Below are 288,358 nucleotides of genomic sequence, written 5' to 3'. Positions count from 1 at the left end.
CTCCTTCAGCTCAGCCTTTAACTTTAGAGTTGTCCACCTTTGTTTCTCTAAAGGAAACGTATACAACAAACGGTGCCATATCAAATTATAGCTTCTTTGACACGTGAAATGACGAAATTAGGTTTTAAGCATGTAGCGACTATACCCGGATATCACTGGCGGGTGCGTTCCACGATCATACCATGCTAGACCCCCATGCTTTTTGTGAAATTAATGTTTAGGAACCTATTGATATTGGGGATAGATAAACTCGGATTGCAAAAGCAAATGTCACCCGGATGTGATATTGGATTGCTGTAATTTTCCCGTCGGACCTTAACTATTACGCCCCAGTGTTGCTTAGAGAAATGTGAACCTTTAGCATGACACTGACGCAGACCTTGCATGTTTAAGGTCAGTGAGTAAGTTATTATATAACGTCACACCGGCAATATCTCAGCCATATCGTGACGAAAACAATTTGGATGAGAAAAATGAAAACATTTTAAAGAATAAAATCTATCTAGATGGACAGTAAAAATACTAGGGTATCACACATATGGCTATAGAAATATCGTGGGAAAGTAAAACATTCTAGTATCGGATGCAGACATTACAGTATAAAACACGGGTTATAGATGGCCAACAACTGAAGGTAGATCATCATACAATGGACCATGGACAATGGACGTATAGTACCTTTGCTACCTGCATGGACACTAGTTGGACCTACACCATGTTTAAGTTCATGTGACAGAAGCCGAAATTATTGATTCGGACATGAATGCAATGTCTCATTGGGCTCTTGTTTTTCTAAGTAAGTGGGGTGCTTTCTCCAACATTAGAGATGATTGTATCATTGTCCTTCTGATACTCCTCTACATGGAAGCTCTACCCATTTAGAGTACAATGTGTCTGAGACAGCAGGGCTCGAGATATCTATTCAACATCAGGAGTACGTAGTCCCTATCTTTTCCATAAAGGAGTAAAGGCAAACTTTAAGAGTACGTTTAGAGTGCCGAAAGGAATTAAAGTGAGTGAAAGAGTTAATATTTAGCGTCCCACTGGCAGTACATCAGACATATAGTGAAGAGACCAAGTAATAATTACACTGTAGATCAATGAAATTATATATTACAACCCTGTTGACTAATAAATGTAAAACCACTAGTATATCACAGATATCATTTTAAATCTAGCAAATTACATTTAACCAGAACAGACTAGACAATGTAAAAGCTAGCTATAAATTGCAAGCAACTGAAGGTTTCACAAAAAGCATGGAGGTCTAACGTGGTATGATCAGGGAATGCAGCCGCCAGTGATATCCGGGCATAGTCGCTACATGCTTAAAACCTAATTTCGTCATTCCACGTCTAAAAGAAGATATAATTTGATATGACACCGTTTTAGGGACCATGGGGACTTACAGTGCATTTACTTCCTGCATGGACCTAGCTCGGTCTACACCATCCCTTCCTTCGTCCATGTTGTTTTGACGAATTTGGCCAGACCTTTAAAAGACACATATTCTACGATTACAAGGCGGAGAGTTTATATCTACTTTGAATGTTTTGGGACCCTCTCAGGAGGACAATAATTTTACAGTACTATAACCCTCTTTAGGACATAGCCACTAGCAATCTAAGTTACTAATTTAAACTGCCAGTCATAACATACTTATCTCCTTGGAAATAATCCAGCAAATCTCTTTCTCTTAAAAATGAAACAACTAAATGAAAGCTCACATTATTAAAACAATCCTTCACATTTTGTGATTGAAATAGTTATTCTTGGTGATGGAATATTCAGAACAGTCAAGCAAGACATACGTAATAAAAATAGATTCAAAACGGAGACTCCTCAACTCTCAGTAAGTATTCATGGGTATATCCCGTGCGGCCATTACGACATTGTCGCATGAAGACACCTTCACATCTGGACTGACACCCCAAGTAGGTGTAGCTAATATAGGCTTTTATTGCATGTAATTTACCTTCTTCAGAGTCCAATGCCCAAGTAGAGTATCACACTGAGTGACACAGAGTTGGTTTAAAACCAGCATGTTATAATTAGTTGAATTTCTACAGAAATCAAGATTACATAAACAAGAGCTACAGATCGCAAGTAACTGAAAGCAGATTACCGTACCAGGAACCATAGGGAACTACAGTACTTTTGTTACTTGCATGAAACCCAATTGCATTTACCCAAGCTATCACCAAAATACCAATTATACTACGATTGTTCCCATGGTCCTTGGTATGGTGATCTATCATCTGTTGTTGGCGATGTCTAGTCTATGGGAGACGAATTGCACCCATCGTTAAGAAGGCACATATCGTGTTTATCAAGTAGGTCTTGGAAGATATTACCAGTATCACTTTGATCATGTGATCAGCATAAAGCTTCCAAGGGTCAAAACACTTTTCGGGAACTGGTCAATAAGATTTGAACTTGAGCTTGAGCAGTCATGGTAACATAGTTTTCCATTCACAGACCTTCACCTGTTGCAGATATATGAGGTTTTCACATGGATTCTTCTAGATCTCACAGTGTGTTTGTAATTAATGTCTTTTTTTATGGCTGCTGTAAAAGGTGCCATCGATATGTACAATCAGTCTTGGAACGGTGATACAGACAATATAAAATCGAGATAATATATGACAGTTTAAGAGGTTAATGGAACCCTTTTATCGGATAGAAAAATAAGTAAAATTATAAGTTAGTATAACGGAGTTATTAACTTTGACAGCATGAGTGAGTTCACATTCAACGTCACTTCGGCAATACTTCAGCCATATGGTGACGAGACAAGTAGTTACAAGTAGTTACATAACAAGTCACCGATGGATTGTAGAGTAACTTGAGTGAATATACAGTATAATAACCAGCTAGCATATATCTTTAAAAGATAAAACAAGTTTGGAAGACTCATTGTAAAATGTAAAAACTGATCGCTTACAACTGAAAGCCAGTTAACTGTTTTCCAAAAAGTGAGTGAGTGAGGAAACATGTTGTCATATCGGCAGTATTTTTGCCACATAGCGAATAAAAAAGCTTCAAATTTATGTATAAATATATACAAACACTCCCATTGTGATGCAAAAATCAAAACAGTCAAACAGATATACTTGAAAGGTAACGAAGGAAGATGGCTGAGATTCGATTTAGGTTTACGTTTAAAACCTGTTTGTAAACTTCTGTACTTGGTACATATACAATTGCTAGACCTATGATAAAATGGCTCAGTGGTCAGTCAACTGAGATGCTGATGGCTAGTGATTGGGTCGCTGGTTAAAACAAATCTCTAGTGTCTGTCTAATTTTTTACAGTGACCTCAGCATGATCTGGCAACCTGTAAACAATTTAGTCTGTGCTACCATGAGCTTGAATCTACGAACCTGTAATGTATACGATGACGTACATAGGGAACGAGCCTTTCACCTAATCCCGTTACTTGCCCTGACGGCAAGAAAACTCGGGTAGCTAACACTCACCGGTCTCATCATGACTCTGTACTTTTAAAAATAAACTTTTAAAATTATTCCAAAATGAAGTAAGAACAGTTTTGACAAAGATAAAACATCAATGGAACTCGAACAAATTAATATTTGACATTATATTGTCATTTTCATACATAGATGAAAGATTTATGTACGTGCAGTTCTGTGTCGTTTTGTAGCAAACCGATCAGGTTTAGTGAAACGTCAGATAATATGTCAGAGATGTCTACTGACTGACTAACATTGTGTCTCTAAAATCTGTTAAGGCCAGATTAAATGGGTTGCGCGACCTGTTCATTTATATGTGAAAAGATCATAGTTATAGGGGTCAATAGACCCGTGTCTCCAGACCTTAGTGTCCCACATCGTGCGTTAATCTCCAGACACTAGTGTCCCATAACGTGTGGAATTCTCCAGACTCTGATGTCCCACACCGAGTGGTAATCTCCAGATACTGCTGTAAATAGTCAATTCACTAAGTACAAAGTGGTAGCAACCACGCATTGGTAAAGGTCATGATTGCTGTTTATGGTAACCTTCAGGCATTAGTGTCAATTGCCTGGTGTCATCGGTAAATTACTCTCGTGTTTGATTTGATCATGACGTGACGGTAGATGTTCACCATCCTACACAAAAGGTGACTCTCTGTCAGCACTCCAAGATGACACCGAGGTATGCAAGTGATTGTACAAACGTGCTCCTACAAATAACAGTTATTCTGATGGTTGCATTTTCAACATCTTGCAGGAAGCAATGCAACCCTATGACGACTGATAGGAAAGATTCTATCATTATCAGGAACGTTGGCATCAGGTTGTGCCAGCTGAAATGTCGCGAAAGAGGTCTATGTTCGAGTATTGAATACAAAGATGACACTTTGACCTGTCGTTTACTGACAGCTGAAGCAGTAAAGACCAAGAAGAAGGAAGGATTTGTCAGGCTTGCAAGGAGTCATTTAGATGTAAGTAAAGACATAAGACCTCTGCCCGTAATGATACAAAAAGATTGTTCAGATCTCGAGACTAATAATTAGCAAATGTTTAAGAATCTCAAATATTGACGATATCACGTATTCTTGAACAGGAGCAAAGACAAATGGATGTTAACCAGTTGGTTTACGAGAACATACAAATCAAAACAGGGACACGCGTTGGACATAACTTCAAATTCCGATACGTTTGTTTAAAAAAACTATCCTTCAGATAACCACCCACTCTGACAAGACATTCTCATGTGAAAAGAGAAACACTAGCAAGGTGGGGATAGACAATTACCATGTCTAGGTTAAACATTCTACCAACGTATATATAGTGTTCACTGTAGTCAACTTTAAGTCAGTTGTGTATATGTCGTCAAAACCCTTCACAGCTACACCGAAGATTATAAACATCATGGTGTTTGAACTAGAACATAAACAGGAAGAACTGTTACTGGGACAAATGTGGTATTCATAAAACAAATAACATGAAACAAGACTTCTTTCTCCTGTTTGAAGGTGACTGCTTCCTGTTCGTCTAAAATGTGTAGTTGTAGCGAACGCTGTTTGAAGACTCGATCTGGAAGGTCTGTCTGTGTGCAAGGTACTGTGTCATATTTTTCGTATCATCTCTTATGCACTTACTAGACTGGTTTGGACAGCAACTGATGTATTATATATCTACGTCTCTGCTTTGAAGCCTAGAAGATCTCTGTTGTGAAGTCCCAAAACTTTCAACGTTAGATGTTTACCTGACCAGGTTTTTAAACCTAGCATATTTGTTCTTTTAAATTTAGGCTAAATTTGGATATTTGATAATATTTGCACGTCAGGGAAATTTCCTCCCTCATGGCGTGACACTATAGTAGTACCAATACATAAGCCTGTACGTGATCATAAGGATCTCCTATTTTATTAACTAGCTGTGTTTACAAAACCATGGAACACATGATAAGTAATCGACTTGTTTGGTACTTGGAAACAATTAACCTTACAGCAGATATGTGGCTGATGCACACGTAAAACAGAAGTACTATCGATTAGCCAGTGCGTTTTGAATAATTTGTTTGGCTTTATTTAGCGTTAAGATCAACAGCGTATCCATGATTTTAAGTGATCCAGTTGCTGGATAGCTTTTCTGGATGATTTTAATATTTCCTGTTGTGGTATAAATATGCATATATTGAACGACAACTGCAATTGTGATAAAACAAAATAGATAATGGCCGATTTTTGGATCGTCTGAAATTCAATTTTGCTAATTCATGTTTTTGCCTAGAGTCGTATGCCCAGAAACCGGTGGCTCATGGGCCAATCTGGTGGAATTATTAATGTATTAATTCTTTTACTGAAGTATGTCATCCGGATATCCTTGGTGCTGTAAGCTGGAGGACCGCTTGCTCCGTGGTGGGTGGGGAGCTCGGATGATGGACACTATTACACTAACCATGACTTATAAAATTCCGTCCAAAGAAACCACTCCACTTGAAATCGACCCTGTTGATACTGACCACAGACCGTCAGCATCGATTGAATATTGGCCGCGTTTCGTTGTGATTGAGACTCCTGACAAGCCACCGTTGAAGTTGAACCCCTTTGCTGTATCCAAGGGTATTCAAGTTGTTGCTGGGGATGTGAAGAACATAAGACAACTGATAGTCAACAAACTGTGAAAAGTCAACCGAAGCCTAAGCCTGGTGCTTCAAAACAACAAAGTGGCAGAGCTCCTAAAGGGTCACAAAATAAAATTCAGTTGTTCAACAAATATGCGTCTCTTGAAGACATGAACGTTTCTGAAAACGTCCATTCTAGGGCACATAGCTTATCGCCCTCAAAGAGAGTGCGGGGTAGATCCCCAATAAATCCCCCCCCCTCCAAAAAAAACAAAACAAAAAAACAAAAAAAACCAACAATTTATTCAAAAAAACCCAACAATTTATTCCAATAATGGGTCCAAGGATGGTGGCGCAGTAGCATGTGCCACTGTCATTGGATCCCGAACAATATCTTCTAGATTGCCAGACAGCAGTTCTATTTTCACAGCTGAAGCAAACGCCATACTAACGGCTCTTAAATACATTCAAAGACACCCTAAACGTAAACAATATATAATCTATTCAGACTCTCTTTCTTGCCTTCAGGCTATTAAAAATATTTCTTGCAAACATCCACTTCTAATTGAAATTATTGAATTGCATAATGATCTTGCTACTGGCCAATACGACATCGTATTTTGTTGGTTACGCAGCCACGTGGGCATTTCTGGGAATACACTGGCTGACCTTGCTGCTAAGGCAGCACTCAAACAATCTGTGACACCACTTCTTATTCCCTACACTGATTATAAAGCTAACATTAGGTCTTACATCCGTGATCTGATGCAGAAGAAGTGGGACACTCAAGTAGGTATCAACAAACTACATGAAATAAAACCCTACATTGGTTACACTCACTTGGGTTGTCAGTCCAGATTTGAAGAGGTCATCATGCGACGATGTCGTATTGGCCACACACGATATACACATGAATATTTGTTTAAAGGTGAAGATCCTCCGTTTTGTATCCCTTGTGATGAAAGAATCACAGTCAAGCATGTCCTGCTTGACTGTGTGGAATATTCCATCACAAGGGATCAGTATTTTAAATCAAGAACTATGAATGATCTTTTTAGTAATGTCAGTGCTCATTTAATCATTGCGTTTTTAAAAGAATTAGACTTGTTACATGACTTGTAAATAGATTAATATTTTATGATTGGAAGTTGAATTAGCAACTAAGATTGTTAGTGGCTGTATCCTCGAAGGGGGTTGAAGTACCGTAAAATTATTGTCCTCCTGAGAGGGTACGTAAGTCCCAAAACGGTTTAAGTCAGATTTGATCTTCCACTTATTTAATCGTAGAATATGTGTCATTTTAATTTGAGGCTAATCTTGCATACAGTCGCCAACAGCTGAGGGGATGGTGTAAATCCAGCCAGGGATCATGCAGGTAGCAGAGGTACTGTAAGTCCCCATGGTCCCTGGTATGGTGATCTACCCTCTGTTGTTGGCGATCTATGGCCTGTTTTTATAGTGTACTGTCCAAATAATGATACTATCATTTTTTAAGTTTCCACGCTAGTTTTAATGCTAACTGTGATAGTCTAGTGGTTTTACTGTCCTTCGTCGACAGGGTCTTCATAATATACATATATATTCTTTTTGACACGTATGTTCTAGTCACGATATGGCTGCAATATTGCCGATGTGACGTTAAATGTTAACTCACTCACTCACTCACTTATTCCAATAACATTGTACAGTGGAACTGCAGAGGATTGAGGACTAATTTACATGAATTACAGCTATTAGTCCAAGATTTTACACCTTCAGCAATATGTCTCCAAGAGATATATTTAAAACAAAGAGATACATTTGACCTTCGTCATTTTAATGCATATCATTGTTTTTCATCTATAGGGGCACTGGACGATCATCCATTCTAGTCAGACAAAACGTTATCCATAGTCCTGTTTTACTTATTACTAATATGCAGTCTCTTGCAGTGAGAATCACTTAACCTGTAGCGTTTACGCTATGCTCTCTCTATATTTCGCCGTCTTCGACGTTTGCCAAAACTGATCTTCAAGCTCTCTATGACCAACTCCCACTGCCCTGCGTTATAATGGGAGATTTAAATGGGCACTACCCACTCTGGGGTAGTGTAAATACAAACACTAAAGGTAAATTGTTGCAGGACTTTTGTTCTGACAATGATTTATGCATTTATAATGATGGTTCCAACACATATTTACACCCTGGTACATGGACCTATTTTGCTCTCAACTTGTCACTCACAAATTCAGAACTACTAAATGAATTCGAATGGTCAGTCCACGATGACCTCTGTGGAAGTGACCATTTTCCTACTATACTAAAATCAGTAACTCCATCTGATGTTCCTAAATATCAAGGCGGAATTTTAAAAAAGGCTAACTGGGCTTTATACGAAACACCGTGTGCTGAAAAACTTAAACCTGAACGTTTAATTGACGTTCCTGATGCTATTAAATGCTTTTCTGCTTGAATGCTAAAGCGTGGCGTACTTTCAAACAGAACAAAAGCTAATGTTAGCAAACTTATGTATCCAAAATTAATTCTCGGATACCCATGTCCAAGGTATGGAATATGGTCCAGAAAATTAAAGGTAAAGCTACTAAATCTAGTGTCCATCATCTTAAACATGGTGATCAGTTACTTACGGATAAATCAGATATAGCAAATAAACTGGGTGAAACTCTCGCTAAACACTCTTCCTCTTCTAATTATTTAACTAAATTCCAGCAGTATCAAAAACAACAAGAAAAGAAAACTATTAATTTCAACTCAGATAATGGGGAAGATTATAATGAAAAACTTTCTATTCATGAACTCCATACTGCACCTCATCAAGCTCATGACACTGCTTCAGGAGCTGATAACATCCATTATCAACCCCTGAAGCACTTACCAGAATCCTGTTTAGAGACGCTCTTGTATTTTTTTTATGACATTTGGTCAATTTTCGTCTTCATGGTGTGACGCTATATAGTACCAAGACCCAAACCTGGACGTGATCATACGGGTCCATCCAATTATTGTCCGATTTCATTAACTAGCTGTGTTTGCAAAATCATGGAACGCATGATAAATAATCGACTTGTTTGGTACTTGGAAACAACTAATCTCAAAACAGATATACAGTGTGGTTTCCGTAAAAACAGAAGTACTGTCGATCATGTAGTGCGTTTGGAATCATTTGTGAAAAACACTTTAATCAATAAACAATACGCTGTGTCTGTCTTTTTTGATCTCGAAAAAGCATATGACACAACATGATAATATCGTATTTTGAGAGATACATGCCTTTGGCTTGGGGGGTCGTTTGCCTCAATTTATATCCAACTTTTTAAATGACAGTGAGTGAGTTAAAATTTAACGTCACATCGGCAATATTTCAGCCATATCGTGACGGGAACATAACATTGAAATGAAATATATGAGTATTATAAAAATCTGTCGACAAAGAACAGTTAAACAACTAGAATATCGCAGAATAGAATGTAAAATTAGTGGCTATACCTAAAACAGCTGATCTATACCGGACAATACAATATAAAACTGGGCTATAGATTGCTAACATGTGAAGGTAGATCACCATACTAGGGACCATGGGGACTTACAGTACTTTTGCTACCTGCATGGACCCTAGCTAGATTAACATCATCCCCTCAGCCGTCAGGAATTTGTTAAATCTAGCCATACAATAAAAAGACACTTATTCTACGATTACAAACCTGGAAATTTAGAATTTACTTTGAATGTTTGTGGACTTACGCACCCTCTCAGGAGGACAATAATTCTACGGTACTTCAACCCCCTTCGAGGATACAGCCACTAACAAGCACAGTTACTAAATTAAACTTCCAATAAGAAAATATTTATCTATTTACAGTTCAGTTAATAAAATTGCAATGATTAAATGAGAATGTGTGTTATTAAAAAGATCCTTCATAGTTTTGGAATTGAAATACTGATCCCTAATGATGGAATACTCAACACAGTCAAGTAGGATATGCGTGAATGTGATTCTTTCGCAACAATTGATACAAAACGGAGGATCCACACCTTTAAGCAAGTATTTATGTGTATATCTTGTGTGGCCAATACGATATCGTCGTAAAATAACCTCTTCAAATCTGGACTGACAACCCAAGTAGGTGTAACCAATATACGGTTTTATTTCATGTAATTTATTTTTACCTACTTGGGTGTCCCACTTCTGCTTCAGATCATCAGTAAGTTCTAATGCTAACTTTCTAATCAGTGTATGGAGTAAGAAGTGGTGTCACAGATTTGTTGAGTTCTGCCTTAGCAGCAAGATCGGCCATTGCGTCACCGGAAATGCCTACGTGGCTGGGTAACCAACAAAAGACCATGTCGTATTGGCCAGTGGCAAGATTATTATATTATTATATTATTATTATATCTATTCCGACTCTCTTTCTTGCCTTCAGGCTATTAAAATATTTCTTGTAAACATCCACTTTTAATTGAAATTATTGAATTGTATAATAATCTTGCTATTGGCCAGTGCAACATCGTCTTTTGTTGGTTACCCAGCCATGTTGGAATCTCTGGTAACACACTGGCTGACCTTGCTGGTACAGCAGCACTCAACAAATCTGTGTCACCACTTCTTAATCCTTACAGTGATTATAAAGCCACCATTAGATCTTATATCCGTGATCTGATGCAAATGTGGGACACCCAAGTAGGCATAAATAAATTACATGCAATAAAACCCTATATTGGTTATACCTACTTGGGTTGTCAGTCAAGATTTGAAGAGGTCATCATGCGATGATGTCGCATTGGCCACACAAGATACACGCACGAATATATACTGAAAGATGAGGATCCTCCGTTTTGTATCCCTTGTGATGAGAGAGTCACGGTCAAACATATCCTGCTCGACTGTGTTGAATTCTCCGTCACAAGGGACAATTTTTTCAATGTCAAAACTATCAAGGACCTTTTTACCTCTGTTAGTTGTCATTGGTTTTTTAAAGGAAATCGATTTCATGGTTGAATTTTGAGCAATATGTTTCTGCAGATATATATATTTTAATGATTGATAGTTGAGATTAGTAACTTGAATTGTTAGTGGCTGTACCCTCAAAGGAGGTTGAAGCATTGTAAAATTATTGTCCTCCTGAGAGGGTACGTAAGTCCAAAAACATTTGATGTAAATTTAAGTCTACCAGCTTTTCAATGGTAGTATTCGTGGTTTTTTGAATTTTGACTAGCATTTCATACACTATCGCCAGCGGCTGAAGGGATGATGTAAATCCAACTAGAGTCCATGAAGGTAGCCAAGGTACTGTAAGGCCCCATGGTCCCTAGTATGGTGATCTGCTTCCAGTCGTTGGAGATCTATAGTCTGTTTTTATATTGTGTTGTCCAAATAGTGATATTAGTTTGAACTTTCCACACTAGTTTTAAATTGTAACTGTGATATTCTAGTTGTTTTACTGTCCTTTGACGAGAGGTTTATTTATGAAATACAGTATTAAATGTTCTCGTCACGATATGGCTGAAATATTGCCGATGTGACGTTAAATATTAACTCACTCACTCACGCACTCACTGTAAACACTGCGATCATTCTGACAGTGGTTGATGTAGGTCACGCGTTGATGATTGTTGGCGATGTAACTCCTGTAAATATGAATATGAGCGCCTCAACACGGCAACTAGCCCTTCTATATATACTCTTTGATTTCCCGAAAGTTTTGGCACTTATGACCATCGTCAACCCTGTAGAATGCCCTTGAAGAAGTCTCCCTGGAGTAAATACAAAGAAAACTAAGAGCCGATAAATTTCGGAAAACCAGAATCCTAAAAGTGCTGACCATGTATTAATCGAAATGTGACCAATCATAATTATTATTCAAAACACTAAATGCTGTGACCCAGTAATAATTATTACTTACTTAATAACAAAATATGCAGAAAATACACACTCGTAACACCATATTCAATTTTCAGTAAACACCACCGGTGCCATCTTTCAGATCATATTGCAATTACAGTTCGATGGATAATCACCAGATGTAAAACATCTAATGGTCTAGCTTCTAGGCAGAATTTACATGAAACCTCGTAACACATATTACGTCCTCTGGCACATTATGCACAGGTATTTTTCATTGTTCGTTTGTTTCAATATAATTCGATTAGATATTTACCAGAATATGAGTGCTAACCAATTGAATCCATTGTCTCATTATCATTTATACATTCACAGATGAGAAGAAGAACGTTCCTGAAAAATCGCCACAAAATAAGGTTGACCGCCAGGAAACAATAGCGGGCAGTCGGCTTCATGATGCCTGTAGGAAGGGGAACCTGACTCGCGTGAAACGCATCCTGTCCCAGAGTCTGGTCCACCTCGACATGAGAGAAGGAAATCATGGAAAAACTCCACTCATGGTGACAGCGCAGGAGGGACATTGCAGAATATTTGACTTCCTTATTACAAAAGGGGCTAATAAGTTACAGGTGGATAATAATGGTAAGAACATTCTTCACTGGGCCTGCAAGGGAGGACATGTGGGTATGGTGGATTGTTTGCTCCCACAATATGGTGTTAACATAAACGATAGGTACATGCCCCCACTTGCCCAGGCTGCTTATCAGGGATACAGCGACGTTGTTGAGTTCCTCGTATGTATGGGAGCTGATATGTCACAGACTGATAGTAGCGGCGACAGCGCCCTGCACTGGGCCTGCAAAGGAGGACATCTAGATATTGTGAAATATCTACTTTCACAGTGCAGTGTTGATATTAACTATAGGGGCAGAGGTGGCCAGACCCCTTTGATGGCCGCTACATTGTGGGAGCGCACAGACGTTGGTCAGCTCCTTGTGAGTATGGGAGCTAATTTGTCACAAGTTGATGATGTCGGTAACAACGCCCTGCACTGGGTCTCCAAATACGGCAATTTAGGTTTGATGGAGAGTGTTCTCTCACAAGGCAGTATTGACATTAACAGAAGGGGACGATACGGAAGAACACCATTAATGAATGCAGCGTATAAAGGTAAAACAATGGTGTTTGATCTACTTGTTAGTAAAGGTTGTCTAACTCATTTAGTGGATGATCAGGGCCATAACGTCCTCCACCTTGCCTCTTTACGTGGACGTGTGGAGATAGTAAAGCACATCCTCTCGCAGAGCATGATTGACGTTAACGTCAGAGACAAGAAGGGGGAAACAGCAGCCATGCTAGCAAGGCATGTGGGGCATTTTAAAGTGTATGACCTTCTTGTCTCGCGGGCCGTCCGATGAATTAAGTGCAGGTTGAGTGAGTGATGAGTGAGTGAGTGCTTAACGCCGCACTCAGCAATATTCCAGCTATATGGCGGCGTTTTGTTAATAATCGAGTCTGGACCAGACAATCCAGTGAACAACAACATGAGTATCGGTCTGTGCAATTGGGAACCGATGACGTGTCAACCACATATATCTTACAACAAGCATAGTCACATTTTGTGGCAAGCATGGGTTGTTGGAGGCCTATTCTACCCCGGGACTTTTACGAGTCTGCAGCTTGAGGGTTTATACAATGCAACGTGGTACATTACCGCTCACCACTAGCAGATTGTGAAAATCAACTGTATGTAACCGGCAGAGATCATGGATCCTTTTAGCTTTAGTCGTTAAAATATCCCATGCAGTATATGGACAGATAGATTAGACAGTATTTCTCAGAATAAAACGAGGTGATTACGGTTGTTTTCACCAATGTCGCATGGGGCTTTGGTGTTTGTCGTTTTTAAATAAGGAACAAATAACTGATCGAATCACACTTCGTACGGGTATCACGACATCGGCAGATCGGTCAACTGTGACGCTGTAGTGCACATCCTTCAACATGATGACGTTATTTTCCATTGTTCTCATACTTTAATAGTCGCAAAATAGTGCATTCAGTTACGTGGGGCGCCCAAATTTACCAAAGACATTGTCAGTTCGTCAGACTGTCATGCGTAATTCCGAGTTAGGAGGAGGGATGTTTGGGCACACTGATGTCATCATGGAAAAGAAGAATGGAATATGATATGAATGGACTTGATATGGCCTTCGTGCTTGGGGAAAACATGAAAAAACGGCAGTTTGAAAACAAGCGAGCAACCTTATATAACTGCTAAATAAGTCTGAAAAAAGAAATGACCAACCCAAGGAGACGCCTGTCTGATTACATGTCCAACTCATACAGGTCTAACTTTTTGACAATGTAATGGAGGTCTTTAATAATGTGATTATTAGCACATGTTCGAATAACATTAACAAGTCATTTAATTGATATCCTGAATAAAACGGATAATTTCAATTTCATACACTGTTTTCACTGTAAAAATCGCAAAAAATGAAATAAGCAGAGAAGTGCTAAACATTCATGATTGTGATTTGTTCTCCAAGTCTGGGAACTGTCTGTTAAGGTAAATGTGAAAAATACGTGTATGTGTGTCATTTTATGGGATATATGTGTATTCTAACTCAATCGCATGAATAGCCATAATCCGTTGTGGGGAGCTATTAGGCTGGATGCTGGAGGCAAAGCTATTGAGACACTCCTTGGTGAACAGAATCGTTTCCTTCTGAATGATGGTTCTATGACCCGGTGTGACTTGGCTTCTGCTTCATTTTCAGCCCTGGATTTGACCATTGTGAGTCCACAACTGGCTCTACATTGTACAGTGTAATTGGGAAGCGTAATTTCAGGATTCGTTTGGCAGTGATCACTATCCTGTATTTACCAGCCTCCAACTTAACCCGATAACTCAATTAAGAGAAACAGCCCAGCGGTGGACTTTCTCTATAGCTGACTGGTCTGCATATACTGATTTGTGCACCGACACGATCATCCCTGCTATAAATTCGATTGATATTGAACAGTTTCGTAACTGCTTTGTTTCTCACATTATTGCTGCAGCTGATAAAACCTTAGGCAGAAGTTCAGGTAAACGTCCTCTTAAACCGCCAGTTTGTTGGACAGATGCATGTCAATCACCTCACGATGACAGGAAGAAGGCCAAGAAAAGGGCTGAAAAGTCTCCCTTACCGTCCGATTTAATGGAATTTCGACGCGCTCCCGTTTTCCTCAACCGAACTGTCACTGAAGCCAAACGTTTGTCTTGGTCTAAGTACATAAATTCCATCAACAGGAATACACATCTTTCTCAGGTATGGAGAAAAGTGAAAGTTATTTCTGGTAGTTCCTGTTCTACCCGTGCAATTCCATCTATTGATAAAGATGCGCCAGCAACAACGATATTGACAAAAGTAATGCATTGGCTGAGTCCTTTCAGAAAGTATATATTACAGACAGCTTCAATCAGAGTATTCAGATATCTTACATTGTCCAGCACGTCATGTCGCTGACTACAACTCTTTACTTTGTTTCCAGGAATTAAGGAACGCCATTTCTCTTCGGGAAAATACCTCCCCAGGTGAAGATTCATTGTGTAATGATATGTTCAAACATTTGCCACTTATCAGCCTTGAAACAATGCTTTTAATTTTTATTGAAACTGAGTTTGAAAACAAACTTTCCATCTCCTGGAAAAAGGCAATTCTAGTTCCTATTCCTCAGCCTGGTAAAGAACCTGCTCAAGCTACATCTTACAGGCCTATTGCTCTTACCTCCAACATGTGTAAAATAATGGAGAGAATGGTAAATAACCGGCTAGTTTACTTCATGGAAAAGAACAATCTCTTTCTTTTCAGGTGTTCAGTCAGACTCTCGGAAAAACAAAGATCTTGTGCTGATCATTTAGTGCGACTTGAAATCGAAATTAAGAAGGCACTAGGAAGCACTGAATATCCTGGATAAAGGAGTTTTTGAGGGATAGAAGTATACAAGTTCGCATTGGAACTTCTTCGTCGTATATATTCAAGTTACACAATGGAACTCCCCAAGGTAGTGTAAATAGTCCAACATTATTTAATGTCATGATTAATGACCTGTTTAAGAATATCAATGTCCTGGTCGAAACGTCACATTTTGCTGATGATGGAGCAAGGTGAGGGTGGATAAGGTGAAGTTTTTGTGACTCTAGTTTGATAAGAGGCTTACCTGGAAACCTCATATATATTATTTGATTCTGAAGTGCACTAAAGTCCTGAACCTTCTGAGAAGTATTTCCAGTACCAAATGGAGTGCAGACAGGAAGTGTTTATTGCTGTTATATCGTGCCCTCATTAGATCACTTGATTTCGGCTGTCAAGCTTATGGATCTACATGTGTTACACAAAAGGCAAAACTAGATGTTGTTCACTTTTTGCCCTCCGAATCTGTCTTGGAACATGTAGAACTACCTTTGTTGAGGCTCTACGTGTTGAATCCGGTGAAATGCCTTTAGATCTCAGATGTGAAGTGTTAAAAGTTAGATACATGCTGCAGTTGAAATCTTTTGGGCTGAAACACCCGACGTCAGCTGTATTGGGAGATTGTGTTGAGTATTTTCTCGATCCATGGAAAGACGGTAAGGGGCCTTATGGGATGCGTTGTCAGAGAACTGGTTTTCATCATCAAGTCCGTGATGTTGCCATAGATGATGTCAGTGTTCCGCCTAAGAAGCCTCCTTGGCTGCTTGAACTTCCATCCGTTTATCTTGATGTCCTTGAACAAGCGTCTAGGTCTGAGTCAGCTCCTCGCATGAAAGCTCTTGCTGAGGAACATATCCGAAGTCTACAGCGGACTAATGTTATTCAGATTTACACTGATGGATCTAAGTGCTTGGTGTCTGGTCATGTTGGTGCAGGAATCTTCATAGCTACTGATCAAAGAGAGATTGCTCTCCGATTGGCTGATCACCTGTCAGCATTTTCTGCTGAATTTGTGGCCATCATTGAGGCTTTGCGTTGGATTCATTTTTTACGACCTGCATCAGCGGTCATTTTTAGTGATTCTGCCAGTGCTTTACAAGTAATACAGGCAGGCTCCTCAGCAAGGCAAGATTTGATCAATATTATACTTGATCTCTTTAAGGACTTTAGTAAAGATCTTTTAGACGTTGAATTTTCCTGGATACCGGCTCATGCTGGGATATTTGGAAATGAAAAAGCTGACAGATCTGCACCATCGTTAAGTTCTCTGTTCAGACAAAATGGTAACAGAGATGGTCCTCATCCTTAAAAGGACGTCATCTCTATGTCAAAATTATCCAGAGGCAACAGTAGAGAAGAGGTGATATTAACCAGACTTTGTCTTGGGAACTGTGGTCTTGGTGCCTATCTAAATGGTATTAATAAAGATATTTCTCCAAATTGCACTGTGTGTCATCAGCTAGATAATGTGGCCCATTTTTACTGCATTGCCAAATGATTGATTCACTTATATCGCTCAATATTGATATCTCCTTGACAGGGCTGTTGTATTCACGGAATATCGCCCGCACTGATGTTCAGTATGTCCTTCTTGCATATATTAAAGCGTGTGGAAGTTTTAATACTTTATAAATGTTTCGGACATTAGCAAAGCTTTGTGATGGGCAAGGTGTAAATGAGCCTACTTGCCTGAACGCCTATTAAATCTTATATTATCTATCTATCAATCGAATGGTTATCTTTGCCAAGACCGACAATATCACACAATAGTTTTGAATCGCTCTTTGAACAGCATCATATCGTAGTAGCACAGGAACAACTAACCACGCCCATTCCACCACCCATATATGTGAGTGAGTGAGTTTAGATTTACGTCGCAGTCAGCAATATTCCAGCTCTATGGTGGCGGTCGGTAAAATAATCGAGACTGGGCAGACAATCTCTCATGAAGGTGAGGTCAGGGTCGAAGTGTTGATGTCAGTGACTACTGGGCCTGAGACCATCAGACTCCTGCGACACTGCATGTTGTAACAGCATGTTGACAAATGATTTTCCAGGACTTCTGAGGTTCAAGTGACAGGACACCGGTCCACAAAGTGTGCTATTTAGACAGACATGTTTTATTCAGTAGCAGGCCACCGACCGAGAATACAACCCTGAATATGTCTAAAACAGTATGTACGATGTGTGCCTCTTGTTTACATGATATAATAAATAACATACATTTCATTTATGTATTTGTGAATTGTTTGATGTTTCCATGGAGTCAAGTCTGACTTTAACTCTGTTCAAAGTCGCGCAATGTCAAAAAAGACCTGATCTCTAAAAGTAATAAATCCTCTTCATGAAGCAGTGCACAAGAATAGGTTTCCAACTGAACTTTTTTACTACTTAAAGCTTAGGGACAATACGTTCGCATTTACGTGTCTATTAATTTTGATTGTGACTCGTGCTCATGTATTTCCGATGGGAACTGACAGGATTTGGCATGGTGATGTCTGTTGGCAGATGCGATGAGAGTGTTGACAGGATTTTTAAAAGGTGTGAGGTGTGTCGACAGGAGTATCAAAAGGTGTAATTGTGTTTGTTGTTAGGTTTTTATGTATTGACAGTTGTGATATGATGTGTGTGTGTATGTGTGTGTATGTATGTGTGTATGTGTGTGTGTTGTCAAATGTAGTGACAACACGACAGGTGGGATGCATGTATTCACAGTCAATGTAAACTTGCAATGCTGTTTAAACGTAGTATTCCTGTTGTATTAATTGTTGCTAACATTTCGTACAACCGCCAGGAGCTAAAGGGATGGTGTAAATCCAAATATGGTCCATGCATTTAGCAACGGTAAGTCCCTATGGTCCCTCGTCTTGTGATCAATATTTAGTTGTTGGCAATCTGCAGCCTGTTTATATATTGCACTGTCCAAATGGTGCTACTCTACTAGTTTTAACTTTACACGCTAGTTTTTAATGTAATTGTGATATTCTAGTTTTACTGTGCTTTGTCGACTGGTTTTGATAATATACATACATTCCATTTTAAGTGTTAAATGTTCTCGTCACGATATGGGTGAAATATTGCCAACGTGATGTTAAATATTAACTCACTCAGTCCTGATTGTGACTCTTGCTTGTATTGACTTGATAGCTCAGTAAATGTCTGTGAATTGACAGGTGTACTGTGTCCGTTGGCAGGTTTGATGTGTGTCGAGAGGAGGTTTAAAAGGTGTAATTGTGTTTGTTGGTTGGCGGAATGTGTATATTGACAGTTGTGTTGTGTATGTGTGTGTGTGAGTGTTGTCAGGTGTAATGTGTGTTGACAAGCGGAGCGTGTGTATTGACAGTTTGGATATGTGTGTGTTGTCATATGTAATGTGTGTTGATAGGTGGGATGTGTGTATTGACACCAGTGATGAGAGATGTGTTATGGGTATTGAAAGGAGGGATGGCAGGTGTGTTGTGAGTGTCGAAAGATGTGAGGTGTGTTGTTAGGTGTGGCCTAGATCGACTTTATCTCTACGTCGTGTAATGGCGTAAAGATCATATCTCTAAAGCTAATAAATCCCCTTTCCTGAAGCAAATGAAGCACGTTTGTAACTGATACCTTTTACTACTTAGGCCCTTCTAGAATTTATACGGTTTTCAGTGTCTGCCAATTTTGTGCGATCGATTCCTACTTAACCTTTTTGCCGCATATCAAATCACTAAAAACAAAATGTTTGAAGGCACTCGATTTACTGAAAGTGCTATCTGACTCAACGTGGGGAGGGAATCAAGCTACTCTCCTACACCTATACAGATCACTTGTCCGCTCGAAGCTTGATTATGGTCCTATCGTCTATGGTGGAGCCTGTAATAGTACTCTACAACTTCTTTATTCTGTCCACCACCAAGGACTTAGGCTTTGTCATGGGTCTTTTAGAACTTCGCCTGTCGACAGCCTATATGTTGAAGCCGATGAACCATCTCTTCTCAACGCCTTATAAACCTATCTTTACACTATATTACAAGACTATATTTTAGCAAGTCTAATCCTGCTTTTATCTATGTCTTTAATCCTCTGTACGATGATTTGTACAACAAAAAGTCTTCTCTTGTTCCGCCGCTTGGGCTAAGAATTAAACAATTCATCTCAGCTGCTGGCAATGAGCTGGAGAACATATATCCTTCCTGCTTGCTTTCTTCTCCTCCGTTGCAGTTAGTTAGGCCTAAGGTTGATCTAGCTCTTACACAGTTTAAGAACTCAGTAACAAATGACCTACAATATAAACAAGAATATCATCAATTAAAAAGTAAATATAATACATACAAACCCTTATTTACAGAAGGATCCAAGGATGGTGACGCAATGACTTGGCCACTGTCATGGGATCCAGGACAATTTCTTCTAGAATACCAGATAACAGCTCTATTATAACTGAAGAAGCAAACGCCATACTAACGGCTCTTACATATATTTAAAGGCACCCTTAATTCAGACGAAGTATAATCTCTTCCGACTCTTTTTCTTGCCTTCATGCTATTAAAATCGATCTATCTTGCAAACATCCACTTTTAATAGAAATCATTGAATTATATAATGATCTTGCTAGTGGCCAATGCGACATCGTCTTTTTGCCCATCCATGTTGACATTTCTGGGAACGCAATGGCCGATCTTGCTGCCAATGCAGCACTAAAACAATCTGTGACACCACTTCTTATTCCATACTCAGGTTATAAACCTACAATAAGAATTTGTATCCGTGATCTGATGCAGAATAAGTGAGACACCCAAGTGGGTATAAATATATTACATGCAATAGAACCCTATGTCGGTTATACTTACTTGGAATGTCAGTCCAGCTTTGAAGAGGTCATTACATGACAGTGTCGCCTTGGCCATACAAGATATACTCATGAATATTTATTGAAAGGTGAAGATCCTCCGTTTTGCATCTATTCCCTCGTGATGAAAGAATCACGGTCAAGCATGTCCTCCTGTCCTGCTCGACTGTGTTGAATATTCCATCACAAGGGATAAGTATTTTAACTCACGAACTTTGAATGATCTTTTTAACCATAATAGTCCTCATTTAATTATTTCTGTTTTAAAGGAATTAGATTTGCTAACAGATTCGTTAATAGGTAAATATTTTATTATCGGAACATTGAATGAGTAACTCCGATTGTTAGTGGCTGTATCCTCGAGGGTGGTTAATGTAAAGTGGTGGTAGCAAAGGTACCATGATCCTTAGTATGGTGATCTACCGTTAGTTGTTGGTGATCTATAGCCCGTGTTTTATATTGTATTTTACTCTTAAGTACACTGTTTTAGTTTCACATACTAGTTTTATGTTCATAGGTGTGATAATCTAATATTTGTACTGTCCTTACATGACAGGTTTTTAAGGCCTAAATTTATTAAATTTAAAAGTGACATAAATTAAATTGTTCTCGTCACGATATGGCTGCAATACTGCCGATGTGACGCTAAACTTTAACTCACTCACTCAATGAAGTTTGTGCGACTCTTCCTGATGTATATCTGATGCAGCAATCCAAAGCCCAGGGTATTCGCTTGGTACCTCAATAACAGAAAGGTTACACTTTCTCTCAATAAAATGCATTATAAATGACAGAAGATTGTCCCTTCTTTGGTTGGCAAGGGAGGATAGGATTTGCCATCGACTCTTATTTCAGTTTTAAGTTCAAGAAGAGGATATGATGTGTGACAGGTGTAATGTGTGTGTGTCTTGTGAGGCGTGAGACACAGACCCCTAGTGCGGGTTAGAAAATCGTTAAACTAAGTCCTTGATTACTATCCAAACTCCCTGACTATATAACATGTGAAGGTGCACCACAGAAACACGGCGACATGGTCGAAAACTGGACAATGACGCACACATGAATCAATATTTTTTTAAGGTCTCACAAGTACTAAGCGCCCTTGGCTATATTTCTAGCGTACGTGTATTTAGGATGCACATACATGTGCGTTTACTGGGGTTGCATATATTGGCTTATTCACAGGTGCCAAAGATCGAATTGCTCTGCCGGAAGTATACAAAACTAGGTCGTTAATACTGGGCTTTCCGCCCTCCAGCAATCTGGTAAGCTAACACTTTCGTTCACAACACACACGTCATTTTCTTCACCCACGTGTTGAAAGTCTCTACGCGATGCTTGTTTTGGATTCAGATCAGCCAAATGCGTATGATATTATTGAAAAAATGACACAACTTAGATGTGTTACGGCAGGCAGGCACGGGGAAAATTGTGCATATCAAGAACACAAAGGAGAGACAGAGAAGCAGGGCAGCATGTGTATCAGTGATCGCTAGCACTGGTTGTTCTGCAACATCTGGATATTCCAGGACAGGAAAGATGATCAATGACACAAACACACTCATTACAGACGAGACGAGTATGGTCATTGCCCGGACATTCGAACAGGTATGTTCTTGTTGATATCTTCCGTGAGATGCCACATAGAAATAACCCGTGCGTCATCGCTGTGCCGAGTTTATCTGAGCGAGGAGCTATGAAAACAGCACACATTAGACTAAATTGTATGTCAAATAGCAGTGGTGTTACCCACTATGATAAAAATCCACACTTTTAAAGTACAGTCATTTCCCGTTCTGTACATGTAAATACTCTATATTATTTGAATCTATAAGTGTAAGAAATTGCTCGTCCAAAATGCATAAAATGTTAATGTTAGAGAATTTTCAACGGCAGCCATTTTTTGTGAATGGCGCATCGGGCCAATCGTGGTCTCGTTAAATCTTTAATTTGCAGTAATAAACAAAAACGAAAACATTTTACGGTAGACAGTTTGATTCACAAATACCATGTTGAAAATGAAATATCTAGCGAAAAGGAAGCCAGCAAAATCGTCGATTACAAATTCGTTAACATTTGTGAGACGCCATTTTTCACGAAAATTGGTTACACTGCAGTGTTTTCCCATGAGTGTCTTGCCGGAAAACACGTAGGAACGAAAAAACTTTCAATAAGACACATGTTTTACAACGACAGGAAATATTAAAATCATCCACATATATTTACTTTAGTTCTTGTTGATATCTTCCGTGAGCTACCTTCAGTTGTTGGCGATCTGTAACCTATTTCTATATTGTGTTGTCCCCTACAATTCATTTTATTAGATTTAATTAGAGTTTTAAATGTATATCTCAAATATTCAAGTTGTTATATTGCCCTTCCTTGACAGGATTGTATAATCTATCTTTACATCGTGTTAATCTATATATTATTTTAGTCTCGATATGACTGGTCCACAAAGTATGTAGTTTATGAATTGTTTAATGTTTCTATGCATCAATATTGACTTTAACTCAGTCATGTAATATCGTAAAATCCATATCTCTAAAACTGATAAATCTTCTTTCATGAAGCAGTGCACAAGAACAGGTTTGCAACTGATGCCTTTTGCTACTTAGGGCCTTCTAGAATTATGATTGTGACTCATCCCCATGTATATCTGATATTGCAATTTAAAGTCCGGGTGATTGGTTTGATAGCTCTATAACAGAAAGAAACAGTGACAGTCAAATGAATTAATTTGGGTGAGAGAGGAAGATGGTATTTGTCATCTTCTATTCATGAAGATACCGTATGGCAGGAGAGAGAGAGAGAGGTAGAGAGAGAGAGAGATGTCGACGAATTACAGTAAAATTACCAGACTATCTCCCATATGTGTTTGAAAGTAGAAAACTCTTTTGAGACAGCACAACGTACAAACTAGGTATTGATCGTCAACAGGCAGATCACCTTGCAAGGAGCCATGGGGACTTACCGTACATTCGCTTTCTGCATGGTTCATAGCTGGATTAGCATGATCCTATTTTCAAGGCACCAACGTCAACTGTTGCAACCGGCAAAGTATGTACTTGCAGGCCATGGATAAGTCGAGATGATACTTGAAAATTCTTTGCCGTTTAATTGCCTTTACAAATATTACACTATGATGAATATGAGTGAGTAAAAATTGAAAGCCACACCGGCAATATTTCAGTCATATTGTGACTAAAACAAGTTCTAAATTCACCATAAATACATGCAAATTATAAAACCTGTCAACGAAGGACAATAAAGCAAGCTGGAATATCACAGAAATTTAGAAGTAATACTAGCATTTATCTCGAAAGTGTATTTCAAATGAGGACAAGACAGTATAAAAATGGACTATAGATCGCCTGACTGACGGTAGGACACCCTAGTAGGGCACGGGGACCTACAATACATTTGCTTCGTGCATGGTCCCTAGTTGGATTCACACCATCCCTTCAGCTGTTAGCAACTAAGATATATCTTGCCAAACATGAAAAATACAAAGATGCTACGATTAAAGGCAGTGGAAAGTTTAATTTACTTTGATTGACTTTATATTTACGTACCCGCTCACTAGGACAATAATTTTACAGTACCTTAAGCCCCCGATCGGATTTACTATTTCAAACTTCCAAACATAAATTATTTATTTGTTTACAAATCAGTTAACAAATGTATTTCTTTAAAAAAGCACTATTTTGCACAGAATTAACACGATTATAAAGATCATTTAAAATATGTGTCCCTTATAAGCAAGATCGGCCATTGTATTTAAAAAAAATGTCGAAGTGGCTGGGTAACCAAGAAAAGACGATGTCGTGTTGGTCAGTGGCAAAGATCATTGTACAATTCAATAATTTCTTTTAAAAGTGGATATTAACATAAACTTTCAGTCGCCTGAAGGGAAGAAAGAGAGTCTGAATAGACTATATACTGTTTATTGTAAGGGTGTCTTTAGGGCATTTAGGGTTATAAAAATTCGTGGAAAGAAGGTTAAATGAAAATCAAACATTAAACCCTAGAATTTTGCCTCATTTACAGTTCTAATGGGAATGCCATTTAAAGATATTTCAAGGTCCTTCTGCTGCTTATATTTTCTACAAAGGTTTTGACAGTTATTTTTTGACTAAGAAAATTTAAGGCAGTTTTCAAGCCAATATTTATTTGTTTTATTTAAACACAACCGTAATTGCCTTTCAATAAGACACATGTTTTACCAAGACAGGAAATATTAAAATCATCCACAAATATTTACTTTACTAATAAATAAAGTGAGAGACAGGATATTGTCTTGTGGGACACCCTGATTCTGAGTATAATGGTCAGACAGGGTAGAACTCACGCGGACTTGAAATTGCCTGTCGGTTAAAAATTCGGATATAAATTGAGGCAGATGGCCTCATCAAAAATCTAACCTCCTCTAAAAGTGTCCACTGACATATTTCTGGCAATTGTTTCAGCAGCTGGTAGTGTACATATTATGATCCGTCGCAGTGTCATAAGCTTGCTCAAGAGCAGTATGGAGCTCATGTAATGAAAAAACTTCATTGTAATCTTCACCATTATTTGATTTGAAATTTCAGTTTTGCCTTTTCTCTTGTTTCTGACATTTCTGAGACTCAGGAACATAATTTGCCGATGATGAATTTTTGACAAGAGTTTCTCCAATCTTATTTGCAGATTTAAACTCATCAGTAATTAAATCAGCATCATCTTTGACATTGTGAACATCAGATTTGGAACCTTTGCTCTTAATTCTTTGAACCATGGTCCCTACCTTGGACACTGGCGTGCGTGAATTAAACTTGGAGACATACTTTATCCATGATCGTCGTTTGTTTTGTTTGAAGGTACGATGCTTCTTTGCACTGTGATTTATTTACATTATGCAGACTTGGATGATAGCGGAAATAATGTTCTTCCTTTTCCCTTGATTTTCTGGCCTGACTACACTTTGCATTGAACCATGTGGAGTCATATTCTCATGAACTATTTCATTTAAAAACGTCAGCAAAAGTTTGAACGTGATCGATTTTATCACCGAAATATTCAGGGCACAATTTTGATGTAGAAATACAGTTTGACATAAAGTAGTATTTAGACTTGGAAACGTTCCATTTTATAAACGATCGAGAATCAGATTTCTGAGAGGATAGATCACGTCATTATGAAGAGACCAATATAATGCACCCGAGGCGAGCCAGTTCCTCGTGGTGGGTACTGGATCACACTAAGGGGTCCTTTCAAGTTAAGTCCCTTTGCTGTGTCAAAAGGCGTTGCAGGCTTTTACCTGGGGAGGTAAAAGATATTAAAGAGTTGAGATCTGGTTCCCTGCTAATCGAATGCAAAAGTGTTTAGCAAATTATTCCTGTCGGGGTGTTCCCTCACGGAATATTATAGACATGCACATGCATCGTCCTCGATAGTGGACGTTGCCTCTCAGACATGAGTGAACTTGACATAGTTATTGAACTGCAGTCGCAAGGTGTCACTCATGTTAAAGGCTTTACAGTCGAATAATGTCTTCAAGACAAACACCTACTTGTTCACATTTTGTCTCTCGATGTCTCCAAAATCTCTGAAACAAGCATCTAAATCAAACTGAAATGTGAACACTATATAAAGATCGAGCAATGAAATCAGTAAGAAAAATCAACGTAACAGGCATCCGAAGGGGTCTAAGGATCAGGTCTAACAATATAATAAGTTTGGATCACTTGAGGCCATGGATGTGTCCGACCTAACCTCAATAGCCTGTCACCCACAAGGAAGGCGAGGGGTAGATCTGCAGCATCTGCAATAATTCAATGGAATTGTTGAGGAATCCTGAATAAATTTAAATGGTGTACACTTATTAAACCAGGATTTTAACCGTCAGCGTTCTAAATCCAAGAAACCTATCTGAAACACGCAGATAATTTTGAGCTCAGTCACTTCAATGCATACCACTGTTTTTCTCCAACGGGTGGATTCATCAATCCTGGCGAGGAATAATATTATTCATAGCTCATTGTCACTTAAAACAAGTGTACAGGTTGTTGCAGTTCGACTTACATTAAAGACTCCTTTACTTTATGCCCTTTCTGCATTCTGCCTTCATCGGCTGTTTAACTAACTGCTTTTTAGCAAGCTTTTTATGATCAACTACCTAAAACCTGTATAACCATGTGTCATTTAAATGGCCACAACACATCCTGCTTCATGGCATGATGCTATAATTGTTGTAATTCCTAAACCTGGACGTGACCATACCGATCCTTCCAATTATTGGCCGGTTTCACTAACTAGCTGCGTTTGCAATACCATGGAACGCATGATAATTAATCGGCTGGTTTGGTACCTGGAAACCAAGAACCTGATAACAGGTATACAATGCGATTTCCGTAGAAACAGAAGTACCTTCGATCACTTAGTGCGTTTTGAATCATTTGTAATAAACAACACACTGTGTTTAGATCTTTTTAGATCTTGAAAAGGCATATGGCACAACGAGGAAATATGACATTTTAGGAGATTTATATGATTTCGGATTGCAGAGCCGTTTGCCTAAATTTATAGCCAACCTTTCAAGGGGCAATTCCAAGTCCGCGTTGGTTCTGCCCTGTCTGATTATTACAAACAGGATCAGGGTGTCCCTCAAGGCAGTATTTTGTCTGTCATTCTATTTTGTATAAAAAGTAATAGTCTGTCAAACGTTTTAAGTGATTCCATTGATGGATCACTATTTGCGAATGATTTTAACATTGGTTGTCGTGTTAAAACTATGCAAACTATAGAACTGCAGTTGTGTTTAAGTAAAATAAATAGTGTCTTGAAAATGGTTTCAATTTATTTTTAAATAAAAGAAAATAACTGTATACACTTTTGCAGAAAGAATAAGCCGCATAAAACTCTATACCTATGTTGTCGTTCATATTAATGTAGTGAAGAGGCCAAATTCTTGGGTTTAATGTTCGACTCCCTTCTTCCACTTATCACATCCTTGCAAGCTAAATGCCCGAAGGCACTCAGTGTATTGACTATTGTATCCCGTGTGACCTTGAGAGTGCTAGTGTCAAGGTCATGCATACCTTGCTTGACTGTTGAATTCTCCATCGGAAGGGATAAATATGTTACTGTCAAAACAGTTGAGGGTATTTTTAACTGTTAGTTCTCATATAATTATTGGGTTTTACGAAAGGAAAGTGATTTCATTGATGAATTCTGATTGATATGTGCTGTAGATAGATGCATTTTAATGTTTGGTTGTTTAGATTAGTAACTAGAATTGTTAGTGGCTGTACCCTCAAAGGGGGTTGAAGTAATGTAAGGTTATTTTCTTCCTGAAAGGGTAAAGTTAAGTCTACCGGGTATTAGTAGTATTCTTGTCAATTTAGTTTTGGCTACCATTTCTTACAATCGCCAGCAGCTGAGGGGATGCAGTAAATCCCACTAGGGTCCCTTCAGGTGGTAGAGGTACTGTACGTCCCCACGGTCCCTAGTATGGTGATCCACCCTCTGTTGTTGGCGGTCTGTACATTGTTACGAGAGTGTATTTTCGGTATTGTTAATTGTATTGTTAATTAGGTAATAATTATTACTGGATCACAACTTTGAGTGTTTTAAATGATAATTATTTAAGTGAAAACAATCCAAGCAGTCAAGCAGGAGATCCTTCAAGTTATTGAAGAAATATGACTGGGATTTGATTTAATTTTACATAAAATTTATCAAGTCCACTTTGTAAACTCATGTACTAGATACATATGCACTCTCTAGGCATATGATACAGGGGACCAGTGGTCAGTTATCTGAGCTTCTGATGGCAAGTGATTAAGTTGCTTGTTAAAACAGATCCCTGGTGCCAAGGTCCTTTCTTACTATGACCTCAGTAATATTCTGGAAACAAGTAAATAATTGAGTTTGGGCCACCATTTGCATCGATGTAAGTACTTGTGATACGATGACGTAGATAGCCCATGGGTAGAAGCCTTTTACCAGTCCCGTCGGTTGCCTCGACAACAGGTGAGACCCGGGGTTGTAACTCTTGTGGCATCAGCCATATTATCACTTGTACCATTTGAAGCAGTACAGCCTATCTGCTGTTTTATTTATACTTTTAATATTTATTCCAAAATGAAGTAAGAACAGTTGTTGTTTTTTGTTTTGTTGTTTTTAAAAAAGAGTAAAACTGCTATGGAAACCAACACACATTATATTGTCAGTTCTCGACATGGATGAAAGATTTATGTATGTGAAGTTTTGTGTCATTTCGCAGCGAACCAATCAGGTGCAGTTGCAGTGTAACGTGAAATAATATGTTAGAGACGTAAACTTACTGTTTTTCTCTGGATGTCGAGCACGCTGTGTCTGTAAACTCTGTTAACGTGACTTTAAATGAGTTGCTTGAGGCGGTGGTGCTCATTACTGGATATCAATGTACCCAGTCTTCTGCGGTCGTACGTTTGCCGTATATTCTGCTAAAGTGATCAAACTCATATTCTCTGGTGTCAACAAACCTGTGTTGTTTGTCTCCAGACATTTGTGTCCCACGCCTTGTGGTAATCACATCACATGGTTGCAACCACGCATTGGTAGAACGTCTTGTGTATGTTGTCTATGGTAACCTTCAGACATCGGTGTCCATTGTCTGGTGTCCATCTATCTGATGGTGGCTACCACACATTGTTAAAATACTCTTGTGTTCAAAATAATCTGGCAGTTTGACTTCACAGTAGCTGTTCTCCATCCTACAGAACAGGTGAAACTCTGTTGGCACTCCAAGATGACATGGGGGTATGCCATGGACTGTGCGAAACTGCTCCTACAAATAATGGTTATTCTGATGGTTGCATTTTCAGCATCTTGCAGCGAGCAATGCAACGCTAGAACTACTGAGAGGGAGGGTTCCATCATTATCAGGAACGTTGGCATTAAGTTGTGCCATCTTAAATGTGAAGAAAGTGGTCCATGTTTGAGTATTGAATACAATCATGAGACTTTGACATGTCGCTTACTAAGAACTGAAGCAATGAAGACCAACAAGAAGAAAGGAGTTGTCAGTCTCACAAGAAGTCATTCAGATGTAAGTAAAATCATAACACCTCTGTCCATAATGATACAAAAATAATCGTTAGAATCTGGGGACTAATTATTAGCAAATGTTATGAATCTCAAATATTTATGATATCACGTGTTCTTGAAGAGGAGCAAAGGCAAATGGATGTTAACGTGAAGGTTTACGAGAATAAACAAGGCAAAACAGGGACATGCGTCAGACATAACTTCAATTTCGGATGCGTTTGTGTAGAAACTATCCTGACATGACCACCCACTTTGACAAGACATTCTTTTTGTTGAGAAACACTAGGAAGGAGGGAAAGATTTATTAGTGCCCAAAGAGAAGGTCCATTTCTAGGCTGAATATTGTATCAGCGTATCTTAATACAGTGGTCAGTGTAGTAAATTCATATATATATGGTTGCAGTGTTGGGACGGACACGGACACACATTCACTTTGGTGTATATCTTTCTGCATCCTTCAACAGCTGGTCAGCACTGCCGCTGTGTTACATTGTGCATAAATGATTCTCTCTCGCACTAAGACTTTGGTGATTTTTCTATATTATATTTTGTGACCCGTTGCATTAGATTTTGTCTCATTTATATTGTATTTGAAATTTGTATTGTGAAATTGACTTGTGACTTTGTATAACTTTCTCTCTTTGCTAAATAATACAACCTTTGAATGCTAGTATGGCGTTATCTTCCGCTGTAAAAATAGAACAGTTGTGTGGTAATCAAAACGATATTGTTCTTGATCCAATGACAGTGGCACAAGCCATTGCGCCATCGTCCTTGGACCCATCTGTTTCATATGCTAGTGGCAAGCAGTCACATTCTTTTCAGTCTAAGCCTAAGACTACCGGTGGTTCTGATCCTGTTTGTGCATATTGTAAGAAGCCAGGTCATTTGATTCCTGCATGATACTCCAGTTTAAATAGAAATCAGGCTGCAGGTTACCAAAATGCTTTTGAGTCCATCGCACCTAAGCCTCTCTTTCCAGGTGGTTCTGAGTAATGTTTTGTTTGTGGGAGTAAGTCTCCAGATCCTGTAGTTCGGAGGGAGTTTTTTACCCTTTGTGTCTAAGGGTTCTGTGTCACTTATGAGAGATAATTCTACCCCAGGGTCCGTTGTTATCTTGAGGGATACTGGAGCTCTTTTATCTGTGATTTTGAAGGACATGTTGCCTTTTTCTGATGAGTCTTCAGCTAACACAGATGTTTTGTTTCAGGGTACAGGTGGCAGGTCTTCTGCTCCTCTCCATTCTGTGAATATGACTTCAGATCTGATTTCAGGTGAGGTGAAAGTTGGTTTTTGTTACCTTTTTTGAGTTCCGGGTGTCAATTTGTTAATCAGTAATGATTTTATGGGGGCCAAAGTTGGCACTGATCAAATTGTCACTATCACTGGAGAGTTCAGAAAGGTTGGAGTATGTATTTCCTGTTATTTTTTCCTTCTTGTACAGCGACTCGTTCAATGTTGAAAGGCATTTCTTCCAAGACTTCTTTGCAGAATGATACCATTTATGATTTGTCAGGTACATTCATGGATCATTCTCTGTGTGAGGTAGAGATGGGTGACTTATTATCAAAGAGTAGTAGCTCTTGAGGACTCGTTGATATGTCAGATAGTTTGTCAGGTGGTGAACACATTCATTCCAGAGAACAGCCATTAGTGCACAGGGTGAGGATGTTGAAGTGCAGAAGTTGGCTCTTAAGGCTGTTGCTTTTGAGGATGTTGGCAAGGTTTTAGTTTGTTATTACAACAAGGAGGGTGTTCTGATGAGGAAATATAGGTCATTGGATGTTCCTGTGGAGGATAAATGGAAACCGCACCATTGTGGTATCAAAATTATTTTAAAAACATGTACCTTCATTCGCACACAAAATTCCCATGGCAGGTCATCTGGGTATAAACAAGACTTGTGAGAAAATTTTGGCACATTTCTTCTGGCACAGTTTGAGACAAGATGTGGCTGGATTTTGCAAGACCTGTCATGCTTGCCAAATTGTTGGAAAACCAAATCAGAAAATTCCTTCCGCTTCCTTACAACCCATTCCAGCTTTTCAGTTATTCCAGTTATTATTGATTGTGTACCACTGCCAACAGTAGTATTAGACATATTGTTTTGAGACAGAGAAAGGTTGGGATGAGGGTGTGCATTTGTTGTTATTGCTGTCAGAGAGTCAATTCAGTAAAGTTTACTGTTTAGCCCCTTTGAGCTTGTATCTGGTCACAGTGTGCGTGTGTCACGAATACACTTAAAAGAACAATGGCGCAATGACAGACCTAAGATCAATCTCTTAGACTATGTGTCTACATTTAGGGACAGACTATCAAAAGCAAGTGAGTTGGCAAGAAAAAACTTGAAAGTTTCGCAAGAAAAATGAAACAGAATTATTACAGAAAGTCCAACGAGAGAAATTTTACTTGTGGTGAGAAAGTGTTAGTTTTGCTTCCTTTTCCTGGTCAACCACTGAGAGCAAGATATCAAGGTCCATATGTAACACAGACTATGTCGTCCAGACGGCTGGTCATCGGAAACAGAAGAGATCGTGTTATGTGAACATGATTAAGAAATATCATTACAGGTTAGAAACCAAACATGGCAACTGTATTGCCACACTCTCCCCAGTTTTAGATTGTACTAAAGACAATTTGAAAATTTTGACAACATTGATTATTGTGCTAGCAATGTGAAGTTTGATGATCTTAATGATAATGTTTCACCAAAGTTGATAAATTCTGATGTGTGAGCTCACCTTGATGAGAAAATGTCACATTTATCACCTGAGCAGAAAGTTCAGATGTCAGATTTGATTCACTCAGATTTGAGTTCTCTCACTTATCTCCTGATGTGCCTAGTCGAACTGATGTTGTTGGCCATGATATAGATGTAGGTGATGCTGTGCCTGTAAAACAACACCCATATCGGATGAATCCCATACGTTCTTCAGAAAGAGGTGAAATTCATTCTGGACAATGACATTATTGAATCCAGTGACTGTTCACCATGTGTTCTTGTGGTGAAGAGAGGAGATGGTTGGCGCTGCTGTGCTGGCATGAAAGCTGTCAGTGCACTCTCAACAGCTGATTCGTATCGTATTCCGAGAATGGACGATTATATTGACTGCATTGGTCAAGCTAAATATATAAATAAGTTTGACTTACTGAAGGGCTTCTGGCAGATTTGACTCACAGACCATGCAAAGAAAATATCCGCATTCACTACACCAGATGGACTGTATCAATACAAGGTGACGCCGTTTGGACGTTCCAGAGACTCGTCAACAATGTCACATCAGCATTAACTGGGTCGAGGCCTACACAGATGATGTCATCGACTACGATATGGAGTGGGGTGACCATCTGACAAGGACTCATACTTTCTATGAAAGACTGATGGAGGCGAAGTTGACTGTGAATATCTCAAGTGTGAATTGGGGAAGACACAAATTGAATTTTTAGGGCATGTTTTTGGGCACAGCCAGGTACAACCAGTTCATGCTCAAATTGAAGCAACTGTACATTTTCCAGTACCTCAATCTAAGAGAGAAGGCGTTTACAGAAAGTTTTTTGTCAAAACATCTTAAATGTTGTATCTCCACTCACTAACCTTCTGAGGAAACAGGCAAAATTCAAATGGGTTAGCAGTTGTCAGACTGCATTTGAAAAAGTTAAAGCCATACTCATCAATTCTTCAGTATTACAGGCAGCAAATTGTGAGAAATCATTTAAATTCCAAATGGATGCAAGTGATGTTGGTGCAGGTGCTGTCCTAATTCAAGAGGATGATTCAGGAATTGAACGTCCAGTTTGTTATTTTTCAAAGAAATTTGACAAGCACCAAAGAAAGTATTCTACCATTGAGAAAGAGACATTTAGTCTTTTGTTAGCTTTACAGGATTTTGTAGTGTACCTTGGTACCACCACAATGCCAATCGTAGATTTTCCTGTTCACAATACCTTGACTTTTCTTCACGAAATGAAGAACAAGAACCAAAGACTCATGAGGTGGAGTTTGACCTTGCATGTGTGCTTTACATTTTAAATGTGCACTGTAGCTATAATTGCAATCAATTTGCAGTACTGATCAATGATTAGCTTTTCTTACGAGTGAGGTTACCTTCTGTGTTAATCGGAAGAAGTATTAAAATGTTTTGATAACAATTGCTACCAATGTCATGGGCTTATACAGGTAAATGAACACATGTCTGCGAGAAAGGGGATTATGAGATGTTGATACAGGAGATAAGTGTTACTCGTCATTGGGAGTGCATGCTAAAATTCTATTTTTGCACATTGATTGAGTTAAGGTGACAGGGTTACAAAACCTGCTCCTTTGAAATTATATCAAACAAATAGTTTATATAATGTTATCATAGACATAAATAGCAAAACTGTATTACAGCCATATTCGTATAGATTTAAAATAAACCAAGATACTAATTAAGACCTAACTCAATTTCGACTATTGATTTTTCATACTTCTAAAGTTGATAATAATACATAAACGAATAGGACGTGATAACTCTTGTATCGAGAATATATATAGATATATATACTACGCAAAGGTAAGTGGAAGATTTTGTTGAAAGTTTCATGTTGATTTCTCAATGGAATTTACATAAGTTTGATCTCTGTAATTATCTTATCCATTGTAATTATCACGCCTATCACTTCCATCGTCAATAAAAGGCGGATAATACATCATTTACGGAATTGATACCTATGCATATAATTATTCAGACTACATTAATGAGATATTTGAACAGCTCTTTCAAAATCGAAAAAAAACAGGCTCTGGCAGAATGCATGTCCAGGTAAAGTTGTGTCCCGTGACAAGTGTAAAACAAACCAATGCGCTGTTGTATAATTGGTCAACCTATTTTATGGAGTCATGACCATTGTCAATCTTCTGAACCTCGTTTGCACTCAAAACAAATATTGGCATGTATCAGCGAAAATGCTTCATTCGTAGAAGATTATTAAGCGTAAATTACTGACAGTGACATAGATGTTTGGAACAATTTGACCTCACACAATGATAAGGGAAGGTCAATTTGTTTAAGTATGCCTTACAAACATGTGTTAAGAAAATACATATGTACATGCCACCAAAAGCCAACAAGAGAATGTATAACAAAATTGCGTAAAACGTTCCATGTATGACATGTATTCACACCTGTTTTCTTTCAACACATATCTTTACAACGCAATTGAAGAATTAAACAATCAGGGCTTGCTCGTATGATCCTGTAATCACCGAAACCTGCCAGGGATATGAGGCTTGAATAGCCCTAATTAGTCTCGCCACGATCAGCCAGGCAATCAGCACGGGTTTCCAGGTGTTGAGCCCTGAATTGGCTCTCAGGCTTAATTAGTTATTATTGGGTCACAACGTTTAGTGTTTTGAATAATGATTCTGATGGGTCAATTTTCGTATAAAAGATGGTCAGCATTTTTAGGATTTTGGCAGTAGGCTTTCCGGAAGTACTTTGGAGTTATCTGCCCTTAGCTTTCTATTTGTCGACTTCCGGATCCATTGTTCCGGATCTCTCCACACGTGTTCTTGAAACTGTGAATGACCCATATATACATATATATTTGTGACCCATATATGTGACCCACATATATATATCTGCATTTGTCAACACCTGGTCGGCACTGCCAGACTGATCACTGTGTTACCTTCTGCATAAATGATTCTCTCTCGCACGAAGACTTTGGTGAGTTTACTGTATTATATTTGCTGGTTCATAGGGGATTTCTTACACCTTTTATCAAATCAAATTCTTAACCGTAACAAAATATCTTCAAAATATTTCAGCCACGCCGAAGATTAAAAAATATGGTGTTTGAACAAGAACATACACACATGTAAGTAAATAATTTCCAAAGATGTACAGGTAATAAATATGTGAAGGATGAGGCCAGATATTTCTTCTTGCAAAAACGCCAGTATATCTCCAAAACGGCTCTTCAGGTGTACAATGAAATCTAAGTTTCGTCATAGATGACGCACAACTGTAATAGCTATGTCGTCAATATGAGAAGACGTTACAGTTATTGACTGACTGAGTGAGTGAGTGAGTTATAATTAAAGTCACATCGGCAATATTGCAGTCATATAGTGACGAGAAATGTTGTAGATACAGAATAAATTTAAATAGTTACAGAACCAGTCATCTACCGAGTGTCTCCCATGACTACGTTTTACGTCACCCGCTATTACCACTAACTGTAATGCCATAATCATCATCACAACATAACCATTACAATTGTGCATCATCTATGATGAAACTTGGTTTTCATCGTACACCTGAAGAGCCGTTAATGGCATAAGATCTTGTGGAGATGTACAGGAGTTTTACAACTGAAGAAATATCTGGGCTCATCTTATATTTATACTTTTGTCTACTGTTTGAAGGTCCTGACTGGTTCCTGTTCATCTGAGATGTGTACATTTAGGCAACGATGTTTGAAGACTCGATCCAGAAGGTCTGTCTGTGTGCAAGGTACTGAGCGGTATTTTTTCTTATTATCTCTTAGGCACTGTGTAGACTGGTTTAGACAGCAAGAAGCATCCGTTCTGCATTCCTTGTGATGAGAGAATCACGGTCAAGCATGCTGAGGGGTTGATGTAACTCCAGCTAAGGTCCATGCAGGTCCCCATGGTCCTTAGTATGGTGACCTACCTTCAGTCATTGGCGATCTAAAGACCGTGTGTTATCGTGTACTGTCTTCTTTAATTGTGAGAATGGTTTACTTTTCTGTGCTAGTTATATATCCATATTTGTGATACCCTAGGAGTTTTACTAAGAGATTATTTTCTGCAATTTTTTTTGTCATATTCCATATAAAAATTGTCGTTGTCACAATATGGCTGAGATATTGCCGATGTGACATTAAATATTAACCCACTCACTCACTCACTTTATGCAGTACCTGATGCAATTATATGCATACGTCTCGGTTGTTAAACTCTTTGCAATAACTAATATGCCTTTCAAAACTTTCAAAGTTACATTGAAGCTTACCAGAGTTTTACAACTTAGGTTTTGGCACTTTTAATTACGGCTTAATGTTTCCAACACTGGCCACTGATGGGATAGTATATATCCAGCTAGGGTCGATGCAAGTAACAAAGGCACTGTAAGTTTCCTTTGACCCATGTATGATGATCAACTCTCAGTTGCTGGCGATCTACAGCCTCTATCTATTTCGATTTATGACAGTTTAAGTCACAACATGGCTGAAATATTCTCAATGTGACCATAACCTCACACACTAGTGTGGTGTTCTCCCTTCAGTTGTTCAAGATCTACAGCCTGTTTGTATGTTGCATGAACCAACAAAAAAAAACGTGAATCTACCAAACAAACTGCCAGACGTGCTTCATCACTACTTCATTTTTTTTCACTTGTTGTATGATAGATAGACCTGGTTCGTAGCCAGTGTTTAAGAAAATTTGGTTTCAGATTCTGTATTTAATACAAAAAGCATATCGACAAACCGCAGTTACTAAAGTAATGATACAAATAGGTTATTGTGTATTTTTCATGAAAATGATAATGCCTGTGCATCCCGAGGTGTCATCCCATATGAGAAGAGCCACCCAACATGCACCATTCACTGTTCGACACTAGCGACATGCCACAATTATCAAGGGAACAGATGGACCAGGCTTCAAGCAGACTAAATGCTGGCCAGCCTGCAAGACATATTGCAATTCACTTTTCTGTTTTATGTTCGAACACTGTTGCGCCTGCAGGCCAAGCCACTGGAAGCACAGGCGACTGGCCTCGCAGTGAAAGGCAATGAGGCAAAATCGGCAGATTGTCCGTCATCACCTGCCAAATTGTTTCACTAGGGATGCGGAAAGGATACGGACAGACACTGGCGATCACCAGAGACCAATAAGGCAATCACCACAGTGCAGAGGCCTTTGAGGCAGAGAAATGTCAGATGTCGCAAGCATTACCGGGGTCCGATAGTCACTGCTGGAGGTGTCCAATGGACATCTCATCAGAGCTGTCATTACGGGAGTGTCGAACTGTAGTTTTCTCCAATGAAAGCCGGTATTGCGGCTAACTTGATCGGGTGGTCAGGCTTGCTGACTTGGTTTACACATGTTCTCGATTCCCAATTGCGCAGGTCGATGCTCATGTTGTTGATCACTAGATTGTCTGGTCCAGACTCGATTATTTACAGACCGCCGCCATATAGCTGGAATATTGCTGATTCTACCATGACTCAAGAAAATACTGCATTCTGTTTGGAATCAGACAGCATCAATTCTGGATTGACGCTATCTGATTTTAGGCCGTTTCACTTCGCAATAACAAGTCTTATTGTGAGAACTACCTCTATTTGACCACAATGATGGCGGGTCAGAACAACAGCTCCATGGATTTTGACGCTGACTCGGGAATTTGCCACATGGATTGAACATGCGTCTGATTTCACGGCGATTCACTACGCATGTATATACAAGATTGCCGCACTACTTCAGCTTGACCACCTACATGACTGGTATGAACTCAACAGACGTGACGGAAATGTTAATAAAAAACATTTTTTCAAATTTTAAAAAATACAATTATATGACATTTCCTCCCCAATTCAATGGGATTTTCACCCTCTATTATGAAAACATTCAAATACAATACACAGACCATAACCTAAACAATATCTAACACATAAATCAGAATGCCTTGCCAAAATACACCCTGATCTACACAAAATTGTGCGGCAAAACGTTAGTAAACATTTACCTACCTGGAATATGGTAATTTTGTTTCCATTTAGAGGGGTAATTCGCGAAACACCAAATTTATGCTACCCATACTCCATCATGTCACAATAATATCTATATGTAAAAACTTGAACCACCGGAGCACTGCTCTGCCATTTCAAACTGTTGTGTAACCCTACTTCCATGAAAATAAGTAGGTCAGACGATTCCATTATTGTGTAACCGAAGGGGTAGAGTATCACGGGAAACACAACAATAGGCTGGTTTCAGTCGTGTAGAGTTAGGATGATAAAAACAAGCTCTTAGGCATTACATTATTGCATTGAATAAACAGTTGTTTGTTTCTTTAGACAAAATATATTTATGTTGAAAAGTGTAAAAAATATGAAAGGCACCAGACACTGCCTTCACAGACGCGACGATGGGTCATGGTAGAATGGAAAATAAACCTACTGCGTTTGAAAATGAGAGACATGCTGTACTAAATTAATGGCGACTATATTACAATTGAAACCTCTGCGCGTTCGGTTCCAACACTAAACTCACTCACTCACTCATTCTAATTCCTTTTGTATCAAAAGTATCTTACCATAATAGCAGATGTTACCCAACTGAATCCATTGTATCATTATCATATATACATTCACAGATGAGAAGCAGTACGTCCCTGATAAATATCCACGGCAAAACGGTGACGAAGAAGAGACAATAACGGGCAGCCCACTTCACGCTGCCTGCAGGAAGGGGAACCTGACCAAAGCGAAAAGCATCCTGTCCCAGGGTCTGGTCGACATCAACAGGAGAGACGGGAATCATGGAAAAACACCACTCATGGTGGCGGCACAGGGAGGACATTGCAGAATATTTGACTTTCTAATTAGAAAAGGAGCTAACAAGTCAGATGTGGATAATGATGGTAAGAACATCCTTCACTGGGCCTGCAAGGGCGGACATGTGGGTATGGTGAAGTGTTTGCTCCGACTATATGGCGTTGACATTAACAAGAACAAGGTATCTCCACTCATGCAGGCTGCATATCGGGGATACACAGACGTTTTTGAGTTCCTCGTGTGTATGGGAGCTAATGTGTCACAAGTTGATGATAGCGGAGATAACGTCCTGCACTGGGCCTGCAAAGGGGGCAACCGGGGTATGGTAAAGTATCTACTTTCACTATGCAGTCTTGATAATATTATTAACAGGAGAGGAAGGGGTGGTGCGACCCCTTTAATGGTGGCTGCATCTGCCGGGCACAGAGACGTGTTCGAGATCCTCGTGAGAAAAGGAGCTAATGTGTCAGAAGTTGATAATACAGGCAACAGCGTCCTTCACTATTCCTCTTTGGGTGGAAATGTGGGTCTAGTGGAACACATAACGAGCATGGTCAACATTAAAGACAGGAACAAGAGCGGGCAGACAGCAGCCATGATAGCCATGACTCTCAAAAAGTATCATGTGTATAATTTTCTTGTTTCTCAAGGGTGTCCAGTGAAATGAGTGGCATCATGAACACCACGTCTGTCCGTTCGTTCGTCAATAATCATTTCGTTTCCGAACCAGCTCTTGATCTGAAAACGTGGCAGGCATTTCAAACGATTAATGAAGTGATGATTTTTTTATATTTGGGGAATTTACATTTCCCCCTTTGTCCATTGAAGGAACTTAAACTCAAAGAAAAGTTGATGCCAATTCCTGAACAAAACTAAAAACTATTCAGTACTGTTTGTGAGAACTTTGATGGTAATACTGTAGGGTCATCCTCTTAAGACTAAAGGATGGAACCCTCAGGAATATTGTTTTACTTTGATCTGCCTGTATCCATGTAATATTTTCTTCCGTGCGTCCTAATGTACCTTGTATTTATTTCTTCCCGTTGCGTTTCTGATAAGTTGCACCATGGCTGTGTTTCTTATTAGTTTGTGTGTATCATCTATGATGACCAAGTGTTGCTTCAAACAAACTTCATCTGTTCAAAAACACAACTTGCACTCCCGAACCCATGGAAATTATTGTCCTCCTGAAAGGTTTCGTAAGTCTACGTACAAACATTCACAGTACATTCAGACTTGTCATATTTTAAACTGTAGACTATGTGTCTTTTAACACATGAACAGACTTTCTAAATTGCTAACTGTTGAATAGATGGTGTAAATCCAGCTAGGGTTTATGCAGGAAGCAAATGTAATGTACTCTACGTTCCCATGGTTCCTAGTATGGTGATCTGCCTTCACTAAATATATATATATATATATATATATATATACACACACACACACACACACCAATATATAGCCTGTTTTTACCTAGTTTTGCCACTTACAAGTATATATATATATATATATATATATATATATATATATATATATGTATATATATATATATATAGTTCAATATATATATATATAGTTCAATATATAGCCTGTTTTTACCTTGTTTTGCCACTTGCAGTTAAACTGCTGAATTTAACAATTTTGATATCACCATGTATAACTGAACTTGGCTGAATGCAAGTACACCTAACAAGGACGTCGCCATATTAATTCCAGGATATCATCCACCTATCAGAAAATGCACGTACAAGAGTAGTAGGGGTCGCTGTCTACGCTGCAAACATCCTGTGTTTCACTCGTAAATGACTTTGACATCGTTGACTTTTAAGCAATATGGGTACAGATCTTAGTTCGGAACTTATAAACCTAGTTTTTGAAATGGATGTTGTTTAACCTGATATGAGGGTTTGAAATGACCATTATTAATAATTGATACAACTCTGTCCTGCTATCGCTGATTGTAAAATAACATTATTGAAAACTTCAAGTGTACAGTGGCGATAACTGGTTTCAAACCTGCAACACGTCGCTCTCAAGCTTTGTGGTTTTGTCTACTTGGCTAAGCTGTGCAGAATGAGATGGTTGGTCTCTATGAACCATGTGCTCAGGGGCTTCGCACGCGGCGGACACGGAAAGCGCGTGGAAGGCAAGATTTAGGCCTTGTAGTTCTGCTCAATACATGTACACCAAACATTTATGCAAACTGAAATTAATTAATGCATATAAGTGTTTCAGATTCATGACGGTTCATAAGTTGTATAAAATATTCCCCCTCGGTTTTGCTAGCAAATGTTAAACCTTGGGGTCAGGGAAAATAACTCGGCCTTTCAAGATTTTCCGCAGGTTTAAATTTACGAAAGCCTAATGCTGCCACTTTGGTAGCATAAAATATTTTTTTCAAAGACAATTCTCGTTACTTCAATTATTTACTCGTTGCTTCGAGTATTTCCTCGTTATTTTAATGATTTTGTCGTTACTTCGAGTATTTTCTCGTTATTTCAAATATTTATTCGTTCCTTCGATTAATTTCTCTTTGCTTCGTGTATGTTCTCGTTGCTTCAAGTTTCTTTCAAAAACTTGAAATTTCGAATATTTTCTCATTACTTCAAGTTTCAGTCAAGAACTCGGTTCACTCCCAAATGACAGACCTATAACATAAACTCAATGAGTACACTAATTAACTCAGCCATGCTCTCCACCCCTATTCCATTAATGAGTTCATCCGGAGTCAGTACATAATATAACTTGTTTGAGTGGCATTTTAGAAGTTGAGTTGTACAAATAGGACAAATTGTATGGATAACAACTTCTTTATTGCGTGATTGCGACGTTTCGGTGCAGATTCTTGTACCGTTGTCAAGCATGAATGATGCATAAAATCCAGAACTTGTATATATATACATATATACTAATAAGAACAAGTGGATAACATAGGATACAAAGAACACACTATTGACAACCGGAGCAACATATTGCAATGATTGGACAAGCAGAAAGCTGGAGAAGCCAGTGGTAGACAAAGGATAGTGAATGGAAGCCAGACATGTACAAATAAAGGGGGGTGGGGGGCGGGTTTACAATGAAGGAGGATGAAATGTTTATACAATTGATTAGGCTTGGTAGATGAGTGCATCATACGCAGGTGGAATGAAGTATCCTTGGTCACGGTTGATGGTGTTCTTGTGACGTTTGATGTGAATGGCTTCGGTGAGTTTGCGTTTGGTGAAGTCCGTTTGGTTGTTGGCTACGATTGTGATGTCAGACCACTCTATTTGATGATTAGGGTTTTCTTTGATGTGGTCCGAGATGGCTGATTTGCCGTCCGAGTTAGTAACAGAGGTGCGATGTTCTTTGACTCGGATTTTGATGGGTCGTGATTGGTGAAACATTACTAAAACATTGCTAAAAATTACTAAAACATCGTACTAAAAATTTCTAGGTTGACCGCAGGTCATTACTAACATTTACTAAGTTATTACTAAAACAAAGGCCGCAGGTCATTATTAACATTTACTAGGCCGACCACAGGTCACCACTTGGTAATCCACTGGCTGGTCGGTTTTCAACACGAGCTTGGCATGCCTAGTTTCAGCGAGCTGTTTCATATGTTCCCTCTCTGATTTACTCATGACACCCATATACATAATAATGCCACCCATCGCGTCTGCTCCCTCACATCTTTCAACACCGAGTTGAATTTTTGCGTCTTTCCTTGTAAATCTTGTTAATATTTATAGTAGGGCACAAGAAAACGATTATTTCAATTACTTCCTTGTAATATCCCTCCAACAAATCCAACATGAAAACAGTCTTCCCACAACCCACCTGCACGCATATAATAGCGCTGTGTGGATCATGAGGCACAATTGCAGTCAGCTAGGACCCCCCAGTGGATTTATTGTTGGTATGAGGTGTCTTGTGACTGGCCGACCGCAGGTCAGTAGATGGCTTGAACGAATCTCACATTGTCTATATTAAGTTGTGCGCCCATAATTACATATAAAAATAAACACAATTTACCGGGTGTTTGGGCCTTCCTAGTTATTTGAATAGTTATCCCCTCGCTTCCATTTTCAATGCGACGCCCACTACCATGTAGATTGTTATCATCTGTCGATCTCATATCCAACCATAACACGTACTTTGTTTATAAGTACTCACCGATATTCACAGTGTATAGATCCAGTTCACTGACTACATTGTCCACTATTGAGTTTCGTCTCATCACTGGTAGCTTCTTTATTTCATCCCTCTGCTGGTATGCTCTCATTCCATGGCTAAATAACTGATTAGGCACTCCCTCTCCCTCATTGTCTCTTTCGAAAGCATTGTATTTCTTCAGGGGTATGATCAACATACCTTTCATCAATCACGCTGGCACATTCATGTTGATATTCCATACGATGTCGCTCTTGTCACACATTATCATTCTGTGTCACAGTATCCTGTCGTAAAGGATGATGCTTGTTGTACACACGACTTTTCTGTAATCAGTGAACTGGAGTTCGTATTCAAACCTTTTGCCCAATGTGGCTTGATAAAACGGTGTAAGCCCAGTTAGCAACTCAAAGTCAAGGGTGATACAAAACCTGTCCCCATACGCTTCGGTGATTGTTTTTTCTCTATCCGATATTTTGGCTATCTTATCTGGTGTGAAGACGTACCCAACATGTAACTTATTCAATTTTCTGCCACCAATTCCTTGGTATACGCTGTGGTAACAATAATATAAATCACTATCATCGATGCTAAGCACCTTGTTGTCGCTAATTTTTATAGTGTCCTTCTGACTATAGCACGACCCACATTATTCACGGGATCATTTTTATCACCTTCTACAGTCAACTTGATGTTAAACGCCAGTCGCACTGTACCTGGCACTATGACATCATTCTCACCCAAGTTTTGGAGTCTAACCAGCAGTACTTGGATCTGATCTAACTTGCTTGGGTTGGTCGTAGAAGTAACCGACTGGCGCATGGCTTTGACGCCTAGAGGTCCTCTTAATCTTCAAAAAGGATTACGTTTTCTACCGTGAGACATTATACATATTAATATTCAATATGATATAATTTCAAAATATGGACGATTTTGAGATGGATGATTTTGGAGCTACTGCTCCTCGTGATGTTGTTTATGATGAAGATACTTCATTCACTAGTTCACCATTGAGCGGCAAACTTTTGAAATCAGCAGTAGATGATTTTTACAACGGATTAAAAAGTGATAAACACTACGTCAAGTCACTGTACCGAGACTATTCGAAGTTTACCCTAGATAAAAAGTGTCCTTTTAGTGTTCTACGTCTTAAGGATAACCCAGATGTTGACCTCTTTTAGAAGCGCACTGGAGGACCACTCGCCTTGTCAACTCTAGCCAGTCGTTAGAAGATGTGAGACGTGCATGATTGCAATCCGCTTCCACAAATCGTGAGTAGCTGCGATCCCAGATTAGTCATATTCAGGAAACAATTGATAGAATACTGAATGAGGATACAACTTCAGCTAACAGGATTCGAATATTGTTCCGCGAGCAAGGCATCACCATTGCCAGTGTTCTGATGGCGTTGGGCTGCATCGTATCGACTCTGGTCGTATCGCTGACAGGGGTTCCCCAAGTGGTGGTGACGTCAGAGACGAGATGAAAAAAAACATCGCTTGGAGAGGCCCTAGCTAAATTTGCTGCTAAGGCCGCAGAGGCCCTGTCAGGTATCCTAGGAAGTATCGTATCATGGCGGCTCAGCACGCTGGGTAAAACTGCCACATGGCTTGGTCAAACTCTGTGGGCATTCATCGTCGCAGGAATTTTTAACCAAATAAGGCACAAGCCGACCATGACATCTCTGACCACCAGCGCTGTTTTTCTGTCGATATGTTGCTGGTTGGCTGCCGGCACGGTGGGTGGTGGGACCCGCCGGTCGGGCAATTTCTGTACCCTTGTCTCTGGTGGGGATGCCACAGTGAGGTGTCCTGTGGACAGCTGAGTAGATGGTGGTAAGTGGGAGACATTGACGTCAGCATTAACACCCCAACTTTTGGTCTTCTGTGTCGATGATTATTTCGTTGTTGTAGCCCGTTACTTTATTGATTTTCAGAAATATGTCGCTTGGAGCCATATACAATCCATAACGAACACGTAGTCGACTTTTGACCTGGCGTATTGTAACGTGTCCTGGTATCGCTTTATAGAACTAGGTAGATCTACTGGTGATGCAATGGCATCCTCAATATTAGCCACTAACTGTTTCTGCGTGTCGTAAGCGGTTCCACGACCTATGATACTGGAGCGCATCTGCGATTGTTCACCCAGAATAGCCCACACGTACGTTCTAATCAAATTGTTTAAACGGATAACACGAGTGTGCACCACGCAGCAAAATTGAATTAATTCTGCCAGAACTGCATCGGGTTGTTAAAGCGTTTGTGACAGAAAACCCATAATGTTCAGACACATCCATGAATCAGGTTTTGAAATACGAACCATCTGCTTCAATCAAACTTTTCATCTGTGTGAAGTCAGAGACGTTTATGTTGTCATTTTTAGGGTAACGTACTTCGGATTTATACATATTATTATTGTATATAATTTATGTCATAATATGTACATTACGCTTCCGGATATAACGAACGGTGATACCGTTGAACTTAAACAGCATTGATAACACATCTGGCCAACTTGAAAAAGCACTATGCGATATAACCTACTACCATCCTACCTACCGACAAACATCAACCAAGAAAATAATGAGTTGTTCGTCAATGGAGTGGGAAACAAAATAACTGATAGTTACTTCAGTGTGTGTTCTCTCAATGATGAAGTTTTCAAACCATTAGGAGCTGAACATAGAATAAATGACTCAAACGGAAGAGTGGTGTTAGACAACCGTAAAGGACGAAAGACACTGTAACTTGGTGCTAAGCTGGTGGAGATGCTAGGGTATCCACCAGAACTTATCTCCTGGTGATTCCGTCACTAGTTTATTCGTGCCAAATCTAATTCCACGTGTTCATTTCAATCTGCTTAGCACAATGGATAATATACAAAATGAACGTCCTTCCGCGTTTTTGAGGGCTAAAAACATAAAAAAAACCATGAAGGTCGCACTGAGTCATTTTCATTGCGTCAGTGTAAAAAATTAACAAATGGCAATATTTCTGAATTAAAAGTATCAATTTTAGATAAAAAAACCCCAGAACTGTAAATATTGGATACCCAAACATAACACTACATATACAGAATGGCTAGTAATCAAGGGCCAGGAATGCGAATAAAAAGATGTGCTAATACAAGTTTATCAGACCTAGGTGATACTAGAGGGTTTGATGACACAGGAATAGGTGGTAAAATATATGCTTTTAAGCTTATAAACAACATTATAAGCACTAGCAGCAACAAGTGGACGATGACACCAGCTCAAATCAACTGGCTTCTCAACATAACACTAATTTCACAATACGTTTTCATAGAAAAGAAAGACCACTACCTAAACAATGTCATAAACAATGGAATCCTGCTCGTGTCCCATCACATAGAAGCAGTGTAACCGTAACACCAGTCTTGAGAAGTGGAGTCCACATACTGACGTGTAAATATGGTTAGACTGCGGTATTGCAGTTGGTTGCTGAATTTGATGGTGTAACCGCCCTCCTAGAAAACCTCTCACAAAATACCACGCTGGCCATGCAACTCTTACTAGGTGGACCTCCACAGAGCGATATTGAGATCGTGAAAGGAATCAAACTCCCGTGGGTTGAAAAACACAAGGGTCAAATTTGCCCAATTTACCTACGGTGGGTGATTCACACACCAGTTTGCCAGATGTCACAGTGATAATGGAAGATACTGTAACTCTAACCAAGATTTTTCTAACCGAGCACATCAATGTTATTAGTTTAAAGTTGATACATGAGACACAATCAGAAAAAAATTGGAAACTATTTTCCAACAGTTTTATAAACAATGGTAAACTCCAATGTAACACTCTGTGATCTAGTAGACACACAGAGTTTCAATTTACCTGGTGAGGAAGGCAGCCCATACCTCATAAACTTTAAAGATAAAGTATACAAACGAATGCCACTAGCAGATTTTACAGAGCTTGAGTGGGTAATTAAAATAACACTAACCAACCCTTACATCATATTTAGGCAAAATGATTACGTTTCCAAAATTATTAACAACGGCTTCCTTTTCACATCCTTTATTCCCTCAAAAGATAATTCTCTTCAAGTTTTCAAATGCCATATCACATTGGCAACATGCTAGCACCAGTTGACTCGAATGCCAGTTTAGTCATTCACAGTATATATGATTACCAACGTGATTTTTTTCTGGATTCATATGGTATGAAACCACACACAAACGGTCAAACAATACGTTTACTTGGCCTTGTAATATTTTGGGATAAAAGACATGAGAATAAACATTGTTGAGTCATAATAAGACAAGGCTAGCCACCATCAACAAGCCTCGATGGGGTTCGTATTATGATTGATGCACATGTTAGTATTTCACCCATTTACCTGTATGATAATGTAAACCTTACCGGCTTAAAATATATCAACTGAAAACTAATTTATAAACTATATTATAGACAAACAGAATGGGGCTGTATTCAGCCATAGATGAAGAAGGAAATATTAAAGGGAGTGCAGACGGATTTTGACTGAAACAGATATGTGATATAAAATGCCAGCTAAAAACAAGAGTGTGATACTCGGGCATCACTACATAAACAGTACAATAGAGCTTTACACTACATAGATGGTGCTGATACCACCCTACTGGCAACTAGCATGGGATTAGGAGCACCGGTGGTGATAGGACTTGAATTAACAGCCGTAGTGACAGGAACAGTTGGGTCGGTGTTTAAATTGAATTGTGAAGCAAAGAAACCGGATGAAATTAGAATACTTGCTGTATCAAAGTTGAACACGATAGAAGATCATGTTTCCACTGCACTCAATGACAATAAAATCTGAGAAGAGTAGTTTCGTTTGATCATAGGTGAACTGGAAAAATACAACAAAATGAAGAATGAGATTAGATTGAAGGTTCATAAAACATATTCTATAAGCGAGGACGAGAAATAAAAGTATATAAAACAAGGGATACAACAAGCCAAACAGGCATTTATCACGAATATCAACGGCATAATAGTGAGTGAGTGAGTGAGTGAGTTAATATTTAACGTCACATCGGCAATATTGCAGCCATATTGTGACGTGAACATGTTACATTTTGAAATGAAGACGTGCATATAGTAAAAACCTGTCAACGAAGGACAGTAAAATGACTAGATTATCACATTGAGAATATAAAACTAGTGTCGAAATCTAAAAAATAATAGAACAATACAAAACAATTTGGACATCACAATGTAAAATTGGGCTATAGATTGCCAACAACTGAAGGTAGATCACCACACTAGGGACCATGGGGACTTACAGTACCTCAGCTTCCTGCATGGACCCTAGTTGGATTTACACCATCCCTTCAGCCATTAGCAATTTGGACAATGCTAGCCATACATTAAAATAACAAAGATACTACGATTAAAAACTATTGGTAAATTTAAATTGGCAATGAAAGTATCGGGACTTACGTACCTTCTCCGGGGGACAATAATTTTACACTACTTCAATCCCCTTTGAGGGTACAGCCACACACAATCAAAGTTACTAACATAAACTACCAAGCATTAAAATACAACTATATACAGAACATATTAATCAAAATTCAACAAGAAAATCTATTTCTTTTAAAAAACCAATGATTAAAGGATAATTAACTGTGCTAAAAAGATCATGAAGTGTTTTCACATTGAAATATTTATCCCTTGTGATGGAGAATTCAACACAGTCAAGCAGGATATGCTTGACTGTAACTCTCCCATCACAAGGGATACAAAACGGAGGATCTTCACCTTTCAACAGGTACACATGGGTATACCTTGTGTGGCCAATACGACATCGTCGCATGATGACCTCTTCAAATCTCGACTGACAACCCAAGTGGGTATATCCAATATTGGGTGTCCCACTTCTACATCAGATCACGGATGTAAGTTCTAATGCAAGCTTTGAAATCAGAGTAAGGGATAAGAAGTGGTGTAATAGATTTGTTGAGTGCTGCTTTGGCAGAAAGATCGGCCATTGTATTTCCAGAAATGCCCACGTGGCTGGGCAACCAACAAAAGACGATGTCGCATTGGCCAGTAGCAAGATCATTATACAATTCAATAATCTCAATTAAAAGTGGATGTTTACAAGACACATTTTTTATAGCCTGAAGCCAAGAAAGAGAATCAGAATAGATTATACACTGTTTATGTTTAGGATGTCGTTGAATATACTTAAGAGCCGTTAATATCGCGTTTGCTTCTGCAGTAAAAATAGAGCTTTTATCTGGTATTCTAGAAGATATTGTCCTGGATCCAATAACAGTGGCACAAGCCACTGTGCCACCGTCCTTGGATCCATCTGTAAAGATGAATTTGTAATTGGTATATTTTTTTTAAGTTGATAATATTCTTGTTTATATTGTAAGTCATTGGTTTCTGATTTTTTTAAATGAGGTCAATGTTAGGTCGACTTGTGGTCTCACCAACTGCCATGGAGGAGAAGAAAGAAGACGGGAAGGAGCTATAGTGTCCAGCTCAATACCAGCAGCAGCAATAAATGGCTTTATTCTGAGCCCAAGAGGCGGGACAAGAGAAGCCTTTTTGTTATACAAATCCTCATAAAGAGGGTTAAAGACACAGTTATATGCAGGATTCGACTCATTAGAAAATAGTTTGGTAATATATTGTAAAGAGAGCTTTATACGGCGGTGGTTAAGAGAAGGTTCCTCGGCCTCAACGTACAGACTGTCAACAGGAGAAGTTCGAAAAGACCCAAGACAAAGTCTTAGGCCCTGGTGGTGGACGGAATCAAGTAATTTTAGGTTGCTCTGACAGGCTCCATAATAGACGATGGAGCCATAATCAAGTTTCGATCGTACCAACGATCTATATAAGTGAAGGAGGGTAGTTTGATCCCCTCCCCATTTTGAATTAGAAACAACCTTTAATAAATCAAGTGCCTTCAGGCATTTTGCTTTTAGGTATTTAATATGAGGCAAAAACGTCAAATGTGAATCGAAAATGAGACCTAAGAACTTAGCTTCCTTGACAACTTTGATAGGGGTGCCACTTAAAAACAGTTCTGGATCTTTATGGGGTTTGTATTGACGGCAAAAGTGTATACAATTGGTTTTTGATTTAGAAAATTTAAAGCCGTTTTCAAGACACCGCTTATCTATTTTATTTAGACACATCTGCAGTTGCCACTCAATAGTATGCATATTATTTCCGCGACAAGAAATATTAAAATCATCCACAAAGAGTGATCCATCTATTGAATCATTTAAAACCTTGGATAAACTATTGATCTTTATACTAAACAATGTGACAGACAAAATACTACCTTGCGGGACACCCTGATCCTGACTGTAATAATCAGACAGGGTAGAACCCACGCAGACTTGAAATTGCCTGCCATTTAAAAAGTTGGAGATAAATTGAGGCAAACGGCCTCGTAAGCCAAAGTCATGTAAATCTTTTAAAATTCCATGTTTCCATGTCGTGTCATAAGCTTTTTCTAAATCGAAAAAGATCGACACAGCATGTTATTTATTAATAAGGGTATTTTTGACAAAAGATTCCAAGCGCACTAAATGATCGACAGTACTTCTATTTTTACGAAAACCACATTGTATATCTGTAATTAGGTTATTGGTTTCCAAGTACCAAATAAGTCGATTATTTATCATGCGTTCCATGGTCTTACAAACGCAGCTTGTTAGCGAAATTGGCTGATAATTCGATGGATCGGTATGATCACGTCCAGGCTTCGGTATGGGAACAACAATAGCATCACGTCATGATGAAGGATATGATCCAGATGTCCAAATGTCATCAAAAATATGTAAGAGCGTCTCTAAACACGATTCAGGTAAGTGCTTCAGGAGTTGATAATGTATGTTATCAGCTCCTGTGGCAGTATCATGAGCCTGGTCAAGAGCAGTATGGTGTTCGTTATTTGAAAATACCTCATTATAATCTTCACCATTATCGGAAGTGAAATTGATAGATTTCTTTTCTTGCTGTTTTTGATACTTTTGGAATTGAGGTTCATAATTCGTTGAAGAAGAATGTTTGACCAATGTTTCACCAAGTTTATTAGCAATATCGGATTTATTTGTTAGTAGCTGGTTTCCGTCTTTTAGGTGGTGAATGCTAGCTCGAGAACCCTTACCCTTGATCTTCTTGATCATATTCCACACTTTCGAAATTGGGGTACGTACATTGATTTTAGAGACATATGTTCGCCAAGATTGGCGTTTATTTTGCTTAAAAGTCCGCCGTGCTTTTGCGTTTAATAGTTTAAATTTGTTCAAGTTATGGACTGTGGGATGGCGACAGAAATAGTGTTCGGCCTTCTTCCGTGCCTTTCTGGCCTGTTTGTAGGTATCATTAAACCATGGTTTTCGAATGTGTGGGTTCATAGAGGACTTAGGAATACATTCATCGGCTATCTTTTTCAGCTCATCAGAAAATAATTGTATAGGGTCAGAGACATCAATAAACACATCTGATTTTAAATTATTAATGGCAAGCATTTCAAATAAAGACCAGTTGGCTTTATTAAAATTCCATTTTGTGGAGGGAGGGACATCTGAAGGAGTTAAAGGGTTTAGAATGGTAGGGAAGTGATCGCTTCCACAGAGGTCCTCGTGAACGGACCAGTCAAATTCGTTTAGCAGTTGTGCGTCTGTAATCGATAAATCAAGAGCAGAGTAAGTACCAGTACCGGGATGTAAATATGTTTGGGAGCCATCATTAAATACACATAAGCTATTATTAGAAATGAAATCTTCTAGGAGCTTCCCCTTAGTATTAGTCTGAGAACTACCCCAAAGTGGATTATGTCCATTTAAATCCCCCATGATAACGCAGGGCTTTGGGAGCTGGTCATAGAGAGCTTGAAGTTCAGATTGTTGGAGAGATGAAGACGGTGGAAGATACAGAGAGCACAATGTAAAAACAATATGTAAAGTTACTCTAACGGCAACAGCTTGAAGAGGAGTAGTAAGGTTGATAGGGCTATGGATGACACCACGTTTCATTAGGATTGATGTACCACCAGTGGCTTTAGCTCCATGAGGTGAAAAGACATTATAAGAAGTATAGCCTCTGACATCAAACTTGTCAGTGTCTTTGAAGTACGTTTCTTGTAAGCATATACAACGGCATAATAGAAGATACATGTTAAACTGTTTCCATGAAATTAATTTAGGGGATCCTGTTGTGGGGTGTCCTGCGGACAACTGACTACAAACCTCCGCGCCACCACCTGTTTATAGAGAGTAGTTGAAATAATTCTTAGACTCACACTATTAGAGAATTATTCACACCTGGCACCCGTGGCGAGCCACCTCCTCGTGGTGGGTGCTGGATAACGCTAAGTGCTCGCCAACACCCCCGTTGTGGACCCGGGGGCATATTTGGTCCACCAACCCGTTAGCCGTGGGTTGCGGCCCTGTGTCGGTGGAGGACGGGATCCTGGTGGTTGAGGGCAATGGGAGCCTGCAACCGTGTTCCTGTTACTCAACTCACCACTTTGGCCCTGACTTCACCTAGATGGGTGGTAGAATGGGCCCGATTCTATCAATCGGCTGGTCACGCCATGCCCTGAGCATGTGACTTCTGTATTTGTAAATTGTTCCATCCATACCTGTTTTTTTTATGGAAATAATAGACAACAGTTTAAAAAGAAAACACCTTTGCCTAGAGACTGTATGCCAGAAGGCGGTGGCTCATGGGCCAATCTGGCATTTTTGACCTCCAGATTCTATCTGTCTTCGGGTATCTGTCTTGGGCTGAACCACCCTGACCTTTATTCTGTTTGGCAGAAATAGCTATCTGAGTCATTTTTGCTTGAGTATAACATCCCTGTAACCCTGGTGTTTGTAGGCAGCTTCCACTTCAACATCGTCCTTGTTGACACTCGATGGCGGGTGGGGAGCAGGGATGCTGAATAACCTCTGTTCCATTATGGACACCACACATTTGACTGGTTCTCGTTCTAAAACGAAAAGACGTCACATTGACGCTGATATAGCAACATCTTCTGATGAAGAATCTGTTCAAAATGTTGATTCTTTGCCACGTTTTCTTGTCGTTGAAGGAGTTAATGGTGAACCCCTTAAAATCAATCCCTTTGTGGTTTCGAAATCTATTGAAGGAATCTGTGGTACAGTTAGGAATGTCACTCGTCTCCGCTCCGGTTCCCTGCTTGTGGAGTGTAAAAGAAGACAGCAGTCTCAAAATCTCTTAAAGGCACATCGTTTTGCAAACACTGAGATTGTTGTGTCGGTGCATAAAACTCTCAACTCATGTCGAGGCATTGTCCGTGATCGTGCTAAGTGTCTCTCAGACATGTCCGAAGAGGACATTGTCACAGAACTGAAGCCCCAAGGTGTATCATCAGTGAAACGATTTACAAGGAAAGATGGTGACAGCATTGTTAATACCAACACGTACTTGTTTACCTTTGCCCTCACGAAGACTCCTTCATCAATTAAAGCTGGGTATTTCAACATTGGAGTTGATACATATATTCCTAACCCCCTTCGATGCTTTAAATGTCAGCGGTTCGGACATGGAGCTAAATCTTGTCGTAATAACCAAGTTTGCTCCCGTTGCAGTAAACAGCACGACAGCACAGACTGCACTGATGAAATCAAGTGTGCAAATTGCAGTGGTCCTCACATGTCCTCATCCACTTGTCCCTCTTTCGTCACACAAACACAAATATTGAAATTAAAATACACCAATGACATTTCATTCGCTGAGGCAAAAAAGTTGGTAACAAATGCATCAACAAATTCCTCTCCTTCACGATCGTATTCCGACGCAGTTTCCTCTACTCCTATCACATCTGAGACTGGCTGTCAAACTGCTATTAGCTGGGTGTCTACCGACCAAAAACTACTGTACCCAATCGATACTGCAGATACCAACACTTCATCAGCTTCGCAGACAGACTCTGTTCCTGACCCTGTGATTGTGTCCGGCAGTAGAACTGAAGAGAAAACAAATAGAATTCTAACTGCAAAAGAACGAAAATTACAACGGAAAAAAGAAGCAAGGTCCCTTAAACATATTCAGGACCTGTCTACGTCAACATCCCCTCTGGAGGTTCATAATGTCTTTGAACCTCTAGCCATGGAAGTCAATCCATCGCTGCCCATGCAGCATAGGGGAAAATCTAACTGCTCACGATCTCCAGTTAAGCCGCCATGAGTGGCTTTTCCAGTATAATACAATGGAATTGTAGAGGACTTTGGAACAATTTCAATGATCTTCAACTTTTAACACAGGATTTTAAACCATCAGCACTTTGTTTGCAGGAAACGTTCCTCAAAAGCACACACAACTTTGATCTGAGACATTATAATTCATATCATAGCTTTTCCCCTCCAGGGAGGAGGTTCTTCTCTTTTAGTGAGGCAGGGCATCATCCATAGTGCCGTTTCTCTCAATACCCCTCTCCAGGCTGTTGCTATTCGAATGACATTAAATGTTGTTTTCACATTATGCTCTTTATATATTCCACCGTCGACTTCCCTTCAACAGTCTGATCTTCAAGCGCTATATGATCAACTCCCTAAACCCTGTGTCATAATGGAAGATTTAAATGGTCATAACCCACTTTGGGGCAGTACTGACAGCAATGTAAAAGGTAAAGTACTGGAGGATTCTTTCTTGGACAACGATTTATGCATATTTAATGATGGTTCTTCTACATATCTACATCCAGGAACTGGAACTTACTCCTGTCTGGATTTATCCATTGTGGACTCTACTTTACTGATTGAATTTGAGTGGTTAGTTCATGATGACCTTTGTGGGAGTGATCATTTTCCCACCATATTAAAATCTGTGACACCTTCTGATGTCCCTCCATCATCACGTTGGAACTTTGCTAAAGCTGACTGGGATTTGTATGAAATTCGCTGCTCTGTTAAACTAACACCTGATGCTTTTGTTGATGTTTCTGATCCGATAAAAATCTTCTCTAAAGAACTTCTTCAAATAGCTGATGAATGTATCCCGAAGTCCTCTTCAAATCCACACATACGTAAACCATGGTTTACTGCTGACTGCAAACAAGCTAGGAAGGCTCGGAAGAAAGCTGAACAGTATTTCCGGCGTCATCCTATGGTCCATAATTTAAACAAATTTAAAATTTTAAATGCTAGAGCAAGGCGTACTTTTAAACAAAATAAACGCAAAATTACGTTTCAAAAATAAATTCACGTACGCCAGTTTCAAAGGTATGGAACATGATCCAGAAAATAAAAGGTAAGGGCTCTAAATCTAGTTATCACCATCTTAAAGATGGGAATCAGTTATTGACTCATAAATCAGATATTGCTAATAAACTTGGTGAGACATTGGCGAAACATTCTTCCTCGTCAAATTATGTACCTGAATTCCAAAAATATCAAAAACAGCAGGAAAAGAAATATATTAATTTTACTTCGGAGAATGGGGAAGATTACAATGAAACCTTTTCAATACATGAACTTCATACTGCTCTTGACCAAGCTCACGATACTGCTTCTGGAGCTGATGGTATACATTATCAACTTCTGAAGCACTTGCCAGAATCCTGTTTAGAGACAATTTTACATATTTTTGATGACATTTGGACAACTGCAAAATTTCCTCCTTCGTGGCGAGATGCCATAATTGTACCCATCCCTAAACCTGGACGTGATCATACTGATCCATCGAATTATAGACCAATTTCGCTAACAAGCTGCGTTTGCAAAACCATGGTACGCATGATAAATAATCGACTTGTTTGGTACTTGGAGACTCGTAACCTAATAACAGATATACAATGTGGTTTCCGTAAAAACAGAAGTACCATCGATCATCTCGTGCGTTTAGAATCTTTAGTTAAGAATGCCATAATTAATAAACAACATGCTGTGTCAATTTTTTTCGATCTAGAAAAAGCATACGATACTACATGGAATCATGGGATTTTAAAAGATTTACACGACTTTGGATTACGAGGCCGCTTGCCTCAATTTATATCCAACTTTTTAAATGACAGGCAATTTCAAGTCCGAGTGGGTTCAACCCTGTCTGACCATTATACTCAGGATCAGGGCGTCCCACAAGGCAGTATTTTGTCTGTCACTCTGTTTAGTATTAAGATCAACAGTCTATCAAAGGTTATAAACGATTCAATAGATGGATCACTATTTGTGGATGATTTTAATATTTCTTGTCGTGGTAAAAATATGCGCACCATTGAACGGCAATTACAGTTGTGTTTAAATAAAATAAATAAATGGTGCCTTGAAAACGGCTTTAAATTTTCTCAAACAAAAACTAATTGTATACACTTTTGTAGAAAATATAAACCGCATAAGGACCCAGAGCTATCTTTAAATGGCACTCCCATCAATGTTGTAAAGGAGGCTAAATTCTTGGGTATAATTTTCGATTCTCATTTAACCTTCTTACCACACATTAAATCTCTTAAAGTTAAATGCCTGAAGGCACTAGATTTGCTGAAGGTTGTTTCCAATACTAAGTGGGAAGGGGATCAAACCACCCTCCTTCATTTATACAGATCATTGGTACGATCCAAACTTGATTATGGTTTCATTGTATATGGTGGAGCCTGCAAAAGCAACCTGAAACTATTAGATTTCCATCACCAAGGTCTAAAACTTTGTCTTGGCTCCTTTCGAACATCACCTGTCGACAGCCTCTATGTCGAGGCTGATGAGCCATCTCTTACCCAACGCCGTGCCAAATTGACTTTACAGTATGTAACAAAATTATATTCCAACGAATCAAACCCTGCATATAACTGTGTATTTAACCCCTTGTATGAGGATTTGTACAGCAGGAAGTCTTCACTTGTGCCACAGTCATTGGGTCTAAGACAATCTCTTCCAGATTACCGGCTGACAGCTCTGTTTTCACAGCAGAAGCAAACGCTCTATTAACCGCTCTTAAATATATTGAAAGACACCCCAAACATAAACAATATATAATCTATTCCGACTCCCTTTCTTGTCTTCAGGTGATTAAAAACATTTCTTGCAAGCATCCACTTTTAATAGAAATAATTGAATTGTATAATCATCTTGCTACTGGCCAATACGACATTGTCTTTTGTTGGTTACCCAGCCATGTAGGAATTTATGGGAACACAATGGCCGATCGTGCCGCCAAAGCAGCACTCAACAAATCTGTGACATCACTTCTCATTCCTTATTCTGACTACAAAGCTAGTATTAGATCTTACATCCGTGACCTTATGCAAAAGAGGTGGGACACCCAAGTACGTATAAATAAATTACATGAAATAAAACCCTATATTGGTTACACCTACTTGGGCTGTCAGTCCAGATTTCAAGAGGTCATTTTGCGACGATGTCGTATTGGCCATACCAGATATACTCATGCATACCTGTTAAAAGGTGAAGATCCTCCGTTTTGTATCCCTTGTGATGAGAGAGTCACGGTCAAGCTTGACTGTGTTGAATTCTCCATCACAAGGGAGAAATATTTCAATGTCAAAACCATCAAGGATCTTTTTAATAGTGTTAGTTCTCATTTACTTATTGGTTTTTTAAAAGAAATTGATTTCATGATTGAATTTTGATTAATAACTGTTGTAGATAGCTATATTTTAATGATTGGTAGCGTAACTTAGCAGCTGGTATTGTTAATGGCTGTATCCTTAAAGGGGGTTAAAGTATCGTAAAATTATTGTCCTCCTGAGAGGGTACGTAAGTCCCAAAACTTTCACAGTTTAATTTCCGCTTACCCGATTTTAAACGTAGTATATTTGTTCTTTTAAAAGTTGGCTAAACATTCGTACAATCGCCAGCGGCTGAAGGGATGGTGTAAATCCAACTAGGGTCCATGCAGGTAGCAAAGGTACTGTAAGACCCCATGGACCCTGGTATGGTGATCTACCTTCAGTTGTCGGCGGTCTATAACCTGTTTTTATATTGTATCGTCCTCTATAGTTGAATTGTTTTAGATTTCATTACTAGTTTTAAATATTTTCCTGTGATAGTCAAGTTGCTTTACTGTCCTTTGTTGACAGATTTTTTACCATTCTCTATTATGTATGACATTAATGGTTCTCGTCACGATATGGCTGAAATATTGCCGATGTGACGTTAAATGTTAACTCACTCACTCACTTATTCACACCTATGTTAATAATGGATCTTTGGCGGATTGAAAATATATCATTGACTGATGTCGAGCCTCTGATTGTTAACAAACTCAAGTTTTAGTCTAGTGAATAGGCTAGCCCACAGGAGTCTGCTGTGGGTTTGTGTGAAGGCAGACGGGTGGTGTCTGTTTTTCCAGAGTTTGTGAAGAAGGGGCTCTAGATCACGCTATTGATATTATATAACTTATATATTGGAAGTGGTCCCGTACAACCATTACTAATACTACTTTATATCTTACCTGTACGCCATGTACCTGTATTAGGTTAAGTCCTATGTATCACGGCTCTGTATAGATGTGATATTATAATCTGGGATCCAATAAAAATATATATTAACCCTGTATATGTGTGTTAATCGTTTGCCATGTGTTGCATTGTGACACATATTCAACTGGTGTGTAACAGTTGATGCTCAACAGTTATGTCAGGAAGTAAAATCAATCATCCACATATCACAGCACTGGTATGTGATATCAATTTGACCGCCTCATACTTGGTATGATTTAGGGAAAAGATTTACACCCGGGACATCAAAAATCCACTAAGTCTTAACATAGCATTGTCGAACTTTGTAGGACCTTTGTAGATCCGGGGTTTAATTGGTCTGCTGAGGCAATTAAAATGACGGAGTGATTTTGATTTGTGACTTCCTCATATCCTGATTGTGTAGATCGATACTCATGCTGTTGATCACTGAAGAAACAATGAAACCATCAAAACGAACACGTATCTGTTTACTTTTTCAACTCCAAATACTCTTAAATCAGTGAAGGCAGCCTACTGTAACATCCAAGTTGATACCTACATCCCCAACCCGCTCAGGTGTCTTAAATGCCAGAAATATGGACACGGTGTAAATACTTGCACATTGTCTGTTGTGTGTGCTCACTGTGGTGATGACAGTGATTTAAAAAAAATGCAGAAACTGCTCAGGCGACAAGTCTTCATTTTCTAAACAATGTCCTATTTGGAAAGAGCAAATGGAGAAAAACAGAATAAAGTGTACTCAAAATATCTCCTTTTCTGAGGGAAAAAAACCGGTAAAAATGTCTGATCTTCCAGAGAGTTATGCTACAGTAGCAAAAACATCATCAGAGTCTACCTCTAAACAAACAAAATCACCCACAGGCTGCCAATCTACTGTAAATCATGAAATTAATGCGAACATTTTATTAATGCGAAAAGTGCGTCTGTACATGTGTCGCATTATTAAAATGACGCATTTCAGTCTGGGGGGGTACTTTTGAATAAACGTCAGAAAACGGAAATCTCTTCCTTTCATTGACACTACTTAATACCTATTGACATTATTCATTGGCAAATTTTGTGACTAAGCAGAAGTGTTGACACTACACTACCCAGTCAATACAATACGGGTATCGCAAGTCAGTTATCACTGGTTACAATAATCACTGTCAATTGTTCAGTCATTGAAGCACATCAGCCAGACCAGACATTCTCCAGCCACGCAGGATCGTTTAGCGATCTTTGCTCACCTTTGCAATCGCGTCCTCCATCCATTTGGCATGTAGAGGCTTCATCACACTTATTCATAAATCCTTTGACTTGGGTAAATTGCGACTCTCCACGGCATTTGTACCCTGCTATATCATCTCAGACTGAGGAATCACTTCCTAGTACATCAAAGTCTTCTTCTGATCACAAATCATCATCATCTCAGTCACATTCAAAGTCTCAATCAACAGCTGATAGTCAACAAACGGTGAAAAGTAAACCTAAGCCTAAGCCTGATGCTTCAAAACAACAAAGTGGCAGAGCTCTAAAATTCAATTGTTCAATAAATACGGGTCTCTTGAAGACATGGACATATCTGAAAACGTCCATTCTAGGGCACATAGCTTGTCGCCCTCCAAAAGAGTGCGGGGTAGATCCCCAATAAATCCCCCCAAAGGTAGTTTATTCCAATAATATTGTACAGTGGAACTGCAGAGGACTGGGGACTAATTAACTTGAATTACAGCTATTAGTCCAAGTTTTGCACCTTCAGCGACATGTCTCCAAGAAACATATTTAAAAGAAACAGACACATTTGACCCTCGTCATCTTAATGCATATCATTGTTTTTCCCATCCGGGTGGCAGGTGAACTGGCGGATCATCCATTCTTGTCAGACAAAACGGTATCCATTGCCCTCTTTCACTTATTACTAATATGCAGGCTGTTGCAGTGACAATTACTTTACATGTAGCGTTTACACTGTGCTCTCTATATTTCGCGATCTTCAACGTTTGCCAAAACCGGTCTTCAAGCTCTATATCACCAACTTTCATAGCCCTGTATTATAATGGGGGATTTAAATGGGCACAATCCACTCTAGGGTAGTGTAACTACAAGCACTAAAGGTAAATTGATGAAAGACTGTTGTTCTGACAATGATTTATGTATTTATAATGATAGTTCCAACACATATTTACACCCTGGTACAGGACCTATTCAGCTCTCGACTTGTCACTCACAAATTCAGAGCTACTTAATGAATTCGAATGGTCAGTCCACGATGACGTCTGTGGAAGTGACCATTTTCCTACTATACTAAACTCTCTAACTCCATCTCATGCTCCTCCATCATCAAGGCGAAATTTTAAAATGGCTAACTCGGCTTTATATGAATCACTGTGTGCTGCGAAACGTAAACCCAAACGTTTTATTGATGTTCCTGATGCTATTAAATGCTTTTCTGATGAATAGAATTCCATAGCTGATGAGTGTATTCCAAACTCCTCTGCAGTTCCACATTGGAAAAGCATGGTTCAACGATGACTGCAAACAAGCTAGGAAGGCAAGGGAAACAGCAGAACATTATTTCCGTCGCCATCCTATGGTGCATAATTTAAATAAATTTAAAATTTTAAATGCAAAAGCGCGGCGTACTTTTAAACAGAACAAACGCCAATCTTGGCAAAATTATGTATCCAAAATTAAATCTTGGACACCCATGTCCAAAGTATGGAACATGGTGCAGAAAATCAAAGGTAAAGGTACTAAATCTACTGTCCATCATCTGAAACACGGAGATGAATTGCTCACTGATAAATCAGATATTACAAATAAACTGGGTGAAACCCTCAGTAAACACTCTCTTCCTCTTCGAATTATGTACCTAAATTTCAGCAGTATCAAAGACAAGGAGAAAACAAATCTTAATTTCAACTCAGATAATGGGGAAGATTATAATGAAACTTTTTCTATTCATGAGCTTCATACTGCCCTTGATCAAGTTCATGACACTGCTACAGGAGCTGATAACATACATTATCAACTCCTGAAGCATTCACCAAAATCATGTTTAGAGACGTTCTTATCCATTTTTGATGATATTTGGACTTCCAGGAAATTTCCCTCTTCATGGCGTGATGCTATAGTAGTACCAAAACCTGGACGTGATCATACGGGTCCATCCAATTATCGTCCGATTTCATTAACTATCTGTGTGTGGAAGACCATAGAACGCATGATAGATAATCGACGTATTTGGTACTTGGAAACTAATAACCTTATCACAGATATACAATGTGATTTCCTAAACAAACAGAAGTACAGTCGATCACTTAGCGCGTTTGGAATCATTTGTTAGAAACGCATTAATTAAAACACAAGACGCTGTGTCTGTGTTTTTTTTATCTCGAAAAAGCATATGACACAACCTGGAAATGTGGTATTTTAAGAGACTTACATGACTTCAGCTTGCGAGGTCGTTTGCCTCAATTTGTAGCCAACGTTTTAAATAATAGACAATTTCAAGTCTGAGTGGGTTCAACCTTGTCTGATCATTATAGTCAGGATCAGGGTGTTCCACAAGGCAGTATTTTGTCTGTCACACTTTTTAGTATAAAGATAAACAAAAGTTTTAAACGATTTAATTGATGGATCGTTATTTGTGGATGATTTTAATATTTCTTGTCGTTGTAAAAATATGCATACCATTGAATGGCAACTGCAGTTGTGTTTACACAAGATTAATAAATGGTGTCTTGAAAACGGCTTTAAATTCTCTGAATCAAAACCTAACTGCATATATGTTTGTGGCAAATACACACCATATAAAGACCCTGAACTGTCTCTAGATGAAACGCCAATTAAAGGTGTGAAGGAGGCCAAGTTCTTGGATCCAATCTTTGACTAAATCACTAAATGCTTGAAAGCACTTGACTTGTTGAAAGTGGTTTCAAATTCTAAATGGGGAGGGGATCAAACTACCCTTCTTCAATTATATCGATCACTTGTGCGTTCTAAACTTGATTATGGCTCCATTGTCTATGGTGGAGCCTGCAAAAGCAACCTTAAACTTCTTGATTCTGTCCACCATCTAGGTCTAAGACTTTGTCTTGGGTCTTTTAGAACTTCACCCTTTGACAGTTTCTATGTTGACGCTGATGAACCATCTCTTGAGCAGCACCCTATTAAGTTAGCTTTACAGTACATTACTAAACCTGCCCATAACTGGGCTTTCAATCCCCTTTATGATTATTTATACAACAATCTTCTCTTGTCCAGCCTCTAGGACATAGAATTAAACCATTTCTTTCTTCGGCCAGCATAGAGCTGGAAAACATAGCTCCCTCCCGTCTTCTTTCTTCTCCTCCTTGGCAGTTGGTCAGGCCCCAAGTGGACCTAACATCGACCACATTTAAAAAATCAGAAACTAATGAATTACAATATAAACAAGAATATAACCAAGACATAAATATAGCAATTATATATACTTATTTACAGATGGGTCCAAGGACGGTGGCGCAGTGGCCTGTGCCACTATCACTGGACCCAGAACAATACCTTCTAGATTACCAGACAGTAGTTCTATAGTTACAGCTGAAGCTAACGCCGTACTAACGGCTCTTAAATATATTCAAAGACATCCTAAACATAAAGAGTATATAATCTATTCAGGCTCGCTTTCATGCCTTCAGGCTATTAAAATATTTCTGGTAAAGATCCACTTTTAATTGAAATTATTGAATTGTATAATAATCCTGATACTGGCCAATACGACACCACTTCTTATTCCATACTCTGATGGCACCCGTGAAGAGCCAAGTCCTCGTGGTGGGTGCTGGGTAACGCCAAGTGCTCTTCTCCCGTGTGGACCCGGGGCAGAATGTGTCCACAGCACCCCATTGCTGGTCGTAAAAGGCGACCAAATTGGGCAACCTGTTTGCCGTGGGTTGCGTCCCGTGTCGGTGGAGGACGGGATCCTGGTGGTTGAGGGCAATTGGGCTATTAACTATGTTCCATTTGCCCAACACACCACTTCGGCCCTTACTTCACCTAGACGGGTGGTTAATCGGCTGGTCATGCCAAGCCCTGTGCATAGATTTTATATGATTGCACAACCTTTTTACTTGGACTTTTTGAAAATATGGTCTTGGCACCCTTATTCATAGGAAAAATTTCACTTCGTGGTACGTTTTTGATAAACTTTGCCTAGAGTCTTATGCCCAGAAGGCGGTGGCTCATGGGCCAATCTGGTGGAATGATTATACTTTTAATTTTTCTGCTGGAGTATATCATCCGGGTATCCTTGGCGCTGCAAGCTGGAGATCCGCTTGTTTATAGCATTGTCCTTGTGATACTCCGTGGTGGGTGGGGAGCTCGGATGATGAAACAATTATAAACTCACTATGGCTTACCAGACTCCCTCGAAAAAGACCAAACGTCAACTTGATAATGACAATGAAGAGAATGAATCCACTGTAGCAGAAAGTTGGCCACGTTTCGTTGTTCTTGACACTGTTGACAAGACTCCACTGAAGTTGAACCCTTTTATTATTTCTAAGGGTATATATGGCATTGCAGGCGACGTTAAGAACATCGAACGCTTGCGTTCGGGATCTCTACTGATAGAATGCAATCGAAAACATCAGGCCTCCAACCTATTGTCAATGCAAACATTGGCTGGCATTCCTGTCTCAGTCACAGCCCATAGAACCTTGAACACCTGCAAAGGCATCATAAGAGATAGAGACCGTTTGTTAGCTGACATGTCAGAACTGGACATTGCGTCTGAAATGAAAGATCAAGGTGTGACATATGTTAAACGATTTACTACCCGGAAAAACAATGAACTGATATCCACAAACACATATCTTTTTTCATTCTCATCTCCAAGTCTCCCTCAGTCTTTTAAAGTGGGTTATTGTAACATCGCAGTTGCAGTATACATCCCAAATCCACTGAGGTGTTTTCGATGCCAAAAATATGGTCATGGAGTTAATACCTGTACACAGCCAGTGACATGTGCTCATTGTAGTGAAACGTCTCATGTAACGGAAGACTGCACTAGCACTGTCAAAAAATGCACAAATTGTTCAGGCACTCATTCATCTTTTTCCAAAGAATGTAAAATATGGCAAAAGCAAATGGAAATAAACAAAGTGAAATTCACTCAAAATGTTAGCTTTGCAGATGCTAAAAAGATTGTGGAATCAACACTATCTAATACGACTTATGCATCGGTCATCAGATTACCTTCTGACACCATGACTAAAACAGTATCCACTTCATCAAGTGTGACTCAAACAGACCTGACTTGGGTTAAAACTGATAATCCGAAACTTTTCACGCCTGAACAAACTACTCAGACTTCAGAGACAAATGTGAACGCCTGTGAATACTGTCAAAACGAGAACAGGTAATGGGAAAAAGACTGACAGACCACCCAAGGGTTCAGAAAATCGTATACAATTATTCAATAAACATGGTTCACTCGAAGACATGGATGTGTCAGAAAACATCCACCACAGGGCACATAGCTTGTCGCCCTCCAGGAAAGTGAGGGGTAGATCCCCAATCAACCCACCTAAAAGAAAATGTCTTCCAAACATATAGTACAATGGAACTGTAGAGGATTGAAGACTAATTATAATGAGTTACATCTGTTAGTCCAAAATCTGGCACCATCAACATTTTGTCTGCAGGAAACCCATCTGAAACAGACAGATACATTTAATTTACGTCAGTACGATGCATATCATTATTTCTCACGTTCGGGTGATAGGGCCTCTGGTGGATCTTCAATCCTTGTTAAGCAGAATGTTATCCACAGCCATGTACCACTTACAACTAATCTTCAAGCCGTTGCAGTGAGACTTACACTTCATGTTGTACTTACATTATGCTCACTGTATATTCCGCCTTCTTCAACACTTCACGTAACTGATCTCCAAGCTCTCTATGATAAACTTCCGAAACCATGCATTATAATGGGTGATCTCAATGGTCACAATCCACTCTGGGGTGGTACAAATACTAACACTAAAGGCAAAATACTGGAAGATTTTATCTCAAATAATGACCTGTGCATTTTTAATGATGATTCAAGCACTTATCTACATCCTGCAACAGGCGCCTACTCTTCTCTAGATTTGTCTCTAGCAGACTCTAATCTACTCAATGAATGTGATTGGTCCGTTCACAACGATCTCTGTGGAAGTGATCATTTTCCAACGATATTATCTGCATCTTCTCCGACTGATTCTTCATCTTATACAAGATGGAATTTTTCCAAGGCCGATTGGTCCTCATTTCAAACTCAATGCACATCTCAACTAAGACCAGAATGTTTCAGTGATATTGCTGATCCTATTCAGGTATTTTCTGACGTTTTAAATGTAATTGCTGATGAGTGCATACCAAGATCCTCTACAACTCCACATGTACGAAAGCCATGGTTTACGACATACTGTAAAAGTGCTAGAAAAGCAAGGAAAAAGGCAGAGAAATATTTCCGCCATCACCCAACTGTCCATAACTTAAAACACATTTAAAATACTGAATGCAAAGGCGCGTCGTACCTTTAAACAAAGTTAGCGACAATCTTGGAGGAACTATATCTCCAAAATTAATTCACGCACGCCAATGTCCAAAGAATGGAACATGGTTCAAAGAATTAAAGGCAAAGGTTCAAAATCTGCCGTTCACCATCTCAAAGATGGTGATAATCTAATTACTGACAAATGTCAAATTGCAAATAAAATTGGCGAAACTCTTGCCAAAAATTCTTCATCAGCAAATTACGTCCCTGAGTTTCAGAGATACCAGAAACAACAGGAGAAGATAAAACTTAAATTTGAATCAGATAACGGTGAAGACTATAATGAAGTGTTTTCATTACATGAGCTATATATTGCTCTTGAGCAAGCTCATGACACAGCAGCGGGTGATGACAATATTCATTATCAGCTGCTGAAACACTTGCCTGAACCATGTCTGGTTACACTTTTGGATATATTTGACAAAATATGGACATCTGGAAACTTTCCTCCTTCATGGCGTAATGCCATTGTGGTCCCAATACCCAAACCTGGTAAGGATCCTACTGATCCTTCCAATTACAGACCGATATCTTTAACCAGCTGTGTCTGTAAAACCATGGAGCGAATGGTAAATAACAGATTGATTTGGTATCTGGAAACCAATAACCTCATTACAAATATTCAATGTGGTTTTCGGAAGAATAGAAGTACTATTGATCATCTGGTACGTTTCGAATCCATCGTTAAAAATGCTATAGTCAATGAACAACATGCTGTGTCGATTTTCTTTGATCTCGAGAAAGCTTATGACACGACATGGAAGCATGGTATTTTGAAGGATTTACATGACTTTGGGTTGAGAGGCCGTTTGCCTCTTTTTATATCACAGTTTTTAAAAGACAGACAATTTCAAGTCCGAGTGGGTTCTACGCTGTCTGACCATTATAATCAGGATCAGGGTGTTCCACAAGGCAGTATTTTGTCTGTCACTTTATTTAGTATTAAGATCAACAGTTTATCCAAGGTTTTAAACGATTCGATTGACGGATCACTTTTTGTGGATGATTTTAATATTTCTTGTCGTGGTAAAAAATATGCATACCATTGAACGGCAACTACAGTTGTGTTTAAATAAAATAAATAAATGGTGTCTTGAAAACGGCGTTAAATTTTCTAAATCAAAAACTAATTGTATACATTTTTGTAGAAAATATAAGACACATAAGGACCCTGAACTATCTCTAAATGACACTCCCATCAAATTATCTTTGAATGGCACCCCTATCAAAGTTGTAAAGGAGGCCAAGTTCCTGGGTTTAATATTCGACTCTCATTTAACATTCTTACCGCATATTAAATCCCTTTAAGGCACTAGATTTGTTAAAAGTTGTTTCAAATTCAAAGTGGGGAGGGGATCAAGCTACCCTCCTTCACTTATACAGATCATTAGTACGGTCTAAACTTGATTATGGCTCCATCGTATATGGTGGAGCCTGTAAAAGCAACCTGAAACTTCTTGATTCTATCCACCAACAACGTCTAAGACTCTGTCTTGGATCCTTCAGAACCTCACCTGTTGACAGTCTCTACGTTGAGGCTGACGAACCTTCTCTTACACAACGCCGTATTAAATTATCCTTACAATATATTACTAAATTACACTCTCATGAATCTAACCCTGCCTATAACTGTGTGTTCAATCCACTGTATGAGGATTTGTACGACAAGAAGTCTTCTCTTGTTCCACCTCTTGGGCTCAGAATTAAACCCTTTCTTTCTTCAGCCGGCATTGAGCTGGAAAACATAGCTCCCTCCCGTCTTCTTTCTTCTCCTCCTTGGCAGATGGTTAGGCCACAAGTTGACCTAACATTAACTACATTTAGAAAATCAGAAACGAATGAATTACAGTATACCCAAGAATATAATCAACTGAAACATAAATATAGCAATTATAGACCCTTATTTACAGATGGGTCCATGGACGGTGGAGTAGTGGCTTGTGCCACTGTCATTGGATCCAGAACAATATCTTTTAGATTACCAAATAATAGCTCTATTTTTACAGCAGAAGCTAACGCCATACTAACGGCTCTCAAATACATACAAAAACACCCTAAACATAAACAGTATATAATCTATTCCGACTCTCTTTCTTGCCTTCAGGCGCTTAAAAATATTTCTTGTAAACATCCACTTTTAATAGAAATTATTGAACTGTACAATAATCTTGCTACTGGCCAGTGCGACATCGTCCTTTGTTGGTTACCTAGTCACGTTGGCATTTCTGGTAACACAATGGCCGATCTTGCTGCCAAGGCAGCACTCAACAAATCTGTGACACCACTTCTTATTCCATACTCAGATTATAAAGCTACAATAAGATCGTATATCCGTCATCTGATGCAGAAGAAGTGGGACACCCAAGTAGGTATAAATAAATTACATGAAATAAAACCTTATATCGGTTATACTTACTTGGGTTGTCAGTACAGATTTGAGGAGGTCATTATGCGACGATGTCGCATTGGCCATACGAGGTATACTCACGGTTATCTATTAAAAGGTGAAGATCCTCCGTTTTGTATCCCTTGTGATGAAAGAAGCACAGTCAAGCATGTCCTGCTTGACTGTGTTGAATATTCCATCACAAGGGATAAATATTTTAATTCACAAACTTTGAAGGATCTTTTCAATTATGTCAGCTCTCATTTAATTATTTCATTTTTAAAAGAATTAGATTTGCTAAATGAATTGTAAATAGATAAATATTTTATGCTTGGAAGTTTGAATGAGTAACTTAGTGTGTTAGTGTCTGTATCCTCGAGGGGGGTTAAAGCACTGTAAAATTATAGTCCACTCACTCACTCCATACTCTGATTGCAAAGCTAGCATTAGAACTTATATCTGTGATCTGATGCAGAAGAAGTGGGATACCCAGGTAGGCATCAAATTACATGAAATAAAACCCTAGATTGGTTATTCCTACTTGGGTTGTCAGTCCAGATTTGAAGAGATCATTATGAGACGATGTCGTATTGGTCACGCCAGATACACGCATAAATACCTACTGAAAGGTGAGGATCCTCTATTTTGTATCCCTTGTGATGAAAGAATCACGGTCAAGCATGTCTTGCTTGATTGCGTTGAATATTCGATCACAATTGATACCTATTTTAAATCCCGTAGCATGAAGGACCTTTGTACTAATATCAGTTCGCATTTAATTATTAATATTGCATTTTTAAAAGAATTGGATTTGCTGAATGAATTGTAAATAGATATATTTTATTACTGGTAATTTAGATTAGTAACTGAGATTGTTAGTGGCTGTACCCTCAAAGGGGGTTGAAGTATTGTAAAATTATTGTCTTCCTGAGAGGGTACGTAAGTCCCAAAACATTCGATGTAAATTGAAGTCCACAAGGTCTTTAATCGTAGTATTCTTGTCATTTTAAAGTTGGCTAGCATTTCGTACACTCGCCAGCAGCTGATGGTGTAAATCCAGCTAAGGTCCATGCAGGTAGCAAAGGTACTGCAAGTCTACATGGTCACTAGTATGGTGATCTACCTTCGGTTGTTGGCGACCTATAGCCCATGTTTTATAATGTATTGTCTTCTTTAATTACAATGTTTTAGTTTTTCATGCTGGTTTTATATCCATATCTGTGATATTCTAGTGTTTTTACTGTCCTTTGTCGACAGGTTTTCATATTACACATATATTCCATTTCAGTGTTAAGTTCCCCTCACGATATGGCTGATATAATGGCGACGTGACGTTAAATATTAACTCACTAACTCACTCATAACTGAATGTGGATGTCCATACAAGTGGTCATGGAGACTTACAGTACCTTTGCTACCTGCATAGATCCTAGCTGGGTAAACCCATTCCTTCAGCTATTGGCGTTTGGAGTAAAAAATGACTTGAAAATAACACATGCTCTACGATTAAAACAGGTTGTATGAGTGTCTAGTGTGGTGATCTACCTTCAGTTGTTGGCGATCTATAGCCTGTTTTTATACTGTTTTGTCCATGATATTAGTTTTAACATTCTAAGCTAGTTTTAATGCTAATTGTGATATTCTAGTTGTTTTACTGTCCTTTGTTGATGCTTTTTTTTATAATACACATATATTCCTTTTCAGTGTTAAATGTGTTCCCGTCACGATATGGCTGAAATATTGCTAATGTGACGTTAATTATTAACTCACTCACTCTATGCTGAACAATGGAGTTATCTATTCATTTTACAATATCATATACCATTTATGCCATATATCAACCTTTCTAAATGCACATGTTATAGTCTGTTAATATAATGATTTGTTGAAATTCACATGTAAATGAATGCGTTTTTATTGAAGTGCATTTACTAGTATCTCATATCTCATCTCTGTCACTTAATGTATACTTAGTTCTTTTCGTCTTTCAAATATCACACTGCCTGGCGTTTGTACACCGTCTTCACATATTTGCTGTCATGTTTAGTGTGCACAAGTTATCAAATATTCTGTGTTTCATATCCGTTCTACTTAATGATAGATCAAGTACAGATAAGCCTTCAACACCACTACCTGGACCTGAAAGGAGATACGTATTACTTCCATCATTAAGAAAGCACATATCATGTCTGTAAAGATTTTACCTGTGTCATTTTGATCATACGATCACCATACATCACCCATGGTCAAAATCCCTTTTCAGGAACTGGTCAGTAAGAGCGTGAGCTTGAGCAGTCAACCTGACATAGGTTTTGATTCACAATCCTTCACACGTTGCAGATAAATGAGGCATTCACATGAATTATTCTCGATCTCAGAGTGCGTTAGTAATTAATCTCCTATATTTGTTGTAAAGGATGTTGCCGATATGTACCATCAATCTTGGAACATTAACACAGAAAAGAAACCACAAAAACATCTAGCATACATCTTTAAAAGTAAAAAAAACGTTTGGAAGATGTAAAAAGGCCAGTTAAGAGTGAGTGAGTTAAAATGTAAAGTCACATGAGCAATATTTCAGCCACATCGCGACTAAAACAAGTCTCAACTCCACAATACGTTATGACATAGGTTTTGTCTCACAGGCCTCCAGTCTCTGTGAGAAATATCTCGGCCATACCGTGACATTTAATTGTTTTACATAGCAATGAATGGTAAAAAAACAAAACAAAAAAAACCAACCCAAAAACCAAAACAAACCTGTCATCGGAGGACACTAAAACCGACACTAGAACATCACAAAATCAAGAAATATAACTAGCATACTGTATATCTCCGAAAGAGGACCTCATATTAGTTCACTACAATATAAAAAAGGGCTGAGAATCGCCAACGACTGAAAGATGATAACCACTGTACTGACCATGGAGACCCTAGCCGGTTTTATACGATCCTTTCAGGCACTGGCGATTGTACTGGTTAGTTAGTCATATTACAACAACAAATATTCTCCGATTAAAAGAGTATGGAGAGCTAAACAGACTTTGAAATTTTAGGACTCTCACCCTCTCAGGTGGACAACATTTTTACAGTATTTTAACCCCACACGAGGATGCAGCCTTTCAAATCGATTATACTAATAATATCATAAACTACCAATCATTAAAATGTATCTATAGACATAACATGTTAATCAGAATTAATTACTGAAGTCAATTAGCGAAAACTAACAGTGGTAAAAAGATCCTTAACTGTTTTTAAATTACTCGTTGTAGATAAATGAGGTTTTCAAGTAGATTCTTCTATATCCGACAGTGTGTTTGTAACTAATGTCCTGTTAGCGGGTGTTTTAAAAGGTGTTACGGATATGTACCATCAATCCTGGAACAGTAATACAGAAAATAGCTTGAAATCCATCTGTCTGTCAGTATATATATGACTGTGTAATAGCTTAATAGCCCCTTTTAACGGACATAAAATAAGAGAAATACTTTATGCTTGTACGACGTTATCATAACAAGATTATTAAGTTTGAAAATTAACATGGGTGAGTTCAAATTTATCTTCACCTCGGAAATATTTCAGCCATATAGTGACGAGAAAGGCTGTACAACTGTACAACAGCTAACCTATAACTTTAAAAGCAGAAAACTATTTTGGACGATGAAATGGGCAACTGACTGCCAACAAATGATCGGCTTGTTAATTGTTCTTCGAGACGTGAATGTATAAGTTAAGATGTTAAGTCACATCGGCAGTATTTCAGTGTTGTAACGTTGTAACTAAAACAAGTTCAATTTCACAATACACTGTCAATAACGGACAGTAAAAATAACTGGAATATCAGATAACAATTGTAAAACTAGTATGGGAAGTTAACATATTGTAGCTATGAAAGACATTGCAATATAGAAATTGGCTACAGATCGCCAGAAACTGAAGGCAGGTCATCATACTAAGCACCATGGGGACTTTCAGTACATTTGCTCTCTGCATGGACCCTAACTGGATGTACACCATCCCTTCAGCTATTATCACTTCAGTATAATCCAGCCTTAAATTAAAGAAACAATACCAACAAAAAATGTCAAAAAGCAGTAGTTTTAAACGTACTTTTAATGCTTTGTCGCATACCTACCCTTGCAGAAGTACAATAATTTTACGCTAGTTTAACCCCATTTGAGGGTACATCCACTAACAATCTTGGTTACTATTCTAAAGTATCAGCGATAAAATATGTATCTATTGACAAACGATTTGTCCGATTTTTTTGTTTACTAAATCTATTTATTAAAACATTCAATAATTAAAAGAGAGGTTACTTTAATAAAAGGATGCTGTACAGTTTTTGACACTGAAATACTTATGTTATGGAAAAGTCAGTACAGTTAAACAGGACATCCTTGAAAGTTTAACAAAGGAAGATGGCTGAGATTTAATTTACGGTTACTTTTATAAACATGTAGTCCTCTTTGAAAGCTAATGTACTAGGCACATTTACACACTTTCTAGGCATATGGCAAAATGGCTCATTGGTCAGTTTTCTGAGTTGCTGATGTTGAAGTAGCTGATTAAAACAAATCTGTAGTGTTGTGTATTATTTTATAACAACATCAAAAATATTGCGGCAGCATGTAAATAAGTGACCTACGTAGTTGTGATGCGACGACGTACATAGAAAAAGCCCAAGGGCACTGCCTTTTATCTAATCCCGCTGGCTGCTGTGACGATGGATCCGGGAAACTAGCTCTTGCGGAGTCAGTCACATCATGACTTGTACCATTTAAAGCAGTACAGCCTACCTGCTGTTTCGTTTATACATTAAATATTTATTCCAAACTGAAGTAAGAACAGTTTCGTCAAAAGTAAAACTGCAATGGAAACCAATAGACATTACAAACAGGGATGAAAGATTTATGTACATGTAGTTCTGCGCCGTTTTCCAGCAAACCAATCAGGTGAAATGTAACGTGAAAGAATATTCAGAGATGTCAACTGACTGTCATTCACTGTATTGCGTCAGGTGTCTTTTAGCACTCCAAGATGATACCGAGTTATGCCAGTGACTGTGCGAAACTGCTCCTACAAATAACAGTTATTCTGCTGATTGCATTTTCGATATCATGTAGGGAGCAGTGCACCCCTTCGACGACTGAGAGGGAAAATTCTGTTATTATCAAGAACGTTGGCATCAAGTTGTGCCAGCTCAAATGTGAAAAAAGTGGTCTATGCTCGAGTATTGAATACAGTCATGACACTTTGACCTGTCGTCTATTAAGAGCTGAAGCAGTGAAGACCAAGGAGGAAGGATTTGTCAGTCTTGCAAGGAGTCATTCAGATGTAAGTAAAGGCGTAAAAACTCGGTCCGTTAGAATACGAAAAATGACGCGCGCTGAAATGCACATGCATCCTCAATGCGTTTGCGTGTTCATCTCTAATTCGGCATGTGCGTGTAGGGATAGCTATGGTATTGCTATGCCGCTTGTATCAATACGAACCTCACGTATGCTACGTGATCTGAACTGTATACACGTTAGAACAAACTTTCAAACTTCAAAAGAAATGACGATATATTAAGCCTACCTTATTAAACAGATTATCCATCCAAAAGTCCTCTGAATCAAATATCTTATATCCACAAAGATTTCTGTTTTTGTCGATCTCAACACAGTGCTCATACATATGTCAGCCGTATCGTCACTAAAACAATGTATATATTAGCTATAATAAAAGATAGATCGTACAATTCTGTCAACAAAGGACAATAAAATAACTACAATATCACAGATAAACATGCAAAACCAATAATTAAATCTAAAACATTTTAGCTACAGAGGACAAGAAAATATAAAAATAGGCTATAGATCACAAACAACTGAAGGTGGATCACCTTACTTGGGACCATGGGGACTCGCGCTGCATGGACGTCCCACTGGAATTTCGTGTTGATTTTAAAAAGCATGCGTGTAACAACTATTCAAGGGGTAGATTCACCTCTAATCACGATATTTCTTTAACCTTATTGAGCGTTTTTGAATGTTTAAGCGGGATACGGCTTTCAGTTACTTTGTACCTATACAGGAAGCACTCCATTTCAAAAAGCAAGCAAAATATTAATGTATTGAAATATCTGCTGTACCCACTAGTATGAGTATGTTCAATCCCAAATTGGCTGGAATTACAGAAACAGATATTGTAATTAAGAGTGGTCGAAACTCTTAAGATACTGTCTCAAAACTGCAGGGGTATAAAAAAAGTTAAAAGTTAAAAGGTATAATTCGAATTCCTAGGAAAGAATAAAGGTACTAGAGAGCAACTTAGATGAGTTTAGAAACTATGCTGCCATTAATCTTCTGGTTAATGAAGTAATTTACACCGTAGTCTACATATACGGACCTAACAGGAGAGTCCAGAATATCATGGACATAATTATGAAGCATGGTACTGATGAAATATGTATGCGTGGAGATTGGAACCTCAACGGAACAAACAACTGGACACTTATAACTATAAACACATCAGTAATCCAAAGGCAAGGGATAAAGCTTTTGAAATGATTGATAAATTTGATCTGAAAGAATCTTGGCATGAACATAACTGCGATACTAGATGCTTCACAGGCGAGACTAGATTTCTTTCTGATTTCACACAGACTGCTATCTACCGTTAACAACTGTGATATTCTACCAAGTATAAATTCTGACTACTCACTAACCTTCCTGTCTCTGGAAATTTAACAATTCACTCCTTTGATATAGAAAATACGTAGAACTACTAAAAGATACGATTAAATCAATACTAAACCAATACTAGTATATGAAAGACAGTGGACCAAATAAATTATCAATAGGTGATCAACTACTCTGAAAAACATTACTCGTCATGTTCAGAGGTAAAAAAAATACAAAAAAAAAAGAAAATTGTAAATGAAAAGAACTTAGAACGGATACGAAAAACAATTCCTGGAGACTAGTCATTAGCAAATGTTATAAATTTCAAACATTGATGATAGCACGTGTTCTTCAACTGGAGCAAAGACAAAGCAGGCACATATACATGCGTCAGACATAGCTTCAATTTTCAGCTCCTGCACATTATCACCCGCTCTGACAAGACATTGTCCTGTGAAAAGAGAAACAATAGCAGGGAGGGAAGGACAATTTGGGCCCAAATGTCATGTTCATTTCCCGGTTATACATTCTAGCAATTTATCTACTTATAGTGGTCATAGCAGAAGACTTTAAGTCAGTTGTGCCTATGTCAACCAAAGCCATTCAGACATGCGAAAGATACAAAAAATATCGTGTTTGAACAAGAACATAAACAGAAACTATTACAAGGATAGATGAGGTATGTGTAAAAACATACCATAAACTTCAGTCTCCTATTTGAAGGTACCGACTGGTTCCTGTTCATCTTGGTTGTGCAGTTTTACACAACGATGTTTGGAGACTCGATCTGGAAAGTCTGTCTGTGTGCAAGGTACTGTGCAATATTTTTCGTATTGTCTCTTTTGTACTCTTTATACTAGTTGGGACGGCCCATAATCTATTGTGTACGTACGTCCTGGTCGCTAAACTCTTTGCCATAGTGAGTATGGCGTCATCCTGAGTGGGTAGTCCCCAAATTGTCAAAGCTAAAGTTAAGCTTACCAGATGTTTAGATTTAGTATTTTTGTTCTTTTAAATTTCGGCTAAGTATTTCCTACAATCGCCAGCGGCTGAGGGGAAGATGCAAACAGATGCAGGGAACATGTAGGTAGCAAAGGCACTGTAAGACCCCATGGACCCTTGTAGGGTGATCCACCTTCAGTTGTTGGTGATCCATAGTCTCAATTTATAACATTTTAAGTCACGGCATGGCTGAAATATCGCTCACTTAACTCACTTACAAGCATGGTGTTCTCTTTACAGTTGTTGGCGATCTACAGCATGTTTGTACAGTGTATCGTCTTCAGTAGTTAAACTGTTATCGATTTAATTACTACTGCTGAATTTGTGTCTGTGTGTTAGTTGTTTCAAAGGCATTTAGAAGATGGAGGAATCAAACTAAAAGTGCTTTATGGTTCAACTTCTTTATTATACAAGGTCACAACGTTTCGAGACATTCTAGTCTCTTCTTCAGGTGAAGTGAGGGTACAACTAAGGGGTTGTAGTATATATCTCACTCCTATCCAAAGGACTAACCTATGTGCCGACCAACCCACGTCCCAACCCAGATGTGTACATCAGCGACATAGAGAAAGGACTGCAACAACTGGCCCCTAATGGCAATGTGGACTACCTATGACACCAAATAGCTGACATCATCCGCAAGCCCCAAGCCAACAGAACAACCTGTCCAAAGATGAGAGGACAGCCATACAAGAACTCAGAAAAGACATATGTCCGTGCCACCAACAAAATACATAAGAACCCTGTAACGACTAGAATCCTTGTGTGCTCTAGAGGATCCGTCTACTACAACACGGCCCAACATCTATCCCGCATCCTAGCCCCACTGGGAAAAACTGGTGAAAGATTCAGCATCCCTCGTACAGCAACTGAGAAACACCAGTGACACAAAAAAGTCAGTCGGCTACGACGTGGTAGACCTATTTACCAATATACCCATCAAAGAAGCCATTCACATCCTATCTACTAGACTGGGAACATCTCTACCAGACCTAACCCTGTAACGACTAGAACCCTTGTGTGCTCTAGAGGATCCGTCTACTACAACACGGCCCAACATCTATCCCGCATCCTAGCCCCACTGGGAAAAACTGGTGAAAGATTCAGCATCCCTCGTACAGCAACTGAGAAACACCAGTGACACAAAAAAGTCAGACGGCTACGACGTGGTAGACCTATTTACCAATATACCCATCAAAGAAGCCATTCACATCCTATCTACTAGACTGGGAACATCTCTACCAGACCTAGACACCAAACTCACAGCCCAAAGCATCGTCGATCTCATAAGTAAATGCTTCGAGACTTGATATTTCAACTGGAATGTCCAGCTCTACCAACAGATCCATGGATTGCCAATGGGATCCCCTCTATCACCCCTACTGACAGAAATATACATGATTGCCTTTGAAGAAACTGCCCTGAAAACTGTACCATTCACCCAAAAGCATTGGTTCCGCAAAGTATATGATGTCCTAGCTCTCCTGGACGACAACCAAGATCCAGAGGCCCTGCTGCAACACTTGAATTCCTAACACCCAAGAATTCAATTTACAATGGAAGAAGAGACACACCAACAGCTTCCCTTCCTGGACATTCTTCTCCACCGATGCCAACAATCCATAGCCACCAGTGTTTACCATAAACCAACACATACGCATCAGTATATTCATCACCAGTCCAACCATCATCCCCAGATCAAGAAAGGCATAGTAGCTACCCTGGCACGAAGAGCAAAAGCGGTCTGCAGCCCAGACAGCCTCCACAGCGAATTAAAACACCTGAAATCAACCTTCCAAGACCTTAACGAGTACCCACTCCATCTAGTCAGCAGCACCATCACCAAGACCCTGAAAGAAACTCCCAAGTCAACTAAACCAGAACCTTCCCCTATCAGAATTAACATACCATACCATGGCCAGATAAGACATCGCATCAGCCGTTACAACAAGAAAACAACAGAAATAGACGTCACCTTCCGCAACGACACCAACCTGAAAACGCTACTATCTGCTAATGGACGTGGGCCAACAATACCTAAATGCAACAACCCAGCAGAATGCATCTACCAGATCCAATGCAGTTGTAAAGAGACATATATTGGTGAAACTGGTCGACCACTGTCTATCAGGTTAAAAGAACACAAAACATCAGTTCAAAATTTGGATCAGAAGTCTGCTGTATGTGAACACATCATGCACAACCCCAATCACAAGATTGTTTGGGACAACACCAGGACATTAGTTAGGAACGCCAATAACTTGAAAAAACGGAAGCTCCTAGAAGCCATTGCAATCAAGTGGAACAATCCTTCAATCAACAGAGACGGCGGTGTTTACTTACCCAATGCATGGAACCACCTTATCCTCAGTGACTAATCTTTATCCAAACATCTTTACCTGTCACTCGTTAACCTAATCAACACAAGCCTGCACACCAATCAGTTGAAGACTGTACATAAGTTGAAGCCTGTACATCAATCAATCGAAGCCTGCACATCAATTAATAGAAACCTGTATATCTTGTTACCGATTGTTATCAGTCTACTGTTATGTGTATATATACTACAACCCTTTAGTTTTACCCTCACTTCACCTGAAGAAGAGACTAGAATCTGTCTCAAAACGTTGTGACCTTGTATAATAAAGAAGTTGAACCATAAAGCACTTTTAGTTTGTCTGTGTGTTGTTGAGGGAGGTGTTGAACGGAATATCCGCCATCTTTTTTAATGACGTGTGTGGGACTTTTGTGCGACTTTATCGATTCGGACGTGTCGCAGTTCTGTCTGTGCGACTTTATCGATTTGGACGTGTCGCAGTTCTGTCTGCCAGTTTGCTTTATCACACAGTTGTGTGATCATATCTATGTTCATTTCTGCTAGTGTGCTTTAGCACAAATTTGTGTGATCAAATCTATGCTCATTTCTAGATGTGAGAGCAAAATGGGGGTCCATTAACCCTGACTCAATATTTGTGGTCCATTCAGAAGTTTTGTTTCAATTCTGGATTATTTATATCATGGGAGTTGAGTTTGCCTACACGAGTGTTCACGCAGGAGAATTTGTTACATAATAAATAGGCATACGAGATGACGTTAGCTGTTATTTCTTTGGCCAAAAGCACAACAGAGTGCATTTTGTTAAATCACTAGACATTATAAAACATATTTCACTTGCTACATGGTACATAAGTAACAACTGTGAAGTTTCCATATCTGTAAACAATGAACTATTGCAGCTGTTAGCAAAATCAATTTAGTGTGGACTGTATGCACTACACTGTAGCAGAGATCGCTTACTCTCTGAGCGGTAACTGAAAAGGCATGTGATTTGAATAAATAATGTAAGATGTTTCTCAACCGTACCTCTATCCGGTCGTAAGAAACAACCTCCAGTTTTAAGTATTTAGTGACTCTTCACCATGAAGTATGTGTATACATATATGTTCAAGTTAGCGCAGAGGGTTGATTTGTTTGGCTTCCTGTATGTGGCTTCATGTGCTCGCAAAGTTAGTCTGTTGACCAGAAATTGTTTGATGGTCAGACTCAAATCGTATCTTCATGGAATGGGTAGTGATAATTTTCAATGTGATGCCTCTCAGTCACAAGTGGCCAGCTTCCATGTTGTAGGAAGAGGAGGGATATGAGTTTGTCGATTTGAATGTTCACACAGCAATATCTTATATTGAATTGTATAAAACGAATACCATACTATGCATATCTTACATTCTAACTCACTTTTTGCCAAAGCTAAATAATCTTATGGCGTATGCTAAATCAGAATAAGGTGCTGCATTTAACCATTTACCTTATAATAATGCCGGCTATATGATGCTCCTCTTTCAACTGAGATAAACGCTTTATGCAGGAACGTGCCAGTTTACCTTACATCTAAGACAAATGATACATGCGGGGATCTGCAATTTCACAATACACACGAGTACAAAAGCTACATACCAGGAGGTACAAGTTCAATTTACTCATTAGAGCATCACTTAATTCAGTGAACTGCAAGTTCACCTTAGACCTTAGAGTCCAACCTGTTGATCAACGCTTCCAATTGACCTACAGTGCAGTTGTCAAGTAGCTCATTGCCTCAGTAAAGCTTCCAATGCACCCATGGTACTAGTAATGTGCAAAGTATTTTAAGAATAATTATTGGTGTATATATCCTTAGATTTGTACCACGATGTTCTGGAATCTTTACAGGTGCACAATTAACTAGACTTTCAGTACGTTTATGACACGAGCCACAGGTCAGGCAGGATATGCTCACATTTTCGCGAACACAGAGACAGCTATTGGATTAATAAACACATCGTTATGAAATATCCACAACAGGTCTCTAGTTTTTGCATGCATTTCTTATGGATGTAAAATTGCCGCAGGAATATCTGGTTATATATTCACAATGTGTATTCAGCATGCATGCTTTGCTAAATATGTATGATATTATTCAGAAACTATAAATGTGTTCACAGGATATATGTTTGCTATATTCTGTTAAACACCCGTAACATGTGTTTTCAAATGTCTACAGTCAGAAAACCGCAGTATTCAATTTTCAATGAACACCACCAGTGCCGTTCTTCAGAATATATCTGGATTGCAATACGAGGAATGGGATATTCTCAATATTTAAAAGTTTCTAATTATTTGAGTTTTTAGACTCAATGGAGACTAAACGTCTGAACACAAATTGCATTTTGTAGCACATTATGCACATCTCTTTTTGTATTATTTTTATTATTTGTATTATTTTTTGTTATTGTTTCAATCTAATTCGATTAGATACTTACCACAACAGGAGATGCTTACAAACTGACGTCATGTACATTCACAGATGAAAAGCAGAACGTACCTGAGACATCTACAAAACATAAAGCTGACCAGGAGGAAACGCTAGCGGCCCCACTCCACGATGCCTGCGGGAAGGGGAACCTGACCAAAGTGAAAAGCATCCTGTCCCAGGGTCTAGTCAACGTCAACAGCAGAGACGGAAATCACGGCAAAACACCACTCATGGTGGCAGCACAGGAAGGACACTGCAGAATATTTGACTTTCTTATTAAAAAAGGGGCTAACAAGTCAGAAGTGGATAATAATGGCAAGAACATCCTTCACTGGGCCTGCAAGGGCGGACATGAGGGTTTGGTGAAGTGTATTCTCCCGCAATATGATGTTGACATTAACAATAAGTACATATTCCCCCTTATGCAGGCTGCAATTCGTGGATACAGAGATGTTTTTGAGTTCCTCGTGTGTATGGGAGCTAATGTGTCACAAGTTGATTCTAAAGGAAACAGCGTCCTGCACTGGAGCTGCCGAGGGGGACACGTGGATATTGTGAAGTATCTACTTTCACTTTGCAGTCTTGATAATCTTATTAACAGTAGGGGAATCAAAGGTGATACCCCATTGATGGTGGCTGCATATGCTGGACACAAAGACGTGTTCGAGATCCTAGTGGGAAAAGGAGCTAATGTGTCACAAGTTGATAATACAGGCAACAACGTCCTTCATTATTCCATTTTGGGTGACAATGTGGATCTAGTAAAACACATCATCAGAGCGAACATGGTCAACCTTAAAGACAGGAACAAGAGCGGGCAGACAGCAGCCATGATTGCATCAATTGTCAATAATGGTCAGCTGTATAACCTTCTTGTTTCTCGGGGCTGTCCAGGGAAATAAGTGGCATCATGAACACCTCGTCTGTCCGTCCGTCCGTTCGTCCATAATCATTTCGTTCCCGGAGCAGCTCCTGATATGAAAATGTGGTAGGCATTTCAAACGGTTAATGAAGTGATGATTTTTGCTATTTGGGGAATTTACATTTCCCCCTTTGTCCATTGAAGCAACTTAAACTCAAAGAAAAGAAGTTGATGCCATTTCCTGAACAGAACTAACAACGATTCAGTACTGTTTGTAAAACTTTGATGGTAATATTTTAGGGTGGTCCTTTAAAACTCAAGGGTGGAAGCCTCAGGAATATGGTTTTGCTTTGATCTGCCTGTATCCATGTAATATTTTCTTCCGTGCGTCCTAGTTATCTCGTATTTATTTCTTCCCGTTGCGTTTCTGATAAGTTGGAAGTTGCACAATGATTGTGTTTCTTATTCGTTTTTGTTAGTCATGTATGATGACAAAGTGTTGCTTCAAATAAACTTCATCTGTTCAAAAACTCAGTTATCAACTTACGCTCTCAAACCCATGGAAATTATTGTCCTCCTGAGAGGGTTCGTAAGTTCACGGACAAACATTCACAGTACACTGAAACAGTACATTTTATATTGTAGACTGCGTGTCTTTTAACTTATGACTAGATGTTCTAAATTGCTAAATGCTGAAGAGATGGTATGAATCCAGCAGGGGTCTATGCAGTTAAGCAAATGTATTGTAAGTCCCCATGATTCATAGTGTGGTGATCTGCCTCCTCTTGTTGGCAATATATAGCCTGTTTTACCTTGTATTACCACCTATAGTTAAACTGTTTTTGATGTCATTACTAGTTTTGAATGCGAATCTGTGATATTCTAGTTATTTTACTGTGCTTCGTTAACAGGTTTTTACAATGACCATTAAATACCAGGTATTGAATTGTTCTCGTCACGTTGAGGCTGAAGTATTGCCAATGTGACATTGAATCTTACCTCACGCGCTCAAACTCATGGATCGATATCAGTTCTCAGATAGTAATCTACAAGTATACCTACATCTCTCCACATTCCGTCCATGTACTTTGGCTTATGATATTTTCAGTATTTGTTACGTCAACTGGATTGATATTTCCCGGTACCAGAGGGTAGCTTGGCATGACCCCTTTTCAACTTTACCAGGAATTCCCTTGCCTTTGTGTCTTTGTATGTTAGACGTTTGGGACTCGTAACTGTTTAACACACGCGATTTTACTATTTTGCTGTGGACATACTCGTCCATATCCTCGGCCTAAAACTTTCCTTGGAATTATTCACTTAAATATTTGCAGTCTAAGGGAAAGGATCTATCTGTAAATGCTCAATTTAACATTTTGTTGTATCATAATGTATAACTGAACTTGGCCGAATGCAAGTACGCCAAGCAAGGACGTCGACATCTCAAATCAGAGTGAGTGAGTGAGTGAATTAATATTTAACGTCACATCGGCAATATCTCAGCCATATCGTGACGAGAACATTTAACATTTAAATGAAATATATGCACATTGTAAACATTTGTCAACGAAGGACAGTAAAACAACTAGAATATCACAGTTTGAATTACAACTTGTATGCAAAGTTAAAACTAATATCACTATTTAGAGAATACAATATGAAAACAGGCTATAGATCGCCAACAAGAGAAGATAGATCACCATACTAGGGACCATGGGAGCTTACAGTACCTTTGCTACCTACATGGATCCCAGGAGGATTTACACCATCCCTTCAGCTGCTGGCGATTGTAGAAGTTAGCCAAAATTAAAACGAGAAGAATACTACATTTAAAAAGCCTGGTAAGTTCACATAGAGTTGAAAGTTTGTGGACTTACGTACCCTCTCAGGAGGACAATTTTACAATACTTTAACCTTCATTGAGGATACAGCCACTAACAATTCTAGTTACTAATCTAAACTACCAATCATTAAAATTCATTATCTACAGAACACATTACTCAAAATTCAATAATGAAATCAATTTCTTTTAAAACTCATTATCAGAGAGCATAGACCCACAAAAGTAGGAGAGGTCGCTAACTTCAATGTAAACACATTGTTTTTCACACCTTAATGACTTTGACGTCACTGACTTAAGAGGTATATGGGTAGAGATTTTAATTGGGACCTTGTAAACCTATCTCCGATTTTGTCTGTACTGAAATAGGTTTCTTCATAATCAAGGTTTTGAATTCGATGTTAAGTATTCTATTATGAGGCTTTTGAAATGATCAGGCACCCGCGGCGAGCCACCTCCTCGTGGTGGGTGCTGGGTAATGCTAAGAGCTCGCCGACACCCCCGTAGTGGACCCGGGGGATATTTGGTCCACCAATCCGTTTGCCGTGGGTTGCGACCCTGTGTCGGTTTAGGAAGGGATCCTGGTGGTTGAGGGCAATAGGAGCTTGCAATCGTATTCCTGTAGCTCAATACACCACTTTGGCCCTGACTTCGCCTAGACGGGTGGTAGAATGGGCCCGGTTCAACCAATCGGCTGGTCATGCCAAGCCTTGTGCATTGAGTATTGTTATATTTTTCAATGCGCACATATCATTGGGAATTGTCGTATCTTTGGACTTGGCTATATTATCTAAAACATTTTTGATTTTGAAATATGTTGTTCTGAAATTCGCCTAGAGTCCTATGCCAGAAGGCGGTGGCTCATGGGCCAATCTGGTGGAACTATTAATCTTTTAATTTTTCTGCTGGAGTATATCATCCGTGTATCCTTGGTGCTGCAAGCTGGAGATCCGCTTGTTTTTAGCATTGTCCTTGTGATACTCCGTGGTGGGTGGGGAACTCGGATGATGAAATCTCAACCCTAAATATGGCTTATGAAATCCCCACAAAAAAAGCCAAACGTCCTCTTGAAAATGATGTTGATGAGGATGACCTTCGACCGTCCAGATCAATTGAGTTTTGGCCACGCTTTCTTGTGATTGAATCTGATAATAAAACTCCTCTGAAATTGAACCCGTTCGCAGTTGCAAAAGGTATTCAAGGCATTGCCGGGGAAGTTAAGAACATTAAACGGTTACGTTCAGGTGCACTGCAGGTTGAGTGCGGGAAACGGCAGCAGTCAGTCAATTTGATGAGCATAGAATCGTTTGTTGGAATTCCGGTCACTGTATCTGCTCATAAGACGTTAAACACGAGCAAGGGATAATCAGAGACCGTGATCGGTTGTTTTCTGACATGACAGAACTTGACATCATGACTGAAATGAAAGATCAAGGTGTGCTCGACGTCAAACGCTTTTCAGTCCGTAAAAACAATGAAAGTGTTCCAACCAATACTTATCTGTTCTCCTTTTCATCTCCGACAGCTCCAAAATCATTGAAGGCTGGTTACTGCAACATCAAGGTTGACGTGTACATTCAGAACCCGCACAGATGTTTTCAATGTCAGAAGTACGGCCATGGTGTAAATACTTGTACATTGTCCGTTGTGTGTGCCCACTGTGGTGCCCAATCTGGTAAAAAGATCTGATCTTCCAGAAAGTTATGCTGCAGTAGCAAAAACAACATTGGAGTCACGCTCAAAAATAAAATAACGAAATCTTCCACAGGCTGCCAAACTACCTTGACTTGGGTAAATTGCGATTCTCCACAGTTTTTGTACCCTGCTGTGTCATCACAGAATGAGGAATCACTTCCTAGTACCTCAAAGTCGTCTTCTGATCACAAATCATCATCATCTCAGTCACATTCAAAGTCTCAATCAACATCTGATAGTCAACAAACGGTGAAAAGTAAATCTAAGCCAAAGCATGATGCTTTAAAACAACACAGTGGCAGAGCTCCTAAAGGGTCACAAAATAAAGTTCAATTGTTCAATAAATATGGGTCTCTTGAAGACATGGACGTTGCTGAAAACGTCCATTCTAGGGCACAGATCTTGTCGCCCTCTAAAAGATTGCGGGGTACATCCCCAATAAATCCCCCGAAAAGATAGTGTATTCCAATAATACTGTACAGTGGGACTGCAGAGGATTAAGGACTAATTTACATGAATTACAACTATTAGTCCAAGATTTTACACCTTCAGCGATATGTCTCCAAGAGACATATTTAAAACAAACAGATACATTTGACCTTCGTCACCTCCGGGTGATAGAGCCACGGGTGGCGGATCATCCATTCTAGTCAGACAAAACGTTATTCAAAGCCCTGTTTCACTTAATACTAATATGCAGGCTGTTGCGGTGAGAATTACTTTACATGTAGCGTTTACACTATGCTCTCTTTATATTTCACTTCGGCGTTTGCCAAAACCGATTTTCAAGCTCTACATGAGCAGCTCCCGAAGCCCTGTATAATAATGGGAGATTTAAATGGGCACAACCCACTCTTGGGTACTGTAACAACAAACACTAAAGGTAAATTGTTGGAGGACTTTTGTTCTGACAATGATTTATGTATTTATAATGATGGTTCCAACATATATTTACACTCTGGTACAGGGACTTATTCTGCTCTCGACTTGTCATTTACAAATTCAGAACTACTAAATGAATTCGAATGGTCAGTCCACGATGACCTGTGTGGAAGTGACCATTTTCTTATTATATTAAAATCTGTAACTCCATCTGATGTTTCTCCATCATCAAGATGGAATTTTAAAAAGGCTAATTGGGCTTTATATGAAACTCTGTGTGCTGAAAAACTTAAACCTGAACGTTTTATGGACGTTTATGATGCTATTCAATGTTTTTCTGATGAACTGAATCCCATAGCTGATGAGTGTATACCAAAGTCCTCTGCAGTTCCACACATACGAAAACCATGGTTCAGCGCTGAATGCAAACAAGCTAGGAATGCAAGGAAAAAAGCAGAACATTATCTCCGTCGCCATCCCATGGTGCATGATATACATAAATTTAAGATTTTAAATGCTAAAGCACGGCGTACTTTTAAACAGAACAAACGCCAATCTTGGCAAAATTATGTATCCAAAATAAATTCTGGGACACCCATGTCCAAGGTATGGAACATGGTCCAGAAAATTAAAGGTAAAGGTACTAAATCTACTGTCCATCATCTTAAACATGGAGATCAGTTACTCACAGATAAATCAGATATTGCGAATAAACTAGGTGAAACCCTCGCTAAACATTCTTCCTCTTCAAATTATGTACATAAATTCCAGCAGTATCAAAAACAACAAGAAAAGAAAACTATTAATTTCAACTCAGATAATGGGGAAGATTATAATGAAACATTTTCTATTCATGAACTCCATACTGCTCTTGATCAAGCTCATGACACTGCTACAGGAGCTGATAACATACATTATCAACCCCTGAAGCACTTGTCAGAGTCCTGTTTAGAGACGCTCTTATATATTGGTTAAAGATATTTGGACTTCAGGTAAATTTCCTTCTTCATGGCGTAACGCTATAATAGTACCAATACCTAAACCTGGACGTGATCATACAGATCTATCCAATTATCGTCCGATTTCCTTAACTAGCTTGGAATCATTTGTTAAAAATGCACTAGTTAATAAACAGCACGCTGAGTCTATCTTTTTTGATCTAGAAAAAGCATATGACACAACCTGGAAACATGGTATTTTAAGAGACTTACATGACTTCGGCTTGCGAGGTCGTTTACCTCAATTTATAGCCAACTTTTTAAATGACAGACAGTTTCAAGTTCGAGTGGGTTCTACCCTGTCTGATCATTATAATCAGGATCAGGGTGTTCCACAAGGCAGTATTTTGTCTGTCACACTTTTTAGCATAAAGATAAATAGTTTATCAAAGGTTTTAAACAATTCAATTGATGGATCGTTATTTGTGGATGATTTTAATATTTCTTGTGGTAAAAACATGCAACGGCAACTGCAGCTTTGTTTAAACAAAATAAATAAATGGTGGCTTGAAAACGGCTTTAAATTTTCTAAACCCAAAACTAATTGTGTACATTTTTGTAGAAAATATAAGCCACATAAGGACCCTGAACTATCTCTAGATGGCACTCCCATCAAAGTTGTAAAGGAGGCCAAGTTCTTGGGCCTAATCTTTGACTCCCACTTAACATTTCTGCCTCATATTAAGTCCCTTAAAACTAAATGCCTGAAGGCTCTTGACTTGTTGAAAGTTGTTTCCCAGTCAAAGTGGGGAGGGGATCACGCAACCCTCTTACACCTATATCGATCACTTGTCCGTTCGAAACTCAAAAATGGCTCCATCGTATATGGTGGAGCCTGCAAAAGCAACCTTAAACTTCTTGATTCTGTCCACTATCAAGGCTTAAGACTTTGTCTTGAGTCTTTCAGAACTTCACCTATTGATAGTCTCTACGTTGAGGCCGATGAACCATCTCTAACTCAACGTCGTATAAAATTATCTTTACAATACATTACTAAATTATGTTCTAATGAATCTAACCCGGCCTATAACTGTGTGTTGAATCCGCTTTATGAGGATTTGTTTAACAAAAATCTTCTCTTGTTCCACCTCTTGGGCACAGAATTAAACCATTTATTTCTTCTGCCGGCATTGAGTTGGAAAGCATATCGCCTTCCCGTCTTCTTTCTTCTCCTCCTTAGCAATTGGTTAGGCCACAAGGTGACCTAACATTAACATCATTTAAAAAATCAGGAACAAATGATTTACGATATAAACAAGAATATCATCAATTAAAACATTACAAACCCTTATTTACAGATGGATCCAAGGACGGTGGCGCTGTGGCTTGTGCCACTGTTATTGGATCCAGAACAATATCTTCTAGATTACCAGATAATAGTTCTATTTTTACAGCTGAAGCTAACGACATATTAACAGCTCTTAAATATATTCAAAGGCACCCGAAATGTAAACAATATATAATCTATTCCGATTCTCTTTCTTGCCTTCAGGCTATTAAAATATGTCTTGCAAACATCCACTTTTAACAGAAATTATTGAATTGAATAATGGTCTTGTAACTGGCCAATACGACATCGTCTTCTGATGGTTACCAAGCCATGTAGGGATCTCTGGTAACACATTGGCTGACCTTGCTGCTAAAGCAGCACTCAACAAATCTGTGACACCACTGCGTATTCCTTACAGTGATTACAAAGCCACCATTAGATCTTATATCCTTGATCTGATGCAGAAGAAGTGGGACACCCAAGAGGGTATAAATAAATTACATGAGATAAAACCTTACATTGGTTATACGCACTTGGGTTGTCAGTCCAGATTTGAAGAGGTTATTTTTCGACGATGTTGTATTGGTCACACTAGATATACTCATGCATACCCGTTAAAAGATGAGGATCCTCCATTTTGTATCCCTTGTGATGAGAGAGTCACGGTCAAGCATATTCTGCTTGACTGTGTTGAATTCTCCATCACAAGGGATATGTATTTTACAGTTAAAACAATGAAGGATCTTTTTACCAGCGTTAGTTTTCATTTAATTTTTGGTTTTTTAAAAGATATTGATTTTTTAATTGAATTTTGAGCAATATGTTTCTGTAAAAAGATGTATTTTAATAATTGGTAGTTTGGATTCGTAACTAGAATTGTTAGTGGCTGTACCCTCAAAAGAGGTTGAAGTATTGTAAAATTATTGTCCTCCTGAGAGGGTACGTAAGTCCTAAAACATTCATAGTAAATTTAAGTCTACCAGGCTTTTAATCGTAGTATTCCTGTTCTTTTAATTTTGGTTAGCATATCGTACACTCGCCAGCAGCTGAAGGGGTGGTGTAAATCCAACTAGGGTCCATGCAGGTAGCATAGGAACTGTAAGTCCCCATGGTCCCTAGTGCGGTGATCTGCCTTCTGTTGTTGGCGATCTATAGCCTGTGTTTATATTGTATTGTCTAAATAGTGATGTTAGTTTTAACTTTCCATGGTAGTTTTAATAGCAATTGTTATACCGTAGTTGTTTAACTGTCCTTTGTCGACGGGTTTTATAACACACATATATTCCTTTTCAGTGTTTTGTTCCCGTCACGATATGGCTGAAATATTGCCGATGTGACGGCACTGGCGCAGGAGTTGGTGAATCGACGGCCTTGACGTTAAAAATTAACTCACTCACTCACTTGAAATGTTTATGATTGATACAACTTTGGCGATAACTGGTTGTGAACCTTCAAAACGTCGCTCTCAAGCTTGGCGGTTTTATCCACTTGGCTAACTTGTGAAGAATGAGGGTGTTTGTCTGTATAACCATGGGTTCCTCCAAAGGACATGTACTGCGGGGCAGCGCACGAACCGGACATGGAATGCGCGTGAAAGGCAAGATTTTGGTTGTATCCCAGTTAACACCGGCTGTTTCATTATTTGCGGGCTGTTCCACCAATGTTTTTTCGTTCAATGCATGTACGCAAAACATTTGCACAAACTGAAAAAAGTTGAGTTAAAAAAATCAGAACTACTTACTAGTTGAAGTCATGGACCCTAGTATGGTGGTCTACTTTCAGGTGTTGGCCATCTGTAACCTGTTGTTATATTGTGCTGTCCAAATAATGTCATAAGTTTTAACTTCCGACACTAGTAGACACTATTTGTAATTGTGATTTTCTATTTTAATGTAAGTATGTTCTCGTCACGGTGTGGCTGAAATATTGCCGAGGTGACGTTAAATATTAACTCACTCACTCCGTTACTAGTTGTAAGTGTTTGATGATCAAATACGATTTTGCATGATAGATCGTAAGGAATTGGTTAATATGAAAAAAAAATGTTGTTAACGGTTTAAATGACAATTTGTGTCGTGTGCATCGGGAATGTCAGGAGACACAAATCTCTTGGTATGTAAATAATCGAGTCTGGACCAGACTATCCAGTGATCAACAGCATGAGATCGATCTGAGCGACTGGGAACCAACGACATGTGTAAACCAGGTCAGCGATCCTTATCACCCGATCTCGTTAGTCGCCTCTTACGACGGGTATAGCCGCCTTTTATGGCAAGTATGGGTTGCTGAAGGCCTATTCTACCCCGAATTTTCACGGGTCTGGTTTGGTATTCCACATGAAAATAGAATACTTTATCACATTATCATTCCCCGGAAGAGACATAAATACATATGCATTATTAGAAATAAGCTCCCACATCTAAGCTTATGTATAATAATTCTTAAAGAAATCTTCTTTGTAGAAAATTATACATCAAATTATTTATGAAATAAATAATTTCAATCACAAACAGAGCGCTCTCTCTCCAATACTGTATCGATTTGTAACTGGCATCATCAATACATATATTTAATGATTTATGCATGTTTAGAAACATATCGATATGCTTACATCTTACCTACACATCATGTAGCTGTGTCCTATGTATCACGGCGTTGTATATATGTGATATTATAATCTTGGGAACCAATTAAAATATGTGTTAACCCTGTATGTTTGAAAGGCATTACAGAAGTTGTGAAGATGAAGGAAAACCAAGTTCTTTGGACTGTCGCAGCCATTGCAATAAAGAAGTTGACTATTCCTAGAACTTGGTTTTCCTGTATATTTGTGCCAATAGTTTGCCTTGCGTTGCACTGAGACGCATATTCAACTGGTGTGCTCAATTTTTTTCAGGAAGTAAAATGAACCAGCGACATATCAGAGTAGTGGTATGTGATATCGATTTGATACATGGTATGATTTGGGGAAGAAATCTACAACAGGGACATTTAAAAAATTCTGTACGTCTTCCTACAGCATTGCCGGACTTTGTATGACCTTTGTAGAACCGGGTTTTAATTGATCTGTTGAGGCGACTAACATGGTGGAGTGATCGGGCTCTTTGACTTGTGACGTCCTCATATCCCGATTGCGTAGATCATGTTGTTGATCACTGAATTGTCTGCTCCAGGCTCGATTGTTTACAATTCTCAGTGCGGCGTTAAGCAGCAAACAAACTGAAGCAAAAACCCTTATAATTAAGACCGACTCCGTTTATTGTGTCCAAGAGCGCTGACTCTCGGAAGGTAGTCAGGATGGTAGACAGGAGACGGAGGGACAAAAGTCAGCTATAGTGCTGAAGACAGCAGCAGCCATGATTATTACTGTTTAGTCGAATAATGATCGAAATTGTACATAAAATGGCCATCACCATGTGGCCAGTGTTCCGCTTGTGGAGACTCGTTCTAGCACTTACAGACATTCAGAAGTAGTCGGACGGCGATCCGTCATCACTGGCGCAGGAGTTGGTGAATCGACGGCCTTGGCCGCCGCTGCGACTAGCCGCACAATCCATCCACTTTGGTCGATGGTCTGACTGGTCTTCCTGATTGGTCTGCCTGACTGGTCTCTCTGACCGACGATGTCAGTCAGGTTTTATACACAGGGCCATTTCGATACATATGGCACGGCCACAGACCCATGCACATGTATATACGTAAGATCCGCCGACAGGTGAGGTGTTAATTAATACCTATTGATAATGCTGAGATTTAACGATCCTAACAAGAGGGAGGTTTATGACAAGAGGCGATACATCGAGTATTTGCTGAATACATTACATAGGCAAAGGAGATTTTAGAATTTCGATGTGATTAAGGCTTACTTCCAATATAGTTGGTGTGTGCGGTTTTCGATTAGAGTGAGAGAGTGTACCAGGAGTTTGGAGTGTCCTGTCTACCAAGGTCACTATATCCTACATTTTCTTATTCACGAGGGACGCCATAGATGCACAGCATGAATGTCATGAATCCGAATATGTTTCTCTGAAGACCTGCTTCTGTTTCCTTCATTTTGTAGAGTAAGAGTCATATTCAGAAGAGGGTCTAATCTCAAAGTCACCTTACATTCAGTGAGTCTGTACCTTGAACCATATTCCAGTTGTCTTCCAGAGCATCATGTCAGTGAAGCAGGTGTTACACACTGACTGCTTTGATGAATCCAGATACGATAATGACTGGTCTCAGCAAACTGCATATTCGGAAAAGCGAGAAAGCGAAAGATCGGCTCCGAGTGCAAGAGAGGGTACCTTAGATCATTTATAGATATTTTCCAATTATCCTAAAGGCATGTCTGTACGTTCAACATAGTAGGATAGTTTCCTCCCACTCCTTCCATATCTGAAGGTTTATTGTAAAGTGTGTTTTTCTCTACCTCTCTGACTTCATTACGTAAAATCTTCGAATAAATCCGGTTTCGATTTTCCAAACCCTGGACCAGAACGCAGGGTGGTATTTTGAGTCAGAAAACAAAAGTAACATCCACATCCATTTATCTTGACCTTGGATCGTGTAAACCTCTAGGGGAGGTTCAGACAAGGGATTCATCATACAGCATTCCTGTCAAAAGAGTTGAAAGGTGAGATTGGATGATGTAGGGCAGGGACTCCGGATATGAAGAACAGGATGGTCGTTGCACAGCGATGACTTTGTGCAATCAGTGAAAAGAATTACATTGGAAACAGAATAAAAGGAACATAAAAAAATTGTGTAAAATGTAAATATACTGTCATTTGAAATATACTCATGGAAAAATTTAAGGGAACACATGAAATAGTGATGAAAATCAATAATATCGGGTGTGTCCCCCATGTCTCTGGAGAACTGCTGGGCGTCGTCGTGGCATGCTGCGAATGGGTGTACTGATGGTACCAATCGGAATTCTACGCCATTCTTCCTGGAGAACCACGAAAAGTTCATTCAAATTGATGGGTTGAACAGGTCTGTCCCGAACATTGCGGCCAAGAACATCCCAAAGATGTTCGGTGGCGTTAAGGTCAGGACTTTTAGCCGGCCATTGCAACACCTGGACACCTGCAGTCTGTCCCGACAAACATGAGCGATGTGAGGGCGGGCATTGTGATGCTGGACCTCGAACATTCGACCTGCTGCACGCGCAAAGGGGATCACAATCGTGTTCAAGATCTCGTCACGATATCGTCCACCAGTTATCCTGCCATCAACACGCACAAGATCTGTTTTGTGGTTAAAGTTAAACCCGCCGCAACCATAACAGAGCCCCCACCATAACGATCATCCCGTGGGGTGGTTTCCTTTTTCCGTCCCCGACCACGGCTCATTTGACGTCACCAGTCGCTCTATAGAGATTTCAAAGTCTGGATATCACGCTAACAGACTTGTGAAAAGTTGTTGCACCTGTGGTAATGAGCTTCCACCATTATCCATGCAAATTGCCTCCCATTTCTGTGCCAAAATTAAGTACTGTCTCGCCATGTTAACAATGTTTTAAACGTTGTGTTTGACAGTGCAGATACATTTAACGTGTAAATCTAAGTGCATGTAACTTTAGGAGCATGTAGTGCACGTGCATGGAAAGCATTATGGTGAGTTTGAGTGAACTGCTCTTTACGAAAACGATAATACACGGCGCTGAAGTTAGTAAACAGAAATTTTGAATTGCCCAAAGAAACATGCGTTCCCTTACATTTTTCCATGAGTATATAGCAAAACGAAAAGTACTGTCCCACAAACTGACGCTGGCGATACGACTGATCTGTCGAGTGCATGTGGTCAGTTTGGAGATAACTTTAGGTTTGGTTATTGTTTGAGGCCGCACTCAACTGCATGGTGGCGATGGGTAAATAATCATGTCTTGACCAGACAATACAGTGATCAACAGCATGAACATTTATCTACACAATGTGGTTACGGTGACATATGTCAACTGAAACGTCCACTCTGACCAAACGATCCCGATAGTCGCTTCCTACTACAAGCCTGGTGGGGGATCGCGAATATTGTTAGTGTTATTTATTCACTTTCTGACATTAATTTAATGGCCATTAATATCGTCCCCACACACGTGTGCAGGCTCAAAGCGCTAACCCATTAGTAACCAAGGTGTGTGTGACTACCCTACCGGGTACCCAGTCGCTGCTGGGCGGACAGAGGCAATTCATGAACAAACTCAGTTGCCTGTGATGAGATCACAAGCACAGCAAATAACACCTCCGCGCCCAACGTTGCTTAACCTCAACTGATTTGTGACCCAGGTTCTACGCACATGGCTTCGCACCACCGCCGCATAGCTTTCAATTGTTGACGGAATGGCTAGTTTTGAGTGATCGTATACTATGTCTTGCTGCCACGTCTTGATCATGTCAACGTACCTGCTATACATGCTGTCATGTAGCACGCCAACTGACCGGATACGTTGGCACGTGTGATGTATTTAGTTATAGTTCCCTTCCTGGCTGGGATCAAGGTACAGAACACTCCCAGGGTCACCCCAATCGCCGCCAGATGGTTCTGCCCACAGAATGCGTACGTCCCAATCACTTCAGATCGTTTCTGGGAACGAAAATATCGGCAGTGATCAACAAGACTGCTGTATGCTCTTCTGTTTGTGTTTGTGTAAGTGAGCCCGATTGTTTCACAGTCAGTGTATTACGCTTAACACGGCGTGTTGGCTTGACATGTACATATGCACCATTTCTATTCATATCAGGATAGTTTGCTTGCAAGGGTATGTTTACCCGTTTTGGGTTCCATACATAGGTTTTACATAAGAAATGTGTTAGCCAGACCTGTGCCAGACCTTATCTCTTAAGGTCAACCTTAGACCTTTACTAAGGGTAGAATCCCGTTGCACGAAAGAACCTTAATTAAGGTTAGCCTTGAGTTAAGGTTGATAACTAAGATTGGAGCGACCCAACCTTAGCCTCTATAAGGTTGGGAAGGGAATATATATTATACAAAGAGATTGAGAGAAGTTTGAGGAAGCAGAGAGTGTACAGAGAAAAACGTGTCAACTGGACACGCTGAATTTACGTGGTAATCAGGGACGCTTCCATTACTCCTGCGCTGAAGAGCTCAGCCTTAGTTAAGGTTACGGCTAAGGTTGAAGTCCGAGTTAGGGTTTCCCTAAGGTTGTTTTGTGCAACGGAACACTGGTTTATGGCCAGTGTTCAAGAAAATGTGGATTTAGTTTCATCACTTGATAAAAAAACCCAACAAAAACCAGAAAAAACATGCCGACAAAACGCATTTACTAAAGTAATGATGGGACGATATATCGAGTCACGAAATAAAAATAATACTGGTGTTTTATTTTCGAGCAGCTGGTCGTTGGTGCAAGCCTATTAAGGGTGAAAGACAAACATGGTGAACTCGGTCACTCGATACCGCTAATTTCCCAGTAAAGTCGTGTATTGCCGGTAAAAGAATAGCCTATTTCATTTGAGAAGTTGTAGAACGAAAGTGGAATATCTAGCGATTACGAAAAGGTTGTGTTTTCGCCGATCGGGTGTTCTTAAGTGAAATACATGGTATTTCTTCTCTGAGAGGCGATGAGTTTCGTAGGAAGGATTTGGGCGTACAAATGAAAAACTTGTCTTGTCTCGAGTTCCAAGTTAAGTTGCTCGGGACATAATGCACCGATTTTGATAATATTGGAATTATTCGAAAGGGAATTTATCTGGCTTTATTTCAGCAAGAATCGCGGTTAGATATTCCACAATTTCCACCCAGAATTAGCCCATAATCGAGAGTGGGGTGTTTGACAACTTTGAGCTCGTTAAACTTTCCTTCTTTATATAGATATATTATACGTATATATCAGTGCACGCTTGTTGGACCCAGGACGCATTGTTTTCAGCAACACAATCACCAGTGATACAAGTTCTTCAATGGCCTACCCTGAGTCTAGACTGAAACCAGAGAGAACCCTTGTGGGACGAGATTCAGAGGATGATCAATGATTTTCTACCATGGCTCACAACTTTAACTAAACTCTCTCAGGCGAATCTGCGAGTCAGGGCGCACGTTCCTAGGGCCTTCATCAACCGTCTCGTCCTCTCCATATACAGACAATGCCACGCTGTTGTACCTTGAGCACAAAGCAGCAGGGCGGCTTGTTTGGTTTAACGCTAGACGTTATTGGAATTTGACGTCATGAGGAAAAATCCTTTGGCCAAACTAAAGTAAACTTCGGTTGTTCGTGACTCATTGCTCGTCCGCGTTTGACGCCTGAGAAACACTTAATATGCGCAACGGAATATTTAGGAGTAAGTACCCTTTAGCATTGATGATGGTATGGAGATAACACTCACTTTACAGTAGAGTATTGTATTACTTGCATCCAAGAGTTTCCCCGCATTTTAATGACCGCCGTGGACGACAAAGCAGGGTTCACGCGTGCACGTGACACCGGCTGTATTATACGTCAAGGAGCATCCAGATCTCAACAGAGTATCTTTGGAACATTGTACGTCGCAGAACACACAAGAGATTTTTTTTAATTTTAAGCATTGTTTTTCTAACACGACCCGCCTCAAGCAAGGAACGCAAAGCAGATAACATTCTGAGCACGTACGCATACACTCACTCACTCACCGTTAGGATCCCACCAGGAAGCGTCCTGTTGGTGAGGTCCAGCACGATGTCTCTGTTCTCCCAGTGCCAAGTCCCGTTAGTGGAGGCAATGTACTGTTCCAATGCATGGCGATTCTTAATCAGCTTTCCAAACAATTGATAACCGTAAAATGAGTTAGCAAATGTCTTAATGCCGAACAGCTCGCCAATCTTCAAGAAATCCGTGCTCGAAAAGCCCATGATGTACACGATAGGATAGAAACCATAGGAGCACAGGAACTGAAACAAAATAAAATAGCATTTCACGTAGTCAAGACAATACCCGCACCACGACGCTATAAAGAACACACTGTCGACATCTGAACACGTATCGGCTATATCAAGGCTACCGATGCAGATATGAAGTCTGCATATTACGGTTTTCATGAGAGGGTTCGGAAGTCCCAAAACATTCAATGTAAATTTATACTTACCAGTTTTAAAACAAAAATAGTTTGATAATTTTAAATTATGGCCGGAGTTGACTACAATCAACAGTGGCTTTAAGGGATGCTGGCAATCTATTTAGGGTCCATATAGAAACGGCCCGTAAGTCCCCATTATGGTGATCTGCCATCAGTTGTTGGCGATTCATTAGCTTTACTTTGTAATGTCCTCAGTTGTATATAAGTTTATGTCACATTGTAGTTTTATATATCCAATTGTGATATACTAGTTCTTTTACCGCCTTTTAGCGACAGATGTTCAAAATAATAAACCTATAAACTATTTACTGTTTTCGTCACGATATGGGTAAAATATTGATGAAGTGATTTTGTATTTAACTCACTCACTCACTACATAGTTCAGTGTGAGCATGTAATATACATCATTCCAGCTGATAAATACTGTGTAAATGTTAAACAGTGTCTCTAAATAGCCGAGACCAAGCAATCCAGTGATGGGCACGAGGAGCAGCGTGGAACCTGACCGACTGAGCTGTCTTGCAAAGAAAACAAAAACAAAAACAAAACAAAAAACAAAAAAAACCCCCAAAAAACAACAAAAAACAACAAAAAACACACATTTAGTTCTGGAAAACACAGTGATGTCAGACAGTTTTACTTCATCCACACTGAGGGGCGGTCGACAGTGGTTACAGCGTTCACTCGCCATTCCGTAAACGATTCCCCTCTTGGGTACGATGTGTGAAGCCCATTTCGCGAAATTACTATACTATTGCTAATACAACAGCTTAAACGAAAACTCATACGCTCATCCATACTGCTGTAAATGTTGCAGCTGCAGCTGTAGTTGCTCTGTGTCTCCGATAACATTCAAATATATGTAATACTATAAATATGAATCATATGCAAAGGCTATATTTTCATTTGCCAAGGATTTTGCGTTCCTAACTTACATGACTAAAAATATTACTAAAGCATAATATTGCTAGAATATTGCTAAAAGAAGCGTAAAACTAAGCTCACTCACTCACAAAACAGGACTGTCAATATTAAGGCAACTTCGTATATTACCTCAAAGGACACTCCAGCTACGCCCACTCTGTCCCCGAACCAAAGCAGCGTGGAGTCAACGAAGTTGATGATGGCGATATATATGATCTGGTTCACAACCACGCTTGCGACGATCGGTATGGCGTCTGTAGCACCCTCTGACACGGCTTCCAGAAGGTTGTTGAACTTCCTATGTAGCATAATGTTATGAGGTAGCGTTATTCTTGTGCCCCAATGCTTCACTTGCTGTGCATTGCACCTCCAGTGGCAGTCACTGGTGTGCTGCAAATAGACTTGTGTTAGACCATTAGAGAACATCTACTGTGATGAGTGAGTGAGTGAGTGAGTAAGTTTAGTTTTACGCCGGTTTTAGCAATAGTCCAGCAATATCACGGCGGGGGACACCAGAAAATGGGCTTCACAATTATACCCATGTGGGGAAACGAGCCCGGGTCTTCGGCGTGACGAGCGAACGCGTTAACCACTAGACTACCCCGTCGCCCCTCTACTGTGACGATCTCAACTAAGCAGACCAACACGTTCATGTACAGCAACATATTTTGGTGTTAAAAGGGCGACATTATAAATCAACCGTGAGTGTCTTCCGCTTTTCGTCGCTTTTAGCAATATTCCGGCAATATCACACCAGGGGACACCAGAAATTTGCTTCACACGTTTTACCCATTAGGGAAATCGAACCCTGGTCCTTGGCGTGACGAGCCAACCATGTTAAACAACCAGGCGACCTGCATTAGGTGTGATGATGATTGCACACCCTGTCTAGCTTTAGAAGTACTTTGACGTACATTTAAGTCTACCAGGTTTTTAATCGTAGGAAGTACGTACGTCCCGAAACTTTCAAAGTAGATTACACTTTCCAGGATTTTTGCATATTAAGTGTGGCTGCTATTTCTTACAATCGCCAGCAACTGAAGAGATGGTGTAAATCCATCTAGGGTCCATGTGTTTAGCAATTGTACTGTAAGTCCCCATGGTCCCTAGTATGCTGATTTACCTTCTTTTATTGGCAAGCTATCGCCTGTTTTCATATTTTATTGTCCAAATAGTGATTTTAGTTTTAACATTGCATAGTAGTATAAAATTCCAGTTACGATATTCTAGTTATATTACTGTCCTTTCGTTGACACATTTTTAGAATTACATATTTTCCATTGCAGTCTTAAATGTTCTCGTCACGATATGACTTAAGCATTGCCGATGTGACGTTAAATATTTCCCGACTCACCCATTTAATCGTGGTAAATGTTTCATGTAATGTATGTAAGTCTCAGCATTAATACAAATGGCGGAAGGGAAGGTGGAGATCCAGCTAGGACTCATGCAGGTAGCATAAGTAATAGATGTCACCATGGATTCGAGTGTGGTGATCTACCTTCAGTTGTTGAGGCCAAATAGCCCTCTTGTACATTGTATTGTCCAAAACAGTTGTCGTCATTTATACATATGTGCTGGCTAGTTTTAACCCATTTTGTGATAATCTAGTCATTTTACTGCCCTTCGTTGACAATGTTTTATATATTACATGTATTTATCATGAATATGGAACTGGCTTTAGTCATGATATGGCTAAAATATTGCCGATGCGACTTTAAATCATAATCCACTCACGTGCACTGTTAACTGTCTTTATATATATTTGTCAAAGTCGTGTATTCGTGTTATTGTTATAATATGTTTAGAATACCGTTTTTACGGCAGATTTTTTTACCATTTGTTGGTTTCACATCTGGTTCTTTTACACAATGATTTTCTTAATAGTTTCGTTCTGCCACCACCATGATACATGAATATCAATTCTGTATACATATATGAAGAACGCTGTTTGTGACTGACGGGACAGGGATGTTGTAGGCGTCATGTGGCTGGATCCTGGTTGGTTGTGTTTCCGGGGCAATCAGCTTGGACATGGCTAGGGCTGCAGGCGCGGACATGACGCTGGCTGCTAGCAGGTGATTGGCTGGAGCCTAGAGATGATTGCATCAACACATTTACTAAATATTCAGTCTGTTATACCATGAAGGATAGGTATAAATATACAAACTAACAACACTACTGCGAAAAAGAGTATACCCATCCCAAGATAAGACAAGTGCGATGTATCTAGTTAGCCCCACATGTGAAAGCCTTGTGAGGTCCGTGAATGAACATTTGACAGCAGATAGACTATATTAGCCAAAAAAGAGGCATTAACAAAGGAACATACTTAAACACTGTTTTATGTGTACCTGCAGTTTCAAAATTAATAGATGTTATTGATGAGATCCGTGTTTCTTGAAGGAGCGTGTTCCCCTATGCGATGTTTGGGTGTACATGTAATTCTACCCAGGAATTATTATTATCCCAGGAACTATTCACTCTCTAATGCCCTTGAGACAAATGATAAGGTACACACTAACTCCAAAAGATGTCAGCATCCCGAATACCGTCCCTGCAATGCTGGCAAATCCGGCGGCCATGACAGCATGTAACTCAGACGGCGTCAGATGAGGAAGGAACGGCTTGATGGCGAGAGGTGATTCTGCCTGATAACGAAACTTGAGTAAAAATACCACAAACAGCATGCTTTACTTGTAAAACTTTGTATTGACACATACATAAATCCCATGACCAATTATATGTAGACGAAAAAATAAAAATACCTTTATAAGGACCGTTAAAACAATCGACAATAACACCACAACCAAGACATCCAATCGTGAGCAAAATAACACCAGTTTATCACCCCAGCCTGATATGAGCTACACTGTGGGGAAGAGAAAGTGTACACCCGATATGTTTGTAAACATTGAAATTAACAAAAACAAAATCGCCATTAGAATGTGAAGTATATCCCTTCATAACTGTGCTTTGCATCATTTGGTACTGAAGGGTTAATAGTAGTAATGATGTTCTACTGCTCACGGAATAGGAGTTTACAATTTCACCGTACTGGCCCAAACACAACATTGATTGCTGTGTTGACGGACTCCACGGGGCTGGTACCCAGACAGAAAGACAGCAACCATCCAAAATTGGCCACGAATCCCTGGAGAACCCCGTAGTAGTACAAGACGTTGATAGTCGAGGAGCACATAAGAATAAATGGCATCACCTGAAATCATAAAACACAGGAATATCCGAAGCAGTTAAGACCCCTCGCACACGATATCATGACACAAACGATACACGCACAATTGAAATTACTCTGAGACACAAACTCACTGAGGTACATTGGGAAACACAAAGACACAGACACAGAAACAAGATACAACATGCAGACACACGCACACATTGACATGGTCATAACATCACCCGAACTTAGCCATTCTGTCAACAATTATAAGCTATGCGGTGGTGGTGCGAAGCTATGTGCGTAGAGCCCTGGTCACAAACCAATTGAGGTTAAACAACGTTGGGCGCGGAGAGTCCTCGGTCGTGGGATGTTATTTGTTGTGCTTGTGATCACATCATAGGCAACTTAGTTTGTTCATAAATTGCCTCTGTCAGCCTAGCAGCGACTGGGTACCCTGTAAGGTAAGTCACAGACACCTTGGTTATTAATGGGTTAGCGCTTAGAGCCTGCACACGTGTGTGGGGACGTTATTAATGTCAGCAAGTGAGGAAATAACTCTAACAAGATTCGTTATCTCCCACCAGGCTTGTCGTAAGAAGCGACTAACTGGACGTCTCAGTTGATATATGTCACCGTAACCATATTGTGTAGATAAATATTCATGCTGTTGATCACTGGATTGTCTGGTCAAGACATGATCATTTACCAACCGAGGCCATGCAGCAGGAACTTTGCTGAATGCGGCCTTAAACAAGAACCAAACCTAAAGGTATCCTCCCTCCCCCCCTCTCTCTCTCTCTCTCTCTTTCTCGCTCTATCTCTCTCTCACACATAGATTCAGTCCCGTTCTGAAGATTCATGCTGACAGAAGTAAGAGTCTTCATGAACGAGATAAGTAAATGACTGACATTAAATTGCGCCAGTCTACGTAGCTATAGAAGGCCATGTTACCTGTAGCAGATCTAAACCCGAGTATTCACAAGCCAAATCATATTGAACTTTAAGAATATGCTGGTCTTTTGTGGTATATCATGCTAAACAAATTATAGATTTTCAGAAGGGCACTTGTGACCGTGGTCAGATATACCAATGGGATATTTAAACAAAGAACAATCTTGGTCCTCATGTTACGCACAGTTCTACCAATTTGCACCATATTGACGTCTGCCCATTTTTATAGATAATGGAGACCTTTTCTGTCATGAGTCCAAAAAGGGATAATCTACAACTCTCTATATATAGCCTCCCTGGTACAAACGATGGGTGTTACACATTTACCTGAAATGCAAACGCGTGATCTTGGTATGTTTTTCCAAATACAAATTCAGATCCTTTGTCAGTGTGTTTCAAGAACTCGTCTAGTCTTTCTCCAAGCCATCGAAAAGAGCGAAACCCGATACTGGTTCTGAGAATCAGCAGCGCAAACAGGAACTGGGTCCCGATCCCCCAAAATACCGCGTGCCAGTTGACCTGAAATTGTAAGCAACACATAGCACCACCACCACCACTACTCGTTGGGATAAAAAGTGTTGTGCACAATTCGCGAAACCAACTGGGGGGTTGAGGGGAGATGGGGGTTGTAGGCGGTAATAAATTAATTCCTATGGTGTATGATTAATCGTAGACTGAGGTTAATTGATCTGTATTTATTTTCGTTTTCGGTAAATATTGAAGGGAAGGTGAACTCTTCAATACAGTTTCACTATGCATCAGTAATTTTGCATCATCAAGAGCGGAGTAACAGTAAATATTTATAGAATGTCCTTGTATTTATTTCAGAGGCCAATACGGACGCCAGAGGAGCCCGACGAGAAAGATGACTGATTACTTTCCATATGTATTGATGAAATGAAGTATTCTTTAACACACCGTTTTGTTTTCCTTTTTTCTAATAATATAACGGATTTCCTTACATGTGTGTATTTACGAGACGGGATTCAAAACAGTGTTGGCAAACAAGCTTGCAACGATATCAGAAGATGATATCGTTTCTGATATCTCTACAATCGCTAGAAGGTCCAACCGCAACGTTTCTGAAACGTTTTGGAAACCCAATGGAGAAACGTTTGAAAACGTTTATAGAGTGTTTCGCCATCGAATGTTTTTGTTTTTGTTTTTTTTTAAATCAACAAAATTATTTGTATTTAAACGAAACGGTTTTTAATGTTTTTCAAATCACAAGGTAACGTTTTTAGAACGTTTTCAAAACATTTCTGTCTTAGCTTGGTATACTCCACATGTGTTCATGTTTGTTCAAAATTCGTCGCTTCTTTCCTGCATACTTTCTTTAAATACTGATATCAAAATAACATTTCTCTCATTTTGCGTGTTACATTATGGAGTTCATCTGCATGTGAAATTTCTGGATCAAAATATACTGTAATGTAGATGTAATTGACAAAGCTTCTGGACAAAGTACTGGGAACGATTAATATTTTCCAACCACTCTATACTCAAGATCCAAGGTGGCTGCCAGCAGAAGCAAGGATTCATTTTCAGACTCTGTGCATACATTGTCATATCTACCTATGAACCTCTTTTCTGTTACGTCTATTTCATGATGCGAGTGTTCAGGATACGTGATTAGTTCATTCAAAATTAGCTGTGCAATCAGCGACGTTGTTTCAAAAGTGATCCTTCGCAAGGCCTCTGCAATTTCCTTATGCTTCGGGAAAACTAGAACCTCTTCCCCTGCGCGGTGCACAAACGTTTCTTCTATCACCCTCGTTGACAACGGGCAAGCTAGGCATTAAATGCCTTGTCTGTCACAAGTCCCCGACAGAGGAGTGATATTTGTGGCCCAGTGTTTGCTTGCATTATTGTCAAGATGGATCGTAGTCGATGTATTACGTGTTCTGATTCGATAGAAAGAAGGGAGATAATTCGTGTTACGATTTTTGCCGCTTGGGCACTTTACGAGAACCGGGAAATATCACCTATTTTGAACAGAGGTTCGTAGGAAAATATGACAAGTAACCTCTGTGGGAAGGGAATCCGGTGTCTACACGGTGGTAAAGCTCTTTCATACCTGCCCAATCTGTTCCAACACTGCGAATCAGCTAGATCACTTTGCTTACGAGCCAAGTGTTGCCTTACAGTTCCGAATTTCGAGCAAGCAAACAGTAGAATGAACTGCCCTCGTCATTTGATACATTCAGAACCATATGTTCATATCTTATTAACTTTAATTTATATGCGCCTTGGGCATATACTTGCTTTATAATCATCATCATTATCTCAGATCTTTAGTAGAGCTTAAGTGTGCTCACAGTACGTACGCATGACACCTAAATGATTGATTGACAGGTTAAGTGTGCTCACAGTACGTACGCATGACACCTAAATGATTGATTGGCAGGTTAAGTAATATTGTCCACGACGTGCAGTAGTACGTAAAGCACCAAACAGGTTCTTGTGTGAACATCATCTTTCCTGTCATTGTGAAAAAGTTTGAATTGCATTGAAACATTCATGTCTATCCTCTATGCAACATATTTATATCTTTACCCCAATCCTTCTGGTCAAAACAGTGTATATGCTTTTCAATTCTAAACGTTTGCACGGGTGGGTATAATATGTAGGGACGGTTCTAAATGACCTCTCCTCTACATGTGTCCCATTCAATTTCACACATGCGTTTGTGTTTGTCAGTGTTTGCACATGTTAAAATGAAACGTTTAAAGTTTGATGGTCACCGTTAGTCCCAAATAACAGTCACGATGAAATATATGTTAGATCGGGGAATTATGGTTTAGAGAAGGTAATGGCTCTTATATTTCTTCTCCTGGGTAGATGTTGGGATATCAAGAAGAAACAGAGTGCCAACCGAGCCAGAGAGACAGAGTTCTACTACATGTTAAAACACGTTTGTCATTAACATCAAAGGAAGAAGAAGAAGGAACTCCTTACCCTTTCTGGGTGTTCGGATATGAGGAATCCTAGAAGAATGAAGAATGTCAGTCCACTGAGAGAGAGGAAGTTCTCCGCCTTGGTCACATTCAGTCCCAGGTAGATTGTCATGAAGAGAACCATTCCTACATACAGCAACCTGCAAACACAAGGTGGTAGTAGGAGATGAATGTGAGAAAATATGAAGGAGATATTTAAGGGCAAATTTAGTATGCATATCACAATCCCGTAATAACCCATAACTGCATAACATATGCTGATGACGTCAGACGTCTTTACTTCGAAAATGACTCCAAGAGAACTTGCTTCTAAATCTAATAACTTGCTTGTAAATATTTGGATGTGGGACGTTAACGTTGATAGCAATACCATATACCTGTTAACCTGTCTGGTAACCCAGGAGATCAAAAATATGTTGAAAAGCCACTTGCCGAGAAAGTAACTTGCCCTGGCTAATTTTCCACTTGCCCTGATTTTATGACACTATGCTTGATGTTAATGTTTATTGGTTATTTATCGAAGAGTGGTATCCTTACTCTCTACTAGCTCTACTTTATTATTATTACGAATTGTAAAACAAAAGTCACCGTGTTCTGTAATCTGATTGGTCGAAAAACATGATCAAATGGTATTAGATTCCCGGAAACTGAAAGACTATTCACTGCGTATTTACACGTAAACAATTGTTTTGTTGTGTCATCAACAGTGGTCGCGTCATTCAAATCATATTGTGACGTAAAGTTAGAATGACGTCACAAATGAGCAACTCCAGATGCTACCATGAGAACCAGCTGAAACGGCCAGCTGATGACACTTCACTGCTGAGTCCGCATTCGATGTAAACGAGTGCAGACACTAAAACCCCTTTGGTTTACTTTTGTGTTTACAATGTCGATAAACATCATGTGTTGGCCAATTTCCGGGTGTTATTGAGTATTTGAAGCACAGGAATGTTTCATTTGAAACCTCCGGCTGACGCCGTCGGTTCCAAATGCATTCCCGTACTTCAAATACTCAGTAACACCCGGAAATTGGCCAACACATGATGTTTATCTCCTAAATGTAATAGCTACATTATGAGCAGATATGCAATGAAATCAAAGATTATTTGCAGTTTGAAACCATAAGTGGAAATTATCTAGTAGTCCACGGACAAGTAAGATACCATTATTTGATTGCCCGAAATGAAAACTGACTTGTCCTGGGCGTCGGGCGATGCGATTTTGTAACCCCTACACTGGTACAGACTTGACTGTTAGACCCTATCTCTGCTACGCCCTATGATATACACACACATAGACACGGCAATGTTTCTGTAATAGTTCCTGTACTTCTATTATAGCATGCAAACAACCCATCCAAACGAACCTCAGTCAGGATGCAATGAAAGCTGCAGTACTGGCATCAGATAGAAATCATATTAGCGACTTTAACTTTATTTGTTTGTTATTTGTTTGCCGCCACAATCAGTTATAACATTATTTCTTATGAAGTCTTTAGGTGACGGATATATTCGTTTTGACAGTATTTGCTCTAGAATCCTTACCATCTGATTGTTCTCGTTATCGAAGGGGAATTCGCTATCTTATTGGACCAAGGAGATAGAAGTTGATAAAGGCGAGTTGTCAACTTGACCTTGGCATAAATCAGGATGGCAAAACCGGTCCCAAGTAATAGTCTCAAAGAGCCTTCATCCCCAAAGGAATATCTGATGCTGAAGCCGACATATACAACGTAGGCAGTCAGTGTGATCAGTGAGCATAGAACCACAAACATGCTCTTGTTGCGAAGTATCATCTCGCAAAGAGAAGCTCTTGCCCAACCAAGTGCCGCTCCACATTTTAGATAATCCTCTTTATAGTCGCATCCGTTGTCAGTTGTGTTGGGTGTATACAATTCTACGTCTTTGTTACATTGATGTTCTGCTTTGAGGCACGCTGCCTCTGGAAACAGTTCCGCCTGAAACTAAAGCGGTCATTAGAAGCAGCAGAATAAAAGCGTCCCCACTGCGACCAATATCATAACCACTGGTAGCCAGAAAGGTCATTACTGCTAACAAATGTATGAAAGAAGGTTGCTCATTGATATCATCCAACCAGGGTCCATGCAGGTAGCAGACGTACTGTAAGTCCCTATAGACCCTAGTATGGTAATCTACCTTCAATTGTTAGAGATCTTTTATTTTGTACTGTCTCTAGTGATAACGCACTAGTTTCAAATTCATATCTGTGTAACTCTAGTGTTTTACTGTCCTTCGATGGCATATGTTTATGTTTTGAATTTACATATTTTCATATTGATTTAAATTAAATTGTTCACGGTACGATATGGCTGAAATATTGACATTGTGGCACAAAGTATCAACGTACTCACTCATTGATGTCAATAATGACATAAAGATAATTTTAGACAATGGTTTTGTGATAGGTAGTAATTCAATGATAGAAAGTTATGTTTCAAACCACCTCACCTCAGGACAGTCTTGTTTGACGAGGGCGAATGTCTCGACTCGGTGCTGTCCCGCCATGACCCTGACAGTACAACTGCTACAGTGCACGTGCAGTCACCCTAGGTTGTTATATATGAGCTTGTATGAGTAGAAATGTGAACCCGAACTGTTTAGAATTTGAACAGGCATTTGTTTCAGCGTGTATAAACTTGCACCATGTTTGTTTTAGTAACCGATCTAAACATACTCATAGGAAGCTGATGATGTGGAGATCGGCGTTTGTAGTGAACGCCATCGTTTACTATAACAGTATTGTCCTCACATAAACAAGCAGAATGTACAATTGTGCCATATCAGCTGCAATCTTTAATATTGTGTTCACCCCTGTTCTATTGTACTTTGGTTTAATGTGCAGATTTAGATCGAGATGTGATTATTCATTATTGCAATGTTGAAACTACAACTTGCACAGGAAAAAAACATATTTCATTCAGTTATGACAAAGGGTCCACTTGCTCCAAAGTGTAGGTGGGATACCTATACGGATATATCCTCTCTTTCCTCCCACTTGTAGCTGATATAGCATGATCTGCCTGAAATATGTGCATCCTCACTCGGTGTTTATAGCAATGCTGGTTGGTACAACGAAAATACGCCGTTTAATTCATTGCAAATTGTGAATACTTGATAAAAAACATCTAACACCTAAAATACATTGGAAGGTGTATAATTAAAAGAGCCTGTTTATATGCAAGCCTCCGTTCTTGGCTGTTTCTGCATGGATGGTGGATCAGTATCGTAAAACCACAATCACTCACTGTTGTTTTTACGTTATTGAATTGTTAATATCAAACATGAAATAAGCACATTTAAACACCAAGTGCAAACTCAATGTTGGTCCTGTGCAATTCAAATTTTCTGTTGAATAATCAAAATAATTCGCGACAGAGAATCGTAAATGTCTTTGCTTTCCTAAACGTTCAGGTATTTCAATCACTTCTAACAAGGATACAGAAAACCTATTACGTACCGTTGCGGTTCTTCTCAATATTAACGATTCTTCTCAATATTACAGGTTAGGTGAGGTAGCATAATACTAAAGCATCAGCTAAAGACAGGGGTTAGATTCCATACATAGGTCAATGTGTGAAGCATATTTCTGGTGTGGCCCGTCGTGATACTGCCAGAGTATTGCTAAAGACGGCTTAAAACCAAACTCACTCACTCTCAATATATTAAACCAATTTCAGGGGATGAACAAGTACACCATTCCTCTCTTCGTGTAGTTTCATTCGAACGACTGCAATGTTTGTGTAATCCTTCGTTTCAATAACTGGAGATAATATCTTGTAGTTTCATAAATTTGTAAAACCAAATGTTTGCCATGTCAACGGTACTAACATGGGAACAAAAGGCATTGCTCTTGATATTAAAGTATTAAAAACGGGATACTGCCAATCCGTTTGAATAAATAATGAAAGTCCGTGGTGAAACATGAATATGATGAATAACACATCAAATAATCGACTGTTCCCGAATGGTGTATGCAGAATGCGGTTTTGTTCCACGGTGTGAAAATGAAGGAAAAATTTTCATTAGCAAGTGTTACGTTAGTTTTTCATTGACGAGAGCACCGTTATCGCATATCCTTCATCAATCTGTGTATTGCTTTTTGCTGAACTCAGCACTATTCCAGCTAAATGTCGGCGGTATGTGAATAATTGTCCACTTACCAGGAAGGCAACAACACCTACAGTCACAACATAGCGACTGACGGAGAATGGCATCGTGAGAAATAACGAATGTATGTTCCGTTACCTCTTGATTGTCGTAAGAGGCGACTAACGGGATCGGGTGGTCAGGATCACTGACTCAGTTGACACATTGATTCCCAATCATGCAGGTCGATGCTCATGATGTTGATCACTGGATTGTCTGGTCCGGACTCGACTTTTGTTAAATACCACGTGTGGGAGTAATCCCCCTTGAGTTATAACACTAGGAACTAATACTGAGTACAGACTTGTTCATCCACAAAGAAAACTTAAATGACAGACATCAAATCTCCTTTACTGTAATGAGATGAGGAAACCAGTTGAAATCCGAGAGGTACCGGAGCTTTCGTGTCGTCTCACGGAAGGAGTCATCAAATTCATGGACACATATATTTTAGCGACTTTCACTGCTTTATTTAAACTATATTTGACATTGCGTCGTTTGCACACTCAACTTCAACATAATTAACCATTTAAAGCACTTTTAAGCTTGTCAGAATAATCCAGTCGAGAGGCAGGCGCCACTTTGTTTAGCAGTCTAACGATCTTCACAATAAAAGAAAAAGACAGACTTTGCAATTTAACATTTGATATATTAAACACGTCGTAAACGTCCCCCTCGCATAAGACGGTCAGACGTAGGTCTTTTTGTAACACGGTTATACCTGCAACAACAAGGCCTAAAACAGACCGTACTGCCCTCGAGAGAAGCATACAACGTATAAAGCACAATGATACATGACTCGACAATGACACCGTCACCAGGTTGTTATAACCTGACCTGCTGCATACAGAGCATCGGCGACACGATGTCTATAGCTACGTTACCTGTAGGATGGATAAATAACATATGCAGATAATGGTATTTACAATACATTATTAAAAGATTAAGTACGGTAAAAGCTACATACTCCATTTTTCAGAGAGTGAAATTGGCCTCGAAGCCTGTTAAGAATTCGTACTCGGAAACCTATATAATAAACCAACAGACACAAAGACACACGTTCAAGGACGTCTTTGACGTGTTTAAGTAACCCGCCATGAACCAAAGAGCAGTCTACTATAGTCCACCAGTAGTTCATTAGACATCACACGATATAGATCCACAGGTCTGGTATATCTACATACGTTAATACTACTTGTATGTATGTATGTATGTATGTATGTATGTATGTATGTATGTATGTATGTATGTATGTATGTATGTATGTATGTATGTATGTACGTACGTGTGTGTGTGTGTATGTACGTACGTACGTACGTGTGTGTGTGTGTGTATGTACGTACGTACGTGTGTGTGTGTGTGTGTGTGTATGTATGTATGTATGTACGTACGTACGTACGTACGTACGTACGTATGTATGTATGTATGTGTGCGCGCGTGCGTGCCTGCGTGTGTGTGTATATATTTAAAGTCCAGACTCACTCAAGTTAATAACCGGACATTGTATTCTTTGTAAGACTACACGTGATGAAGAAGGAATAATTTCCACTAGTGTACATGGCATAGGTATAAATGTGTATAACAAGAAAGCTTTATTTGCGTAAGTGTTTGTATTTGATACTGGTGTTGAATTTGAAATAGGCTACTATTTGTGAGGTTTATGTGCACTCTAAACGACATGTCAGAGCACACAGTGATGCAGCTGAATCAATATTCATTTTGTTTGCGTGAAACGAAACACTGGCAAAAACAGCGAAACGCAAGTGGGCTGAAATTACACACCAGCACCATGTTTGATTCAAACACGTCAAGAGTCTTGTGCAGGTGGAAGACTGAGACTAGAATCTGTTGCATCATTGTGTGTTCTAACAAGTCGTTCAAAGTCCTCATTAAGCACACAAACAATTGCATTTTATCGATCATATGTTGTTGATCACTGGATTGTCTGGTCCTGGCTCGATTATTTAAAGACTGGCGCCATATAGCTGAAATATTGCTGAGTGCGGCGTAAACCTAAACTCACTCACTTACTCACTCTCTCACATTGTAGAATATTAAAGAGATTCTGTAGTCTTTGTACCTTTGGAAACTGAAGAGTTGTATTACGACTGACCAGTCAGACATTACACATCACGATAGCTAAACGTGTCACGGTAGCAGTTAATATTTACAGGACAGCTGCTCAGTTGGCTCATTTAAACTGACTGAATAAATAAAGTGTAGTTACGGTAGTCAGGGGCAGACATAGTTTTGAGAAAAGGGCCGGGGTGTTGGGGGTGAACACTCGTGAGAAAAGGGGGCTGCACACTTTATTTTCATCCGAGCTACAATGGTCATTCTCACAACCACGCACACCCTCTGGATCCGCTTGTGGTAGTCTTGTCATGATGTGGCGCTCTTTATATGCAGGCAAGAGGAGATGTACCAGGGACATGAATAAAAACACAAACCAAGCCGAAAATGACTTCTGTTTATTTTTCAAGCACATGCCTCAACAAAGTGTAAACAAGTCAGTACAAGAAGTATATAACCGGCATTCATTCAAACAGTATCAATAATATGAAAGAAATAACCTATGTACAATGTATGTGCGAACGTGTGCACCCGCTTGTTTTTTTGTTTTCCATAGGATTTCAGCAGGGTCATGAGAGTTAGGTAGCCCAGTGGTAAAAGGCCCAGGTACATTATGGAAGCCAAGGTCTAGTGTTCCCCGCCTTGTTGGGATATTACTAAAAGCGGCGTAAAACCATACTCTCTCAAGGTCGTGAGGGATTCTGAGATCGCATTCCGTCGGACTCCGTCGTTACAAATCCCTGTGTGATTGTTTGGTTTGTCGTTATACGGCACATTATTCCAGCTATATTTCAGCGGAGTGCAGATAATAGCGTGTAGTCTGGGCCAGACAATCCAGTGGTCAACAGTATCGGTCTATGATTACACAGTGCCATTTAGAGAGTGGACACGTAGCGGACGTCGAGGTAGCTGCACGGGCTGACTTTGTGTGCTGGCTATTAGGTGTTATCCCAAATATGACATATATTACAGCATCGATCTACGCAATTAGACGTCAACCAAGTCTGTCCTCGCATGACAAGCAAGGGTTGCTGAAGATCCATTCTAAGCTGGACCTTGTCGGGTTAGCAATCGATTAATGGACTAAACATCATGTCACACGATAGTGAGTGACGTATTTTGAGATATGAGTGATATGAGTTTGAATTCGGTTTCTTTTGTAAGTTCATTGCTTCAGTCCACGGGTATAGACATCTCTCAAGTTAAATAACGTACACGCAGGGATACTATGCAAAAACACTGGATGGTATAGAGGTCGACTTTGATCTGAAATATCGTGGAGGAAGGTCAGTGGCGTATGATTTTGACGAATCTGTTTGTTAGTATGTACAAGAGCTCTGACAATACCGACATATATTCTGTCACAAATACGAAGTTCCCATTCTGCTCAAGAAGATAAAATGATCTGTCGGTACAAATGTTTGTACTATGTTTTGTGAGTTCACTGGTTAAATATAATATACATTTTATAGGGGTCCCATGCACATAGGTGTGCCTGTGAGTTTACATGTGTGTTTGCACGTATGCACGAAGTTACCAACGCTTGTGTGTCTTTTGTGTGTTCGCGCGCGCGCGCGTGTGTATACACATGAGTGTATATGAGTAAACATACGCGTACATAGGATTACTAACAAGATCGTCATGACAATAATGCTTTCCACTGAAACAATGTTAACATTATTCTTGTTAACAGTTATGACTTTGCTGGTTTTATATATAGACAACACGAAAAAGCATATTTGGGACTGAATTCAACTGAAGACCAGTAGAACAGAGTATCTTGTACAGCTTCTCAGTTACAGAGAGTCCATTAACCCTGTTCGATAACCCTGAAGATGTAAAACATTGACACAGCACGCATTATGGTTGCTTCACGAAAAACTCGCCTATTCAAACCCAGGGAGACACCCAGGCATTAATAAAGGGCATATTTCAAAAGTCACAGAGATAGGCAACTTGTTCGTGTAACAAGAAGTCCCAAACACATTTCAGAAACAAATGTCAGGATGTAATGACCTTGATGTAAGGTGTTTGGTCCAATTTCTTCAACGTTGATGGCATATGACTGAACAACGCAGTGTTAAGGAACCGACGAAGGGACTGAGACAATGAGATCAATAAATTCGTAAAGAAAAGTAATGTAATTGAACTTTAGGTCGCCATATCCCCACATCCTTTTGAAGCAACTCGATGGCGTGGATTGTCGTCTTCGGGAGCACCGGTGTAAATTTCGGATCTGCAGATATGGTTACTCTGAATCTTTCTTCTTCCTGTTTTGAGCCTGGACAAGATTGTAATATGCTCCTTTCAGAGCTAACAGATCTGTGTGCGTACCAACTTCGATTATCTCCCCTTGTTTTACCACCGCGATCTTGTCAGCGTTCTGGACAGTGGACAGTCTGTGAGCGATGACAATGCAAGTCCGACCTGCTCGGGCCCTGTCCAGTGCCTCCTGGACAATCTAAATGGAACAAAGTCATACTGAATGACTCCACAGAAAAGACAAGAGATTATATCTCAAACGCACGGCTGATGTGCAAGATATAAAGTGTTTTGGGTTTATAGATTCCTATAGATTCATATTGCGATAAATATACAGAAGCTAATGATGTGAACGGGGCTGATTAATCTTTCTTATGTAACACAACTCGCCATTTAAATGGAGGATTACTTATCCCACTGTTCCTTGAGAAAAGGCGATTATGACTATGCACGAAGAAAAACAGGGATCGTAAGCATAGTGGATCACAGGGTACTCACACAGCCACCTGCAGTTATTCACATACTCGGGGGCCATAATAGTAGATTTGTATCATTATATTTTTAAGAGTGAACTATTGTGAATACTGATGAAAACAATTGACATTTTCAGTGAGTAGAATAACATGTTATTTCACTGAGTATAATATCACCTTTGCAGACTTACTGGAAGTCTCGATCATTTACAAACAATGAAGAAACTATAATAAATAGAATATTTTGCTAATGTTGTCAAATAACATAGATTTCACTGTGCCACACGTGAACATATCAACTTTGTCAGACCCCTATGTCTTACAGCTGGTCTGAGTAAGATATTCACAAAATTATGTTTCACTGGCATGTGTTTAAAAAATATTCCTTAAGAGTGTTCGGGTTGTTTTTAAAAATGTCAAACGTCCATGGGAAGAAGGTTTGTGAAACCTGTGAATTAAACTTAATTAGCACTCAGCGCTCACTCACCTTCTCGCTCTCAGTGTCCAGGGCAGATGTGGCCTCGTCTAGAAGAAGCACCTTGGGGTTCCGGACGAGGGCCCGAGCAATGGCTACTCTTTGTTTCTGTCCACCAGAGAGTTGCGTTCCTTTGTTTCCAACGTTTGTGTCATACGCCTGGAACAAAGTGTGGTATTTTTGAAACACGAATACTTACACATTGTTCAGTAACTGTACTATGTGTGTTTCCCTATGTTTCCAAGAAATACCCACACTTAGGAACTCGTGGGTATGTAACATAGAAAGAAAAGGCCATAGAGTTCGCTATATGGGTGAGTGAGTGAGTGGGTGCTTTAAGCAGTGTTCCAGCAATATCACGGCGAGGACACCATAAATGGGCTTCACACATTGTGCCCACCCATGTATTGGGATCAGCCTATTCTTCCTGATATGCAGGAATGAGATGTATGAACAAAAACAAATCAGAGCACATTATTTATGTTTGATTCTTTCCGACAACACCGTACCAGAGGTAAAGATGCGATGAAGGAATGGATGTTTGACATCCTGGCTGCTGCTATAATCTCATCCATAGACACTACACGGGAGTTGTCACCGTAGGCGATGTTCTCTGCTATGCTGCAGTCGAAAAGAATCGGTTCCTGTGATACCAGCGCTAACTGTGATCGCCACCACTTGAGATCTAGAGTGGGGATCGGGGATTTGTCGGCCTTCTTAAAAAAAAAACACAAATCGCAACAAAATAAATGACCTTTGTTAAATGTATTTACTGCTCAAATGTTCTTCCTGACACTCTCATCATTAACAGTATCAATGTCTCAAATACACCAGTCTGTTTTCTCAATTTTTGTACGGCTACGCTAGGCATGCTCGATCCGCTTATTATCTAGCCAATAACTGCGACAATACAATAATATACATATAATTGGAATCACCTGTCTTACCGACAATGCAACATTAATCTGAGTGAGTGTGTTGGGTTTTTGCCGTTTTTAGCGATATTCCAGCAATAGGACTCCGGAAAATGGACTTCCACATTGCACCCATGTGGGCAATCGAACCCGAACCAACGCTCTAATCACTAGGCTACCCCACCGCCGCAACATTACTCTGTGAACATAATAGTTGCACGTATAACACTTTCTACATCTGTGCCACGACACTCCCATGGATCCCAGGGCAATTAACACCAATACTACAGTCAAAGGCGTCGATTCTCGATGTGTAGAAGCCCTATCATTTCAGTATGACACTAGTATTTCTGTGTGTCTGTCCATTATTCAACGATTGACTATTTTTTGGTTCGGTGCATTGAGGTATAAGTTAAAAAGCCGAACCTGGGACTAATTCAGTTTTAAGACAAGTGAGAGTAACAGCCAAACAAAGTTCATAAAAGGTGAGCATTAAGGCACGATGTGTGAAAAACTCAAACGTAAAGGACCGGAAACAAAACAATCAAGAGGTTGCAAGTATTTCAACATTTGTTCCTGACAATGGAAAACCAGATGAATGGAATAAAATACTTTCAGGGTCTGAACATATAGAGCAAACGGTCGCAAGGACGATACTGAAGATCCACGAATGTCGCCAAGACGTGACGTAATTGTTCCACTCGTATGGAATGAATGTAATAAGGTCAGGCGCGTAGCAAGTCAATAGTTTTCATGTAACCCCGATAGGTCACAGCCCATAATGTTAAAACAGTATTTAAACAACAATCATTTGTAAGCCCGAGCTTTTTTCATAAATTGGTAACTAAGCCCCTGAACATGACCAGTTCAGCAATTCAAAATGCAGAAAACAACGAGCATTTAATTATTGAAGGTTGTTCTGTCACATAAAGCTGCCAGGTATAGTAAACCTCAGTGACCTTAACAGCGCACTTACAGTATAACACCCTCATTCCCAATTCGGTTACATCTACCGTCAGCCTGCTATTTACACGACAGCCCAAATTCACATACCCTATGTCCCACTCTGACTCGTGAAAATGCGGGCAAGAACAGGTCTTCAGCAACCCAAGCTTGCAATAAAAGGTGACTATGTTTGTCGTAAGAGGTGACTAACGTAATCAGGTGGTTGGGCTCGCTTGACACACGTCATCGGTTCCCAATTGCGCAGATCGATGGTCATGCTGTTGATCACTGGATTGTCTGGTCCAGACTCGATTATTTACAGACAGCCGCCATATAGCTGGAATATTGCTGAATGCGGCGTAAAACTAAATTCACTCTTGCCCATTCTGCCCCAACTGACCATCGCTCCTTTTTCTATATTATAGAAGCGCTCCATGAGTTGTATAGTGGTGCTCTTCCCGCAGCCGCTGCTGCCCACCAGGGCTAGAGTCTCTCCGGGCTGGACATCGAAACTCAGACCTTTCAGGACAGTCACGTTCGGCCGAGATTTGTAGCGGAAATGTACGTTGGTTAGAGTGATCGACCCACTGTACTGATCCTACACAAACGAAACATGGCATTGGTATGAATCGGATCATTTGATAAGGTAAATAAACGTATAAACGATGATGTTATGGTGGAATGTTTAGAAGTGGCCAACGGTACGGGTGAAGTCGTGGGTGAATAGTTCCAGGGATTTGCCACCAGGTATGTAAGATCTGACTTGATAGGTTCAAGTGAGGATAAATACGACCCATCCAAAGTCTCGACTCACATAAAGCCTATACTGTATGTTATGCATATATATTTTGTTACATCGAAGATGAATTACTCCAGTATCAGCATCAGTTGCGGAAACTCTTGTACAAATAAGGCGCCTGTTAAAAGTTGCGTTTTGGTGTAAGAAATCGCAAATTTTCATTGAGTTTCATCTATCGGGACAATAATCTTTTCAAAGTTACCACTTTGGTTTACAATGCACTAGTTTGTGTGTAAACAATACCTTCAATTAGTATGGTATATTTTGGAGAGCAGTTGACTAAAAGTGTGGCTGCATTTACACTTGTGAGTCTAAATTTTAGATGGGTAGTATGCCTTATCCACAACGATATCACTGGGTGTTCTGAAAGTCTGATCAAAGATACAATATGAAATGTGTTCATAATGCACTTTATTATGTTTGAAACTTCGCTTGTGCTCCAGAGTATGCAAATCATCTTACCAGAGTCTTTCCTTTCGAAGTCGTTGTGCTTATCTCCGGTTGTCTATCCATGACAGCAAACAGGCGCCCAGCCGCCATCTTGCCTTTTGCATAATCTTTAGAGGAAGACGTAGCTCTTCCACTTTGTTGGCCCCCAAACACAATTGATGCAAAAACTCTGCAAAGATATCATTGGCGTACCACAGTACAGCGTCACCATTCTGTATGTTCAAAACACGAACTGTGGGACTCAATCCAGTATATGTAAGGCAATGTGAATGATCTACTGTCTTTATCAAAGTTGCATCCGACTCAGGATAGATCCAGGCCATGTTTAAAGACACTCTATTCATATCCAGACTGGGGCGAAAAATGAAACCTTTTTAGGGAAGGACACCTCAGAAGACGCAGTGGATTAAAACTGAAGGAAAGTTCTAGGGACAGTAACTTCTTTATTGCAATGGGTACGACCGATATTTGACATACGTACTAGGTAACACTGTTATCAAACACGTGATACAACATTAAACACACACACACACATACACACACACACACACACATACACACATACACACACACAAACACACTCAAACACATACTTAGCTGCATAGTGAGTTTATACAAGAGATAAGGTTGATGTACATTGGATAATTAGTGACTAGAATAGTTGTACAGAATGACGGGTTGAGAATTGAGTTAAGTTCATATAGTGATGAGTTTGAGTGAGTGGGTGAGTTTAGTTTTACGCCGTACTCAGCAATATTCCAGCTATGTGGCTGCGGTCTGTAAATAATCGAGTCTGGACCAGAGAATACAGAGATCAACAGCATGAACACAGATCTGCGCAATTGGGAACCGAGCCTGACCACCCGATGTCGTTAGTCGCTTCTTGTGACAAGCATTGTCGCCTTTTATGACAAGCATTGGTTGCTTCTCACTGTTCGACCTTCACGGGTAGTGATGAATTTGATGCACAATGAGATGATAATTTGTAAGTAGGTTGAAGTACACTAATTTGATTACAATGGACAAACGGAAGCCAGACGGACACGGGATGTGTGGATGGAATACCGGCAGTCGTCTTTCATTAGGTTGTGATAGGCCACGGAGATAAAATAGCTTTTTGTGGGTGGTTGTACATACACGAAAAGGGAAATGGCCAGTTGATAGTTTGTTCTTACCTGAATACATTGAAAAACTGCATTTCTCCAGTCTGTACCAGATATGCTCCATATGTAAATGCTGCTGCGTAAGCGAAATATAGAATACACTGGGAGAACCCGTGGGCAAAGCCTCGGATGTGGGACCTCTTCACGCCAGCACTAGAAAAAAACCGAAACGTTCATAAATGGAACTGTCATTTGTACCCCATAAACACCCTTGTTTAACATCATTTGGTGGAATGGGATTGGCTGGTCAGTTGGTTGCAATAGTGATCTCCTTGTACTCTGCTAAGTATCAGTCACATGCTTGTCTGGTCGTGACAAGGCGATATGCATCTTACAAGAAACTACGAAACGAAACAACGGACACACACACAAAATATCTAATCGTCAAGGCGTAACATATTTTAATCGATGTTTTCAGCTTGAACGTTTTCATCACAAATCCTACAACGAAAGTATCTAACCGAAAATGTTAGATAAAATGAAATGAAATGAAAAAACTCTCTTAAGTAAATATAACATTAAACAAACTGAAATTCAATCATGTATGTAACAAACATGCAGTCGATCCGAACCACTGCTTCATGGTTCACTGAGTGGTTCGTAGTTACGTAAACAGATCATAGATGAATATTGTCACCTACTTGCATATTTGGTTAATAATGTCTTCATATTTGCCTACAAAGACTTTCTCCGAGTTAAGCGATGCTACAGTGCGAATGCTGGCAGTCGTTTCAGAACAGATCTGGAACAAAATCACACAAAACGGTGAACAGTTATTGTCATTACAGTATGATTTTGAACTGGGAGCGACTATGCTTGCCAGAAGAGGCGACTAACAGGATCAGGTGGTCAGGTTCACTGACCTGGTTGACACATGTCATCGGTTCCCAATTGCGCAGATCGATGCTCATGTTGTTGATCACTGGATTGTCTGGTCCAGATTCGATTATGTACAGACCGCCGCAATATAGCGGGAATATTGCTGAGTGCGGCGTAAAACTAAACTCACTCATTCACTCACTTGAACTGGGATCAATGTCACAGAAAAATGTATATTTAGGTCATAGCTCCAAGATACAGATTTCTCTGCAAAGATACCATTTTCGTACCACGGTAGAACATGACCATTCCGCATATTTTTTTTCCCAAAAAAGGAAATATGTGACTGAGTTTTGTAAATGTAGAACAATGTGAATGACATATGATTATATTTCACGTGATCACAGTTGGATCCGACTTGGTATAGATCCACGCCATGTCAGACTCTATCCATATCATGACTGGGGCCGCCAAAAATTAAACTTTCTGGGGAATGAAACCTAGGAAGGCGCAGGAGCATAAAACTGGAGGAAACCCAAGTTCAGCGGATGGTCAACTTCTCTATTGCAATGAGTGCGACGTTTTGTCGTATCATTGTGAACTTAGAACTATGTATGAGAACAGTATATTATACTTCCGTCACATGATCCTCAGAGGGTACGTACGTCCAAAAATTGTCAAGTCTATGTGAACTGACCAGGCTTTCTAAACGTAGCATTCTTGTTGTTTTAATTTTGACTAAGTTTTCCAACAATAACCAGCAGCTGAAGGATTGTGTAACTCCAACTGGGGTCCATGTAGATAGCAAAGGTACTGTAAATGACAACGGTCCCTAGTATGGTGATCTACCCTCTATTGTTGGCGATCTATAGCCTGTTTTCATATTGTATTGTCTAAATAGTGATATTAGTTTTAACCTTCCATGCTAGTTTAATTTCAAACTGTGATGTTCTAGTTGTTTTACTGTCCTTTGACAGATTTTTACAATATGCATATATCCCATTCAAAAGTTAAATGTTCTCGTCACGATATGGCTGAGATATTGTCGATGTGACGTTAAATATTAACTCACTCACTCACTCCGTCACACGATGATCAGCCTCATCTCCATCCCACACCACAAACTGTAGAATATACGTCTCTAATTAAAGTAACGCACAATTGCCAGAATGTTCAATTCTTCGATTCCAAAAGTATACTGAAAGGCACAATAAAGGTAATAATGCGTATCAGTGGAGAATTTGAACCTATTTTCTTAAACATCCACCGGAAATCAGGTATGAGGAAAACACGAATCGTTGTCGCATTTTCCAAATAAATTGAAGTTGAGAGTAGAAATGGTTTTGTTAGTGGAAAGGGAAGAGTTCGCACAAACACAACACTGGAATCAAGATCCATATGCATCATTCATGCGTTCACTTGTTCACTTTGCATCATTCATTCATTCAGACATAAAGGTCAGTCGTTCACTTGTTCACTTTGCATCATTCATTCATTCAGACATAAATGTCAGTCGTTCCCTTGTTCACTTTGCATCATTCATTCATTCAGACATAAATGTCAGTCGTTCACTTGTTCACTTTGCATCATTCAGTCGTTCACTTGTTCACTTTGCATCATTCATTCATTCAGACATAAAGGTCAGTCGTTCACTTGTTCACTTTGCATCATTCATTCATTCAGACATAAAGGTCAGTCGTTCACTTGTCTACGGAACACAGCAGCTTTCTCTAGTGATTAACAAGAGGTCAATGACAACAAGTCATTGTCCGTTTACATAATCTGTCCCAAGTATGGTGATCTACCTTCAGTTGTTGGCAATCTATAGTCCGTTCTTACATGATGTTGTCTAAAATAGTTTTCTGCTTTTAAAATCACATGCTAGCTAGTTTTTGCTAACTATTTTATTTTTGTGATGATCTAGCTATTTTATAATCCGTTGATGATTGGTTCTTTCAATACTTATTTTCTACTTATTGTGTATCTCCACTATATTCCTGCAATATTGCCGATGTGACGCTATATTTTAACTCACTCTACATATTCTCCAGGTCGGCAACGTTTGTTTCGGCTTTCAGTATATTTCAGAATCACTACCAAATAGTGATGATACCAGAGGTTTTGCTTGTTCCACAAGACGAGCGTGTTTTAACCCCCGTGCACGACATGCACGATCGGCATGTCTCCAAGTATGCGAGATCAGTTTCCCCTTTCATTTTTGACGAGAGGCGCCGTAACATCGAGGGTGTTATGTCGTCCTTACCTTTCCAGCCTGCTCGACAGATTCCTTATCAGCTTTGGAGAAGCCTTTAAATATCCGCCCTTGAATGACACCGGCTCCAATCATTACTGGCATGAAACAAAGAATAGTAAGAGCCAGCTTCCAGCCATATATGAAGGCAATCACCAGGGCAGCACCCACGGTTCCAAAAGCTTCCAGGATGGACCCGATCTGAGCGACGGTCTGGCGAAGAAACAAACCATGAAACAATATACGTGTTCGCCATTGAGACAGTGGAGTAGTGTGATGTCTCTTAGCGTCATTTAGAAGTTGTTACAGACGGCCAAGATATTATGAAATAAATTTCTTTAATCTTTTCCACACAACGTGTTACGAGTTACGCCGTGTTCCAAGCCTAACTACCGCAGAGGAGGGTAGTTGAAACATGTCAAGTTTAGAATTTGTTATGGATGGCCAAGATATTTATGGATTAAATTTCTTTAATCTTTTCCATACAACATTTCGGGGTTAGTTTGTTAGGAGTTCTGCCAAACTACAGCGGAGCAGTGCAGTTGAAACATGTCAAGCGCACATGGAATAAAACTTGGAATCACTGCACCTAGCATGATCATGGTAACGTGCGTTGCCAGCATCAAAACATGGCGACTTTTAAAATCGCACGAGAATGTAGGTAACTCAACCGGCATGCAGACTATTAGTTATCGACATCATCGCGCGATCATAGAAATGCTGCTTCATCAACACATAAACATTACTAAGCAAATTCAGTACATTCAATGTATTTGAACCATGAAGGTTTATCAGTGTGGTAAACAATTTTGATTGTATACACGTGTGACTGCTAATTCGAGGCAAATAATCGCCAAGCAATATAACTGCCGCCATGTTTGGATGCTGGTAAAGCACGTTACCAGCCTCACCTTATATTAAGTACAGAGGTAATGTCGCGAGAGTGAAGATACGTTTAATCACAAGAACAAAATGGCCTATTGGAAGCATGTGCAGACTGGTCAATATGGTCTTAAGAATGTACACCTCGGATAAGCTATATTTATGGGCTGGTTCTTGTTGTTCATATATTCAAACTATATGGCGACGGTCTGTAAACACTGACCAAAGTGGATTCAGGGTATAATTGGTCTTTGGCATCCCATGCTTGCCATAAAGGCTGCTAACATTGTCTTAAGAGGCGACTAACGGGATGAGGTGGTCAGACTCACTGAACTGGTTGAGACTTGCCATCGGTTCCCAGTTGCTTAGAATGATGCTCATGGTGTTGATCACTGGGTTGTCTGATTCAGACTTGATTAGTTAAAAACCTCGGCCACCTTGTTTGAATATTGCTGAGTGCGGCGTATACCTAAACCCACTGTAAGTTATTGAGTGTTGACTAGACAATCTAGTGATCAATCCAGTGATGCATGAAGATAGATGAATGCAATTTGGATGCGATTATGTATTAAACGTCAGGAAGACTGGCGAACGCTTTAACCACTCGGCTATCCCACAGCCGAACGATATGCAGCAAAACGAAGTAGTTAAAACCTACAATAATATTATTTACCCGTAACGTTTAAAGTTATTTTGATTTATCTGAAGAATCTTCAGTACTCACTGACTGAAGAACCTGAGCGTCTGCCGCGAGTCGCGTCGTAAGGTAACCCACTTGATTCCTCCTGTCATCGAAAAAGTCCATGTCCTGTTTGGAAACAATATAAAAGTTATCACACATGGTTGGCAAAAGGACAAGCTCACGCATAATGCTATCCCATCGTCCACAATACAATTACATCGTAATACCTTAGGATCGTACCTGGTTCACTATGGAGGCAAAGACGACACTTCGAACACGAGCAGTTAGGCCAGCGCCAGACTTGGCGAAGCAGAATGCCTGAAAACAGTATCATACACAGGTAACACATCTTGCCTTGTTACAGCTTACATTTCGAATTACGTCCTGGGACTATTCCATGTTTGCATTACCTCCCCTTGATCGTATATATCCACAGTCTTTCATTACACATATTACAGCAGTCGATGAAACAACTTAAAGTTGGCGAATGTTTGAAAGTCTGTACCTGGGAAGGAATAGGGAAAGATGATGCCGATTATACTACGAGTCACTGTATTCCCGAATACGCAAATCGATGATCGAGATGGTGATCATCCGATTGGTTGGTCCAGATTTGATTATTTACAGGCTGCCTCCATGTAGCGATGACGTGAACAGCGAAGAGCGTAATACCCTATGCATCTCTCAACATATTCCTGCATCTGTGCCCATGTCAAAGCAGCTCTGACGTTATCCGTTGTGGATGTTGCTGTCTTTGAGTGGTGGCTAAACCTTGTGGTTAAAGCAATTCGCTTCTCACGCCCGGGTTCGATTCCCCATTTGGATAAACTGTGTGAAGCCCATTCTGGTTGTCTTGCCATGATATTACGGGAATAGTACCAAAATCGGCTTTAAATAAAACTGACGTATTCACATATTGTGGCTCTCGGGAGTCATAGATGTCTGACCTGAATCACTACAGAGGGTCATACACATATAGCTGTTCACTGACTGGCATGTCCCTGTACGCTGCAGTCACGGACGCTTGTGCCTTAGGCATCGAGGATGTCTGACACCGACATGTACAATCCTTGAAGAGCGTAATAAACTCGTACAGCTCTTCAGTGCCTGTTACGCATCTGCACGCGTAGGTGCCCGTGAAATCACGACTGTCTGGCCTATAACCCCGGAATAGAGTCATATCCACACACAGGGAACCAGCTGTTCACCGACTGGCATGTACTCATACGCAATCTCAATCTTGACCACGTTAGGACAACTCCAGCTGACCGGTACACTGCAACACTTAACGTCGACTATGTTTTCAATATGGCCTTAAATTGTACTTGTCAAATGTTTGGTTGTGATACAACGAAATCAAATTAACATAAAACATAAAAACATCTTTATTGAAGTGCATGTAACATTTCGGTCAAAATAGTAACACCGTTATCAAACAAATGATCCTCTCCCGGAAAACCGGAATATTACTGAGTGCGACTTTGAACAACCAAACCAAAACAAAACAAATATGCATACCTAAGATGTTGCTTGTCTGAACGATAGTGTGTAGTAACACAGGTGAAACGGATCCTCAGTTCGTGGACTTTCAGTTTACAGCACTGCTTAAATCAGACATTGTGGAGAAATATGTCCCAGACATAAAAGTTGTGGGTAGGCGACGAGGTACTCACCTGCAACAACTTGGCGATAGCGTTGATGAATCCTAACACACCGAATACACAGCACATGATGATAGTCTGACGCATCTGTTCTTCAGGAGAATCTCTAATGCCAAAGATCTATGTGAAAAGAGAACATATTGTGAAGGTGTAGCAAATGAGTGAATGAGTGCAAATGGGAACCGATGACATGTGTCAACCAAGTCAGTGAGCCTGACCACCTGATCCTGTTAGCCCCTTCTTACAACAATATTAATCGCCTTTTGTGACAAGCACGTGTTGCTTATCGCCCATTCTACTCTTCACGGGTAACTTTTCGACAGGAAGCTGACTCTGGACAGAAGAAAAGGAATTCTTAGAGTGATATCTTACTCGAATAAACTCTGAGATCAGGAAGGCAGCCACTGGCATCAACAGGCCAGAAAGAGTGGCAGCAAGGCTGCCAAACAGCAGGAATAACCATTCCGGAGCGTTGAGACGAAGAATCCTCTTGAAACTCGCTGGTGGAACTGATTCGTCTTCCTGCAATATAGATGTATTCTTTTCATCAATATCAGCACTACAATGCTAATTCAGCAATGAGATGCATTATTTTACCACAACTGCCCATAATAGGTGTGAGGGGTGATTGTATTTAATATATACTGGGACTCTCTATTATCACGGACTTTCTATTATTATTATTAAGTGAGCGAGTGATTAAGTTCAACTTTACGTCACAGTCAGTAATATTCCAACTATGTGGCGGCTGTCTGTAAATAATCGAGCCGGGACCAGACAATCCGATGATCAACAGTATGAACGTCTATCTGCGTAAATGGCAACCGATTACGTAAAGAAATTCACCGCAGCATTTATTTCAATGAACTTTCATGTCTAATCGTAACAATATTCAAGCATTTATCATTCCAGTCACTTCTGTGGCATTTGGAAACTTCTATGACCCCTATTGTCATTACATCTAACATGAATCAAAACGTCAAGAGCAATCGTGCAACAAATAGACGATCATTTGCATATCTTCCTTGTTGAAAATATTACAAGAGTGAGTGAGTTAATATTTGACGTCACATCAGCAATATTTCAGCCATATCGTAGCAAGAACATTTAACACTGAAATGGAATATATGTATATGATAAAAAACTGTCGCCGAAGGAAATAGAACAACTGGAATGTTACTTGTTGATGTACAACTTGCGTGGAAAATTAAAACTAATATCACTATTTGGACAATATAATATAGAAACAGGCTGTAGATAACCAACAACAGAAGGTAGATCACCAGAAATATAACAGGAAGTGACGTAATGGCAACCTCACTCTGCGCACGGCAGCAATTTGTATGGTACGTTTTAAGGCGGCAAGACGATACTTTGTTACGTTGTCGTACCCTGTATCCAAATGAATAGAAGTTTTAGATGTTTTTGTTAGTAACATGACAATATTACTAATGTCAATGAAATTGCTAGATACGTTTTGGCAATAAAATTATCTAGATTCATCATACAGTGTCATTTGCTTGTTCCGCATGCCACAGTAAGAAAATAGCAATACCGCGGTAATACAGAGTTGCTTCAAGTTCCGGGTCAAACGAAATAATCGGGATTGCCATGGTATTGCGGACGGAACTGTGATTATGTGGCACATTGTTTTTGACAGAAATTGAGATAGATTAAACATGGAGATTAAACATGAAATGATGATCAATTCAAATGTCAGTAGCCATCATGATCCCGATGGCGACATCATTAACTACCGTGATATAACCAGCGTCATGACTGAAGGCTCAGTTCGCTATGTGAATGGCCTGCCCGTGTGATCACGCCTTGTGAAAGGCCACACTTCGCCAGTAAGGATATTAACTGCAGAGATCCACGCTATCGAGCTAGTCCACGCCTCCGGAGACATATAGATTTTAATGATATGCTAATTGTAATATGTCGCATTCTAGAGACAAGCTTTGGTTTAGTTTAGATTAGGGGTAGCATGGCTTAGGATCAAATCTGGTCGCTCCGTTTGTTGTCCTTGAACATTTAGCCTATGAGTGTCTCATTTGTCATTTTCAGTTTAACACTAATGAGAGAGAGACAAAAACTACTTGGTTTTTTTTTTCGTTTTTTCTGTTTGTTTTTTTTTTTTGTAAGTGCAAAGGTCACCGAATGTGATATTTCTAACAGGGATTGCGTGGTAAAATTAATTCGTTTTGAATTACTACCAGTAAATTTCAAGATATTTTGTCTGGCAAACGGAAACGTAAGACAAGTCAATATTTAGAATGATTAATCATGGTTCACATGTATGTTTTTGGTGTTTTTCGGTTATAATTGCCGCACCAGGGAACCAGTTTGACCTTGTATGCTCCCGTGACCCGGAAATAGTAGTCGATCAACACTCCGCACGCAAGTTCTTTGTACTTTTATTTGAATGTTTGTTGATAACAGGATCATCACTTTATTTTACACTGAACGTGAAGATGAGAAGCATACGTCTGTGAAGCATGTATAGTATTCCCAGAAATTATTGAGAAGCATGTTGCGTCATGTAACTCATTACGTTTATTAACTTCTGGCGTTTTACTTACATAAACATGTTAAAACATCATCCTTTTACAGTCTCAGTCTTGTTTTAGTACTTTGTTAGACCTCCTCGCTCAGCAAAGCATGCCTGAATACGCCTAGGCACACTACCCATCAAAGTTTGTAGGTAATCGTGTGACAGGGTATCCCAATATTGGACCACCTCGGCCTTCATATCTTCAATATTTCTCAGTCCCTTTTGGTTTATTCTGTCCTTCATGACTCCCCACACATTCTCAATTGGGTTTAGGTCTGGGCTGTAACTGGGCCAGTCTAAAACTTGAACATTTTCGCCCGACAACCACTGTTTTGTGTAGCGCGCAGTGTGTTTTGGGTCATTATCATGCTGGAAAATCCAATCATCTTCATACAATGTTTGTGCTGTCAGAAGAAGGTGACCATTTAGAATGTCAACGTATCTTTCTTTTGTCAAGTTTCTCGTGAAAACACACAATGGCGTCACTCCGCGAGCCGATATGCCACCCCACATGAGAAACTTCGGGCTATGTTTTGGTCGCTGGTAGATAGGTTTGACAGCATCTTTGGTCCAAATTTTCACACAATTAGGGAAAAGCCAAACAGAACTTTCATCGGAAAAGAAAACATTATCCCAATCTTGATTTTCATGAGCTCGACACCAGTTTAAACGTTTTTCGTTTTGTGCATCTTTCATCAACGGCGAGGGAATTCCACGTTTTTTCACCCAATTAAGTTACTGTAATTCCTGCCTAACTGTTTCATTGCATACCTGAGGACTTCCCCTGCTAATCATTTCATTTCTGATGTTCTCAACACTTTTCAATTTGCCCCTACTCACAATTTGCCCAAGTCTTCGGCGATCCACAACACTGAATTTCCTAGGCCGACCTGCCCCTGCTTTGTGCTCTATCCCGGTTCCTGTTTGAATATTCTTCAAAGTTCTGTATACTGTAGACAGAGGAATACCATGTCTAACAGCCAACACTTTAGCATCAGCCTCACCCCTTTCAAAATCATCTAGAATGAGCTTTCTTTTCTCTCTAGCTGTAAATTCTGCCATGTCAACACAGGAAGCCGTCTGCTCAGACAAGGGAGATAACTCTTGACATAATGAGCTGCCGTCTAAGCCTTCAAGAGTTGTCTCCCTTATTTAGTATGCTTAGTGCATAGTGAAAGCCCTTTTTCCAATCTTAGCATCATTAGAAAAAACAACAAAGATTTTCTCAATAATTTCTGGGAACACTGTAAATGTTGACGCTGGTTTGTTTGCTTTCTCACTTGGTCCGACGCAACAACGTTAACGTTTACAAACATGAGGATCAATAACAGGTGCGCGGTAACCTTCGTGGCAACCTTTGTGTTTCAAAATAGCATTCTCCCTTTATTTATTGTAGCGCATATTAGCAAATGCAAAGTGCATATGTAACGTATTATACACCAAAATCAATATCAATTACAGTTGCACATTAACGTATGGATGATTTAATTTATCACATGTATGGCAAATGTATAGCTCTCACTTCAGGACAGTTTAAATTATATACATAAATTTGTGCAATAAATTAGAATCTTGGCGAATATTGTTCATGTATTTGTCAATAGTTAATGATCAGCTGGTGAAATTTTAAACATTTCCATGTTAACTGCTGTTATCATATATGATAAGTATTTTTCTCGCCCATATAATCATGGGTAAAGACACTGGGGATCAAACAGCGCATTAGCAAAGTGTAAATAACCAATTTTCGGTTAGCTTTTCAGTGATGTAGAAAACTCATACGTTTACCTAATTATTTTTATTTTTTATATTTTAATTAATTCAGGTATACTATAAAATTATATGGATATAGATGTTTCATGTTCTTTTATGTATTTTGTTTCTATATAATATCTTGCAAAAATATACATCCAATACAGACGGGTGATGAACTATCTTTGTTGTTGGAGTTGCAGTATATTATCAGAAAATGTTATCATTTGATGGAAGCAGAGATCATATATAGTCTGGTTCATAATTATTGAGAATTTTTCTTCTTACTTTGAGCTATCCTAACACCTCAACTGATTCACTGATACTTAAAACTAAGTAATGGTATAAGGGAGGTAACTCATCTTGGCCTACTGAGTATAGTACAATTAGAGTTACCTCCCCTGAATTTGTAGCAGACGTCATTTTCCTCAGCACTGTCAACAATGTCTGCTGAAGATAAAAGAAGGTTGATTTTTGAGTTGTGTAATCAAGGAATTGATGATGTAAATACATTGGCAGAGATAACAGGAACTCCTCTTTCTACTGTGTATAGGATTAGGAAGAATTTTAAAGAGGGAAAGGATTTTGGGCACCAGAAAGGAGCAGGGAGACCCAGAAAATGGGACTTCTCAGATCGCGTCCGGCTGGGAATTTTAGCGTCTAAAAAGCAAAGGGCAAGCATCTCCAACATCAGGTATGAAATGATAGAAAGGGCATCAGCAGTTGTATCAAAATCTACAGTTAGAAGAAATTTGATTGATCTTGGATGGGAGAAAAAGACTGGAATTCCTTCTCCTCTCATGAAACAAGAACATAAAGACAGGCGTGTTGAGTGGTGTTTGGCACATGAAAACTTTGACTGGGAAAATGTGATTTTTACTGATGAAAGCTCAATATGGGTATATCCCAATAATGTGAAAATATGGACATAGTCTGCGTCAGCACCGTTGTATCGACGACCTAACTACAGCCCAAAGTTTCATGTATGGGGAGGGATATCCTTATTAGGAACGACCCCGCTGTGTGTGTTTGAGGGAAATCTGACAAGTCAACGCTACACTAACATATTAGATAATTTTCTCCTTCCAAGTGCACATGTGTTTTATGGAAATGACTGGATTTTGCAGCAAGATAATGATCCTAAACACACCGCAAAACATGCCAAGCAGTGGTTTCAGGAGAAAAATGTGACTGCATTACCATTTCCTGCATATAGTCCTGACTTAAATCCCATTGAGAACATTTGGGGGATGATGAAGGAATGTGTGAATCAAAAGGGGTTGACAAAAATTGAAGACATGAAGAAAGAAGTGGTCCGATACTGGGACAGCATAACTCACGAGACACTAACCTCTCTGGTAGGAAGTATGCCTACCCGTCTTAGACTGTGCCGTGAAGCTCAAGGAGACTTGATAAAATATTAAATTGTTACCTACACAACATGAAAAGGTCAGTTCACTTTCACAATACATTCAATTTTATCTGATTTGTTCTCGTTTAATAATATGAAATGCTTTAGCTATTCTCAATAATTTTGAACCATACTGTACATGTAATACAATACATAAAGTCTGATGAAAGTCAACAGGCCTCATATTCTGTTAAACTAATTTAGGTACATAGAAACTATATTACCTTAATATCTTTTCTTTGGTTCATCAGCAATGACATAATATTAAATTAGTGTATTGAACTTTAAAGGATTGTTGCTGTTTGTTGAAGTGTCCGACCGAGAGAAATATACTTATTGCTTTGTGTGTAAAAGTTCCATTATAGAATATGAAATGTCAAGACCAGTGTTCTTTGAATTACCTAGTGACAAAATCTGAGCACTCTTTTGTTTAGGGTCTGTGAGTATTTTATATGTCTTTGCCTCATATATTTGGCAATAAAAGTCCAAATTGAAATATCACTGAAATAGTTACAACTGGAAAACAAAAACAAGATCATTTATTGCCGAGCTTGATTTAAGGAAAGGGCATCTATTTGACTCTGGTGCCATCTTTCATGATTACCTTCATGCCTCAGACGAAAAAAACCCCAAACAGGCTGCACCTCCTGCTCAACATATACTTATCTTCTGTTACTTCATATTCACAACATCATTACAACACAAATACTCTGGGTCTGGTATGATAATGTTATTTTACTTCATAAAATTGTATGGCATGAAAAAAAATGGATCGTGATTTGAATAACTGTCAGTGTAATCATTGCCTCAAGACGGCTCGGGTCATCGATTGTATTGTGATAATGTTGTATGATTTTTCAAACATCCTTCTTGTCTTGGTACCTTAAAAAACCTGCTAATTTTGGAAATCCCTCACGCATCACCTACGCCTTTCACCACTGTCAGTGTATCAAAATCAAAATAAACTCGCTAAATAGGATAATTTTTGTACAACGACAATAACATTTACGCAATCAACTACGTAATTAATTCTGGAGAAAATGGCTGGAAGTAACAAATGGATGACACATTTTGTTTCCACGATGCATGCGGAGTTGTTTGTTTATCGCCCTTGTCATGATCATTCTTATTCATCAAATGGGAGATGTAACATTGAGATTGCTTCTGTATATAATGAATTAAACCCAAAGTTACTAATTCATAGAAATTGGGAAAGTTCAGTATTTTCTCTTCACCAAAGAACAAACGTTACTGATCCAGTTCTAAACTAGTTAACTTGACTCAAAAATGGTTTAGTTCGTCGTTAATGTCATCGTCTGATCTGTTTAACACTTGTCAGAATGTTCTGTTTATTGTTTAATGGCGTACGCATGTGTACAACACCTTAATGATATATCAGCATGGCTTGGTTACGCAAAATCGAAAATGTCACAAACGGATTCAACAAATCCTACATGAATTTTGCATGCAGTAAATGAAACGAAATGCACCTAGTGATACCTTTAAATGACACCGAGACTATTACTTGGAGTCACGTACCCGTACTGAGTGAATTGTCATAACTATTAACGTGTATAATGTGAGAGAGGTATACTTTGGCCATATCCAGAATGTAGGTATAAACTGGCCAAGCCTATAGTTTACCACAGGGTATAATCAGGGGTGGGGGGTGGGGTGGGGGATTAGGAGTTGCCACACCGGATCAATATTGATGGAGAACAGTTCCTGAATGTACATATACCTCAACTGTCTCTGCAACCGCTTCTGTTTCAGTGATTTTCCTTTTGCGTCCTGAGCCAGATCTCAGCCTAACATGGAGATGGTCCTTCCCATTGGACAACGTCCGCTCAAAGGTTGGGTCCAGGATGGGATCTTCCTCCTCACTGTCATCAGAATCATCCACGATGTCAACATCCACCATATCTGTTGAATAACTGTAGTGTGAGAATACAGCTTTCATGCGATAGTAACGTTTCTTGTCATGTATTCAGTGTTCAACAACCTTTAATCTGTGTCATAACACACCCTTGTAATCGAAAAGAAATGAAATACATAAGTCAACACTGTCTTCATATATACTGGACCCGTAAAGATGCGGGCTACAATTTCTATTCAGTAACTGTCTTAAGGAACGACTAATGGGATCTGTGGCCAGGCGTGCTGACACGTCATCGTCATCCCAAATGTGTATACTGATGCTCATTCTATTGATCACTTGCCTTGTTTGAACTGGATCATATACACACTGCCGTCATAAGCTGAAATAATGCTGAATACGGCGTAGAACAACAAAACACTAAGTCACACCAATAATTCGAGAATAAACCATTTAGTCTGATGATCAAACATACGACCGAGCGATTGTCAAGTAATCGCCCCTATTAACTATCGATAGAATCAAAGCAAAACGTAAAATGTTTAAAGTTACAGTACATTTAAAGAAGACTCTATTTGGGACAATGAACCAAGAGTGTCTATGAGAAGCCCATTACAGATAAAGAGCACATGCTAATGTACAGAGGGATATCAACAGTTCGCAGATACAACAATAGTCAACCAAGGATGTATGTCTTTGTCATATCAAGCGTTTGGTCACGCATAGACATCCTTAGCAATGAGTGAGACCACCTCCAGCAGCTATACACGCCCAGGCGTGAACTCACATCGATGTCGTCATTCGGAGTCCTGTTCCACTTGTTCCTGAGAGCGTCTGCTAGTTCTTTCAAGATTCAATATTCCACGTATTTCGACCAATCGTGAACGTTGATTGACGTACAGTTCTTGCCCACTGTAAGTACAACAACGATGGCCCTGGGGAAATGCCGTTCCACGCAGCTGACGTAGAGCTCTGATAAATGCCGCACGTAGACGTCGTAGTTCGGTACGTCAACTGATGACATGTCCTAGAACGTTTGCTGTCGTTTCCGTTGCCATGTTGACCTGGTTACGCAGATGAAGAGCACGCAGATACTGGTGTTCCTGTGGCCTGCCTGTCTTGGGGCCTGCCTGTACGGCTGGAACAGCCTGATGATGGTACCACGTCTACAGGGCCTGGTCCTGGCAATAAGACTGTTGTTGGCTGCGACCTGCCTCATACCTCTCTCTCTCGCCTGCCTCCCTGCCACATCTCGACAAGCATTTGGGAAAATCTTCCAGATGCACGTTTTGCCATTTTTCGCAAATTCACGCGCTTCTACACAACCAACACGATGCATTTGGGCTCATGATTACTCAATGTGTGGGCGAACCATTTCGTCCTAAAAGGATTGTACTAAATGTGAACAACTGCGGCAAAAAATAAAGTGTTCGCTTTCTTTTGCCCATGAGTTTACACCAAAAGCTCACCCTCTCACTGTACACACCTAACACTACGTACCCACATTTGTAGACTCTGATGCCTTCGCCTGCAAAGGAAGATACATTCAGTTAACAATGGCATCCATCTGAAACGATGATTAATATTATTGAACTATTCTTTCTATGACCTAGGAAGTCGCATATTTTGTTTATCCAGTACATTTGCATTGCATCATGGACCCATGAGGATCCATCCGAGTAAAGGTTTTGTCAGCACACAATCGTATCCAAATTTCGTAAACAGATGCTCATGATGTTGCTCTCTAGACTATATGGTCCAGACCTCTGCCATATTGCTATATAGCTGGAAGCGAGCAACAAAACTGACGGCATGTTATAAATCCTGTTGTCAATTAAACGTACTTGCAGTGCCACTAGTCGGGAATATAGTCCGCCATTTGCGATCAGTTGGTCATGCGTTCCTTGTTCTACCACCTGACCATGACTAATAGATGCTATTACGTCAGCGTTTTTGACAGTCGACAGACGGTGAGCTATAACAATTGTTGTGCGCCCTCTTTCGGCCTGAAAAGGGAAGATACATACATGTACGAATATTGTATATTATTACCACATACACACACATAGTTGATATTTAACGTCACAATAGCAATGTCTCAGCCGTATCGTGACAAGAACACTTAAATGAACACTTAAATGAAATATGTGCATATTGTAAAAAGCTGTCAACGAAGGACAGTAAAACAACTAGAATATCACAATTTCAATGTGTGTGTGTACGTGTGTGTGTGTGTGTGTGTGTGTGTGTACGTGTGTGAGTACGTGTGTGTGTACGTGTGTGTGTGTGTGTGTGTAAGTGTGTGTGTGTGTAATGGCGTGTAGTAATTAATACTACTATAGATACTTTTATAATAAAAGTGAGGGATCTTCATTTTTTATTTCTGACTAAAAATGTTTGGGAAATTTTTCGGAGTCAATCAATGTTGATATGATGTTATTGAATATTTCGAGAGTGTATCACCATTTGCACTTCCTTACAACCATAGTTATTTGGAATGTAGTCACTCTGGAAAGATCATTGGTGTATGGCATGTAATTTGCATGCATACGATTTTCATTTTGAAACAAACGACTAGAACGAAACACTAACAAATGTGTAATGCAAGATGAGTGTCAAAATTAATGTTCTAAGTGATTTCTCGATCTTCTTGAAAAAATCGTCAAAATCAAGAATGGGACCTCATGTACGTGTATGGGGCTACTGCGTTGTGCACGTGCACATCAAGCTTTCTGTTTAGGGGTGGTAATAGAGGGTAACAGTGGTGAAACGTCATTATCCCCTACCTTTTATAGTATATTAAGGTATTATGAATGGTAATTTTCACAAACCATGTAAAAACGCTAAGTATAACCGTATCTGCATTACGTTACAGTGGAAGCTGTCTAAACCTCCACTCATCGGAACTGAGGAAATAATTCAGTGTAGACAACGTGCCGGATTGTAGAGCTGATGATAAATGTTTAAGCCACCGATGGGACTGGGATTTTATGCTGGTCTTAACAGCTTGCCGGATTGAACAAATGCCGGTTTTGACAGCTCCCACTGTATTATAATTTTTCTGATTTGAGCGTTCTAACATTATAATGGCTGACTGCTGTTTGCACAGAAAGTACTGGGAACATTTTTCTTTGGTCATACTAATAACAATGTTTTAAATAGATGTATGTAAGCTTAAGAATGAACTTTACTACATCAAGAATTATCTCCCCTAGCTGACGGCGTCCATGTTTTTACATGGCAGAAGAATAGAAAACAAACCTCATTCCACATGAATTTGAAAGGGGCGTGAAATTGAAAGCAAAATACACAGGACAGTCCTCTGTCTACGGTATACCGAATTTTGAATAATATTCAGTTAGGAGAAAATCAAGATTTATAGATGTCATCTTCTTTATGGTGAATAACATGACGTTGACATCCGAAAAGTTTCCCTTTTCTTACGCCTTCCACTTCTAAATGCTTGAAAATATTGTGAGTAGAGGAAAATTGAAAAGTGTGGAGAATATCAGAAATGAGATGATTACTAGTTCTCAGGTAGGTGATTGGGTGAGTTTAGTTTTACGCCGCACTCAGCAATATTCAAGCTATATGGCGGCGGTCTGTAAATAATCGAGTCTGGACCAGACAATCCAGTGATCAACAACATGAGCATCGATCTGCGCAACTGGGAACCGATGACATGTGTCAACCAAGTGAGCGAGCCTTGCCCTGGGCTGGTACAAGCTATACAGTGAGTACAAGAGGTGGCCGACAAAGCGGTACAGTTTCAAGTCCTCATCATCTTCATGAAGGCAGAGGTTATCGAAAAACACAAACCATGGCATTGCTGGGATTAGAGACAGACCAGACAGAGTGTCCTCGTGGTCATGATGATCAGGGTGGGTATCCATGTATTGACAGTATCCCTCTCAAACCTCAAGCAATGTTCCAAGAACGGCTGAATTCCATTCAGGCTTGACCTCTGCAGATGAGTCCACGTCAAATGGCCAAGGCAGTGCTTGTATACTTGATCAGAGGAGATGCTTGAAGTGTGTTCGGTGTGGTGTCGTTCTCAAGAACTGGGGCGAAGCGGATAATCCTTGGGTTGAACATGAAAATGGTCTCTAAACTGTCCATATTTGACCCAGGTGGGTGTACCTCAGAAGGAGGTGGTTGCTGCGGTAGACGTGTGGATTTATAGTATAAGAGTGTGATGTTCATCGTACAATACAGTGTACATTTGTGACTATTTGAGAATAAATCCATTTTGCATTGGATGTCATTGCTTTCGGCGTCTAGAACATTGTTTTAAACCCTAACGTGCTTGACCAGCCTCAGGTGTCTTAATCTGCATCCCTTTACTCTCAGGTAAGATTTCGGCTGCCATATAGAGCAGCGCTGTCTTCATAATATGTGCAAGACACTCACCTGCTCAAGGGCACACTGTACAATAGCTTCACTCTCGTGGTCCAGGGCGGAAGTTGCCTCATCCAGCAGCAGAATCTTGGGGTTACGAACCAAAGCGCGAGCAATTGCTACCCGTTGTTTCTGTCCACCAGAGAGTTGTCCCCCTTGGTCTCCAACAACAGTGTCATATCCCTGAAAAAACATATTTTAGACTTTATTACTTTTTAAAAAAAATATCAATTTGGAACATTTAACTTCACATATTTGTGCTGTAATAGTAAATTGCTTCAATAATCTACTGTTTTATAACTATGGTCATTTTAATTTGGTTTTGGAAAAGAAATATCTTAAACGGTAACACAAGCAAACAAACACCATCATCAATGTGTATCTGGTATGGGCATGTGTGGTTTTGATTCTTTCTGTGTTATGCTTCACCGATTGTTTTTAAGCGCGATAGGTTTTGATACATTTATGTACTCGTCTGGTCAGAGCCATTTGTGAAGTATTTAATATATTTTGTATTTTTCAAGATATCAACAGCGAATATTCACCTGCGGTAGCTGTGTGATAAAGTCGTGTGCGTTGGCCTCTCGGGCCGCCTTCTCTATGCCAGCTCTGTCAATGTCAACGTTGCCGTAACGGATGTTGTCAGCAATAGTGGTTGCGAACAGCACGGGCTCTTGGCTCACAATGCCGATATGCTGACGTAGCCAGCCAATATTGAAGTTCCGGATGTCAACGCCATCAAGCAGAATCTAGGGATAAGCGGACTTGAATTATCAGCTGAATATACATCGTACAAAGTATGTGTTTGCTTGTTTCTTCTTATTGACACACTCATCACTATCACAGCTACATGGCGGTCGCCTGTAATTAATCTAGTCTGGACCAGACAATCCTGTGATGAACATCAGGATCATCAGTCTACGAAACTGGGATGCGCTGACGTGTAAACCAAGTCAGCAAGCCTGACCATACGAGCCAGTTAGTCGCCCCGTACAAGCATAGAAGTATTCGAAGTGATGTTTATTAATGCCACCGTCTGAACCAGTTAGGCTGCATAAGTGTTTCTCGGGCACATCTTTTCAAAAGTGACGAGGGCGGAAGGACTTTGTTTTTATAATTTTTGATAGGAAAAAAATGACAAGGCAGTAACACATTTTTACTTTTGTTTTCTCTCAGAAATACGGCTAAGGAAGTTTAGCATGTGTTAATGAGTTGTAGATTCAGTCACACTCGTTCTTACAGACACTGATTCTTATAGTCGACACATATATGATCTGGACTCGGCAAAGTCCAAATTATATTTTTAACGGCAGTTAAACATGTTACGCGCACACATATAGTGACCGGCCGATGCCTGAGTAACATTCCACTTTATTAATTTAGCCTTACAATCTGTGTAGAAAATATTTAACAGCGATTCTTTCCTGAGTAAGAGACATTCAGTCTGAAAAGAACACTGTGATATCACTTGTGTTTAGCAATGACATGCAGTAACTCTCTGTTACAACTCAATTGCAGGGCCCACTAGCTGAGTTTGTTACAATCGCATTTGTATTTTGCCTAAAGTACACAGAAACTGGCTTCGATACCAAACCATTTCGTTGTATCCGTGAGCGGACGTACAAACTGTGTTCAATGCACTTGCTAAGTTATGGATATTGATAAAGGTGTCACCTGGCCATCGTCTGGGTCGTAAAAGCGCTGTAGGAGCTGTATGGTAGTGCTCTTGCCACACCCACTTGGCCCAACGAGAGCGACTATCTTCCCCTTGGGTACCTTTAGGTTAAATCCTTTCAGAATCTGTTAAATGAGGAACGAAATAATATCAATTTATGACTATGAATGACAACTTGTTTTCTAGTAAATTGACACACGTGGTTTCATCTTTGTTTTCATGAAGTGTCATTTATGTGTTGGTTTGTTTGTGTAACGAGCAGGGATGTATAATCCAGGTGAATGATAGCATAATAGCTGTCAGTATTGGATAATCTTTTCTGGTTTATGAACTTATGAAAGTTAATGAGGCACACAACTTCAGGGATAACAACTTCTTGTCTTTTTCCCAAAGCAGCGAGTGCTGCCAGTACTTTCAGCTTGAGAACGGTGCAAGAATCTACACCGGAACGTCACTAACAAGAAACTGTTATCCATGAAGGTGTATTAATGACACACCACCTTCTATAAAATCAAACAGTTAGAACCATGCCAACAGTTGACAATAACAACACATCTCATGCTATGTCCTTTTGGGATCCCAAAGTAAAGAGATAATATCATGGGTTGGTTACTGGAACATTGATTCTAAAGTTTGATTTGAGAAAATGGATGAAATCTTAAAGTTCACATGCAACCCAAAAATCAAATATAATTAAAACACAGTTATGTCACTCGTTTATGATATATAAAATGCACATAAATCAAATTATAAGCGTATAATCGCAGGTAAAATGTGCAATATTCTGTACTTGAGTTTACCTTCGTCGAAACGAAGCAGCCGCGATACCGAACCCAGTGTGGGTGTGCACTCTTGTGAAACGAAGCCTTCTCATAAATTTTCATCCTCCACGAACCTACTCAATTCGCATGCGGTATGAGCGTAGCACAAAATAGTTGTTGAAACCACTTTTCCCCCAGCGATGGGGTGAAATGGGTGAATCATTTGAACTCCGATTTCGTGGCCTTTTTTTCTACGTCGTTTTTTCAACTTTATAGATTGATTTGGCATTTTTGATCTTTTGTTTTGGTAAGTGCATACCGAAAGGTACCAGAATCTGCAAAGTTTAGGTTGCATGTGACCTTTTACTTCCCCATTAATTTACTCCCATCGAGATCAACGGAACACGTGTGACTGCAACAATACGATACCTGAGTGTCTGGCCTTGTAGGGTATGTGAAACCAACATCCCGGAATTCTATGTCTCCCAGCACTTGTGGCTGAAGGCCCTCCTCCGATGAACTGTCTATTGTCGGCACATGGTCTATGATGGTGAAGATCTTCCCAGCGGCCGAAGAGGACGTGGAGAAGACCTCCAAGTAAGGGAAGGCCATGCCCAGAGACGTTGATCCGATCATGACGTTTATTAGTATCTACAACGATACGAATTTTCACAATCTCAAATACTTGACATACTTTATTTCTTTTTGCCAACACGGACGCGAAGCGTTTCTTTAGCTCTACATCAAGACTTGACCTTGTGATTTCTTTAATGACAGTGAAACAATGCCCCTTTGCCATCACAAGTAACTATCTTTGACAGTAAACTCCTCGTTAGAGTCGGCTGGATCCGGTAATGGCTAAACACGTGTCATGATTTGAAAATCAGGCTTTCGGATCAACCAAGAAACGGCTTGACCATTTCAGGCCTAGAAATGCAAACTGAATGCCACGGGTACTGTGACAAATACGTACGGGTATTATGACACCGGGGTCCATGGCTTCATTCTGTAGAAGATACACGCCATACCAAAACGATAAAGCAAAGTCGATGAAGACGATCATCCAGAAGCCACTCGCTGTCAGCCCCACAGCCAGGCCCTTCTTAGCCGCCATGCTTTTCGCCTCGACGAGGTTGACATTGTACCTTTAAGAGAGTGAGACGTTTTGGTGTGTGGGTGAGTGAGTCAGTCAGTGGGGTGTAATGCCGATCTGAACAATATTCGTGTTATAACTGGTCATGTAAGGGGAAGGAACAAAGTGAAGAAGGTTGCGGACATGTACCACTGGTGGAAGCTTACTTGCGTGGTCCTGGTGTCCACACACATTAATTGAGCAATCGAATGCACGATCATAGGTGCAGTAAGTGCCCCTACCGTTGAGAAAGAAACCAAGTATTATGAACACAGCCTAAGATACATATTGGTTCATAAATTGCATCCCTCCCTAAATCAGACAATGTTGCCCTATTATGTCTCTGTTCACGTAGAGTGTCCACATTGAATAAGAGCCCATTTTGCAACGTGTACGAGCCCATTAGTCAAAGATATCTTTGTTTATTACACCTGATGAAGCTGTGAAGAACTAATAGAATTGACCTTCTTCAACCCAAGTAGTACGAGGCGCCAAACCAGTCTCGTTGGCCAGACTCGCTGACTTGCTGAGGCTGCATAAAGGCAATCAAATGTTTCTCACAAAAAAGGGGAAAAAAAAGAAAGAAAAAAAAACGTGACGAGGGCGGTAGGACTTTTTCATAGAAAAATATGTGACAAGGGAGGGACTCATGTTTGTTTGTTTTTTCTCTCAGAAATAAGGCTTAGCACATGCTAATGAGTTGTACATTCAGTCACACACGTTCTTACAGACACACGTTCTTATAGTGCACAAATGAATGTTCGGGACGCGGCAAAATAATATTATGTTTCTAACAGGGAAATAAAAACTGTTACGGCACAAATAAAAGTTACGCGCCGATGCCCGAGAAACATTTCACTTTTATCTAGCCTTATGTCAGTGTGTGTTTGTAGACTAGGTACAGATACACCCACTGTTCATGTTATAGTGCATGTATTGTTACGAGTGTGTATTTTCTGTATATTTGTTATTAATTAAGTAATAATTATTATTGATTCACAATATTTAAGGTTTTAGTGTTCGGTATTATGGGTCACATTTCCGACAAAGAATTATTTAAGCGGCACGCCTCTAAGGCAACACTTTAGAGTTATATCCCTTTGAAAACAAATAAACACGACTTCGTGTGCTTTCTACTGTGTTGGCAACGGCCATATGTGCTCGAACTTTCGGGAAATAACTGACAGTATATATAAACAGCTGCCGTGGTGGAGGGGGACACACATTCATATTCTCTGGAGTGTACATCATCGGCAACGAATCCATCAACGCCTGAATCTACATTAGCCGCCACCAGACCCCTGCTGTGTTACATTCTGCATAACTGTTTCTCTCTCGCACTAAGACTTTGGTGAGTTTGATTTATTATATTTTGTGACCCATTGCCTTAGATTTTGTCATACTTGTGTTGTTTTTGAAATCGGTATTGTGAAATTGTCTTGTCACCTTTGTATAACTTGCTTTCTTTGCAATAATAATATTTGAAGACTTAGACTTGTCTCTGTTCTGTTTTGCTGGTTCACAGGTTATTTCTTACATCGCTTGTCACGGCAAATTCCTAACCGTAACAGTATTTCGCCGTTTACTTAAACTGAGCATCTGGGGGCATGTGTTTGCTTTCCTGTAATAATCCATTCAAAAGAAAGGCTTCAGCATTGAAGATGTGACGCTACGTATTAACGAACTTACCTACTCAAAAGGAAGGTAATTGATTCAGATCTGCCCTACCGACACCATTCCGTGAACATACATACTGACGTTGACAGACCAAAGTGTACATGTGGTGGAAACAATATTTAAACTCCATATTCCAATGCACATGAGATGAAGATGAACCCTTATCACGCACCTGCTGCATGCTTTCTCCTGTCCCTGGAATGCGTGCACTGTCCGTATTGAACTGAACACTTCCTGCGCCACTGCACCGGCCTTAGCGTACTTCATCGCTTCCTGCTTCGTTACGTTCCGAGCATACTGAAACAATGTTAACACCATGGATGGATAGCGAGTACGTTAATATTTTACATCACATATGCAATATTGCAGCCCTATCGCGATCAGAACAAGTAAATTATATTTATGGTCTGAGGAGAAATGACAATAAGTATCACAGGTCATGTATAAAAAAATCATTTCAAAATTAAAACAACTAGTTTCTTAGCATTTGACTCAGCATCAATTAAAACCTTGCCAAGGACCAGTTTTAACCAAACCTGGTCCACCGTTTTGCAGATCAAGAGGTCGAACGGTGCCGAATGCAATGAACAGGAGAGAGAGAAACATACGACACATGCAAACAACACACCTTGATACATTTAACGCATTATCAGTATGACTGCGTTGAAACGTAACTTGAAGAACGGATTTCCTCAAAGTAATTAAGACGACTATCGAAAGTTCCCCGTAAGGAAATCATGCTGGTAACAGACACCATGCTTGTTATAAGCAACTAACGGCTGGTCAGGGTCGGTGACGTGGTTGATACATTTAATCGCATCCCATCTTAATGATGCTCGTGTCGTTGATCACTGGATTGTTTGGTCTCAATTATTTACAGACTACGGTCATATAACAAGAGGGCTGAGTGCGTCGTTAGTTAACACGTTGCACTTGTAACTGGCATGTAATTTGGATTATGTACTTATGACATTTTCATACCAAGTGGATCAAATTTCGTCGTGTAGACGTTAAACTCTTCGCCGTATCTCCTATCCCAGCTAAGATGGCAAAGTAGACCTGCAGTTAACTACCGACTTACTCCAATTAGAATTCCAGATATAAGCACGATAAAGGGGCTGAATGACAGGGCAACGAGTGCAAGTTTCCAGTACAGAGCAAAGGATATGAGAACAGACGCCAGCCACGTAGACGTCCACTGGAGGAACAGGGCCACTTTGTCCCCCATCCCATCATGGATCTGCACCATATCCCTGAAGATTGAAAACACTAATCATCATACCATGGACTGTAGAATCAGTTAAACAGTGAGAGACACTTGTCATCATACGATGTACTGTAACATCAATAAACCAAAGCGACACGATTGTCTTCATACGATGTACTGTAGCATCGCCATACTAACGTGAAACCCGTGTCATCATACAATATGCTGTAGAATCAATTCACCATACCGAAACACGTGTCATCATGCGATGTTCTCTTATCAATACACCAAACCAAAACACATGTTAAAAACGATTCAGTATATAAGGAAATCATATCATCAACTACACTCAGTAAGCCAACATTAATCCTGTCAATGCTGCCGTCGAACCCATTCGACAGGAGTGCAGGATAATGACATCTCCAAATATAACTTGCAATAATTATTCAACGAGTCGGATTTACGTGTCATATGAATTATGTATGGAGTGTACTAATTCTCACCTTTTTAAATATATAACGTTCAGTACGTTTATATACCTTAAAACGAAACGCCCGCGAAACAAAAATGAGATCGCCGAATTTCTCGGCACGCAGTCGAAAATAACGGCCATTGTTGACTTCCAGTGCACCACGTCGTGTGGTACCCAGACTAATATTTTCTTCATAATGAAATATCTTTTGATAGTTTAATCAACAATTTTTGTTCCTTGACGAAGAGAAAGCCCATAAGTTTCCCATTTACTAAAAATTAGTAACTTTCGGCTCAAATAATTATAAACAAATAAACCAATCTCAATGTTACATCATCGATTGGACGAACAGGAACGATCATGGCAACGGCGGTAAACAAACAACTCCACATGTATCGTCATGCCGAAGAAAATGTGCCATCCTTTTGACATATCTAACTGTTTTATCTGGAATTAATTACACGGTGTGAATAGGTAAATGTTATTGTCTCTGCACAGAAATTACCAGATTTACCGATTATATTTTGATTTTGTTTGATAAACTTTCCAACATTCACAGTTGACAGCCGTAGATGACCCGAAAGGGCGTGGCCAAACTCGCGGTCTTTCTAAGTGACAAGATACGAAGGATGGTTGAAATACGCGTTCATAAGCAGAATCTGAACACATATACACTGAAAGAAAACGACTCAATACCTATATAATGCAGATAATGAAACAATATCACAATATTTGTAATTGTACCCACCCTTGATGAAACCAGGAGCACGTACTCGGCATGGCACTCGTAGAAGTGAAATATGAACGAGTTGGAAAACGACCATTGATACATTTTCTAAACTGATTCAAATTCCCGTAAGATCCATACTATACACCAGAATTACCTTTCAGTCATCCTCAATTATTTACTGTTAGTTGTGTTCAATAGCAGTTGTCATTTGTTGCTTGTGTTGTAGTATTTCTCCTCAAGTTAGCCGTCGATGTGTTGATCTTTAGTTTAGCAAACCCGAAGTCGATGGTTTTCGCGGTCTATTTTTTTCAAAGAATGTTCTGACACGGGGAGACTTATAAATTGTCAGTGTGTCGTAACAATAACATTATATTGTTCTGTGTATATCGTCACAAGAAGTACAATTTTCATGATTGAAGATGGCATGAAAAAAATCATTTTTCCTTTTGCAGAAACGAACGAAACCAGAACTAGTGTGAGAATGTACGTACAGTAAATGTATTTCATAAAAATTAATTACTGCTTAGAAAACAACTGTCATCGTCTTTGTGTATCAGTATTTATTTTAGACATTGAAACAGCTGAACATCACATCTTTTGTACACGAATTTGGAGCAGAATTGAAAGTATTTTGTTACTCCAAACAGCTGAGCTTTCTATGTTAATTCTACCTAGTATAATGCAGGTAATGTTTCAGATCAAATTGTTTGACGTGTGTGCATATGTGTATAAAAAAATCATGTCATGTGGCTCAGTCCGTGGCTCCATACAGCTTTTAGACATTGCACTAGTGCAATCTGAACTGCAGAATGTACCTCATGTTTATGGCCATACTTTTTACCGACTTGCACAGTGTCTATGTTCATGTTTTACTGTTAAAACAGACTTCATCTGGGAAACAGACTGATGATCCAAACTCTTGGAGCAGTGATTACACTGACAGTGATTGAAAGACAGACTCATTTTTTTCTTGTGATGAAATTTCATGAAGTAATATGAAATTATCATACCAGACCTAGAATAATTTTGTTGTAGTGATGTTTTGAATATGGAATATCAAACCTACAAGTGACAGATAATTAAGTGTTGAGCAGGAGGTGCAACCTGTGTTAGTCTGTGGCATCAAGGTGGTGGCACCAGGGACAAGTAGATTTCTTTTTTCCTAATACTGAGCTCTGCAGTGAGTTGTTTTTGTTGTCCAGTTTGGAGCTATTCATTATGATTTCAATTTAGATTTTTTTTCATTGCCATACTCATATGACAAAGACATATATATCAAACGCTTCTCAGATCTGGCATTTTGTTATTCAAAGAAGACTGGTCTTGATGTTTCTTGTTTTATGATGGTTTAGGCTATTGAACACTAAATAATTTTAGTATATCACCATCAGACAAAGAAACAATCCTTGAAAATTCAATAGACTCATTTCATATTGTGACATTGCTCCTAAACCCAGGAAAAGACAATAAGGTAGAATAATATATATTTACAGAATATGAAGCCTGTTTACTTTCACCAGAGACAATATAACGTATTATGCGTATATGGTTTCTTTTTTTATCAAATGATAACATTTTCTGATAAATATACTGTTACTGCAAGAACATAAATGACATCAGTCATGTATGATTCAAAATAATTCAGTAAACAAAGTGGTACTGTTGAAAACAAAAAAAGCTCATCAACCATTTCTATTTGATGTACATTTTGGCACGATTTTATAAAGAAATAAAATACACAAAATAATATGTAACATCTACCCATATATTTTATGGCATACATGTAGTTGTATTAAAGAATTGTGTAAAATTGTCAGTCTTCAACACTACTGAAAGACATTAATTAAAATTTGGTTATTTACACGTTGCTAATGCAATGACAGACTTTAGGTGTCTTTGTTTAGTTTGGAGAGAAAAATATTTGTCATATTATTAATATCAATTAACATATTAAAATATATGAAAAGATTAAAGTTGTAACCAGTTATGAAACATAAGGCATTGACAAATCTATCACAAATATTCAACAAGAACGTTAATTTATTGCATAAAATTATGAATGTAATTCAACTTGTTCTGAATTTTTCCAATCGTAATATGAACGCAATATTTATCGAATCATCTCCGATTTCATGTGAAAATATAACTGAAAATATATTTTAGTTTATAAAACATGTATACTGCAGTTCCTACTACACTAAGTCGTCACAAAAAGAAAAGCATGAATGTTATTTTGAAACACAAATGCCACGCCCATATCCGCGCACCTGTTGTTGAGAATGATGTTTGTAAACGTTTTTGTGTCGGACCATGTGAAAAAAAGAATAAGCTGGGATCAACATGCATCACACTTATATCTTTGATATCTTTATATTCAGTGGACAATGAAGTAATGTGCCTAATATGAACAAAAATTCAAATAAAGATACTGAAAAACTTGCATGTGCAGTGTTGATCGACTACTGTTTCCGGGTCACGGGAGCATACAAGGTCAAACTGGTTCCGCTATGTGCGAGTTATATAGTAAAAAATACACCAAGAAAATTCTATGGGCTCTTATTAATCATTTTAAACAGTTATTTGTGCTAAAGTTGGGTTTGTCAGACGAAATATCTCCAACTTTTCTGTTAATATTCAATAACGAATGAATTTCATCAGGCAATCCCTGTCTGTGACATCACATCCGGTGACCTTTGCATTTACTAGAAAACAAGTTAAATTTCACGATCTTAATTTTCTTCTGTCTCTCGTCATACTAAACGGAAAATGATACATAGAACACTTGTAGAATGAGAAATTCTCCCTCTTTCGCCAGGTCTTACACAGAAGAGTTCTGTAATCTTTCTTCTGACCGAAAAAGCTATATTTTATGTAGGAGTTGGACAAAGCGCGCCATGTTTGTTTTTCGTACGTGTAACACGATCTAACACCGTCTTTTTGCGGGTTTGTGCAAAACTTATTGAACCATAACACTTGAAATTTGCACTCATGAATGTTTATAAATCATGTATTTTATTCTGCTATTTTCATGACATGACACGTTTGAATAAACGTAATAGTGCCATTTCAATAAGACCTGTCATGACATCGAAAATATGATTTGTTTACGACGAACGTTTTCGATTATTTTGTTTTCAGAATTAATTTCTAATTTGTCGTCGCGCGGATATTTTCCGATACAAATATACGAAATTAAAGTCAGATACTTATGAAATATCAGTAGTAAGAATATTGAAATCGGTTTGCGATAATTGGACAATCTATACGGCTCCTAATATACGCATCCGTCTGTCAATCGAGCAGTTCAGTTAAATTCAATAAAATTTACTTTATTTATGTTTGTCTTGGAATTAATATCTGTACGTTTACAATTATCAGGATATTTTTTCATAATAAAGTTTATATTTGTATCTAGTATTAATGAGCTGAATATGTTTTCAGTTGTTCCTTATTTAATGACACACCGACTGTTTGAAATCACCCACCCTCTTATCAGCGCCTTATGCTGAAATTAATTCAGCAGGCTAAAGGTTAATACATCAATAGCATACACATACAAAACGTTTAAACAGCAATTAACAGCATAAGCATTCAGATCCGATTTCAGATTGAGACAGCGCTTCCATGGTTTGGGGGTGATCATATGAACAAAGAAAATACAAAGTTTTTTTCTTTTAAACAAAAAATTATTCATGTTGCTTTTCTACACATTTTCGAAAAAACGTATCTTGTTTAAACCTCCACACATATGTGGTGATAATACATTAATAATAAAACGAATATATTTTTGTTTACCTATTTCCAAGTTTTACGACGAATTCCTTTCATTTTCGATGGCATTTCCACTTTATATTTTGCCATTTCATTTTTTTCAAAGTAATACCACTGGTGTATGTAAGAAACACATTGGAATAATTAGATTATTTAGAAATCGAAATGTTTGCTGAAATCTTCTGAAAAATTGACTATTAAGTATACTATTTTGCATCAATTTGATAGATGTTCTAACTGTCCATAGAAGGTGTGATATAATACAAATAATGTCAAGTCGCAATGCTTCTGCAACTTACTTAATGGGAGTATACTCACTCTGAGAACCTTGTAGTCAGTTCGCCACTCTTGTGACTGTCAAACCAGGGAATGTCTTGTTTCATCACTGATCGATAGAAGAGGATCCTGATTTGTCGAATCTGACGTTCAGAAGTCCATGACCACATGGCCACTGCGAGGTAACCCATAACCAAAGCCAGCAGGCCAATTATAGTAAACGCGATGGCGATTCCCGAGGTTTGTTCATATAAATTTGCATACGGATTCGTCACATTTGTGCCAGTTACGCTGAAAACAGTCCACATAAAACATTTAGTGACATATATTTCAGTATGAAGATGATGGCAACTTTTTTCAAAAACTGACGGCCATGTTTTCTTTTTCTTTATGTGTGTATGTGTGTGACCTTTGTGTGACCTAATCGATTCTTGACTGTTGAACCCATAAGCACCAATGATGAGTGAAAAAAAGGGTATAGTGAATAATGTATCGATAGGTCCATGTTCACCAGTAAAGTGTTATACACTTAGTTACAGGACTACAATATGCGTTTACGTCTATTAAACATTTTAGTAACCAGTGCAGTTAGAGGTTTAATTAACTTAGCATTACTATGTGTGAATGCGGCCTGGTCGGTAGGCGACAAGAGAGAAAAAAAGGTATTAATATTTCGTACATTTTCCCATAAGTTATATCGTAAGTCCGAATGTAACGGACAGCTAATCGAAAGTGGACTTCGTCCTCAATCGTACCGCAGTCACAAAATTTATAAATTCTATCCTCTAAGTATGGAATCCGAGTAGGGACATTGTCGCGTTGTCGCCCTCTCAAAAACAAGCAAAATGAGGCAAAAGTTAACCAAAGCGCGACAATGCGACATTTCGCCCATTTGTCGCATTGTCGCGATGTCGCGATGTCGCGTGTCGCGTTTTGAATATATTAACATTCTCTGTTCCTCCAAAGTGCGACACGCGACATAGCTACACTTTTCAAAGTCAAAATATGTCGCGTTGTCGCATTGTCGGCCTATCCAAGATATGTAAGAATTCATTAAAACGCGACACGCGACAATGCGACAAGGCGACAAGGCGACATTTCATCAAAATGTCGCGATGTCGCATTGTCGCGTGTCGCGCTTTATTAAAATATTGACCATAATATGCATTTAACAAATGGACTAAAACGTGACACGCGACAATGCGACAAAATGTATGTCGCTTTGTCGCTTTGTCGCATTGTCGCCCTTTTCCGTTACCGGTGCGCATGTGTAGAAAGTCAACTAATCTACGCATGCACAGAAAATGTTATACTCTATTTTAGACTTCACTGGTCTTTCGTTACCTCCAATGGTTTTCAAAAGGAAGTAGTGATCGAAATGGCCATGGGCCTTCTCTTCGTGAACTTAATGCAAATCTTTCTTTGTTGCTTGATTGTTTTACATATTGCAAATGTATTTAGCCAGTCAAGTGTGTTCTAGCAGCAAAACGAATTATTGAAAGATTTGCATTAAGTTCAAGAAGAGAAGGCCCATGGCCATTTCGAGCACTACTTCCGTTTGAAAACCATTGGAGGTAACGAAAGACCAGTGAAGTCTTAAATAGAGTATAACATTGTCTGTGCATGCATACATTAATTGACTTTCTACACATGCGCACCGGTAACGGAAAAGGGCGACAACGAGACGATGCGACAAAGCGACATATATTTTGTCGCATTGTCGCGTGTCGCGTTTTAGTAAATGTTTAGTTTTTTCTTTACACATCTTAGATAGGCCGACAATGCGACAATGCGACATATTTTGACCTTGAAAAGTGTAGCTATGTCGCGGATGAACAGACACAATGTTATTTAAAACGCGACACGCGACATCGCGACAATGCGACAAATGTGCGAAATGTCGCGTTGTCGCATTGTCGCATTGTCACGTTTTGGTTAAATTGTGCCTCCTTTTGCTTGTTTTTGAGGTTTTTTTAAAGCTACCGACCTCTATTTCAAGAGGTAAGGTGCCGCAGCGTAGTTTACAGAGGATACTACGGTGAGATCTAGGCAGAATATCAGTGACATATGGTTCGGCTGTTAATAATTTAGCCCCCTTTCCTTTGGAGATGCATTCTCCCCTTCCGGACCAGGTATGTGATCTTGGGGTTGACCATTGAGGTCAGTAGTATCTTCTAGTTGTGTGAGCGAATCAATGTTCATTTCTAGGTATAGCAGGGGTTCAATTTTTTTTAAAGTCACTTGCCACAGGGGACAAGTACCTATACCTGAACAATTTGCCTTTTGTAGCAAACATGGGTTGGTGAAGACCTATTCTATCCCGGATCTGCACGGGCACCTTATTAAATGGCAATGTATTTATATGTATGAAAACTCACTTGTTTGAACTGCTGCCGCCTACAAAGAGACTGATGACTCTTCCATAGAAAAGGAGATTTACAGGGAGTAAAGTGCCGGACACAACTGCCGTCAACGTTCCCACAAACATCAACAACGCGTCCTTTTTGTCCGCGAAGCGGAACTGAAGTCAATAAGAAGACATTGTGACCAAATTGGCATACAGTCAACTGAATATTACGTAGACAGACAGATCGTCTTTAGGCTTACATTATTACATTGTGTTACATCTTTAACATGTGTCATTAGGCTTACATTATTACATAGTATATGTAACATGTGTCATTTGGGGTTAATTATATTCTGAACTGAAATCTCGACACATGTTGACAAAAGAGGCTTTGTGTCACTGTCATTATAAGGCTACACTTTGGATTGGAACCGTAGACATTAAGGCTACAATCCTGTTCCATAATAAACATAACACGTTATTGTTACATTTGTGTCGACCACTTGCTTTCCAGTTTTGGGACACTGATGGTATATTTGAAAACTTTCAGTGGTCAAGGCATCTGTGTTTATACGGGTAATAAAACGTATTGTTCAGCTGCTAGAAGAATATTCTTCAGAAACGTATGTCCAGTATGAATGCTCAACATTGTCTACAAAACCTGAAACGTTTACATCAAAATTGCATGTTCTAAGTATGTACAGTTTCAAGATATTCCAAAACTCGGTCACACATATACTGGTGTCAAAGACATGCATTATACTCTTAGGTTCAGTTTACTGTCCTTTCGCCACCCCTCTTCAAACACTCGTTTTGGATCTTTTCTGATTTATCATTCCAAATGTATTAATACAACATTTTCTCTATGTCAGTAATAAAGGGTTTAGGAGGATAGGGTAAACCCGAGAATACATGTACCAAGCCACAGACACCAAAAGTTTTAAACAATAATTTTACCAAATATTTTTGAAAGTATTTTTCACCAGCTTTAAATTATATACAGATTTGTCTTTTAAACCTTGTACCGAGAAAAAAACATAGACCTACATATTGGAACCAAACATTAACTCACCAACTTGAGAAAAGTGACTTTCTTATCCTCATCACTGTCCTTTGAAGACAGTGCATTATCCTGTGTATGTAGATTTCCGTTACTAGGTGCCGCCTTGTCGGCGTCACTAGGGATGACTTGCACTGCAGCAACACCGTTAGACTCGTTGCCGTTGTGATTAAACGAGCGTAGTTGTGGTTCTTGGGATTTAGAATTGAACGGCATGGTGTTTATTCTCGATCAACTCAGTAAATGCCAGATTGGTAATAACTTTCATCCAGACTAGAATAGGTAAATTAGCTTCATTTGATGATTACATGATTGTGTCCTGTCCATTGTTTTTGATACCTGAAAACAGATACATGTATGCATGTGGAATAACGAGTGATAGTCATGGTGAAACAGTATGGTGGGAATTCATCAATACAAAGAAATGCTTCATAGTGTCAAAATATGTCATTACAAGCCATGCAAATCACGGAAAATGCCCCAATGGAATCGAATAGTCAGACTCATGACTTAGTTCAATCTGTCAAAATGAAACAGGGAGTTTCTGGGTAAGCCTGTAAATGCAGCACGTAAGTATGATACACACCTACTTGTTTATAGTCTGGCAGAAAATGTCTGAGGGCGGTGTTTGCTAACTTTACTTTAAAACTATTAGTGCTATCCGTTTCCGACTTGGTATGAGGCTTTATAATTCTTCTACCATTGAGGATTTTAATTGTCATAATTTATCACTCGATAATTAGAAAGTTGTCCATAAGAGCTGTCATTATTTCAAGTCACAATAACACCTCACATGTCAAGGGTGTTGAGCTACTTACCGGAACAGCGACCCGGTCATTCAAACAGGAAGGTCACATGTCAGATCCTTACATTATGCTCGGCGGATCATGTCACGTGACTTCAAACAGGTGCATTTCACGAAGTGCACACACATCTACGCACAGAAAAATGTCCACATCTAATTTGTCGGCTGACGCAAAAGAGATCATTAGTAAAATATTATATTTTTTCAAACGAGAAAGTGAAAGGGGCAGTCCATTTGTAACTCCCGAAGAGTATTTCAAACGGACCCAGCATGCCTTGGATCTATCAAAGGGGGTGTTGAGTGGAATTATCCATGCATCGTCTACGGACATTCCAGGGATGATCTCAAAAGTTGGTAGGAAATTAAAACTGGATAGTTTTGATCAGGGACACAATTAGAAAACTAACACGTCAAAATGAGCATGTGTCGGCACGGCGATTGAAAGAAATCCTTGCTCAAGACCACCAGCTTGATGTCTCTCGCTATACTATTTGCAAATTGTTGCTGAAATTTGGTTACAAATATAAAAGTGTTCAGGGGATATAACTTGCCATGTGTAGACAGCATCACATCGTAAAATCAAGAATAAATTATCTGAAAAAAAACAGAAAAAGAAACGCGCTGTTGGTTACGAAGCGGTGTATCTAGACGAGACATGGGTAAACGCCTCTCATACAGCATCTGACTAATGGCTGCATCCCCACAGACAGGAGCCCTAGCGGAAACTACCAGATGGTAGAGGACAGAGACTTATAATTCTGCACGCTGGCTCACACAAAGGATTTCTGCCTGGGTGTGATTTAGTATTAAAATCTAAGTCCACCGACGGAGGAGACTACCATACAGAATTGAACGGGGCTGTTTTTACACAGCATGTAGAAGAACAACTGATCACAACCCTTCCAGAAAGGTCCTTGATAGTCATGGACAATACTCCATACCACAGTTGCCGTGGGTCCGACAATTGGTGTCCAACATCCAATTGTCGTAAAGCAGAGATCACTGAATGGCTTGACAGAAACAACATCGTAAGACCTGACAAAGCAACAAAATCAGTGTTGTATGAGCTTGTGTTACAGTACAAACCACCACCTTCCTATGCCATCGACAATATGTTGAAGAGCGGTGGTCACGAGGTTCTACGACTACCGCCATATCATTGCGATCTGAATCCGATTGAACTGACATGGGAGGATATCAAGGGGAAGGTATCACGCTTCAACACGACATTCAAGTTATCTGACGTTGACAAATCTGTTCACACGACAATGGGGGAGATTGATATCAGTCGGTGGAAACATGTATTGGCAGTTGAAAATGAGTACTAGAAACTAGATGGTATAAGAGAAGAGAACATCCCACCAATCTTAATACATCTTCAAGATGAATCAGATACTGACCTGTCCGAAGAAGAGATGCTTTGTGAATGAAACATCTTGAAAAAATCGAGGAAAACAAATAAGTGATCAACCCCCAAAATACAAATCAAAGACCCACTTCAGTAATGTGTACATGCATAGTTTCACAAAAAAATGATTAATGGACTGTGAATAATGCCTAGAAAATAAACATGTCCCCTAACGAGTACTACTTCCAAGCTCAAAATATTTTCATGGAAACTAAACAAATCAAAAGTCTCCGTTATTTACATGTTATTTACATGGCAATGGCAATTTGAAAGCATCATATAAATTATGTGACATAGTTGATGTTGAGATGACCCCTTCTGCCCTACACCGGTATTGACACTAATGCAAAAGTGCTTTAAGTCACGTGACATGACCAGCCGAGCATAATATAAGAGTTTGTGACATGTGACCTGCCTATTTGCATGACCGGGTCGCTGTTCCGGTAAGTAGCTCAACACCCTTGACATGTGAGGTGTTGCTGTGACTTGAAATAATGGCAACTTTTATAGACAGCGTTCTAATTATCGAGTGATAAATCATGACAATTAAAATCCTCAATGGTAGAAGAATTATAAAGCCTCATACCAAGTCGGAAACGGATAGCACTAACAGTTTTAAAGTAAAGTTACCAGTCCTCAGACATTTTCTGCAAGACTATAGATCGAGCAGGGTGGAAACGTTGTCTACACGAAATGTGGAGTTGCTCTTCCACCCTGTGGATCGCATACCGTGACTGCACTTTGACATTTTCACTCGTAACTGCGCAGGTATAGCCAGGTGATAACATAAGATGCTACGTTTTCCTCACAACAACACTCACAAACTCATGACGAAACAGATAAAGGATTTAAGTTAGCTTCATTAGGCCAACATGATCACATACATTTGTTGGAATCATTAAGTTGGGCCATTACATCGGAGGTCGACACATGAGGTTTCATGTATATAACATGTTGAATTTCTTCTTTAACATGAAATGCTTACAGTGTCACAGACTAGACGCCTACCATCCTTGAGAGGGAATATTAATTGTTACTGCAAGTGATGGATACACTCACGTTTACTCCGAAAAAAGTGGATAAACTTCACACTATATACACGGCTATGTATAGGTCCGATGGTATCCAGGTCACGTCATGGATAGTAGGATAGTACCTCGAGTCACACGTCTTGATACATCACACCTCGTACTGTATTATACATCTCTCTGTTGCTCCAGTCGGTGACCAGTCATCGTCAGATAACAATACCCAGATGAGACAAGGATGACGGCAATTGCGTTTTGTAACATCCACCCAGTAATAGCAAATAAAAGTGCCTGCGGTAGGCCGGTGTAAGCGGCCTTCATTGTCAGGATAGTCGACCAAGCGCACCGAGGCTTTTGATGTCAGCCAAGATATTTAGAATGAGAGTTCTAAAGGTCTATTGACCGACGTATTCAACGGGTCGGGTATCTTGCTGTTCAAGTCCCCCGGGACGTGGGACGGACACATGCCAATTTATCCGACGGGATATGTCAAAGACATGTCATCCTAAAGGTTTCTTCCTCTTTTATATCACATAAGCAATTTAACGTATACACACACACACACACACACACACACACGCACACGCACACGCACACGCACACACACATATATATGTGTGTGTATGTGTATATATATATACATAAGTGTGTGTATATATATATGTGTGTGTGTATGTGTGTATATATATACACATACACACATATATATATGTGTGTGTGTGTGTGCGTGTGTGTGTGTGTGTGTATACGTTAAATTGCTTATGTGATATAAAAGAGGAAGAAACCTTTAGGATGACATATCTTTGACATATTCCGTCGGATAAATTGGCACCTTCATGTTAAAGAAGAAATTCAACATGTTATATACCATGAAGCCTCATGTGTCGACCTCCGATGTAATGGCCCAACTTAATGACATATATATATACTTAGAATATTCTGCCTGGGGTATTCTAGTGGGATAGTCTAGTGGTTAAAGTGTTCCCCTATCTCGCCTAAGACCCGGGTTCGATTCCCCACATTGGTACAATATGTGGAGCCATTTCTTGTGTCCATCGCCGTGATATTGCTGGAATTATACACTTGATATACCGAACTGCCGAATTGTAAGATAAACAGTCAAGGACACAGGCTCATAGGCTGAAGGCAGTGACGGTTGTTCAGCTCACCGAAATGACTTAGCTATAACGGGCAGTTCGGTATATCAAGTGCATAATTCCAGCAATATCACGGTGATGGACACAAGAAATGGCTCCACATATTGTACCAATGTGGAGAATAGAACCCGGGTCTTAGGCGAGATAGGGGAACACTTTAACCACTAGACTATCCCACTAGAATACCCCAGGCATAATATTCTAAGTATTAACATGTACATTAAATTAATCATTGCTGGGGGCATATATTATGATCTTACTTTCATGATATGTTAATCGATGTTCATATATTTAAGTGCCTTGTTGAACTGTGCTGCATACCTTCATGCAGAAAGACACAACAAATTATATTGTACACATGTTACAATAAATTAACATAAATTCTCTTAAGTGGCCGAAACGTGTTAGGATACGAACACTACATGCACAAGCAATGTATTCCTATATATGTATACAACGGCAGGATGTTTTTCATGTAACAACACCAATACAAGTTAAAGTTATAACCTAATAACCCGCCTGTTTGATTTAACAAATTCATGAGTGATAACAAAGACATTATGACTTTATGAACTTCTTAACGCCATCATACCAAAGTTCATTCATAACACTATACCGCCATTTTGTCCATTGATCACCATCTCAGACTATCGTAGCATAAACAGAAGCATACTATTACTCACAGTGGGTCCACTAATGCTGTTCACAATCAGAGTGCGATGCCTGGAAGTGTTTTCCACTGATGTGTAATTTCGCCTATAGGCAAACGTTGTGTGGAGCTTGAAATGCAACCGGATTACACAATTGATCATGCTTCCAGCTGTGTGATCGTTCCAGTTTTTAACCCCAGCAGTGACCCAACAAGTTCAGCTTGGCTACACAACCATAACATCAATTCCACCTATTATTTACGCAAATGTAATTGGTTATAGCAGGATCTGTTACGAGTTCTGTACATATAACGGTGATGAAGGATGTCTCTTTCACCAATCCCAACATGAATAATACACAACATAAGAGAGGCAATGTGTATTATAGGGGTGGTGGGGTGGGGAGATCACGTGAGCGACAGAATAGGCCATCAGCAACCCACGCTTGCAATAAAAGACGACTATGCTTGTCGCAGAGGCAACTAACGGGACTGGATGGTCAGGCTCGCTGACTTGGCTGACACCATGTCATTGGTTCCCAATTGCGCAGGTCGATGGTCAAGCTGTTGATCACCGGATTGTCTGGTCCAGACTCGATTATTTACAGACCGCCGCCGGAATATTGCTGAGTCCGACGTGAAACTGAATTCACTCACTCACACATTTATTAATATATATCAATCTGTTCCAGCAGTTTAACATACTGTCACCGGAGGACAGTATATCAGCTACATCATCACACAGGTTTTGAATTTATTTTGAGGACACATACCTTATTAAACGATCTCTTCAGCTTGCGACTTCATTACCAGTCAACGATAAAGCCACAGCAAGTCTAAGTGCATAATCATATTCTAAATATACTCTTAAAACAGACACTTGACATAGGAGCAATTTGAATTTTAGGATAACATTTGCCACCAAAAAAAAATCCATATTGAATCCAACAAGAAACGTTCAACAAAGACGTAGCGTTACCCTCGTGTCTGTAGTGAAACGTTACAACTCACCCAACATGGAATGCACTTGCATCATGAAATGTTTTATAAACCTGCGCTGAAGGTTATGCTTATAGGTTTTAAAAACCGCATCAGTGTTGGTTTGCTGCTTCTGGAGTCGTCGGATATGATGGCTTGTCATTGCAGGTGTGTATTTTAATTAATAAAAGAATACATGTGCCTCATTAGTGGAAGAATCTGTTTTTCTACAGGACTGGTATAACAGCGTTTATGTGATATGCAGTCAACCTTAAATTTGTTTTGATAAGGGTGTAGGCGAAATGAGATGTGGGCGATATGACGTCAGACCTGCCTAGTTGGTCCAATTTATGGAACGCTTATAGTGATGGGGGCTGTTTGTTGTCGTGGAGGCTTAGTTGCAGTGTCGAGGTTGTTTTTGACTGGCGGTAGGCTTTGATATTTGGTGTGTTTTTAGTAATGTTTATTTAAGGGATTAACGAAAGGATTATCAACTTACCCAGTCGAAATTGCAGTGGTGAGCACATTTTATGTGATCAATATTTGGGAAGGCGACAGCATTCGCTAGAAGGCGAAAAGGAAATTCTCTCAATGTTCATACACACAAAGTCGCCTTAACGCGGATGAACCCTGCTGGCTGCCCATCAATATTCTTTATACCCTACATATTCTATCATGTAACATATGTCATATTTGGGATTACAATTTCTTAGTAAAGTACAAATTGTAGTACTTTTTGGTGGAGACCTATTCGGGGTTCAGACACGTACCCTCAGAGTCAGACAAAAAAGCACTAGAATTTGTACTTTACTGAGAAAGAGTAATCCCGAAAATAACATATGTTACATCTGAGCACTTTCTAAATGGCATTGTGTAATCATATACACTCGTGTCCATGTCTTCTCTACTGGCTTCCAATCAACCTTAATCCCCGTTTTCTTTGATTGGCATTCTGGAAGATGGGTAGATGAAGGGCGAGATCTATTTTATTGATATACAACTTCTTTATTCTGTATGAGAGGCGTTTCGTCGTAGGTTCCACTTGCAAGTGTTTGACATTAGAATCTATGTCGAAACGTAGCCTATACAGAATGAAGAAGTTGTATGTCTATAAAGATAGTCGTTGTGAACCATCGGTTCTATTAACCTCTTCTATTAAATAAATAACTAATTTTCTCCTCATCCCTTATCTATTGTCCAAACATTTCATGTGCATGTATATCACTCAACATTACGTATCCTTTGCATATTACATCCAATACATTAAGATATGAATACAACAAATACTAAATAATGTGCAGCACCATAGGAAAGCAAGCAGCCTTTTTATTGAACATCATTAATCATTTATCAAATCTGTGCGAATTTATTATAAAATAATGGGCACACTTTATTATAAAAGAAGTTATAAGTTTCATTTGGATTTCCATTTATGACAGAATATAGATTAGATCTATGAACATGAAAATACATGTGACATCTGATGTTGAAATTATTAGGACAAGTAAAGAAGCAATGTAGAGTATCCTCATAGGGTTGACCACAGGAGCAGAATGGATTAGCTGAAATGTGCCGTTCAAACATGCACGCATTAAAATCACAGCACCCAAGTCTGAGGCGTGAATGGATAATTTGGCAGTGGTTTTGGTGATTGTAATACATCTTTGAAATGACCTATAGTTTCAGTCTCATATATAATCTCAGGCAAATGGAATATACAAATTACTGCGACATCTCACATACACTTTTCAAAATAAACGGCAAAATGAAGTTCAAAGATTATATTTTCAATTTTGTACACATACGCAAACTCAAACATTTCTCAGGGTTGCACATTGTTTCGGGAATGTTTTAGAAGATCATCTTTGACCAAACACAACCAAAAATGATTTTGAACGGTTTTAGCAATCTGGATAGTCATAATGTGCGTGGATGTCATGCAGCACGAATATCAGGCACAATGGCTGTTTCTCACGTGCAAAGCACGAGTACAACATGTGAATGATCTCGCAATTTCATCCACGATCTTTGCACGTACTGTGCACGAAAATAGGACTTCTCAACGCTGCCGATCAGGAAATTGGACGATGGCAAGCTGGCGAATCAAAGAGTTGGGTGGCAAGGATCTTCAACGTTCATCCCAGCACAATAACTCGATTGTTTAATCGATTTCGTCAAACAAAGTCGACAAATGAACGTCAAAGATCAGGAAGAGCTACAGTCACCACACCATACCCTACTACCCGGGACACAACACAACAGCAGTTTAGAGCCCGAAGAACCGTATCCGAGAAGTACGAATACATGCCAAACGTCCAAAAGTTGCCCCCTCCTTGACACAACTACATCGATGTCGACGAGTGAGATGGTGTAACACGGTGCTGCCATGGAACCTTGGAAACTGGAGGCGCATATGGTTCAGCGACGTGATGGTAGAGGCCGTGTCTACAGACGACATCATGAAGGTTCTACTCCTAACTGCATCAGGTGGAGATTCGGTGAAGTGAATGTTATATTGTGGGGAACGATCACATACACCCGCCGATCGGAACTTGTGCAATTGTCCAAGGTCATCTGAAGGCCAACCGATACATAGACCAGATTCTCCGATCGCCACCTTGTTGACCATCAATGGCAGCTCTTCCAACACGACAACGCCACTCCCCACACAGCAGATGCCACCATGGACTACTTGGTCAATAACAACATCAGCACCCTCTTCTGGCCCTCCTGATCCCAGGATCTAAACCAAATCGAACACCTTTGGGATCAGATCGACAGACGGGTACGTCAACGTCGTAATCCACCACAGAATCTTCAACAGTTGTTCCATATGTTGCAGGAGGAATGGAGAAGGATTCCACAACAAAACATCCAACGACTGATTCCAGGAGGTGTCTGGCAGTGGCAGCAGCTGGAGGTGGTCATACGAGGTTCTGACTTCAACACCACCCGATGGACAGCAGTAATGACTGTGATGACTGTAATTCTCATGAAATATGGAAAAGATAGCCGTGCATGGCTCCACAAAATTTCATTCATGTATCTTTGTTTTCTGCTGATCTAGCAGAATAACACCAAAGTTTCATTAGTATTTGGGTTTTGCATTTCATTTTTATGAAGAGTGCATACTTGAAAATACAGAAAACAAGTAAGCAACACAAAATCAATATAAAATGACTTTCCATAAGTTACAGTGGAAAATTGCAAAATACTTTTTAGGGGCATGAAATATGTGTGGTTGAAATAAAAACTTTTCATACACTGGATAAGAATAAGAGAGAACGAGAGAGAAAGAGAATATCCAATAAACAGGAAAACGTATACCAGTGTTTCTGTAGAAATGTCGCCTACACAGAATACAAATGTTGAATACCCATGACATTGTCATAATTCTTCTTCTACCCAACGTCTAGAATGCTTGTTGAAGAAGCCTTCCTTAATCATTCTGTGTAATTGAGGGGAGTGAGATAGATTATGTCTCATCAGTAAACTACGGGAAACATCGCGTTCTAAAAACTAGATGACGTGTCCTTGACCTTTGTTGGACTGGGTCAAAATCTGTAACATACATCGTCGAAATACCAGACCCAAATCCCCACTGTGATGAGCCGGATATGCGAGAGTCCAGATTAGTGGGGTCAGGTGTAACGTCAGTATAGATTAACTGCGTCCGCACCCTGCCCCAGCTGTTATCAGTTCCATCGCATCGATTCTTGTGCACATGCTACTAAAATTCAGTCTACAATCGGGACGGTGGGGTTGTCCACCACTGGTTAAAGCTTTCGCTCGTCACGCCGAAGACCAGGATTCGATTCACCACATGGTAACAGTGCGGTGTAAAACAAAATCATCTGATTGTATCTACATCAGTTTAGGTTAGCAATGCACCAGAGATGGCTCAGGAGTGAGTAAAAGAGTGTTGGTTTGCTAAGGTTTGAACAATATACTAGCAATAGATGACAAAGGACACCACGAATAAAGAAGCAAGTATATCATAAAAGTGGCGGCTGCTTTTCCAAAACCATTTACCACTTGTAAATATAACAGTTGCATTTTCTGTTTGTTGTTTTGTCTACATATTTTTAAAAAATCAGATCGGAATGAGTGGGTTAAAAATTACGTCGGCAATATTTCAGCAATATTGTGACTAAAACATGTAATGCGACAACAATAGATACTATTAGAGCATAAAGCCGCTCAACAAAAGACAGTAAAATAACTTAAACGACTATTTGGGAAAATAAGATAAAAAACACGGGTTTACAGATCGCCAATCACTAAAGGTAGATTACCATTTTAGCTCGGGAATTTATTCGGATGGGTAACACGTTGAAAGACAGGCGACACGTCTCCAAGTGTTCCAGCAAATGCCTTTTAAACGTTGGTGTATCCCATCTGCGGGAAGGAGCTACGCGATATGCAAGTCATATTGATATTGAGGCTACTAACAATCACGTTGTGATCTCGCTTCGCCTAGACCTTTTCATCAGATAATTACTGCTTAGTGGCCCTTTTATGAATGAATTTACAGATGATAAGCAATAAATGTGAAGGCAATTTGAAAGCTATTGTCGTATGACAGAAGAGATAAATATGTAGGTTACAGGATGCATTCACCCGAGAAGGCCGATAAGATTCGTCCCAGATTTTGACTCATGAGGTATTTATGTTTCAAATGAACTTTACTACTGCATCGCTTCAGTACAACCCGCCTCATCTTACCGACTCCTCCCCTAGATGTGTTGTCAAGTGGAGAAACGACTAAGGCTAAATAGATATTCGTGTCGTGTCGCATGGTGCCAAATAGTTGTGAAGAGTAGCGGCCCCTGTTTGCCCCAGGAACCCCAGATTCACCGCGATGAGCTTTTCTTTCTCATCGAATCAGTATCGTAACTCATCAATGCAAGGACTGTTGATGTTAGAGACTGAGTGAGTACGTGAGTACGTGAGCACGTGAGTTAAGATTTAACATCAAATCAACAATATATCATCCATATCGTGACAAAAACAATTTACACAATAAACATTAAACCATTTTGAAGAATAAAACCTGTCCACAGTGGACAGTAAAAATACCAGGGTATCACAGATATGGCTCTAAAACTAGCATGGAAAACTAAAGTATTGTAATTAAGGCAGACAATACGATATAAAACACGGGCTATAGATCGCCAACAACTGAAGGTAGGACTGGATTTACACCATCCCTTCAGTTGGGACTAAACAGGTGGAACCTTCACAGTAATTAAATGAGAACTAAAAGTGGTAAATATATCCTTAAGTGTAATACACCTTCACAAGTATTAAAGTATTGTGTGTATATCTCGCATGGCCAATACGGCATCGTCGCATAATGACCTCTTCAAATCTGGACTGACAAATCAAGTAGGTGTAAATAACCTATAAAGATTTTTATTGCATGTAATTTATTGCCGTTTTCAAGACACCATTTATCTATTTTGTTTAAACACAACTGTAGTTGTCGTTCAATGTTACGCATATTTTTCGTACAAGAAATACTAAAATCATTCACAAATAATGATCCATCGATTGAGTTGGTTAAAATCTTTGATAAACTGTCAGTCTTGATTAATTAATAATTAATATTATTAAAGATGAGACACGGGGTGGTGTTTTTTAAATAGAGTGTTTTTTACAAATGTTTCTAAACGCACTAAGTGTTCGACAATACTTCTGTTTTTACGGAAACCACTTTGGATATCTGCTATATACATGTAGTTATTGGTTTCCAAGTACCAATTAAGTCGCTTATTTATCATTTATTCCATGGTTTTACAAGCTAGTTAGTGAAATCGGTCGATAATTGGAAGGATCCATGTGATCACGTCCAGGTTTCGGTATTGTACCACTATTGAAGTCACGCCATGAAGACGGAAATTCCCTGTTTGTCCAAATATCATCAAATATATGCAAGAGCGTCTCTAAACAGGATTCTAAACGAAAGTTGATAATGTATGTTATCGGCTCCTTTAGCAACATCGTGGACATTCAAATCTGATGACTCTGCACCCAAACTGAAACTATACTTTATAGTATATACCATAATTCAGTGATCAACAACAGCATGAACGTCAGTCTACACAAATTGGATACGATAGCATGTGTCAGTCTAGTCAGCGAGCCTGACCACCCTATCCTCAATCACCTCTTACAAGCATGGGGTACTGAAAACCAATTCTAACCCTGATCTTCACGGTTTGTCCATTAAGAATGATGACGAAGATAATCAAGACAGCACTTCATCACAGTAAGCAGCAAAAAACTGACATTTAGAAAGTAAAATCTACATTTTATAATATGTTTTAGTGTCTCTGAAAAACGTTAAGATTAAGTGGTTAGGAACGGTAATGAAATGTTCAGAAAAGTATCAGTTTGTTGACGAATGAAACACAAGTACGGTGAAAGGACTGTACATTGATGGGACCTCTCCCTTCAAAACAACAAAATGAATATGGAGAGAATATCCAGGGAGACTTCTTCGTATCACCACGCCATCTTTACTTTTTATACCACCAAAGTTAGTCACCGTAATCTGTCATGGATTGTATGGCATGAGACGTGCTTGTCCAACCTTTGCAGCAACATGTATTTGACAATAGTTTTAGGATAGTGTAAGAGGGAACGAATTCTCGCTATAGACTGTGGAAAGGAGATTTAGCAACAAAATCTTTATAATTTCTCCGAATGTGTGGCACTTACGACGATCATAGCGCTAACGTAAGTTAATGTTAATGTATGGCACTTACGACTGTCACAGCGCTAAGGTAAGTTAATGTTAATGTATGGCACTTACGACGATCATAGCGCTAAAGTAAGTTAATGTTAATATGTGGCACTTATGACTATCACAGCGCTAAGGTAAGTTAATGTTAATGTGTGGCACTTACGACGATCATAGTGCTAAGGTAAGTTAATGTTAATGTGTGGCACTTACGACGATCATAGCGCTAAGGTAAGTTAATGTTAATGTTTGGCACTTACGACGATCATAGCGCTAAAGTAAGTTAATGTTCATATGTGGCACTTATGACTATCACAGCGCTAAGAGAGATTAGAAAATCTAATGACAAGGCCTATAAAGGGTTCAAACCAGGGTTAAATGCAAGATTGGAGACCTTGAAAGTGTATGGTGTAAAGTTGTGGAATATATCATACACGCTGAGTCATGTATAAACAGCCACTAACAAACTGTGAATTAATACTGTTCTGTAAACATAGAGTCGAGTTAGTACTGCTATCCTCAGCTGGTAGTATTCGTAGCTGAATATCCTTTCCGATTTTCCTGGCATTTTGGAAACGATGACATATGTCAACCTAGTCGGCGAGCCTGGGCACCCGATCCTGTTAATCGCCACTTACCACAAGCATGGGTTACGGAAGATCAATTCTAACCCGGACCTTCACGAGTGAATCTGACTGAATAGCTGCAGTTAGTGCTGCTTGACTGAAACATTGAATGACAAGCAAGGCAGGCTCGTGAGTGAACCTTGAAAACAAGCTTATTGCACACATCTTAGAGGGTACGTAAGGCCCAAAGCAACGGCAACAAATGAATCTTAAATATTAAACTTTGTCCGATTAAGGGATAAATTCTTCAATCGCCTTTGAGCTGCCAAATCTTTGATCTGAATGATTAAGGGGAGATAACTCCTTTAGCTCCAAGCAGCTATAGACTCGGTAGGGCGTTACATCTTGTCGGTGTAATGGGCAAGGCAGGTAACTTAAATTCTTGCAAAAGGCGCATGGTTCCATATGGGATTGTCAAGGACAGAGTCAGTGTAATGTTAGCAAGGCAAATATCGCACCCACTCTCCCATTCGGTTTTGTTGTGTTATATATATCTGAGTATATGTTGGCATGGTCATATGGGATTAACATTGGCGAGATCCTTTGTGGATTCCTTTATTTCAGGTTGTGAGTCTACTTTGTCAGTGGCCATCTGACGTTCCATGACCACTGATTAAAGAGACAATGAATTGAAGGTGATCAACAATGAATTTCACAAATCTCATTGGTTGGACTGGTGAGATGTTATAATTTTCAGATATATCGTACATGGAAGATATCTTGAACTGATATTTTCGGTTCGATACAGTTCGAGTTGGCAGTATTCACTCGGAAGATGCTCGCAATACCAAGTTCTAGGTACAGGTTGGGTACGTGGCTGTTCTCCCCGCTCATATCATACTACCAGTGGGTGGGATTTGTGATAGCACTGTTGTCTTACAATGTGGTGGCCATCGGAGCCAGGGTGATGCATACTCGGTCCTGGTCGAGCGAAATGGGCGTCTGTGTGGTGGTCCTAACACTCATTTTCTCCTATTGCCATTGGCTGGGGAGTGCTTGCGGCTCTCCGAAGGGGTTGGGTGGTATGTTAGTGTTGTGATCAGGTGCTGTTGGATATACAAATTATATTCAGGAACAAACTAGGCCCATTACTCCCAAATCACCTCTTTGGTTTTCGGGAGTTAAGGTAATAGAAGCATGTCGTACGACGATAATTTATACGTAGTATCTTTATCAGCAACTACCCAATCTGGCAAGTTGTCAACACCAACATATACACTCAGTCCCGTCTGTAGCTAGTGCATTTATCATCAGCTCTACAATCCAACACGCAGTCAAAACTGGATTATTTCTTCAGTCCCGGTGAGTGCCGGTTCACACAGTTTCCACTGTAGTTAAATTTAACTGCACTCACCAACGACGGAAGTGATGGTGTCCATTCAGCTAGTAAAACAACTTTGCTCAGCATGGTGATCTGCCTTTAGTTGCTGGTGATCTTTAATCCGTTTTTGTAATTATGACGTTGTCAACAAATCAGATTTCTTCTGCAAACTAATAACAGTCATTTGATACACAGCCAATAGAAGTCGGGGCTGAGGTGTATGAATCTCCTGAATGGACATTTGCATATCAAAATAAAAATATAATAATCTCATATTAACGACTTACAATGCCGTTACAACGACTCTTCAACCTCGAAATGATGTCCGTATATTCTGTATATCACCGTATAAGGTATACAGCACCTTACACTAACCTAATTGTCCTTATATTCTATTCATAACCATACCATACACACAAGTCCATACACTAACCTAATTGTCCTTATATTCTATAGATCACCATACCAAGCACACAGCTCCATGCACTAACCTAATTGTCCTTATATTCTATAGATCACCATATCAAGTACACAACTCCATGCACTAACCTAATTGTCTTTATATCCTGTACATCTCCATAGCAAGTACACAGCTACATACACTAACGTAACTGTCCACCTAATTGTCCTTTATGTTTTACCCATCAACATATACCTATAGTACAGTCGGAAGAAAGCAACAACTTTGTTCACGTTTATCTCATCAATTTATGTAGCTGATACTGTAAAATACCTGTAAGTTCGGTGTAGCTACTGTTCCAGTGGTAGGGAGATAGGAAACGTGAAAAAAGGACTTTACTAGGGAGACAGTAGTGTAGAATGAACAATGCGACCTTATTTAAGAGACCATGGCTTTATGTAAATTAGTGTGCGATGATATTGTATTTCAATCGCGCTATCACTATGAAAAGAAACAGCTGGGAGGGGTCGTCTCAAAGGCAAAACAAGCACGGGTGAAGATGACGATGCTTGGGGTCGTGCTGCCGGATAGAGATATCAGCTAAGATATGATAATCTCATGGGAGAATTACGTAGGGAAGTACACGGCATATCCTAACATGTATAAAATATATAACAATATCCATTCCTGTTGATCTTCGGGTGGTCATGTCAACTATATATTTTGAGAGATTTAATATGATTATTTTTCCATGGTGTCATGTATCATACATACCATACATTTTGCATACCTTAACATAAATTTCACACTTGAAAAAAGACACATAATGTGTTAATCAAAAGGTAAGACGTATTCATCACACATGAAAAAGCACAAAATATCTTTGAGTTGACCCCTTGTGCCAGTAGGCAACATATGATTTTCATGCCAGGTGACTGGACGTTCCGGCGTCATACCTGGCTGGGCGACCTAATTGCTCTCCATAGTTTGGTCTGTTGTTTTTTGTTTATTGTTTTCTATGTTTTGCTCGGTTTTACTACTAAACATGCTTTTCTGGATGTGAGGTATTTAGACATATCTTATTTGCAGTAGATTTGACAGACACGGAGTAACAACCTAAAGCCACTTCCTACAATACTTTAGTCACAGTACCACATCACTTACCCAAGTATCCAAACTAGCCATTGTGATGTATAAAATGTAACGACATTTTCACGAAATTTAAAAGTCGTTATAACGAACTTATAAGTCGTTATTATCATGTATCATCCTTCATGGTCTACAACCTACATACATACCTACAAACCAAATGCAAATAATCCATTTTGGTTAAATGTTTAAATAACAACAACGGCGAGTTGAGTGCTGGGTAACATTGATAACACTTCTCTGTGAGGATCCGGGTAGAGCAGGTCTTCAGCATGTGGTCAGAACAAAAACTATTTCTTCAGCTTAAGATTACAAACATCGTGGTTAGGTCTTTAACGGTACGATGAATGCAGAGTTTGTGCTGCACACAATCATTCCATTTCCACTTAATAATGAGTCTTTGTGGACGGTCACAAATGTCGTGATTAGCTATAGGTCTTTAACTGTACGATGAATGCAGGGATTGTGCTGCACACAATCATTCATATTTCTCCTGATAATGAGTCTTTGTGGAGGGCAACAAATATCACGGTTACGTCTTTAACGGTACGATGAATGCAGACATTGTGCAACACAATCATTCATATTTCCACTTAAAGATCACATGCAACCAAAAACTCAAACATAATTAAAACACATTTATCACTTATTCATGACATATTATACATTGCTGCTTTTAAAGAACAAATAAACAAAATTATAAGCGTACAATCGCTATTCAAAAGTGCAATTTTTGTACTTGGGCTTACTTCCCCCGAAACGAAGCCCTCGGGAGTCATAGCGGGTGGATATGCACTCAAGTGTAACGACGGCTTCCGATTTTCTGTTTCATTTGCTGATATGCTGAGGGTTCATTGTATGTACAGAAAGATGATCTGTTTGATGGGCATTTTAGAAGTATAGCCAGTCACAAGAAAGTAAGATTCTTTATGGATAACAACTTCTTTTGTGTACTTGATGCGTCGTTTCAGTATGGATTCATATACTGTTGTCAAACAAAATCATATACACTAAAAGAAGTCGTTGTCCATGAAGAATGTATATAGAGATGTTGGGTTTGGAAAATATATGTTCTCTGAATTTGCGCTCGATCGAATCAAAAATCATGTCAGTAGAGATGGTAAACTACTGCGTGGCTGGAATCTGTCATTCGTCCAAGTACAATGCAGGACTTGAAACTGACAAGAGTTTGCACCAGTTTCCGTCAGATCCAGTCATCCGAAAAAACTGAATGTAGTTTGTTTGCAACCCACAGACATAAAAACATGTCATGTGTATCATACGTGCCTAATTACATAATGTGGCAGACACGGGACTCGGGTGCACGAGTCATAAATCAATTTATTTTCTTTATGTCGTATAGTCTGATAGGTGTTAAGTTCAAATTGCACGTGGTCAATGATGGAAGCTGTGTATTGCATGCTGTCTTTAGCAGACAGGCAGACAGACATATAGGTGTGAATAAACCAGACACTGATCTGTCGCTCTGACAGACTGCTTACCACAATCAACAAGTTTTTTACGTAACGAGTAGATTATTTACTTGTTTGTGTACACAACCAAGATTAGACTACTGCTCACGACCTCAGACTCTGGGCAGGCATACTCTTTCAAGCTCCGCGAACCTATTCACTGCGCATGCGTTATGGACACAGCGCAGCACAGCTGTTGGAACCAGTTGTCTCCACAGCGCCGGGGGGAATCTAGTGAAACGTTTGAACTCCGATTTCGCGGGCTTTTTGTTCATCGCGTTTTTTTCAACTTTATAGGTTGAATTGGCATTTTTTTATGATTTGTTTCGGTAAGTGCATACCAAAAGGTACCAGAATCTGCAAAGTTGTGTTTTACGTTGCATGCGACCTTTAATAATGAGTCTGTGTTGAGGGCCACAGATACCGTGGTTAGATCTTTAACGGTACGATAAAAACAGTGATTGTGCTACATACAATCATTCATAATTCCACTTAATGATGAGTCTCTGTGGATGGCCACATGCAACTGACTGCAACGTATGCCAGCAGTAGATACTGATTCAGGTTTGCATGCGCACTGAATATTGTTGGCCGACTAGATATTTGGAAATTCACTGCTTGTGTGATCCCCTTAAAAATATCGCTTTTCCAGTGAATATATGAATTTACTCATACAACAATGCCCTTGAATATACTCATGGAAACAAATAAACGAACACTTGAAAGTATATATGCTATAATGTTCTTTTCATTAATTATGCATAGCTTCATTACATGTTCATGTCCTGTACTGAACAACTGCATATACTGTAGCAGATGAAAAATGATCTCCAGATCACCTACTGTTTTAAATTTCATACAAGTGAATGCATTTATTAAGAGATTCTGCGTCTGGTCTGACAGAAATTAGTTGCCAGTGATGCGGAAGATACTATCTCTATTTTAGTGATCTTGGAGGGAATAGCAAACTCTAATTTAATACAAATGTACATAACGTATTGATTGTTCATATACCTGGGTGATCACATCAGTCAGTCATTCAACATTATATCAAGGCCAGTGACTGTGTGATAACCACATATTCCCTCAGGAAGCTCAGGCATTCAGAAGTGGAAATTTGAACAAAGTTGCCGTCAGGTGAATATCATTACCATTAAGGGTGTCTCTGTATCCCTGAATATTTACTCTGTTAATGCATGGAGCTGTGTTTTACTCTTTTACCTCTGAGTTTTGTCCTGCAATTCTATTTTGTTCTGGAATACTAATCCATGAAACATTGTTAATGTAGGAATACAATTGTCACTGCTGTAACAATTCGTTGTTTCTTGGTTTCACTGTTGGCTGGTTGCCTGGAGGTTTCCGGTTAAGATGTTTCAGTTTGGATGTCAACACATATTAGTGAAAACAAATATTAGTTGTCATGACTATTAGTGTAGACTCAGTCCCTCTTTTCAAGAGAAGATCTAAAATTATGCTTGATGCCATACACTGTTTGCGAAGAATGTAACAAACCCCAATCTCGTTCTCATTAATGGTTCTAGTCTGAACGGAAAAGAACCTAAGGGCCTTCAGTCACGGGAATACTTTTGTATTCAAGAGAAACTCAATATGGTATGATGGGCTGAAAGAGCGAATTCGATTAACGTTGATATACGCTCGCCAGATGAAAGGATGTCGAATGAAAAAAGTGATTTAGTTCCAGGTTTCCAGGTTTGGTATAAATGTTTACGAACAATAGGCCTGGCTATATTCACCCCCCCCCCCCCTCTCTCTCTCTCTGTGTGTGTGTGTCTGTGTGTGTATGTACGTATGAATGTTAGATCTAGCCACAATTTTTAATGTACTTGTCTGCTAGTCTCCTCCAGTATACAGTAGACATCCCCCTCCCGTTTATTTGTGTGTTTTAGGTGATCGTGTTTCTATGCTTAATTTGTATTTGCCATGCTCTATGCCTCACTGTAAAAGGAATTCAATTGTCGGGTACATAACGTATTCCTATATGGTTACATCAATTATGAATTTCATAATTACGTTTGGGGAACTAACTGCAAACCTTCTTGCAGATGGGTTGCCCGAGGATCATTCATCAAATTGGCGAACAGCGTGTGCAGATATCGTGCATGTGAACAGCTGCTTTGGGGCGTAAAAGTCTGTAATGAATTCACCAATTTACTGACTACTGAATGCTACATTTATAATAGTGAGTCTAAACTTTTGATGGATAGTATATGTTTAACATAAGAATGCATGACCTCATCTCTGGAAGAATCAGTCATCTGCAATCTTACCATGCCAGGTTGCAGAGCATTGAACGAGTGAGAGAGTGAGTGAGGTAATGTTGACCTCACATCAGCAATATCTCAGCGATATCGTGACGAAAGCAATTTACACAATAAAACAACACCACCATTGCTTACATTTCTCCTTTTGAAGTAGTATTGTATTTTTTTCAGATTCCGACGACAAGACGGATCATGTCTAACACTAATGAAGATATTACAGAGGCAATGGTTCCAAAGACAAAGGGGCGTCCTCAACAATTGAGCGGAAGTAAATCAGGACCACAAAGAGAATCGTGGCATAGACATCTGGATTACATGCTGACAATGGTGGGCTACTGTGTGGGGCTAGGCAATTTACTCAGATTCCCCTATATCTGCAATAGGAACGGTGGAGGTAAGCCTGGTATCCTTCTACATTCGAAATGTGTTTCTGTATTATCTTCATGTCAGGTTTAAATGCAGTGTACAACACATGCCATTATGATAATAACGTCCAAGCATACGTGTCGAAGGGGGAACTAGTTCAGAATTCGAACGAACAATATGTTGACAAAGACGAAGGATAGGTTGACTTTAAAGTTCGTCCGTTGGTTGCACACGTAAACAAGTATACACGACAGTAAAGCTGGGTTGACGGCTCAGACATAAATGAGGTGAGCGGAGTTCTTACTCCACCCCAGCAACATTATCCTCCAACATTATCGAGTTCAGAAGCTCATTAACGAGCAGCATTACCCTGCTCACGGTCATGCCCACACAGTTAGACGGAATGCCGGACTGTCTGAATATAAGTGTGAGCATCACCACACTTCTTGACAAGAATAGACAGACGAAGACTCAACAATGGACATTTAGATAATAACAGCACTTCCTTGGACCAGTGATGGCAGGGATGGGGATGACTAATTAAAGCTAAAAAGAGTGGTAGGGATTGGTTGTACATTGCGTTAGTGATAAGAATTAGAATGCATATTAGCGTTTATTCATAATTTCTACAAGTCTCATATGTCTCAGCGACATAGTGTTGGTCTTCGGAAACATTTAAATGATGGCTGACCCGAATCAGTCGATAAGATAATAACTATTAATCGTTATCCATTGTACGGATTCGTCTGTGCCATTAGCAAGCGTTTGGGGATGAATGCATACATTATAATCATGTCAACTTTCTTTCAGGAGCTTTCTTGATTCCATTCATCGTTTGTCTTCTGGTTGCCGGATTCCCCATGTTTTTCCTGGAGGCAGCAATGTCTCAGTTCTCGGGAAAGGCTGTCCAACAAGTCTGGAGCTTCTGTCCCATGTTCCAAGGTCAGTGCACATTTCTCTTGATATGTTTTGTACATGTATTTCATATTAATAAAATCAGTATTTAGACACACGGCGAAATTTGTACACACTTGATCAATGATACCTGACGTGTACCAATTAACGGACACCTGCATTATATGTGACGATTCTTTAACTACGTTTTGAGTTGCCTCTGTCTTTTTTTAACCAGCACCGAAATCGCATTGAAGGACACGCTTGTCTGTTTTATGAATGCCGGATGTCAGAATCGCTTTTCGGGACTCCGTAGATCCGAATTAGATATTGATCTTCAGCACTTCAGCATGGGTTACTCAAGATGAATTCTAACCAGGATCTTCAGATGTTATGATATGTCAGATGTTTTCCTAACACCACGACGTTCCGTGGACTTTCAGTGAAACAGTGACGTTTCCCGAGCTATCAAATTCCGTTAAACAACGGGACTTCTCTAAGAAAATACTCCCTGAAACTATGACAACCCCCATGTCACTGGCGTTTGTATCGTTGATGCCACACACTTTTGCAGATACGTCGAAGTCACTTTCTGCGGTCAAGAGGCGATAGCAACAAGTTGCTAACCACCCATGTAGAAATATCGTCAGTGGTTCAGTTGTGCCCAGTTTAAGAAATTAACAATTTTAATTCTAGAAAATAAATGGACATCTATAACAAGTTCTTTTCTGTTATCAGGATAGTAAACAATCCTTGTCCGGTTAACAGTTTAGGACGTTCCGATATTTTTTGTGCGTTCTTGGCGACCAGCAACGGTTCCCCTACCTTTAAATTCAGTTCACGAATTTCGAAATCCTAGAATCTGATGATTGGTTCATGTCTGTCCCATATCAAACAGGACACCTGTGTCGCCTGGTGTATTATGAACCACCGAGATATAAAAATGTGTGTGACAGACTTTTGCCAGGAATGGATACCTTTAGGTTATTACTGACATAATACAATGGGCATTCAAACGACACGTATTGCAATGTATTTCCTCAGAACCGGTGTGTTGGGTACATGAGGTCTACACAGTGTTTCTTTCACACTGAAGTGTTTCATTGTAATTAATCGGTAAAACAACATACTTTACAAACAATAACCTTTATAAAATAATAGAATACAGTCCTAAAAATAAAATCTACCAATCTACCATTACAGATAAACAAACACAATTTTCTCCATATGTCTATCAATTTAGTACCATAGTTAATTAGCCTTACTATTATCATGTGTTCCACGTACAAATATTGTTCATCACGAAGAGATTCTAAAGTTTCATCAGTGTCTGCATTTCATTTTTCAGGGATTCATAAAAAAATTGTAATCTCATATGTTACCTGTTCTGTTCTCATATGGTACCAGGGAGTGAGTGAGTTTATCGTCACATCGGCAATATCTCAGCCATATCGTGACGAGAACCATTAATATTATGCATAATAGTAAATGACAAAATGTGTCAAAGAAGGGCAGAAAAACTAGTAGATTATCACAGATAGATATTTATAACTAGCAATTAAATCTAAAACATTTTAACATTTAAATCTAAAACATTTTAACATAACGACACAATATAAAAAATAAACAGGCTACAGATCGCCAAGTTCTTGCATTGGTGTGCCGTTCTCAAGAGACATATTGGCTTTTAGCAAGATAATTTTAAATTGACTGTTCAGTATAGTGATGGGCATATTTAGATCCGTCAGGCGGTATGAATACGATGCTATGGCACATATCCTGAGCTAAATCAAATAATGCATTACTTGTCGTAGTCCATAAAGCATGAGTGCAGGTATTATCTAATTTGAGTAACAAAACCTTTGTATATAGATCTATTGGCTACTCCAATGCCACAGACCTGTTGGCACCAGTCCCATGTTTAAGATATAGAGTATAACCATCTATCTGTAATTTCAGTCTTTATTTCGTGTAAACCAATAATATGATTACTGATTCAGGAATTCTTTTTATTCCAATCTATTTCTTAATCCTCATACATTTAACGAAGGTTTTTGGAGTAGACTGTGTTTAGGAATAGCTAAAAGACCATATTCATAATCAGCATCATTATCGTCGTCGTCAAAGTCATCATAACCATCATCATCGTCATTCAAATGAATATTATCTGATGGACAGTGTAATGTTAATAACACCCGGGGTACTGTTTCCATCAATCACAGTAGAACGTCAGCATCAAAGACAAGATCACAAGTGTAAATCATTCAGTATTTGTATAGCCTCTATCTGCATCAAACATTTGACTGGGGCTTGGTCTCGAGAATATTAGTGAACATTATCTTGTCTCTCAAGAACCTTCATCTGAGATGCACGACGTATCCTCGTAAAGCTAGATATCCTCTCTCAGTTCTGGGATCTCGGGTACACTATATGCAAGGTGATTTTCAGTGATTGAATGTCCGCTTCAAGAACAGCTTTGTCGTCGATCCACTCTCGCTTACAAAGTTGATGCAGATTTCAACCTCAAGGAGTTGTTTAATGAAATCATTTCCCTATTTCAAGTCTAGCCATATTTGTTTTTATGGTCAACATCCTTTTAATGGCGTCTAGCGTCGAGACCTTGACGTCATTCTTTTTCTAACTTCGCCATGGTTTCCATAACAAGTCTTGGGTATGTGGTCCAGACCTGTGGTGTAGGGGTTATGGGTTCTGTGGAAGCAGACTCTGGAGAGAATAGACAGAAGGTAGGGAGTCTGGGCAAGACAGTGCCTAGCGGCTGTCTGACAAACCACCTGTGTTCACTTTCTGTGGAGTGTTTCTTGCGTGTGTATCGGACTCAGTAGCGTCTGTCAACGAAGAGGCCCTTTTTGTCCCTTTTCATATCATGCATGGGTCACCAGAAAGAATGTATGTTCAGCGATATTAAATTAAATTACACCATAAGAGATAGAGAGATCGGGATCGGTCAAAAATGGATACCAATCCTCACCATCCTTGTCACCTGTCGTATGATTTAATTACGGACCAATGTCAATGAACAGCCTGAACACGACAAGGCAGTCATGGTCGACTGTCAAAACTCAAGAGACCAATACACAATTAATAACAACTACGTCCGCAAAGACGTTAAACAGCTGCTTGCTTAATGGACATTCTAGAAGTAAGTGAGACACTGAAACACAGCTTTATGGATTACAACTTCTTGTTTATTGCGTTGAGTGACATTTCAGTGTAGAGTTTTACATCGTAAGAATGTAAGATGTACAAGAATGTACGATGTACTACATCGTACAATGTAAGAATCTACATTGAAACGTAGAAGTTGTTATCCGTAAAGCTGTACATATGTTCTAATTTTGGATTAAACAGCTGTTGGACTCTTTGAATTTATAATCATTACTCTTTCTAGTAGTTCTTACCAGCTCATCTCTGGTTGGTTACAGATGTATATCAATCCATGCAATCTGCAAGAGAAGCAATTATGTCAGACAGAAAAAAACGAATATATACAAAAGGCAATTTTGTCGACTTAATAGAGTTTTACAGATCCGTACGTGATTGTGGCAAATGTTATTATGTTCTATTGTATGTATAAGTAACGCATGGTCCGACTATTGTGAGGTTCTGAAAACGATATGGCTGGTTCGTCCGGTTTCCACAGCCAGCCGTCAGCCGTTCTTTAAACATGTAACGGGATGATAAAACACGGGGCGGGGGGGAAGGTTGGTTGAGCTTGTAATTGAATTGAAGTACCATGACTGCACTAAATAATGCATTATTATTTCTATGATTACCTCGTTGTAAAAACTCGCAATTTTTAACTAGAAATATTGACGGGTCAAATCAGCCATAACAATATAAATCATTCCTGATGCGAATGAAAGATTAAGCTCGAAACCCTTGTGTTACAGTTAAAATTTGCGGTGACAAAAAGGTATAAGACATCCCCCCAGAACCAGCAAAATATAACACAGACAAGTCTAAAACATTCAATATTTTGTACTGATCAGGAAGCAAGATACAACAATTCACAATAGAGGTTTGATGTACAATGCAAATGAATCAAAACTGGTAATGGGTCACAAATATAATATCAAATCCCCAAAGTCTTGGTTTGAGAGTGAGAAACATTAATACTGAATGTAACCCGACGAGGAGTCATGTAGGTCAAGCGTTGTGACAAAGGCAGGCAGTTGGTGTTCTCCTCTTAATCCGTGCGTGTCCGTGTCGTCAACATGACAACCAGCTTTACATATGCACACAATCACTGATTCTTAAATATTCACGCGCGATACAACCATCGCCATTAACTTAGCACCTTAGCACCTGTCTCCGGAAATCAACAATAATCAAAACACGTATTCAAAGGGAGATAATTCTAAAGCGCTACCTTAAAGGCGTGTCGGTAAAAATACTATTAGCACTGAACATTTATGATACGAAATGTGACCCATAATAATTATCACTTAATCGATAATAAAATATACAGAAATGTTACTGTCATAACACTGAATAAATGGCCGTCCAAATCAATTGATTTTTGGCCACGTTTTTTAGTAATTGAAACTATTGACAAGACACCTTTAAAGCTGAACCCTTTCGCCATATCTAAAGGTATTCAGGGCATTGCTGGAGAAGTCAAGAACATAAGAAAGTTACGGTCGGGTGCGCTGCTGGTCGAATGCGCTAAAAGACAGCAGTCGGCCAACCTTATGAGCACTGAATCGTTCGTCGGTGTTCCAGTTACTGTCACTGCCCACAAGACCTTAAATACAAGCAAAGGCATCGTCAGAGACCGCGATCGACTATTTGCTGAAATGTCAGAACTTGATATTGGGTACGAAATGAAAGATCAAGGTGTGCTCTGCGTCAAACGTTTTTCAACCCGTAAAAACAATGAAACTGTTCCAACCAACACGTATCTGTTCTCCTTTTCATCTCCGATAGCTCCAAAATCATTGAAGGCTGGTTACTGCAACATCAAGGTTGACGTCTACATTCGGAACCCGCTGATATGTTTTAAATGCCAGAAGTACGGCCATGGTGTAACTACTTGTACATTGTGCGTTGTGTGTGCTCACTGTGGTGAGAAAACACATACAACGGAAGATTGTACAAGTACCTTTAAAAAATGCACCAACTGTTCAGGAAACCATTCATCTTTTTCCACTCAAAACTTGTAAAGAGATCTGAACTTCCAGACAGTTATGCTTCTATAACCAAAACATCAACTGAACCAAGCAATAAAATATCTACTTCTTCCACAAGCTGTCAAACAAAATTGACTTGGGTCAAATGTGATTCTCCCCAGATTTTCTATCCTACTACATCATCTCAAACTACGGAATCACTTCCAAGTAAGTCACAAAAGCAGTCAGAATCATCTTCTGATCCTAAGCCACCCTCTCAGTCGCGTTCACAATCTCAATCGTCATCTGATACGCAGTCAGTTAGTACAAGCAAAACTAAACTGAAGCATGAGGCCTCAAAAAAACTTAGTAGGAGAGCCCCGAAAGGGTCGGAAAATAAAATTCAGCTATACAACAAATATGGATCTTTGGAGGACATGGACGTGTCTGAAAACGTCCATTCTAGGGCACATAGCTTGTCGCCCTCTAAAAGAGTGCGGGGTAGATCCCCAATAAATCCCCCCAAAAGATAGTTTATTCCAATAATATTATACAGTGGAACTGCAGGGGATTAAGGATTAAGGATTACATTATCAACTCCTGAAGCATTTACCAGAATCCTGTTTAGAGACGCTCTTAGCAATATTTGATGATATTTGGACTTCCGGGAAATTTCCTTCTTCTTGGCGTGATGCTATAGTAGTACCAATACCTAAACCTGGACGTGATCATACGGATCCGTCCAATTATCGTCCGAATTCATTAACAAGCTGTGTTTGCAAGACCATGGAACGCATGATAAATAATCGACTTGTTTGGTATTTGGAAACTAATAACCTTATCACAGATATACAATGTGGTTTCCGGAAAAACAGAAGTACTGTCGATCACTTAGTGCGTTTAGAATCATTTGTATAAAACGCACTAATTAACAACCAACACGCTGTGTCTATCTTTTTTGATCTTGAAAAAGCATATGACACTACTTGGAAATATGGTATTTTAAGAGATTTACATGATTTCGGTTTGCGAGGTCGTTTGCCTGAATTTATTGCCAAGTTGTTAAATAACAAACAATTCCAGGTCCGCGTGGGTTCTACCCTGTCTGATCATTACAATCAGGATCAGGGTGTTCCACAAGGCAGTATTTTGTCAGTCACTCTTTTTAGCATCAAGATCAACAGTTTATCAAAAGTGTTAAACGATTCAATTGATGGATCGTTATTTGTGGATGATTTTAATTTTTCTTGTCGTGGTAAAAATATGCATACCTTTGAACGGCAATTGCAGTTGTGTTTAAACAAGATTAATAAATGGTGTCTTGAAAACGGCTTTAAATTTTCTAAATCGAAAACTAACTGCATACATTTTTGTCGTAAATACAAACCACATAAAGACCCTGAACTGTCTCTAGATGGGACGCCCATTAAAGTTGTTAAAGAAGCCAAATTCTTGGGTCTAATCTTTGATTCACACTTAACGTTTTTACCACATATTAAATCACTTAAAACTAAATGCCTGAAAGCTCTTGACTTGTTGAAAGTGGTTTCAAATTCAAAATGGGGAGGGGATCAAGCTACCATTCTCCATCTATATCGATCACTCGTTCGTTCTAAACTTGATTATGGCTTCATCGTCTAACAATCAAAATCAAAAACAATCTTAAACTTCTTGATCCTGTCCATCACCAAGGTCTAAGACTTTGTCTTGGGTCCTTCAGAACTTCACCTATTGACAGTCTTTACGTTGAGGCCGATGAACCATCTCTTGTACAACGAGGTATCAAATTATCTTTACAATATATCACAAAACTATACTCTAACGAATCTAACCCTGCATATAACTGTGTCTTCAATCCCCTTTATGAGGATTTGTACAGCAAAACGTCTTCTCTTGTTCCACCTCTTGGACTCAGAATAAAGCCGTTCATTGCTACTGCTGGTATTGAGCTGAACAATATAGCTCCTTTCCGTCTTCTTTCCTCTCCCCCATGGCAGTTGGTTAGGCCGCAAGTTGACCTAACATTAACTACTTTTAAAAAATCAGAAACGAATGAATTACAATATAAACAAGAATATAATCAACTGAAACATAAATACGGCAATTATAAATCCTTATTTACAGATGGGTCTAAGGACGGTTGCGCTTTGGCTTGTGCCACTGTCGTTGGATCCAGAACAATATCGTCTAGATTAACTGATAACAGTTCTATTTTTACAGCAGAAGCTAACGCCATACTAACAGCTCTTAAATATATTCAAAGACACCCTAAACGTAAACAGTATATAATATATTCTGACTCTCTTTCTTGCCTTCAGGCTATTAAAAATATTTCTTGTAAACATCCACTTTTAATAGAAATTATTGAATTGTATAATAACTTTGCCATTGGCCAATACGACATCGTCTTTTGTTGGTTACCCAGCCACGTAGGCATTTCCGGTAACGCACTGGCCGATCTTGCTGCCAAGGCAGCACTCAACAAATCTGTGACACCACTTCTTATTCCATACAGCGATTATAAAGCTAGCATTAGAACTTACATCCGTGATCTAATGCAGAAGAAGTGGGACACCCAAGTAGGTATAAATAAATTACATGAAATAAAACCGTATATTGGTTATTCCTACTTGGGTTGTCAGTCCAGATTTGAAGAGGTAATCATGCGGCGATGTCGTATTGGCCATACTAGATATACTCATTCATAACTATTGAAAGGTGAGGATCCTCCGTTTTGCATCCCTTGTGATGAGAGAACCACGGTCAAGCATATCTTGCTTGACTGTGTTGAATTCTCCATCATAAGGGATAAATATTTCAATGTAAAAACAATTAAGGATCTTTTTAACACTGTAAGTTCTCATTTAATTCTTGGATTTTTTAAAGAAATTGATTTCATCTTTGAAATTTGATTATTATGTTCTGTAGATAGCTGTATTTTAATTCATGGTAGTTTAGATTAGTAACTAGAATTGTTAGTGGCTGTACCCTCAAAGGGGGTTGAAGTACCGTAAAATTATTGTCCTCCTTAGAGGGTCCGTAAGTCCCAAAACATTTCCTATACGTTTAGACTTCCACTGTTTTTAGTCGTAGTATATGTGTATTTTTAATTTTTAGCTAGATATGACTAAATAGCTAACAGCTGGGGAGATGATGTGAATCCAACTAGGGTCCATGCAGGTAGCAAAGGTACTGTAAGTCCCCATGGTCCCTAGTATGGTGATCTACCTTCAGTTGTTGGCAATCTATAGCCTGATTTTATATTGTATTGTCCGAATAGTGATATAAGTTTTAACTTTCCACACTAGTTTTAATCATATTTGTGATATTCTAGTTGTTTTACTGTCCCTCGTTGACAGGTTTTTATTGTATCCATATATTTCACTTCAGTATTAAACGTTCTCGTCACGATATGGCTGAGATATTGCCGATGTGACGTTAAATATTAACTCACTCACTGAATAAATGGCCAGGTGATTTGGTGAAGACTGAGAGACTGTCCAAGGAACGTTTGTGTACACTCTAAGGGAAACCCCGTGAAATGCAGAAGACCTGTGACAGTCAGGCTCGGTTTTAAACAATGGACATCTTCAGTTTCCGTATCAAATCGCATTGAGCTTTATAAGTGTGATTGTTTATTATCATATATACGTCATGAGTGCAGTGAACTCATATAGTTCCGCTGTCTTCTAGTGTTTAACGCTCCTTTCGAGATAGATAATGTATTTTAATCAACTATAATAAAATCCTTATTGTACTAAATACCTCGCTGGACGTGTTAATTCGTACAGTACACTCATCTAATATAAGGCATTCTGATGATTGATTTTCCACATACTTTGAACGGCATTTAGAAGGGATGCACATGCATTCAGAATGTCAGATTCTTTATTATTATTATTCATGACATTAAAGTTGATACTGTTACGGTTAAGAATTTGTCGTGACCAAAGTTGTAAGAAATCCCCTGTGCACCAGCAAAACAGAACAAAGACAAGTCTGAAACACTCAAATATTGTATTATTAAGCAAAGAGAGCAAGCTATACAAAGTCATAAGTCAATTTCACAATACCAATTCCAAATACAAGGCAATGGGTCAAAAAAAAATATATGGAAAACTCAACAAAGTCTTGATGTGGGAATGAGTAACAGGAATGCAGAATGTAACACAATGAGCCGTCTTGCAGCAGTTACGTAGATCAGGAGTTGAGGATATACTCCAGTTAATGTGTTCGTCCGTGTCCGTCAACACGGCAACTAGCATTTATATATACATTCAGCCACTTCCTGAAAGTTCGAGCACATACGACCGTCGCCACCAACGTGGAATGCTCTAGAACAGTAGTCACCTCGTGTTTATATTTTTCAAAGGGAGGTGATTCTAAAGTACTGCCTTAGAGGCGTGCCGCTTAAATAATTCTCTATAGGAAATGTGATCCATAATAGCTAACACTAAAACCTTAAATATTGTGACCCATTTACAACTACTACTAATAATTAATAACAACTCTAATCACGGATAATACACTCTCGTAACATACATCTTTTGTCTTCAAACTCTTTTGTTTCTGCTAGCTGTAATTCCGGAAGTGACACTGCAACTCTGGTTGCAGAGATAACAGACTAAAAAAACGTTGTAGCTTTTCCATACAGTCTTTGTTGTGATATTGACAATGAGTCTGGCGATGTTAAATACCGTATTTTCGTATAAGACGCCCTTGCAGCGTTATTGGCTATGTCACCGTTCATAGTAACTACTCTTGTGAAGTAGGCTCATTAAGCTAGAATTTGTATAAATCGATATACTGTCAAACCTGGCAAGAGTTTATCATCAATATTGAACACCACAAGCCTCAAACACCTTTCGACTGACTTGCGTTATCAGTTAGAACTCTCTTTGAAATACGTTCGTATTTGTAATATATTCCTACGAAACTGTTGGAGTGGTATTTTGCTTGACAGTAGTGCAAGAAATTAATGAAACGTCACACCAACGGAATAAAGAATTTGTTATCCCTAAAATAATTTCTTCTATGTTCTGTGAAACTGATCATGACGTTTGGGATGGGAAACCAAATATGCTGACGACCATGTACATACCCATACATAATGAATGAATGAATGTTTTGAAGTCTGGCTTACATTATACCTTTGTATTCAAATCAGTAAGAATGAATTTGCTGTGGAAGTGATAAAGCTTCCTGTGTTCCACAGGGATTGGTACTGGTTGTGTAGTACTGACATTCCTCTACATGCCACATTACAACCTGTATCTGGCCTGGCCGATCTACTACATGGTGAAGTCCTGCTCCAGCGTCCTGCCCTGGACAACCTGTGACAACAGCTGGAACACAGACCTCTGTGTAGAAGACTTAACGAACGTCACCCACAGCAGCGACGGTGGAGCTACACCGTCTGTCAATAAAGTCGCAGAGCGTTGGGAAAATGTCACTCTCGCTCACTCTGCGTCCGAAGAATTTTGGCAGTAAGACAGTAATATCCACTGTCATATGAGTGACTGAATCTTTCTAAATAAGAATTGTGTATAGTGCATTCTTCAAAACACTCTTCAAATCTGTAATCTGTATTTTAGTCACTCTGCTCTTAATTATGTAAAATATATTTATAGTGGCAAGAGCGTCACTCGGCATGCTCTATTAATGACACATTTGTTACTGAAAGGGTAAAAAACACCCTTTTAAAATGTGTAAACAAGGACACTGGTTGTGAGACAGTCCTAACGCCCAGCAAGACTTTTTCTGTACCGTCAGAATCTCGTATCCCAAAAGGAGAAATTCTCTTAATCCCAGAGCTAGGAAGGCAAACATACACGGTACAAGTGTGTGGGCCTTATTATTTCTGAGTGAATGAGTGAGTGAATTTAGTTTACGTCGCATGCAGCATTATTCCATTTATACGGCGGCGGTGAATAATCGAATCTGGAGCAGTGCTCAACAGTGACGAATCAAGTGGTCAACTTCATGAGCATTGATCTGTGTAACTTGACATCTGTCAACCAAGTGAGCTAATCTGACCAACCGATCCCGTTAGTCTCATCTCACGACAAGCAGACTCGTCTTTTACATGGGTTGCTGAAGATATATTCTACACTGGACCTTCACGGGTCATTATTTTGGGTATTGTGTATAGACATAGAGAATACTAAACTATGCACCGTGTAATACCATATTGAAATGCCATTATGAATCGAGTGAATTGTTTGGTATCTAACGAGTTGCATAAATATGGTGTTACACGGGACAAAGTTTAGAATTTTATTTATTACTCACTCAACATTAGCAAAACGTACTTCTTTATATGAAGAATTCAACGAATGTGGCGACGCTCTACTCTCCACGTGTCAATCAAGGTCTAATACTATTGTGACAGAGGTATTAGCATTGTGACGTCATAACTGTGCCGTCATACACACGGCATCAGGCGATGGTATAACACTATATGTAATAACTTTGTAAAAATATAAAACAGCGATATCTTCAACCGGTGAACAATAAATTGTAATGAAAAAATAATAACAAGCAATACAATAACCGGAATCGACCTTCCATAGACCCTTCCTGAACGAACTAACCAAAATGCCAGTTTACCGGTAATTACTGCTCAGAATATGCCATCCAGACATTTATTTGAATACAAGAACTCAACCAGTTTAACATCCCATTTAATATTATTACATCTATAAGTGATATGTAATCAAAATCAACTGTCTGTGACTGATGAGTGACGAACGAACATCCATGCTAGTGCTGACATCTCTGGTCATTTATTTTATTAACTATGTATATTTTGTTCCGACTCAACTGGCTTCATTCAGTTTGTGATCTTATCCGCCACTGCTGTTGTCAATACGTTTCATGTATACCATCATGCTGTTTTTGTTAATTCCTATCGAGTCGATCTTGTGCTGTAAAACTTCAAACTGTAGACTATTACCACTGCAGCATGTACTGAAATATGTTCTTGAATCCAGACTTGTATTAGAAACTGTCGTAAAATTTTAACTGCACACAACCAAAACGTGTCTTTGCAGCTGACTCAATACGCATGAAAAATGATTAAGGCCAGGCACTTACAAATGACGCATAAACAGAATCCTGTCTTATAGACGGAACTTCGTTTTCCTATGGCACAGTATTTCTGTTTACAGGTACAATGTACTGAGTATCTCTTCTGGTTTCGATGACGTGGGGTCTTTACAATGGCACATAGTCGGGTGTCTCTTTGCATCAAATGTGCTGATCTTTCTAAGTCTGATCAATGGCATTAGGTCCGCCGGCAAGGTAAGACAATGCTGAACTCTAGCACTCCTCCCATGTTGGGAAAACATGACCAGCTAGAAATATGTACGTACCATGTTTATCTAAAGACGTATTGTTTTGAAAAGATGCCAGTATACACTATAAAGCATTCTTTGAAACTAGGTCGTGTATGTGACTGCACTGCTTCCATACATTCTTCTGCTGTCCATCTTCATCACGACGTTGCTAAAGCCTGGAGCCACAGACGGCCTTCTATACTTCCTAGTCCCCGACTTCACACAACTACTTGACATACAGGTGCGTTACTACGTGACATACAAGTACGTTACTGATGAAAGCACGTTCAGAATGTTTTAAAAAGTTGAAGAGTGAGTGAAGAGTGAGAAAATGAAGATGGTATTCAAGACGAAAAAGCGGATTGTGCATTTTCCACAACAGATTATCTGGCGTTAATTTGTCTTGACATCTCATAGTGTCTGTGAGCATCACATACATAGTGCACTGGAGATGACAAGACTTTATGGATGATCAACTTCTTTACTGTGACAATGGCGGCGTTTTGGTAGAGATTCGTATACCGTTTTACAGACATGTCGCCATTGCCAAAAGTATGTTAAAGTCTCATCAGCAAAATACGAAACACTTTTAAATTTTGCAGCTTTATTTGCTAGCGGTCGATATGGAAGATTGAATCTAGACTAAATAATGTATTCATTTTTTTTAAAAACATGCTCTATATTTTAATATCGATATAGTTGGTTTTACACCTACAATTGTGATACTTTACTGTTTTATTACCCACTATAGACGTGTAATTATTCTTGGTATGGGTGCAATATTACCGGAGCGATGTATACTTTTAATTAGAGCTGCGACGATATCTCGTAGTATCGATAATCTTGATACTTTATCGGACGATAAATGTGTCGATACTTGATTTTGTATGGTGATATACGTTGACCTTAAAATTGTTTATTTTCATTAAATAGAAAATAACAGAAGATAGTATATCGTGATGTGAATCGAATCACATCGTATCGTTCCAAGATATCGCAATACATAGTGTATCGTGAAGTTTCTGTATCGTCACCCCTCTACTTTTAACATATTTCAGGTCTGGTTGGAAGCGTGTTTGCAGGTGTTTTTCTCACTAGGACCTGGCTGGGGGATGATTGGGACCGCGGCAAGCTACAAAAAATTCCACGAACCTTGTCTCAGGTTAGTAGGATTGTGTCATTTGCTGGAAAGCCTACTAGTCTTAATACCTCCTTCATTAGTGAGCACATGGGTGAGTGAGAATGGTTTTACGCCGCCTCCAGCAAAATCAGTGCGGCGGACACCAGAACTGGCTTTCATACATTCTACCCACATGCTGAATCGAACCCGGGTCTTGGGCGTTACGGGCTAACGCTTTATCTACTAGGCTAGCCTAGGGGGTGGGCAGATAGAAGGCATATACTTACCATAATCTGAAAATTTTAAACATTTTCCTTGTACAATGGAAGATGTCTAAACCGGCATTCATTGGGACGGAAGAAATTATCCGGTTTAGACAAAGTGCTGGATTCCAACAATATGTATTGATCGTATTGTTATCACGTAATCTGCCTGTCAAGACGGTTCTCCAGTACCTGGTGATGGTATGTTATTGATATTTGACATGTAAATGTCTCACTGAAATGCATACTTTTACAGAGACTGCCTCATACTGTCCTTTATATCGGAGGGGACCAGCATCTTTTCTGGCCTGGTGACGTTTGCTGTTCTTGGAGTGATGGCGCAGAAAACAGGCGTCCCTATTGCGAACGTAGTATCAACAGGTAGGCAAGTGAGGCACTGTAGGTTGTGCTGCAACTTTATATTGATCCGTCCATAAAATCTTCACTGTTTTACCGCTTAGTCTAACGTAAGTATCTTTACTCTTGATGAAAGGTCAATAAGTCAACAATTAATTGAAAACTGACACAAAACTATCCATATGTTACTAAATTAGTCTTGTTTCTGCCAATAAAAGAGTAGTGCTTTCTTCCAGCACAGTTGGTCTCCACAGCATTGACACTTTAATATGGAGTTACAAATGTGGAACATATACTGGACAAAAATAGTTGGAGATATATGTAAATTTTGAAATTATGAATAATGATCTATGTATTAATTGGCAGTCTGATGAAATATCAATCATAAAAATAAAAACATGCTAAATTATTTTGTCCAGTATATGTGCATATCCTAGAAGAAAACAACTGTGAAGTTTAACATTAGAATATGCTAGAATATAACATTATAATGGTACTTTTTCGAAGCAGCCTTATTGAGAGTTCAGACACAACTGTCTGCAAACCGAATGTGATAAACTTACATATGCATATATATGCGAATAAGCACTTAATACTTTCACACATTGCACCCATATGGGGAATCGAACCCGGGTCATCGGCGTGACGAGCATACACTTTAACCACTTGGCTTCCCCACCGCCCCTTCTTAACATAAAGATGAGTTAATATTCAGTCCGTCTGGCGGATGGGATTTGCTTATATATTCTGTACATGAGAGAGCAGAGCTCCAGATAATATTTCAAGCATTTGGGTATTTACTCAGATGTCTGTTTATGTATGAGTAATTGCATTTTTTAGGAGTAACTAGTATTTTGTGTACTCCCACTACTTAAGAGAATTGAGTAGTTTTACGCCGTTTTGTTATTCTTATTGGGTACTTAACTCCTCAAAATACATAAATAAAAATGCATTTCAATAGACTAAAAGTCTTTGGTAATTGTCATATTGCCAAACATTTGGCATCCATTTCTAAATACTCAACATGGAAGTCACGCGACTATTAAACCCATCTAAACCCCTGGTTACGGCTATGGCAGTATGTGTATATCGGCATCGCCTGCCATTAGCTAATGCTCTTGAATAGTTTGGGCGCCACCACGAATCATACGCAAGCCAGTTTAGTTAAATGCGTAAAGTAAGCAAAGTGTTATAGACCTATTGGGTTTTAAGTGACTCATGCGTTTTATTTTGTACTCCAAGATTTCTAATTTATTAAATAAATGTGATTGTTATTGAGTAAAATACGCAACTACGCGCCTTATCAGGAATTCTGTATGAGGAAGAACTGGCAGGAACAAAGGGCTCAATTCGTAACAGTCGGGCCGACATGTAGAGAGTGTTGGCTTCGGTGCATTAAGAGATACTCTGTGCTTGTGAATCATGACATGTCTCTGACAGCATTCAAAGCTACAAATACACATTCAGTCATTTGTTAAACGTTTTCATCAATTTAATCAAGCGTTTATCAATCTTTGTGTGTCAAAGATCCGTGTTAAAACTGTGTTCAGCAACCAATCCTTGCTGTAAAAGGCAATCCTTGCTGTACCGGGATCGGGTGGACAGGCTTGCTGACTTGGTTGACATCGTATCCCAGTTACGTAGATCGATGGATTGTTTGGTACAGACTCAATTATTTACAGACCGATGTCGCAGAGCTGAAACAGTACTCAGTGTAGGGTTAACCAACAAACCTACCAACCCACTTTGTGTGTCATATCTTTAGTTAGAAATATTTTCTTGGAGTGAGTGAGTTGGGTTTTACGCCGCACTCAGTAATATTCCAGCTTTATGGCGCCGGTCTGTAAATAATCTAGTTCGGACCAGACAATCCAGTGATCAGTAACATGAGCATCGATCTGCGCAATTGGGATCCGATGACATGTATCAACCAAGTCAACGAGGCTGACCCCCCGATCCCGTAGTCGCCTCTTATGACATGCATAGTCGCCTTTTATAGCAAGCATGGGTTCCTAAAGGCCTGTTCTACCCTGGAATTTCGCTAGTCAATTTTCTTTTGCATAACTGTATTGTGCTTAAGGTCCAGGCTTGGGATTTGTAACCTACCCAGAAGCTCTTGCCCAACTTCCGCTTCCTCAGCTGTGGTCATTCCTGTTCTTCTTGATGTTGCTGATGGTTGGCTTAGATTCTGAGGTACGGAAGAGTGAGTGAGTTACTATTTAACGTCACAGGTACGGAAGAATAACATCAGAGGATTGTGTAGATAAATGTGTATGTACATGGTAAAGCATAAACAACAGTTGATCTCCGGTAACCTGTATGATTAGTGTAAGTACTCTGGCATGATAGGTTGGTCACGCCTGCTGACTACGTCTGTGTATGTCTATATCTCGATTGCGGAGATGGATAATTATAATGTGAATCACTGGATTGTCTGATCTCGACTCGAGTATTTGTAGACTGTTGAAGTGCATTTACGGACCACTAGCCGATCAACACTACGGCTGAAATATTGCTCAATGTGACGTTACATATCCAACCAACGAAGGTTGGGCCATGGACCATGTGTAAAATATGGCTAGTTTGGATCTGGATACATGTATCTAATCTAATCATGGTTTACATACGTGTCAGACCCACAGTAAAGCAATATAGGTATACAGATATACCAAATGAATACACCACACCGTCTTTCGTTTGTTGTAGTTTATGGCTACTGAAGTGGTCATTACTGCGTTAGTGGACCACTATCCACAACAATTGGGCAAGAAGAGGAAGCTTGTAACAGCTGGACTCTGCCTTACCTTATTTGTTCTTGGAATCGTCTTCTGCACACAGGTTACTATGCAATGATTAATAATACGTCCAGAAATACAAGACTTACCACCAAATTCAGTCAAAGTCAAGCAAAAGTTTCCATGGAAACGCAGAAATATATTTTATTTCTAAAAAATTCCAGTACACCTCATCATCTATCTATATACCAAGTGTGATTTAGAAATAGTTAAAAGTTTTCAACTTCTTTTCGGTATAAGAGCATTACCACCAAATTCAGTTGCTACGGAAATCGAAATTGTTGCCACGGAAACGCAAAAAAAGTATTATATTCAGAATTCCAAAACTACCAAAAGGCACCAGCAAGTCCGGTGAAGACACAGTGGGGAGTTTTGAAGTTTTCCTCCAGAAAAGACAAAGGTGCACATGGAGTCCATTTTAATATCCCCCACCCCATCCACACCCACACCCCCGCCCCACCCAACAACCCCCCACCCAATCCCCGCAAAACGCGTTGTTGGGTTAATATCGCATAGAGACCTAGGTGAGATTTCATAGTCTGCAATAGTAATAGCAGTGTATTCGCTGCAAGAAGAACGTTAAATGTATCCGAACGACAATCTGAGCGATTTGGTTGATTGTCATCGTCCATCTGTCACGCAGATCAATTTCTGAATTGTCTAGACAAGACTCACGTATTTTCCCATATCCATCAGTAAGTTGGAGTATTGTTAAGTGCGAAACTATGACAATGATCTAGCATCGGATAAGATGGCTCAGCCGAGGAGCAGGTACAAGTGATATGCCATGTGTAACAAGGACAGTGAATGACGCATATTTCCTAACTATATTTCAGGGAGGACCATACATGTTCCAGCTGATGGACTGGTATGAAGCCTCCCTTGGGCCAATGGTGTTCTGCACAGTGGAGTGTGTTGCCGTTGGGTGCATTTATGGTTCGTATAATACCAGCGGTATGTGATAAATAATAGTCTTTTACCACATCCGTCACTGTTCCCAGATAAATAAGACAATGCAAATATCTTAAATGATATAGTAGGAGAAAATATTCTGGCAATGTAAACTACTTCAATCTCAATGTCTTACTTTACATCAGGAATTAAACAAATGGTAAACGACGTCGAGATGATGCATGGGCAACGGGTATCGCCTTGTATGAAGGTTCTCTTGGTGTTTGTGACACCAGCAATCTTAATAGTAAGTAACTGAGAATTGTTTTAGGCCACATATATATCAAGTGTGTTTCATCCACTTACGCATAAGCTCATGAGTCTTCGCCTTGAAAATTGTCGATTTAATCAAGGCTAACAGTATGTACTTCAGTCTTGAAAATCACTTGTCGCCACTTCTCAGTATTAATGTACAACACCACTACTGCCTTTCAATGACATTCTGATTCTGACGTTGATCAATTGTAAAATTGAGAAGAACCGTAAATCATTTTCATATCCCAATGAATCTCCAGCAATGCACAGAAGGTAATGTTCAGAAGTGTTGCAATTATGAAACCATCAACCCCCATTCAACGTTTTATGTAATCGCAACGTGTCTTTGATGTTTTTATGTCAGATCGCTTTCATCCTAACCCTTCTCCGGTACCAACCCCCGACTTACGGCAAGTATGTGTTTCCCGGCTACGCCTCTACAATTGGCTGGATCATTGCAGTGCTGCCCCTTCTACCGGTACCTGTCTCCATGGTAATGACTGTCAGGAAGCACATGGCGACCAATTCCCTAAAAAAGGTAATGCGAGTTCTTGTGATACCTTGAGGTAATTGGAACTCGCCTGGTCCAGTTTCTAATGAACCAGGGATGGAACGAGAGTGTTTCTAGGTCCTTTTCTTTTACTAACGTGACCAGTGTTGAAAGTCATGGTTTTTCATCTTTGCACAAACGTTCCTTGTGTCAGTGAAGTTTATTTCAAAGTCTAGAAACATCAAGCAAATGTTTAACACCTCATGTATCAACGATATAAGATTACGTGTACATATAAGCTTAATGTCAGACGACAGAATCTCTTATGAAACACCCCTATTTCATAATGAATCTTCAACACTTTCTTCTGATAAAGCAGACTTGTACAAGTTAACAGAGATTTCATGCCCGGTTGGTGGTTACTCATGGTATATCGGATGATCCATGACCCTCCAGGAGCAGCACAGGCCTCATATTATATGAGAAGTGTAGTTGAAGATGAGGCCCATTTTCTATCGAAATCTAATATATATTCCGATATAAGGTCAATGTAATATCAGAAGGCACGATCACTTAAACCTCGGTTTAGCTTGATGACCCTCGTTGACTAGACCATTCTTATTATGCGATGTCACAACCTAGTACATTCCTTAGCTGCTTCATCGTTATTTATGATAAAATAAGAAAAAGTAAAAAACGTATGACATTACACCACAACCTTTTCTCTATACCCTCACCTTTTTATGGTATGTTTGGATACATATATCAATGCACTGATGCATAGACTTTTAGGCTTCTCTCTCTCTCTCGGCATAATTGTTGGCAGAATATAGCTTATAAGTCACATAGGCCTTCGTGTACTTCAGCGTATCATGCCGATTATGTGTTGGGAAATGGACTGTTTTGTGTAGTTTTAGTGCGATTGATTTGGATTTTGTTCCGTTTTCAGAGTCTGAAGCTTTCTTTGAGTCCTGCCGATGACTGGCTTCCTGCAGATGTCAGATACAGGGATGAGTACAGGCTGCACTGTCTGGCAAGACGACCAACCTGCATTTCCAACATAGTGGATATGTTCAAGCAGTAAAACAACATAAATGTGCAAATCTATATATAGAAGCCCCGGGTTGATCTAGATTCATCGTCTTTGGAAAAATGAAATGTTACTGCATATATACAGTAAAGTTCCATTCTGGATTTTCGGTATTGATATGTTGTGTGTAAGGCAATATCAATAGCATGCAAATCAGAGTTGTTGTTTGGGGTTTTTCTTCTCTCCCTTGTTTTCGTTTTGTTTTGGGGTTTTTTTTATTCCTGTTGACCTTTGCTTCAACTCAGACTAATCACATCAGACTCTTATCTTGGCTGTTCCCAGTCCCACACTCATCTTCGAAGAAGATGCGACCAGAGAATGTCATTGCTTCAGGTCGTTCATTCTACCATCTACCATCCCATTCTCCATTGCCCATAGTTTGGTCATCTACCTTCAGTTGTTGAAATCCTATGGTCTTATTAGTTCTAGTTAAATGACTAATAATTTTAAACCTATTGTTATTTTGATTTTATTATTTCTTATTGTATTGATCTGTAATAAATCGGTAATTGGTATCCCAACATCATGGCTCAACTATTGCCATTGTAACGATAAATATTAACTCACTCATCCACTCTACCTTCCCAGACCACTCTCACTGATTCACCCGGGAGCCCAGAATTTGGATATCACCTACTGCGTCGCTGCCAAAAGATAATATGAAGCAATGTCATGTAAACACTGAACAAAATCACCCTCACTGCTATGATGTGGCACAAGGCACATTTGTACTGATTCTGAAGACCTGTTGTCTACAAGGTACCCTATATGTATGCAAGCGATCGGTTCCTTAAAACATATAGACAGTTTCTATTTTCTTCAGCTTCTTTTCAGATTGCTTCTATCAGTTAACGATATTCACAGAAACACAAACTACAAATAAAATCTCTAAAATAAATGGAAGTCTCTTACAAACCATGCGTGTAGAGCTAAATATGGTGTAGTTCGATTCCATATGTGCATACCTGCTTAACTGTATTGATTTTACTATCACAGGGGATAAATATTTCAATGTGAAAACTGTACAGGATCGTGATGATAATGCTGATCGTCATTTCGTATTTGAATTTTGAAAAGAAATGGAATTGTTAGATAAATTTTGAAGATGTTTTGCACATAGATATTTTGTATTTTAAACATGGTAGTATAAATAAGCAGCTGCGATTGTTAAAGATTATTGTCCACCTGAGAGGATAAGTCCCAAAACTTTAAAAGTCAATCATACGTTTTAATCGTAGTATTTCTGGGGGTTTTTTTTGTTGTTGTCTCTTTTTTTTTTGATTGTTTGTTTGGTTTTTATGTTGGTTTCTTTTGTTGGTTTTGTTGGTTTTGAGTTTTTTTGTTGTTGTTTTTTGTTTGTTTGTTTTTATTTTAGCTAAGTCCTAGCACTATCGCCAGCGGCTAAAGGGATATTGTAAATCCACCTAGGGTCCAAGCAGGTAGCAAATGTAATAATGGCCCCATGGTCCTTAGTGTGGTGGTCTACCTTCAGGCCGTCGACTGGAAGGATGAAGCAGTCTAACTCGTCATGGTGGTTGTTGTTTGTTTTCGGTTTGTACTTTCCCTCTCTTCCTCTTTGGCCAACATGAAACGTGTTTTCATGTTTTCAACAGCTTGTGTCGTGATAGTACCAACGCTGTATGTTACACTAGCAGTGTTTGCAATAGTTTGTCTGAGGGTCATCAGGACCTGCTGTCGCCTGCAGGCGTTACAACCTACAGACCAAGCATGAAACCAACGTGCTCATTTTGATGACCAATAAATATAAAATAGACTACATTAAATTTGTACAGAGTTTCACAACGTTTCTACAAAACCAAAAAGTATTTGTTTGTTGACTGGCGTTGACATTCCCATGCTCTGGAATACCAGGAAGTGCAACTGCACGTTATAGTAACATGATGGATCGTGGATGATTTCCGAACACTTCACTTGTCAAGTCATGTGTTTGTCACGCCTGCTGCTGGTGGTTCTGGTGTCTCACTGATATTAATGCAGCACGGAGCTGATATTGTGGGACACGGCACGAGATACAACGGCATGGCTTCTACCTGTAGGACGATGACCTGCCCAAACCAGATTATACAGGAGCTGATATTGTGAGCCACGACACATGGTACAAGGGCATGCCTACAACCAGTAGGTCATCATTAGGTCGTCACAAATCAATTATAGGTTGGTGGTACCTGGACTAAACCAGATCCTTTGTGGTGCTGATGGTCCGAACAGTACCTCTCCAGCGGACTGTGTATGATCAGTCAACGATTCCAGACCGGCCATGGTGACTGCCTCAAGACAAACGAAATCTGGTCACATGCAGTGATGTCCATCGAGTTTGTGCGAGACCATGGGACAATTTGTCACTACAGGTTGACCACGAGAACCACAACCATCACCAAAAGCAGTATTTCTTTCTTTCATGTCGATGAACGCGTCAGTAATACACTCTGGGTGTATTTCGAATTGAATACAAATATTTCTAAACTACACTTGTGGTATGAACACAACCTCACTATGCCGTTTATTTCAATGTCCGTATGTACATATACACGTTGTTCAACCAGTAATTACACACCTCTGCGAATCTGTTTTAATTTCATTTTTGCGGGTGCTTCAGTGTTCATATTAAGGTGGTTCATATGAAGAATGAATTACTGTCACACATAAAAGTGTGTCGTTGCTCCCACTCCCACTGACAACATTGCCCCGGATATGTGTAAACATCAATGTAACGAATGTGTCATAAACAATCATGGTATAAAGAAACATCTAATAGTGCCACAACACGAATCCACGCATATAGACCAAACCAATTGCTGCGTATAACAAAGGTTCCATCAAATGCCTGTCTTAGAGATAGATCATAATCATTAACGGATATTCTTTTAAAAGGACACTACACATAGTTTATAGTTAATGCTAGTCGATACTAATGCATATATGATAAAGACATAGTATCACTTCATAATGCTCGCCACCATGCCCATAGGTTGACTCCGATGTCCATCAATGTTACGATCCTGAACATGTTTAGGACGTCATAGAAAATCAGCTTTTAAGCTTCTTTGGAATAGGAACATTTTGAGTATGCAAAAAGTCTAAGCTAAAAAGCCTTTTCCTGTCCTTTTTGATAAAGCGAATGCATTTACTTACTCTCCTTGAAATTTCCGTTCAGTTTGACAGAAAGGTGATTGCCAAGACTCAGGAAAAGCGTGCTAACTATGCGGGCCTCGCCTTTGAATTGTCTTCCTTGCATCCGTAGTACATTGTCGTACATTTCAGTTGTTCTCGGTGCCCTTGATTTGGTACCTCCTGATATCTAGGCGTTGAGCGTATCTGTGTCCTCCACCAGGAGCACATCCCTTCTGACACTCTAAATAATGCAGAAGGCTGCAGTGTTGGGAAGCCTTCATATTGTCCGGAAAGTTCTTGGTCGGTTCAGCCAAATAGCGCTTCATAGAGATGTCATGTTTGCTGTGTATAGGGGAAACCACTCCCACTCGGATTTACTAGAGATGGAGGGACGTTCCCGACTCTCAAGGGTTTAAAACTTCTGCTAATCCCGGGAAGTACTGGTTTCTCCGACTTATTAACTATTTTGTTTTGTTTTGTTTTTGTTTTGTTTTTTTGTTTGTTTGTTTGTTTGTTTTCTTTCAAATAATGTATAACGATCAACATCGAACAGCCACCAGCAAAACAACATTGATGGGTAGCACGCAAGTGATGGAATAGCCGGTGTCAACTGGAATGCAACTGGCAGCCAACACGCGCAATGCACCTGCTACCCGCATCGTTTTTGCACATGCGCTGCCGACAGTACCCGTCTTCTGAAGAACAAACGTGTCATACTGACAAATAATCTTATTCTTCACAGTGATCCTTCGTAGCCCAGTTGATAAAAACGCCAGGTTACAAAGCGAGGTTTGCAGATTCGAAACCAGTTATCGCCACTATGTGTTAGACGTGTTCAGTAATGTGATATTTTACGATCATTGACACGAAGACAAAGTTGTATCAATATCATAGGTTTAGAAATGATCAGTGCAAGGTCACAGCAGAGATCTACCTGATTTTGGAAGGAACCCATGTACAATTCACGTCCCAGGGATTACTACTCACAACCCAGGGATAAACAATTCACCACACATGGACTTGCAATTCACATCACAGGGATTTACAATACACATCTCTGATTATATAGTGTAAGCATATGATACGACCATGAAAAGACTGGGGCAAACCGTTATAAGTGAGTCAGGGTGACAAGTGCAGAGAGGACAAGGAACCTTAGCTTACAATGGTCCTTACTAGCCTGGAATGGTCCTTACTGTGCCAGGATCACCAGAAACCTCTGTACTGAACATGTCTTTGTGTATGGGTTTGTTTGGGGATTTTGTTTACGACACAACATTCGCCTGTGGAGGATGGTCGTCATATCTGTTCGTGTGTCGCCATGCTTGCAACCACCGTAGGTACTCAGCCAGGGGTGCGGCCTGCTTCACCTGGGGGAGGAATGTGTTGTTGGTTGAAAATGGGATTTGCAGGCTCATTTTAAAGAAGAAACAATTCTAGGAAACGAAGTGATCTATAGTCCAAATAGCATGGCTGAATCAAGATAGTATAGTATTCAGTAACAACTAGCGTCACTCAGTAACAGGAGAATGCTATTCAGTATATTTGCAATGCATTGTTCGAAATTAGTTTTGTGTCTCCAGAACACATTAGCTGTAAACACACTTCAGATGGATTTGTCAGTATTTATACGATTAATATTTTAAGGCTGTGAACTGGGTGTTACTTTAATATCTGACATATGTTTTCTTCGAGGCATGACAAAAGAACAAGACGTGGTAAGATGGTTAAATTGTTATTATTTCATTGCTGAGATCTGTGTGATGTAGTCGATACAGTGCCAGTGATACAATCAGTTCCATGAGGCTACAAATCATGGATATGTCAAGTCGCAAGAATTAAAAAATCGAAATTTCTCAGTTCAATAGTGTGCATGGCCGCCCTGCGCATTCACCGCACCGTTTCCTTATCGACTGCCTGATGCTTGTGAACACGTTGTTGGGGATTCTCCGCCATTGCTCTTGCAAGGCAACGCCAAGTTCTGAGGTTTCCACGGATGACCAGAAGTCGGGAATGGTTGTTCCTACTGAAAGCACCCAACACCATGCAACTTCCGCCCCGAATCTGTCAACTTTCCGTACACAACATTGGGCATACCGTTCATTACGTCGTCTCCAGACTCTATGCCTGCCGTCTGCGAATCTGAGGGTACACCTGGATTCATCGCCACAGACGACTCGATTCCAGTCTCTGTGGGTCCATCAGAGGTGACGTTGACGTTGATATTGCCCACGATATCGACGTCGAGAATGGAGATTGGCAGCCCTCAACCGATTTCGAATGGTCTGTGAGCACAGTCGATTTAAACATCTTGACGGTCTTCTGCTCGTGCCGTCACACGTGGACGACCCGACCTTGGGCGATCAGAAGTGGTACCAGTTTGTTGTAGGCGACCTCGCAAGTCATACGCATTACGACGGCTGCATCCCATTGATCTTGCGAAGTCAATAACTGATCTTCCCGCTGGCAACGGTACGTTCACGTTGCTCATTTGACAATCGTGGCATTTAAGGTACCGTTAGAACTGTGGTTTAAAACTGTTTTTTTTTCCATTTCTTGAGGCCAATACAAACGTGCAAATGAAGAAAACTTCGATGCGAAGACAACCTGATTTGGCTATAACGTCATTTGCACGACGAATGGATGGGTTTGAGTGGGTTTTGCTAACGTTTTTCTAGAGTTGGGATCCCATTTCGGATACACAGATGTATCATCAGTGAAAAAAATATTCATTAGTTCATTCATTCATTTTTGGGAAGTTTCTTTTTTGACTCAGTATATATCCACTCAGTCATATGTGAATAAACGGGAATCTGAAACACAACTGCTATTTATATTGTATTGTCCATATAGTGATATTAGTTTTAACTTCCTATGCTAGTTCTAATTGTGATGTTCTAGTTGTTCTACTGTCCTTTGTCGACAGGATTTTATAAAATATATAAAATAGAAATATTCCATTTCAATGTCAAATATCTTGTCATCACGATAGGGCTGAAATATTGCCGATGTGACGTTCAACCTGTTTATCTAACATTACCTCCCAGGACACGGTGAGACAATTTGCTTTCAGGGCCTGACAAGAGACTGTATTACCGTGTCTAAAGACAACGTTTGTAGTTTTGTGTGTGTGTGTTTTTGTTTTGTTTGTTTGTTTTGTTGGGTTTTTTTTCTAAACACTGATTGGACAGAAAAAAAATCATCTAAGGCGCAGAATAACGGAAGTTACACCTCCCTCGCATTTATTCTCTGATATACACTCTCGACATTTGATGATTTAATTTATTTGATTGCCCGAAACAAAAACTGACTTGTCGGGCGATGGGACTTTTTAACCGCCGCACCGGTACAGACTTAATCCTATCTCTCTGCGCTCTATGGTATACATACACATAGCTACGGCAATGTTTCTGTAATAAATCCTGGACTTGGATTATACCATGCAAACAACCCACCCAAAAGAACCTCAGTCAGGATGCAATGAAAGCTGCAGTACTGGCATCAGATACAAATCATATTATCGACTTTAACTTTATTTGTTTGTTATTTGTTTGCCGCCACAATCAGCTATGACAATACGTCTTATGAAATCTTTAGGTGACGGATATATTCAATAGACAGTATTTGCTCTAGAATCCTTACCATCTGATTGTTCTCGTTATCGAAGGGGAATTCGCTATCTTGTTGGACCATTGAGATAGAAGTTCATAAACACGAGTTGTATACTTGACCTTGACATAAATCAGGACGGCAAACTGGTCCCAAGTAGTAGTCTCAAAGAGCCTTCATCCCCAAAGGAAATTCTTATGCTGAAGCCGCGATATATAACGTAGACAGTCAATGTAATCAGTGAGCATACAACCACATGTTCCTGTTGCGAAGTATCATCTGGCAAAGCGACGCTCTTGCCCAACTCCACATTGTAGATAATGATCTTTGTTACATTCATGTTCTGCTTTGAGGCACGCTCCCTCTGGAAACAGTTCCGTCTGAAACTAAAGAGGTCATTATTAGCAGCAGAATAAAAGCGTTCCCACTGCGACCAACAGCGATCAACATAACCACTGATAGCCAGAAAGGTCATTACTGGTAACACTAGTATGAAAGACGGCTGCTCATTGATGTCATCCAGCTAGGGTCCATGCAGGTAGCAGACGTACTGTAAGTCCCTGTAGACCCTAGTATGGTGATTTGCCTTCAATTGTTGGAGATCTATTATTTTGTACTGTCTTTAGTGATAACGCACTAGTTTCAAATTCATATCTGTGTAACTCTAGCATTTTAGTGTCTATTTTACTGCCGTGAATTGCTTTTTGCTGAACTAACTACGAGGCGACTGACGGGATCGTGTGGTCAGGATCACTGACTAAGTTGATCCAATCGCGTAGGTCGATGGCCATGATGTTGATCACTGGATTGTCTGGTCAGGACTTTTGATAAATTCCATATATGGGCGTAATCTCCCTTGATTTATAACATTCGGAACCAATACTGACTACTGACTTGTTCATCCACAAGGAAAATTTAAATGACAGACATCAAATCTGCTTTTCTGTAATGAGATGAGGAAACCAGTTGAAATCCAAGAAGATCCGGAGCTTTCGTGCCGTCTCACGGAAGCAGTCACAAAATTCCTGTACATGTCGGAGCCTGTTGTCTGTGGTTGAGATGTGATTCTAGAAACCGACTTGGTATCTTTGTGGTACAGTGTTACCTTGTACGCACATTTTCACAGGTGATGGTGGGAGAGACAAAATCATCAAAGAATTAGACACATCGCCTGTGATACCATTTTCAAATTCCTGTGTATCCATGGCCAGGAAAACAGAAATCGTGTCACCGCCAAGAGTGTGGTTGTAAGACTAATTCTCCTAAGACTTATCTAAATACTGCAACATCTGGTCACTGAAGATGACCTCCATGCAGCATTCGAGTCACGTACACTCAGCACACCACCAGAATCATCAAGTTTACAATTATAGCCGCAATCCTCACCGACAGCAACACACCAGCAGGTCCATCCACCCACTGCAAAGTCATCATCATCATCATCGTCGTCGTTGTCGTCGTCGTCACCGTCACCGTCACCATCATCATCATCATCATCATCATCAGAGGTCTCACTGATTGAGGAGCAGCATCAAAATATCAGGATAAACCCCAAGAGAGTTTCTGGACATTTTGCTCAAGCTGAACGCCTGGTGAAACTCAATCGTTTGGAACATGTTGCTGGAATTCCAGGTGATAATGTGACAATACTAGTCCCCTTTGTAGATCGTGGCAAAGGGGACACCCGAAATATCATGGGTGTGATATTGGATAGAACTGCGTCATCAAGGTATGTGTGATAGATACTAATATTATCTTACTTTCATTTAAATAATACCTTAATTCCTTTGGTCAATGACGCCTAAACAAGTTTACATGTCACAAGAGTGACAACTAGAAAAGTATTACCGCTCCAAACTCTCTACCGAGAAGCTGTATCGCTAACAATCTTATGACCTTATGATATGGCGCACGCATTGCACGGAGTTGGGAAAGCGTTCGAGTAATGTTTTGTTTTAGTTTACCGTGTACACACATATTTTACCGACTTTCACTGCTTTTCTTAAAACTATTTTCGACATTACGTCGTTTGCGCACTCAACTTAAACATAATTAACCATTTTAAAAGCAATTTTAAGTTTGTCAGAATATGTTTTACTGATCTAAAATAATCCAGTCGAGAGGCAGACGTCACTTTGTTTAGCAGCCTAACGATCTTCACAATCAAAGGAAAAGAAGATTTTGCAATTTAACATTTAATATATTTAATACGTCGTAAACTTCCCCGTCGGATAACACGGTCAGACGTAGGTCTTTTTGTAACACGGTTATAGCTGCGACAACAAGGCCTAAAGCAGACCTAATTGCGCAGATCGATGCTCATGTTGTTGATCACTGGATTGTCTGGTCCAGACTCACTCAAGTTAATAACCTGACATTGTATTCTTTGTAAGAGAACCCGCGATGAAGAAGGAATAATTTCCATTAGTGTAAATGGCATAGGTTTAAAAATGTGTAACAGGAAACCTGAAGTTTACATATCTTACAAACGCAATTCACGTAATTGTTTGTGTTTGATATTGGTGTTCAATTCGATATATAAAGGCTCCGTTTTGTGAGCTTAATGTGCACTCTAAACGACATGTCAGAATAGAACGCACATTGATGCAACTGATTCAATATATTCGTTCAGCTTGAGTGAAATGAAACATTGGCTAAAACAGAGAAAAGCAAGGGTGCTGAAACACACCAGCGCCATGTTTGATTCAAACACAACAGCCTATGCATTTGAAGGACAGACTCAGACTTGAATCTGTTTGCATGATTGTGTGTTCTAACAAGTCGTTCAAAGCGCTCATTAAGTACACAGAAAGTTGCATTTTCATAAGACTTTAAATGCCTTCACTCGGTTCATTTTATATGTATGTGACTATCACATTTTAGGGTGTTCCCATACTCTTTGTTTGTAATATAATATCCATTTTAGCAGTGAATTATTTATTGTTAATGCACTGAAAAAATAAAATATGCCAAACTATTGAGAAAAGAGGGGCAGCAGACTTCATTTTCACGGGATAGAGGGAGGTGGGGCGCACCCCTGCATTCCTTCTGAAATCTGCTTATGGTAGTCTTGTCAGGATGTGGCGCCCTTTCTATGCAGGCTATAGGAAAGGACTACTAGTTTACACCGACGTTTTATAAGGAACATGAAGTTAGAAACAGATTTGGGATTTGGGATTCGAATCCCGAATCTGATTTTTTTGTTCGGATTCGAGATTGAAATCCTGAAGTTGTATGTATGTATGTATGTATGTATGTATGTATGTATGTATGTATGTATGTATGTATGTATGTATGTATCGTGTCATGTATGTATCATGTATGTATCATGTATCTATCATGTGTCATGTATGTATCGTGTAGCATGTATCATGTATGTATCATGTATGTATCATGTATGTATCATGTACGTACATGATACATGATACATACATACATACATACATACATACATACATACATACATAACTTCAGGATTTAAATCTCGAATCCGAACAAAAAATTCAGATTCGGGATTCGAATCCCGAATCCCGAATCCGTTTCTAACTTCATGTTCCTCGTGTTATACACCAAGATCACTGCAATAACCGCTGTAATGTGCACCAGGGACATGAAAAAAATACTATCTAAACCGAAAGTGACTTCTGTTTATTTTTCAAGCACATGCCTCAACAAACTGTAAACAAGTCAGTAAAACAGGTATATAGCCGGTATTCAAACAGTATCAATAATATGAAAGAAATAACTCATGTCGATAGAATGTACAGTGTATGTGCGAACGTGTACACCTGCATGTTTTTTTTCAGGGTCATGAGAATTAGGTAGCCCAGTGTTCAAAGGCTCGGGTACATAAATACCTTACGGAAGTACAGTATACCGTGTTGGGATATTGCTAAAAGCGGCCTAAAACCATACTCTCTCAACGTCGTGAGGGATTCCAAGATCGCCTTCCATCGTAAGTATAAAACGGAAAGTGTGTACTATGCGTTGAGAGTTCACTCAGTAAATATATACACTTTATAGGGGTCCCATCCACATAGGTGTGCCTGTGTGTTTGCATGTGTGTTTGTGCATATGAACGAACTTGCCAACGCTTGTGTGTCTTTTGTGTGTCTGTGTGCACATGTATGTATGTGAGTAAACATACGCGTACATAGGATTACTGGCAAGATTGCCATGACAAAAATGCTTTCTACTGAAACAATGTTAACAGTATTCTTGATGACGGTTATGACGTAGCTGGCTTTATATATAGACAACACGAAAAAGCATATTTGGGATTGAATTCAACTGAAGATCAGTAGAACAGAATATCTTGTACAGCTTCTCAGTTATAGAGGGGCCATTAACCCTGTTCGATACCACTGAAGATGTTTATCATTGATACAGCACGCATTATGGGTGTTTCGCGGTCTATTCAAACCCAGGGAGACACAAACATTAACAACGGGCATAATTCAAAAGGCATAGAGATAGGCACCTTGTTCGTGTAACAAGAAGTCCCAAACACATTTCAGAAAAAAATGTCAGGATGTAATGACCTTAATGTAAGGTGTTGGTGTTTGGTCCAATTTCTTCAACGTTGATGGCATATGACTGAATAACGCAGTGTTAAGGAACCGATGTGTGCATTGAGACAATGAGCTCAATGAATTCGGAAAGAAAAGTAATGTAATTGAACTTTTAGGTCGAGTCCAGCGAGTTTATGAATTATTTTTGGGTTGCCGTAACCCAACATTCTGGTGAAGCAATTCGATGGCATGGATTGTCGTCTTCGGGAGCACCGGTGTAAATTCGGATCTGCACATATGGTTACTCTTTCTTCTTCCTCTTTTGAGCCTGGACAAGATTGTAATATGCTCCTTTCAGAGCTAAGAGATCAGTGTGCGTACCAACTTCGATTATCTCCCCTTGTTTTACGACCGCGATCTTGTCAGCGTTCTGAACAGTGGACAGTCTGTGGGCGATGACAATGCAAGTCCGACCTGCTCGGGCCCTGTCCAGTGCCTCCTGGACAATCTAAATGGAACAAAATCATACTGAATGACTCCACATAAAAAAGACAAGAGATTATATCTAAAATGCATGGCTGGTGTGTAAGATGTAAAGTGTTTTGGGATTATTGTTTTGTTCTTGTTCCGTGTCCTTTAAGTTCATATTTCGATAAATATACAGAAGCTAATGATGTGAACGGGGCTGATTAATCTTTCTTATGTAACACAACTCGCCATTTAAATGGAGGATAACTAAGGGATCGTAAGCATTGTGGATCACAGGATACTGACACAACCACCTGCAGTTATTCACATACTCGGGGGCCAGAGTAGTAGATTTGTATCATTATATTTTTAAGAGTGAAATACTGTAAATACTGGTGAAATAAAATTGATATTTCAGTGAGTAGAATAACATGTTGTTTCACTGAGTAGAATATCACCTTTTCAGACTTACTCGAAGTCTCGATCATTTACAAACAATGATGAAACTATAATAAATAGAATATTTTGTTAATGTTGTCAAATAACATGTATATTTCACTGCGCCACTCGTGAACAGATCAACTTTGTCAGACCTCTATGTCTTACAGATATCCACAAAATAATGTTTCACTGGCATGTGTTTCAAAAATATTCCTTAAGTGTGTTTGGGTTCTTTTTAAGACTATTAGACGTCCATGGGGAGACAATGTTTGTGCAACCTGTGAATTAAACTTAATTAGCACTCAGCACTCACTCACCTTCTCACTCTCAGTGTCCAGGGCAGATGTGGCCTCGTCTAGAAGAAGCACCTTGGGGTTCCGGACGAGGGCCCGAGCAATGGCTACTCTTTGTTTCTGTCCACCAGAGAGTTGCGTTCCTTTGTTTCCAACGTTTGTGTCATACGCCTGGAACAAAGTGTGGTATTCTTGAAACGTGAATACTTACACGTTGTTCAGTAAATATGTGCTGTGTGTGTTTCCCTGTGTTTTCCCACGAACATCCACACTTACTAACTCTCGGGTTTGTAACTTAAAAACCCGAGGAAGCTCGTTAAATGGATGAGTTGGTGAGGGATGTTTAATTATATAGCTTTAAGCATTGTTCCAGCAATATCAAGGCGAGTACACCATACATGGGCTTCACACATTGTACCCACTTATGTATTAAGATCAGCGTATTCTTCCTGATATGAAGGAAGGAAATGTAAGAACAAAAACGTCACAGCACATTATTTATAAAACGCAGGTTTGATGCTTTCCGACAACAACGTACCAGAGGTAAAGATGCGATAAAGGAATGGATGTTTGACATCCTGGCTGCTGCTATAATCTCATCCATAGACACTACACGGGAGTTGTCACCGTAGGCGATGTTCTCTGCTATGCTGCAGTCGAAAAGAATCGGTTCCTGTGATACCAGCGCTAACTGTGATCGCCACCACTTGAGATCTAGAGTGGGGATCGGGGATTTGTCGGCCATCTTAAAAAACACAAATCGCAGCAAAATAAATGACCTTTTTTAAATATATTTACTGCTCAAATGTTCTACCTGATACTCTTATCCTTAACAGTATCAATATCTCTAATACACTCGTCGAAAAAAAAGAAACGCAAAACGCAAATATCAATGAAAATTTGGTGTTATTCAAGGACGTGCAGATCAGTGGAACACGCAGATACATTGATGACATTTTCTTGAGCAATGCATTACTCTCTTGTCCATATTTTATGAGAATAACAGTCATCACGATCATTACTACTGTCCAACAGGTTGTGTTGACATCAGTACCTCGTATTACCACCTCCAGCTGCTAGCACTGCCCGAAACCTCCTGGGTTCATAAATTGTGTGAATTAAGGCAAGATGCGTGAAAAACTCAAACGTAAAGGACAGGAAACAAAACAATCAAGAGGTTTCAAGTATTTGAACATTTATCCCTGACAATGGAAAACCAGATGAATGGAATAAAATGCTTTCGGGTTCTGAACATATTGAGCAAACGGTTGCAAGGACGATACTGAAGATCCACGAATGTCGCCAAGACGTGACTTAGTTGTTCCACTCGTAGGGAATGAATGCAATAAGGTCAGGCGCGTAGCAAGTCAATAATTTTCATGTAACCCCGATAGGTTACAGCCCTTTATGTTTAAACAGTATTTATGTACAAGCCCGAGCTTTTTTCATGACATGGTAACTAAGCTCCAGAATCTGACCGGTTCAGCAAGTCAAAATGCAGACAACAACGAGCATTTAATTAATGAAGTCTGATTCTGTCACATACAGCTGCCAGCCATGGTAAAACTAAGTTTTGTTTTAACTAACGCACTTTGGTTAAGGCCATCATCAGCCTGCTATATGCACGACAACTCAAATTCACACACCCTCTTTCCCACTCTGACTCCTGAAGATCCGAGCAAGAATAGGTCTTCAGTAACCCACACTTGCTATAAAAGGCCACCATGCTTGTCTTATGAGGCTACTAACGGGATCGGCTGCTCAGGCTCGCTGACTTGGTTGACACATGTCATCGGTTCCCAATTGCGCAGATGCATGCGCATGCTGTTGATCACTAGACAGTCTGGTCCAGACTCGATATTTTACAGACCGCCGCCATATAGCTTTAATATTGCTGAATGCGGCGTAAAACTAAATTCATTCTTCCTTATTCTGCCCCAACTCACCATCGCTCCTTTTTCTATATTATAGAAGCGTTCGATGAGTTGTATAGTGGTGCTCTTGCCACAGCCGCTGCTGCCCACCATGGCTAGAGTCTCTCCGGGCTGGACATCGAAACTCAGTCCTTTCAGGACAGTCACGTTTGGCCGAGATTTGTAGCGGAAGTGTACGTTGGTTAAAGTGATCGACCCACTGTACTGATCCTACACAAACGAAACATGGTCCTGGTATGAATCGGATCATTTGATAAGGTATACTAAACAAACGTATAAACGATGATATTCTGGTGGAATATTTAGATGTGGCCATCTATGTTCAGCTGAGGATAAATACCACCCATCAAAATTTAGACTCACTTAAAGCCTATACTGTATGTTATGCATAAAATAGACGATGAATTACTCCAGTATTCAGGGGTACCGACTGCATCACTTGCTGAAAAGCATGTGCAAATAAGGCGCATGTGAAAAGTTGCGTTTCCGTGAAAGATTTAGTAAAGAAATCGCAAATTTTCATTGAGTTTCATCTCTCGGGACAATAATCTTTTCAAAGTTACCACTTTGGTTTACAATGCACTAGTTTGTGTGTAAACAATACCTTCAGGCAGTATGGAATAGTTTGGAGAGCAGTTGACTAAAAATGTGGCTGCATTTACACTTGTGAGTCTAAACTTTAGATAGGTAGTATGCTTTATCGACAAGGATATCACTGGATGTTCTGAAAGCCTGATCAAAGATACAATATGAGATGTATTCATAATGCACTTTATTATGTTTGAAACTGCGCTTGTGCTTCAGAGTATGCAATTCATCGTACAAGAGTCTTTCCTTTCGAAGTCGTTGTGCTTATCTCCGGTTGTCTATCCATGACAGCAAACAGGCGCCCAGCCGCCATCTTGCCTTTTGCATAGTCTTTAGAGGAAGAGGTAGCTCTTCCACTTTGTTGGCCCCCAAACACAATTGATGTAAAAACTCTGCAAAGATATCATTTTTTCATTTTCGTACCACGGTACAGCATGACCATTCTGTACGTATTTTTAAAACACGAACTATGAATATGAATCCTGCATATGTAGGGCAATGTGAATGATATATTGTTGGATCCGACTGCATGTTTAAGGACACTCTATTCAAATCCTGAATGGGGCGAAAATGAAATCGTTTAGGGAATGAAACCTCAGAAGACGCAAAAGCCTAAAACAGAAGGAAAACTAAGTTCTGTGGATAGTCAGCTGCAATGGGTACGACTGACGTTTTGAGTACTAGATAGCACCCTAACCAAGCAATTGATACAACATTACACACACGCGCGCGCACACACACACAAACACATAGCTGTATAGTGAGTATAAGGTTGACGTTCATTGGATAACTAGTGACTACTACCCACGTGGTACTTCGTAACATTACTGGTACTACTCTCATCACTCATTCCATTCATGATTTTCATTCAAGTTTTCACACCTGAGAGCATGTAAAACGAAAATACTTCTATGGAATTAGATCAATTTTATTTCATTTAGTGTGGTTACTACCATCATTTTCAATTCTATGATAACTCAAGTTTCTGTAATAAAAACGAAAATAAAACAATCAATAAAAATACGTTAACAAATAGTAGGCCTCTCACGAGTGTGAACAAATATGGCGTCGCCCGTAAAAGTTATTGATTTCGTCAAAATTGACGGACAACTGGATGGAAGAGTTGTGAATGTTATCAAGAGATTGAATACCTTCTGCGTGTATGTTGTCAGAACTGCACAGTAACACACAACATCAAAAGACGAGCGGCGCTCTTGTATCTCTATCAAGGCCGCATCCATTCGCGTCCTCCGGCACAAACATATTGTCACTGCCATGCCTCCCCTGGTTTCTTATGTAGGGGTCAAAAGCACTTCCCAGAATCTGAACACAATAGGCTTGAAATCGTCTTCGTTCGAGGTTGTAGGCTGTGTTTTCAGAACCAATTTTCGGTGGAGTCTTCAACATAAACATCGGATCTCGACAAGTGGCAAATTCCAAGCCAAGATGATAAGGCGTCACTCGCATCCTGCGCAAAATTATTTACAGAAAACGCATCCTCCAATGAAGAACATTAAGCTCAAGTATTTGAGACATACAGTTTCCTGTTATACACATTCATCTTTGCTGTTGAGTTTGCCACTTCTAGTTAAATGCTGCCTATAATCTTCTTCTTTGTGAACACTTCTCAACATGACGATTAGCCCGACAGTGATGGCCGACTGACGTTCAAGCAAGATTTAGGTCACGTAGTCAAGTTCAAAATATTTACACTTCGCAAGTGTTTTGATGAATCATATTATTGCTTTTAAAAACAAATCCTCAACTGAAAAGAATTACATTTTGATTGCGACTTGATTGTGTCTTAATTTGGCGCCGTATAGGTAAAACATTGCCTCTATGCAGCGTACGTTTTCCTGGAGTGAAGCGGTGGACATTCCAATGTATTAAGCCGTGTTACATGGTTCTTTATAGGAAAGCAAAATATTGCTTTATTTTAACGATATTTTCACTTTTTAGAACGGGGGTAATAAATAGGATACAAAACTCGTCCCCCTTTCATATCAAGTTTATGTCCCGAGTGAAATAAGTTTGGTTTGTCAAATTGGTTGACAAACCAAAATTATTTCACGAGGGACATAAACTTGATAGGAAATGGAAAGCTCGTTTAATATCCTATAATTAGAGTTGTACTGAGCGCCGGGTTGAGAGTAGAGTTAAGGTCATATAGTGATGGGTTTGATGCACACCGAGATGATAATTAGTAAGTAGGTTGAAGTACACTAATTGGATTAAAATGGACAAACGGAAACCAGACGGGCACGGGATGTGTGGATGGAATACTGGCAGTCGTCTTTTATTAGGCTGTGATAGGCCATGGAGATCAAATAGCTTTGATCACGATTCACCCCCGCCGAAACGACGCACCCATTGCAGTAAAGAAGTTGACTATCCATAGAACTTTAGAAATATCCATAGAAATTTCATTCATCATCCCAGCTTCTAAAATGTCTGTCAAAGAACTCATAGACCTAAAACTGTCTCCGCTTATGTGGGTGGTTGTACACACACGAAAATAGAAATGGCCAATGGATCGTTTGCTCTTACCTGAATACATCGAAAAACTGCATTTCTCCAGTCTGTACCAGATATGCTCCATATGTAAATGCTGCTGCGTAAGCGAAATATAGAATACACTGGGAGAACCCGTGAGCAAAGCCTCGGATGTGGGACCTCTTCACACCAGCACTAGAAAAAGACGAAACGTTCATTAATGGACCTGTCACTTGTACCCCATAAACACCCTTGTTTAAAATCATTTGGTGGAATGGGACTGGCTGGTCAGTTGATAGCAATAATGATCTCCTTGTACTCAGCTCAGTATCAGTCACAGGCGTGTCTGGTCGTGACAAGGTAATATGAATCTTAAAAGAAACAATGAAGCAAAGCGACGGACACCCAAAAAAACCATTCTATTCATTGAAGGCTTAAGAAAAGACTAATGCCATATTTTATCGATGTTTCAGCTTGAATGCTTTCATCACAGATCCCTTATCAACGCACTTTGAAACGTTCATGGGAAATTTGAATTTTGTAGAGCAAAATGTTTCCCCTGCCCCTTATAAATACTCCCCCTTGTAACAAACATTTGTGTTACATTAAAAATGATAATAAGGTAAAATGTAATATCAAAAGTTGTAGCGTGTGGTGTTGTGAATTCTACAACGAAAATATCTATCCAAACATTATAAACTCCCAATAAGTAAATATAACATGAAAACAAACTGATATTCAATCATGTATGTAACATGGTACTGACTAGTCGATCCGAACCACTGGTTCATGGTTCACTGGGTGGTTCGTAGTTACGTGGAAAGATTAGAGATCTATATTGTCACATGAAGTTCACCTACTTGCATATTTGGTTAATAATGTCTTCATATTTGTCTACAAAGACTTTCTCCGAGTTAAGCGATGCTACAGTGCGAATGCTGGCAGTCGTTTCAGAACAGATCTGGAACACAATCATACACAGCGGTGAACAGTTATTGTCTTTACAGTATGATTTTGAACTGGGATCAATGTTACAGAAAAGTGTATGCTTTCGTCAGAGCTTCAGGATATACATTTCTCTGCAAAGATACCACTGGTGCACCATGGTACAACGTGACCATTCCGCATATGTTTTCTTCAAAACAGGAAATGTGTGACTGAGTATAATTATATTTCACTTGATCACAGTTGGATCCCACTCGGTATTGATCCACGGCATGTCAGACTCTATCCATATCGAGACTGGGGCCGCAAAAAATTAAACTGTCTGGGGAATGAAACCCAAGAAGACGCAGAAGCCTAAAACTGAAGGAAACACACGTTCTGTGGATGGTCAACTTCTCTATTGCAATGAGTGCGACGTTTTGTCGTATCATTGTGACCTGAGATCTATGCATGAGAACAGTATACACTTCCGTCACGCGATCCTCAGAGGGTACGTACGTCCACAAATTTTCAAGTCCATGTGAACTTACCAGACCTTCTAAACGTAGCATTCATGTCGTTTTAATTTTGGCTAGCTTTTCGTACAGTCGCCAGCAGCTGAAGGGATGGTGTAACTCAAACTGGGGTCCAAGTAGATAGCAAAGGTACTTTAAGTCACCATGGTCCCTAGTATGGTGATCTACCTTCTGTTGTTGGCGATCTGTGGTCTGTTTTTATATTGTATTCTCTAAATAGTGATATTAGTTTTAATTTTCCATGCTAGTTGAAATTCAAACTGTGATATTCTAGTTGTCTTACTGTCCTTCACTGACATATTTTTACAATATGCATATATTCCATTTAAATGTTAAATGTTCTCGTCAAGATATGGCTGAGATATTGCCGATGTGACGTCAAATATGAACTCACTCACTCACTCACTCCGTCACTCGATGATCAGCATTTCAACGCCTCATCTCCTTCCCACACCACAAACTGCAGAATATACAATGTTGGTAAATATAGTGTTGCTAAACATATGTCTCCAAATGAAGTAACACAAAATTGCCTCGTCCTGAAACATGTTCTAAATTCTTCGATTCTGAAAGTATAATGGAAGGCAAAATAAAGGTAATAATATGTATCAATGAAGTATGTGAACCTATTTTCTTAAGCATCCACCGGCACTCAGGTTTCAGGAAAACATGAATGGTGGTCGTATATGCCCAATAATGTATTTTTGAATTTGAGATTGAGAGTAGAAATGGTTTTGTTTGTGGAAAGGGAAGAGTTCGCACAAACACAACATTGGAATCAAGATCCATATGCATCATACATGCGTTCACTTGTTCACTTTGCATCATTCATTCATTCAGACATAAATGTCAGTCGTTCACTTGTTCACTTTGCATCATTCATTCATTCAGACATAAATGTCAGTCGTTCACTTGTTCACTTTGCATCATTCATTCATTCAGACATAAAGGTCAGTCGTTCACTTGTTCACTTTGCATCATTCATTCATTCAGACATAAAGGCCAGTCGTTCACTTGTCTACGGAACACAGCAGCTTTCTCTAGTGATTAACAAGAGGTCAATGACAACAAGTCATTGTCCGTTTACATAATCTGTCCCAAGTATGGTGATCTACTTTCCGTTGTTGGCAATCTATAGTCCGTTCTTACATGGTATTGTCTAAAATAGGTTTTTGCTTTTCTAAATATATGCTGGCTAGTTTAAACTCATTTTTTGTGATGTTCTAGTTATTGTATAATCCGTCGATGATTGGTTCTTTAAATACTTGTATTCATTGTGTATCTACACCATGTCTCTGCCATATTCCTGCAATATTGCCGAGGTGACGTTATATTTTAACTCACTCTACATTACCTCCAGACTAGCAACGTTTCTTTTGCCTTTCAGTACATGTCAGAATCACTACCAAACAGTGATGATACCAGGGGGTTATTTTCCAACAGCGACCGTGTCCTACCCCACCGCCACCCCCTGTGCACGAAGTGCACTATATCCACCTTCAAAAAGGGGCACGTAAGGATCAAAAGATCAGGTCGAAAAACAGAGGAACGTTCCCCATGTCTCTAGGTATGTCAAATCAGTTTCCTTTTCCATAAAGACTTTCATTTTTTACGAGAGGCGCCGTAACGTCGAGGGTGTTATATCGTCCTTACCTTTCCAGCCTGCTCGACAGATTCCTTATCAGCTTTGGAGAATCCTTTAAATATCCGTCCTTGAATGACACCAGCTCCAATCATTACTGGCATGAAACAAAGAATAGTAAGGGCCAGCTTCCAGCCATATATGAAGGCAATCACCAGGGCAGCACCCACGGTTCCAACAGCTTCCAGGATGGACCCGATCTCAGATACAGTCTGGCGAAGAAACAAAACAGTGAAACCATCTGTCTGTTCGCCATTGAGACAGTGGAGTAGTGTGATGTCTTTTAGAGTAAGTGAGTGAGTGAGTTTGGTTTTACGCCGCTTTTAGCAATATTCCAGCAATATCACGGCGGGGGACACCAGAAAATGGGCCTCACGCATTGTACCCATGTGGGGAGTCGAACCCGGGTCTTCGGCGTGACGAGCGAACGCTTTAACCACTAGGCTACCCCACCGGTCAAGATATTTATGGATTAAATTTCTTTATTCTTTTCCACACAACGTTTCGGGGTTAGTGTGTTAGGAGTCATGCCGTTTTTCAAGCCAAAGTACCGTAGAGGACTGTAGCTGAAACATGTCAAGCGCACGAGGACTAAAACTTGGAATCACCGAACCTAAGATGATCACAATATGGAGACCTTTAAAATCGCACGAGGATGTCGGTAACTCAACCGGCATTCAGACTTTGAGTTACCAACGTCATCGCGCAATTTTAGAAATACTGCTTAATCAACACATAAACATTACTAAGCAAATTCAGTACATTCAATGTATTTAAACCATGAAGGTTTATCAGTGTGGTAAACAATTTTGATTGTATGCACGTGAGACTGCTAATTCGAGGGAAATAATTGCCAAGCGACCTAACCGCCGCCATGTTAGGATGCTGGTAAAGCACGTGACCAGCCTCACCTTAAATACAGAGGTAATGTCGCGTGAGTGAAGAAACGTTTAACCACAAGAAGAGAATGGCCTATTGGAGGCAAGTGCAGACTGGTGACTGTCAATGTGGCCTTAAGAATGGACACCTCATTTAAGCTTTTTAGGGTTGTTTCTTGTTTACCTCTGCATTCAGCAATATTCCAACTATATGTCGGTGGTCTGTAAATAATTGGTCCAGCAACCTAGGCTTGCCATAAAAAAGGTGGCTATGCTTGTCGCAAGAGGCGATTAACGGGATCGGATAGTCAGACTCACTGACTTGGTTGACACTTTCCATTGGTTTCCAATTGCGCAGATTGATTCGTATCCTGTTGATCACTGGACTGTCTGGTGCAGACTCGATTATTTACAACCCGCCGCCACGTAGTTGGAATATTGCTGATTGTGGCGTAAAACTAAACTCACTGCAAATACACTCTACAAAAATGAAACGCAAAACTCAAATACCAAAGGAAATTTGGTGTTGTTCAATTACACGTTGATCATGTTTGATGAAATTTTGTGGAGCAATGCATTGCTATCTTGTCCATATTTCCTGAGAATTACAGTCATCACAGTCATTACTGCTGTCCAACGGGTGGTGTTGAAGTCAGAACCTCGTATGACCCCCTCCAGCTGCTACCACTGCCCGACACCTCGTAGGTACAGTCGTTGGATGTTTTGCTGTGGAATCCTTCTCCATTTCTCCTGCAGCATGTAGAACAACTGTTGGAAATTCTTTGTGTTTAGTATGACGTCGGATCGGGTTTAGATCCGGGGATCCGGAGGGCCAGGGGAGGCTCATGGCCAGGTAGTCCACGGTGGTACGTGCTGTGTGGGGCCTGACGTTGTCCTGTTGGAAGAGCTGCCGTTGACGGTAAACAAGGTGAAGGACGTGCGGAGGGAGAATCTGGTTGATGTAATGATTGGCCATCAGACTGCCTTGGACAAGCACAAGTTCTGATCTGTGGGTGTATGAGATCCCCCCACCACCCCTAGGCCTACCACTACCCTCTCTCTCTCTCTCACACACACACACACCGTAACACTCACTCCACCGAATCTATCCACCTGTCTGATGCAGTTAGGAACAAAACGTTCATGACGACGTCTGTTAACACGGTCTCTACCATCACGTCGCCTGAGGAGATAACGGAATTCATCGCTAAACCATTTGCTCCTCCAGTTTGCCAGGTTCCATGGCAGCACCGTGTTACACCATCTCACTTGTCGACGTCGATGTAGACGTGCCAAGGAGGAGGCAACTTTGGACGTTTGGCACGCATTCCTACTTCTCTGACACAGTTCCTGATTGTTTGATCTGACACTCTTCAGGCTCCAAACTGTTCTTGCGCTGTGTCCCGGGCGGTATGGTGACGGGCATGTGTGTGTTACCAGGATGTACCGATGTTGGGCAGGTGTGAGTGAATGAGATAATATTTAACGTCACATCGGCAATATCTCAGCCATATCGTGATGAGAACATTGAACATTTAAATGGAATGTATGCATATTTAAACATCTGTCGACAAAGGACAGTAAAAATCCCTAGAATACCACAGATGTACATGTAAAACTAGCAATTAAATCTAAAACATTTTAGCTATAAGGGACAACACAAAATAAAAACAAACAGGCCATAGATCGCCAACTGAAGGTAAATCACCATACTAGGGATCATGGGGACTTACAGTACCTTTGCTACCTACATCTACCCTAGCTGGATTTACACCATTCCTTCAGCCACTGGCCATTGTAAGAAATTTTAGGCAAAATCAAAATGACAAAAATACTCCGCTTATAAATCCTGGTAAGTTTACATTGACTTGAAAGTTTTGGGAATTACGTAACCTGTCAGGAGGACAATAACTTTACAATACTTCAACCCCCTTTGAGGGTACAGCCACTAACAATTCTAGTTACTAATCTAAACTACCAATCATTAAAATATATCTATTTATAGAACATACTTGGCATGTGTCTTGACTCTAAGCCTTTCTGATCTTTGACGGTCATTTGTCGAATTCGTTTGATGAAATCGATCCAGCCATCGAGTTACTTTGAACGTTGAAAATCTCTGCCACCTCACTCTTTGTTTCGCCAGTTTATAATCATCCAATTGCCTGATTTCGATCGGCAGCATTGAGACGTCCCGTTTTCGTGTACGGTACTTGCAAAGGTCGTGGATGAAATTGTGAAATTTATTTGGGTCTTTTATAGTCACATGCTGCACTCATGCTTTGCACGTGAGAAACAATCATTGTGCCTGATATTCGTGCTGCGTGACATCCACGCACATCATGACAATCCTGATTGATAAAACCGTTCAGAATTATTTTTGGTTGCCTTTGGTCAAGCATTATCTTCTAAACATTCCAGAAACCATGTGCAACCCTAAAAGTTTACATATGTGTACAAATGTTTTTAAATTTCATTTTGCCTTTGTTTTATGAGGAGTGTAATTGCGTGGTGACCAAACAATCCAGTGATCAATCCAATGATGCATGAGCATAGATGAATGGAATATGGGTGTGGTTATGTATAAAATGGCAGCAATAGTGGCGAACGCTTTAACCACTCGCTATCGCACAGCACAACGATATGCAGGAAGATGAAGTAGTTAAACATGTACCATAATATTTCTACATAAAACTTTTAAAGTCATTTTGATTTATCTGAAGAACCTTCACTACTCACTGACTGAAGAATCTGAGCGTCTGCTGCGAGTCGCGTCGTAAGGTAACCCACTTGATTCCTCCTGTCATCGAAAAAGTCCATGTCCTGTTTGGAAACAATATAAATGTTATCACACATAACTGGCTCAAGGACAATCTCACGCATAATGCTATCCCATCGTCCACAATACAATTTTTCATCGTAATAGCTTAGGATCGTACCTGGTTCACTATGGAGGCAAAGACCATACTTCGAACACGAGCAGTTAGGCCAGCGCCAGACTTGGCGAAGCAGAATGCCTGAAAACAGTATCATGGACAGGTAACACATCTTACATCGTTACAACTTTCATTCCCTACAGGACAGAAGACCTTTACGCTGAGAAAGTAAACATTTTCGTCCTGCGACTATTCAACGAGGTTCGTATTACCTCCTTCTGATGGCATGTATCCTCAGACTTTCATCACAGATATTACATCAATAGATGAAACGACTTAAATGTGTCGAATTATTGTAAGTCGGTACCTGGGAAGGAATAGGGGATGGTGATGCCGATTACAGTACCAGCCATTCTATTTCAAACTGCGCAAATTGATTATCGAGATCTTGATCACCCGATTCTCGGGTCCAGACTCGATTATTTACAGGCTGCCTCAATATAGCCAGGACTTGGTGCAGTGTTAAACAGCGACGAAGCATAATGCTCTATGCTTCTCTCAACAGATTCCTGCCTCTGTACCCATGACAAAGCAGCCCTATCGTTCTCCGTTGCGAACGTTGCTGTCCTTGGGCGGCGGGGTAGCCAAGCGGTTAAAGTCATTCGCTTCTCACACCGAATGCCCGGGTTCGATTCCCCATTTGGATAAAATGTGTGAAGCCCATTTTACGGGAATATTACCAAAAAAACGGCTTTAAGCAACACTGACGTATTCACGTATTTTGGCCCTCAGGATTCATGACTTGAGTCTGACTTGGATCACTGAAGAGAGTCATAAACACACATGGGTGTCTACGGACTGGCATGTCCCTGTACGCTGCAGTCACGGATGCTGGTGCCCTGCCCGAGGAATCGTGACAGTCTGATACTGACATTAGCAATCCTTTAAGGCAGCTATACTCGTAAAGCGCTTCAGTAGCTGGCGTGCTCTGTATGCGTTGGAGGCAGAGAAATCATGACTCTCTGACTTATATATAATCCCGGAAGAGAGTCATAACCACACACACGCCAACTGTTCACTGACTGGCATGTAGGTGTACGCATTTCACAATCCTGGCCATATCAGACCCCATAAGGCCCCATCAGACCCACCGATACACAGAACAGGTGAAAGTACCCAGCGACACGTAACGTCCACTATGTTTTCAATATGGCCTTAACCTGCTCTTTCCAAATGTTTTGTTTTGATACAACGAAAGCAAATTAACACTCTTTGTGGATAGAGGAACACTCTTTGTGGATCGACTTCTTTTTGAAGTGCATATAGCGTTTCGGCGTAAATACTGACACCGTTATCAAACAAAGGATCAGCCGCCGCAGAGCTGGAATATTAAATGCTAAACAAACCCAAACAAAACAAAACAAATATTCATACAATGTACGAATGAAAACAAAGATTTGTAATTAAGCAAACCTACCATTTTAGTGATCATATTCTTGTCGAGGATGTTCCTGCCTAGGATGTCTAAACAATTGTGTGTAGGAATATAGGTGAAACGGATCCTCAGTTCGTGGACTTACTGGTTAAGGTACTGTTTAAATCAGACACGTCTGGAATTCCGCATTGTAGAGAAATATGTCCTAAATAGGGACATGCGTCATCGTGACTCAGCTGTAAACGTTCTGGGTAGGCGACGAGGTACTCACCTGAAACAACCTGGCGATGCCGTTGATGAATCCTAACGCACCGAATGCACAGCACATAATGATAGTCTGACGCATCTGTTCTTCAGAATCACTAATTCCAAAAATCTATGTGCAAAAGAGAATAGGTGTAGGTGTAGCGAATACCTTTGCAGGAGGAAGTGAATGATTGAGTTTAGTTTTACGTCGGACTCAGCAATATTCCAGCCATATGGCAGCTATATGTCAACAAAACCGTGAAACCATCCTCGTGTACGACAATGAGACAGGGGGCTAGTGTGATGTCTTTTAGTGGCATTTAGAAGTTGTTACAGACGGTCAAGATATTTAAGGATTAAATTTCTTTATTCTTTTCCACACAACGTTTCGGGGTTAGTGTGTTAGGAGTCGTTTTTCAAGCCAAAGTACCAGGACCGTAGCTGAAACATATCAAGCGCACGAGGAATAAACGTGGAATCACCAAACCAAAGATGATCACAACATGGCGACCTTTAAAGGTCGGTAACTCAACCGGCATTCAGACTTTGAGTTACCAACGTCATCGCGCAATTTTAGAAATACTGCTTAATCAACACATAAACATTACTAAACAAAATCAGTACATTCAATGTATTTGAACCATGAAGGTTTATCAGTGTGGTAAACAATTTTGATTGTATGCACGTGAGACTGCTAATTCGAGGGAAATAATTGCCAAGCGACCTAACCACCGCCATCATGGGATGCTGGTAAAGCACGTGACCAGCCTCACCTTAAATACAGAGGTAATGTCGCGTGAGTGAAGATACGTTTAACCACAAGAAGAAGCAATTGCAGACTGGTAATGGTCAATGTGGTCTTAAGATATACACCTCGGATACCATTTTTGGGCTTGTTTCTTGTTTACCTCCGTACTCCGCATTCCAGCTATGTGGCAGCGGTCTGTAGATAATTGAGTCTGCACCAGACAGCCCTGTGATCAACAACATGAGCATCGATCAGCGCAACTGGGAACCGATGATATGTGTCAACCAAGTCAGCGAGCCTGACTACCCGATCCCGTTAGTCGCCTCTTAAGACAATGTTATTCGCCTTTTATGACAAGCACGTGCTGCTAATGACCTATTCTGCTCCAGATCTTCACGAGTCATTTTTCAGCAGGAAACTGACTCTGGACAGAAGAAAAGGAATTCTTAGAGTGATATCTTACTCGAATAAACTCTGAGATCAGGAAGGCAGTCACTGGCATCAACAGGCCACAAACAGTGGCAGCAAGGCTGCCAAACAGCAGGAATAACCATTCCGGAGCGTTGAGACGAAGAATCCTCTTGAAACTCGCTGGTGGAACTGATTCATTTTCCTGCAATATAGATCTATTCTTTTCATCATTATCAGCACTACAATGCTAATTCAGGAATGAGATGCATTATTTTACCATGACTGCCCATAATAGGTGTGAGGGGTGATTTTATTTAATATATACTGGGACTCTATTATCACGGACTTTCTATTATCGCTTCAAGTGAGCGAGTGAGTAAGTTCAGCTTTTACGTCACAGTCAGTAATATCCCAACTATGTGGCGGCTGTCTGTAAATAATCGAGCCGGGACCAGACAATCCTATGATCAACAGTATGAACATCTATCTGCGTAAATGGCAACCGATCACGTAAAGAAATTCATCGCAGCATTTATTTCAATGAACTTTCATGTCTAAATATTCAGGCATTTATCATTTCAGTCACTTCTGGGGCATTTAGAAACTTCTATGACCCCTATTGTCATTACATCTAGCATGAATCAAAACGTCAAGAGCAATCGTGCAACAAATAGAAGATCATTTGAATATCTTCCTTGCTGAAAATATAACAAGAGTGAGTGAGTGAGTTAATATTTGACGTCACATCAGCAATGTTTCAGCCATATCGTAACAAGAACATTTAACACTGAAATGGAATATATGTATATCATTAAAAACTGTCGCCGAAGGAAATAGAACAACTGAAATGTTATTATTTGATTTACAACTTTCGTGGAAAGTTAAAACTAATATCACTATTTGGACAATATAATATAGAATCAGGCTGTAGATCGCCAACAACAGAAGGTAGATCACCAGAAATATAACAGGAAGTGACGTAATGGTAACCTCACTCTGCGCACGGCAGCAATTTGTACGGTACGTTTTAAGGCGGCAAGACGATACTTTGTTACGTTATCGTACCCTGCATCCAAATGAAGAGAAGTTTTAGATGTTTATGTTAAAAACATGACAATATTACTAATGACAATATTACTAATGACAATATTACTAATGATAATGTCCTAGTGCAAGGCCACACTCCGCCTGTAATGGATTAGACAGTCTGGTGACTGATATCAACTGCAGAGATCCTCGCCATTGAACTAGTCAATGCCTCCGGAGACATACATGTATAGGTGTTATTGATATGCCCACGGGCACTCTACAACTGATGATATCCGATGAACTGAATGAATTTCAACGTAAGGGGTTGTTAAGAGGGTGGGTTATTTCAAACAGTCGGTGTGTCACTAGGTAACATGTTGTGTACTTAAGTACACTATCAATTATCGTTGCACATTAAATTATGGATGATTTACTAAACACTGTGTTTATATTGCATGTATGCCAGATGTACATGTCTCATTTAGAAGAGGTCAAATTACATTCATAAATTTATGCAATAAATTAAAATCTTGGCGAATATTGTTCGTTCACAGCTGGTTAAGCAACTTTCAACATGTTCATATGTTAACTGCTGTTTTCAATATATGATAAGTATTTTTCTACCCCAAATGGTAATGGACAAAAGACACTGAGGATCTATCAATGCATTACCAAAATGTAAATAACCATTTTTTATCAGTCTTTCAGTGATGTGGAAAACTGATAATTTTATCTAATATTCTATTTTTTAATAAATTCAACTATACTATAAAATACATGTGATTTTAGGTATTTTGTTTCTATATAATATCTTGCAAAACTATACATCAAATAGAGGTGTGATATGAATTATCTTTTCAACAAATCCCTCGTAAATTTTGTATCATGCAGTAAATTATGCGTAATGCACCTAGAGATACCTTTAAATGAAACCGAGACTATTACTTCGAGTCAAACACTCGTATTGAGTGAATTGTCACAACTATTAAGGTGTATTATCTGAGAGAGGTATACGTTGGCCATATCTAGAATATAGCCCAGGGTACAAACTGGCCAAGCCTACATTTTATCACAAGGTATACTAGTAATCTGGTGGTGATGAGATTTGAGGTTGCCCGAATGTACATATACCTCAACTGTCTCTGCAACCGCTTCTGTTTCAGTGTTTTTCCTTTTGCGTCCTGAGCCAGATCTCAGCCTAACGTGGAGATGGTCCTTCCCATTGGACAGCGTCCGCTCAAAGGTTGGGTCCAGGATAGGATCTTCCTCCTCACTGTCATCAGAATCATCCACGATGTCAACATCAACCATATCTGTTGAATAACTGTAGTGTGAGAATACAGCTTTCATGCGATAGTAACTGTTACAGTTCTTGCCATGTATTCAGTGTTCAACAAGCTTTAATCTGTGCCATAACACCCCCTTGTCATGGAAAAGAAAATGAAATACATAAGCGAATTCTGTCTTCATTTATACTGGAATCGTGAAGATCCGGGCTTACAATTAGTATTCAATAACTAATAATTAAATTTTTATTGTGTTCATTAAAATTCTGGCAATCTGATTGGTTAACTGAGAACATTTCTTTTGATTTCATTTCCCAATGAATCTGAAAAAATAAGCCACACCCCCCCAAACAGGACTACTTTCGGACCTGAGGAATGTCGGGGAATACCCTTACACAGCGAGGGAATTCCCTTGCACCCGGGTACCTTAATGAACTTTGGGTAAACACTGAAGTGATACATTGTGGTTAACATAAACAAACAACTCAAAATTATCCGTGAACGTTAATGACGTTGCAACGCCTCGACAAGAGCATGCGCACGTTGGAACATCAGTTCATGGCATCGCAATCCCAGTGACATCACAGCCTCTTTCTACTTGCGCAAATACTACAATCTCAGTTCCACTAACTTCATATCATCGGGTTTCATTTCCATTTCTCACTTTTCAAACTGTCTCTTTCAGTTCGCAGGTAGGAATTCAAACGTTTGAACTTGAAACTTTGCCGATATCGGGACGCGTCACGTTGAGTTGTTCCACTCTGATTCGCCGACCGATGTTAGCTTGGTTGATTGACAGCTGTTTGGGGGTGCTCTATGCTGATTGGCTAATGGTTTGGCAGGCGTATCATTTTATGTCAATGAGTCACCTGAGTCATGTCACGCCATTACCGAATTCTTACACCGAAAATGTTAATCGGTGGTAGCAAAGATATCTGTTTCGATGAATTTGATTATGTTTAAAGACAATATTGTTACCGAAAATGTTAATCGGTGGTAGCAAAGATATCTGTTTCGATGAATTTGATTATGTTTAAAGACAATATTGTTGACAGGGTATAGTATTCGTTGTTGAATGTAATTATAAGGATTGACTGTGTATTTCTTTCGTTGCATTGAAGTATGAGACTACAAACCAATGTGCAAACTGTATGAATCCGCTACATACAGTTTGCACATTGGTTTTTAGTTTCATACTTCAATGCAACGAAAGAAATACACAGTCAATCCTTAACTGTTTTTCCTGAGGGACGACTAATGGAATCTGTGGCCAGGCTTGCTGACACGTCATCGTATCCCATTTGTGTAGATTGATGCTCATGCTATTGATCACGTAACTGTCTGGTCTGGACTGTCTTTAATGCCGCAGTGGTATGTCAGCAGGTACTATTTGCAAATCCTGATATCACTTCTATATGTTTCATTACCTTACCCGTTCTCTTTAGTTCCAAAGTGGTCGACGACTAAAGGCTACACCAAGTCTCTAACCAGAGCCTGACAATCATTGATAATTCTAAAATAAACTAATCCACAAACGAAAGTGAACTCCCTTATAAATACTCAATAGCATCAAAACAAAACGTACAATGTTTTTAAGTTAATTAAGACAGCGCTAGCATTTGGGCCAATGCCCCTTTTTGACAGGAGCTATAAGCTGACTCTCTCACTGTACAAATTTTACACTACGTACCCACATTTGTAGACTCTGCTGCCTTCGCCTGCAAATGAAGATATGTTCAGTTAACAATGGGATCAATTTGAAACCTAAGAAGTCGCATACTTTGTTTATCCACAAAATTTGCATTCCACCATGGACCCATGATGATTCATCCGAGTATTTTTTTGTCAGCACCCAATCGTATCATAGATCCGTACATAGATGCTCATGATGGTGATCTCTAGATTGTACACTTTAGACCCGTGCTATATGGCCAGAATACTGCTGAGAGTGGAGACAAAAAAAACAAGAGAACAAAACTGACGACATGTCATAAATCTTGTCAAGGCAACGTACTTGCAATGCCACTAGTCGGGAATATAGTCCGCCATTTGCGATCAGCTGGTCATGCGTTCCTTGTTCTACCACCTGACCATGACTAATAGATACTATTACGTCAGCGTTCTTGACAGTCGACAGACGGTGAGCTATAACAATTGTTGTTCGCCCTCGTTCGGCCTGAAAAGTGAAGACGCATACATGTACGATTATAACATATTATTAATATATTATGAAATGGCTTGTAGTAATTAATACTGCTGTACTTGTATAAAGCAAAAAGACACATAACTTTTTTCCAATATATATTGAGGTGTGGGAATTATGAAAGGCAATTTTCACAAATCAAGTAAGAGCACATTTTCTGATTAGAGAGTTCTAACATTATTACAGCTGACTGCTGTTTTCACAGACATTATTGAGAAAATCTTTATTTGCTCATGCTAATAATACAATTTTTGAAACAGATGTCACATTATGTGAAAAGGGTATTTTCAGTATGGGAGGCAACTCTTGTAAGCTTAAGAATGAATTTTACTGCATCAAGAGTTATCTCTCCTGGTGTAGCTGACAGCTTCCATTTTTGACATGGCAGATTTGACAAAAGATGTGAAAACAATCCTGAGTCTAGATGAATTTGAAAGGGGTGTGACTAATGCAAAATACACATGACAGTCCTCTCTACGGTATATCGAATTTTGAAGAATATTCAGTCAGGAGAAAAGCAAGATTTATAGATGTCATCTTCTTTATGGTGAATAACATGACGCTGACATCCATACAGTGTCCTTTTCCTTAAGCCTTCAACTTCTGAATGCGCTTGAAAGACTTGATTTAAGGGACAGAATGACAGGGATGCCAAGGAAGTTCAGTAATACCGATCTGATCATACTGTGAGTAGTGGGAAATAAACAAGTGTTAAGAATATCAGAAATGAGATGATTACTAGTCCTCAGGTTGGTAATGACACCCTTAGATAAGAATTACAAAGACATAAGTAGGTGAAAAGGTGCGAAATTCCCTCACCGTTCATGAATGATGCACATAAAGAAAGATGTTTAAACTGGAACATATATAAACTGGGTGTTACAGAGGGCTGAGAATAGAACAGATCCACATCGTCAACACCTGTGTGTACCTCATTAGGAGTTGACTAGTCTTGAAGCATGACCGCATTTGACATTGATCTTGGATACCACATTCTCAAATTTGCAATGTTCTGATGCAGTTCAAACACCTGCATCGAGCTGACCTTGAAATAAAAAAGTTTCCCAGAGGTATTTTGGACTCTTGTGGACACTATCAGGCCCCCGAACAGTCCTCATGTCATTCAGTCTTCAGTCGCTAGAGAGAACACACACATGGTCTTGACACTGCCGGTATGGTATCTTGAAGATGGAATCAGTCCATACAATATTTTGAGGAAGAATCGCTCCTGGCTGGTGAAAGCTATACAGCGAGTAGAAGAGGTGACTGGTACAGTTTCAAGTCCTTGCCATCTTCATGAAGGCAGAGATGATCAAAATAACACAAACTTCCCGTGACCAGGTAAAAGCTTATTCGACACCTTTTGTTCTGCGAGGACCCCAAGCTTACACCCTGATTGGGGGAATATAGAGAAATGCAAGTGAGTGAGTTAGTGCAGTAGTATAGGGAATGACAGTCCGAAAACACTTTTCAAAAACCCCTCTAAAAAGCCTCATTTACTAAATGAGGCTTTGGTGGGACTATTAGCTCTTGCTATTATTACCCCTACTACAAAGCCACGCCATCACGTTTACCGTGACTTGGCAGGCGGTAACACTGTGCCGTACGGTACGATCAATAATTCTTCTCTTACAAATCCCCTACCCGGCCCACCCCTCAAGTAGTACAAGTTAGGTTCGTCGGCTTTCATATCCACTTTATCTATGTTGTAAGTTTTGACCGACCATATAGGATCGGTGGCTCGCTTACGGCTATCGCCCTCGTGTTCCCCCGGCTGGTATAGATACCTAACTAAGGCCCTATCTGGTATCTGTTTCTCCTTTCCACGCAATGGAGCAGACGACTCTGCTAACACTGATTTTAGTTTGATAGCGTCTGCCGGTTTCTTACCGGTGAGACGGGTGACTTCATGGTTGATTGCTGACACCACCTCTGGTAACCTCGCTACCCATTCAGTCGATCGTTTTCCAGGGGTGGTCATCTCCCTAGCATACTGATAGCCGAACAAGCGCTCAGCCAAAGTCCTATTAAATCTCTCAACTATAGCTTGGCTGCGATGGGCTCCGGCCGTGCCACGTCTGACCTTTGTATCGTGTTTGGCTAGCAGTTGTGAAACGGCACCCATGAACTCCCGTCCTGGATCAACTTGCAGCTCTGTTGGCCAAGTCAGCGGGCTGCGTTTGTATATGCGTTCTAATCCTTTGGCTACTTTGGCTGAATCTTTCGTGGTCAAGGGTTCGGCTTCCTTGTAACGACTGGCTACGTCCACTACGGTTAAGGCATACTTGTACCTCTTATCATGAGGTAGGAACAGTAGGTCTGCCTGGTGAATGCTATTAGGTATGTTAATTCCGAAACTCCTTCTAGGTACGTAGCGTGGCGCCGGCAAATAGATCTGCCACAGGGCTTGTTTTTCAAGCCACGCTTTGGCTTTCTCTGGTGATACTCGCGCCATTTTAGCTAGCTTATCTACTGCGCTAGCTCCTTTCCAATATCCACGCGGGCTGTAATAAATAGCCTCAAATTTTTTCATGTCCATACGCGTATGTGTTTATACCATCAATAGCTATCCAACGTTTCGTGTCCATAGGCGATAGGGACGTCTTGTTTATAGTCAGTCCGTATATCTTATGTCCATCACTTCTAAGCGTGTTCATCTTATGTCTAAAGGTACGGGTCTTGAATAGAGCCTCCTTGAATCTAGCGTGTTTGATGTGTTGTTTCACCACATACTTCTTAACCCCCTTAGCCTTCCGGATCTCACTATTGTCGGCTTTCAATATGGAGTACATCTTAGGTCTCAAACCTATGTACTCAGCTATTGGCGTGCCAGCACACTCGTCCTTCATCTTACCTAGGACCTTTTTATTTACCGTGCTGTGCATGGTATGGGTCTTAGGGTAGTCGCTGGTGTCGTATAAATCGATGTGTTTTTTCATGTCCTCGTACACATCCTCGGTTCGAATCTCCATCAGCAGGGAATCCGTGTCAGTGTACAGCACTTCGCACCTGTCGCCGTACTGTTTCTTGAGCTCGTTGTAGTAAAAGTCGTACATCAGGTGTTTGGATAAATCGAGGATACTCATCCCAACGTAAACAGGTCGGTTGAATTTTATGTGACTTTTCTTCATGTGTATGGCAACTAGGTCGTCTGTGAATATTTTATTACGGTTGAATGCCGGACTGGCTATCAATTTCCTGAGCTTGTCTTCCTCACTAGATCTAACCAGTTTCACGGTTACGCGTTTCCTCAGGTTTTCCATAGTCTTACCAAACACCGAGTTGTTCATGAGCTTGTAGAGATTTTTCTCAAAATCACTGGTGGCTTTTTCCGTAGGTCTGTGTTCATTCTGATGTAGGGCTCCATCCATGGGCTCTGGTCGAACATGAGCACCCTGTGTATTTTGGTCAGCCTCATACCCAATGATAGGTACAGCTGTAGGTTGCGATAGTGAACTATGTACTTGGTCTTATTCATTAAGTTAGGCACGAGTTTCTCAACGTCCGCCACACGACCACCTGACAAGTTATGTTGGTACTCAGACATCCAGTCTGTGTTAACCTTCATACGTTCGGGTGCAAGGGGATAGCTGTTGTGCGATGCGTGTAATGCCTTGGGATACTCTAAGTCAACTTCGAGGATATACCCTTTGTTCGAATCTGGTGCAATACTCATAATATCAACGTTTGGTACCCATTCGAATCCTCCTGTAGGTAGATACTGGCTCATAGCCCAGCCGTACAGGTTATTTGCGTCGAGGTAGAGAATGTGATTGGTTGGTTTGTTAGGATCGTAACCTTTCACGTATTGATTATTTGCTTTAGCGTATCGTTTGGATGCCATGGAAATCCCACCTCGCAAGCCTTTCTCAATGAATAGGTGCATGTCGTAATCTGTGAGCAATTCCAAATTAACTCCGGTCTTTCTAAGCAAGGCGTCCCACGACAGACCTGGGCTGGTGTAATACCATGCGGGGTCGAGTTTATACTGCTTTAAACATGTTTGCCGAAACGTCTCGAACACGTCGGCTAACAGCAGTACATCTGTCCTCAAGTACAGATCATGATAATCGCCAAGGTTCTTACAACCAAGTTTATTCCATACGTTAATCGCGTGCGAGTAATCGTCTCGTGAGACGGACGCCTCATTCAGCTTGCTATAAAAGCAGTCGATAGGAGGTAGTCTGGTCTCTGTGAACTTAGCCCAGCTATCCATGTACTCATATGGGTATACGCCCTTCCTCATGAGCAGGTGTCTAGTCTCGGCGTCTGTGTATCGATCTGTGATAGGGAAGGTATTGTTGGCCTTGACCAGACTGTCGAGTGACGACAGGAGGAATTGAAACGAGTCAATGAACCTAAGTCCGTTTAAGCTGAAGGAGATGTATCTCTCCATGTTGTTGGGAATGCACGATATATTACCATCGATTTTCGCGATGGCCTGCATGATCAAGTGAGAGTCGTATCCTCTCAAGTTGTGAAAGACAACGGGGATGTTTATTGTCTTAGGATTGATTTTAAGCTTGAGGTTGCACGCGTTGTGAGCGGCGCCTCTATACTTACCAGTTATGTGGCAGTGATCTCTCACCGAATCACCGTTAAGTGGTGAGTCGCACACGTGACAGTTAGTGCTACTGGCGTGAGCTAGCTTGTCGGCTCTGGTCATACGCATTGGAGCGATTTTATACAATGTATTCCTAATAATTTTTTCTTCCTCCTGCAAGCACTTTAGAAACCTTTCAGCCGCGTCAGGACCCCTATACACTACCGGAGCTTTCGTTTCCCCGTCACAACGGACGACAATGTATCCAAACGAACAGGCTTTATGCTCTTGTGTTTTGTGTGTGAAACTCCCACTAGTGGATGATTCCCCAACCACTAAAGCTTCGAAATCGGCGTATATTATATAAGGCACAGACATTTGGTTCTTGTGATTGTCGAATTTTAGGATATTTTCACCTTCCTTAGGCATGTCGACTCGTATGGCCGTCTGCCCAACACCTTGGCAATCCTCCAGGTGGGATTCTAATAAATCGGCCCGACTGAAACAGTGTAGGCATCGTACACAAAAATGTTTTTCCCCATCGTGTTTCGACTGGTCGTGTAACAACCGGCTGAGATGTTTTATCCACGTGTAGTGATACTTTTCACCTTTTTGAATCATGAATAAATTAATAACTTGACAATCCTTCACCGGGCTGACCCTGTGTATTATTGTTGTATTACCTTCGTGACCAAAAACATTTATAGCCAGATTATTCTGTTTTTCTACTTTAGTAATCTGGGTTATTGGGGTTGGTTCATCTATACCATCCCAGTTGAGCCCATCATCCTGTGGATAATTAGAAGGCCTGTTCGGATTAGTGGCAGCTGGAAATAAGGCTGACCTGAGAGATAACCTCATGCAATCGTTTCCTCTATTCTTAACGTTTACTATGGCTTGTTTGTTCTTATAGTAGGGAGGCAAGGCTAGGTATGACCCACCTCTGAACGGCACGTATTTAGCTATATCTAAATAGACATTATCGATTTTATCTACAGCCCACCCGGACCCCATGTGCGTGTAGCGTTCTAGGTATTCTCGTATCTGCTGAAAACTTGTATCGATTGATGCGTCAATGGTCTCTGCATGTGTGACGACCTCTTGTTTACCTCGGAAGTAAGGTTGAAAATACTCAGTGGTACTCCCAACCTGCTTATCGAGCGACATTTTCACTGTGATCTGAAACTTGATACTTCCTAGATTATTTAGTTCCTGGTTGACCTTATCAGCTATCAGAGGCTTGATATCTGTAATGTCTATGTTTCTATCAACACGCATGCGCCAACCTCTCAAATAATTGCCTACGGCGTGCTCAGTGCGCACGAACTGTAGGTCAATAGCTCTATTCTGTCGTAATAATTCTAAAAGCTGTGGTTTTCTCATACGAGAATACCCGCCTAAACCCAAATCGTGTGCCTCGGTTTTCAGTTGTTTTACAGTTGGACGTGCTACTGGGGCATGTGATAACAATGCGGTTAACCCGGCTTTCCCCAATTTTGAATAACCCGTGTATCCAAGCTGTTTCGCTTGAGCTTTTAACTGTTTTACCGTAGGAGGGACTTCTAAACCTAGTAATCTCAACAATGCTGGCTTCCGCATTCTAGAATACCCGATAACACCTCTCTGTTTTGCGACCCTCTTGAGCTCGCGCACAGTAGTCATTGTGTTTACACCTAAGAGAACTAATGTCTAATTGGTTCACAGTAAGGGGAGGTAACTCCTCCACTCTTGATAAAAAATATTTTATTTCTTGTAATCACTTATTAACCAAACTCGGTTTGTTGGCCACAATTCTCGTAAGTCTTCCAACAGCTTGTGTGAATCTATGTAGGCATCGATCAGTGTTTGGTTATTTGATAACAATTCGATTAACCCGGCTCTCCCCAGGTTTGAATAACGCCGGTATCCAAGCTGTTTTGCTATAGCTTTTAATTGTTTTACCGTAAGATAGGCTTCCATATTCAAGAATGTACAGTAGACATGTTTACACCTAAGAGAACCAATCTCTAATTGGATTTTATCTTGAGCAGTCGCCTACGTTCTTTTATGTAGCCTTTTTTATTCTCGTATATGAGTTGATGTCTGACTACGTTCGCTCCGTGAGCTTTACATAAACAGTAGTGCCCTTTAACCCCGATACCACACACAGAACACGTGTAGTTAGGACTTCCCATATGGAAACAACAGAACCCCTGATTCCTGCATTTCCTACCACAGGCCTCGGTCTTCCCCATAAGTATATATTCGCATCGGTATGGAGCGGGTCTCATGTTTACTTATATAGGTATTTTAGTTTAATTGCTTAGCAACCAACGTAGTAGCTGCTATACCCAACACTATGAAGCCCAGTTCACGATTCATTTGTCCCTTGGATGGTGTGTAGTACTGAGCGAGTGTGGGTTTATTGAGCGGTTCCAATTGTTTACCAGTTAGTAGGTAGTATTCTTTCATTCCTTCATCGACATCGTAGAATGTTTTAATGGCATGGTTTTCACGCTTGAGTTGTTCGTTAATAAAATCGATCCTCTGGAGGCGTTTTTTAGCGTACTCGGCCTGTGCTCTTTGTAATTTCTCAGTAGCGAGATCGTGTCGCTTCCTTTCTTCCTGTATTTCAGCCGCGTGATCATCTCGTAGTTTCGAGAAGAGGTAATTACTCCCGGAAAATGCCAGGGCATTCACTAACGCCCCACCGACCATCATAGCTATCGTGGCCATCCTTATATTTATTTCATTATATTATCAGGTATGATCCCTTGTTTTACTAGGATGTCTTTTGTGGCCATCGCCATACCAAGGTTCATTATAAGCATACCCATATCCTGCAGGTTGAAATCTAGCTTGATAGTTGGTTGTTTAAGCACCATTTTAGTTAACCGAGCGTACCCTACGGCTAGACTAGCGACCACTGTGGCGTGGTATGCGTCGTTGACGAACGTTTTCCCCTCAGACATTATGTATATGATATAAAATATTTTAAATTATAACATGATATGCGGGTCTACCATGGGGGATACCCCCATACCACCACTGTTGGAGGTTACCTCACTGTTGGGTGGTGGCTCACTGTGGGAGGGTACCCCCGCGTATAACCATGTTATAACCACGGCAGCAGTTACGCCTACAGCCAACAACAGTCGGGTTGGGTTAGTCACTTTATGTTGGTTACACCACCGTTTTTTACCGGCAGCTACTCTCTTAGGATTCTTCTGCCTGGTTACTGTTGGTGGTACCACCACTGGGGTCTCCACCGTCACTGGTTCCTGTGAATCCACTGGGGTCTCCTCCTGTGCAGCATCCATCTATACTATTATTATTATTCTTTCTCTCAAATTGGCAATGTTTTGCTGTGATAATCGCCGCCGTCACTGGAGCCAACAACATACCATATTTGTGGTACAGCCCGCAGCTGATAGAGCTCACGGCGTGTTCGATAAAAGGGTCTTTCTCGAGGTCCTCCCACAGGTAAAGTCGGCGCTCTGGTGGAATGGGAAGGAAGTGTGATACAATACTGGTGTATATCTGGGTCATAGCCGATCCTATTGTCTTTGTCATTTCTGCTCCGAGCCGGGACTCGTATCTAGCGTACAGCTTATCGATTTCTTCGGCTGACATTTTATTAATTTTATCTGGAGTATAGTCTCCAAAGTAATGTTTGGCTTTGCCGCCAACAGCCAACGCCACCAGTTTCTCTCGCTTGTCATCAGTGGGGCCTGCGGGCGACAATTGTTCGAGTAATTCCTCACACTCCATCTTATAATATAACAAGTAAGATTTAGTTTTAACTATATAATACCCGATGCAGACAAAACACAGAGAAATGAAAGTTAAGTTGCACACGACAAATACTTCAAATATCATAGCTATATGCTTAGCTTTGCTTAGCTTTGCTTAGCTTTGCTTAGCTTTTGCTTAGCTTTGCTTAGCATACTATATATGCTACTGGTTGGTCGGTCTTTAGAACGAGCTTAGCGTGTTTAGTTTCAGCGAGCTGTTTCTTTACCCGTTCCCGTTCTAATTTACTCATCACATCGTTCTCTCTCAAACACTCCTCAAACGAATCCCTGTCCTTGCAGTGAAATAAGGCCACCCATCGCGTCTGCTCCCTGAGGTCTTTCAACACCGAGTTGAACTTCTGCGTTAGCACCCAGACGCTGTGATTTGCATGCCGGCCGGAGAAGGCCAGGTACGATAGCATGTCTCTCTTTTTTGTTATCTCGCGATTAGCGCTGCAGTCGTCCAGTATAAACAGCGTCGGTTCCCCTTTAAATTTCTCGTGAAGAGCTTTCAACCAGTCCTGCAGGCGTGTTCCAGGGTCGATTTTGTGTACGTCAGGGTCCGTCATCACCCAAGGTCGCGCGTACGTTTTATTCATGCTCAGAGTAGGGCACATGATAACGATGTTATCGAACACATCCTTGTAGTAACCCTCCAACATATCCAACACGAAAACGGTCTTACCACAGCCAGTCTGCCCGCATATGATAGCGCAGTGTGGGTCAGTGGGTAACCCCAGGGGGTCTCCCCCATCAGTAGATGGCTTGCACGAATCTCCCATTGTCTATATTAAGTTGCGCGTCCATAATTACGTACAGATATAATTTCAACTTACCAGCGGTTTGAGCCTTCTTAGTAATCTGGATGGTTATCCCTTCGCTGCCGTTATCTATACGGCGCCCGCTACCGTGCAGTTTATCATCATCCGTGGATCGCATGTCCAACCATAGGGCGTACTTGGTAGTCAGGTATTCACCGATCTGCACAGAGCCGAGGTCCAGGTCCTTTGTTATGTAATCCCCCACTGGTAGCTTTTTTATCTCATCCCACTGCTGGTGTGGTCTCATACCATGACTGAACAGCTGGTTGGGCACGCCCTCGATGGTCACTTCCACCTTTTCAATCTCGGGGTTGAAAAACTTCTCGCTGTCCCTCCGGAATGGATCGTAATCCTCCACGGGGACGACCAGGATACCTTTCATCGATCGCGCCGGCACGTTAAGGTTGATATTCCACACAGTGTCGCTCTTATCACGCACGACTGATCTATGCCTCAGTACGCGATCGTACAGGATAGCCATCTTCCCAGAGTACTGGCTTCGAACCTGCCTGGCCAGCTCCGGGCTAGTGACCATGTCGAACTCCAGAGAGATGTTGTCTATGGTATAACTGGCCTCATCACCGTTCGGCGTACGCACTACTTTGCTATAGTCGTTAAACGTGAGCTCGTATTCTAGCCTATCACCCAGTGCGGCCTGGTAAAACGGCGCGTGTCCCGTGAGCAACTCGAAGTCGAGCGGCACGCAGAATCGATTCCCGTATGCTAGAGCGATGGCCTTTTCACCGTCCGATAGCTTGTCTTGCTGGTCTTGCGTGAAGACGTATCCTATGCGCGCCCGGGTTGATTTGCTGATACCCTGGTACACATCATTGACTCGTTCTCTCTCGCTTTTCCAGAGATCCTTGTAGCAGTGAAACACGTCGCTGTCGTCGATGCTCAGTACCTCGTTACCGCTGATCTTGACGGTCGTTTTCTTGATGATAGCTCGACCCACGTTCCGCACTAGCTCGCGTTTGTCGTTGTCGGAGGTCAACGTGATATTGAACGCCAGTCGAACAGTGCCTGGTACAATGAGGTCATTCTCACCAAGGTTTGGAAATCTAACCAGCAGAGTTTGGTTCTGGTCTATCTTACTGGGATTATTGGTGATGGTCACCGACTGTCGCACGGCTCTGGCACCTAATGGCTCTCTCAATCTTCTGAAAGGATCTAATTTTCTACCGTACATTGTTATATAAATGAAATATATTTTTAATACTAATGGATGAAGACATACCTATGGATGATATGTGGGACGATAGTGCCCAGGCATTCAATGATGACCAGGAGACCTCATTCTCGCAAGGTGACGAGCTCCTTAAAGGCGCCGTCGACGATTATTACAACGCAGTTGAAAATAAATCCAAACTCAAGCCGTTGGGAAGGAACTATTCCGATTTTACCTTCGATAGCAATGGCACGCTGCGTTTGAAGGCTCACCCGGGGATTGATCTCTTTCATCAAACAACGAGAAAACCGCTTGCTTTATCAACATTGGCCGGTAAATATAAGATTAACTTTGTTCAAGATGAACTAGGCTTCACAAATTACGGTGGCGCGCGACCTAAGCAGTATCCTCCGAAGTTAGTTCAAGATCTGGAAGGCATCAGGGACGCCACATCAAATCAAAACATGACTTATGATATTAAAAAGGTGTTGGCCGACTACGAGAACAAACCATTCCCGGGGCTCGAATTTACCGTTCGGGAACTGCGGGGGTTGGATCTGACGATGCAAACCATTCGCGGACATCTCGCGAAAAGCACAGCCAAAATGAGTGAGATAGACGACCACATCGCCTATGAAAAGAAAAAACTCGGTGAAACTGAGGACGAGTCTATGAAAGCCACCATCGAGGAACGAATACGTAATTTGGAAGATGAAAAGCAAACCTGGCTGGAGACAACATCCTCCTTCAAAGAAAAGCTTCGATCCCAGGTCAACCGTATACGGGAAACCATCAATCAAGTCCTCTACCGAGACACCACGTTAGCAGACAGGATTCGGATATTATTCCGGGAGCAAGGGATCACCATCGCCAGCATTCTGACTGCATTGGGTTTAATCATATCAACCCTGGTGGTGTCACTGGTGGGAGGAACCCCTGTGGGGCCTGCCGGCGGCGGGGGAACTCCAGGCGGTGGTGGTGGTGTTAAAGACTGGATCAAAAAACTCGGGGAAGGCCTAGCTAAACTGGCTGGTAAAGCCGCCGAAGCCCTTCCCGGCATCCTGGGTAGCATCGTCTCGTGGTTGTTGAGCGCTCTGTCTAAAACTGCCATGTGGCTCAGTCAAAACCTGTGGGCAGCCATCGTCGCCGTGGCGGGTCTGGTGTACGTAGCGGCTAAGAAATCTTTAACCAAATAAGTCCCAAAGTTACCCCACCAACCACTAAGGCTGTTTTATTATCAATATGCTGCTGATAGGAGACCTGCATATGGGGGTGTGTGGGGGGTACCCCCACATGAACTTTAGGCTCCGGAGGTGGCGCCACTATACCTTTTTCACGTGGTTGGATGTGGGGGATATGTGGGGTGTTAATATCGGGGTTGATACCCAACTTTTGGTCCGCCGTGGCTATAACTATTTTGTTGTTATAACCCACCACTTTTTTTATTCTCAGTTGCATATCACTCGGAGCCATGTATAACCCCACGCCGAACACGTAATTGACTTTCGATCTGGCGTATTCTAACACATTTTGGTAACGGTCGATGGCCCTCGGGAGATCAACTGGAGAATTGATAGCATCCTCAACGTTGGAAACGAATTGTGTCTGAGCGTCGTAAGCAGTTCCCTTACCGAGGATGTTGGAACGCGTCATAGACTGCGCACCCAACAGCGCCCACACGTACGTTCGAATCGAGTCGTTCAAGCGTATTGTACCAGCACGAGTGAATCCTTTCGATGTTTTTGAGATCATTTTAGTCCAGGCTGTGGCTGCATCAGGACTGGTTTGCTTTATACAGCTGACATGGATCTTTTCATTCGTTGTGGGGCCTGTAAATGTATGCCGGTTTGGGTTGTATGAACCATCTTTAGAACCGGCATAATATTTTCCGGACCTGTAGAAGTACACGAGAACTATACCGAGACCATGGTTCACACCAGGAAGGCGAAAGTCTTTATTCGTTGGAATCTCAAACTCCCCACAAATACGTTCATAAGCGCGTCTATCATAGGGGTTATTCGTCATACTCCACGCTTTATCTTGGGGAAGAGGAGCACTTATTTCCTTCAATATTCGTCTCGTTTGATAATAAATATGAAACAAAACAACCGCCTTACTCAGTTCGTCTATACCGTAATCTGGTGTCACACCCGACCCTGTCGTCGCACACCACACAGCAAAGTTGAGTTGGTTCTGCCAAAACTGCATTGGGTTTTGATTCCAGTTTACCACCGCCTGCGCGTTATTAACGGACACGACATACTTTTCAAAGATATCAATAAAGGTTGTTTTAAACCCCGTACCATCTGCATTCACCACGATTTTCAAGTGTGCTAAATCCATATTATAATATATAAATTATATAATATAATATGTACATAACACTTCCAGGAATAACGAGCGGTGAGGCCGTTCAGCTGACGCACGCGATCGATAACACGTCAGGTCAACTCGAAGTCGCACTCTGCGATATCACCTACCTACCGCAATGGACTAACATTAATATCAGCAACAATAAGCTGTTCGTCAGTGGAACTCGCAGTCAAATAACTGACGGCTACTACAGCGTGTGCTCGCTAAACGACGAGGTCTTCAAACCCCTGGGAGCCGAACTCAAGATGAACGACTCAAACGGCACAGTGGTGTTAATCAACAACGGAAGAACCTCCTTGAGGCTAGGCCGACCATTAGCGAGGATACTCGGTATGTCTCCTGACGAGATAAAACCAACAACAACCGTCACAGGCACGAAGTTACCCGAACTAGTACCGTACCGAGAGCTATACATTCATCTCGGTCAGGTGAGCACAACGTATAACATTCAAGGAGGCCACCCTTCCACTATACTGAGAGCAGTGCCGGTGAAAACTGAGAAATTCAACGACGGTAGAACCGAGTCATTTTCACCACGGCAGTATAAGAGATTAACCCAGGGCAACATACCTGAGCTGACAATATCGGTGTTAGATATAAATCATAATCCTGTAAATATAGGATACCTCAGCTTAACGCTTCACGTAACATGACCAGCGCACAAGGGCCCGGAGTGAAAAAATGCGTCAATATCGGGATCTCCGACCTCGGAGACACGCGTGGTTTCGACGCTCCCGGAGTAGATGGTAAATCGTATGCCTTGCAACTGAAAAACAACATTTACAAACGCGTTGAAGTCTCCTCCGGTGGAGCCCTAAGTGATATGATAGATACCACAGGGGCAACAGCCAACACTAAGTACGCCCTCGTCAACACCGGTGATGACAACTGGAGAATATACCCATCATTCGGAGGTAAACTGTTCGACTTAGACGATGTTGAGAGCACTACCGTCGTCAAAAACAAACCATATATGCTCGTCTTCACCGAAGATGACAAGTGGGTGTTGTTACCCGATAACAAATGGTTTCTCAATATTAGACTCGTCTCCCCTTACGTGTTCACGGATAACAAAGACAACCACCTAAACAAAGTCGTGAACAATGGAACCCTGCTCGTGGCTTACGTCCCAACTCAGAGACGTAGCGTAGTCGTCAGCCCAGTCAACACTATAGCAGCCCACATGCTATCGAGTAAACCAGCCATACAAAACGTGAAATTGCAGTTGGTGTCTGAATTCGAAGGCGTGGTCAAGATACTAGAGAGTCTACCAGCAAACTCAACACTATTCATCAAAGTCTACCTAGGGGAACCATCGGTGAATGATGTCGAGATCGTGAAGGGGATCAAACTCGGGTGGGTGAAACGACACCAGTATCAAGTTTGCAACGTTTACGTGCGGGTGGGTGTCGACTCCAAGACCAGTCTGCAGGGGGTCAACGTGATCGTGGAAAACAAGATATCACTAATCAATATCTTCCTGCCTGACAACATACACTTCATGGGTATCAAGTTAACCCCTGAATTATTATCAGAAAACCAGTTGGAAATTATATCATAATAGTATAATAATGACCAGTCATCATCCCAACACTACACTTAACGACCTGGGAGATACAGAGGGGTTCGATCAGCCTGGTGAGGAAGATGAATTCTACATCCTACACTTCAAAGACAACGTGTACAGACGGGTGCCGTTACCAGATTTTAAAAAACCTAAATGGCTGATCAACTTAACACCCACCTCACCTAATATGATATTAAATAATGGGTATATCTCTAAGATTAGGAACAACGGTATCTGGCCCGGGGATTTCATTCCGGAGAATACATTAGTAAACACAGAATCTATTAGTTACGAAAAAAATGGGTTAAGGGCTCATCCAGACAATAAATTAAAATTTAGTAGTGATCTTGATAGAATATCTTCCCCTTCCACCCTCATCATAGAAGTCTTCTTTACGTCTTTCTATAGAACCCTCCCAATATCACACCAAATTTTACCCGGGGTGTCAATACACTGGGCTAAAGAACACATAAACCAATATTGTCGTATTGTTATACAACAGGATACCCACGGGGGTCCTATAAACTACTTAATAAACCTCAGTGGGGTTTATGTTACAACAAGAGATTTTATTTACCTCTCACCTATTTCCCTGACTAGTGGTCTAGAACTTGTAGACTTCAAATTCATTGATAGACTTTTAATTGAAACCCAATTAAAAAATCTTTCAAAATATATATTATAGGATGGGTCTGTACCCAGTCATAGAGGAAGTAGCGAAGACGCTGGAAACCGTAGATGGGTTCCGTTTGAGGCAGTTATGTGATGTGAAACGCCAACTAGAACAAGACCGTGACACGCGGAAAGCACTATGTAAAAAATATAATAGAGCTTTCAATATCGTAGACGGGGCTGACACTATCCTTATTACAACCAGCATGGGACTAGGGGCGGCAGGCGTTGGGTTGTTAACCACCATCGTGGCTGCACCTATAGTGCTAGGTTTTGAAATAACAGCTGGGATAGCGGGGGTGTTAGGGTTGACGCTTAAGTTGGTATCACACAGACTGCATCGTAAGGCATTGAAACACGACGAGATTAGGGTTCTGGCCGAAGCAAAGCTGAACACAGTGAGTGAGCGAATTTCCACGGCACTCTCTGACAGTAAGATCTCAGAAGAGGAGTTTCGTTCAATCCTATCTGAACTCACAAAATATAATGGAATGAAACAAGATATTCGATCCAAGTCTCGTAAGTCTGCTATCAGCGAGGATGAGAAAAAAAAGTACATAGAACAGGGGATACAAAAAGCCCAACAAGCCTTTATTACGAACACCAAAGAGATCATAGGCGGTTCACGTTAAACTGTTTCATTGATATAAACATAACATAACCGTAAGCGAGCCACCGATCCTATATGGTCGGTCAAAACTTACAACATAGATAAAGTGGATATGAAAGCCGACGAACCTAACTTGTACTACTTGAGGGGTGGGCCGGGTAGGGGGTTTGTAAGAGAAGAATTATTGATCGTACCGTACGGCACAGTGTTACCGCCTGCCAAGTCACGGTAAACGTGATGGCGTAGCTTTGTAGTAGGGGCAATAATAGCAAGAGCTAATGGTCCCACCAAAGCCTCATTTAGTAAATGAGGCTTTTTAGAGGGGTTTTTGAAAAGTGTTTTCGGACTGTCATTCCCTATACTACTAGTGCCGTTACATCGGCAATATTTCAGCCATATGGTGACAAGAACATTCAAGAATGAAAACGACCATATGTACTTTATAAAACCTGTCAACGAAGGACAGTAAAAGAACTAGAATATCACTATTATCATTAAGACTAGCGTCGAAAATTAAAACTAATATCACTAAACAAAACAAAAGGTCATATGTGAATCGAAAATAAGTCCTAAGAACTTGGCCTCCTTGACCACTTTGATTGGGGTACCACTTAGAAATAGTTCTGGGTCTTTATCAGGTTTGTATTTACGGCAAAAGTGTATACAATTGTTTTTCTTAATTTAGAAAATATGAAGCCGGTTTCAAGACACCATTTACGTATTTTGTTTAAACACATCTGTAGTTCAATAGCAAACATATTTGTACCATGACAAGAAATATTAAAATCATCCACAAATAACGATCCATCTATTAAATCGTTTAAGACTTTAGATAAACTATTGATCTTGATGCTAAAAAGACTGACAGACAAAATACTGCCTTGCGGTACACCCTGATCCTGATTGTAATGATCAGACAACGTAGAACCCACACGGACCTGGAATTGTCTGTTATTTAAAAAGTTGGCTATAAATTCAGGCAAACGACCTTGCAAACCGCAGCGAGTTGTTTATTAATTAGTGCGTTTTTAACAAATTATTCCAGTCGCACTAGGTCATCGACAGTACTTCAGTTTTTACGGAAACCTCATTGTATATCTCTTACGAGGTTATTTGTTTCCAAGTACCAAACAAGTCGATTACAGCTAGTTAATGAAATCGGACGATATTTGGATGGATCCGTATGGTCACGTCCAGGTTTAGGGATCGGTAATACTATAGCGTCACGCCATGAAGAAGGAAATTTCCCAGAAGTCCAAATATCATCAAAAATATGTAAGGGCATCTCTAAACAGGATTCTGGTAAGTGCTTCAGGAGTTTATAATGTATGTTTAGTTTAGTTGCAATATCTGATTTATCAGTAAGTAATTGATCTCCATGTTTAAGATGATGGACACTAGATTTGGTACCTTCACCATTGATTTTCTGGACCATGTTCCACACCTTGGACATGGGTGCCCTCGAGTTTATTTTGGATACATAATTTTTGCCAAGATTGGCGTTTGTTCTGTTTAAAGGTACGCCACGCTTTAGCATTCATAGTTTTAAATTATTTAAATTATGCATCATAGGGTGGCGACGGAAATAATGTTCTTCCTTTTCCCTTGCCTTCCCAGGTTGTTTGCAGTCATTGTTGAACCATGGTTTTTGAATATGTAGAACTGCAGAGGAACTTGGTATACACTCATCAGCTGTGGAATTCATTTAATCAGAGAAGCATTTTATAGCGCCAGGAACGTCAATATAAAGCCCAGTTAGCCTGATTAAAATTCCGCCTTTGATGATGAAGGAACATCAGATGGAGTTACAGATTTTATTATATTAGGAAAATGGTCAGTTCCACAGAGGTCATCGTAGACTGACCATTCGAATTCATGTGGTGGTTCTGAATTTGTGAGTGACAAGTCGAGGGCAGAATAGGTCCCTGTACCAGGGTGTAAATATGTGCTGTAATCATCATTATAAATACATAAATCATTGTCAGAACAAAAGTCCAGCAACAATTTACCTTTAGCGTTTGTAGTTACACTAGCCCAGAATGGGTTGTGACCATTTAAATCTCCCATTATAATACAGGGCTGCGGGAGTTGGTCATATAGAGCTTGAAGATCGGTTTTGGCAAACGTCGAAGACGGCGAAATATAGAGAGAACATAGTGTAAACGCTACATGTAAAGTAATTCTCACTGAAACAGCCTGCATATCAGTAATAAGTGAAACAGGGCTATGAATAACGTTTTGTCTGAATAGAATGGATGATCCGCCAGTGGCTCTATCACCCGGAGGTGAAAAACAATGCACTAAAATGACGAAGGTCAAATGTATCTGTTTGTTTTTTCTCTTGGAGACATATCGCTGAAGGTGTAAAATCATGGACTAATAGCTGTAAGTCATGTAAATTAGCCCTCAATCCTCTGCAGTTCCACTGTACAATACTATTGGAATAAACTATCTTTTGGGGGGATTTATTGGGGATCTACTCCGCACTCTTTTGGAGGGCGACAAGCTATGTGTCCTAGAATGGACGTTTTCAGAAACGTCCATGTCTTCAAGAGACCCATATTTATTGAACAATTGAATTTTATTTTGTGACCCTTTAGGAACTCTGCCACTTTGTTGTTTTGAAGCATCAGGCTTAGGCTTAGGTTTACTTTTAACAGTTTGTTTAACAGCTATCGATTGAGACTTTGAGTGTGACTGAGATGATGATGATTTGTGATCAGAAGAAGACTTTGATGTACTAGGAAGTGATTCCTTATCCTGAAATGACATAGCAGGCTACAAAAGCTGTGCTAATGCTATTTACCGAAGTCAAGGTAGTTTGGCAACCTGTGGATGATTTTGTTATTTTAGAGCTAGACTCAGATGATGGTTTTGCTACTGTTGCATAACTTTCTGGAAGATCAGATCTCTTTACCATTTCTTTGCCTCAGAAAAAGAGATATTTTGAGTAAACTTTATTCACTTTATCTCCATTTGCTCTTTCCACATTGGAGACTGTTTAGAAAATGAGGAATGGTCGCCTTAGCAGTTGGTGCACTATTCTAAAATCACTGTCACAATCTTCACTTGTGTGTGTTTTCTCACCACAGTGAGCACACACAACAGGCAACGTGCAAGTATTTACACCATGCCCATATTTCTGGCATTTAAAACACCTGAGCGGGTGGCGGATGTAGGTGTCAACTTGAATGTTACAGTAGTCTGCTTTCACTGATTTGAGTGCATTTGGACATAAAGAAGTAAACAGATACGTGTTCGTTTTGATGGTTTCATTGTTTTTCCGAGTTGAAAAGCGCTTGACATAAAGCACACTTTGATCCTTTATTTCTGATACTATATCAAGGTCCGACATATCATCAAACAATCGATCAAAAAATGCATTTCAAAATCAGAAAATCACGATTAACAAATAGGCCAAGACCAAAATTGAAAGTCCAAATAAAAATTGTGCAATGATATATATATATATATATATATATATATATATATGTTCCATGCACAGGGCTTGGCATGATCAGCCGATTTTGTTGATCCGGGCCCATTCTACCTCCCGTCTAGGCGAAGTCAGGGCCGAAGTTTTGTGTTGAGCAACAGGAACTTGATTACAGTCCCCTATTCCCTCAACCACAAGGATCCCTTTCTGCGCCGGCACAGGGCCGCAACCCACGACAAACGGGTCGGTGGACCAAAATTCCCCCCGGGTCCACAACGGGGGTGAACGGCTCTCAGCGTTACCCAGGACCCACTACGAGGAGGTGGCCGTTCACGGGTGCCAGAAGTACAAGTCATGACATTTTTGGGACTAGAGACAGACCAGAGAGAGTATCCTCGTGGCCATTATGGTCAAGGTGGGTACCAGTGCATGGACAGTATCCCTTTCAAACCTCAAACATGGTTCCAAGAACGGCTGAATTCAGGATTTCAGTCGAAGCTTGTGCTGTGGAAGCAAGTCAAATGGCTCAGGCAGGGTTTGCGTACGTACTTGATCGGAGGAGATGCTTGAAAGTGTGTTCAATGTGGTGTGGTTCTCAAGAACTGGGACGTAGAGGATGATCCTTGGGTTGAACATGGAAATGGTCTCTAAACTGTCCGTATATGACCCAGGTAGGAGTACCTCAGAAGGAGGTGGTGCGCTGGGGTAGGCATGTAGCTGTATATGTAAAAGAGTGTGGTGGGCATTGTGTGGAATTGTGACTATTCGAGTCGATATTTGCATTGGATGGTGTCATTGGTTTATATGAAAGTCCTAACACACCTTTGAACCTGTGCTTTCGACGTATAGAAAATTGTTTTAAACCCTAATGTGTTTGACCAGCCTCAAATGCGTTAATTTGCATACACTCGGGTATGATTCGACTGCCATATAAAACAGCACCATCTTCATGATATGTGCAAGACACGCACCTGCTCAAGGGCACTCTGCACAATGGCTTCACTCTCGTGGTCCAAGGCTGACGTTGCCTCATCCAGCAGCAGAATCTTGGGGTTACGAACCAAAGCTCGAGCAATTGCTACCCGTTGTTTCTGTCCACCAGAGAGTTGTCCCCCTTGTTCTCCAACAACAGTGTCATATCCCTGAAAACATATATTTTAGATGTTATTACTTTTTTACATTATCAGTTTGGAACATTTAACTTCACATTTTTGTGCTGTAATAGTAAACTGCTTCAATAATCTACTGTTTTATAACAATGTTCAATTTAACGGTTTGGAAAAGAAATATCTTAAACGGTAACACAAACAAACAAACATTTTCATCAGTTTGTATCTGGAGTGGGTATTTGTGGTTTGGATTCTTCCCGTGTTATGGTTCACTGTTTGTTTTTAAGCACGATAGGTTTTGATAATTTTTGTACTTTTTCGATCATTTAATATATTCTGTATTAACAAAATATCAACAACGAATGTCTCATGCTATTCACCTGCGGTAGCTGTGTGATAAAGTCGTGTGCGTTGGCTTCTCTGGCCGCCTTCTCTATGCCAGCTCTGTCAATGCCCATGTTGCCATAGCAGATGTTGTCAGCAATAGTGGTTGCGAACAGGACGGGTTCTTGACTCACAATGCCGATATGCTGACGTAGCCAGCCAATATTGAAGTTTCGGATGTCAACACCATCAAGCAGAATCTAGGTATAAACGGAGATGAATACACATCGTACAAAGTATGCGTTTGCTCGTTTCTTCCAATTGGCACACTCAGCGATATCCCAGCCGCATACAGGTTGTCTGTAATTAATCTAATCTGGACCAGACAATCCAGTGACGAACAACAGGATCATCAATCTAAGAAATGACCTGTAAACCAAGTGAGCAAGTCTGACCACCCGAGCCAGTTAGTCGCCCCTTAAAAGCATAGAAGTATTCGAAGTAATGTTTATTAATGCCACCGTCTGAACCAGTTAGGCTGCATAAAAATAATTAAATGTTTCTTGGTCACATGTTTTTTTCAAAAGTGACGAGGGCGGAACACATTTTCTTTCAGAAAAACGGCTTGGGAAGTTTAGCATGTTTTAATGAGTCGTAAATTCAGTCTCACTCGTTCTTATAGACACTGATTCTTATAGTGGAAAAATGGATGATAAGGACGCGGCAAAGTCAAAATTATTTTTTTAAATGGCTGTACAAAAAAGGTTACGCGCACAAATAAAGTGACTCAACAATGCCCGAGAAACCTTTCACTTTTTTAATTTAGCCTTACGATCTGTGTAGAAAATACTTAACAGAGCTTCTTCCTAGATTGTAATAACCTCTGCATAGAAGAAACGTTAATTTACGTCGAAGATTCTTTGCAGAGTACGATAATTCAATCTGCAAAGACCACTGTGATATCACTTGTGTTTAGCAATGACATGCAGTAACTCACGGTTACAACTAAATTGCAGGGGCCCCTAGTTGAGTTTGTTATAATCATATTTGTATTTTGCCGAACGTATATAGCCAGCAACTGGCCAAGATACCAAACTAGTACAAACTGTGTTCAATACACTTGCTATGTCATGGATATTAGTAAAGGTGTCACCTGGCCATCATTTGGATCGTAAAAACGCTGCAGGAGCTGTATGGTCGTGCTCTTGCCACACCCACTTGGCCCAACGAGAGCGACTATCTTCCCCTTGGGTACCCTTAGGTTAAATCCTTTGAGAATCTGTTAAATGAGGAACGAAATAATTTCAATATATGACTATGAATGACAATTTGTTTTCTATTAAATTGACACACGTGGTTTCATCTTTGTTTTCATGAAGTGTCATTTATGTGTTGGCTTGGTTGTGTAACGTGCACAGATGCATAATACAGGTGAATGATAAAATAATAGCTGTCAGTATTGGATAATCTTTTCTGATTACACGTGCTCATTATGAAAGCTAATAAGGCGTACAACTTTAGAGATAACATGTACAACTTCTTGTCTTTTTCACAAATCAGCGTGTGCTGTAAGTACACTGTGCAAGAATCTACGAGGAAACGTCGCTAACAAGAAGCTGTAAACGGTAAACGTAAAGAAGTCATGAATTTATACAGAAAAAAATAAATTCTCTATTATATGTTTACAAGACATACACATTTCCGCAGAGTATGAGAACACAATGAGAAATGAATGGGGATTAGATTGTGTCACTGCCCCATATAAGTCAAATTCAAGAGGTGTAGCCATTCTTCTAAACAAAAACTTCGATTATAAAATATACAATATAGCTGAAGACGAAAATGGAAATTACATAATTTTAGATGTAACTGTTGATGGCCTAAGATTAACCCTTACAAATCTGTATGGGCTTAACTCTGATAGTCCTTCCTTTATATATCTTGATTTGACAAGATCGTAAACATGGGAAACGATTCAGTTGCAGTATGCGGAGATTGGAATCTAGTCCTGGACCCCTCCATAGACCTTGAAAACTATAGACACATCAATAACCCACAGGCTCGTAAGACTGTCTTGGACCAAATTGAAAACTGAAACTTAATAGATGCTCGGAGAGTACAAAATCCCAAAATAAAAAAGTATACATGGTGGAAAAAGAATCATCGCCAACAAGCTAGACTAGATTTCTTCATAGTATCCGAAGGCCTCTATGGAGTAGTTTATATTAAAGATATTTGTAATGACCACGGCTTTCTAACTTTTGCAGAACTTAAAAGAAATTCTGGCATCAAGGGTACTGTGCTTGACTTTAATCGTGTTATCGTTAGTATACCCAAACAGTGGAAAGACGTAATAAGAACAAAAAACAATTTGAATATATTGAAGTTATCTATGTGTTCTCCTTGGAACGATTTGATTAAACCTGGTAAAGGCTCAAGGATATTTTACGATAATCTCATATCTGACTATAACATTCCGAAAGTGTGTCTCAAATGGGACGGGGAACTTAGTAAGTTGCTGAATTGGAAAATCATAATTTCACAGTATAGACACTTCACGAAAAACACGAAACTTTTAGATTCTCAATACAAATTTTTACACAGAGTCATTTACACTAAGCGAGAGCTACTAAGAATGAAATTGGCAGATGATGACCTATGTACACCATGTGGCTCAGCTAGCGAGAATATTTACCATGTATATCTTGAGTGCCCAATCATCAAAATGATCTGGGCTGAATTTAAGAATTTCACAACCCAGTTTCTTGGCAAAACCTGCGAAACTTCTAACCACGATGTTCTATTTTGTTGGAGTGGAACCCATTTGCTCAACCACATGATTCCAGTAGCAAAGCGCCACATTTTCGTTATGAATATAAGAGGACACAAACCCAGTTTCACAATCTACAGAGCATTATTAAAGGACGTTTATGAGACAGAGAAATTTATCGATAAGAAAAACGTCAACATATCACTTTTATAGAAAATGGAATGTCATTGCTGCAATCGCGTAACTAGACACGAGCCTCTTGTATTCGCTGTATCATCTTTGTATCAGCTATATTGTTCAATCCAGATATTTCCAATACGAAACATATTGTACTGTCTGCCTTTCTACTATGCAATTTGTTACATTCTATTCTACCCATATATCCCGTTGAACTGCAACCAAGTAAAGTGAATAAAAGATTTCACAAAAACAGAAGCTGTAAACCATAAAGGTGTATTAATGATAATCCACCATCTATCAGATCAAACAGTTAGAACCAATCAAACAATTAAGGACAATACTGACAATATCGTATGATGTCCTTTTGAAATCCAAAAGTAAAGCGATAATATCGTGAGTTAGTAATGCAACATTGATCGTACACAATAAAGTTTGATTTCATGGAAGAAATCGATGAAATCTTAACTTCTCCATTAACTGACTCAAATCGAGATCAACGGACCACGTGTGTCTGCAGCAATACGATACCTGAGTGTCTGGCCTTGTAGGGTATGTGAAGCCAACATCCCGGAAGTCTATGTCTCCCAGCACTTGTGGCAGAAGGCCCTTTTCCGATGAACTGTCTATTGTCGGCACATGGTCTATGATGGCGAAGATCTTCCCAGCGACCGAAGAGGACGTGGAGAAGACCTCCAAGTAAGGGAAGGCCCGTCCCAGTGACGTTGATCCGATCATAACGTTCATTAATATCTACAACAATCCAATTTTGCACAATCTCTCATACTTGACATACTTTAATTCTTTCCAAAACGGACGCGAAGCTTTTGTTTTAGTTTACATCTGAAGAGCTGACCTTGTGAGTTCTTTCGTGATCCTGAAACAATGCCCTCTTGCCATCGCAAGTAACTGTCTTTGACAGTAAACTCCTCGTTAGATTCGGCTGGATATGGTAATGGCTGAACACATCGCAGGATTTGAAAATCAGGCTTTCGGATCAATCAAAAAACGTAAATGTACTGACCATCTGAGGCCTAGAAATGTACTATGACAAATACGTACGGGTATTATGACACCGGGGTCTATGGCTTCATTCTGGAGTAGATACACGCCATACCAAAACGATAAAGCAAAGTCGAGGAAGACGATCATCCAGAAGCCACTCGCTGTCAGCCCCACAGCCAGGCCCTTCTTAGCTGCCATGCTTTTCGCCTCGACGAGGTTGACATCGTACCTTGGGGTGTAATGCCGATCTGATCAATATTCGTGTTATAACTGGTCATGTAACGGGAAGGAACAAAGTGAACAAGGTTGCGGACATGTACCACTTTTGGAAACTTACTTGCATGGTCCTGGTGCCCACAAACATAAACTGAGCAATCGAATGCACGATCATCTGTGCAGGAAGCGCCCCTACCGTAGAACCTAACTCAGCCTAAGACAGGTACTGGTTCAGAAATCGCATCCCTGCCTAAATCAGACAATGTTTCTGTTCACGTAGAGTGTCCACACTGAGTCAAAAGGTTGAGTCACTGACTCAAAAGGAAGGTTTAAATTCAGATGAAGATGAAGATGAACCCTTATCACGTACCTGCTGCATGCTTTCTCCTGTCCCTGGAATGCGTGTACTGTCCGTATTGAACTGAACACTTCCTGCGCCACTGTACCTGCCTTAGCGTACTTCATCGCTTCCTGCTTCGTTACGTTCCGAGCATACTGGAAAAATGTGAACACCATGGGTGGAATGAACGAGCGATAATACGTTGATATTTTATATCACATACGCAATATTGCAGCCCTATCGCGATCAGAACAAGTAAATTATATTTATGGTCTGTGGAGAAATGACAATAAGTATCAGAGGTCATGTATAAAAAAAAATCATTTCAAAATTAAAACAACTAGTTTCTTAGCATTTGCCTCAGCATCAATTAAAACCTTGCAAAGGACCAGTTGTAACCAAACCTGGTCCACTGTTTTGCAGATCAAGAGGACGTACGGTGCCGAATCCAATGAAGAGGAACGAGAGACAAATATACGGCACATGCAGACAACACACCTTGATACATTTTAACGCATTATCAGTGTGATTGTATTAAAACGTAACTTGGAAAAGAGATTTCCTCAATGGAATTGAGACGACCATCGAAAGTTACCCGTGAAGAAATGACACTTGTAACAGACACCATGCTGGGTATAAGCAACTAACGGCTGGTCAGGCTCGCTGACTTGGTTGGTACGTTTCATCGCATCCCATCTTTATGATGCTCGTGCTGTTGATCACTTGATTGTTTGGTCTCGAATATTTACAGAGTGCGGTCACATAACAAGAATTGTGTCGTTAGTTAACAAGCTGCTATTGTAACTGGCATGTAATTTGGATTATGTACTTATGACATGTTGTAGACGTTAAACTCTTTGCCATATTTCTTATCCCAGCTAAAATGCCAAACTAGACCTGCAGTTAACTACCCACTTACTCCAATAAGAATTCCAGATATAAGCACGATAAAGGGGCTGAATGACAGGGCAACGAGTGCAAGTTTCCAGTACTGAGCAATTGATATGAGAACGGACGCCAGCCAGGTAGACGTCCACTGGAGGAACAGAGCCAGTTTGTCCCCCATCCCATCATGGATCTGCACCATATCCCTGAAGATTGAAAACACTAATCATCATACCATGGACTGTAGAATCAGTTAAACAGTGAGAGACACTTATCATCATATGATGTACCGTAACATCAATAAACCAAAGCGACACGATTGTCACCATACGATGTACGGTAGCATCGCCATACTAATGTGAAACCCGTGTCATCATACAATATGCTGTTGTATAAATTCACCATACCGAAACACGTGTCATCATGCGATGTGCTGTTATCAATACACCAAACCAATACATCACTAGCATACAAAAACAAAACGTTTAAACAGCAATTAACAACATCAGCATTCAGATCCGATTTCAGATTGAGAAAGCGCTTCCCTGGTTTGGGGGTGATCATAAGAACAAAGAAAACACAACGGTTTTTTTTTTCTTTTAAATAAATAAATATTCATATTGCTTTTGTATACATTTTCGATAAACCCTACGTTGTATAAACCTCCACACACATGTGGTGATAATACATTATTAATAATAAAACGAATTTAGTTTTGTTTACCCGTTTCCAAGTTGTCAAGTAAACATATTTATTGTAGGCAACGTTTTACAACGAAATCCTTTCATTTTCGATAGCATTTCCACTTTATATTTTGCCATTTCATTTTTCAAAGTAATGCCATTGGTGTATGTGGGAAAGACACTGAAATGATTAGATTATTTAGAAATCAAAATGTTTGCTGAAATCTTCTGAAAAATTGACTATTAAGTATACTATTTTGCATCAATTTGATAGGTGTTCTAACTGTCTATACAAGGTGTGATATAATACAAATAATGTCAAGTCGCAATGCTTCAGCAACTTACTCAGTGGGAGTATACTCACTCTGAGAACCTTGTAGTCAATTCGCCACTCTTGTGACTGTCAAACCAGGGAATGTCTTGTTTCATCACTGATCGATAGAAGAGGATCCTGATTTGTCGAATCTGACGTTCAGAAGTCCATGACCACATGGCCACTGCGAGGTAACCCATTACCAAAGCCAGCAGGCCAATTATGGTAAACGCGATGGCGATTCCAGACGTTTGTTCAAATAAATTTGCATACGGATTCGTCACATTTGTGCCAGTTACGCTGAAAACAGTCCATGTAAAACATTTAGTGACATATATTTCAGTATGTAGATGATGGCAACTTGGTTCAAAAACTGACGGCCATGTTTTTTTTTATTTATGACGACACGTGTGTATGTGTGTACTTTGTGTAACCTAATCGATTCTTGACTGTTGAACCCATAAGCACCAATGATGAGTGAAAAAAAGGTAAAGTGAATAATGTATCGACAGGTCCATGTTCACCAGTAAAGTGTTGTACATTTAGCTACAGGACTACAATATGCGTTTACGTCTATTAAACAATTTAGTAAGCAATGCAGTTAGAGGTTTAATTAACTTAGCATTACTATGTATGAATGCGGCCTGGTCGGTAGGCGACAAGAGAGAAAAAAGGATTAATATTTAGTACATTTTCCCATAAGTTATATCGTAAGTCAGAATATGACGGGCAGTTAATCAAAAAGTGGACTTCGTCCTCAATTCGCATTGCTATCACAAAATTTACAAATTGTATCCTCCAAGAGTGTTTTGGAGCGTGTAGATCTACCGATCTCTTTTTCCAGAGGTAAGGTTCCACAGCCTAGTTTACTTAGGATACTACGATGAGATCTAGGCGGAATTTCAGTGACGTATGGTTCGGCTGTTAATAATTTAGCCCCCTTTCCTTTGAAAGATTAAATCAGCATGGTATGTGATGTTAAAAGGTTAGTGGAATATTTATTGAGAAGCCATTCATAGCGAAGAAAGACAACTCTACTTCATCATCGGTGTGAAATTTATATCTGCATTTTGACCACCCAACCACAACACACCACCAAAGAGATTATAAAGTGCATTTGTACATTTTAAGAGACATCATCATTCAGATTGTGAGGATGGCTTGGGGTGGCTGCGTTTTGACAAAATAAATAACATCTAAATTCATCTAATGTGCATAGTGGCCCATTAATTCTATAAACTTCAATAAAAGATTTTGTTCTGTGATCAGTCAAGTCGTCAAACTTATACCCCTCATCTTTCTACATCAAGCTGGCCTCTTGTGATTGTGCGGTATTACACTATTACTTGCTCACTGGTCAGGAGGGGGGACATGGGTTGATGTACCCTCGATGTTCTTTTTAACATAAACAAACATCGAGGGTACATCAACCCATGGTCCCAAAGCAACCAGTGAAAATAGTATTTATCTTACCGAACACCTTAACCCCTTGGGTGCCACCGGGACATATATGTCCTTCCTCTTCAACCCTCTCTTTTGCATTCAATGGGAAATGTCCTGTTTTGTGATACCACCCACTATTATCTCAGACAAAGCTTAACTTCTTAAAATAACCTTTTGAAGTATGCTTCATAAAAAATGTCGCCATTTTGGACACAAGACGAATCGCTTGTAAGCGGGGTACACTGAAAATAATAGAAGACCTCTTAGTCAGTCTGAAAGCGACATTCATGTGTGAGGTAAGATAATGAAAATTATCAACAGTCATTCATTGTACACATGATTTCAGTTTGACCTTTGAAACAACTACTGGTCAACCGGCTACTTTTCGAGCTCAGGAAGCCACACACAGGAAGCTAAACACATCAACCCTCCCAGATCCGCACCTACTTGAACATATCTGTACACACATAAATCACGGTGAATCAAAGCACTAAATATTTGAAATGCTGGTTAGTTTTAGTGATTGGATTAAAGTGCGTTTAGGAAACATCTTTCATTACTTCATCGAATCGCGCATCTCTTCAGTTTTAGCTCAGTGAGCATAGAGTGCGTGCTCCATTCACGCACTAAACTGCGTTTGCACACAGCTACACTTACTCTTCACGGGTATGAAAACGTGAAAGTTGTTCCTCTTACCAAATCACCAGTGACCGTGTGTTTTATACTCACTCGTCCTTTAACTTCACAAAATGCGCTCTGATATGCGTTCTTTACCTAATAAAATGCAGTGAATGTATGGATAGTGTGATATTAAAATTCAATAAAAGATTTTGAGTACACTCGAGTCGGCAAACTCATAACATAAATAATCCAGAATTATAAGAATCCAGAAATATAATTTCTGAATGGCCCAATAATATTGTGTCACTAATAGTGTAATATCGATTAGGTCACGCAATTGTGACACACCTGGTCCGGAAGGGAGTGGGGCTTAAGGGTTCAACAGTTCAAAATCGATTAGGTCACATAAGGGGACATTGCACTTAGCAATATTCCAGATCTATGGCGAGGGTCTGTAAGGTAAGTAATCACATTGTCTGCACCAGACAATCCAGTGATCAACGACATGAGCATCTGTCTGCGCATCTGAGAACCGATTAGATGTGTCAATACAGTCAGCTAAAACCTGACCACCCGATCCCGTTAGTTACCTCTTACGACAAGCATATTTCCCTTTTGTAGCAAATATTGGTTGGTGAAGACCTATTCCATCCCGGATCTGCGCGGGAACGTTATTAAATGGCAATGTATTTACATGTATGAAAACTCACTTGTTTGAACTGCTGCCGCCTACAAAGACACTGATGACTCTTCCAAAGAAAAGGAGATTTACAGGGAGCAAGATGCCGGACACAACTGCCGTCAACGTTCCCACAAACATCAACAACGCGTCCTTTTTGTCCGCGAAGCGGAACTGAAGTCAATAAGAAGACATTGTGACCAAACTGGCATACAGTCAACTGATTATTACGTAGACAGACAGATCTTTTTGAGGCTTACATTATTACATTGTGTTACATCTTTAACATGTGGCATTTGGGGTTAAGGATATTCTGAACTGAAATCTCGACACATGTTGACAAAAGTGGCTTTGTGTCACTGTCATTATAAGGCAACACTTTAGATTGGAACCGCAAATATCGGACGCTGTCACCTCCAATGACCTCAGAGGAAATGTCAGTAGAAGGCAGGAGTATGTCAGATCAGTCCATTGGACACTGGACAAATTGAACTTACATGCAAAAAAAGTGAGTACGGTTGTTTGGTGGGGTTTTTTTTTTCACATAGCGTTACCATTTCAGCCATTTCACGACAATATTTCAAAACAAGAAGGCTACGATCCTGTTCCATAATAAATTTGACGTATTATTGTAACAACAGTGTCGGCCACTTGCTTTCCAATTTTGAGACGCTTTTGGTATATTTGAAAACTCTTCAGTAGATGAAATATCATTGGGACTGTGTACGAAACTTCCAGTGGTAATTGCATCTGTGTTTATACAAGTAATAAAAATGTATTGTTTAGCTGCTAGAATACTCGTCAGAAACGTATGTCCTGTATGAATGCTCAACATTGTTTAAAAAACCTGAAACCTTTACACCTAAATTGCATGTTCTACGTATATACAGTTTTAAGATATTCCAAAACTCGGTCACACATATACTGATGTCAAAGACATGCATTATACTCTTAGGTTCAGTTTACTGTCCTTTGGCGACAAGCTTTTATATAATGTATATATGTTTCATTTAATCATCAAACATGTTCACGATATAGATGAAATATTGCCGATGTGACGTTAAATATTAATTCACTCACTCACTCTCAGGTTCAGACAAATAGACCAAACATTTTTGTCTACCAAATTCATTCTTAGCAATTCCCCCTTTATAACACACAGTTATAAATAAATCTGTACTCAACGTCCGAAAGCTTTTTGGCCTTTACTTTTCCAAGGAATATGTATGGCAATGTGACTTTCCCACTTAAAACAACGGTTGGACAACTGACCATTTGCCAAAACACATTTCACACTATCAAAGGTGAAAACTAAATGATAGCAGGTGTGCGTAAAGTCAAATTAACTCGTTTACGTTTCATGTTGTTCACTGTATACATGTATCCATGATCTCGGAATATTATCAATAACTTGTATGAAGTCTATAAATGAACCTCTCACTTCCTCTGCATTTATTTAAGGAGTGCGATCCATTTGCGTTGCAAAGAACCTTGAAGATATGAATACTTTTGTATACCAATTTTCTATCATCAGCTCAGAATATTAACACTGATGATTCAACAAGTGTAAATCGCCAGTGTAAGAATTCAACTAAAATAGTGTCCAAATTATCAGGTCATTGGTGAGTTTAGATCTACACCATGAGTGAAAGTATTCTTCCAGTATTGTTTTACAATAGTTGAGAAACTATCATTAATATTTCCTCCTGGGAAAGAGAAGTATTTAAATCCGGAACTTACAAAGAATGATTCTGCGATAGCTTCTTTTGATAATGGCAATCAATAAGAATCTACAAAAGTTTTACTATCCGTCATTCTTAAATCACTTTCTCTGTAGCCCCTCTTCAAACACTCTTTTTGAATATTTTCTGATTTATCATTCCAAATGTAATTATACAACATTTTCTCTATGTCCGTAATAAAGAGTTTAGGAGGATAGGCTAAACCCGAGAATATATGTACCAAGCCAGAGACACCAAAGGTTGTCTGCATTTCAAACCTTGTACTGAGAAAAAATTATAGATCTACATATTGGAAACCAACATCAACTCACCAACTTGAGAAAAGTGACTTTCTTATCCTCATCACTGTCCTTTGAAGACAGTGCATTATCCTGTGTATGTAGATTTCCGTTACTAGGTGCCGCCTTGTCGGCGTCACTAGGGATATCGTGCACTGCAGCAACACCGTTAGACTCGTTGCCGGTGTGATTAAACGAGCGTAGTTGTGGTTCTTGGGATTTAGAATTGAACGGCATGGTGTTTATTGTCGATCAACTCGTCGGTAAATGCCAGACTGGTAATAACTTTCATCCACACTAGAATGGGTAAATTAGCTTCATTTGATGATTACATGATTGTGTCCTGTCCATTGTTTCGATACCTGAAAACAGATACATGTATGCTTGTGCAATAACGGCTGACAGTCCTCGTGAAACAGTATGGAGGGAATTCATCAATACATAAAATGTTCCGTATTGTCAAAATATGTCATTACAAGCCATGCTAATCCTAGGCAATGGCTAATGGAATCGAATGGTCAGACTGATGACTTAGTTCAGTCTGTCAAAACGAAACAGTGATTTCTGGGTAAGCCTGTCAGTGCAACAAATAATCATGATGCACACGGACATGTTTAGATCGCACAGGGTAGGAATGTCTACACGAAATGTGCTCTTCCCTGTGGATCGCATACCGTGACTGCACTTTGACATTTTCACTTGTGACTGCGCAAGTATAGCCAGGTGATAAAATAGAAGATCCTATGTTTTCCCCACAATATCACTCACAAACTCACGGACTAAACAGATAAAGGATTTAAGTTAGCTTTGTTAGCCCAACATGATGACATACATTTGTTGGCATCATAAAGCTGGGCCATTACATCGGAGTTCGACACAGTTTCATGGTATATTTCTTCTTTAACATGAAATGCTTACAATGTCAAAGACTAGACGCCTACCATCCTTGAGAGGGAATATTAATTGTTACTGCGGGTGATGGATACACTCACGTTTACTCCGAACAGAGTGGGTAAACTTCGCAGTATATACACGGCTATGTATAGGTCCGTTTCTCAGATGGTGTCCAGGTCATGTCATGGATAGTTGGATAGCACCTCGAGTCAAACTTCTTGATACATCACAACTCGTAGCGTATTTGTAACCAGTCATCTCAAATAACAACACCCACATTAGGCAAGGATAAAGGCAATCGCTTTCGTAACATCCATCCCGTAATAGCAAATGAAAGTACTTGGGGCAGGCCGTACGCGGCCTTCATTGTGACGTAGAGTCGACCAAGCGCATCGAAGCTTTTGATGTCTGCCCAAATACAGCGGTGGACCTGTATGCACCCGTGGAAAGTGTTGTTTGGGAATGAGGGTGTTAAGGGTCTACCGACCCAAGTATTCAACGGCTCGGGTATCTTGTTGTTCAAGTGCCCCGGAACGTGTGATGGACACCTGCCAATTTATCCAACAGGGGAAGACATGTCATCCTAAGGGTTTCTTCCTCATTTATAATACCACATAAGCAATTTAACGTATGCACAAACACACACACACACACTGATAACGCTTTAACCACTAGACTACCCGTACGTCTGTCTTATAGTGGAAACTGTGCAGAACACAAACACTTCGTCTAATACTCGTTATATCCATGTCGATTTTTCTAAACAACTTGGACTGTAGGCATAATATTCTAAGTATTAACATGTACATTAAATTAATCATTGCTGGGGGCATATATAACGATCGTATTTCATAATATGTTAATCGATTTTCATATGTTGAAATACGGTGTTGAACCGTGCAAGCATACCTTCATGCGGAAAGACACAACAAATTATATTGTACACATATTACACTAAATCAACATAAATTCTCTTAAGTGGCGGATACGCGTCATGATTCACACATTACATGCACAAGCAGTATATTCCTATGTATACAACGGCAGGATGTTTGTCATGTAACAACACCAATACAAGAAGTTAAAGTTCTAACCTAATAACCTGCCTGTTTGACTTAACAAATTCATGAGTGATAACAAAGACATTATGACTTTATGGGTGTAACTTCTTTACGCCATCATACCATAAGTTCATTAATAAAACTATACCGCCATTTTTTCCATTGATCACCATCTCAGGCTTTCGTAGCATAAACATAAGCATACCATTACTCACAGTGGGTCAACTAATGCTGCTCACAGTCACAGTGCGATGCCTAAAAGTGTTTTCCCACTGATGTTATGGACAGTGTCAATTCGGTGTAACTTCGCCTATGGCCAAACGTTGCGTGAAGCTTGAAATGCAACCGGATCACACAACTGATTATGTTTCCAGCTCTGGTTGATCGTTCCATGTTTTAACCCCAGCAGTGCCCCAACATGTTCAGCTTGGATACCAAAGAAATAGGGTCGATACGTCGACCAGATACGTCCGTCCGCATGTTCTTCACCTTGTTGACCGTCAACGGCAGCTCTTCCAACAGGGCAATAACAACACCAGTGCCCTCCAGATCCCTGGATCTAAACCCAATCGAACACTTTTGGGGTCAGGTCGATAGACGGGTACGTCGACTTCGTAATCCACCACAGAATTTTCAACGGTTGTCCCACATGCAAAATACTGTTAAGGGGCATAAAATACTTGTGGTTCAAATAACGATTTTCACACGTATAAGAATAAGGAAAGAGAGAAAAAGACGATATCCAATAAGCAGGAAAGTGTATGCCAGTGTAACTGCAGAAATGTCGCCTATACAGACTACTAAATTTGAATACCCATGAAATTGTCATAATTCTTCGTCTACCCAACGTCTAGAATGCCTGTCAAAGAAGCTTTTCTGTTAAGAGGATGGTTTACAAAGAAAATCATTCCGTGTAATTGAAGGGAGATAGATTATGTTTCATCAGTAAACTGCGGGAAGCAACACGTTCTACAAACTAGATGACGTGTCCTTGACCTTTGTTGCACTGGGTCAAAATATGTAACAAACATCGTCGAAATACCCAACCCAAATCACCAGTGTTGAGTCGGATATCAGAGAGTCCAGACAAGTGAGGTCAGGCGTAACGTGAGAATAGATTAACTACAGTTCAGTCTACACCAGGGACGGTGGGGTTGTCTGGTGGATAAAGCTTTCGCTCGTCACGCCGAGGACCAGGGTTCGATTCACCACGTGGTAACTGAGCGGTGTAAAACAAAACCAACTCATTGTATCTACATCAGTTTAGGTTAGCAATACACCACCAATGGTTCAGGACTGAGTAAAAGAGTGTGGGTTTGCGAAGGTTTGAACAACATACTAGTAATATATGGCAAGGGACACCACGAATAAATCGACAAGTACATCATAAAAGTGGCGGCTGCTTTCCTGAAACCATTTACCATTTGTAAATATAACAGCTGTATTTTCTGTTTGTTGTTTTGTCTAACTATTTAAAAAAAACTAATCGAAATGAGTGGGTTAAAATTTACAGCCACATCGGCAATATTTCAGCAATATCGTGACCAAAACAGGTAATACGACAACAATACATATTATTAGATTATAAAGCCGCTCAACAAAATACAGTAAAATAATTTAAATGACTATTTGGGAAAATAAAATATAAACCACGGGTTTATAGATCGCCAAAAACTAAAGGTAGATTGCCATATTAGGTAGGGATATAATTCGGATGGGTAACACGTTGAAATAAAGGCGAGACATTTCCTAGTGTTCCAGTTAATGCCTTTCTAACCTTGGTTTATCCCATTTGCGAGAAGGAGCTACACGATATACAAGTCATGGTGACATTGAGGTCGCCAACAAACACGTTGCGATCTCTCTACGCCTGGACGCTTCCATTAGAAAATTACTGCTTGGTGGCCCCTTTATGAATGAGTTTACAGATGATAAGCAATATATGTGAAGAGAATGTGAAAGCTATTGTCATATGGCAGAACAGTTAAATATGTAGGTTACAGCATGCATTCACCCTAGAAGGCCGATAAGATTCGTCCCAGATTCTGACTTATGGTCCAAATTAACTTTACTACTGTACCGCTTCAATGCAACCCCTCTCATCTTACCGACCCCACCCCAGGATGTGTTGTCAAGTGGACGGGCGACTATGGATAGATAAATGTTCGTGTAGAGTCGTAGGGTGCCAAATAGTTGTGCAGAGTAGCGAACGTAAATTAATATTTAACGTCATATCGGCAATATCTTAGCCATATCCTGTCGAAACCAATTTACAGAATATAAATGGAAACATTTTGAAGAATAAAACCTGTGGACAATGGTCAGTAAAAATACTAGGGTATCACAGATATGGATCTAAAACTAAAAAGGGAGACTAAAACATTGTATATATAATGCAGAAAATACAATATAAAACACGGACTATAGACCGTCAACAACTGCACACTACACTCGGGACCTTGGGGACTTACAGTACATTAGCTTCCTGCATGTTATCTAGCTGGATTTACACCAGCCCTTCAACTGTTAGCCACCTAGACACATCAGGTCATACGTTAAAAACAAGTATGTTACGATTAAACAGGTGGAAAGTTCAAATTAGGGGCTTAGGGGATTCAGGACTTGCGTACCCTCTCAAGAGGACAATAATTTTACAATACTTCAACTCATTTTTAGGGCACTAACAATCGAAGTTACGAAGCTAAACTAGAAAGCATTAAAATACATCTATCTACAGTAAATAATAATCAGAATTCAACAACGAAATCGATTTCTTCAAACACACAAAACTCTTTCATCACAAGAGATGAAAAAGAAGGATCTTCACCTTTTAACAAGTACTTGTGAGTATATCTCGTGTGGCCAATACGACATCGTCGCATAATGACCTCTTCAAATCTGTTCTGACAAACCAGCTAGGTGTAACTTATATAAGTATTTATTGCATGTAATGTATTGCTGCCTGCCTTAGTGTCTCACTTCTCCTGTATCAGATCACGGATGTAGATTTTAATGCTGTTTTTATCATCAGTATATGGGATAAGAAGTGGCATCACAGCACGATTGGCCATTTTATCCCCTGAAATGGGCACCCAACAAAAGATAATGTCGTAGTGGCCAGTAGCAAGATCATTATATAGGTCAATAATCTTTTATGGAAAGTGGATGCTTACACGATGACATTTAACAGCCTGAAGGCACGAAAACGAGTCCGAAGAGATCGTATGTTGTTTATGTTTAGGGTGTCTTTGAATATATTTACGAGCCGTTAATGTGGCTTTGCTTCAGCTGTGAAAATATAAGTGCTATCCGTAATCTAGAAGCTATTGTTCAAGATCCAGTGACAGTGGCACAAGCTACTGCAACCTCTTGGACCCGTCTGCAAATAAGGATGTATTTATTTTTTAATTGACTATTCTTGTTTGTATTGCAATTCATTAGTTTCTTATTTCTTAAAGTAGTGAATGTTATGTCGACTTGTGGCCTAACCAATTGCAAAAGAGGAAAAGAAACAAGTCGGGAAGGAGATATATTTTCCAGCTCAATGCAGGCAGCAGCAATAAATGACCTAATTCTGAGCGTGTAGAAAGTGTAGAAACAAGAGAAGACGTTTTGTTATATGAATCTGCATAAGATGGATTAAAGATATAGTTAAATGCATGATTAGAGAGATTAGAAGACAATTTTGTGATATCACGTGTCTCCAAAAACATAAACCGGTTTTTGACAAGTATTTTCTCTGCTGTAGAGAAACTAAATTTATTTTAAAATCACAGTGTATCCCTAGGGTATCATCAACAAGTATATAAGCTATTTGCTTGCAACTCATGCGCGTATTTTCTTATTCAAAGCAACATGTGCAAAAATGCAATGCCATATGAGACTCTTCGAAGGAGAAAGTTTACCGAGGAGTGACAGACAAACTGACAGCGTTAAAGGACAGGGTAATTATGTCACGGAAGGCGACATAGGTAGAAGAAATACGTAAAGCATATTTGCTTGAACGAAACGTACGGCTTCGTTTAACTATGGAGGGAGATGGAGGCCAGCTCGAACGTAGACGGAAATTAGTGAATTTCCCCTTGATATTACATTTTGTGACTCGACAATGCTCGCATAATTTGCAACCAGTCTCTTTGATACTTTGTAAATCGTTGATAATGAAACGTTCAAATAAATTTGGTTTATCTATCGATGAGAAAATACGTGTCAAAAACCAGTTCACTTATTTTGTGACACCAGAAATATTCTAAAGTTTCATAAGACGTTGGTTAAGGTTCTTCGGCCTCCAAATAACGGCTGTCAACGGGAGAAGTATTCAAAAGACCCAAGACAAAGTCTTAGGCCTTGCTGGTGGACAGAATCAAGTACCTTTAGGTTGCTTTGACAGGCTCCATCGCATAGATGGAACCATAATCAAACAAAGATGGCACCAGTAATCTATATAATTGAAGGGGGCTAACTTGATCCCTTCCCGTTATTGTAAATGACAATCAACCAATAACAAATGGAGTACCTTCAGGCATTTTGTTTTCAGGGATTTAATATACGGTAAAAAAGGGTCAAATATACGTCTCAAGCACTTAGCCTCCTTGACAACTTTGATGGCCATGCCAATTAGAAATAGATGTGGGTCTTTAGGTAGTTTGTATTTCCGGCAAAAGTATAAAAAATATTGATTTTGGATTTAGAAAATTTAAAGCCGTTTTCAAGACACCATTTACCTATTTCGTTTAAAAATGACTGTAGTTTTCGTTCAATAGTATGTATATTTTTACTACGACAAGAAATATAAAGGTCATCCACAAAAAATGATCCATGGATTGAATCGGTTACAACCTTTGATCAACTGTTAATCTTGATACAAAATAAAATCAATGACAAGATATTGCCTAGTGGAACACATTGGTCCTGATTATAATGATCCGTCAAAGTATACCTTGTGCGATCATTCAAAACGCTCGCCATAAATTGAGACAAACGGCCTCGCAATCCGAAGACATTGCACATCTTTCCAAATGCCATATTTCTACGTCGTGTCATATGCTTTTTCAAGATCAAACAAATTTGAAGTGCATCATCCCCTGGATGCAACTAAAGAGTGACAGTGCTAATGTAATGATTTGTGTAAATGCGATTGACTGGGATTCCTTGGAAATTGTTTTCATCATTTGGCACAGGACTTTTTTTTAAGTGGATAGATCACCAATATTGACAGTCTTGCTTGGGGGCTGGCAGAAATCAGAATTCGGATGGTTCACTTTTGGGTATGAACCTTTTCAACAGTGCAACGACACATGAGGGAGTAAGTGCGGCATGAAAAGATTTTGGTGCTTTACTTGACCGTTATCTTGCGAAGTTCTGAACGTTATCTTGAAATCAGACGCATGTTCATTCCAAATGGATAGTGTCTAATTTTATTGATTGTAATTTACATGGAATGGCATGGGGCTTCTTTTAGATTATTGGTTTCGAGTTACAGACTGGAACTATCAGTATGTAACACCATCAAGGCCAATAAACATTATTGTGAGCTAACGAAAAATGTGTAGCTGAGGTACCGCCTCAAATAACCGACTAAATGGTAAATGTTCGACAAATCGACTCACATACTCTTTGAATCAGGAAGTACAATACCAAAATTGAAGGATATTCAAATCTGATGACTCTACACCCAAACTGAAACTATACTTTATAGTATACACCATAATCAGTGATGGATGCAGTGATCAACAACAGTATGAACATCAGCCTACGCAAATGGGATACGATAACATGTGTCAGTGTAGTCAGCGAACCTAGCCACCCGATCCCACGAGTCGCATCTTACGACAAGCATGGGGTACTGAACATCAATTCTAACCCTGATCTTCACGGGTTATGCACTAAGAATGATGACGAAGATAACCAAGACTGCACTTCATCACGGTAAGCAGTGAAAACAGGCATTTACAGATCTACATTTTATAATATGTTTCAATGTCTCTTAAAACGTTAAGATTAAGTGGTTAGGAATGGTAATGAAACGTTCAGAATAGTATCAGTGTGTTGACGAATGAAACACAAGCGCAGTCAAAGGACTGTACGTTGATGCGGGTCTCTCCTTCCAAAATAACAAAATGATTATCATGAGACTGTCCAATGAGACTTCCTCTTATCACCACCTTATTTTTACTATTTAGATTACCATAGCTAGTCACCGAAGTCTGTCGTGGACTGGACCCGTGAAGGTCCCGGGGTAGAATATGGATTCAACAACCCATGCTTGCAATAATAGGCGACTGTGCTTGTCGTATGAGGCGACTAGCGGGATCGGGTGGTCAGGCTTGCTGACTTGGTTGATGCATGTCATCGGTTCCCAAGTGCGCAGATCGATACTCATGTTATTAATCACTGGATTGTCTGGTCCAGACTCGATTATTTAGAGACCGACGTCATAGAGATTTAGCAACAGAATCTTTAGAATTTCTCCGAATGCTAACATGACTTGGTATCCATCAAAACAGGATATCAGCATTAACCACAGATAACTTTCCATGTTATATCAATATTCAAACAAAAAGAGATGGTCATTGTGAAGCACGCATGACTAAGTATACACATGCACAAAAGTTAAGTCCCTTACGTCATTGTTTCAGTCAAGCGCTAACTGTAGCTATTCAGTCACATTCACACGTGAAGGACCGGGTTAGAATTGGTCGTCAGTAACCCATGCTTGCGGTAAGAGGCGATTTACAGGATCGGGTGATCAGGCTCGCTGACTTGAATGTCATCGTTTCCAAAATGCTAGGAAAATCGGAAAGGATATTCAGCTACGAATACTACCAGCTAAGGACAGCAGTACTAACTCGACTCTATGTTTACAGAGCAGTATCAAAACAAAGCTTGTTAATGGCTGTTCATACATGACTCGGGCTTTATATCATAATATCCCAGAGCTTTACACCAATCACTTTCAAGGTCTCCAATCCTGAATATAACGCTGTTTTGGCCCCTTCATATGCCTTATACGATACGAACCCTCATTAGGAGTCCTAATTCAACATTGTATAGCAAAGGAAAACTTAATTCTATCTGAATTGCTGATTTCAAACTACCTGGGATTTCACGGTGGCAGCTCAGTGTATTGGGATTAACAAATCTGAAACAGGCCAATATCGTCTCCACAATCTGACCTAGAAATTAAACATGAATGTGTCGATCATGCATGCATATTTTTACACTGATTGATCACAGAATGGAGATACGGCGCAAGCTTCGATTAACAAATGGAAGTTCCATTTTCACGGCATGGTTATCAGGCAAAAGCTACAACTTAATGAACGCGCTAAGCAAAGCATTGCCTAGATTTTCGAAGCTCTCTTAGCGCTAAGATAGTCGTAAGTGCTGTACATTAACATTAACTTACCTTAGCGCTAAGACAGCTTCGAAAATGCAGGCCCACAACAAATTTCTTTGGTTGGACTGGTGAGATGTTATAATATTCAGATATATTGTAGATGGAAGATATCTGAAACTGATATTTTCTGTTCGATACAGTTTGTGTTGGTGGTATTCACTCGGCAGACGCTCACAATACCCAGTTCTAGACATTATAAGTTATCACATCGTGTCTCGGGAAATACGGGGTTTTATCAGTCCCGAGTAAGGTTCTATTCCGGTTATACAACCTTACGAGGGACAGATAAAACCCCGTATTTCCCGAGACACGATGTGATAACGCATTTATCTAGCTGAATGTTTTCACTAAATCAAAACAAAACAACACGCATCGAATCGACTTGCTGCCATGTTGACACCAGCTGATCGTTTGACCTCAGTGCACCGCACGTTACTAAAGGCTTGTCGATGCACGCTTTTCTCACTTCGCGTCGTCACCGAGGCGTTGCGGGAGGATATGACCTTCACAGCGGGAGTATACGACTTTTATACTCCCGCTGGCGGATCGTGATGGATGTACATGGTATTTTATCAGAGTCACATGGACCAATCAAAACTCGACAGTCTTACATGAGGCTAGATAAAGGCTGTTCTCCCTGCTCTTATCATACTACCAGGGGGTAGGATTTGGGTAAGCACTGTGGTCTTACAATATGGTGGTCATCAGAGCCTGGGTGATCCATACTCGGTTTTGGCCTAGCGAAATGGGCGTCTATGTGGTGGTCCTAACACTCATTTGCTCTCATTGTCATTGTCGGGGGAGAACATGGTTGTGGGAGTATGTTAGGGCTGTGAACATCTGCTGATGGGTATACAAATTATATTCAGGAATAAACTATGCCCATTATTCCCAAATCACTTCTTTATTTTTCTTTATTTAAGGTAATAGAAACAGGTCGTACGATTATAATTTACACGTAGTATCTTTATCATGTTTAATTATTATAGCTAAAGTTAACTACAATCACCACCGACTAGGGTCCATTCAGGTAGTAAAACAGCTTTGAGCCTATATGGTCAGCATGGTGATCTGCCTTTAGTTGCTGGTGATCTATAACCTATTTTTGTAATGTAATACGTTGTCAACAAATCAGGTTTCTTCTGCAAACTAATAACAGTCATCTGATAATGTCAAATCATCAGCTGATGGAAGTCGGGGCTGAGGTGTACGAATCTCATGAATGGACATTTGCTAATGAAAATAAAAATGAACTCATACCGTAAAAACGACTTACAATGTCGTTATAACGACGTTTCAACCTCGTAATGATGCCCTTATATTCCATACATCACCATACCAGGTACAAACCTCCATACACTAACCTAATTGTCCTTATATTCTGTACATCACCATACCAGGTACAAAGCTCCATACACTAACCTAATTGTCCTTGTACTCTGTACATCGCCATACCAGGTACAAACCTCCATACAATAACCTAATTGTCCTTATATTGTGTACATCGCCATACCAGGTACAAACCTCCATACACTAACCTAATTGTCCTTATATTCTGTACATCACCATACCAGGTACAAAGCTCTATACACTAACCAAATTGTCCTTATATTCTGTACATCCCCATGCCAGGTACAAACCTCCATACACTAACCTAATTGTCCTTATATTCTGTACATCACCATACCAGGTACAAACCTCCATACACAAACCTAATTGTCCTTATACTCTGTACATCGCCATACCAGGTACAAACCTCCATACACTAACCTAATTGTCCTTATATTCTGTACATCGCCATACCAGGTACAAACCTCCATACACTAACCTAATTGTCCTTATATTCTGTGCATCGCCATACCAGGTACAAACCTCCATACACTAACCTAATTGTCCTTATATTCCATACATCACCATACCAGGTACAAACCTCCATACACTAACCCAATTGTCCTTATATTGTGTACATCGCCATACCAGGTACAAACCTCCATACACTAACCTAATTGTCCTTATATTGTGTACATCACCATACCAGGTACAAAGCTCCATACACTAACCTAATTGTCCTTACATTGTGTACATCGCCATACCAGGTACAAAGCTCCATACACTAACCTAATTGTCCTTATATTGTGTACATCGCCATACCAGGTACAAAGCTCCATACACTAACCTAATTGTCCTTATATTCTGAACATCACCATACCAAGTACATAGCTCCACACACAAACCTAATTGTCCTTATATTCTATTTTGTCAAAACATGCTTGAGTATGATTCTTTCACCACAAGGGATACAAAACGGAGGATTTTCACCTTTAAGCAAAAATATTCACGAGTATATCTTGTGTCGCTTAATGACCTCTTCAAACCTGTAACCAATGTAGGGTTTTATTTCGTGTAATTTGTTGATACCTACTTGAGTGTCCCACCTCTTCTGCATCAGATCACGGATGTAAGATCTAATGATAGCTTTATAATCGGTGTAGGGAATAAGAAGGGGTGTCACAGATTTGTTGAGTGCTGCTTTCGCAGCACGGTCAGCCAGTGTGTTCCCAGAGATGCCAACGTGGCTGGGTAACCAACAAAAGACGATGTCGTATTGGCCATTAGCAAGATCATTATACAATTCGATAATTTTGATTATAAGTGGATGTTTACATGACATATTTTTAATAGCCTGAAGACAAGAAAGAGAGTCCGAATAGATTATGTATTGTTTATGTTTAAGATGTTTCTAAATATATTTAAGAGCGGTCAATATGGCGTTATCTTCAACAGTGAAAATAAAGCTACTATCCGGTAATCTACCAGATATTGTTCTGGATTCAATGACAGTGGCAAAAGCAACTGCGCCACTGTCCTTGGACCCATCTGTAAATAAGCATTTATAATTGCTATATTTATGTTTTAATTCATTATATTCTTGTTTATATTGTAATTCATTAGTTTCGGAATTTTTAAGTGTGGTCAATGTTAGGTCCACTTTGGGCCTAACCAATTGCCAAGGAGGAGAAGAAAAAAGACGGGAAGCCGCTTCATTATCCAGATCAATGCCGGTAGCAAAAATATTCTTTTATTCTTATTCTTAAACCAAGAGGCGGAACAAGACATGATTTCTTATTGTATAAATCCTCATACAGAGGATTGAAAACACAGTTATATGCAGGGTTTGACGCAATGGAATGTAGTTTTATTACATACTGTAAAGCTAATTTTATACGTCGCTGCTCAAGAGATGGTTCATCAGCCTCGACATACAGGCTGTCAACAGGCGAAGTTTGAAAGGAACCAAGACAAAGGCTTAGACTTTGAGGATGGACAGAATCTAATAGTTTTAAGTTGCTTTTGAAGGTTCCACCATATACGATGGAACCATAATCAAGCTTCGTGATCTATAAAGTGATCTATATAGGTTTAGAAGGGTAGCTTGATCACCTCCCCACTTTGAATTAGACACGACTCTCAATAAATCAAGTTCCTTCAGGCATTTAGCTTTTATGGATTTGATATGTGGAAGAAAAGTTAAACATGATTCGAAAATCAGACCTAAGAACTTGGCCTCCTTGAAAACTTCGATGGGAGTGCCATTTAAGAAACGTTCAGGGTCCTATATATAATATATAATAATGTGGATTATACTTACGACAAAAATGTATGCAATTAGTTTTTGACTTTAAAGCCGTTTTCAAGGCACCATTTATCTATTTTGTTTAAACATAACTGCAGTTGCCGTTCAATAGTATGCATGTTTCTCCCACGAGAAGAAATATTAAAATCATCCACAAATAATGATCCATCAACTGAATCGGTTAAAACCTTTGAAAAACTGTTAATCTTTATGCTAAATAAGGTGACAGGGAAAATGCTGCACTCTGGGACACCCTGATCCTGACTGTAATGATCAAACAGGGTAGAGCCAATTCGGACATGAAACTGTCTGTCATTTAAAATGTTGGATATAAACTGAGGTAAACGACCTCGTAATCCAAAGTCATGTAAATCTTTTAAGATGCCATTTTTCCAGGTTGTGTCATATGCCTTTTCCAGATCAAAAACAATGGACACTGCACTACACTGTTGTTTATTGATTAGCACGTTTTTAACAAATGATTCTAAACGCACTAAGTGATCAGTGGTACTCCTGTTTTTACGGAAACCACATTGAATATCTGTAATTAGGTTATTGGTTTCCAAGTACCAATATTTCGAAGGATCGGTGTGATCACGTCCAGGTTTAGGGATAGGGACAACGATAGCATAACAAGAAGCAAAGTTTCCAGAGGTCGAGGTATCATCAAAAATGTTTTAGAGAGTCTCTTAACATGATTCCGGTAAGTGTTTCAGGAGTTGATAATGTATGTTATCAGCTCCTGTAGCAGTATCATGAGCTTGTTCCAGAGCAGTATGAAGCTCATGAATAGAAATGATTTCATTGTAGTCTTCCCCATTATCTGAATTATCTGAGGAAATATTTCGTTTCCTGTTGTTTTTATATATATATTTGGAATTGAGGTACATAATTCTATGAGGAAGAGAGTTTGGCTAAAGTTTCTTATTTGCAATATCAGATTTACTAGTTTACCAGCTTTGAGATGTTTAATTCTATTTTGAGAGCCTTTACCTTTCATTTTCTGGATCATATTCCATACCTTTGATATCGGTGTTCGGGAGTAAATTTTTGACACATAACTGCGCCAAGATTGGCGCTTACTGTGCTTGAAAGTATGCAGTGTCTTAGCGTCCCAAGTTATGGACCATGTGATGGTGACGGGAATAACGTTCAGCTTATTTCTGTGCCTTCCTAGCCTGTTTCCACTTATCGGTAACCCATGTGTGGAACTGCAGAAGATTTAGGATACACTCGTCAGCTATATTATTGAGTTCATTGGAAAAAATCTTTGTGGCATCAGAAACATATGTAAAAAGTTCAGGTTTAAGTCTTTTACAACACAAAGTTCAATATAAGCTCAAGTTAGCATTTTTAAAGTTCCATCTCGAAGATGGGGTAGAATCAGATGAGTTTACAGGTGTTAAGACCGTTGGAAAATGGTCACTCCCACAAAGGTAATCATGGACTGACCATTCAAATTCACCCAATAGTACAGGGTCTGTAACTGATAGATCAAGAGCTGAATATGTTCCCGTGCCAGGATGAAAGTATGTGTTAGAACCATCATTATATAAGCATAAATCGTTATCTGAGCAGAACTCTTGCGGTAGTTTTCCTTTAGTATTAGTAGGTGTACCACCCCAGGGTGAGTTGTGGCCATTCAAATCTCACATAATAATACACGGTTTGGGGTGTTGGTCGTATAGGGTTTGAAGGTCAGTCTTCTGAAAAGCTGTAGACGGTGAGACATACAAAGAGCATAATGTGAGTCGGACGGCAACTGCTTGAAGAATAGAAGTGAGTACATTTGGGCTATGTATAACATTCTGTTTGACTAGGATTGAAGATCCTCCAGACTTAGGTTTAATTTTGCCTTTAGTAATTTGTTGTACGTTACACAACAGCTGAGACCTTGTGGTAGACTGAGATGATGCATTATGATCACGATCTGACTTTTGTTGACTTTGAGACATGTCGGGGAGTGGCTCAGCACTTTGGGTAGATATTGCAGGTGCAAATGTCTGTGGGGAATGAGTGTTCATCCACGTCAAATCTGTTTGACAGCCTGAGGTTGATCTGGTTGCTTTATTCGTCGCCTCAGATGAAGTCTTAGGTTTTGATCCATACGTTTCTGTTAATTCAGATCTCTGGGCAAACTGTTTTGCTTCTGAAAAGCTAATATTTTGGGTGCTGTTCTTCCTCTATTCTTGAGACTAAGTTTCAACATTAGATTGACTGTAACAAAACAAAAGAATATAATTAATTATATGGCTATTATTTTCCTTCACTAAAGTCACATAGCAACAACATCTTGACATCATATCATATACCTATGTAGATTATAGCACAAAAAGTAACTCATTACATTGCATAAATGGCAAGCTTAATATTTCAAACATCTTTAACATCAACTTTAGGCCAAAAGAACACTTGTGAAAGAGGTTTGAAGTCAAAGCCATTTTCAATAAGTCAAGTCCAAAACAGCAATAAAACCTAAATTATGAAAATATTATTATTGTTATGTTTTGTACAAGTTAAGATGATACCTTTACAAACACATTTCACCAATGAACATGACTAATAAATGAATAATATGCATGAATATGTGGCTTACCATTACTGTAGACTTCATATGTGTCATGTCTGGGTCCACATGTGCTTGCCACAAACCACATGGTCATTCTGCCAACCCTATATCAAATTATCTCCCTTCCCATTTAGGTTGACATAAAAGGATCACCATATCAAAAATGAAATGCAGCATTCAAGAATATGAAATGAAAATAAACTTCTAACTCTTACTACTAATTAATATGACAGTATAATGGTGCATTTGAAACAGTGGAATTATGGAAATATTAACTAAATTCTTTACTTAGTAAATCAGTTGAGCCATTTAAAGTGAAATAAATGAAATCAATATTTGGCCTTTACAGGTGCATTTGAGTTTGTTTATCACCATCTGCTGTTTCCATATCGGACACTCTTTTGAAAAAGAAGAATGGTCTCCTGAACAGTTAGTGCATTTCTCATAACTACTGTCACAATCTTCTGTTGTGTGTGTCTTCTCACCACAGTGAGCACACACAACGGTCAGTGTGCAAGTATTTACGCCATGCCCATACTTTTGGCACTTGAAACATCTCAGTGGATTTGGAATATACGTTTCCACTTTGATATGACAGTGACCAGTCTTTATCGACTTAGGAGCAGTCGGGGTAGAGAAAGAAAACAAATAGGTGTTTGTTTGTTGGATGTTATTGTGTTTCCGGGTAGTGAAACGTTTTACATTTAGCACACCTTGTTCCTTCATTTCTGAGGCAATATCAATGTCCAGTATATCAGCAAAAAGGCGGTCTCGGTCTCTCACTATGCCTTTGCTGGTTTTAAGCACTCGGTGGGCAGAGACTGATACGGGGATGGCGACAAAAGATTTAGTTGACAGGAGGTCAGTTGCCTGTTGTCTCTTACTGCATTCAATAAGAAGAGAACGCAATCGTCTAACGTTTTTAACATCTCCTGCTATGCCTTGTATGCCTTTGGAAACATCAAAAGTGTTCAGCTTCAAAGGCGTCTTGTCAACTGTCCCAAGTACCAGAAACCTTGGTAAATAGTCAATAGATGTGGACGGTCTTAGTTCAACAATGTCAGGATCTGTGTCAAGAGGACGTTGTTTCTTGGTGATTGGGGTTTCGAAAGCTATGGCTAGAGTTTTAAGGTTCATCACCCGAGCTCCCCACCCATCATGGAGTATCAGAAGGAGGAAGCTAAAAACAAGTGGGTCTCTAACTTGCAGCACCAAGGATACTCGTATGATATACACCAGCACAAGAGTTATCAAATAAGAAATCCACCAGACAGGCCCATGAGCCACCACCTTCTGGGCATAAGAGTCTAGGCAATGTTCAAACCATCAGATTGAAAAATCGTGAACATTTGATATAAACAAATGTGCCAAGTCCAAAAGTAAAACATTTTTCAAATTAGATTTGTGTCCATAAGCCGATTCTACCACCCGTCTAGGTGAAGTAAGGGCCGAAGTGGTGTGTTGAGCAACAGGAACACGGTTCAGGCTCCTACTGGCTTCAACCACGAGACTACCGTCCTCCACCAACACGGGACGCAACCCCATGGCAAACAGGTTGCCCAGTTCGGTCGCTCCTTGCGACCAGCAGTGGGGTGCTATGGATCTAGTTGACCTTGGTCCGCAAGGGGGTTTGAACAGCTATTAGCGTTACCCAGCACCCACCAGGAGGAGGTGGCTGTTCACGAGATCTAAATGTCGTTACATCGAATTTTAAAGTCGCAATAACGACATTATAAGTCGCTTTTATCATGTATCGTCCTTTATGCTCTGCAACTTACATACCAACATACAAACCAAATACAAATAACTGATTTTGGTCAAATGCTAAATAACCACAACAGCGAGTTAATTGCTGGGTACCATTATGGGTCCGGGATAGAACAGGTTTTCAGCATATGGTCAGGAGAGAAACTGTTTCTTCAGCTTAAGATTACAAATATGATGGTTAGGTCTTTAACAGTACGAAGAATGAATGCAGAGATTGTTCTGCATACAATAATTCGTATTTCCACTTAATAATGAGTTTATGTGGAGAGCCACAAATATCGTGGTTAGGTCTGTAACAGTACGATGAGTGCAGAGATTGTGCTGAATACAATCATTCATATTTTCACTTAACAATGAGTTTATGTGGAGGACCACAAATATCGTGATTAGGTCTTTAATAGTACGATGAGTGCAGAGATTGTTCTGCATACAATCATTCATATTTCCACTTAATAATGAGTTTATGTGGAGGGCCACAAATATCGTGGTTATGTTTTAACAGTACGATGAGTGCAGAGATTCTTCTGAATACAATCATTCATATTTCCACTAAACAATGAGTCTCTGTATAGAGCCACAAATATCGTGGTTTTGTTTCTAACAGTACGAGGAATGCACACATTGTTTCGCATACAATCATTCATATTTCCACTTATTAAAGACTGTATGTGGAGGACCACAAATATCGTGGTTAGGTCTTTAACAGTACGATGAGTGCAGATGTTGTTCTGAATACAATCATTCATATTTCCACTTCATAAAGAGTTTATGTGGAGGACCACAAATATCGTGGTTAGGTCTTTAACAGTACGATGAATGCACAGATAGTGCTGGACACAATCATTGACATTTCCATTTAATAATGAGTGGTTGTGGAGGGCCACAAATATCGTGGTTATGTTTTAACAGTACGATGAATGCAGAGATTGTGCTGCATACAATCATTCATATTTACACTTAGTATATGAGTCTCTGTGGATGGCCACATGCCATTGACTGCTACATATGGCAACGGTAGAAAATGATTCACTCTTGCATGCAGACAGAATATTGTTTTCCTACCGGATGTTTTGAAGGTTTAATGCTTGATTGGTTCGCTTCAAAAATATCGCAACCATTTCTAATGAATATGTGAATTTTCAACATAGTACTCATCCATCAACGTCCTTGGATATACTCATGGAAACAAATAACAGAACACATGAAAGTATATATACTTATATATTAACCCACATGCTGTTAAACAAAGCATATATACTGCATTTTTTATTTAATATACATAACTCCATTACCTGTTCATGTTCTGTATTGAACAACTGCAGTTTTAATCTCTTACACACACCATAGAACAACTATGGTCTCCAGATCACCTACTCAGTTCTAATGTTCATACTTGTTACGAGTGAATGCATCTTTTAAGTGATTCTGCGTCTGCTCTGACAGAAATTAGTTGATGCGCAAAATACTATCTCTATTTTAGTGCGCTTGGAGGAAATAGTAAACTCTATTTTTTTTTCAAATGTACATAGCTTAATTGTTTATAAACCTGGGTGATCACATCCGTCAGTCATTCTACATTATATCAAGACCAGTGACTGTGTGATAACTACATGTTCACTCCGGAAACTCTGGCATTCAGAGCTGGAAATTTGAACAAAGTTGCAGTCAGGTGAATATCATTCTCATTAATGTTATTGCTGTACCACTGAATTTTACAACCTCTGAGTTCTGTCCTACAGTTCTGTTTTGTTTTGAAATATTAACCCATATGCTGTTAAACTTTGTTAATGTAGGAATACGGTTGTTACTGATGTAATTGTTCGTTGTTTCTTTGTTTCCCTGTTGGCTGGTTGCCTAAAGATTCCGGTTAAATTATTGTTTCAGTTTGGATGTCGTATTAGTGAAACCGATATCAGTTGTCATGACTGTTTGGGTTGATATATGGTTTATTGAAGACTCCGTCCCTCTTTTGAAGACAAGATCAAACCACAACCTAACCACAATTTTAAATACATTTGTCTACTACTCTCTTACAGCATACCCTGGTTATCCTTCCCATCCCGTTTATTTGTGTGTTTAAGGTGATCCTGTTTCTATGTTTAATTTGGATTTGCCATGATATATGCCTCACTGTTGTAAAATGAATTCAATTGTAGGGTAAAAAAGTAATCGTATATGGTTAGATCGATGGTGAATTTCATAACTATCTTTGGGGAAACAACTACAAACCTTCTTGCAGATGGGTTTCACGAGGATCATTCATCAAGTTGGCGAACAGCATGTGCAGATATCGTGCATGTGAACAGATGCGTTTGGGTGTAAAGTTCTGTAAAGAATTCGCCAATTTACACCGAGTTTCCTCATTTATTGAAGTCATAACATTAATCCTTTCAACGTTAGAAATTTCATTTCAAATACAACAGTTCATGTGTACGTATACCTTTAAACAGTATGGAATATTTAACGAAGCATAGTTTAGATGACTTGCCTGAAGTGAGTGCTACATTTACAGTAGTGAGTAAACGTTTGATGGATAGTATGTATTTAACATAAGAATGTATGATCCCATCTCTGGAGGAATCAGTCATCTGCAATCTTACCATGCCAGGTTGCAGTGCGTTGAACGAATGGGTGTGTGAGTTAATCTAACATCATATCAGCCATATCTCAGCCATATCGTGACGGAAACAATTTATGCAATAAACACCACCACCATGCCTTTCTCCTGTTGAACTGGTATTGTTTTCAGATTCCGACGACAAGACGGATCATGTCTAACTCCCAAGAAGATATTACAGAGACAATGGTTCCAAAGACAAAGGGGCGTCCTCAACGATTGAGCGGAAGTAAATCAGGACCACAAAGAGCATCGTGGCATAGACATCTGGATTACATGCTGACAATGGTGGGCTACTGTGTGGGGCTAAACAATTTACTCAGATTCCCCTATATCTGCAATAGGAACGGTGGAGGTAAGCCTGGTATCCTTCTACATTGGAACTTTGTTTCTGTCTTGTCTTAATGTCAGGTTTAAATGCAGTGTACAAAACGCAACTCGTAGCATCATGATGATAACGTTCAAGCATACGTGTCGACGGTGGAACTAGTTCAGAATTCGAACGAACAATACCTTGACAAAGACGTTACACAAGTAAACAAGTATAAACGACAGTAAAGCTTGGTTGACGGCTCAAACACACATGAGATGAGCGGAGTTCCTGCTCAACCCCAGGGCGTTTCCAACTAGAAACATTACCCTGCTCACGGTCATCCCCACACAGTTAGTCGGAATACCGGACTGTTTGAATATAAGTGTGAGCATAACCACGGTTCTTGACAAACATGGACAGACGGAGACTCAACAATGGACAGACAGATACTAACAACACTTCCTTGGACCAGTGATGGCAGACAGGTCCAAGAGGGATGACTAATTAAAGCTATAAAGAGTGGTACGGCTTGGTTGTACGTACATTGCGGTAGTGATATGGATTAGAATGCATGTTAGCGTTTCTATCACGTTAACTAACTACACGTCTTACTTGTCTCAGCTACATAGTTTTGGGCCTTCGGAGATATTTAAACGATGACTGACCTGAATCAGTCGATAGGATAATAATTGTAAATCGTTATCCATCGTCTGTGTCATTAGCAAGCGTTTATGGATGAATGCGTACATCACCCATGTCTGCTTTCTTTCAGGAGCGTTCTTGATTCCATTTATCGTTTGTCTTCTGGTTGCCGGATTCCCCGTGTTTTTCCTGGAGGCAGCAATGTCTCAGTTCTCGGGAAAGGCTGTCCAACAAGTCTGGAGTTTTTGTCCCATGTTCCAAGGTCAGTGCACATTTCTTTTGATATGTTCTGTACATGTATGTTACACGAACGAAATCTGTATTTAGACATACAGCGAAATTTGTACATCCTTGATCAATGATACCTGACTTGCACCAATTAATGGACGCCTGCATTATGGGTGACGATTCTTTAGCTATGTTTTGAGTTGCCTGGTTTTTTTTTAAATTGATTTATTTGTAGCGGGTGAAATGCTTATGAACTGAAGGATTTTCGTATCGGTTTCATGAATGCCATATGTCAACAATGATTTTTTTATCCGAGTTAGATATTGATCTTCAGCATCCGACCTTGTTAGTTGTCCCTTGCGACCAGCATGGGTTACTCAAGATGAATTCTTCATGGATGATATGTCAAATGTTTTCCTAATACCAGGACGTTCCAATGCGCTCACGCGAACAGAAAAATTTCCCCAGAACAGAATCAAATTCCGCTAAACAACAGAACTTTGCAAAGAGAATACACCCTAAAACCATGACAGCCTCCATGTCACAGGCGTTTGTATCGTTGATGCCACACACTTTGCAGATTAGTCGAAGTCTCTTTCCGCGGTCAAGAATCGATAGCAACAACTGAAATATCATCATTGATTCAGTTGTGACCCTTTCACAAATTAACCATTTTATTCAAGGAAATAAATGGCCATCAATAGCACGTTCTTTTCTGTTACCAGGCTGGTAAACAATCTTTGTCCGCGTAAAAGCTTTCTCCACCATCAATTTCAGTTCACGAATTACGCAATCTTATAATGAATGGTTCTTGTTTGGCGACGTGTCCCAGAGCAAGCAGGGCAATGGAACAACTGTGTCGCCTTGTGTATTATGAACTGATGGGATAAAAACGTGCGTGACAGAGGTGTACTCTTTTCTCCACAATAGTTTGCTAGGAATGGATACCTTGCCTGGTAACTGTCAATTCATTAAAGATCCATTTAGAGTACCAGACGAGGATGATAAGTACGACCTTATGTTAATAGGACATTCAAACGACACGTATTGCAATGGATTTTCTCAGATCCGGTCTCTTGAGTTTATGAATACCACACAGTTTTTCACTCACACTGAAGTATTTCATTGTAATTAATTGGTAAAGCAACTTACTTTAAAAACAATAAACTTTTCTAAAATAAGAAAATACAGTCAAAACATATTTACCAATCTACAGTTACAGATAAACAAACACAATTTTCTGCATATATGTATCAATATAGTACCATAGTTATTTAACCTTATCATTATCTTCTGTTCCATATACAAATAATGCTGTTCAAGAATAGATTCTAACGTTTCATCAATATCTGCATTATCCAACTGAAATGCATCTCTCAGGCATGCATAAAAAATCATTATCTCATATGGTACTTGTTCTTGCATCAGTGAGTAAGTGAGGTAAAATTTATCGGCAATATATCAGCCATGTCGTGACGAGAACCATTAATATTATAAATGATATTACATGGTGACAATGTGTCAGCGAAGAACAGTAACACAACCAGATTATCACAGATATTTTAGACTAGTAATTAAATCTAAAACATTTTACCCCTAGTGTGGTGATCTACCTTCGGTTGTTGGCGATTATGGCCTGTTTTTATGTTGTACTGTCCAAATCAACATACTATTATTTTTTTATGACGCTAGGTTTAAGTACTAACTGTGACAATCTAGTGGTTTTACTGTCCTATGTCGACAGGTTCTTCATAATATGCACATATATTTGGTTTTTAATGTCACGTATGTTCTCGTCATGATATGGCTGCAATATTGCCGATTTGACGTTAAATATTAACTCACTGACTCACTAAAACATTTTTAACTATAGAGGACGACACAATATAAACACATTTCTTGCATTAGAGTCATATGGGACATATGGGCTTTTAGCAAGGTAATTTTAAACTGACTGTTCAGTATCATGAAAGGCATGTGTAATAGCATCTTTAGATCATTCAGGCGGTATGAATACGATACCGAGGTACATATCCTGATCTAAATCAAACAATGTTTTACTTTTCTTAATTCCATTTTTAGGTCCAATCACTAGTTTTACATTCTACTCTGTGATATTTTAGTTAGTTTTACTGTCCTTCGTTGACAAGTTTTTACAATGTATGAATTCATTTGTATTTTTATAATTAATCGTTCTCGTCACGATATGGCTGCAATATTGCCGATGTGACGTTAAATATTAACTCACTCACTCACTTCGTATCTTAATCGTTGCAGCATGATTACAGGTACCATCTAATGTGAGTAACACAACCTTTGTATAGATCTATTGGCTACTCTAGTGGCACAGACCTCCTGTTGGCACCAGTCCTATGATTAAGATGTAGAGTCTAACCATCTATCTGTAAATCATCTAAATGGTCAGACTTTGTCTCCTGTAAACCAATGATATCATTATTGCTAGTTAGATTCAGGAATACTGTTTATTCGGATCTATTTCGTAATCCTCATACATTTAACGACGGTATTTGGAGTAGACTGTCATTAGGAATATATAAATGGCAATATTCATATTTATCATCATCGTCGACGTCGTCAGGGCCATCATCATCATCATCATCATCATCATCATCATCCAAATGAATATTATCTAAAGACAGTATAATGTTATTAACACCTAGGGTACTGTTTCCTTCAGCCACAGGAGAAAGTGTAACGTCGGCATCAAAGGCAAGATCACTAGTGTGTAAATCACTCAATATTTGTATAGCCTCTATCTGCTTCAAAAATGGGAGTATGGCTTGGTCTCGGGAATATTAGGGGATATTATCTTGTCTCTCAAGGACCTACATCTGAGGTCCTAGACGTACCCACGTAAAGCTAGTTATCCTCTCTCCGTTCAGGGATCTACGGTACACTATACCCAAGGTGTTTTTTTCAGTGGTTGAATGTCCGCTTCGAGAACAGCCTTGCCGTAGATCCACTCTCGCCCACAAACTCGGTCCAGATTTCAACTTCAAGGGGTTGTTTAATTCCATTCTTACCCTATTTCAAGTCTAGTCATATTTGGTTTTTTTTATGGTCATCATCCTTTTAATGGCGTCTAGCGTCGAGACCTTCGCTTCGCCATGATGGTTTCCATGTCAAATCTTGGTTTTGTGGAAGCGGACTCTGGAGAGAATAGACAGAAGGTAGGGTGTCTGTGCATTTGAGTGCCTACCGGCTCTCTGACAAATTACCTGTGTTCATTTCCACATGCCACTTTCTATGTGGAGTGTCTCTTGTGTTTGTGTCCAATTCAGTAGCGCATGTCGACGAAGAGACCTTTTCCCCTTTTATTATCCAATTTTGAGGATTTGGGCATTTCATCTGAAGCACGGCTCACCAGAAAGAATGTATTTTCAGCGATATTTGATTAAACTACACTATCAGAGATGGAGAGATTGGGATCGGTCAATGCATAACAATCCTCACCACCTGTCATATGAACAGTGTCAATGAACAGTCTGAACACGACGACATGACTGTCATAATCGACTGTCAAAACTCAAGAGACTAATACACAAGAAATAACAGCAAGTCTACGGTAAAGATGTTAAACAGCAACTTGATTAATGGACATTCTAGAAGTTAATGAGTCAAAAATGAAACATACAGCTTCATGGACTACAACTTCTTGTTTAATACGTTGACAAGCTTCTTAGCTTGACAAGGATGTAAGAATCTACATCGAAACGTAGAAGTTGTAATCCATAAAGCAGTATGTTTTAATTTTGGACTGTTGGACTCTGTGAAACTATAATCATGAATCATAATCATGAATCTTTCTAGTAGTCCTTACTGGTCGGTTTCGGATGTATATGAATCCATTTACTCTACACGACAAGCAATTATGTCAGACAGAAAGAAAACGAATATATACAAAAGGCAATTTTGTCGACATAATAGAGTTTTACAGATCCGTACGTGATTGGTGGCAAATGTTATTATGTTTTATTGTATTTATAAGTAACGCATGGTCTGACTGTTGTGCGGTTCTGAAGACGCTATGACTGGTTCATCTGGTTTACGCAGCCAGCCGTGCACTGATGTCAGATTGGAGTACTTCTTTAAACATGTAATGGGATGATAAAACACGGCCGGGAAGGTTGCTTGAGCTTTTAATTGAATTGAAGTATCATGACTGCACTAAATAATGCATTATTATTTCTCTGATTACCTCGTTGTAAAAACTCGCAATTTTTATTTACAATGTGGACGGGTCAAATCAGCCATAAAAATAGTAATCATTCCATATGTGGCTGAAAGATTAAGCTCGAAGCCCTGGTGTTACGGTTAAAATTTGCAGTGACAAAAAGGTATAAGAAATCCTCTCAGAACCAGCAAAATATAACACAGACAAGTCTAAAACATTCAATATTTTGTACTGAGCAGAGCAAGATACAATGATTCACAAGAGGTTTCTTGTACAATGCAGATGAGTCAAAATGGAAATAGGTCACAAATATAATATCAACTCACTAAAGTCTTGGTTTGAGAGTGAGAAACAGTAATACTGAATTAACGCGGGGAGCCGTCATGTAAGTCAAGCGTTGACATAGGCAGACATATCGATGTTCTCCAGTAAATCCATGTGTGTCCGTGTCGTCAACACGACAACCAGCCTTTTAATATACACACAGTCACTCATTCTTGAATATTCGAGCGCGATACGACCATCGCCATTAACTTAGAACCTCCCCGTAGTCTCCCGGAAGTCAGCAATTAATCAAAACACATACTCAAAGGGAGATAATTCTAAAGTGCTACCTCAAAGGCGTGCCGGTAAAAATACTATTAGCACTGAACATTTATGATACGATATGACTAATAATAACTATCTCTCAAAACTCTAAACAATGTGACCCATAATAATTATCACTCAACCGATAATGATAATAAAATTTACAGAATATTCACCCTCTTAACACTGAATGAATGGCCAGGTGATTTGGTGAAACAGCCAGACACTCTCCAAGGAACGTTTGTGGACGCCGTAAGGGAAACCCCATGAAATGCAGAAAACCTGTGACAGTCAGACTCGGTAACAAAATGGACATCTTCAGTTTGCACATCAAATCGCATTGAGGTTTATAACTGTGATTATTTATCATTATATATACGTCATGAGTGCAGTAACCTCATATATTCCCGCTGCCTACTGGTGTTTACCACTCCTTTCGAGATAGATAGCATTTTAATCAACTAAAAGAAAATCATTATTGCAAAACACGTGGGCGAATACCTCACAGGACATATTAATTTGTACAGTACACTCACCTAATATGAGGTATTCTGATCATTAATTTTCCAAATATTTGAAAGGCATTTAGAAGGGATGTACATGCATGCTGAATGTCAGCTTCTTTATTATTATTGTTCGTGATATTAAAGTATAATACCAATACATCTTTAGTCTTCATGCTCGTTTGTTTACGCTAGATGTAATTCCGGAAGTAACACTTCCACTCTGGTTGCAGAGAAAACAAACTAAAAATACGTTGAAGCTATTCCATAAAGTCTTTGTTATAAAATGTATAATGAGTCCAACGATGTTATACCGTATTTTATACAGTTGACATTGCCAATAAGCTTGGGGAAACTCTTGCCAAACAATAGTCTTCGTTAAATTACAGTCCAGAATTTCAAAAATATCAGAAACAAGAGGAGAATAAGAGATTGAATTTTAACTCGCACAATGGTGAAGACTATAATGAATTATTTTCATTACATGAACTCCATACTGCACTTGAGCAAGCTCACGATACAGCAACAGGGACTGACGAAATCCACTATCAGCTCCTGAAGCATTTGCCTGAATCATGTTTGGAAACACCGCTACATATTTTTTATTCAATATGGATTTCAGGGAATTTCCCAACTTCCTGGCGTAATGCCATTGTAGTCCCTATTCCAAAACCTGGCCGGGACCATACTGATCCTTCGAATCACAGACCAATCTCTTTAACGAGTTGTGTCTGTAAAACCATGGAACGAATGGTCAACAATAGATTAGCATGGTATCTTGAAATCAATAACCTTATAACCAATATTCAATGTGGTTTCAGGAAAAATCGTAGTACCCTTGATCATTTGGTACGACTAGAATCGTTTGCTAAAAACGCCATAGAAAATAAACAACATGCGGTATCAATATTCTTTGATCTAGAGAAGGCGTATGATACCACCTGGAAGCATGGCATCTTAAAGGATTTACATGAATTTGGTTTAAGAGGTCGTTTACCTATATTTATATCACAGTTTTTAACTGACAGGCAATTTCAAGTTCGAGTGGGTTCTACCCTGTCTGACCATTATAATCAGGATCAGGGTGTCCCACAAGGGAGTATTTTGTCTGTTACTTTATCAGCATTAAAATCAACAGTTTATCAAAAGTTTCAAATGATTCGATTGACGGATCACTTTTTGTGGATGATTTTAATATTTCTTGCCGTGGTAAAAATATGCATACTATTGACAGGCAATTGATAAATGGTATCTTGAGAATGGTTTCATATTGTCTAAATTGCATACATTTCTGCCGTAAATATAAACCACATAAAGACCCAGAACTGTATCTAAATTGCACTCCCATCAAAGTTGTCAAGGAGGCCAAAATCTTAGGTCTGATTTTTGATTCACATTTAACGTTTCTGCCACATATCAAATCCCTAAAATCCCTTGATTTATTGAAAGTGGTGTCTAATTCAAATTGGGGAGGTGATCAAGCTACTCTCCTACATTTATATAGATCACTTGTCCTTTCGAAGCTTGACTATGGATCCATTGTATATGGTGGAGCCTGCAAAAGCAACCTAAAGCTGTTAGATTCTGTCCATCATCAAGGTCTAAGGCTTTGTCTTGGCTCCTTTAGAACCTCTCCTGTTGATAGCCTTTACGTTGAGGCCGATGAGCCTTCTCTCAATCAACGCCGTATAAAACTATCTTTACAGTTCATTATCCTCTAATGAGTCTAATCCTGCATTTAATTGTGTCTTTAATCCCTTTTATGAGAATCTGTATAACAAAAAGTCTTCCCTTGTTCCATCCCTTGGAGTCAGAATTAAACCATTCATTGCTGCTGCCGGCATTGATCAGGAAAATATAGCTCCTCACCGACTTCTTTCTTCTCCTCCTTGGCAGTTGGTTAGGCCACAAGTGGACCTAACATTATCTATGTTTAAAAAATCAGAAACCAATGAATTACAATGTAAATAAGAATATCATCAATTAAAACATAAATATACCAATTACAAAACCTTATTTACAGATGGGTCCAAGGAAGGTGGTGCAGTAGCTTGTGCCACTGTCATTGGATCCAGAACAATATCTTCTAGAATTCCAGATAACAGTTCTATTTTTACTGCAGAAGCAAACGCCATCTTAACAGCTCTTAAATATATTCAAAGACACCCTAAACATAAACAAAATATAATCTTTTCTGACTCTCTTTCTTGCCTTCAAGCAATTAAAAACCTGTCATGTAAACATCCACTTTTAACAGAAATAATTGGATTGTGTAATAATCTTCCTACTGGCCAATACGACATCGTCTTTTGTTGGTTACCAAGCCATGTAGGTATTTCTGGTAACACAATGGCCGATCTTGGTGCCAAGACAGCACTCAGCAAGTCTGTGACTCCACTTCTTATTCCGTTCTCAGACTATAAAACTGCTATTAGATCGTATATCCGTGATCTGATGCAAAAGAAGTGGGACACCCAGGTAGGTATAAATAAATTACATGCAATAAAACCTTATATCTGTTATACTTACTTGGGTTGTCTAGATTTGAGGAGGTCATTATGCGACGATGTCGCATTGGCCATAAGATGTATTTATTAAAAGGTGAAGATCCTCCGTTTTGTATCCCTTGTGATGAAAGAATCACAGTCAAGCATGTTCTGCTTGACTGTATTGAATATTCCATCACAAGGGATAAATTTTGTAACTCACGAACTTTGAAGGATCTTTTTAATAATGTTACCTCTCTAATAATATTTAATGTTAAATATTTACTCACTCACTCACTATACCGTATTTTTGCATAAGACGCCCATGTAGCGTTATTGGCTGTGTCTTCATTGTTACGTGTGTGTATTTCCTGTATATTTTGTTATTAATTCAGTATTAATTATTATTAGGTCACAATGTTTAGTGTTTTGAATAGTAGATATTATGGATCACATTTCATTTTATATCTGGTCAACACTTTTAGCATTCTGGCATTCCGGAATTTATCTGCTCCTAGTTTTCGAGGTTCACTTTTGGGATACTGTTTCGACAGTCTAAGTAAACTTCGTCTCAGTGTATTCGTTACACTACACCACTGAGTCTAGCAAAACCTAGTAGAAGGTCGCGTCAGGTAGCCTTTGAGCAATCAATGACAATCCAATCAAATGCGAGACGGTTAAATAGATTTAACCAGTCAGACAACGGCTACTATTTCGGGATCGGAGGGACTTTCAAAATATTCAGGTCACCGACACAGATCTCTCCACTAACAAAAATCAGCATATAACACAGTTATTTGACCTGCAGTATATACGATTTGGGGTTTCTGTTGACATGGTTACCATAAGTTAATATTTCCGCAAGATAACATCCTTGAATACTGTCAAAAACACTATTTTCAGCGACTATTTACTCACCGTTGTCATGGCAGTACGTACGCCTTGTGCATCACCCGGAAGCGATCGTACGCTAAATAGCATTCGGAATCGTTCGGGTACGAACCTTTTCCAGATGAAAAGTTCATAAGGGATGTGCGAATGTGCACGTTCGCGATTTGGTAAGCTGTGTTCTGATTGGTCAATCTCAAAGGTTACCTGACGCGACCTCCCATAAGGTTTTGTTAGACTCAGTGGTGGAGTGTAACGAAAGGTACTGAGGATATGTTTACTTAGACTGCTGTTTCGTTCGTTTGTGCCCGAACTTTCGGGAAATGACTTTGTAAACATATATAAAGGCTGGCTGCCGTGTTGAGGGCGACACTCATATTCATTTACAACTCTGCCACACTTGAAATCCTGTCAACGCCTGAATCTACATTATCTGCTGTTGCACCGATCGCTGTGTTTACATTCTGCCATAGCTGATTCTCTCTCACACCAAGACTTTGGAGAGTTTGCTGTATTGTATTTTGTGACCCTTTGACTTAGATTTTGTCTCTCTTGAAATGTATTTGTAATCAGCATTGTTATTTTGACTTGTGACTTTGTATACCTTGCTCTCGTCGTATAACAATAGAGAATTTGAACGTAAACAACTTGTATTTGTTCTGTTTTGCTGGTTTACAATGTGACTTCTTAAATTGTTGTCCCGTAAATTCTTAACCGTAACAAAATTCATTGTAAATACTCTTTTGAAGTAATTTCAGTCAAAGCGAGAATTTGTAGGAATCGATATACTATCAAAACTGACAAGAGTTTAAACATTCATCGTTATTGAACAACACCAGCCTCAAACACCTTTCAGTTGACTTGTGTTGTCAGTTAGAACTCTCTTTGAAATTCTAATATCTCTATGAAGCTATGTGAGTGGCATTGTGCTTAACAACGGTAGAAGAAACTGTATCGAAATGAAACACGCGAAATAAAGAAGTTGTTATCCATAGCATTTCTTCTATTTTCTATGAAACTGATCATGATGTTTGGGATAGGAGCCAAATATGCTGATCCTTACACCCCCCCACCCCAGCCCCCACCCCTACCCCAGATACTCAGCATGCGGCTGTTTTGTGTATAAGCACTAACCCTTTCCTTGCTGCACGAGTCTTGCTTTCACGTTGTCAAAATTTGATCAGATGATACATTTGCTAT

The 288,358-nt window shown here is 39.7% G+C and overlaps 9 protein-coding genes across 9 annotated transcripts in view; 6 read left to right on the top strand and 3 right to left on the bottom strand.

Moving 5' to 3' along the window:
* Positions 1-11,805: 11,805 nt before the first annotated feature.
* LOC137255277 (ankyrin repeat domain-containing protein 50-like) lies at positions 11,806-13,331 on the top strand. Its single transcript, XM_067792729.1, has 2 exons — positions 11,806-11,830; positions 12,289-13,331. Exons 1-2 carry the CDS (start codon positions 11,806-11,808, stop codon positions 13,329-13,331), a joined length of 1,068 nt encoding a protein of 355 aa, XP_067648830.1.
* Positions 13,332-29,719: 16,388 nt separating this feature from the next.
* On the top strand, positions 29,720-40,006 carry LOC137255276 (ankyrin repeat domain-containing protein 29-like). Its single transcript, XM_067792728.1, has 3 exons — positions 29,720-29,773; positions 31,413-31,593; positions 39,159-40,006. The coding sequence occupies exons 1-3, from the start codon at positions 29,720-29,722 to the stop codon at positions 40,004-40,006; spliced, it is 1,083 nt and encodes a 360-aa protein (XP_067648829.1).
* A 13,428-nt stretch (positions 40,007-53,434) lies between these two features.
* Positions 53,435-54,685, top strand: LOC137255275 (uncharacterized). Its single transcript, XM_067792727.1, has one exon. The coding sequence runs from the start codon at positions 53,435-53,437 to the stop codon at positions 54,683-54,685; it is 1,251 nt and encodes a 416-aa protein (XP_067648828.1).
* A 23,425-nt stretch (positions 54,686-78,110) lies between these two features.
* Positions 78,111-82,245, top strand: LOC137256524 (inversin-like). Its single transcript, XM_067794365.1, has 2 exons — positions 78,111-78,639; positions 81,395-82,245. Exons 1-2 carry the CDS (start codon positions 78,111-78,113, stop codon positions 82,243-82,245), a joined length of 1,380 nt encoding a protein of 459 aa, XP_067650466.1.
* An 11,177-nt stretch (positions 82,246-93,422) lies between these two features.
* LOC137256227 (solute carrier family 28 member 3-like) lies at positions 93,423-107,565 on the bottom strand. Its single transcript, XM_067793951.1, has 10 exons — positions 107,507-107,565; positions 105,961-106,099; positions 103,330-103,521; positions 101,929-102,090; positions 101,396-101,521; positions 100,833-100,963; positions 99,000-99,168; positions 97,504-97,761; positions 95,280-95,460; positions 93,423-93,489 (listed from the first exon to the last, which is right to left on the bottom strand). The coding sequence occupies exons 2-10, from the start codon at positions 106,081-106,083 to the stop codon at positions 93,461-93,463; spliced, it is 1,371 nt and encodes a 456-aa protein (XP_067650052.1). The 5' UTR covers positions 106,084-106,099; positions 107,507-107,565; the 3' UTR covers positions 93,423-93,460.
* Positions 107,566-112,585: 5,020 nt separating this feature from the next.
* Positions 112,586-153,335, bottom strand: LOC137256226 (ATP-dependent translocase ABCB1-like). The gene is made up of 25 exons (XM_067793949.1): positions 153,089-153,335; positions 152,048-152,190; positions 149,712-149,960; positions 144,295-144,466; positions 143,386-143,510; positions 141,378-141,549; positions 140,834-141,055; positions 139,643-139,768; positions 138,514-138,717; positions 137,981-138,151; positions 135,415-135,576; positions 135,071-135,098; positions 133,436-133,617; positions 126,350-126,499; positions 125,990-126,097; positions 124,557-124,634; positions 124,359-124,442; positions 122,765-122,965; positions 120,324-120,424; positions 119,695-119,835; positions 118,532-118,688; positions 117,671-117,868; positions 115,921-116,127; positions 115,424-115,570; positions 112,586-114,662 (listed from the first exon to the last, which is right to left on the bottom strand). Exons 1-25 carry the CDS (start codon positions 153,290-153,292, stop codon positions 114,450-114,452), a joined length of 3,945 nt encoding a protein of 1,314 aa, XP_067650050.1. The 5' UTR covers positions 153,293-153,335; the 3' UTR covers positions 112,586-114,449.
* Positions 153,336-172,935: 19,600 nt separating this feature from the next.
* On the top strand, positions 172,936-194,170 carry LOC137256193 (sodium- and chloride-dependent glycine transporter 2-like). The gene is made up of 14 exons (XM_067793910.1): positions 172,936-173,014; positions 173,268-173,490; positions 174,273-174,404; positions 184,701-184,971; positions 186,655-186,787; positions 186,929-187,063; positions 187,881-187,984; positions 188,462-188,586; positions 190,643-190,755; positions 191,269-191,400; positions 192,194-192,293; positions 192,455-192,555; positions 192,928-193,101; positions 194,003-194,170. Exons 2-14 carry the CDS (start codon positions 173,289-173,291, stop codon positions 194,135-194,137), a joined length of 1,857 nt encoding a protein of 618 aa, XP_067650011.1. The 5' UTR covers positions 172,936-173,014; positions 173,268-173,288; the 3' UTR covers positions 194,138-194,170.
* A 10,346-nt stretch (positions 194,171-204,516) lies between these two features.
* LOC137256155 (ATP-dependent translocase ABCB1-like) lies at positions 204,517-258,570 on the bottom strand. The gene is made up of 26 exons (XM_067793860.1): positions 258,367-258,570; positions 257,408-257,736; positions 255,386-255,528; positions 252,663-252,911; positions 251,650-251,821; positions 250,761-250,885; positions 250,232-250,403; positions 249,701-249,922; positions 247,376-247,501; positions 246,279-246,482; positions 245,761-245,931; positions 225,638-225,799; positions 225,314-225,341; positions 223,469-223,650; positions 221,361-221,510; positions 220,175-220,279; positions 218,532-218,609; positions 218,332-218,415; positions 214,726-214,926; positions 212,473-212,573; positions 211,667-211,807; positions 209,355-209,511; positions 208,544-208,741; positions 207,136-207,342; positions 206,622-206,768; positions 204,517-205,903 (listed from the first exon to the last, which is right to left on the bottom strand). The coding sequence occupies exons 2-26, from the start codon at positions 257,609-257,611 to the stop codon at positions 205,697-205,699; spliced, it is 3,936 nt and encodes a 1,311-aa protein (XP_067649961.1). The 5' UTR covers positions 257,612-257,736; positions 258,367-258,570; the 3' UTR covers positions 204,517-205,696.
* An 18,898-nt stretch (positions 258,571-277,468) lies between these two features.
* The window catches only part of LOC137256265 (sodium- and chloride-dependent glycine transporter 2-like), a 23,790-nt gene continuing 12,900 nt past the window's right edge, over positions 277,469-288,358 (top strand). Inside the window, exons 1-2 of the mRNA XM_067793995.1 lie at positions 277,469-277,670; positions 278,401-278,532. Coding sequence (XP_067650096.1) covers positions 277,469-277,670; positions 278,401-278,532 — 334 coding nt within the window. The remainder of the gene's footprint in view (positions 277,671-278,400; positions 278,533-288,358) is intronic.

This window comes from Haliotis asinina, chromosome 11, assembly GCF_037392515.1.
Source record: "Haliotis asinina isolate JCU_RB_2024 chromosome 11, JCU_Hal_asi_v2, whole genome shotgun sequence".
Taxonomy (NCBI): domain Eukaryota; kingdom Metazoa; phylum Mollusca; class Gastropoda; order Lepetellida; family Haliotidae; genus Haliotis; species Haliotis asinina.
Note: the sequence above shows the minus strand (reverse complement) of the source record. Positions and strands in the feature narration are given on the sequence as shown.

Excerpts from the sequence above, each read along its gene's own strand:
- LOC137256227 (XM_067793951.1), bottom strand. The coding sequence starts at position 106,083 with ATGGTTCTCTTCATGACAATCTACCTGGGACTGAATGTGACCAAGGCG. Across the intron at positions 101,522-101,928 it reads TCAATGTTGTGTTTGGGCCA|GCAGAATCACCTCTCGCCAT; the intron begins GTACGGTGAAAT and ends TTTCGTTATCAG. Across the intron at positions 93,490-95,279 it reads CATGACAGCATGTATAGCAG|GAATGCTGTATGATGAATCC; the intron begins GTACGTTGACAT and ends CTCTTTTGACAG.
- LOC137256193 (XM_067793910.1), top strand. The coding sequence starts at position 173,289 with ATGTCTAACACTAATGAAGATATTACAGAGGCAATGGTTCCAAAGACA. Across the intron at positions 186,788-186,928 it reads GCATTAGGTCCGCCGGCAAG|GTCGTGTATGTGACTGCACT; the intron begins GTAAGACAATGC and ends CTTTGAAACTAG. Across the intron at positions 192,294-192,454 it reads TGCCGTTGGGTGCATTTATG|GAATTAAACAAATGGTAAAC; the intron begins GTTCGTATAATA and ends ACTTTACATCAG.
- LOC137255276 (XM_067792728.1), top strand. The coding sequence starts at position 29,720 with ATGAAGACCAACAAGAAGAAAGGAGTTGTCAGTCTCACAAGAAGTCAT. Across the intron at positions 29,774-31,412 it reads TCACAAGAAGTCATTCAGAT|AGAACAGCCATTAGTGCACA; the intron begins GTAAGTAAAATC and ends CATTCATTCCAG. Across the intron at positions 31,594-39,158 it reads ATGGAAACCGCACCATTGTG|ATGAGAAGCAGTACGTCCCT; the intron begins GTATCAAAATTA and ends ATACATTCACAG.
- LOC137256226 (XM_067793949.1), bottom strand. The coding sequence starts at position 153,292 with ATGCCGTTCAATTCTAAATCCCAAGAACCACAACTACGCTCGTTTAAT. Across the intron at positions 143,511-144,294 it reads TATCTGGAATTCTAATTGGA|TATGCTCGGAACGTAACGAA; the intron begins GTAAGTCGGTAG and ends ACATTGTTTCAG. Across the intron at positions 133,618-135,070 it reads ATCAGAGTCTACAAATGTGG|ATATGGTGGATGTTGACATC; the intron begins GTACGTAGTGTT and ends GTTATTCAACAG.
- LOC137255277 (XM_067792729.1), top strand. The coding sequence starts at position 11,806 with ATGCCCTTGAAGAAGTCTCCCTGGA. Across the intron at positions 11,831-12,288 it reads CTTGAAGAAGTCTCCCTGGA|ATGAGAAGAAGAACGTTCCT; the intron begins GTAAATACAAAG and ends ATACATTCACAG.
- LOC137255275 (XM_067792727.1), top strand. The coding sequence starts at position 53,435 with ATGGACACCACACATTTGACTGGTTCTCGTTCTAAAACGAAAAGACGT.
- LOC137256524 (XM_067794365.1), top strand. The coding sequence starts at position 78,111 with ATGGAAGAAGAGACACACCAACAGCTTCCCTTCCTGGACATTCTTCTC. Across the intron at positions 78,640-81,394 it reads CTACCAGATCCAATGCAGTT|ATGAAAAGCAGAACGTACCT; the intron begins GTAAAGAGACAT and ends GTACATTCACAG.
- LOC137256155 (XM_067793860.1), bottom strand. The coding sequence starts at position 257,611 with ATGCCGTTCAATTCTAAATCCCAAGAACCACAACTACGCTCGTTTAAT. Across the intron at positions 250,886-251,649 it reads TATCTGGAATTCTTATTGGA|TATGCTCGGAACGTAACGAA; the intron begins GTAAGTGGGTAG and ends ACATTTTTCCAG. Across the intron at positions 211,808-212,472 it reads ATTATTAACCAAATATGCAA|TGCTGGTGTGAAGAGGTCCC; the intron begins GTAGGTGAACTT and ends GTCTTTTTCTAG.